This window comes from Haemaphysalis longicornis, unplaced genomic scaffold (assembly GCF_048455015.1).
Source record: "Haemaphysalis longicornis isolate Haplotype H1 unplaced genomic scaffold, Haemaphysalis longicornis Haplotype H1 scaffold_9, whole genome shotgun sequence".
Taxonomy (NCBI): Eukaryota; Metazoa; Arthropoda; class Arachnida; order Ixodida; family Ixodidae; genus Haemaphysalis; species Haemaphysalis longicornis.
Genome location: NW_027526460.1, coordinates 20,515,661 through 20,804,018, shown reverse-complemented (window position 1 = coordinate 20,804,018; position 288,358 = coordinate 20,515,661). Strand labels below are relative to the sequence as shown.

Below are 288,358 nucleotides of genomic sequence, written 5' to 3'. Positions count from 1 at the left end.
AACGACCCAACCTAATATTGTCTCCACGGCGCACAGGGTGTCGGTGAAGCGCTCGACACGTCCAGTTACAATCCTCCAGTAATTGTCAGAGCCGATCAACACGCTTATCACGGAGTCCTGAGGTTTATCGTCTTGGGGATCGTCGGCTAAGGGTAAATTCCGGTCACGCAGCATTGCAATAACGGTGCTCTCTATGGCCGGGCCCCTCACTGTACAAACCTCTGGCACTTCCAGAGCATGGAGGGTCAGCTCATTTGATTCAAAGCGGCCACAGAGAGTAATGTTTACCCTCCGGCATTTGTACTAGCGTGGGCGGTTGCACTTGCCGAATGTGAACACTGCCGAATCCTCAGTTACAGTGCTGGGTAGAGACAGTTGCTGCGACACGTCTTGACGGACGAAGGACCGTTGGCTTCCGGTATCAAGCAGTATCCGTACCGGCACGCGGTCGCGGTTTCCGGACGCCCACACCATGGCGGTTTGGAGCAATACGGGTGACGAGGACGTGCTGCTTGCAGGAGCTGTTGTCACCTGCCTTCCTCGTTGTGTTTCCACCTCTCGGTTTTCAGCTCCGATAGGAGTAGGTGGTCGTGGAGTGCCCGTTGCTGCTCGTCCCCAAATGTCGCACAGCGTAGAAATATGGTGCCCTGAGCAGTGGTCGCACCTGAGCCATGCTGCGGCTCGGCAATTACGGGCAGTGTGGCCCCTTTTCCCACTCACTCTTGAAACAGCAATGCTTCCTGGACAGCCGTCGGCGCTTTTCCTCCGCTGACAGTGTGGCCTAGCACCTACGTGTCGCGTGTCCTGGACCGTCGCAGAGGGAGCACTTAGTCTGCGCGGCCATGGACGGACCGGCACCTGGCGATGCGGACCATGCTGCCAGTGCTAGGGCGGATAGTATTTGAGGCGGTGTCACGTTGCGGTTTGCTGGCAACCTCCTTGATGTGGGTTTTTCGCGTGACGCTCGACTCTCCTCTCAGCTTTCAACATCCACTTGCAGGAACTTCAGGATGGCCTTGACTTGCTGCTCTCGTGATTGCGCTGCAGCGTCCGCCCCGGCCGTGTCGGTCTCCGTGCTCTTGCGGTACAGGATTGCCAGATCCTCTGGCAATGAGCGCATCAGCACCCGGTGCAGAACAACCGCGTACTCTGCAGACGACATGCCAAGGCTATCCAAATAGCCGGTCCGGAATTGGATCTGCTCATAGAGGTCTCGCAGAAGTGAAAGTTGAGACGATGACTCGATTGGCTCGATGGAAAGCAGGCTGTCTATGTGGTCATCGATGAGGACATCCTTTCGGCCATAGCGTTCAGTCAGCACATTGACGGCAATCTTATAATTTGCATCAGTCAGGCGCATACCTTCGATTGGCCGCTTTGCAGCGCCGGCCAGGTAAGTCTTCAAATACTGGAACTTTTCAATGTCGGCGAGATCGCGGTGAGCGTGTATGGTTGTCTCATAGTGATCCCAAAAGCCCTGCCATTCCCGGCTCTCACCGGCAAAGACGGGTATTTGAAGCTTTGGTAAATTTACGCGTAGACCCGGTGCTTCTGGCCTACCGTGAGCGGCGGCATTTTCGCTGATGAGCTCCGTGTGAGCAGCTCCGATGGTGTTGCTGGACCCGTTGCTAGTCCCCGCAAGCCTCTGTAGCTGGCCTTCACTGACAGGAGCACCAGCCGTAGCGCACGCGTTCATGGCGAACCGAAGCCTGCTCATCGGGTTGAGAATCTTATTACGGTAATCTATGGCACCCGCGACTTCTTCATTAAACGCCGCACCGTCAAGGGAGTCGGCGACCTGTCTGTCCATCTCAGCGAGCGCGGACTCTTTAGAGCGAAGCCCGTCGATAATTTCCTGGAGGTCGCCCAATGACAGCTGAGTGTCCTCCCGCAGGATATCGCTGGCCACGGTCAGAAGTCGGGTGGTAGAACGACGAAGGATGCCTCGCTGCCTGCGCAGCTTCTCCATGCTCGGTAACGTATCGGTGCGATGGATGCCGGCCGTCTCCCGGGTTTTACAGCACCAGAAATATTGAGACAGCGAAGAGACCGACACCCGCGTTACCAGATCGAACACCTCCTGGTTCTCGTCTTTCTTTATTGCGTGCTCACGCGCATACCCCGCTGCCCGCCCTCTTCGTCCTCTTCTCTAGTGTCGGCTGCGTGGCGCATGGCGCTTCCCGCAACTGCTTTCCTGCGGGAAATTCAACAGTACATAATTAACTTCAAGGCAAACGTTACCATTCAGCAACGTGCACCGTCCCTCAATTTAAGCGAGTACATTTAAATGGGATAGCGTGAACCGCCTCTGTAGCTGTATTCCATACGTTAAGGCTGTGGCGTGAGTTAAACTCAGTTCAGCATGCTTTGTGATGTCACGTTACTCACCCATTGGATAACGAGAAGACGATTATTTATTTATTTATAAAACTGGATGAGTTTGTGCAGGGCTATCACTTAAGCGTCAAAGGATGTAGTGGGAGAAACCAAACGGAATCTTCTTACGGCATGCACACGGTCGGGCCCGTTCAGAATGACAAAGGCTGCTTCAGCTGCAGTGGGTGTGTGGGAACCATCTGTGAAAGCGTGGAGAGCGGAGAGTTGCAGTCGCTGGTTCGCCTCCGTGCTGGTCTCTGCCACTTCGGACTCGAAGACGTCGCGCAGGGTGAGTGGCGAGACCATTGGGAAGGTCTTCGTCAGTAGATCGGAAAGAAACCGAGTTGAATGTGATTGATTGTCGATGATGAAACAGTAAAAAATGCGTACAGCGATGTCAAGGTGTATGTGTAACGGGTGCACACAAACGTAATTGGGGGGGGGGGGAGGCTCTGGCTCCCACAGCCCCCCCCCCCCCCGTTCCGGCGTCCCTGCCATCCGCCCATGCGTCTATCTGCGCCGCGAGTTATCTCTTCAGTTCATGGTAATTGTCCCAGCCAACTACATGTCTCCACCACCACCTATGGTTCCGATCCGATCAGGGTTGGTTGGTTGTACGTGGGTTGGAAAACGTATACAAGCTCTACGGAGTTTATTCAGAAGCATAGACATTTGTTTGTGTCTACTGTAGCGGCATCCGGTAGAAACAACTCAGGAAGTTTCTACCTGTTGTCGCCTGCAATAGGCCAAGCGCGCCTTCTGGAGCCTTCTTGGGGCAAATACTCCGCAAAAACACACCCTGCCGGTTGCTGCCGCAGTGGTATGGTATAACACCCGTTTCCAACAGAAAGGACAAGGACGCTGCTCGCTGCGTGCTTGGACACGTGCCTTTTCGAAACCTCCAATACATATCGACGCTGTTCCTAGTTTGACATCACAATTTTACGAGCTCTATAAGCAGCAGGGCTGAATGTTAGCGTGACCACACCCATACCTCTCGTGAATAGGGCTAGCCATGGTCACATTGTCTTGGTATCAACGTCTCTCTTGCTACGGTAACAGTAAGCTGAAGATTAGAACCGAAATCGCGTTTACTCGCAATAGACAGGCGCGAAATCCAGCTCCGGTTTGGAGATAATGCGTCGAAGCCGCACGCAAACCGTCAGCTAACATTTTCTTCTGTAGATCCTCCTGCAACGCTTCTAGCTTTAAAACCACCCCCCTTCGCATTTTCCGTTCCTATCAGGGATTTAAAGGATATGTCACGGTTTCGTCTCGGGACGATGTTTACGACAATGAGAAAAGAAATCGAAAAGAGGACAACCTTGACCAGCGACCTTCGAGAAGTACAGTTTATTAGTACAGCAAGAAGAGCGTTCGCGTGTTCGCAGGGGTACGAGCGACCAATCAACATCTGTACGTATTGGTAATTCGGATAAGAGTTAAAAAGGGTTGGTGGAAGAGGAAGGCGGGGTAGATGTGTGCACGAGGGGTTGCGACGAGTAATAGCCGGAGGAGGTAACGACCACCGGTTGACGGTCGGCAAGAGCCTCGGTGCGCCAGACCCGTGCAATAATAATGATAATGACGAGGACAACCCCCGCGAAAACCACAGCGGCAGTCACGATGAGGCGGTTTTGGGAGATTTCTTGCTTGTGGCGCAGGTCTTCAGCGATTAGCGGAATTCCATGGAAGAAGCCGGGGCTCCCCGGACCCATTTTCGGAGACCTGGAGCGGGGTCACAACAGATATACTGTTTTTTTTTACTTTTTAGCAGCACAAAAGTTTGAAATCAGCCTCCATTCATCTATCTTCCGCGCACGCACACACACACACACCTACAGGCACGCACGCACGCTCACACCCACAAACGTTAAGGATATGTGTCCGTGAGTTGTCGCGACAAACCAATGCCTCTTTTTGAAAATTTCTGTCGCTAACTACCTGAGGACTCTAAACCAGACGAGAATAATGTTGAGAATAATGTCAATGTCCATCAAGCCTCCACATTAGGATCCCCGTAAATATTATCCGTTCCTCGGAGACGTGTGGAGGGGACTTACTGTCCCTTGTGAAAACAAGGATAAGGGTTCCGCTCTTTATTACTGGTCAATTCTTAACTATACCTCATAATCACGTGTATCCTGCCATTCAAGAGTACATTGCTTTGTCATCCCTCTCTAGTGGCTACTTCCACCATTATCTTTAATGGTTACGTTTTTCCCTCCGCTCCCGAACAGGACGTCACATTTTTGTGTCATGCCTAGGCGCGAAGTCTGTAGCAAAAGGAACAACTGATGGTTTTGCGCTATTTTTCCTGTAAAGGCTCGGTTCCTGCAACGGTGACCGAGATCCGGTGTCCTGGGTAATTCCACTCACGGCTTCAATCCTCTCCAACACGCTGGCGAGGAGTGAGGCTTTGGTAGCACCAACGACTATTTTCTCATACGCAAAAAGTAAACGTCGACAAAGTCTTCTTCGTAGCTAGAGAAGCGCGCCCCTACATTTGCTTACTTTATAATGACAATGGCCTGAACACAAAATGGGACCCGTTAATTTTGCGCACTTAGCAGGAACGCAACTGGGGAGACGATTTTCCCAACGAAGAAAGAAGCTGTGTATTTGGGCGAGATATTTGAAAGCGGGCAATATAAGGGTCACTAAAAGCTGATTATTTCCTTTTAACTGAAGACACCATCTTTTGTTGTTCCTTGAGCATTTGTTCCACGACAGTAATGCTGCGTTTATTTTGAAAAAATAAACGTAAACTATTATTTCTCGTTCCCCTCTCAGTATTTTTGTGTGTCTGTTAAGAGCATCTCACAAAGGGCTTAGAGCGAGATGAATTAGTGGCTTTCAAGCCACGCCTCTAGCAAACAGTCCCGTGCAGTGCTGCCATTTAAGACAAATCTCGTGCAATTTGCAATCAATGGCACTTATGGCCTACCAAGCAATGCTCGAATTTGACTTTAGCCGCAGCCTGCAGTACATATATCCGTTAACAGTAATTATCCAGTCCTCCCCTTCATCGCGTAAATCTTTAAACTGCCCTGGTAAACCAAGGTGAATTATTTTAACGAATCGAGGATTGAAGAAAAGATTGGCACTAGTAAGGCTGAACAGCCTGTTCCTTAACGTCTCATAGCCAAGGCTTACTGATCCCTAAAAACAGGTGGGCAATAGACTGCCCCACACAATGATTCATAACGTTAAATCCCCTCCATGAATGTTTTCTTCAGAAAAACGATTTGTCTTGTCAGAAAAACGGTTTGTAACAAATAGCTGGTGCTGCTCTGAGTATAGCATTCCTATATGGCACACTGCAATCCATCTAAATAGGTGTGGTAGTACAATCAGGTTAACTTTCAGCTGTTTCTGGAAGACTTGGTAGACTTTAACGATGCTTCCAACCTAAGCCCGAGCGAGAGACTAACACGCTGATTCGTTGATAGAAGCGGGAGAATTTTCGCTTGTTGCTTTAAAATACGCCATTATGGCGGGACATTCCCAATAGGTCCCAAATTTCCCTCTGAAACTGTGCATGCTTTTCGGCATAGCAAAGTTTCGAAGGGCATCATACCGAGGCGACGGCGAAGCGGGTGGCGGCGTGTAGATGAGGTGTCCGTCCTTGATCACCGGCGGAGGGCTGAAGACATACGAGTGGCCTGTATGAGCCACCTTCGACGTCATGGGGCTGTCCAGTTGGCTCAGTGCACCCGGTGAAAGGGGCAGTTGGCCCACATCCGGCGAGAAGTATGGCTCATTGGCTCGTAACGCTGCGCCATGGTACTTCGCTCTGCCTGCAGGGAACTTGGCACCGCTTGCTGCAGTTTGGGTGTTGTTTGCGGTTGTTTTAGCTCCTGTTGCGGTGATTCGCTCGCCTCTTTCGGGGGTTCTGGCGCCGACTGCGGGTGTTCCGGTGTTGCCGGCAGGAGACCCGACGCCGCCTGCAGGAGATCCGGTGCCACTGGCGGCAGATCTGGAGCCACTTTCAGGGTACTGACCACCGCCTGCTGGGGATCGGACCCCGCGTGCGGAAGATCCGGCGCCGCTTGCAGGGGATTGACTACCGCTTGCAGTGGATCGGGCACCGCTTGCGGGAGTTTCGGAACGGCTTGCACGGGATCGACCACCGATTGCGGGGGATCGGGAACCGCTTGCGGGAGATCTTGCAGTGCTTGCTGAGGATCGGGCACCGCTTGCGGGAGATCCTGCGCCACTTGCAGGGGATCGACCGCCGCTTGCGGGGGTTCGGGAGCCTCTTCCGGAAGGACCGGCGCCCCTTGCAGGGAATGGTCTGCTGCTTGCGGGAGAACGGGCACCGCTTGCGGGAGATTTGGCGGCGCTTGCAGGGGATCGACCGTTGCTTGAGGAGGACCGGGCTCCTCTTGCGGGGGATCCGGCACCACTTGCAGGGGATCGGTCGCCGCTTACGGGTGGTTCAGCCTCGCCTTCGGGAGACCCGTGGCCGCCTCTGAGGGGTTTGGTAACGCTTCTGTGGGACTTCGTATTGCCTTCCGGGGCACCTGCGCCTCTGTCATGCTTCGGGGGTTTCTCCATGGAATGCCTGGTCAGCAGTCCCTGGGCGGTTATTAAAGTTGAGATAGTACAATCGGTGCACGCATTTGGTTCTTGGCCGCTGCAGAAATGTCTAGAGAGCAGTAATGCACCGGTCTTGCTACGCCTTATGCGAACCTGCAGGGAACTGTTCGAGGGGACAGTTCTTGATGCAAGGGGCTGCTGCTGCTGCTACTGCTGCTGCTTCTCCTTCTGCTTATGATGATGATGATGATTATTATGATGATGTTCTAAATAAAACTCACGCAATTGATGAGACACATGGCGTTGACAATAGTTGTATGAGCAGCGGTAAATATGATGATAGAAACAAAGAGGGGGAGGAGGAAAAACTTTTATTTGAGCCTCTATTCAAGAAAAGAGATGAACACTGGGTGGCATCTTATTTGGAAAGGTCGCGGGAAAAATTACTTCTCGACATCATTCACAGAAAAAAAAATTAATCAGCACGAAAGGGAGAGTGGAACCCTAGTCCGGGAATTCATGCGTTGCCCTAGATGTCTTGGCCCGTGTCACCAGGAGGCGTATTTCCAAACGCTTCGCTGCACACCGCCCCCCGTGACATGCCTATTCGCGCAATGCAGAACGTGTATTATACTTGCTCATAGGCTCCCCCCTCCCCCCAACTTAAACCGAACTAAAACATAACAGATCACTTTTATTAACTCGAAACAATGCGTAGAACTGAGTATAGAAAGGAATTTCAAATAAAAAATTACACCATCTTCCCGTGGGGAACCTTGATGAGGATGCGAAGCATCATGGGGGTTCCATGTGGTTGCATTGTGTTGCCGTTATGTTGAGTGATCTGGTGTTTAGTAGCGCCAGAGGGAATTCCGCGTCCGGGTCCACACCGGCGGCAAAGGCGCGCAAGTACTGTTGTGTTAAGGTGAGTAGGTGGTGGTTCGCGAGGCGCCGAAACTCGTCCATCATGTTCTTGTCGATGTTGTCGTCTCTGTGGTAGAATCGGTAGTCTCCGTCAGCGTTGGGGAGGTAAAGGTTGTTGACGTTGGTGCACCGGCTGAGAGAAACGTACACGCCCGCCTCTTCGCAGCTTTGTCTTCTCCTTTTTCTTCTTCAGGTAATCTCCTACGGGAAGATGACGACAGTGGTTGAACGTGAAGCTATCTCGTGATGGACTCTTTGGTTGGCCAATCCCTAGAGGCATCCTGCCACAACCATCATCAGAGGCGCTGCGGACGGGGCACAGACGCGGGACATCCCTCCGAGCAAGAGATGCTTGGCATCTAAAAACTGAAAGGTACTGTAGTTTGGGCTTGAATCCAGAGCGTTGCCCAGCACCGTACCTCGAGGCCACAGAGCCACAACGGCGGCCTCCTTTAAGCAGGAGGTCAATAAGATAGCACACCCAGTGACATCACACATGTCACGTGGGGTGCTGTGCAACGATTCTTTTGGAAACACGCCACCAGGAGAGTCTATTTGGTCAAGGATCCTGATCCTCAAGCCGTGAGCTGGGCAGCCTCCCACTGCGATAGTGAAGGGTAAGTATTTTTTTAATAGAGTGAAAGTGATTATGGTGATTTTTATACTTTGTCTACACAAAATAGATCTTATCAAGGAGTTCATACTACCATTTTATTGTAAGAAACGACGATGATTACACAACTAAAAGAGCCGGAATAATTGAAGCACCCTGACTATCCGACGACACTGCGACGACATCGGCACCACACAAGGACGTTTTGGCGGCATGCGTATTGTAGAAACTCCCTGTTCTAAACTGGCTCACACAATCTCGGAAATGGCTTCAAATGTACCTGTAGAAAGGGCGATCAGAATTTCAGCATTAAAATTCGATCGGGTTGTCGCGGAACCGGTTCCCCAGCATTTTTTTCCCGTCGACAAATTACTGCACCCATTTGGCTTGTGGGCGTCAGCGTTGGGCTTCTACTCCTTTTTGCAGTACTTTCGAAGTCTTCCAGAGGCCTTTCGTGCGGTTGATGGTAAATCCTGTCTTGCTCGCCGTCACGAGCACGTCCTCATTAGTGTGTTGCCTAGGGAGTCTTGAGTAGCCGCGTAAATATTTCTACGGCGCTCACGCGCTAGTATGCAAACGACGCTTCCTTGGAGATGAATATGTGATGATTTCACACCTGTGTCGTTCCCGTTGCCATAGCAACGGCGCTCCTTCCGTTGCGCTTCAGCGGGGAGCTCTACTGGATACTACAGGGATACATCTCATCGTGCGGTCATTTCCGCGGTTGTGTAGCAAGACAACCACGATGGTGTAAAAGCATAACATCAACAGTGGTGCTGTAAAAAAGGCGTTTGTTAGTAACAGATCACTGCAGTACGTCACTTCTGCTTGAAGAAAAGAAAAAGACGACCACAAAAGAATTTTTGTGGCCGGCGCTTTTGTCGTTTCTTCTGTTACCACTCCCGACCAGACGGGTACTTTCACTACTACTTTTGCTTGGAAAAATAGTAATTGTTACCGATATGCACAGTACTGACCTAAACATAGGTAAATTTATTTGTCCGTCCCGGCTTTCAGTCGTTCAGTTTGTGCGTATCGTTTTCCCTTAAAAACCTACCCGATCATACGCGTTCTCAAGGGAGCTCCCGTATTTGTTTATGTCGTTGACAAGCCAGTACACCACCCTAGGGCTGCTTGAATTGCCGGTAGAAGCAGCAACATATCTCGAATTCCGGACGGTGTCATTGGAAGAGCCCGGGAAATGGTGAACAATCCATTCTGCCAAAAGCAATCCGGCTTACTCGTGGGACTATAGCGAATCGGAGCTATTCCCTTGTCTGTCCAGAGGAGTACAGGCGCAATAGGTCATGCAGAACGTTTGGGTACCATGCGATAAAAAAGCTTCAGTATCCAGTCGAGCCGAAAACACAGCGTTCTCCGTGCCACGAACTCTGCAGCTGCGCTCAGTTGGTCGCACTTTGGTTGATGGCGATCGCATTGGGCAGCGAGAGCTCCCAGGGGCCCTCGGTGGAGGCGAATGCGGCGTCATCATCAGCTGCTTGGCGGCGTCCGTGTGGTTGGACGTTCGGTGCTGGCGGCGGTGGCAGACAATCGAGTGAGTGGCCGGCGAGCGATAGACGTGACACGAGCACCACCACGACGAAGCCGACGGACAGCGAGACGAGTACGCAGCCGATGAGCACGTTCCGCTGGTCCTTCCGCTGCTCCCGGCGCAGTTGCTCCAGGATGAGCGCCAGTGGGTACTCCGACAGGTCGGTGGCGTTCACGCGGCCGCTGGCGCTGCTGCCAGCGGCGTCTCGACGCGTGGACGTCCCATTGGGCAGCTGGATCGGGATGGTCGCACGATTGTTGCGGCGCTCGGCTGAAGGAGCGCTTTGAGACATTGTGCCGTTTTTGATGCCGAGAATGATGATGTCACCCGCGATGCAGATGGCATGCATTCACAACTGGGCAACTGACGAAGTTCCAGGCCACGTGCCGCAGACAAATTAGACATGCAAATCAAGATTAGATGTGAAGTGGAAAGAGAAGGAAATAAACAAAAAGAATAAAAAAACGAGCATCATCAAAGGGGTCGTGAAGGCCAATCACAACTTCATTTAGTTTGAAACAATTACTGAATTAATGCTGCTTCAACCCTGGAAACATTTTTAGCAAGAAAGATGAAGGAGGAGGAGGCGGAGGAGATAGCCTTTATTAGCGCCACACGTCAGCGCAACTAGTTAAATGACGTAAACTGGTTAAAAATCTTGTGGCAAAGGCAAAATTGGCCAGCAATGCCGGTATTCGCATAATCGATAAGGGAACGAAAACTAACTGAAATCTAATCTTTTTTTCAACCAGAAAAAATCCCCACACCCTGCTACTTGGCCGTGGTGCACTGCGACGTTGTAAAAAAAAGACGTCCAGAGTTACGCCGTTTTCTTCTGACATACTCTGCAATAAGTAGTGAAATTTCAATAAGCTTAAACAGCCGCCCTAAATTGCTGGTGCATTGCCGAAAAAGTCGATAAACTGCATTCATGTCACGTTTTTCATTTAGGTATAAGTGCGCTATGTCAAACACTGTTCATCGCCAGTTTAGTAAATTACCTTCATTGAAAATCAGATAGTTCCACGGTCCACCAACCTTTGATAACAAGTTCTCATATAAGATCCAAGGCGAAACAAATTCGACGATTACTGCTCCGTCCGAGATTCTACCACACCAACTGCCCCTGTGAAACTTCTTTGAAGATGAGTCATGTTTAGGGCGAAGTGCTCATCGTCGAAAGGTTCCGTTGCCGAGAAGGGCGTTTATAAATCGCGTTTGGTCGCCTTCTTCATTTCCCGAATCATTCTCAGGCAGAGCTCGTCCCACGCCTAGGCGTGCCCGAGCCGCTGGAGGCGGCGCCGGAGGCCTCTGGTCTGCCTGTCTGTCCTGGAAGAGCACCCGCGCCAGCACTACGGTGACTACGAAGCCGATGGACAGCACCATCACCACGAAGCCGATGACCACACGCCGGGCATCCCGCTTCTGCTCCCGCTGAAGTTGCTCCAGAACCTGTGGGTGGGGCGAGAGCCGAATATTTATACGATAGTCTTTCTTGGGCTACTTAAACCCAGAAATTTTGGCCTGTCTGTGTGTCTGTTAATCTGTCTGTCTGTGACTCTATTGAGCCGCCCGGCCAAAGTAAAACATGGCCTGCGCAATAGTCTTATACAGTCACAGCTAAATCTACCCGTCAAAGTCCGGTGTAAGGTTCATACTTCTCAACATTGTTGAACAAGAACAAGACACTACGCAAATATAAGACAGAAAATCAATGCAGAATGGATATTCACAGTGTTCCTTTATAGAAAAATTCATGGATGCTTGATTTCTCCGAAATGAAATGCTACATCAACTGCAGAAACAAACTTTCAGCCCGTCGCATGCTGTGACCCGCGCCGCTATAGCTTCTGGCGCCATTTTAAGAAATCAACCGGCAACAGTTACGAAAGGTTCCACTAGATAGGTTCCACGTTCTGCTTGGAACTCACGTGGAGTAGGGCGACGTGGTTCTATAAACGTTGAAGTGGGGCGCCTCGATTTACGCGCGTCTCCTCCGTACGGCAGCGTTGGCATCGAGACACCCGGTTTGGAGCAGTGGAACGCAGGAAATTTAAAATGATTTAGGCAAACCTTTGGCGTCTTTACCTTGAGAGGAGCGCGACGCAAGAGGAATAACATGAGTGGTGAGCGGGAAAACGAAGGGAGGCATTTACTTGGCAAAAGTCGCTAAAGACTATCGTCTTTTGTCGACATTTGCAACGAAAGGAGGAGATACGTGGCCAATGTTTTTACAAGGCTTCAAGATGGCTGGTCACACGTGAATGTCAATCTAAACCCCGCATTCAGAAAACAAATTTAAATGTTTATTTATTTATTCCCAATACTGGTAGCACTTGCGGGCTGTTACAGGAGTGGGAGGAAAATCATTTTCCACAAACACGTAACGCCAGTTCCGCGATAGACACAGTGCATTCAGAAAACACATAATGACAGCTTACGCTCAAAGGCTCCAGTTGTGTGTGTGTCAATAAATACACCTGCGTCAAGGTTGTTCCACTCGACTATAGTTTTTAAAAGAAAAGAAAATTTGAGGACATCAACGCGTCGCACACACGGTATCACTGCACGAGAGTGACCTGTTCGTGGCGACACTCGCTCTTGGGGGTGCAAGTATAGCCTGGAATCCAAGTTGAATTTATTATTACACAGTTGATACAAGAATTTCAGCCTAGCTATTTCTCTGCGCGTTGAGAGTTCAAACTGGTACGAGATAATAACGCAGATACTGACTGCGTTCTTCGGTAAGCACCGAAGATAAACCTTGCGGCTAGTCTTTGAATCGTCTCCAATTTATTTATGAAACCCACTTGGTGCGGATCCCACACTATACCAGCGTACTGCAGTGGAGGCCGTATAACTGAATGGTACGCCTTCAGCATCACCTCGGGTGTAGCATCTCAACTTTCGCCTTAACAGACCGAGTTTATGTTGAGCAGATCCGCAGATGCTATCACGGTGCTCATTCCATATCAAATTCTTTTAACTTTTACCTTCCTACATCTCTCAGCGCCTTAGGCAGAACGAAGGTATGCTGAAAGGTTATATGCTTCGTTCTTGAAAAGCGTTGAGGGGCCGTGTCTCATGCGCTTGGCCTCTCCTTCGAAGAAGCTGAACACATGCTCGCTGGTTTAGAGAAGCGTTGGGCGCTTCGCTATAAAAATCGTTATTCGCAATATTGACGGTGGAGGACGGTGGAGGACGGTGGAGACAACAGCGCCTCCACATGGGCGTACCGCGCTCGTGACAAAGAACGCCCATTGTTGAAGCGGTGAAGCACATTGCGGTATACGCTTCAATAATAAAGCCAACATCATTAGCCTTGGAAAGTTTAAAAAAGTGAAAACCCGATTGATAGCTTTCGGTTTAGATAAAAGAACTCTGGAATGACTGACCAAATTGAAAGGACCAAATTCAACTAAACCGAGCAGCTGCCTCTCTCTTGTCATTACCACACTTTTACAGAGGGTTGTGTTCAAATACTTCATGCCACATGCCTCAAATTATAATTCCTTAAGCAATGTAAAATTCACCTCCCATTGGCAGATACAAAAGCAGATCTTTTGGTTGGCCACTGAAAAGGGTTTTGATTGTGTGCCTTATGATCGCTGAAGGCCTCGGTTGTATACATAGCTTTGTGTCCATCCATGCTTCAATGGGGTGGCTAAGGACGCCATTCGGAGGCTTGGCTTCAGGAATTGAGGGGTGTGGATAAACACGTGTGCTCCCGCTCTATAGACATGGCGGCGGCCGAGCTAAGCGCAACCACAGAACACAGACACACGCCAGCTTGGGTCGCTTCCCGAAAAGTCACGCCATCACGTGGTGACACGCGAAACTTTGAGTATACCTGGTGTGAGTTAGTACAGACCACTTACACAATATAAAGGTAGTGTCTATTATCCCGGCAACCGGCAGAATTACCGCCAGAAATTTCTCACGGCAGTCGCTTCTTATTGGTTAAGCACACTACGCGGAGATTCAATCTGATAAATATCTCCCTAAAATGCCTTGTCTGCAGCTGCCCCTGTAGCTCTGTGGTATAGCGCTCGGTTTAATGCGGGGAGGCTCAGGTTTGAGTCTCACTTAGGGATGTTTTTCTTTTTTTAAGCTTTCGGAATTTTTTGGTCATCGTGATTTTGTTAGTGTTTTTTTTTTACTCTGGTTTTTGCTATATCAAGAGATCGACGCACAGGACTTCTAGAATTAGTTCTAGGTTGTGTTCTGTGTCGCAGGGCTGGGTTACATTAGGTATGTTGCAGTTTGGCAGGATTTGGGTAGGTTATGACGCGTTCAGTTAGGTTACGTAAGGTTCGGTCTGGTTATGTTACGTTAGGTTACGTTGGGACGTAATAATATTCAGCAAATTACCGGCCAGCCAGCTTTTATGGAAACTGCCGTGAGAATTTTCCGGAGGTAATTCTCACGGCTGCCGTGAGATTAGACGCAGTCCAATATAAAGCATTCGTTATTCATACGAAGCTGCACCGTTACGAGTTGATTTTGGGGGAATCGATTTATATAAGCCACTAAAGAAATAACTGTCTGTTTCACCCTCCTACTAATTGGTGTCGATTGTGAATATTCTACCTCACTGAATAAGCCTGTTATCCATCCAACCCCGATTACAAACGAAGAAAACTCTGGTAGGGGTGAACCTTAATAGTTCCGCCCTTCCCCATACCTGGTCCAGCGGTGGAGGGACGACGGCAGTGCACCGCGAGTTCTCACTCGGGCTGATGTTCCTGGCCACGGAAGCGGACGACGGGCCCACGCTTTCATTGTCCTTCGACGTATTTGACCCTGCAGAACTCATGGTGGCGGTCGTGGTTATTCCTCCTTTTCTTCTTCGTCTACGCGCGATGGCAGGTATCGCGTGAAAGGGGAAATAAAGTGGGTCCCCCTGCCGCCTCTCACTATCCGCCGGCATATACCGCTTCTTACGGCTCGGTGCCCTCTACACTGCGCGCGCGGGGTGAAAGTTTGGTGCAGTGTGGTGAATTTGCTGTGTGTTGCGGCAAAGCCCGCTCTCCTCAAACAAGTTACGACAGGCCGGAGCTCGAGACGTCGACACCATCCTTCAAAGCATCATACAGTACAATCCGTCGCTACGCATCATCGACGCCAAAAGACTTCATGGCTCCACGATAGTGCAGGTCCTATTTCAGGGTACCATCGTGCCGTATTGGATCAGCTACCGAGCCGCAACCATGAGATGCTACCCCTTTAAGAGGAAGCAAGAGGCCTGCTACGCCTGTTGGCGGCCTGGACACCGCAAGGATGTCTGCCCGCACCCACCCCCCACCGACCGCTGCACCACCTGCGGCACCACATCTCCTCAACCCAACCACCCCTGCACCCCGTCCTGCATCTTATGCGGGGCGGCCCACCTCACCGGAGCGGCTGGTTGTCGCAATCGCTTCCAGCCCCGGCGGAAGACTAGCACACCTGCCGTGACTCGACAGCACCTGGATACCCTTTCGCCCCATCGACGCTCACCGAAGTCGACCACTCTACCTGGCCACCACCTGCACCACACTTCCGCCACAACACAAGCTAACGTTACCCATGTCGGCCCTCCTTCCTACAGCCAAGCGGCCCAAGAACTTCCCCGACGACCACGCGTCGGTCACCCAGCGCAGGTGAGCCCCCAGAGCCTCCCAGTGACCACAACCTCTCCTCCCACCCACTTCCACACCTCACACAGCACCACCTATGATCACGTCATTCGTGAAATGAAAGCTCTGCGCGAAACAGTCATTCGCCTCCAACAAGAAAACGCCCGCTTAGTGCAGGAAAACCAAACGCTGCGCCAACTTCTCACCACCTCCCCCGCCATCCATGCCACCCCCTCTGCAGCCCCCTCACCTACTCAGTCATCCACTCCTCCTAATCACGCCCAACCGCCCCCCTTGAAACGCAAAGCGGAAAGCGATACTCAGCCAGCCTCTACGGACGCACCCCTTACTCCGCACGAACTCCGCGCTGAATATCAATCTATGTTCGCGTCGCTTCAGGGCCAGTTGACGGCACTACAACTGTCCACACAAGAATTACATTCGGAAATGCTAGAATGGATGCGCTCGTTCGCTCAGAACCCACCGCCTTCCACGGACCTAACTCCTGCGGACGCCCCCATACCCATAGACGCCGACAATGACCTCTAAAGACATTATAGCCTGGCAATGGAACTGCCGCAGCTTCAAGACGAAGCGGGCATTGCTTCAAGCTTTCATCACCACACTGTCTCACACGCCTACAGTCATTGCATTTCAGGAGACGGGCCCTAATGTCAAACTGGTAAATTACAAAGCTTACCGACACTCCGATTTTCCCCAGCTGGCAACTCTAATACACCGCAACTACATGCAGTATAGAGAAGCGCAGCCTGCCTTTCGACATTCCACACATATTCACGACCATCCTACCCAAACGTATAGGACACAGACAACCTAACGTACTTAATATCTACAGCTCTCCCCGAAACACGCAACACACATTCCACGACATATTCCCATCGGCTCTCCAGCACGCAGGCCACCAACCCCTCCTCATTATGGGCGATTTGAATGCCCCGCATATTGCGTGGGGCTACTCCCGAACAACTCGTAAATGGCGCGCCTGCTGTTGGAGGCGATCCAACAACTCCACCTCACCACTCACAACGACCCCGACCTCACCGCACGCATAGGAAATAGTGTACCGCGCGACACAGCCCCCGATATCACTTGCTCACATCTTCTCGGTCCTGCCACTTGGCACCCTCTTCCACATACCTTGGGCAGCGACCACTTCATCACCGAGTTGCACACCACGATATACAGAGGCTAACCAGAGGCTAACAGCTTCACTGTAATAAACCATTGCCACAATTGCATTGGCAGGCACGTTGCGGTGAGGTGCCCCAAGCACTCATTCTCTAAAATTGATTTTTTGCGGTTTGTTCCCGTTTTTTCAGCGGGCAGCCGGTCTCCAAACAAAAATCTTATCGCCGTCGAAATCCTATTCTTGCTTCGTAGCTGTGAGAGACTGAAAATATGGGCAACGCGAATTGAGCACCGATATGCGCAGCAGTCGAGCAAGCGATACGTGATGCTGCGTCATTAAATCCTCTCAGTCATTCTCTAGCAACTAGCTGCCTGTTTTGCCTGCTGATATGTGATGATATGCTTAGCGTGGCACATCGTTTTCATTTTGTTCTTGTTGCCAGAATTGTACATCGAACACTTGAAAAGGGATGACAAGGAGGTGCTGGTCATCCAGTAGCTGCGTACATACGTTTGGTGGTGCCAGGGTAGCCCGTGTGCTGATAAGACGCGCGTCATCATCTCACTCGGCGCCATTTCTTGCTACATGCGCGCCGGTGGTGACGGCTGTAATGCTTTCTTGCTACGGGCGGAAGCGTTGGTTGCTGAAAAGGGCGTGCGTTTCTTAGCAGAGTACAGCGTTGCATCTGTGCGGGTGCTGTGCCTTTCGGAAAACAGGACTGCAGACTTTGGAATATCGGACTGTGGTCCCGGCCGTGGTTCGGGAATTCTGACGGCCATCTCGCGGTGCTTGGAACCATTGAGAGCAACACTGGCGTCGCGTCCGCGGCGTCTCGTGATTGGATTGGATTGGAAAAAACTCGTGAAAATTGTGAGTTCCGTGGCAAGGCCGCGGGGCGAGTGTGTGCGGGCTAAGGAGCCGGGCTTGGGTATAAAATTGGTCTGTTTTGACGTTGTCCTCTCGAACAGAGCGGCATTCGCTCGTCATCTTAGTCCGCCACTCGTGCGACATTGTCGTTGTGAATGCCTCGCAATGGGCGATTAGGCTTCAACTGTCGCGATATCGGCGCAGTGGTCGCGTGAACTCTGCGCTGCGGCCCCTAGGCCCTTTAGTTTCCGGGATGGCGATTTAGTGGCCCATGTGGGACCTATGCGTTGCGGCCTCGATAGGGATAGATCGCAAGCCCTCACGGGGTTTCCGCGACGCTCAATGTATTTCCGAACGCCGTGAGGACTGGGCAAGGGTCATGTGAAATTCTAGGGTTGCTTTTTTTTTTTTTTACATTAAACTATACGACAATGTCATGACGTGTGCTCTACGCTCACGTCGTTCGGAATTCTCGCCAAACTCATCTAGCCCCATTGAAGCACGGATCCCTGCTCAACATTTCGTCGTTACCGACGCTGTCCGGAGCGGCGGCAAAGGCGAGTGCTCGCCCTTTATGTATTATAAATCTCTCTCTCTCTCTCTCTCTCTCTCTCTCTCTCTCTCTCTCTCTCTTACTTTGTCTTCGGTTCTTTTCAGGTGGCCTGAATGTGGTCCACCCAGCGTTCCCCTCCCTTTGCGTACTGTCTCATTTCTGTTCACGTTCCCGCAAACACTCACTATGGGCATTTAGTCAGTCAGGTACAGTCGAAACCTTTATGACGGTAACCACGGGAGCGCGTGCCGCTCCCTACATGCGCAGCGCTCCGGTGGGAGGCTGGCGCACTATCGCAGTTGGTGCGTATAGCGGTTGCACTCCCAGAAACCGCTTTATCGCGCGGCTGCCTGCTGCATTTGTTACGTCACGGAGGATAACACATTTTTTATCACCCAATCAGGCAGCGAAAAGCAAATCTTTTAATGCGTTCGCTGAGTTTCGCGCTTGATGAAAAGCCCCTCGTCGGCACAAGTATTTTGTGGAGTCGTTTCCAGGTATCTAACGTAGCTACCGCAGCAGACAACAGTGCAATCAACCCTTTTCGGGGAGTGGATCCGCCGAATGTACGAACTACGAAAGTTCGTCATCTCATCGCTAGTCCGCTCTGCACATATACTGAGCTGCACGCGCTCCCGTGTTTACTGTCATAAAGCTTTCGACTGTACAGGTCTCAAATCTGTCCAGTCTTTAGCTGGCCGCCGTTTGTAATAGGTTTTCTAGCCAAATAAAGCTGTCTCGGTTTTTCCCTCGGTTACTGTGCGACTGAGTTACCTTCCAGCTTCCCTTGTGTTCCGCCTGGCGTGGTCCCTGGAACCCGTTCTCGTTGAGTTGACTGCTTTGCTGCTTCAGGAGTTTTCTTACATCGTTTTTTTTTTTCCTTTTGCAGGTATATCTGGCCGTGGGGCGCAATGGGCATCGTCTTCCTTCGCTCCCTGTTCATGTGGTCCCGTGTAGGAGCTCATTTTACCGTGCCCTGCACCCAAGCCTGCGGCTCCAGCGGCTGCCTACAGTGCTCAAATCTTTGTACCTGGGCTCGTGTCACCTATAGTTGCAGAAATTAAACTGTTCACTGCACAGCCCTCAGTGTCGCCGTTTTGAATCCTGTGCTCACCGGTTCAGTCGGCTTGAGTGCAGTGACTTTTCAGCGTACACCCGGCCAATTTTTTACCACTATCATGGGAGCCTCGACCGTTCCGTCGACCAGCGCCGTATGATTGAGCGATACGACAAACTCGGCGAGACTAACCTCATGCGCATTAAGCAAAGGCCGCTGCTGTAGTTTTCTGCTAGGCTGTTTTAAGAACAGACAGGCACTCCCGGTTTTTAACGGGGCGAAAACGGGGCAAGTGAACGGGGCGAAAAAGGCAAGTGAAAGCGAGCGGTAACAGCAGTACAGAGTGACTGTCTGCAATTTGAACAGCCTAGCAGACGACGGCAGCAGCGGCCTTCGTTTGGTGCGCATGCGGTTACTCTCGCAGAGGTTGTCGTATCATCCCATCATACGGCGCTGATCGAAGGAACGGTCGATGCCCCCGTGATATTGGTAAAAAAATTCGGCGGGTGTACATATTCCAATAGTAAGGCCTGCCCATGCCATCACGGTTGTCGGAAGGTTACGTATGCTGTCACGAGGAAACTTATTTCAAGCAGCACCAAAACTTGGTACTCTACTCATCCTCGCTTAATCCTAAAGTACTGGGCACAGAACGCGGTGCGCGTACAGGTGCCCCCATAGTAAACCAGCTTGCGAGCGGTGGCGAAGCTTGTAAAAAGTGCACGTCAGCGCGTACAGTCGCATGCGCAGCAGAGCGAGGGCGCAGCAGCTCACCAGGCTGACTCGTTTTCTGCTGCTCCCGTTATTGCCGACAGTAAAGAAGCCGCGTTCTGCTATCATCACGGCTGATCAGGGACTTTTCCAACGCTTTATGCAAAGCTGTTTTCCTGTAGTGGCCGGAAAAGCTCACCTTCCGCGGAATTCCACCAGTTTCAATCCGCGTGACTGTCGTGGTTCCGGCGTGGCTTCGCGCAGTGGTTAGATTTGACGTATGCTGTCAAGCTCTTGCTTCGTTGAAGGCAACGCAAGGAAAAAAAATATTGCCCTACCACTCTCTAAAGAAGAATTACCCGTAAAGCTGGGCGCAGTTCAAGCAGTAGACGAAACAGAACATATATGTAATTTGTGTTTGAGCATACTGCCTAATTAATTAGCCGAATGAAAGTTGTGATGGCTAGTTTTATTTTAGGGGAAAAATGTGGGGCTACCTGTTTCTCTCTCGTAGAAGTCCATGTACCGAAGGCAAGGAAATTCCGCAATATTTACAACTTCACAGTGAACAACGTAGTAGTAAAAAGTAGATAAAACTCGGCGTAATTTTCAAGCTGTCTTAACGGATAATCTTAATTATTCTAACTTGTTTCTGGATCGTCTTTATAAAACAAGTTACAGCCGTTTATGTAATCATAGGTCCTCCGTAAACGGCCATGTATTGTCAGCAGACGAAAATTCCGTAACGTTTACGACGTAACAGTTATATAATTACGAGTACGTACAACTAGGCTTAATGATAGTGTTTTTGGTGGCAAATTTCAGTATAATTCCGGTTTTCAGATGCCGCCTTCGGAGGAGAAAGGTGCTTGAGAACTTTTTGGAGCATTCGGGTCTTCTTTTTCTCGCGCCAAGTCAGCCAGCGCCCCATTTTGCAGTGTACTCCTGTACAAGACTCCGGGAATTCTTCCTCCTGCCACAGCAGGACGTCACACCACAGCAGACCTCACTCATACTTTTGCTTCAGTTTTCGGAATTAAAGCACTTTTCTAGACTACCCTTACCTCTTCCCTTGCGCCTGAGTTCGCTGGATACGCCGAGAACAAAGAAACCTATCTACCGCACTATGAAACCGGGATGTTAGGTGAACCTCGCCTCTACACAACGATTGCTCGAAACTGAAAGTAAAACTGTCAGTCGCTTTATGAAACGTTTCGCACCACTGACAAACGTTGTAGTGTGCATCACGAGTTCCGTGTGGAAGTGAATACATTTTCATGCAATGTAAGGAATCCCTTCGCGGCTCCTCCCCTCTTTGCCTTCTGCCACTGGATGCACTGGTTTCACACCCAGTGCACCTTCACTGCACAGCACTGACTTCACCAGTGTTAATGGTGCTTGAAGGGACGAAATGACTTGTGGGGACGTCAATTTCAAGGTACCGTATTTGCACGATTCTAACGCTCACCTTCTTTCCTTAAAAACAGCCTTAAAATTTACGTGCGTATTACAATCGGGCTCAAGGTTAAGTCGGCTTTCAATGTTCCCCGCTTTAGTTTTAATTCGAACAGGAGGTGGGTAAGCGAGTTTATGAACCACGAGGAATTTTTGCTGCCACAGGTGCGCGCGTCAAATAAAATGCCTTCTAAAAGGCACGTGATGCCATGTATTTTACATTGGCGCGGTAGAATCGGCGACAATTTTTTTTTTTAATTTTCATGATTTAACCTATCTGCGCTTTACAATCAGGGACAAATTAAAATCGTGCAGATACGGTGCTTGCAGTATGCTTGATGTACGCAACTTAGCAACTAATGACTTGGCGTACAGGGGCGGGATAATTATGGCCGCAAAGAGGTGGCGGATGCACGAACGTTGGTTGCGCTAATATTTGCGGGTCTGTGGATATTCGAGCCTTTGGTTTAGGTCTGTCATTTTAAGTTTAATGCTATGGCTGTCCAATTTCTACTTGGTTTCACGTCTTTTTCGCAGCTTCCGTTGCGGAAGTGTACTAGCCCAAGTTTGTACTATCATGTTGAAAGTTAGCTCTTGCTGTGAAGTTGGTATACGCTATATTGGTAATGTATTGCATATAAAGTTGATATAAACTGCTCGCAGAACTTTTAGTTCAATGTGTGATAAAAAAGTGAAAAAGAAAGACCAGAGAAAACCTTGTTTTACAATTCGATATAAGGGCTAACGTTATTTTGCGGTTTCTAGTTGCTTCTGATGGGCAAGCAGAATGGGGTTTTTGAGAGCGAAAGTGTGGCGCATATTGAAGTGAGCCGCTCATAATTAATTTATTCCTCCCCTTATGTACGCCAATTCATAACAACTAGTGATCGCGTAATCGTCCCCGGTGGCCTTTCGACATAGCCTTTTTTTTTTCATAGGATAACTCCGGGTTGGTGGTGGTAGCTGGCGGCGCGAGCGGCGGGCGTGCGCCGTGATCTCCTGGTATCTCAGGAGGCTGTCTCGAGATGATAGGGCTCCGTGCAAGGGGACGGGGCTAGGTGCAGCTCGGACGGTAAGCTCTCGAGTTGCCCTATTTGCTGCCTCGTTTGCTTCCAAATCTGTGGGGGCTGGAGTCCATATAAATTCTACCGGGGTGTCGGGTGAAATTTGATTAAGAATTTTGAGTGCCTCGGGTAAAACGAATATCCACTGAAGCTGCTGTGATATGCATCGACCATATAGTAGACTAAACGCCCTAGATATAAAATTCAGTGCTGACTGGCGGAACGGAACACCTGACAGCGAGTTTGACCGATCCTGCTGCGTCCCCAGCTGCCTTTCAATGCTCCCGGGCCAACCCTAGCCTTCTAGCTAGGGTGAAGTTCGTAAATACAACACGGCGTGGCAGCACAGACCTGGTAGCAAGTTTAAGCTGATGCATCGGAGCACAAGGAAGAAATTTTATTACAGCAAGGTAAGGGTAAATCGGGTTGTCAGTCTCCTGTTATGAAGGGGGAAGTGGGCAACTACGTCAAGGAAGCCCGCAGCTAGGAAGGTAAACGAAATTTGAGCATAATAACAACCATTACCAGGATGTCAGACTGAGTTGAATCTCTCAGTACACATCAGTGAGTAATTGAAACTTATTGTTTTAGTACTTATTGTTTTACTGGTTCACGGGGCTAGTCGTTCACGCGAGTGTCTATAAAGAAACAAGAATAAGACAATAAATGTGGGAGCGTAACTTTCGCCACTATGACAGACTACCACAACAGTAAGTCAGTTCGTACCTTCGTTCAAAATTCAGTGTCCCCTTAGCTACGCGGGTCATCCAGCTTCATAGAGTGGTATGGCTCATGATTTTCCCCCCTTGTATTTCACTTTTTTTTATCTCTGAAATGACTCACTCATTTTATACCTCATACTTCTACCGTCTTGGACAATTCGCCGCAAGAGTATGTCCTTTTTCTTCGAGGAACCCAAGCAACCGACCCGAAGGAGCACGCACCACTCCGATGCGACAGATCCCCCGCATCTACGGAGTGATTCGGGTCATTTTTGTTTTTTGACTCCCTATTTATCATTGCATTACTAAACAAAATAGCAGTTCCCAAGCAGCGGTCAATCCGCTCTGTGGGTACAAGCCACTACATTAAAGGGACACTGAAGTGATATGTAAACATTGCGGGATTACTAGCGCAAATTGTAGTCCGAAGTCCCCAGGCCATGTTTCGACCACTCTAGGCGCGTTTACGCGATTTTATTTAGTAGAAAAACTAATTCGAAAATGCTGTCCTCCTCTCTTTACGCTCGCCCATTTTCTGTGGCGTTTTCGTGTGACGTCAGGAGGGGAGGAGCTGGCAATTGGCTGGCTGCGCTACTGCACGGCTCCCCGGCCTTCAGACAGAGTCAGTCGGCCCAGCGTTTCGTCCGCCGGCCGCCGGCGGGTCGTCGCAATCAAGGAGGTTAAAAAAAATTGCTTGGTCGCAATTCGTTCGCTTAGTTGAAACGAAGCCAGGACACGTTTGTGAATGGAAGAATGTGCCTTTCTTTACTTGGTTTGTTTGTACACTGTATCTAGCTCCAAGTCAAGGTCGCTTCACACAGGCGCTGCACAAGCGCACATGCGACGCTTCGCTGACTGGTACGCCAGTAGGAAAATATAAGGCCTCTTGAAGGCGGGAGAAGAGTCAGCGAAGTTAATATAGGTACTAAATAAATAAAATCAACTGATATTTTTACCGTACAGCGTAAAACTAGGGCGCGGGAAGCACTTTTTTGCGCTGGGCGAACAAGAACGGCGGTCAGCAGCACGACTACGCATCTGCGAACGCTTTTCCGTCTACGAAATGCAATTGCTAGACGTGAGCTACTGTGGAAACTCGGGCGACGCTTACTGCACGAGCGCAGTACAACAAATAGTCACCTAAGCTGCTTGAAATGCCAAAACTAAATAAAAGTGTAAACCGGTTGTGTAATATATACCCTATATTAGGAAGCCCTGCGGATCCGGCTTCCTGGCCGAGTGGGCTGAGGCGTCATCTAGTTCACCGCAAAAGTTTTGCAAGTCACGAGTTCGAATCCCCGCAGTTACGTGCTTTTTTTTTTTTTTTTGTAAGTTAACTTTTTTTGTTTTCCGCCGATGTTTTCTATATTGAGTTCACCTTTTTTTGGGCCGCAACGTTCATGTCTACACGAACTAGTTCACAAAACACGCGCAGGCTGGCACTGGCGCGCTAGCGAGTTCTCGTTGGCGTGCTGTTGCCATAAGCACCGACTGCTTGCAGGCAGTGGGCACAGGCCAGAATGAACAGACCCTTGGCCTGGTGCGAACACGCTTTTTACGATACAGGCATGAGGGAGGCAAGCTCCAAATATGGGGGAAAAGCGCATGACATTTGGGCGTCTGCGGGTACGCGGAGGGCGTTCATGCACTGCGTAGGTCTCGGCTAGTGAATGCTACGACTACAAGCCGTCCTGGGAGGCTTATCTTGTGCATTTTACAGCCGCCAACATGGCAGAAGCGCGGTACGATGATTACTGAGATATTGAGAATGCCCATCCAACAACGCCATTGGTTATGTTTTACAGAACCGAAACCGAAACTTGTTTGATTGCTAACCTTGGGCATCGTCCAATCACGGCGCCCCTCCTCTCAACGTCACAGCCTTAGTTGGTGCGGCCGCCGCAAACCGCGCATGGTAGTTTTTCTTCTTTCGCGCTTTGTAAAATAATTACCGATTTGTCAACCGGATAAACGATGAAAAGTGCGCTAATTTGAGCCAGTCTACGCAGTGCAAGCAAAAACGGGAGCTTGACAAATTCACTTCAGTGTCCCTTTAAGGTGAAGAAGTTTCAGAGAGAAGAAGAGGAAGCCACTGGTTCCCAGATACCATCATCATGATCACCATAATCTTACGGTGGTATAAACGAGCCGGTGTCTCCTCAGGTCGCAAGAGAACAAGATGTACGCCTTCGGAGCCGGTCCGCCTTCATGCCCCGCAATCTGGACGATCCGCTTCCGGCAATCGGGGGCAACAAGCGTGTCCCAAGTGCTGCAGGAACTGCAGCGGGACTGGACTCCGTACAGTTAATGGGCGCTGATCTGCTTAGTGGCCGTCATGCTCCCTCTCCATCGGAACCATCCTCTCGCCAATGATCCTCGCCGAAATAAGCCTCCGATCATAATCACACCTCCGCCTCCCGCCGTTCACCAGCGTTGCGACTCCGACTGTTCCCGGGGAAGCCAACGCCCCCGGACCGAGACCTGCTACTCTTCCTAGGTGAAGGATCCTCCCATGCCGCACGGAAGATGGCTCCAGGGTTTACCACTTGGGGTGCTCGGACTTTTATTCGCACCACGTGCCATGGTGTCGTCGCTGCAGACGCAGGCACATTATACTATTTCATTTGTCTTTACCATAGCTATGCTAGCGCTTCCCACATCCTTTCTTCACATCCATTTAATTCCATCAGAATAGGTGAATTCGTCCCCTGTTTTTGTTTTTGTTTTGGGGGGCAAAAGTCGGCCGAATTCGAAGTACCCTGGTAACTGTTGTGTCGCTGGAGGTGACCGACCACAGAAGCCCGGCACCTGGGACGCGACGTACACCAGCACACCAGACAACAACACGAGCAAGGAGTGCGAGACCGACCCGCTTGAGCCCAACAATAGACTGGACCGACCGGCGGCCGTTTATTTCCGATGACCCGTGACGACAAGCCTACACACGTGATTGGCTAACTCCAATCACGTGTATTGCTCGACAACGACATCTATTACACAGTCCGACACAGCGGCGCACCTAGTGCACATACTACACTGAAGTACACCAGAGTAACGACAAGCTAGCGGTTATCCTGGCACCCCATCAGTCATGACTGCGGATCACCTGCAGAGTTCGTGCGTGCTATAAAATTTAAATACGAAAGAAATCGGTGGTCTTGGTACTTTTGATTGTTAATGCCAATTAACCTATTGAGCAGTTGCAAAAACAGGAATGACAAGTAATCGTTGCATGTAAAGTACCTAAGTTAAATGAATTTTGTTGTTGTACCCTCCAATGTTTGCGGACAATAAATTATATTTTGCATTTGTTCATGGAATATAAGTATTTCCTTTTTTTTTATTTTGCTGATATTATATACACCCAAACGATGTACCCATCGCGAGGTTTGTTGGCCTCCCTGGGATAATGACTGCTTTCGTTACGGGTACATCGTAACCTCCAGGTGGAGCCAGACATACTTCCCATGAAATGACGTGGTGAAGGATTGAGGGGAAGACCCATTTTTCTGCACATGCAGACAACCCTATTGCGATGCGTACTCAAGAAAGTAAAACCTCCAACATTTGGAACAATGAAACATACTAACGGAGTTTATATTGTTTTATTGATTATTCCTCAGAAAACCATTCTGGGAATTGGCGAAGCAAAATCCTCGCAGAACCTGTCTCAGTTTTTCATTTTGTTTAATATGATTTCCACAAAACAGCAATATCTTCAGCTTTCGTACAAAAAGTAATAGTCTGATTTGCGCACGGCGTGCGGTTATATTGGGCAGTTGTTCATTCGAATTTGAAGCACATTTCTAATCACTCTCGAAGCTTAGCTAGCCAGAGCAAATAAAGGTTATGTCATCAATCCCCCTGTTTAAGCTACGCATAACAATACTGGCGCACAGCCAAATCCTTTGCGCCAAAATTGGAGGAAGAGATTAAGGGCCCTTTCACCCGCCAAAGAGGAGCTCAGTTCTACCACAGTGGCAATCACTACGGCATCGCCATCTAGTCCTGTGCCCTTTCCTCTGCTCGGCGTCGGAAGTCCCACACGTCGTAGACGCTGTCATCGTGATCGTCTTCGGTGGCAACCCGACTTTTCGCATTGAGGTGACTTGTCAAGCGGCGGCCCTCCATGGCAAGCTCCATCGGCCGCTTCGTGATTGGCTTGGTATTCGCGTCGGGCGAGAGTAGCATCCACCCAAGCGCAAGGAGAACCAGGGACAAAAGAAAGAGCGACACCGCCGAGCCGATCATGACGCGCCGATAGCCTCCCGTCTGCTGTGGATGTAGTTCCTCCCCAACGTGACGGGCAGACGGCAAACTTGAAGAGACAGGGGCTGGCGGAACGGACGAGGGGGTCGTGTCTCTTGTTTTAAACGGAGCACGGACTTTATTCGCGGGACTGGTAGCTCCTGGCTTCGGCTTGCCCGTGGCTCCTGCACTTAATTTAGTCAACGGAGGAGCTGGGCTCCTCGTAGGGGGCTTTCCCTTGGACGTGATTCCGTATCGAGCCATTATGCTCTCGGTTTTCGTTGGGGTGGAGACACTTGATCGAAGTTGTGCGGTGCGAGTTCCGGTAATAACAGTTTTTGTGTCGGCGGAGCTTGACTTCGCTCCCAGCTCTTTGCTTCCAGTCGGGGCTTTGCTTCCAACGGAGCTTCTTACCGTCTTCGTCAGGGTTGAGCTCCCACGGAGGAGTTTGCTTTTGGCGGTGCTTGTGGTTCCAGCTTTGCTTTCCTGTGGTCCATGGCTGGTGCTTGTTGACTCGGGTAGGCCCTTAGCGCTACGCTTCTGAGCCATTTGTGCCCTCAGAACGCCTGGCTGGCCTAAAGCGATTAGGAGACAATCACGATGGTGATAATCATGAGCACGAGGAGATGTCACGTACTTAATCAAGGAGATCTACCAACGTACGGGTTATTGCCACTTAAAGTGAAAATTCCGGCTGGGGCCATAATTGAAAAACCAATTAATAAATTTTGTGAAAAACCTGAAATATCCACTGAGAAAAAATAAACAAGGAACGCCTGAAGCACCATAGCCGGTGCTCGAGGATACCCAGGGTGCCTAGAGGCAGGTTTTAAATCTGAAGATGAAGTTTATAGGTATGTCATCAGCAGGCTGTTTTCCTCCAGCATGCAATGTCGTTTTTTGATTCCTATTGATCTCGTCTCCGGCGCCTACAGGCCATTTTTTCCAATTAGTTGCTTACTCCAAATAAACACCACCGTCCTTTCAGTTCCGGCCTTGCAGTTACCATCCACAGCAGTAAGGATTTCGTTTGATAGTATTTTCCCCAAAACGCTAAGTTTCTCTCGCCTAACATAATCAATAACATTTTCCTGGCTCACCAGTCCGAATACCCATCCCACGTGGTCATTGCAACTGACGCGTCGAAATAAGACGAGAAGGTTGTGGTGGGTATTTTCTCTCCGGAATTGAACTGGTCTTTTTCATTTGCAATTACCAAATTTCATCCCCATTTTTTATGCAGAATTTCTTAATCTACTCCCTGCAATCCTGAAACTTGATTTGACGAATTCTTCAGTGATGTTACTCACCGACTCCCTGTCCGTGTGCATGGCTCTCTCCTCAGCAACTTTACATCCTATTCTTAAACTTTTTATTCCTGCGTCCCCATTCACGTGCGGGAGATTCGGCTCGTTTGGCTGCCCGGCCACTGTGGGTTAACCCTCAAATGAAACCGCTGACATATTAGCTAAAACAGCTTTCGCTTTACTTATCTTCGAGGTTCTTCCCCCGTTTTCTTGCGTGTTGTTGGCACGTTATTGCCAATACCCATTGAATCAAGATGCCTCCGATCATGGTCTGAACACTTCTCCTGATCTTGAACACCTCAGGTACCGCTGGAAGAGAAGTTTCTACCAAACTCGCTTGTGCGAAGTATCGCTGACTTGTTTTCGCTGTGGTGTGCCGCCACTTAATCGGTATTTATGTTGGGCAAATCTGATAAAACCTCCCTCATGTGCCACTTTTGCCAAGAAAGTGAATCCGAAGAACATTTCTTTCTTTTTTGCCGCCAATTTTCTCATCATCGGAGAAGGCTGCTGGAGATTCCCCTGCTACGTCATGGAATGGCTTTGACTGTACCGGTGCTTTTGTCGTTTGGGGGGACTAGACTAGGCCGGTGGCTTAAGGACGTGTCCAACACCATCCACTTTTTCATTTCGGAGACACCTCGTTTGCAGTGTTAAAAACATTCCGATTGGGCTGATTTTTACGATTGGGCTGGGCTGATTGGGCTGATCTCTGTTGTTTTTTCGTGTTTTTGTCTCTCTCTCATGAACCTAGACCAAATTCTTCCTTCTACTCCATTATTTTGCCTCGCATGATTGATTGCAATGGAAACATAACTCTTTTTGGCCAATCCCCCAAAGTGGGTACGCGCCATTTTTCGGGCCACCACCACCACCAGCAGTGACTCCAGAAAAAAGCGGGTGTGCAAACAGAACGAGTAAATTAGTGTAAGAGAGAGAGAGAGAGAGAGAGAGAGAGAGAGAGAGAGAGAGAGAGAGAGAGAGAGAGAGAGAGAGAGAGAGAGAGAGAGAGAGAGAGAGAGAGAGCTTTTTATTAGAAGAAAGCAGAGAGGTCTGCAGGCATGTATTCGCCTACATGCTACTCTGCGGGGATGGGGTGGAGGAAATAAAAGCCTTAAAGGAAGTAGGGTGAAAGAGAGGGGAAAAAAGGAAGAGGTAAAAAAGAAGGCAACATGGAGTGTTCCGTGGGTCACGTAAAAGTCCAAGTGGTCTCACAGGATAACGATGTAGAGTTCTACAGTGTCTCTGCGACGCTGATGTCGTTTAAATAATCAAACACTGCATCTAACACTTTTCGTTGGGATGATGGAGATGACCATGGTCCAAGAAGAGCTTTCAATGATAAAAGTTCATTGTTGAGGCACTCGATATTCTTGGCGAGGTGGTTCCTTTCCTGGTTGTGCGCCGGATAGTCTAATAAAGCGTGTTCCGCAGTTTCTGGCAAACCACAGTTATCACAGTAAGGGTTTGTGGTTTGACCGAGGCGATGTCGCTAGGAGTTCGTAAGTGCTGCGTTGAGGCGCTGCCGATGGTAGAGCGTCTCAAGTCGACGTGGAATTCGTTCTGGGAGCCTCATTCTAAGGTCAGAGTCGATATCATACAGAAAAAGGTGGTGAGTTTCGGGAAAAGACCAGAGGCGGTTTCGTTCCTCTAAGGCAAGCTGCTTCGCTAGCGCTGCAGCCTCGTGCTTTGTAAAGAAAATTGTCCTTACATTGCGCCGTTGTAGCTTTCTGCGAGCCGCCTCATCTGCTTTCTCGTTGCCGAGAACGCCACAATGTGCGGGTATCCATTACAAGGTCACACGATGCCCAGCGACGTAGGCTAGATGGTGCAGGTAGGTGATGTCGCGGGATACATGGTCGTGGAGGCTGAAGCAACTGGCATGCCGTAGGGTTTGCAGCGCTGTCTTAGAATCCGTGAATATAGTCCATTCTGCTGATGGGTGACGAAGAATGTAGCGGAGGGCTTGCTTAATTGCATGAAGCTCGGCCGACGTGGATGACGTTGCACGTTCAAGGCGGTAGGACAGCGCTTGGCCGGTAGACGAAACGTAGCCGCCCGATGCACTACTGTGAGGTGTAGATGAACATATGGCCCACATTTTTAGTGTAAGTGTATAAGAAAATGTAACGCATGTATGAATCTCGGTACGGAATGCCACTCATACAAGCCATCAGATTTTCAGAATTAGTAGTCATGTCCCTCATATCAAACCACGTGGGAAAGAGCTCGGATATTCCCGTTTAAAACAAGTTCAGCTGATGTAGAACTGATCAACTTATAATTCAACGCTCCCAGATTACAAATTCTTCCTGCTTCCACTTCAGGTACCTATTTTGAACTGCAGGCGCGTTTACTGATTTGAAAATAAAGCCTTCGCCGTTTTGACGCCAACATGCGCTCCTGTACAAAATACTGGGTTAAAGCTACCTCGACAACCCGGCTTCGACACACTTTCAGATCTGCAACTCGTACGTCCAGATGCACCTAGCGTCCACCATGTATTCAAAAACAAAATTTAGTTGCCTAAAGATGTGTTTCAAAACCAAATATGAAGTTTACGGGCTTTGTTCTCACCCTTATTATGATACTAACTCGGTATGTCATCAGCAGGAAAGGGTGCGCTTAGGAATTGCCGGGGACAGACGGAAAATACGCCTCTCTATATTTTCGTTTCTTGCGACAATTACAGTTCATATTCCTGTCACTGGGAGTCGCATATCTTGAATTCGAAATGACTTTTAGGCAACACAGCCTCTTTCAAACTATTTTCAAGAAACTTCACACGGCATGATCAAATGAAGAATTTAAAAGACGTCCCTCACCGCGCGAATTCCTTGCTTCGCGTAGGAACTACCAGATGGCAACATAATCCCATTTGGCGCCTGATACGTACATCCGTCCACCCCGCGTGTGTGGCTTTCTTACTGAGCTCCGCGGTACAAAGGGAAAGCCATCCATTACAAGGCAATCATTGAAGCATGCAGTTTTTTGCGGCTAAGCGCGCAAAAATGAAGCAATGACGCAACCGATGCACAGTTTTGAAGGGAAGACAGTATCGATACATGTGTTTCTAATGATATTGTCACGAAGCCAAATACAACGCAGTTGTCTTCGAGGAAAACGCGTTTACTGGAGCGAACTTGTGCTCCCCTAACCACTCAACCAATACACAGGCGGCGAAGCAGCAGTCAACAAAGTGAGGCACGCATGCGAGAGTCGGCGAGTCGAATACCACGGCTTCTGCTCTGCAGGCGTGTTATCTTACGGCGCCCGTGGTTTTCGAACCATCTATTTATATTCAGGGCATTGTAGATGAAAGAAGATTATTCTAGTCTAGTGACGTTAGGGCGACACAGTCTCCTTATTTGAATGTGATATCCCATGCGGAATATGCAGGCGTTTTATCTTTCGGCGCGCGTGGTTCTCGAACCGTCTATTTTATTATGTAGATAAAAGAAGATTATTCTAGGCTAGTGGCGTTAGGGTGAAACAGTCTCCTTATCTGAATGAGATATTCCATGCGGCGTTAATATAAAGAATGGAACACGTGCTTCGCTTGGGACACAGATAACAACGCCTGGCGCGGCCGGGCAGTAAAAGAAACAATAAATAAACAAACCCATACATGGTTCGCTGCAATATTAATCGGGTGGAAAAGATCAGCAGGGTCTTTACGTCAAGTGTACGTGTCCTTTCCAGTCTGTCTGGCCTTATGCCCAGCACAATCATGAAAACGATGAAAAGATAAAAACTTTTAAAGGCGATGTTTGTGTAAATGTATCATCCTGGAATTTTACTCGCTATCACCTAACATGAAAAGCTGAAGGAAACAGTAAGAAACGCAAAATAAAACAGAATATATCACCATGCTGTGCGACAACTACGAAATGACTGGATGGGAATCAAGACGTAGGAAGCAGGGAGTATCGAGTGTCAGAGATATTAGTAGTATACGTAAGATCAATTGGCATATGTAATACAAAGGTAACCAACTTATTTATTTACGAGTATCTTACAGGCTCTATTACGGAGCATTTAGTAAAGGGCATACACAGGGAATAAACGATGAACCAAGTCTCGATGCCGTTCATTGCGGAAGCGAGTCAGAGACCAGCTGCTTCCTGCGGCCAAATCATGGCTATGGCGTCAGAGCTAGCAGCCCGCTGTCACGCCAGGGACGTTAGCGCGTGAACCCCGAGCCCCGGGAGTGCGCGAGCGCCTTGCCGGTATGTAGCACATCTCCCTTCTGCTGGTTCGGGTCTCAATATCTTGTAGGGCTACGTCTATTTCTCGGTGGATTTATGCGCCGTTAAATGGCTGGCTGACGACATACTGGCTGGAGACACTCCTTCCGCGTCGACAACCGCATTGGGCGCAAGTTTTTCTCCGCAAGTGCTTCCAGCGGGTGAGCTGTCTTCATCAAGTCTCTCTTTCCGGGTTAACTCCGGAACCGGTGTGTCCAGGGATAACTGCTTCCGTAAAGACGATGGGTGATCCGGAGACTCCGTCCGACTTACGCGTGAATGGTTCAGATGTCTGCGAACCTGTCCAGTAGACATCTGGACTAACCACGAGTGAGGCCTTTTCCTCTGGAGGAGCACGCCAGGAACCCATCGAGGCCATTGTCGAATTTTCTAGTGAAAACGTGCCGTCATGCACGCAGAACCTTTCTCAAAGTGTCGGATTGTTCTGCATGGCGATTGGGCCTAATCGCTACTAGCAACTGTAGGTTTATCCTGAATTCCCGACCAAACATCAGTTGTGCTGGGCTTTTCCCTGTTGACGAGCTAACAGTGTCGCGCTGTTTAGAAAGGAATCTGGCCAATCGCAGGTTGATGTCCGTACCTTTCTCTCTCGCTAGAGCCAGTGTAAGTTCATAGACCATGAGTTCCGCATGGCCTGTAGTTGCCGGATGGTATGGAGCACTTGCGATTTTCTGAATTCCGTTCCTGTGGCGAAAGGTGGTCTTTTCAGCTACAACGAGCGCAGCACCGTTGTCGGTGATGAGCAACTACGGAATTCCAAAAGTAGAAAAAAGTCGATGAAGCTCCAGAATGACCATTGCCGAAGTAGCGCTTGGGACGTACCCCACTTACCATATGGTGTATTCGTCTACGATGACCAAGAACATTCGACGTTCGAGCTGTCCACCAAAATCTAAATGTAGCATCTGCAAAAGGCGCGATCGGTGTTCCCAAGTAGGCAAAGATGCTCTGACTTTGTCTCTCCGGGACTGCTAGCCATGGATGCTCATGCGAAGTGGCTCGAACCAGTTGCGGCCGAAGAGGTTGCATCTAGGTGTTTTCATTATCACCAAGAGCAGGCTCCGGGTCGTACCCTTGTGCGGCGCCTCGACGGTGGCAGTTCTCAGTGCTTGGAGGCTTTCCCCCGACCACGCGCGCAGAGTCACAGGCGTGTCCAGAAGAGAGGGTGGCTTCTTCAACCGAGCACGGCCGAATATATCTTCGCTGATGATGGGGTGCGATGATCCCGTATCCACTCCGAAAACCTGGTTCACACCGTGAACGTGAAGTTCAATCAGATCCTTTGGTGTCAAAGACGCAGCCAAGACATCGTTTGGGTCGTAGTATTGGTCTTGATGACATGTCTCGGTACTGCTCGTGACGGGTGGAAGAACAGCGTGTATACTCTTCACACTGGGAGGTCTAGCCCTGTGGTCTCTTGCCTTTTCCTTCGTGCACGCCTTCTCAACAGGATCAACCTTCCTGCAAAAAATCACGGGCCATCTCCACTAACGTGAAACGGGGGGAGGGGGGAAACATGCACTGCATAAGTGTATTCAAAGATTCTAAGCTTCTCTCTTGCAACACGGTGCGCCCTGATTGGGCGCAAGGAAAGCGTCTCGGGCAATCGCGCGCTTGCTTAGGCGGTGGCACCTTCTCAAGCGTTGAACTGAATTTAAGTAATTTCAGCACAGCTGTTTTTCCTGCTTTGATTTGGCAATTACTGCGACGAAGCAAGCATTGAGGGGGGGGGGGCGAAGGGGGGGGGAAGGGGGTCTGTTGGTGGTGGCGCTTAGTAACTGCTTCGGCGGCGCGAATATTTGATTGCGGCTGAAGGGATCTTCTGGCACAGCAGCTCATTCGGGGTAAACGGGTGAGGAAACGCTTACACTGGTTGCGTCGCTAATTGTTAAGGTTTCGTAAACGCATTTCAGATACATGTGTTCGGTATCACCGGAGTAATTCGCGCATGCTAATGGTGACTATGTGCGACTTATAAGAGCAGAAGAAGAAGTAAACAGAAGACAAGAAAACAACCCTGCTCTGTATGTGCGCGCCAATGCCTTAAAGGAGGACAAAAATAAAGAGAAAACGAAAATGACGCAAAGGGAAACAAACACGGCGTGGGTCATGAGAGGACCCGATCGCGCCCTTGGATGGCTGCAGTAGTAGTTTGAGGATGCTAACTACAAAAGTGTGGAAGCGTCTTTACGCGATGAGCTTGGCGATGAGCTTGACGGTCGACCAACTTCGGCTGTTCCAAAGGGCTGTCGATGCCGCCCGCACTCAAGCATCTTGGACTGAGGACGGCTCCTTTAAAGCATCTATACAAGCCCATCTCTTGACTTCAATAAACGTTTATTGTGTCTCAATCTTTAGCGCTAACTAGGACGATCGGCCAAGCTTTCAGTCATATTAACATAGATAAGGAAACGATCCGAAGGGAAAGAGATCACGGCAATGACAATAGGAGGATACAATCACACTACTGGAGGCTGGCGTGATTATTTGGGCATGCTAATTACAAAAACAGAAAGGCTGGTATACCCTAATGGCGTAGAAGTGTAGCAAAGAAGGCCGACTGGCTAAAAAATTCCCCGCATTTCCCCGAGGGGAAGAATGTGAAAGTGCGAATGCACGAGTTGAATTTGCGCGGTTCGGTAATGTTCGCGAAAGAGAGATCACACACACACACACAACTACAAAGAAAGAAAGATGCATTTATTCACAGACACCTATTTGTGTTGTCGTTGTACTTGATTGCTAGAGCGGATCTCAGCTTTGAAATTTCGTGTCAGTACTCCTTTAAGCGGGTGCATTAGCCCTTCTCACGCCCGATTCCTGGCCAATCCCCCACGTGGGTATGTGCCATGTCAGCGGCCAGGCAGCGCGCGCCCATCTCCCCCCGTTCCCAAGGAAGACGAGGAGATTCCTGGCCAATCCCCCACGTGGGTATGTGCCATGCATTCGCACGAGCGCGGACATTGCCGGTGGACGCAGGTTCAGGGTCGCTTAAGAAGTGCATTCGCACTTAATAGTTTAGGCCATAGTGACGCAGAGAAAAAAACGACGCAATTGGAAATGGTAATAACTGTGGTAATGAAAGGACAATCGCTCCACTGGACACGTTCGTGTGTACCTGTGCTGTCTGTGCGGCGATGGAATCTGAAGTGTCTACTTCAGCAGCAACTGTGATGTGCTGTCTTAAACCCGAAATAATTTTGTTCCGGAGGCAGCACCGTTGCCGGTCTACATGGGTACATGGGCCGTTCTCTACCCGCCTTACCAGCCCACCCTGTAGCTAGGCCACCCTGGCTGTACCATCAAGTGACCGACAACCGGCCGCTCATTCTACTCCACAGTCGGTCAACGGGAAACGCCGACGAGCAATCCGCGGGCGTGCCGTTACTAGCGACTGTGAACCAGCCCCAGGTTGTAGAGGCATTTGTGGACGCTGGGTCCCATGACGGCGTTTTAACTACGGCGATCGAATGCCCCTCTCATTCAGAAGCGAACCAAAACTGCGCTTATGAAACACTCCGCACCTGGCCTTCGGTGCTGGCGGAGCTTACAGCCATCCGGGACGGACTGCAAGCGCTACTAACGGCACTTGTTCAAGCTCCTGGAAGTTTTACGGCACAGATTTACACGGACTCAACGGCGGCCATGCGGGATTTGCGACGTGTAGCCTCCAACTCGTCTGCCTCAAGAGACATTCATAACCTGCTGGACACGTACCCCTGCCCTCTCCCACTGTCGTGGATCCGGCGTAATACTATCACCGCTCATATTGCGGCGGATAGTGCCTGACCCTACGTCGGTTCCACGGCCCCTGCCCTTGGTGACAACTGAGCCACATGAACAATTTCTCCAACTAAAGGAAGATCTGCGTCGCGCCACACGCGCTCTCATCCCACCGTGTGGAACAGACCTTCCCAGTGGGCTCGCTCGCTGGGAGGAGGTCCTGCTGCATAAACTTCTAGTTGGGGTGGCCCTGTCTCCTGCGGTAACCCGGGCATGGCTACCGCGATACCATGGCCCGTTTAGCAACAACTGCCCCTTCTGTACGGCTCCTGCCGAAGAAGCCGACACCAACCACCTGCTATGGACGTGCCCTTCCCACAGTGCAGCGAGATCCCGACATCTTCGCGGCACACGCCTGCATCCTGGGAGACCCCCCGATCTTCAGCGATGGCTGTGGGGGCCCCACCACCGCTGTCTTGTGGACTTCCTCCAGGAAATGGGTGCCAACTTGTACCTGTAGGACCTTATGCCAAAGAGCATGCTATCGCACTTAAAAAAAGCCTCAGAAGCAGACGCAAGGAAACGCAGAAATGCTGCCCGCGAGTAAAGAGGCTGGTAATGCCTGCACTGTAACGACAACCTGAGACATGACAGCAACTGTTAAGACTTGAAGTTTGCACGTTAAACGTATGTCCCTTTTGTGAGGAAGATTTTGTCGCATGCAACGGAAGAGGACATCATCACGACAGCCTTACTATTAAAGAAAGAGGATCGCAAAGATTCAAATAAAACTTGATGTTATCTCAATCCCACAAGTAGCCTCTCTTAAATATGTCACGGGATTTTTTTTGCGTTCTTATGTCCTATACTTAAGCCCCGGTCAATCTTCCCCTGGGCGCATCCGCCACCACTGTTGAAGAGAAGGAGAAGATCAACTGAAAGCCGCGGCCCGCTCTTCCCTCACGGAGGCACATACTTGCCAGCTCTGCGGTCGCAAGCCAACAAGATGCACGACCTCGAAGGTCTGCCGCCTCCTCAAGACACCACCTATGACGCCCGCATCCGGCATCCACCGAGGGGAACGAGCGTGTCCCAAGTGCTGGAAGCGCTGCAGCGGGACCGGACCCAGTACAAGCGCCGGACGCTGATCTGCTTCGCATTCGTCATGCTCGTTTTCGGGTCGGCAGTCGCATTCATGTTCTCGGGGACCATCCTCGCCAAAATGCGCGCCGGATCATCGCCACACCAGGCCGCCCCGCTGTTCACCGCCGTTGTGACTTCTTGGCCTCCCGCACCGGCCAACGTCACCGCTGTTGTCTAGTCACGGACCGACGCCTGGAAATCCGCCTTGCTGAACGTTTGCCCCACGCTGCACGGAAGCCAGTTCCTCCTTTTACCGCTTCAGGCGTTCGGACGTTGACTCGCATTACGTAATGGCGTCGCCGCAATGATCGCAAACTGATTTTTTTATTTTAATAGCTATGCTCGATCTCCTCATGTAATCTCACCGTTTGTATTAAATTTGGCCGTATTTCTTCATTCTATTTTCGGGTCTTCGTAAACATCAGTGGTAGAAAATGGGCCGAACGGGCGACATCGTCCTCTCTTTCTATAATGGGTGAGTAAGGTAACCTGAAAAAGCATGCTGAAATTAGTTTAACTCACTCGACACTCGTACCGTACGGAACACAGCTACAGAGGTTGTGCATTCTATCCCATTTAAATTTATTCGCTGGAATTTACTGATGCTGCACGTTGGTGAACGGTAACTTTTGCCATGAAGGTTATAATGCGCAACTACAAAAACATGAATAAAAGAGCTGGGTTCTGGCTACGGCGGCACAGAGAAAGAGCAAAAATGAAAGAAATGCATCATCTTTAAACGAAGCGCAACGCTAATCATGGCAGAAGTTACAGGAGTAGGTAGATTAATGCAGTGAACTGAAATTTCGCAAGCAAAAAATAAAATACATTTATAGGCATAACCATCGTTCAGTTTCAGCTCTTTTTTAGATTCGGGTTAAGTTTTTTTTTAGACTTAAGTAAAGCATTTGATACGATTAATCACGCTGTTTTGTTCCAGAAGTAAGAACCATATGGGGTAACAGGGCCACCTCTAACATTATTAAAAATATATTTTGTCAACAAGCCGTACACAGTATATGTGGCTGACACCTTCTCTGCAACCATAACATTTAACCATGGTGTACCCCAGGGTTCTATTTTGGGTCCGCTGCTGTTTATTTTATGTATTAATGACCTTCCAAATTTACTTCATTCCTTTCATTGTGTCATATATGCCGATGATACCACAATATCTTTACGCGATAAATCGATAACTTCTCTCATCTCCGAGTTGAATATTGTGCTCAATAACGTTAACTGGCGTAGCGACAATTACTGAGTGATTAACCCAGAAAAGACTAAATTCATGATTTTCAGGGCTTTTCATAGGCAGACCAGCATCCTTCCTGCCATAATGCTCGGATCTCGCACCATTTTTTTGTGCGAACATTAATTATTTCTCGGCATCGAACTCGACCGCAGCCTTACGTTTTGTTTTCATATTTCACAACTTAAGCAGAAAACTGCATTTGGCATCCCGGAATTACTGAAGGCACGGCTGTTTTTTTTTTTTTTTCATCATGCACTGCTATCATTGTATTTCCCTTTCACTCATAGTCATATCAATTATTTCCATATCAATTCTGAGTCTATAGTCAATCAATTCTGAATCAATAGTCATATCAATTCTCAGTCTGGCCTTCCCCTTCAATCTTTGTTTCTTGTATCGCCACTATGTCAAGTTACTTCTCAGCGATTCGCCGGTAAACTTGAACTTGTCTTCTTCGGTCAGAGGGCCTACGAACATTTCGAGTGGCGATTAGTACAGGATTTTCAAAATGTATCATTTTATGTTTGTTTCTTTTGGTCAAGACTCAGCCGACGATGAAATTGAAAAACCTTGGGTCGAAACGAGATAATAATATTACAAAAAAGAGAGAAAGAGCTGCTTTCGTTTGGACATTGCAATCACGTACTGCAAGCACCAGGCACACGCTCTGTCCAATCCGTTGCAAAATGAATGTTTGGAGACGTAGAACAAAAGGCAGTCCCCTTAAACAATTTCATCAAAGCAAACGTCGTGAAGGGAAACAAATACCTCTGAATATCGATCTCACTTTCACTGGGGCTTCGCCGCTGCCGCCCCTCGGTCGTATGGCGTGGAGCTCAGTTTCAGTTCAGAGCACGGACGCCGCGCCACACGTCCTTTTGCAACCACTTTTCCGTAACCCGGCACGTCGTCCCTCAGCTGCTGTTCGTGTTCTTGTCGCGGTAGCTTTGTTGCCGTTCCATCCTCCACATCGACTTCGGCAGTTGCACTGACGGGGGTCTCGACGGTGTAGTCGCCTGATGCTTCCCTTGGTAGGGCTTCAGCGCCCTCCTTTTCGGGCTTGGCGTCCGGACCTTGGTCATCATTCTGGCGAGTCTCCTCACCCGGAAACGGCTTCACTTTATCCATGAGAGGTGCTGGCTTGTTAGGTTCCTTGTCGCGCGGCTCCGGCGTCTCGCGAGGCTGAAGAGCATTTCCGGCGGCCAGTTCGTCAGTTTTCTCAGCGTCCATGACGTAATTGACCGGCAGTGCCGGTCCATTACGTCATGGACGCTGAGAAAACTGACGAACTGCTGGCAATATACGTAATTGACCGGCAGTGCCCGTGTTCATTTAGTTAGGAACGCTTGTTGGGTTGGTTTTTACGACAGTAGGCGAAAAAAAGTGGCAGTGCAATGCCGGCACGTGCGGGAGGAAAAGGAAGCACAAAAATAACAGAACTCCCGCTGGCGCAGTTTCAGGCAGCGGGCGCGTGAGCACTACGAAGGCGGTAAAGTTGATTTGCATTGCTGGTATCAGTGAGCGGATAACGGCGCTGTATCCTATTATGGCGAATCAGTACTCCGCACTTCCGGCAGCTTTCACATTGAGTGGAACGACTTTAATTTTTATACACTGAAAATAGTTGGAGTACGCTCGGTCTGTCGCCGAGTACGATCTGCTGGATCCTATCCACAGGCAGCCTCGCTGTAAACATGCACCAAACGCGGCTTCCCGGTCACTGTGGTTGTTCTAGGAAATGAGGAAGTGGATGAAGCTGCTCGCAGGGGCCTGGAAATGTGTAATGTAAGAAAGGATTTCTTCACTAAGTGTGATGCCACAGCTATGACGAAGGTGTTTGTTTTAGCGGAACGAAACCGTGTGTGGCCTCTTCCAGAGCACCACCAAGCCTTTCTACGCAACATAGACTTTGAGCTCAGGATGAAGCTGCCAGAGGTACTTCCGCACCGATTAGAGACGTTGTCACTGTCTATGTCTAATGCAGCGCTCGCGAAGTCATACCTTTTTGGACTTGGTGCCACCACAAACCCTTACTGCGGCAAGTGCGGTTCGCTAGAAACCGTGGAGCATTTGCTTTTGAAATTCTCCGCACATATGCACGCAACGTTCAATCTTGTGCAAAACTACAGCGCCTCATTCCACGACCAATGACCTTGAAAGAACTCCGGGGTCCATGGCCCTCTCCACCAGCTCGACGCAAAATACTGGCGGCGTTGTCCAATAATCTGGACGAAATTGGCGTCATTGAACGGATTTAGTCTTTATGAAACACTTTTTAGAAACCCTAGTGATACACACTACATGTTCATTTCTTCTTACTTTTTTTTTTCTTTTCGTTGATTTCTTCTCTTTTCTCTGCCCTGTAATCTATAGGGTCTTTTCTCTCCGCCTTTCTCCCATCGGCCGCCGAGTAGCCTGTCGGTATCAAAATTCCGGCAAACATTTATGCTTTCTCTTCTAATAAAGAGCCTTTCTTCTCACACATACACCGCTGAAGACGTCATACTCGTACGTCATCAATACGAAGAGAGATCAGTGCCGAAGTTCGTTTATTACCGTTCGATTCAAGTAAAATAGGTTCGTGTGTTGTTCTTAGAATTCTGGTGGCTGATCGGGCACCGCCGACCATAGGTTTAATTAATCCGAGACGTTTCTCGCTAGTAGTCGAGCGTTTCATGGCGGTGGTGGCATCTGCATCCTCACCTGCTTATCGGCTAACAGACCACATGAGCATGCGCTCTTCTCGTTCGCGACCTCAAAACCAACATCTCAATGCGGCTGTTTGCGAGCGGCAACCCTCAAGGCAGTCCGTTCAGCACCAGTAGCACAGGAGAACAATGGGATGGAAAAAACTGATATCGTAAGAGGCTATGTCGGAACAAAGCAGCTGACAAGTAGAATACACAGTAGCACCGGTGTTGCCAGGATGGAGGGCCTTGCGAACCATGCACCACAAAGACGAGGAAATCGTGGGAAAGTGGTACAACGACTGTGCAAACACGGAATTGGTCTTTCCTTTTGAGATGAGCCTACGTACTTGGCCGCCACTTCCACATTTTGCGCGCCAAACTTAAAGGACTAGTAACACGAAATTTCCGTGTTACGTTTTTTTTTTTTTTTTCGCTTCTATGTGTGCCTATTAGCCCACTAATCATAGAATGGCACATTAGACGGTCGATTGCAGCGTAAACAATCGTTTACGGCGTCGCTTATTCATGTCAGTTTCGGTTTCGACAAAACAAACGCCGAGCGGCCGCCATGACAGGAGGTAGCACCTGACGTCACCATTCTTGTCGCACCGCTGCCTGTCCCACCTGGATGCACGCGAGAGAGAGCGCACGCGCTCGCCCAGACCGGCCAAGGTCTTCATTATCCCAGCGCGCCCAGACAGCATGACGTCAGTCCCAAAACCATGACCTGTAAACACGGTGTAGCAGCGCGCCCCAACCGCAGCCAGCGCGTCGGCTAGGTCACGGGAACCCCGGCGTCGGCAGTTTCGGGCAAGGAGCAGATGATGTCATGCTGGTCCGCTCTGGGTTTTCTTGTTCGGGCAGAGATTAAAATCGATTTAAAATATGTTATACTGAACGGCTACTGTTGAAACTTGCTGGGATGGATATTTCCTGATAAAAATGAAGCATTTTACATAGTTATCTAAGCTTTGAAATTTTGTGTCAGTACTCCTTTAAGGTTAACGGTATGCGGCCAAATAGGAACATATGGCTTAGCGCCTAGTACGTTGGTCATACGAGGTTATCCGAAAGATCCAAAATGACGCTAAGCGACCCTACTTGGTTCTAAGCTATCCGCAGGGCATAGTGAGGGGGAAAAACATCGAACCTTGCACGGTGTGGGACCAGAGTGGCGGGAGGAGACATGATGAGACTATGAAGGGGATGTAAGGGCTAGCGCTGCATAGTCGAAAGTCCTCTCTGGACACAAGTCCTCTTATCTGTGCGAGTATTTATGTATAAATTTCTTACCACTTTCGGTACTGGTGTTATTTCATGGAAATGTTAATAAATTGCTCCTCAAATTTATCATTTTGTGCTAAGACCCATCCTGGCGTCTTCGAAGTAACCATTTTCTGAACAGTTGTTCTGAATCAAGAAGGTACCGTTGGCCCTATGTAGGTGTGCTTAAGTTTTTACAGATGCTGGCACGTGACACCCTGTTAAAGACATCAGGATCCTGGCTGAAGTCTGCGAGTTTTACGCTTGCGTTTTGTGTTCTTGTCTTTCTTCAACAGCTTTAATGGGGTGCAAGAAAGCTAAGCTAAGCGCCAGTGGCTATGCCACGAAACCAGAACAATGTACAAGCCATGTGCCTCACGGCGGCTGCTTGGAAGTAGAAAATGAGTAGGGTAGTTTCCCGGAGGACATCGACTACATTGAAATGCTTCCGGGAACCTCTTGGCATCCGTTGGAACCATTTGGGGACGGCTGTTGACCTTCGGACTCGTACCAATAGATCTATATCCCCTGTTGCCTTCTTCTATTGAGGTCCGTTTCTACACCTTTTTCTCCTTTAAGAGAAGGGGAAAAAAGCAAGGTTGTTTGTCGACAACGTGGGCACGTATGCCGCAAAGACATTATGACGACTTCCACAAACTAGACTGAGTGGTGGCCACACGAAATCCGCACTTTGGAGCGACATATTGTAAGGTGCCCAAAAACAGGGTATACTCTATAGAGAGCAACATTTCAAAACCCTGTGATGTAAGAAAGTCAATCAGGATTCACTCGACAATATTCTTTTCTGTATTACAGCTAAGAATAACTTGCAAGAACAGACCAATTTTCACCGCTTTACTCATTACAGATTACCAAAAAGAAGCATCACAAGATCAAGAACATTTGGAGAACTAACTAATGGTTCCTTTCAATTACTCATGCGGGCGTTTTGGTTCTATTTCACATTTAAGGATTGAACACATTCTAGAACATTCTCGTTGATCTCCGTGGTTAAAACGAGCCGCCCGCAGACATTGGTTTCTGCACGACGTACACACATTTGGATGCGCTTGCGAGTCTCTTGCGCCAAAAGACAAAAAAACAGACGGAGTCATTTGTCTAATTTACAGTATTCATGTACATAACCCTAGAACAGAACTCTCCCATCTACAATCTCTGCGCATTCACTGGCTTTGCGCGTGACAGATGTCTAGGTCCTTCTCCTAGTCGCCGGAAGTCCCGCAAGTCCTCGCCGGATTCATTCTGTTAGTGGTCGCCAGAACAGGGCGCCTCATTGAGGCGCCCTGGTCGGGGGGTGCTCTCTCTTGATCGGCTCCCTCTCTCCCCTCGTGGTCGGCTGGGCAGACCTCTCTGTCGGCATGAGCATCCACATCACCACAATGACCAGAGCTATAAAAAGCAGCGACACCACTGAACCGACGATGATGCGCCGATTGTTTCGCGTTTGCTCTCGCACCATCTCGTCCAGGGCGAGATTGATCGACGGGGTACGTATCAACGCCACGTTTGCCGGAGGGCTCCCAGCGGTGGCGCCGTCAGTTGTAGCGGGGATGCCGACTTCACTGGGGGGAGTGGACACTCCGGGCAGACTCTGTCCCTCAGCCTGTGCGCTGCATGTGGTCTTGCCGACGTCAGGGAGTGCAGCAGCGCTTCTTGGCGGATCTTTCTCATTGAGAGTGGATGCGGTTGGAGCCGTTGAACGCTTCTCGTTCGTGGCGACGATGCGGCCCGGTTCGGGTCCCGACCGGGAAGTCGCAGTCACCCTGCTTCCTTTGCAACCGGAGCTCGGCTTTTCCGAAGGGCGCTTTCTGCTCGCGGCAGGAGCTTCAGACCCAGGGGTGTCGCTGGCCATCATCTGTTGAGGATCAGGAAGCAGACGCAGGCTAGGCGAACGGCAGTTTGATAGCTACCATCGAAAGGGCAGCGGAATTCGGAAGATGATGATAGGTCTCGCGCCTAGTTGCCAGCGCATGCGCTGTTGTTGTGTTTGCGCCGTTAGATATGGCACATACCCAATCAGTGGATCGGCCAATCAACAGAGAACGGTTAAAAATGGACTTCTTACCTAATTACGATAGGCTGAGAAAAGATAATTTAGAAAGAGTTTTGGTACCATAAACGACAGAAAGAAAAACTGGAAAATCAAGGCGAGGGTGACCAATCGCAATCATAAAGTCAACCTATTGGAGTTTTCAATGTAGCGCAGGAGGGCAGAGAGTATACATACCGGCGGCAGGACCCCATTTCGGATGCCCCGAACGATAGTAGAGCCGGCACTGTTAGGGATATCCCCAAACTGCAAAGCGGCACCTCCAGGAACTGACGTCTGAGACGTGGAAAACGTCGACATGTCAAAAGGTAGTGTTCTGCAGATTCGTCTTCGTTACAATAGCTGCACAGAGCTGTTGGCGCCAGACGAGACCTGTGTAAGTACCTATTTAACTGGGGTACTCGACAACATAGGGCTGTAATAATCACCTCTAAGTTGGGTGAAGGGCGCCATTCAGGTTTCTATGAGAATTTCATGTGATTAAAATCTCTTAACGACAATAAAACCGATTCTTGCTGTTCTTGGAGTTTCAGCATCCTACGCTACCTAGCAGCGGTTATTTAAGGTGTCGGCTCTACGACGTCTACTACAGGCCCAGAAAGTGCAATCCTTACTAGAGAATCGGCCGTCTCGTTGAATGTGATCCCCGCATGACCAGGAGCCCAAAGAAGGTTAATTTCAGTGAGGTAAGGTGGCAGGAGTGACGGAAACGTCCGCAGAAGGGGAGTGTGTCTAGAGGAAGAAAGGGCTAAGCATACAGAAAAAGAATCTGAAATTATGTTTGGAGATGTAATTGATGCATCCAGCTTTCGTAGTGCCAGGACAATTGCCAGGAATTATTCCGCGAAGAATATGTGGATAAAATCAACCAGACGAACCGAAAAGGACCAGTTAGGGGAAAGCGAAAATATACCTATACCGGATTTTTCTTCTCGTTGAGAGGCATCTGTATATATTATAGCACCTCGCTGCATGGCGGCCAAATAATCTTGGAGAAGACGATTGAGCAGACGGGCTGGTAACATAATAGCATTTTTGGGGAAAATGTTCCGGAAATTGATAGAAAGAGGAGAACTCCTGTAAAAATATGGAATAACCTGATTTATTGCTACACCCAATGGAGAAAGGAAGCTGTGCACTAAAGTGCCTTGCGGACATAAGGATCTGGGCCATTGGTGCCCGAGAAACGCAGCTGGTTCTGCAATAAATATAAACTGCTCCCTGCTCACCCCAGAGCTATAAGCTGTGAGAAAAGTTTCCACAGTAAGTATCCGGAACCTATTAGGCAGAGAAGGAACGCGCGCTTCCAAGTAAACTACTGCATTAGCTGCCTTCATAGGTAACCCTAAGCAGCAGCGAAGAGCCTGGCGCTCCAGAATAACCAGACGATGTAGCTTATACGCCGCGGACCCAGCGAACAGCACACACCCAAACTCTAAAATGGGGCGAACGTACATTCTGTATATCATAAGGAGGGTCTCTTTGCGCATTCCCTTCTTTCTATGACTGAGACGCCTCAACATCCCAACAGCACGTGCACCTTTGGCCTCTATGAGGGCTATACGAGGGGTCCAGTCAAGCTCACTGTTGTACATTATCCCAAGATAATTTAAAGAAGGAATCTGAGGAATTATGCGCTGTCGGTAACTGAGAGTAAGGCTAACAAGGGTTGAAATCGCTAATAAGAAACTTTTGTTGACATTCATAGAGAGACAAATACTGTCCAACCAGGAGGCAATAATGTTCAGATATGACTGCATTAATGCGTAAAGTGCTTGAATGTCAGGTGCCAAAGCACCGGGACACTCGTTTTCCTACGCCTCGCGCAAGAGCGTTTCATCTACGTGGGCAAAAATGCGTGCGAAAAGAACATAATATCCAGACACCCGTTTTCCAACGCCTCGCACTAGAGCGCTTCGTGCTTCAAAGACACGAGACTTTTACAGCAAAATTGTATACCTCTACCCCATCCCCTCCCAATGATTTCCTCTCCGTGGACAAAAAAAAGCCAAGGCGCCAAAATACAGTTCTACACTGCATGCTTCGCTCCTCCCCAGGTTTCACTTAGTGGAGCTGGTCTGGGATTTTTTTTATTTCCTTTACCTTTTTGTGGCTATACACAGTAGCATCTTCTTCATCTCACTCCAGGTGTCACAACTTAAGCTCGAGTTATGCTGTGAAAGGGGGCCTTCAGTGCCGCAAACTACCGTCACTAATGTGATTGTTTGGGGAACTCAAATGTTGCCTGGAAGCCCGCCTTCTCCGGCAACGTGTCCGTTTCCCATGCACACCTCCAGATGGCGCCACGTGCCCTAACTATCGCGTCTCACGAGTACGCTTGGCAACAGCTGACGGGTGGCTCGTTCACAGCGCTCCGTAGTGTTGCGGCGAAGCCAACCACCGAGGTGACGATAAAATAAGGGAAACAAAAAGCTCTGTGAAATTGTGGTATGAAGCGTATTGGCGCAGCCAGCGTCCGCTTCAGAAGTAAAACACGTGTGTAGACATATATGAAGAGCAGTAATATTGTAGAGACTACAGGTATATAGGACATTCTTAAACGTTAATTCCTGTTAAAGGGGTAATCAAGACCAAACGCAAATTTGGTTAATTCGGAAGATTGCCCCATTAAAGTAACACTGGCCCCATTTGTAACACGAACTTCACTAAAATAAGCGGTATAATCATGAAATAACAAAATCATGAATAAGCATGCAACATTCTAGCTACTTTTTCTACACTGAGCTCATGACCTGTCATGGCTAGCTGGTTGCGATTGGCTTGGCCAGCAAAATCCAGCGCCAATTAAACGCTCTGTTTGAGTTTAAATTTTCCGCACATTCTTTACATAGCAGCAAGAATGGTGGAGTAAACAAGGAAAGTTACGAACGAACACGTAAACATAGAAACCCAAGTGCCGCGCAGGGTGTGGGAACGAAACCAATACCGGAACCGACAATCAAAAAAACAAAGACCATTTTTGGCGCCACGAAAACGAAAACGTAACGTTATTTATTACTTAGTTCAGGAGCGAAACCGAAATTAAATTGTTTCGGTTTTCTGTATCAGTGGCAAGTTCAGGTATTCAAGGATTGATTTCAATTTCCGTGCTGCGAGATGAAAGATTGCCATCGAATCGCTGTCATGAAATCCTCTGTCTAAGGCCCCTAACATAACGTCTATACTCTCACTGGCACCCTGTATCCTTCGACAGCCTTGCTACCTGCTTCCGTACTCCCTCGGTCTGTTCGATAGCCGCACTGCTAAGTTCCCCGCGTGACCGCTGCGCGCATCTGGGTGCGACGCAGGCGTCACGTCCTTATTTATTTATTTATTTATTTGTTTATTTATTTATTTATTTATTTTGTCATTAAAATGCCCTCATTACCCCTACGGCATTGTAGCAGGGGGTGTGTAATACATAAAGAAACACGAATATTTCGAAACACGACTAGCAGCGTAAACAGCAGATTACAGCCGCACACTCAATGGAAACAGCTACAAGGCATGTACGCAAGTTCTGCCAGTGAGCGGCGGAAAGCATTCCGTGAGGGGCGGGAGCAACACTGTCGGGCAGGGCATTCCTATCTTTAATAGAATTTAAAAGAAAAATGAAGAAAGCTCACACTGGCGCGTAATACTTGAATGTAGCGGAGCTGTACGCAAACTTCACGATCATCACGACAGCTTAACTCCATGATTGAAGCCGATGTGATTTTTCTTCGCCGACGCAACGACCTTTACTCCATCATTGTTGTTAAAAGTATGCGTTCCCTTCAATCAATCTTTTAGTGATAATCATTGGACATCACCTGGGAGGGGCGTACGCTGTGGCGTGTCGATCTCGTTCCTACCAAGTGTTGTCACATGGCGGCGAACGCTGGTGTTTTTTTTAGCCCAATCTTCGCCGATCTCCCTCTTGAAAAATGTACGCCAAGGACGCTGGGGCGATCGCTAACTGGCGGGAGGTCGCCGCAGTTTTGGCCAATCTCCCTAAGTGGGTATGCTTCGCTCGACAAGCGTGCGCCAATGACGCTGAGCGTTCGTACGCACCCCCGAGCGACCGGCATTTTTCTGGTTTTTTTTTTTTTTACTCCGTACACAAAATTCTAACAATTTTCTAAACAGCTTCGCTTTTGAAAGACGCTTCCAATGCGGATGTGCGCCTTGAATATTAACCAATTTTCTGGCTGTAATCTCTTCGTCTATATGTATACGTAGGGAGCTGAATATACTGATGCTGGTCTTTTGCTTTCTCATTCATACAGTGTGTTTTAAGATGACAGACAGGAGTTTAAGAGCGTTCCTTGAGACAAACCGTTACGACAATATCACATTACGAATTAATAACAAAGCGCAGAGCCGGATCTTGAATGGCCTCTAATTTATTCATAGGAATTTTAGTGTTGGGATCGCAGACCAAGACGTCATACTCAAGATTTGAGCGCACGTGCGCAGCGCGCTGGCTTTCTGGAGGCTTGGAGTGTTCGCACCTAACAATTGTACGCCTTACCCGAACGGGGTGCCCCAAAACAAATAGCGCTCGAGGATGTTTCATTTACGTCAGTGTCTCAATCAGTCCTGGGTGCCAGGTTGAGGACTGCCGGCATGTAGTTTCTAGGCACCATAGGGTGCAAACTTGGAACGTCATTTGCAACTGCGCCATCAAAATGTATACGACAAGGACTGCTTAAGTTTTCTTAGACTTTTTTTGTGCAGTTCAATTACTTACGAAGCTTTTTTACAAAACATTACCCGCCGCGGTGGCTCAGTGGCTAAGGCGTTGGGCTGCTGAGCACGAGGTCGCGGGTTCGATTCCCGCCGCGACGGCCGCTTTTCTGATGGAGGTGAAAAGCAAGAACGCCCGTGTGTTCGACATTTAGGTTCGCTTTAAAGATCCCCAGGTGGTCAAAATTAATCCGGAGCCCTCCACTACGGCGCGCCTCATCGCCTGCGTTGCGTCGCCGCGTTAAACCCTACAATCAATCAATCAATTTTTACAAAACATTACTAAGCATCACTTATTCTTTTTAATGTAATTCCACAATTTTCAATCTTTTAACGGAATTTCATAATCTCAATTTTCATAACGATTCATGACGGTTCGGGCTTGAGATTTCATAAATCTCAAATGCGAACTGTTATGAAGCGTTGCGAGCCATGATTTTTATTTTCGTTCCGGAGCTGAACCGGAAAGGAATTTTCATTCATGTAACCAGACAAAAACCAGAACGAAAGACATTTCGTTCCGACACCCTGCCAGCGTACGGCGCGCATGCAGGCCGGAGCTGCACATTGATTGATCGTAGCGTTTAACGCGCCCACGCAACGCAGTCGGTGAGGCGCGCCGTAGTGGACGGCTCCGGATTAATTTTGACCACCTGGGGATCTTTAACGTGCGCCGAAATCTGGAAACAGAGGGCGTTTTTTCTTTTCGCCTGCATCTGAAAAGCTGCTGCCGCGGCCGGGAATCGAACCCGCGTCCTCGTGCTCAGACGCACAACGCCTTAGCCACAGCCACCGCGGCGGGTGCCCGAAGCTGCACAGCAGTCGGGCGCGTTGGGAATGTCTGACACGACACTGGCCAACTGACATAAGCGGCATCGCCCCTTACGTGACCCTGTTCGTCGATCACACCCAATTTATCAGGAATAATTACTATCAATCGTAACGAAAGTCAGCCAGATCAAGATCCGGTCCCAAGCACAGAAAGTGCGGACAGTGGTCGTTGTGCGGTATCGCCCCGCAATCTATAGAGATAGGCAGTAATCAAGGCATCAATTCATATGTTTTCCTTCTCAATCAGAACGAGGAACGGCGTTTCCTCAGCGCTCTTCCTCGTAACTTCCTCGAAACATCCAGTCTCTACCATTTCCTTTAGCTTCGTAACTCATCGGATATATCATTTCTTTCCAAATTCCCATAACCTACCCCTCTCCCCCAGACACCAAAATTCTCTAATGCGTAACAAGGCGTATTTGTATCCTTTGCAAATAAAATAAATTCGTGTTACCACAACCACTACCCGTACGCAGAAGCCTTAGTCAACGTAGTAACGTTTGTTAATCGACAAAATTTAGCGGAAATCCCCAAGGTGGAGTAAGTATCCTGGACAAGGACGAATTTTTCTTCAACTGCGACGTTTCTAAGAAAGCTGTACAGCTTTCCTTTGTAGCCTTACTGCTTCATTGATGTGGATGTCAAATTTTCTTTAGCATAGTAAAGTTTGTTTTGGGCACATTCCCTGAATACGTCATCACTGACATCACGAAACACACGATTCAGCGGGAAAATGTAAAATTTGGCTGAAAATGTTTAATTTCTCAGTGAATAAAGCATCGTTTGCCACCGGACACGCGTTGGGGGCGCTATAAAACACAATATCTCTCAAATAAAGCAAACTTGTATTTTGTATTATTCGGCCCCTTTAAGGATTACATGGCGGTTAATGTACTACTATTGCATTTAAACAGCGGGGTTTGGGAGATTTGTTAAAGACATCTAAACGTTCGATTTTCTTAGTTCTACGCTAACTTGAAAACTACAAGATAAATTTGAAAATCTAACGCCTCTTTGTGGAAGAAGGTTCAAACGCGAATCTTTCTCATAAACAAATGCAAAGTCCAATCAGTCCAATACAAATCCAATCAGCTAAAGTCCATATCTACGACGACGCCATGCTCATCGAATATGATGTTATGATTTTGAATCTATTATTTTTAATTGGGTCATCTGGAAGTTTTGAGCTGGTTAGATCAGCGTTGTCGTTTATTTGGGCTTTCCATTGGTTAATCGTGAGACGTAATTAACGTGGCATTTGTGCGCGTGTTACTGGGTCCTTTAATCGTCATAATCGCTCAATCGTATGGCGCTAAACTGCATTCGTCCACCACAATGGAACCCGTTATGCATTAAAGACATTCTATTTTTTTGTGTGCTTTGTGATTGATGTGCCCTTTGTAGAAACCCCATTGTGTAAAGTTGAATTTTCTGTGTAAATGTGGCGTTTCTGCAGTACGGTTTTCCGACACCGCCCCAAGTGGGACACAGCAATATTCACTTTAACAAAAAGTGTGCGAGCATCATCTCGTCTTCGAGCAGAAAAGCACACAACGTGGAAGAGCGGACTGAGCAAGGCGACAGCCGGCGCGAAGCATGCGAACGCCGCCAGTGCAGCGTCAGCAAATCTGCCCAGTCATGGTCAGGCCACGACTTGGCTTTGCCCACGGCTCTGTTGATGAGGTGGTCGCTCTTGCCGATTTTATCACTCTTTTTATTGCTGAAAGTTTGCTCTAGAAGCAGATGAATCGACGAAGTAGCGAAGTAGAAGGGCTTGACTCCAATAGCCGTGCGCCGTCTGTGGCACTTGGGAATGATGGCGAAGGATAAACGCGTTGCGTTGCCGCTGCGTCGCTATTCTGAGCTTTTAGTGAGTCGTGACCGGGCGCCTACCGTGAGGGAAGGCTTCTGCGTCCTTGCTGCGCTCGGCAATGTTGCTAATGCGAACGCTTGTTACGCCTTTGTGCAAGTGATTTCTGTTGTGTCTGCGCGCGTGTGGGTGTGTGCACGTGTGTGCGCGTGCGGTGAACCCCGGAACTGGACGACCGACTGGAGCTACGAACACTGCTTCCAATACCCCGTCACAACTATCCACTCCGTCCACGGAGTGTCGTCGAAGCGGTGAGTTCCGTGGCACAGCCGCGGGGCGAGCAGTTGCGTGCGAAGAAGCTGGGCTAAGACGTAACTTCGGTCTGTTCGGACACCGTCATTTAAAACAAAGCGGAACTCGCTCGCGAGCGCAGCGCTTGTTGGCCCGCAATTAGTGGGGCATTGGTCGTCGTGCAAGCCTCGCGACGCGCGGTAGGCGATAGCTTTCGAGGCAGCACCGCAGTGATCGTGGTAAACTCTGCGGAGCCCCCCAACGGTGGCTCCAGGGGCCGCGGCAAAGGCGAGTGCCTGCTTTCTTCGTCCTCGGTTTGTTTCAGGCGGTGGCCGTGTTCTCGGAGCGTTCCCCTCCCATTGTGTACTGTCTCATTCGGTTCTCTTCAAGCAGGCGTTTAGCCAGGCAGGTGCACGTCTCCTACCTGTCCTGTCCCCAGCTCGCCCGTCCTTGTAACAGGCCTTTTGCCAATAAAGCTGCTCCCGTGCATTGCCCTCCCTTTTGCCTCCTGTGGTGCATTCCCTTCCAGCCTCCCCTTCCGCCCGGTGTTGTTCATGGGCCCCCTTTTCGGTGAGTCCTGCATAGTCTTCCTGGTACTGCCGCTTACCTCGCTTTCTCTTCGCAGGAAATCCGGCCTACCACGCAGGCGTCGTTCTCCGGTTACCATCCAGGACTTGCCTTTCGCTCACCGCGTCTCCGAGCTCGAGTGCCAGAACCTGCCGTCAGTCCGATCACATTTTTGTATCGTACGCGTTGGTGCGATTTTCTTTTATCGCGAGCCATTATCATCATCATCATAATTTATTTCCTTAAAGACTCCACAAGGGGGTATTACATAAGGGGTGGATATACAGAGTATCAAAAACATTTGCCACATAAGGGGTTGGTATACAGGATATAACAAACTTTTGCTACATAAGGGGCGTATACAAGGTATAAAACATTGTTACATAGGGGTGGATATATACATTGCCATAAGGTCTCACTGACAGAGGTGAGTCGTTACATTTTTAGTTAAAGTGGATGGGCAGGTGATTGTGACGACGTGGTTTGGGAGGTCGTTCCAGTCCTTCACAGCACGCGGAAAGAACGACGCGGAGAAGGTAGCAGTCCTAGTGCGGTAACGGGAAACTTGGAGGGGGTGGCTGGTGCGGTGCGAAATGTACGTTAAAGCCATTAAAGGTTTTGTTTAACACTCATAGCTGTTTCACCCATGTGCTCGCTGGCTCTGTCGGCTTAGAGCACGGAGAAGTTACTAGTGGTTGTTCAACTAGGAGCGTTTAACTGCAATTTATGCTACACTGCGATCCTTCGGAAGAAAAAGTTGAGCCCTTCGCATTGATGTCTATTCAAACGGAATTCTAGCTTCCCCCCCCCCCCTTTTTTTTTCCACACATCCGGAGGAAGTTTGCTCGTGTAGAATGAGTAGTTATGTTTCAGTGGAAATACAATTGATGCTGCATCCGGGCCGTCCGTGATGAACTGCTGTTGCTTTTTTTTACCGGCTATGCGGGAAGGTGGTTTTTACGTTACCTGCAACTAGTTGAAGAGGCAACGAGGACGCGGAGTTACAAAAAAACGTAACGCGTTACAGATAGCTGTTTCTTGCAACGCATTTCTGCCAACACTGTTAGGTGATTGCGCATCTTTTACAGGCGCCCTGCACTGGCCAGAGGCCGCAGTGAGCGCAGAACTTTTGATGATAAAGCTGTCTGGAGCGCACGCTGAGCCATCGATAAATTAGCGGTGATATTTTTGTCAGTCATACCCCCCCTTCTGCAGTGCGCCGTGCCTTCGATCTACTGTGTTCTCACTGAGGGGTCGTAAAGAACGCCATCCAAGGTTAATGCATGTGTTCCTACTGGCACTTTTCCTTGTCTACAACCTGGTTGGCCGAGGCCATGGGCGAGGCCTTAGTGCCGGCTTCTAGCGTCTTGTCATCCGCTCGAATTTAGCTGTTCATTCGCCTCGACTTTCGTTATGAAGTTAACCTAAATGTCTTTTTTATGTGGGTGCCCGTCGCTTGACAATATTTGCTGTTGTTATTCGAACAGTGCGTCTACATGTACAGGTCCACGCAGAAGTAAACGGAGCACGGGAGCGGTGGCTGAAATGCATCGCGGCGCCCTTTAGAAACGCCGACGGGAAGCGACAAGTGGCGTTCTGGGGATGCGTGTGCGCTGCCCCCGCCACCCTATCTAACAATGCTTAATCGTCGCTCTGCTGGCATGTCTGACTGCGCGTGCCAGTTTTCAAGGGGCAGTGCGTTGCTTTAGAATGGCGTTGGTTTTATTGCCATTCGCTGCAATCAGCGGTGACTAAATCCGCTGCCTGTGCCGGAGAAGGCAAAGCTAACGAAATTCGGATGCACTTATGTTCGACACATGGTTATTCCAGGAGAGAGCATTTGTCAGTGTCACACCAAGATATTTATATTTATTTACTTCGATTAAAGGTCGGGTTGGAAGAGTATACGTGAAGGACAGGTTTTTACTCTTGTTGGTTATCCTCATGAATAGTTTCGTCCGCATTTAGCTTTGTATCCCACGAATAACATCCTGACTGAATATCCTGCAGGTTATAAAGTCGCTCCTGGTCTTCTTCGCCAGTAATTTCACTGAATAACACACAGTCATTGGCAAAAATTTCAATTTGAACTTTGTCTGCTACTACGGCAGGAATACCGTTGATGTAAACCAGAAACAGCAGAGGCCCCAGCACACCTCCCTGAGGAACACCCGAATTTACTGGAAGACAGGTAGAAGTCTTCGTATAAATGCTAACAAATTGAGTGCGGTTAGTTAAATAGAAAGACGCCCAGTTCATCAGAAAATCAGGGAGACCAATTGTTTCTAGCCTGTGAATTAGTTTGCAGCTTCGGGTGACCCGCGGATAGAGAGGATTGAGAGGAATTGCAGATAAAGCCTAGAGGAAACAAAACGCGAGGTTCTATCGGTGGTATTCATTGAAAATTTTAACTGTCAGTTTCTTCGCTTGGCAACACTGGAAACGGCAACGTACATGGCCGATGCGCCACTGACATGGCGCGGCTTGTGCCACTGGTCCCGCAGGCCGAAGGTGCAAAAAGAACAGCGGCGTGCGCCGTCTGCTCCGTTTCAATCCGATTCTCAACGGTGATGTCAACAGAGATGTTATTAATCGCACTCACATTGGACTCCGGGCCTTACTTTGCATTCTCAGTGGGGTAGAGTTTGGAAGGTCCAACACAAATCATGTACTTAGCACGGACAAGTACCCCCATCCCGCGGAGCCCGACGTAACCAGTGACGGCGCACTTACATGGTTGCTTGCATGCGTACCTCGCCCATGAATACAAGCTATTAGAAGACATGTGAATATCCGGACAGGAGAATAGGTACAGAGATCTCGAATGCACGCCATACTGTAATAAGTTGCTCAAAACTGGGGAGTAGCGTACGCAGGTATGGACTTGAAGGTATATTTAGATGATGTGACAGAATCAGCCTGGTGTTCATTATTTGAGCGAGCTTGCCGAATAGCCCCAGCCCATAATTTTTTTACGCTGGATTCATCTCTCATGGTTTGTATCAGCACAAAGAACTTGTCCAAGAGAGTCATCCTAATCCACTTCTTCAAGGACTTTATTGCAGTACTTACACTCAACGTGATCACGTTGTCTGCCAATTTCAAGTGGTTAAACTATTCTTCACTCTCTCGTGCCCTTTGGTTCTCCCATTCAAGTTTCCTGATTAATGCCCCCTCCACACTGGCTGCAATTTTGAAAGATAGTGTCTCCTTGTTTCACTCTCTTCCTGACCGGAATTTTTCATTCGTGTGACAGATCATCCTGCCGCGGTGGCTCAGTGGCCAAGGTGTTGAGCTGCCGAGCCCTATAGTATGCGGGGTCGATACTGTCCATGGTGGCTGCTTTTCTGATGGAGGCAAAAAGTGAAAACGCCCGTGTGTCGAGATTTCGGCGCATGCTAAAGATCCCCAGGTGGTCGAAATCAATCCAGAGCCCTCCACTAAGGTGCTCCTCAAAGTCCAGGTGTAACCTCGGAGCGTTAAACCCCACAATCAACCAATCAACGTATTTTCCTGCCCATGCACGCCTTGGATATCCTTTCAAAAACTCTTATGAATGTCTCTATTTCGTGATCTTTTAGTACTATCAGCACGGGAGTGGTGGTTACAGAATAAAACATCCTTGGCTAATCAATGGCATGTAAAAAGTTGATGCTTTAGCGGTTTCTGTATACAGTCTCTTCTCCCGGTGTTGTGAAATCAAAGGTGTCACGCTTGCAGTTATAACCTCTAGAAAGAAATTTAATGCTGCATAGAGTAAGGTTATGGCCGTAAAAGCAAATTCTTTTACATTGCCCTTCCGATAAGCCAGGGTTACGTTGGAATTTTGTCACTCTAGGTGAAACTGTAATCTTTTGAGACATTCTGTGAATAATTTTGCAAGCTTTTCTAGTTCAACGTCTCCTCTACCCGTTAGACAGAACGTCACTGAAACCGGAGAACGTCACTGACTGTAACTTTTCCGAAAAGCGCAGTAGTTTCAGCACTTTACAGAAAGTAACACGCAACACTGGCGTGCTTAGAATTTGCCCTACGTGTTTCCACGCCGCTCTCTGCATTTGGGAGCGCACCCGGTGAACCAGACGTCTTTCCGAAAATTCTTCAACTAAGTGCATCACAGGCTGACCGGCTTGAAGCACTACTGTGGGTGAGGGAGACAGTGCCACGAGAACAGAAGGACGGCCTGTCAGCTCGGGATCCCGCCGACGCACTACGCGTCCACGCCTGATTTCTGCTCTTTGACTTTTTGTTTATCACCCTGCAGACAGCGCTGCCTCAAAACGCGGTTACCTTTTCGTGTAGTATGCGAGACGTGGGGACGGACTGGTTGGTTTCAGCCGGCGGAAAAACAGCGAAAGGTGCGGAGGAAGAGGACAGCCACCAATCCCGGGGGACATGTACATGTTTCGCCTATTTCTTCCGCCGCCTTTTTTCGTTCCTTTTCGGGCTTCTGTAGACACAAAGCAGGCAACGCCTGAGTATGGTCCCTAGAAAGATAGAGCCTGAGGAAGAGCGTGTAGCCGCAGTCGGGGGCGCTTGTGCCTCTCCATGTAGTGCTCTTCGTCCCGAGGGTCGAGGGCGAACTATCGCCTCTATCGATGCGTAAACTCAAACATGTGGCCCTTCCGTACACGACGTCAATGAGAAGACCAAAGAAAAGATGTGGCGCATTCTGAGCCGCTGTCGGCGACACTGTGCACTTCACTCTTCTCCTAAAATGGTGTGGCCCCAAAGCTGCATCATCTGCTTTTATTCCTGACCAGAAAGGAACAGTTAAAGCGTAGGGCAACAGTTTTACAGAAGGGAGTACGAGGTCGCGCTACTTACGCACACTGGTTGGGGAGAAGTCGAGCTGGAACCCACATGCATTAAACTTTCGGGAAGGAGGACGGGGGGCGGGCCCCTAGGGCCCCCCCCTTCCCCCTCTGGCTACGGGCCTGGATGACAGTTGACTCGATTGAAGGAATAAGTAATAAAATTTGGTAGCAAAAGATTGGCTAGGGTCTCGCAAGGTAGGAACGACTTGAGGAATAGGTCAGCTGCGCACAGGACGCGAATGTCGTGATGATGATGGTTATGCTAGTGGTACCGTGATGGTGACATGTTATGTGCTGGTTTCTGTCAAGCTTAAGGGGGAACTTAAGTCATTTACAGGCTATTCAACAATTTCTCGTCTGAATGGTTGCGCTATTCTACGATAAAGTCGAATCTGATGTTCTATCAAAGCGTGTGGACGACTGTACAACCAGACCGTTCACATTGTATGGCTTGGAAAACTTCGGGACGTTATCGGCCATCCCGTATATCGCCCAGTGACGACGCTTTGTCGTCTCGCGCACGATGTGTATGTGGGTTGCTACCAGTGGCGGTCCCAAGACGGGGGGGGGCGAAGGAGGCGATCGCCCCCCTTCCCCAGGGGGGTCCTCAGCTTTCTATCTTTTTTTTTAAGCATTCCACTTGTGCGAGGTTAAATACCGCTTGTGCGAGACCGCAAACGTGTTGCGACCGTCAGAAATGCGGTCTCAAGCCAGCCGTTGCACCGCCTAAGGGGCGCCAAAAACAAACCACCAGATCGCTGAGTGATTTCTGTGCAAGCCGGTTACACCGCATACGCGCACACGCCTGCATGGTTATCCCCTCCTCCGCAGAATTCGCGTAAAGAGGGGAGCGGTTCTTTATTCGCCCCCCCCCCCCCCAAAAAAAAAAAAAAACTCTGGGACCGCTACTGTTTGCTACCTTGTTAGTCAAACCGCTTTTCTACTATCTGAAGCCGCAAGGTGCCGCGGTTTCATCACTAACAACGATTGAGAGAACACTTGTGACTCCAAAACGTTACATAGTGAATTGCGCTGGGTATGACTACGACGACAGTGGGCGACAAGAGGACAAGCGTATGTCTAGTTATTCCCAGCGCAGTTCAACACGAAGAGGCGTCGACTAGCTCAATTTGTTGTCCGTGTGATGGGAAACGTTAATTCGCGTAACTTAACCGCTTGTCTTGACCGCTTGCGCAGCGGGATAGCACTAGCCTATCACCTCGTGTGCATGTGAGGTGACCTTTCTCGCGGTCATCCCCACACCTTGGAGTCCACGTGGCCGACCTTTTAGTTAAACGAATCCCTAATTCACCGCGCAATAATCTCAGACACGCTCAACGCCCCGCGGAGAATGAAAAGGACACCGACACCGAAAGAAATAATTAAGAGAATGCAGGGAAAGAGTAACACAGACGAACCGGTGGAAACGCAAAAAGCAAAATTGCAGCTTCAGCAGAAGCAGCGGAGTTATGCCGGCCGGCAACGAATGGCTGAGCTCCGGAAGCGTGTCTCGGCCACGCCGCGAGATCCCCGCTGCGTTCGGTGTCCGTTGGTCGGGTCCCTTTTGTTTCTGGTCGCGTGATAAACGCTGTGTCAGCGTCGCGTCCGCCTCGAACAATGCCGGGCCCATTTGTCGCAATTAAAGGGGGGACAAAAGAGAGCGAGAGAAAAGCAGGAGCGCGGTTGGTCCCCGTCGAAGCAGGCATGCGCGAAGAGGCGCCTCGCGCATCCTGCAAGTATACTGCAAGCGAATGAAGGCCGCCGCCGCGTGCTCTCTAAATTCTCATAACGAGCCTTTCTTCACGCGGCCACACGCATTCAACGGGCTCATCTCCGTTGCGCTGTGTTGCCGCATACCAGGGGCGACCGCGGTTACAAGCGACGCTGGCTCTTCGTGGCTGTTACTTGGAAAGGCCACGTCTTCCCTGAAGCTTCAGGGGATGTTCAGCGTGCCGTGAACGCCGTGAATCCTGAATTCAACGGCAAATACGCCACGCTGCGGATAATTTCATTGAGCAAGCGCCAGCCCAATCATCCAATGAGTGGGGGGTTAACTATTAGCCTGAAGGTAGCGGTTCGATATATTGGCCCTGCATCCAAAATTATTTCAGGGACGTAAAGTCAGGGTTAGTCGTTCTTTACAACACGTTTGTTGGAACATACCATGCGATGACAGGTGATTCGTGCAATCGTGGGCGCACGCACCGACAGACGCACACCAAATCGCCCTCAATGCTGCCGGTCCTAAGTTTTGAGGGCATCATGGGACATGTTGCACCGGCCGAGGAAAGGGTCAGATCCTGCTCCTCTTGACATAGTAATAGTAGTGTACCCTTCTGTATACGCTTAGCATTATACATCATGATCCTTGTTTCATTCCTAAATTGTGTCGTAGCGGACCAACTGTCTGTTACAACAAGCTCTCCCTTTCGTTTCTCACATCAACGAAGAGAAAGTCACAACTATGCCGACGATGACGATGGGTCGCGACGTCGTGCGTCCGGAATAATATTCTCTTGTTGTCAGGCAAGATAATATTCTCTTGTTGTTGTTGCCTTTACGTGTAATAAATCTGCGGCTTTGGTACATGCTCTGCAATCTGAAAATGTATAGGGTCCCACTGTGGCTTCACTTGTAGCCGGTGTGTTGTTTTGGCTCGCCTTGACACATGATAGGAGAAAGCGTCATTTTGGCACTTTCGCTTATAATGGCGCTCTCGTCAGACCAAAATTAGAATATGCGGATTTCATCTGGAGCCCGCATCAAAAATACTTAATCAAGAAAATAGAAAGAGTGCAAAATTTAGCCTTGTGTGGAGTTTATATATATATATACTCCACATACGCGCGTTTTTTTTTCAGCGTGTCCGTTCTTCGCGACAGGGTAAAATTGAAAAAACTAGCTCATCGCAGAACTGTATCTCGCATTACGTTTTCATATCAGCTGTACCACGGTCGCTACAAAATACCTCGTGAAAGTTACTTAACTGAGCCTCCATGCTGTCAGGTCGTACAAACCACAACAAAACAGCTTCCCTATGAAATAAATTACCCGAAGAAGTAGTTAACGCTAATACAGTAGAATCTTTCATTCAGCTTTTAAACAAACTTTCCTTTGACCTCTAAAATTGTTTTTTACTGTGCCGCAATGACGGCACCTGCCTCTTGCATTCGCTTTTCATTTTATGTAGATCGAGTAAGTAATTTTATTTGTGAATTGCATTGTTGTATGTATATGTTTTATTACCTTTATATTACTGCTGTTTATTGTGTTGCATTGACGTTTGCACATGTTATTACTGTTGTGTTCGGAATTGCGAAGTACATTTTTCTGTTGATTCTAATCAAATATGTATTAGCGGTAGTTCTATTTAATGTTGCTGCACTATGTATGCACCCACTCCTGCTTGGGCCCGAATAGGGCCTGCATATTTGTAAATAAATAAATAAATAATAAATGTTTCCCCACCATTATCTACGACGCTCAGCAAAACGTGGCTCCGTCGAGCAGAGCATTTCTTCCTCACTTGCTTGTTCTATAGCCGACACCTGTAGGAGTCCGTGGAAGCTACATTTCTTCAATCAATGATTGATTTGATTGTTTGATTGTTTGTCAACGGAGGCGATGAGGCGCGCCGTAGTGGAGGGCTCCGGGCTAATTTTTACCACCTGGAGATCTTTAACGTGCGCCGAAATCTCGTACACACGGGCGTTTTTGCTTTTCGCCTCCATCAGAAAAGCGGCCACCGTGGCCGGGAATCGAACCCGCGTCTTCGCGTTCAGCAGCGCAACGTCTTAGCCACTGAGCTACCGCGGCGGATGTGAGGCGCTGGTGACGTCAGGGTGACCGAAGTTTACTCTAACTTGTTCCGGTTTCAGTTTTCGAAACACTGATTTCACTTGCACCCCGACTTAGTCAATCTGAAGCACTCAGATCACGATCATATAGCAACTCGTGTCCTTATATCGCCCGAATGCCAGTGATGGAGAGGGGGAAACTGGGACTATATATTTTTCTTTGGCGACGCCCGTAAGCAGAACTGGCCTGCTCAGGGAAGAGGAATGGCTGCTGCGGCGGCCCCGAAAGAGACGTTTCTTTTTTCTCGAGCCCGCGATGCCATGGGACGCGCGTAGAGCATCGCTCTATGCTTGGCCGCGGCACGGGGTGCCGGAGAGGTGTTAATGAAATGCGCTCCGCTTCAGCGCCCAGCTAAAACTCCGGCGCCGGCACGGCACCCTGGCGATAAGACGCGCCGATAAAATTTTTTTTTACGATGCCGCTACGGTGGGCTTGCCGCCGTAACTACGATGGGAAAAGAAGGAGTAACAATAAAAATAAAGGGAACAGGGTTCGGGGCGGTGCGTGCAAGGCGCCCGTAAAAAAAATGTAGTGTGGGGGGGCAGAGCACTCGTAAAAACGGGTGAGGCGCCTCGTCGCGTGCTGCGTGCCCGGTCCCGCCCGCTGCGTCCCAGTGGCGTGACTGCGGAGCCGGAGGGCCGTATCCTCCCGCGCGTGTTGGTTCGAGCCGTACGCTGCTGCAGACGGCCTGGTTGGCCTTATAGTTGCTTGCACTCGCTATAACGAATTTCATTATTGCCGAACGAGGGGATGCCGCAAAGTAATTAGGTGGGTACGCTGGACAATGCTGCGCGAAACTTCCCAACTGTGTACCAGTGGAGTGCTAGCTTAAGGTTAGGGCCCAAGCTGCTGATCGTAGGTTAGTCGCGAGGGGTCTTGACTTGTTCTGTTCAGCGCTACCAGAAGACCCTAAATCAGGTGGTAGGGCTTGGTTACTCGTCCGTCTTGAAAGCTCGCAACGTCGCCGCCTTTCTCATTTGGTGCTTGTAACCGAGTTGTGCTGCCTATGCCCCCAATAGTACGGATTGCAACGTAGAAAGTTTTGTTGCCCCATATTCGCAAATATAAATACAGTCATCGATAAGTTGTTGGGGGAGGTGGTGTAGTAAGCCCAGAGGCGGGATGTTTCTACAAGCCCGAATAATTCAGAAAGGTATCCGGCTTTATAGAACGCATGGTAGAACAGAGAACGGCTAGCCAACCATGAGCATAGAAAATTAATATTCCTTTTAAATTAAGGCAGGAAGACAATATATTATGAGCGAAAGTAAGCAGGGAACTTTTTAATGTTAGGTGGCAGTTGTATTCCAATTCAAAATGGAAGTGGAATAAACTGTTTATTTATTCTCCGTAAGTTTTACTAGGTTTCGACCCTGAAATGTTATTGTGCGATGTAAAGCGTGTCAAGACTAAACGATGCACCCGGCTACAGCTATAATTAAAGGACAGTAAACATGACACGCCTGTTGTCTATTGCGTACGATCATTCAGAATGATGACTTCAGTTTCATGTAGAACGTGGACCAATGTCACTGACATGGGCGCTCCTGATCAATGAGATGCAGAAGGAAATGCGGCCTGGTTTGGGAAAATCCCCGTAAAACAGATTCATAAGCATATTTCGTAAAGAGGAAGTACTACTCTTGTGTACCCGAGTATACGAGCGTATAAGTTTTTGTATAGATGCTTAACACCGAGAATGCAGTTACCGAAACCACCGGGGGCTCCCTGAACATTCCTGATAATTTTCGTGCGACGGGTATGCATTTCACGCCGCTCGAGGACTTGCCTCTCTTGCCCAAAAATGGCGAGGCTTCGTTTAGTTCAGAGTTAGTCTTCCCGTTCATCATTAGTGTTACGGGCTGGTGTCCAATAGATGACGATGAAGGAGAAGTCAGAAGCTCGCTAGCGCTTGGTTTGAGCCGACGATGGTTTGCGCTCAGCCCCTGTCTTCCAACTCTAAATACTGTAAATAAATCTCACTATACCTTGCCGGTGATTCACATCAATACCAATGCCGCAGTGTGTCACTCGCGTTGTCTGGCACTCTTGATGTAGCTGCCGCTGTACAACAATGGGGTTCGAACGACCTGGTCGTGGTGTTCCCTGCTCCGAGGATTCCGAAATGCAAGAAGAGCGATAAGAAATTGGCGCACATCTTTAGCACCTTGGAAGGACACTTTCCCATGGCTGAAAAAGAAAAAGAGATGTAAAATTCCTCTAGGACAGAATATTAGCCATTAACCCTGTGACATGTGTCCTTTCTTCAATGATGCCTTCTTATGCACGCAAGAAAATTTCTCGGATGAAAAAGAACAGCGGCTGGAAAGTTTCGTCACCACACCTGAATGCCACGATCGCCGCCAAATAGATCCCATATTGTCGCAGTCAAATTTATTCACCTTCAAGATTGAAAATAAGGCGGACGTGTTCGGCCCTGATAAGTCACTTTCGCTAGAATCCTGTCAAGCTTTCCACTCATAGCAGTGGCTTTGCAAAAAAAAAAAAAAAGCTAGGCATATTCTGGTCATCTCCGTCATGAGTTCTGAGCGGAAAGCTCCATTCAATTGAATTCGATTTATTGAACATTTGAAGGATGTTTGGAGCACAGGCAAAAAGCCTATGACAGCTTGACAGGGCTTGCGCCCCAATGAATGGCAAACAGCATGGTCGAAAGAACAACCCTTAACTGTGTTGCAAAAACAAGGATGTTGCTCCCCGTCTTCGAAGTTACCTTTAGTCTTCGAAAACTCCTCACGCTGCGAATCTAATACTAGATGCAATGTTCTCAACCTTGTTCACGCAGAACGCGCGTTCGACTCGCCTGCCCGTGTCTTGTCAAGACATGCTAATGGGTATATAACTGCCCCCTCTCGAGAGGACGAGGAATACGCACGCAGGCCCTTGTTGGGGGGAATTTTCGGCTTTTGGCGCGAGGCATTTCGCTGTCAGACGCCCCCTCCTTCAGGCAGAGCAAGCTCCTGACAAATCACGTTTCCGGCATGAAGTTCGATCGTTACCGCAAGGTTAATTTTGCACAATACGCCTCCGGTCTGTACTCGCACAATAAAACCTCGTTACGATGAAGTCCTCGGGACGGGACACTAGCTTCGTTACAAGCGGTACCAGAAGGCCTCCGGTGGTATCTTACTGAAAACCAGTGACGTGTTCTTTATGCACTGCAGTCATGCACGTAAACCAGTCCTAAAAAGTGAGATGTTGAATAAAGTGATTTCTCTGTGGCGGGGGTTTACTGCATATGGGTCCTTATGTGGAATAAAAGTATAGTTGCAAGTCTGCGCCTGTCCTTGCGTCGTCTCCAGTTCGCCCAGCTTAAACTTTTTGTCAATTAAGATGCACCAACTAGTCCCGCAACAGGTCATTCTAAACTCTCAGTCAATTACAGACTCCGACCTGACATCATGGTTCATTTGACGAGAATTGTGAGGTGGATACTTCACGAGGAGCCAGGAGGCTCACCTACGGATAAACGTGACTTAGAATTTGTATTTCAGAAGTAGCATAAGGCATTTATTTAGCTTTCTCTCGCACGAACGATTGACACGAGGGCACTCGCAAAGTTTCCAATGTTAGCTGCTGCGAAAACCCTGCAACCTTAGGGGGAAAGACTGGTTGATTCCTCTGTCATAGAATTAGAAAAAATAAGAAAGTGGAATGTGCAGTGAAATGTGCAGCTGAGCATGATTTGCTGGTCAGCGGCTGTCTTGTGGGTGTGCTTGGCGAGCAACGTCCTGCTGGCGGGTCGCTTCGGCAAAGGTGTACCGGCGTCATTTCCGTGACGGACATGACGTCAGTGAAATATTGGTGTATCCCGGCATAAAACACATTCGAGTTAAAAAATAAAAGCCGAAAACGAACAACCCGAAGTATAACGTACTCTTTAGTACTAAAGGCTGCTTCCCCGCAAGACGACCCTGTGTGCGCGGGTGCAGCCTTTCAGGCCGCTTGCTTCTTTGTACTGGCGTCATTTCCGTGACGGATGTGACGTCAGTGAAGTCATCGTGTATCCCTGAATACACTTTCGTATTAAAAAATGAAAACGGAGGATGCTCCAGCATCGCCGATAAGCTTGGAACGAGACAGTGATATTGGCCAATAACAGTCGGAAGGTTTTCACGCTATGCGAATGAAGCCCGCTTCGTTCGCATCATCTTAAAACTTTCCGAGCGGTGAAAACTTTCCTCTCCTCCTCCCAGCCCCACGCCATCTGTTGGGGAAGCCCGTTATGATACCCGAGGATTTCAGCAAGTGCCGCAAGTGGCGCCATGGGATTTTTGCTCATGGTCAACGCCGCCACCGACACCGGCTTCCCAGCGACACGAGGCCCCTAACGCTCAGCGTTAGTAACGCGAATAATGAAATGGATGCGTGATGATTTCCATGTCCGCTTGCGCGGATGCAAGCTTCTAAAGCCTTATCGATAAGTTCGCGCAACAGGTGGTGAGGAGACTTCCTTTCGCATTTCCGGAGAGGGCACCCCTTCGGCATTTTTTCCAGTCTTGTAGCATCAAGTTGGCTCTGGTGGACAGCGGGATCGTGCCGTGCACGAGCGTATAATTTATGGTTCGAAGAGTCAAAGGTCCCGCGCCCTGTTGCAGGCTGGCGGCTAGTTTGCAGCGCCTACAGCATCACGGTAAGGAGCCCCTCGAAGATAAGCGAACATAAGGAAAGAAGAAGAAAAGAAGCCTTTCGGTTCTTCCATACGGGCCGCACAAAATTAGATCTTGTCCACGCGACCAATTTTGTTTTTCTTTTTTTCTTGAGTGTAAATTTATACAGCTGCGTAGGGATGACCACCCACCCCAGAACGGAAAGGAAATAAATCGAGAAAAAAAAAATCAAAGCCAGCTTGCACAACGGTTCAAGCCTGATGTCACAGCAGAGCTATATGTTCGTCTCACTTAGCTAAACTCGAGGAGCGCCATGTTAGTGACTCAGAACCAAATCAAACGCGAAGTGTATAAGTGCTTTATTTGTACAGTGCCATATTTAGTCCCATATACTTCATCGTCCGCCGCCGCAAAGTCTTCGTCGAGTGCTCCCTCGCCGGTGAAGACCTGCACTACTTCTTCTGCTGCTTGTTCTTCTCGACCATTGCATTCTCGCCTGGCAGCCTGGCACGCTTGTTGAGAAGCCGCCTTTTCTGGGCGCGTCCGGATCTTTTTTGGTCTGTGCGCGGCACAGAGTCCGGAAAGAGTTCTGCCGCCGCCGCCGCCGCAGCGGTTCCAAGTTTCATGAGCGCAGTTTTGTGTAGCGGCCGCATTAGCTCTCCTGATTCCCGATTCCTGCCCAATGCCCCACGAGAGTACGTGCCACCGGGCGCTCTCACGAGACTCACGCTCGCGTTGGCTCGGCATTTTCTTGGGGTTTTTTTTTTTCTGTTCATTAACGGCGCAACCAAGGGCCTGAACAGCTTTTCAGTTAAAAAGAAACAGAAAGCATATAGCCTGACTCCCATGTATGTTCTTTGCCCTCTAAAATGCATTCGGAATGAAGAATCCCGCTCCAAATTGCTATCACTCTTCGCTATAATAAAGTGAGAAATATGGCACAAACCGTTGGCACAACGCCTCAGCCGCTCTGCCACCGCGATGGGTATGTGAGAGTGATCAGTGTGGCGCATGCGGCAGTCATGCGTGAGAATTAGTTTTTCCCCATTTTGCCCGTGAGCGTTACCATTTGAAAGATCAACAGTTTTGACGGTGCCTTTGGCGAGTAGCGTGTGCGACGGGACATATTATTTAGGACGAGTCAACGTAGACCGGGGTACTCGAACTGATGGCAAAGGGATACAAACATTGTTTTAACAAAAGCTCATGTGTCCAGCATTAGAGTGTCTCCGTATATATTTCGTGCCGAAGTACAAATGACCAAATGGTGCGTTTCTCGATCTCCCACCTCTGCTTGCGCTGACGGTTAGGTTGCGCACGTTTAGACGTCCAACCTTGGAGTACAACTGTTTCGTGCGACGTGCTCGAGAGGTTATGTTGGGCTCGAGTGAGTCGTCGGAAAAGCGCCAGTTGCCACTGTTTAAAGGGGTTAAAACATGCTGCGTACGGCTCGCAAGGCACTTCATCCTCCTGTAACGAATGCCAAACTTACTCCAAACATTTTTTATGAGCCTTCAGCAACCTTTCCACTAACACGTCTCAAGCAAAACCAGTAGACCATCACAAACACCGTGTTGTAACAATCAGTGGAAATGTTAAGCTCAGCATGCACAGCGTAAAAAACGATGGAACATGAGTGAGAAGTACTCCTCTTCCGCCCTTTTTTGCGCTTGCAAGATGAACGTATTCCGACTAGCCCGAACATCCTCCTTGATTCAAGCATTGTCAAGTATTTCCGGCGGCGGTCATCTGCACCTTCCCGGAAGATCGCAACACACCACCTGCGATCATGCACCCATTTCTTTATGTTGGGCCGTAAGGTTTCTCCTCATACAAACAAGATAACGATCGGCCATCTGTGGTTGCATCTTTATTAAACTCCGTTCAAGCAGTCAATGCATACAATGATTAATGATACGTTCGGGATAAGTACGCGGGGCGAGACGGAGAAGCAAATGCGCTCCTGTTGCACCTACGTGACGCTGCACGTCGGGGCCGATGGCGCCCAGCACTTACGGTCATTTATCACGGCCGCCTACCGCCTTCGAACCCCTGTTCCACATGATCGTTTCGAATGTTGCGTAATGTTTGCCCCGTAAATGTTATCGGCCGGCGGTAAACTTATATTCTTCCCACCCCGTGTTTTTCAGTACCACCGATAGGTCCGTAGTTTAAATGCAACGTCCATCTCGTTGCAGTGCGTCACATGGTAATAAAATAATTGCGCTTATGTCGGTGAAGTTAAAAAATTATAAAGCAGGGTGTGTTAAGCTGTATAAAATTAAAACAATCTGTACAGTACTACCGCAACCTGCAGCTGTGATTCAAACACACAAGACAGCGCTCATGCCAATCTTCGCAACCTATATTCGTAGCTGTACTTTGGGTAGACCATCTGTGTTGTTCATATAGCGTCACCGGGTACTGCTGAGTAGCCCTTTGCATTGATAGCGTTTAACGTGTGTCGTCTTAAAATGTCCCGTCTGGAGTTGGAAATTATTTCGAAGACCATTGCTTTCCCTACATTGTTTCCAATTCTTTCTACGAACAGTTTCAAGCTTATATTAGCTTCTGTGAATGTCAGCGCCCGAGGTAGGTTGGCACGAAGGCAAATGGGCACGGTGTTAAGGAGCCGCTCAGTTAAGTAGGCACTGTCGTGATGGCTCGTTGATGAAAACAATAATTTTTGTATTTGCGTTGTAAACCGAAATTAGGATATTTCGTTGTAGAAAATTTGCATTTTTTACATGTTTTGCGTTAAATATCAGCTTATTTCTGTTTATTTCAGTGAAGTTCGTGGACGTTCACGAGATTTGCAAATAAATTCCGTCGTGTGAACTTGCAAACTTTCTGACGCAGCTGATGACGTGAGTAAATACGCAAGCATATTAACGCTCCAAAAATGCCAGTTGCAAGCAGACTTTACCCGAGGAAAAAAAAAAACGAATGCGCGCTAAAATTCTTGATAAAGCTGCAGGGTGTGGTCTAAACATTTTAGAAACTAGTCTTGTAAAGTAATCGCAATATTCTGGTGTCTCTCATCAGTGCGCCTCTAGAACCGTGTGTCGCTGGAGGTCACGTGCTCAATTACCTCCCAGACAGGCGCGGCAAATCGCCCATGATATGCACGCGTATAAGTTTCTCTCATTTATGCTCCCTCCAGGGGGTCGCGCGTTCAACTTTTAGGCCACACCGAGCGGTCGTGGAAGAAGGAAACGATTTTAGAGCCATTCGCTACGGCGCCGAGGAAAGGAAGCCAACGACGTTCCTCCTGCGCGGTAAGAAAGAGTCCAGCGGGGTCCGTCCGAAGGGGTGACCAATAGGTCGCGCCGTAAAGACGAGCTATACGGGCAACAAAAAGTACGGGCGCTCGGTGAAGCGTCCCTAAAGCGCTTCGGCCTCTGCCCCTGAGTAGCACGACTGATGGCGCAATTGCGGCGGCGTCCCGGCTTTGTTTCTTCCGGGGCTCGCATAGGAGCCGGGGGGAATGAACGGCCCTGCGCAGGCTCTTCTCCATTCGAACATCTCGGCGGCCATTAGCAGGCGCCAAGGCAGTCCTCCTGACAGCCGCCGTCGTGGCGGCTACGAGCTGTGGGGGCCGCAAACGACGGCGCCGCTCGGCGCTGTATGTACGCACCACGGGGGAGGGAGTCCTGTTTATTGTCCCATCCCGAATGGCCGTGAACAATGGCGGCGCTTTGTTTCAGGGGCAGTGCACGGGCACTGGTGCAAAGACTCGAATGGCGAGAGAAGGGGGAACAAGTTTAACGCAAACCGTGTTCCTTTTCTTTTTCTTTTTGTTCTGTAAGCACAGTCAACTACCTAGCAGGTTAACCCCACGTCCCTAGTTTGCATGCCGAGGACAAGTTGCGTGGCCCAGCGAACGAAATATATTTTCGGGTATGTGATGAAGAGTTGACTGAATAGGCTGATCTGCGGTGGTATTTCTTCCATCCGCACGCATGTCAGCAAAGTGCGAATAGCATGATACATCTGAGACGAATTAACTTGTTTCTTCTTATCGTGTTTTGAACGTGCAAGCGCGTCCACGAAAAGCGGCTCATTCTGGCGGGGGGGGGGGGGGGGGGGATTAGCCAAGAACGAGTACATGGCTATGCCTACCATTTTGGGAATGCTAGATTACGTTTGCGCAAGCTTACCTGCTGGCGGAGTGTCTGGTTAGCTCGCTCTGTCAGGCTGTTCATTTTCTTTTCGATGTTTTATGCCCACGAAGGCCTCATTAGAGAAAGCAGCCTAATGGTCTGTTTCTGGAAAATTCGATTACTCGTTTCTTTACATATTACTGTTTTTTATTATTCTTATATTCTTTCATTGTGCATTTCCTTCCACCCACCCTCTTTCTCTCTCTCTCTCTCTCTCTCTCTCTCTCTCTCTCTCTCTCTCTCTCTCTCTCTCTCTCTCTCTCTCTCTCTCTTTCTCACATTTTTGGCCCCTTCTCAAGAGGTGGTTAGAACGCCTTGGTTTACACCGATTTACCTCACTGCCTTCCCTCCTCTCTTCCTTCCTTTCTTTTTTACGTGTTTTGCATTAATACAAAACTGTGGGTTTGTGCATAATATTTTGCATGGGGCAGATAATATCGGTTTGGAGATGGGAATGCTATCACGTTACTTAAGAGCTTTAACTGCGCATTTCACCGGATAAAAAAATGTTAGCTCATGCGTGAACCCATCGCGCGGCTCAATGATAATAATGAAGTTGAAGCGCGACATTTCGATTCATACATCCGAAGCTGAACCACGCCAGTGCTTTTACCTCCAGGAGCCAAAACTCCGCGTCTTCAGGCTCACATTTTCCGGCCTGCGTTTCATTCGTCGCTGTCGTTGTATCTCAGGGTCGTTGACCCCCAGCAGGGATGAACGTAGCGCAGGGAGACGCTGCAATTGGGCCGCGCAAGTTAGAGCGCGCCGCTGCGACCATGACAAACGTCGCCTAATGATGATGGCCGCTAGCGCGGAAGCCTCGCGAAAGACAGGCGCCCGTAAACACGTTCGTGCTGAACCACAGGACGCCTGGCTTAGTTCTTTCCTGCTCGGAAAATAACGTTGCTAGGGCGATTCTCCTTGGCTTTTATCTGAAGGTTTAACCGCGTCTCCGACTATCTAATGCCAAAGTATCTTAGAGTCTTCGTCATTGGGTGTTTCCCTAATGACTTTACGTATTCCTTGGTGTAGGCTTGTTGCTGACTGGTGAATCGTTACTTGGTGGAAAGTTGACAGATAGTCTAAAAAAAAAACCTGGTACGTCGACCAAACATAAAAAAACAGCGAAGTCGCTTGTGTGCCATTGTTTATTTTGTCTCCAAGTTGCGGCTTGCAATAGATTATGCCGGGAAGTATAGACCAAGGTTTAGGATTTGTTGCGTGCATTGGATGCTTATTAGGGTTGATATTTCTGGCTGCAGTTTATCCATCCTTCGCCTACAGGAGGCGCAAGGGGTGGTTCTCGAATCAAAGTAAATGCGAAACCAGTTAGCCTTGAATTTTCCACAACAGTTGGGCCTCTAACCAGGTCGACGGGGTTCAAAGTATGTATTTGTGGAGTATATCAGTCAACTGTAGAGATTGTCTTTATTTGCCCGCACGTATGCCGATGATGCGAAGCCCTACAGCGCGGTTTTTTCACCGGACGATCGCGTCCCGCTGCGAAATGACGTCCACTCAGTTTCAGCATGGTTCGACAGCAACTATTTAAAGCCGAATATCTCCAAAACTATCGCGATATCAACATCATGATTCCCGCACACTTTTACGTACTCTCTTTTCGGTGAATCTGTACAACAGGCTACTGTAGTGCGTGGGTTGGGTTTAATGATGTAAGTAAAACTACTTTTCAACTCGCAAGTGAACTACTTCACTAGCCCTTGTCTCCGTACGCTTGGCGTGATTTCCCGGGCGACCAGTGAGTTCACTGAGCGATCATGCTTCGTCTCACTCTACAGCGCCATAATCTTGCCTATGCCCGACTTTGACAGTGCAATTTGGAATTGTTAAAGCCCTTCCTCGTCCCTTCGACTGGCAAGGATTCATAAGCGCTTTGCTGGGACCGTATTTGGTCGTTACTCACCTCTGAGCCATGATGGGCACGGTGGGCTTCTCAAGCTTCTGAATCTGGACGAGCTATCTATTAGGCGCTCCGGGCATGACCTGGTTTTCCTTTTAGTTGGATTCATTCAAAATTTGGCTGCCCTTGCCTTTTGAGCTCTGTTCACCTGGAAGGGCCAAGCAGACCACTGCGCCCGTATGACTGCGACAGAACACTGAGCCTGGCACCAGCTAGCCTATGCCAACATGCGTTTTCTGCAATGTCATGGTTCTATTTAAGCACTCCTTGAAAAATTTGATATTTTGAACGCGCATATTGTGGAGAGGTCGCACTTGCACTTTTGCCTGTGTTCTTGTGTTGCTTCACCAAAAGCACCACCTTACTCTACACACGACCTCCGAGCTCTCGTTGTTCCGAAAATGTTTTTGCCCTTCTTGATCCCTTAAACGTTCTCTCTCTCTCTCTCTCTCTCTCTCTCTCTCTCTCTCTCTCTCTCTCTCTCTCTCTCTCTCTCTCTCTCTCTCTCTCTCTCTCTCTCTCTCTCTCTCTCTCTCTCTCTCTCTCTCTCTCTCTCTCTCTCTCCACTTTTGTATATGTCTACACATGTATTTCTACCCGTTTTTTTAATTTGCAACCCTTCCTTATTCAGTCAAAACTCGATCGGACGAAACCGTATCTTACGAATTTCCCGATTTAACGAACAAATCTGGACTCCTCCGCAGGTGCCTATACGACTCAATGCTTTTATGAACTCGAAATAACGAAATATATTATTTATATTATTTATTTTATTTATTTATTATCCACAGCACCACGAAGCCATTGCAGCGAGGGGGAGGGGTTACAAAAAAAACAAAGAATGAAAAATACAGCAGATATCAATTCGCAACAAAAGGAGGCAATCACTTAACTGGAATATGGCACTGTGAAAATTGAAAAGAATACAGGTACATATAATTCAGTACTACACACGTTGGAAACGGAACAAACTGCACATTTCCCTGCGCAGTTTTGTACCACAAAAAAGCATGAAAACCCTTTTTCGCTTACTAAGGTCAACAATGAACAACAAAAAAAGTGCACATTGCGCATTGAAAAAAAAAAAGATACATCCCCCTCACACACGCACACACACGCACACACACACAAAAACCCTGTCACACTCAACAGTTCCTTTTGGTTGATAACACAGTTTCGGACGAAACATCGTAAAAAGAGTTGCTCCCAATGCGCGACACGACTGCTGACAATGACCGATTCCACTGCCTGATAGTTGCTGGAAAAAAAGAAGTTGCAAAGGATGCAGCGTTCAACGCCATTCAACGATGCATTGAACGAAGAATTTTAAGAAACAGACTTTTAAAAAGGAGCAATTTTGAATGCGTTTCGTCATGACGGCGCGAAGGTTCTTGCGCCACGTCAGAAAAAATCTACTTCCTTTTTTACGGAGCTCTACGAGATAATCAGCAGTCCTGTGGCCGCAGACCATGGTATCCCGGAGAGCCCGCTGTCCACAATCTTGAATGGAAAGGACGCCATCATCCATGCTACTCCGTCAGAAATTTTGTTGCAGAAAAAAGAACCTCAAAATCACCCGGCACGAGTAGTCGGAGGAAGCCCTGTTTACGTGGTAATAGGATATGAGAGCCAAGAACGTTCCACTCAGCGGGGAAGTGGTATAACAAAAAGTGCTGTGTTTCGCGCGCCTGCAGGCGTGCCGCGACTTCAGGGCAAGCCTCTGGTGCCTTCACCGCGGACTTTTAGCGCATTGCTCAATCATTGGCAGGCGGGATCTGCGGCCGTCGCAATTACGATGTCATTCTAGCTGCTGGTGCGGGGATTCGCCTCACTTTAGACACCGAATTTATTAAAGTACTCTCGATATGACCGCCCCGATTTTACGAAGTTCTTAATTTAACTAAGTAATTCGCGGTTCCCGGTGACTTCGTTAGATCGGGTAGTTTTTAACTGTATGTTGTCTGTTTGCATGCCTTATATTCCTCATGTACCCTGTGCATCACCCGAGAAGGCCCAGTACCGTTGGTTAGTACATAAAATGAATGAATAAATGAATGAATGAATGATCGAATGAATGAACGAATGAATGAAAGACATACAGTCCCCCTTTGTGCCTACTCCAACTCACCGTGCCCTTTGCTCACTGATTTCAGGAGCGGGATGTACACCGTGCAACCCTTTCCGAACTGCATATCCACAAGCCATAACACAACGCAAGATTTCGAGAGGCATTAGCAAAGAAATCGAAGCCATTTAAACATAGCGAAGCCACATGTGCTACACCTAATTTGAAATCCCTTGACGCTTTCAACACAAAATGCTAAGCGAGCGTCTCAGAGAAGCCTGCAGCTTTCTGTAACATGAGTATGCAAACTTCGGAACGCCCATCAGCGGCCGCATTTCTTGTACGCCCTGATGTTTCCTACACATAGTGTAATGGTACTGTTCAAGAGCGTTATTGCTTAAAGCTGTAAATGCCTTTCATCGAGTGGCCCTGGTCTAGGCATCAAGCAGTGGTTGGGACCAACGCCGGCTTTTCCCATTGACAGGGAAACTGGGCAGAACTGTCATTTCTCTTTTAAAGCGAACGCTTCGTAAGTGGGACCGATGGCGTCCTGTCAAAAAGCTAACGCATATCCCTATACACCCTATAGACCGGTTGGTAAGCCGGAAAGTTTTGATAAGATCTCTGGATTCACGTCGCGTGCGTGGAACCTGGCTTGTTTTGTGTCGAACGGCTACCAGAAAGTCGCAAAAAAGGGCTGGTTCTAGATAAGATAGTACACGCATCATCACGAAGAAAGCGTACGACAGTATACTTTTATGTCTTAAACCACGTATCAGTATAGTTATAACGATCGTAGACACATTTACTTTGGTGCGCAATAAATCGTCGCGTGGGTTGTTCGTTCTTCGTTTGCGATTTGGATCTTTGAAGGTTTGTCGATCGATTCGACGCGCTTTCAGAGAAGGTTAAACCCACATTTAGTTTTCCCGCTTCTCTCAACTTTCTTTAAGAAGGGCTGGAATTTTTTTTTTCGCTTTGTTCTAAGACATTTAATTCCACGTGGTTATCGGCTTACGCCGTCCGTAGAGAGGTTTAGGAAGAGAGCAGTTCTGGTAGGACGGAGGCGAAGAATCAAATGAATAAATGTCAGAAACTAGCGATAAACATTAGAAGCTCTGAGCAGTGGGAGACCATGCTGCTCAGCTCGGACCCGGAAGAGCAGGTCCGTCTCGTCCAGATGGCTGAGGCCGCCGCCAGGGAAGAAGGGCTTCTGGCTGCCGACTGAGGGGGGAGAAGGGCTCTCATCAAAAGTTTCCTTCCCTGACTCCCATCTACGGACAAATAAATGTTGTCACTCACTCACTCACACAGTGTCTCCACCCCCTCGCGTGTGATCAGTGGGGTCACACCACCCGCCGTATACTGCCGACGCTGGCGGAGTGGAATCAGGCAAAGATTCTGTGAGAAGTGTGGGGCGACAAAATTATGTATTCAGCTGACGCCGATGCACCACATTTAGCGCAGCTTTCTGGATTCGGCTCGTTTCGGTATAATTTTGAACGAAAGCACTGTCTTTAGTACTCTGCCGTAGCTTATGAGAGCTTGCCTCTTGCGAGAGAAGTTACGGGGCGGATTTCAGAGTTCCGTTGGAATTATTCAGCCTGGCACTGACACGAATGTATGCAACATTTATTTCCGTGTGGGGATTGAGGAAGTGCGTCCGCTATACAGAATGTCTTTAGCCAGGGCTGGGGAAAAGCCTGGGTTTAAGGAGGTTGTGCGGTGGCATGTTTTTCTTTATTTCTTTGTGTAGCCCCCTGTGCCTTATGCTTGCGTTTAGTCCGAACCGCGAACTATCTTCTGAAGGAGGTATCTGGCGCTTGTTTGGCTTGTCTTTTTCGTTTATTTCGCTGTCCTTTCAAAAAAGCGGTTGTCCTAATGGCGCGTTATTCTGGCGGCTTTGAAATCTCTCGTCGAATCACCTGTCGTGTACAGGTCCGGGCCATTCGAGTCAAAATGTGTAAGCGCCTGCTGGTTGGTTACTCAGCGCTAACGTATTCTAGCCTTAGACAATATCGCATATACGAGGTGTGTCTAAATGTTTCGGTGACCCTACCACGGTCGCTCAGCGTCTAAGGTGTCGCGTCGATGGACACGGTCGCGGGTTTGATTGCTGGCCGCGGCAGTGGTTTTTCTGATGGGGGCGAAAAACAAGCCGTACGAGTGCGTTCTCTCGCCCTTTTGCCCTCTTTATGGAAAAGGCGTGGGAGGCTAGGAATCATTCTACGTTAGCCTCTAAGAATAAAGAGGAAAGTAATTACTAATTACCTTGATGCCCTGTGGCAAAAATGCTCAATTAAAAAAAACAATACGTATTCTTTTTGCATAGCGAAGCATTAGAAATAGAAGCTCCTTGGGCTATTTACATTTTCAGTTACTTATTTGTTTATTTCATTACGTCATGTTTTCTGTATCATGAACCTTAACGTCATGACTCAAGTTGCCTGATTAAAAGGGGCTGACGTCCATGCCAAAATATTAGGTTAGATCATTTCTTGTTACTTGAGAGTTTCGTTGCTATATTTTCTTGCTGTACTGATATAGCGTCAGCCAGCGAGTAGTTTTGCCCAAGTCGTTATTATGTCCCCGAGTACTTCACCATCGTAGCAGCGCAACGACAGCCAGCTTCAAATTTCTGCCGACAAAACCGGGTAATCCTATCCTGCCCCTTACGGCAAAGTGATTGCGCGCATTTTTTGACAGGAAATGAAGCAATCATAATGAAGACTTATCGCAAAGTAATTGCTTGGTAACCCTCAAACAATCCCCGCGTTTTCTTTGCCTGAAACCTGAGCACAAGCGATTACAATCGCGCGCTCCGTGCCCCAAGGAGGCAATTAAAAAAATTTCGATTTGAAGATTAGTCTTTTTTTGTCAATCCTGTATGCTCAGTCCTTTTCGCAAAGTGTGCAATAAAGAGTCCGCGTTAAATTTCAAAAGTTGCTCTTTGAATAGGTACATTTTCTTCCCTCATTCCAGAAGAATAAGTCGCAATTCCTTCGAGGCTTCATTTTCCTCTAGGAGCAATTTTCATCGTACTACATATTTATATCGTTTACACAGCGAACACAACGACTCAAACGAAGCACCCAGTGCAACCGACACGCCTTCGTTCGTCTCTCCGTGCCCGTTATCGTTTTGCTATCTATTATTCAGAACACGAAGCGGACGAACTCTGCTCTGAATGAAACCCGGGTGGACCTTCCTTTTTCGCTCGGCGAAGCGTGCAGGTGCTTTCGTATGCATTTTCAACGAAGAAAAATACGCCTCGCCGGCACCTCATTTGCGCGAGAGCTCCTATATATGCATGAGATCCATAAATAGCCGCGCTCGACCCGGCAGCCGATAAGTCGCGCTGAATAAATGCGACCCGAAATTCGGTCTCTCAGGATTTGCCCAGTTTAAGTTCGCTTCACTTTATTTTCCTCCCCGCAGTTGAACCTGGCGCCGGAGTGCCCGTGGCTCTTGTTCAGCGAGGTATTCTATTCTTGTTTAACCGGAAGTGAGACACCTGCGCCGAGAAAAGAGCTGGTAGGTTGAGGGTAGATTTTCGCAGTCTGGCGAATGCACCGCTTTTTGCTCGGAATACAAAGTTAAACACTGAACGAAGCCTTACAGAGTTGTCTAGCTGGGTGTACACGAGCTAGGTGTCTCTCAAGCTTTAAAAAACACAGCATGGGTCCTTGGGCGCTTGGGCTTGTTGATGGTCGCATGTGGGAAACGAACCAAGACGACGGGAAGCAACGTGCTGAATGACAAAATACATTTCCGATTCATATAATGCACAGGGCATCGATACAATGGTCATTGCAAATAAACTAAGAAAACAGGCTTTAGCCGCAACAACAAACAGACACGACAACAACACGCACACAATCACGTCCTGCGAACTGGGGTTACTACTGGTACTAGAAGAAGTACAAAGATAAACGGAAAAACTAGCGGAAATAAAGTGGACGGATATGTGTACGCACATCATCCGCAGGTATACCAGGCCTTCATTTCGCTGCCCCTCCAGCGAAATGACGGTTACATGGCGTATCAAATGAAGAACAACGAGACAACGAGAAAAATCTATGGAGATAAAAACGTACTCGAAAGTAATAAATTCCTTCTAAAACACCGCGAGTATCAATAGGATGGGATGGAACATCAACTCGCGAGTGGATTATTGTGCCACCAATCAGGGGGACATTAACCATCCGCTCTCTCTGACTAGGAGGAACGCGAGTTCAAAGTAATTAGACTGCCGATCCAACAAGGTCATAAACATGGGCAGCCGAATACCTACGAACTTGGCGAAGGGAACAAAATTATTGGTGGTCAAAGGAAAAGTCACGGACAAAGGCAATGCAAACATAAAAATGATAGCCAGACACACACAAAAAAAAATGTTTGTGAAAGTCCAATAATGGCGCGCTATTGGTATATTTGGAAAGTCACATTTCCCAACTTTGTAGCTGTAATTAAACCACGCGTCAACTTCACTTGACTTGCATGAAAAGAAATCGTGCTATCATGTGTGTTCTGCTTCATCGCTTCATTTGTCCATGACTATTTATTACATGCGCACTGACGGATGGCAAAACCCAAGTAAATCATTTACTAGATTCAGCGGCAAAAACAGGAAATGAGAGAGCATTACGGCGGGGAATAAAAGCAGATCACGGAACACAAATTCTGTAACTAACCGAACCGATAGCAGACCCGAAAGAAGTAGCGCGAACAGAAACTGCCGCTCTTCTAAAACCGGCTATAGGTGAACAATCAAGCTCCCCATCTAGAAATGTCCAGGACACAAACACTACATTGATGCCTACCAGAGAAATCGTATCACTTGGTAGGCTGAATAGAAAGGTGAAATTAAATACGAGAAGAATGCGCTAATGCAGTTGAGGGCCGCTTGGCAAGCTTCGATATAACAGGTTATAGCCCCTACACCGCGCTTCGCCACCCCCCATCCCTCTTCCTTTCAGAGTTAGCTTTTAAACCAGGGCAATGAACTATTGTGAATAGAATTTCTTCATTAACTCCTTTTCGTAATGCATACGTTCTCCGACTTGTACAGTACTTTAAAGCAGCCATGAAACAGATTGAAATTGAAAGAAAACATATTCCGCATAAATTATCTGAAAGTACTTCAAATGAGCATATTGGCTTAGTGGCCACTTGTGAATGCAATGTATTAGCCTCGATTGAAACGAAGCGGCGTTCTGTAGCCCAAGAGTGATAAAGGAAACGCATGTGTTTAATTAAACCCTGCTAGTCAAAACCCGCCGTATGGAGCCTTCGCCGTCGTGAATACAAAAACATCGCAGACTGTTTTTATTCTTCCGCTTTCGCAAAGGTCAACACACCCCTGCGCTGAAGCGTACGAACCTTTGTGAAGCCACTGCGGTTCTCTTGTTTGCAGTATTGCTGTCGTGTTCGAGCTGCTCTAGTTACCGCTGCTCGTGACCCCCAACCTAATGCATGCGACAGCATTGATAGACCTCAGCGGGTGCCCCCGAGCGGATAAGTGGGTTATGGCGTGTAAAACCTTGCCCGACATGCAAGGGCAAATTTGGAACTCGTCGTGCAATTAAGAGTGACGTCGCTTGATCTTCTGTCATGCCGACGCAAAGCGTAGCGATCATGAGGTGCTGCTTTTTGGAGACGGTAGTCTTTCTTGGGCTACTTAAACCTGCAAATGCCGGTCTGTCGGTTTGTCTGTATGTATATGTGTTTGTCTTTATGGATGCTTGCCTGTCTGTGTGTCTGTTCCTCGATTCAGCATTCCCGCCAAAAGTAAAAGGAATACTTGAACGAGAAGTTCATCAAGACGAAACTTTCACAAACCACTGAATCTGGAAAAACCCTTCATACTTGTCAACGTTGTTCGGGAAAAACAAAACATTACGCATATTTGAGGCAGAACATCAATACGTAAGTGCTATTTCCATGTTTTTGTATTATTAAATATACATGCCTGCTTGATTTTTGCCATACAGAATAAAAAAAATACACGCTGAAAACAATGTTTTGATGCAAAAATACAGAAAGGCCCTCTGGCGGTATTCCAAGCAGTTAAACAGTAACGAAAGGTTCCAATAGATGTCGCGAGGAGCGGAGCGCGCGAAAATAGAATTGACTTGAGCGAACTTCCACCGTGTTTATCGTGGGAGGAACGAGACTGGGGGGGATATGCATGAGAGGTGGGCGGAAAAGGGAAGAGAGGCCTTTACATGGCACGGGCGGCACAGTAGTATCGCGTTTCGGCGACATTTGCAGCGGAGTAAGCAGATATGCGGCCAATTTTTGCACGTGGCTTGAACTACTGCTGGCAACGTATTACAGAGCAGCCATATATGCCTGACTCGGCAAGGGCTACCACGTATAGAAAAGGTCGACGCAGTCAGAAGAATTATGCCAGTGAAAGCGATACAGCACATCAGCGTAGCGCTGCACTAGGCACTATGTCCGTGAAAACACTAGCACATAGTAGGAGGCTTCGCGCAGCCACTTGTTAACAATAACGTGAGTGGAAGAGACGTATCCCTTCGCCTAAAATCAAGTTGTCCACTGACCATCGAGTACTGGAAGGAAGGTGATATGCGCAAGCTGCTCACGTCATTCTTGTATGCAATAGTGAGCAATTCAATATTATTGAATGAGTAAGCATTTCTATGTGAACCCACCAATGAAACCCGTAGGTGCGTCTGTAACGCTTGATATGCGACACTTTCCCTCCATACGGAATTTATGTTATGAATAGGGCACTAGGGCCTTCATACTTCAATATCAGACTGTGTATATTCCGCGTGTAAAGGTAGCTGTCAAGCAGTGCAGTTATTTGTAACAGTAAAGCCGACTTAGGGCGTTCAGCGTGCAGCGTTTAAATGATATACCCGGGGTCTTATGGAGGTACTAATATAGAACTCCCATGGGTGCACATACTTTGAATCATAATTCTTATTTCGCCTCTGGCAAAGCGTCTACTCGGCTTTCATCATTTTTTTGTTTTTTTCGGGTGGTATCGTTTTGTTTTGTTCGACACGCTCGACATATTGCGCATGACCAACGCCATGTAATGCCCAAGCTTAACGTCCTCTTGCCAAGCGCACATAACGGTATGAAAGTATGGTTGAGACACATAGTCGCTATTAACTTTCCAGGCATGTATAACTCCTGTGCAAAGCGGTCCAAAAGAAAACATTTTTTTTACAGCAGGATATCACTGCAGTTTTTTAGACGAATCGGCGCTACACTCTACAGTGGTCTTATCTGCGTGACGGCAAATATGATTGGAAGATTAAATACTTTATGGGTCGGATACAGCCGATCGCAACCGCTCACAAACGACTCACAGCTAATTGAGAAACGGGGGTAGGGGGGTACGTCACGGTTTCTGATTTCAATCTCTTCCCTGGAAGTTTTGGAGTAATAGTTTTCTCTCTCAGATAGGTTAGGTTAGGTTAGGCAGCTACTAAACTGCAAGTCAACTCCCCGTTAAATACATGCTTGCTTGGCTAATATGTCGACGTTTCGTAAAATCAAAATACTACGCAGGTCAGTTGTCGGAGTCAAGAACGGTTCCCAGGGCTGCGAGGATTGTTCTCGCCTGCGTGATCACGTTATGTGTGTAATGACAACGAGAGCGCGTAAAATGCCCCGCCATTCGGAAAACGTGTCTCTCTCATCATCGTTTTGCAGCGCCTGGGTTCCGCTTATCAGCGCAGGCCGCCTCTGAGCGGAGGCGGCCAAGGCCGGCCTTGGTCAGTCGGTGCCTCCGCGTCCGCAGTGCCGAATCCGCTGCCAAGGCGCGCTCGTGTAAACAAGAGCAGCGCTTGTCGCTCTGACCGCCGTGGCGACCGCCGGGCGGGCTTGCGGGACTTCAACAAAGCCCCCGCTGTCGCCGAAGCGGCCCCGGATCGTTAGCCTTCAAAGACGCCAGCCTCCTCGTCGGAGATGCCCGGCCGCTGTGCGCGCCTGGAGATTCCCCTTAACGCTGCAGCCGCCCACGCTAGAAGCTTTCCGTCCGCACCAAATCTCGTTAAGCCGTTACAGCATGGTAATGAGAGAAACAATGCGAAATTCAAAATGCTTCATTTACCCGTGTGACCACACATTAATCTCGTCTTTCCAAGTCCACTTTCCGAAAACAAGGGCCCTATTCTCTCGACTGCATTAATTCACTGTGATCTCGCCATGTTTTTCCGTAAGCAAAACGTATACGTTTTGCTTACGTATACGTTTTGCTTACGTATACTGATTGCTTATAAGCAATCAGTGACGTGATGCGCGTGTAGCTATGACGACATGCGGTGTAATTTGGCGCTTAGCTTATAAAAATCCAACGAAGATATCAAATACTACGCATAAAAGATACAAAAACACTTGGCATGAATTATTATAGTTAGGACGGCAGTTTAGGTTGGCAAGAGAAACACATGTCTTCAGGTTGAGAAACACATCATCAGGCGATCAGTAACGTTGATCCAAAAGCGAGTGAAAGACGGGTGTTCAAATAAAGAACATCACACAACCTTTTTGCCATGTGTATTTGTTTCCCTCAGTGGCTAAGGCGTTGCGCTGCTTGAGCACGAGTGTTCGGGTTCGATTCCCGGCCGCGGCGGCCGCTTTTCTGATGGAGGCGAAAAGCAAAAACGCCCGCGACATTTCGGCGCATGTTAAAGATCCCCGCGTGGCCAAATTAATCCGGAGCCCTCCATTACGGCTCGCCTCATCGCCTGCGTTGCGTCCACGCGTTAAACACCACAATCAATCAATCAATCAATCAATCAATCAATCAATCAATCAATCAATCAGTATTTATTTTTTTGAATCGTTTTTAGTAACATACTTGAGCTCTCCGCTTCAATTCAAGCTTTGTTCCGTTATCACCTTGGCGACCGTCATCGCCGCCAGGCAGTCGTCTGCTGCTATGTTACAAGTTTGTGGCGTGATCACAGAAAAAGACGGCCGGGACCATCGGTTGCATGACACGGTAAGGACAGCGAAACTAAATCACCACAGTAATTAATAAAACAGTCTGTTTTCCTTGTTATTTTTCTGTTGAATTCGATCATATGACCCACGAGCTTACTGGGAGGAGTGCGGAAAAATGTCATGTGTCGGGTTCTTCGTCATGGAGAGGCTTGCAATGCCCTGTCATGTTGTTGTTACGCCGAACAAATAATTGCTATTTTGTTGCCAAATATAAAAACAAAATACGAGACGTTATTTTTATGCTCCGTTATCGCTGACTTGTAAACACTCATCAGTATTATTTCTTTCTTTAAAAAAAACGGTTGTCGACCGCGTGTTGTGCAAAACTTCGCCTGCTGCAAATTCACGGGGATTTCATGGCGCCGAAGGTCGTTGAAATTTTTTGCCCTATTTCACCGTGACGGCAAACGTAATTTGCAAGCTTAAATTTACGTAACATCAAGTCACTTTTACGGAGGCCGAAGTTGCCAATGCGGGACTGAAGTGTTCCCGCCAACTGTTTATATTACGTCACGTCCTCTCAGCCAATCACAGAGAGGGCATGACATACAAGCCGTATTGTTGTTAAATAGCAAAGACAGACCTGCGTTGTCACATCCACTGCATTTCGTCTAGTTTTTCATTGCCGGCCAAGAAGTATGCTCTTTCAGTAAAGAGAAATAAGGCAAACTTCAGCACTGGTGCCAGTATACAGGCGTCATGAAACGTCAAAATTACGAAAACACACACAACCCCACTGTCAACCGGAAGCACGAGACCAAAAGTCTTGTGTGTGTATATATATATATATATATATATATATATATATATATGTATATATATATATATATATATATATATATATATATATATATATATATATATATATATATATGTAAGTATATATATACTGTTTGTTTTACTGTTTTACTGTTTTTTTTTTACTGTTACTATTTTTTACTGTTACCGCCGCCTAATGATTTCGGGCGTTTTGACCGGCAATCGTTCCCGTATGAAGATACTCCGGAACTGGCGACCTCCTTATCGTCTGAGACGTCCTTATTCCATAGTTACCCAATAGGATTTCACGGGCAGTTTTTCGGCTCATCGCAGTTCCTTCAAAAGTTTATGCTCTGGAATTATTGAGTGTAATACACTGTGCCTTCTCACAGCTACAATTGAGGGCTAAGGCTTGCTTTGTGCGCAGTTTCAAGTTTTATCACGTTTGCTTGGACAGGTTCCAGGACCGTGGAAACTATATATCCCATTGAAATTCATGGGTAGTAACTTTTGACAGTTACGAAAAACTATTTGGAGTTTTCGAAACTACATTTACAGTTTTGGTATCCAAGTCGGCTCCATTCTGCACGCAAAAATTGACCTCCCTGCACTGAATTTTCCACGTTCCTTAGCTGTCAGAACTTTGAGCGAGAAAGTTGGGCGTGAATTCCGTCATATACAAACTGAAGTTGGCTACAATTCGATAGTTCAGTACATTTCCCGCTCCTCTGCTGAATGCAAAGCACGTCGCTTAACGTGACACGCCCCACAAATGTTTCGCGGAAATCGGTCCGGGCGGAGTATACCGAAACAAACAGGTCGTGCTGCCAGGTCGTCGCGTGCCACATTGCGACCATTCACGCGCCGACAACAGGGCGTTCCCATTAGCACGTCTGAGGCCATTTGCCGAGTCAATTAGTCTCCCATATCCCAGTAATTGTATAGTTGTACACCAACAGTGCCTTTTTTTGTTTCAGCTTTTCTTTTTTTTTTCTGTCGCAGCCTTCCTAGCAACCGAACTTGACAGCACAAAAATATTGGCGGTATGGATTCCTGGGCACGCGATTTCTTTAACGTTGCTCTCAGGCAGTTCTTAATTGTCGCGTGGCAGTTATACATTTCCCGGGACGTGTAAGGGCTGTTGCATGCCTTCCTGCGCCAAACGGGGAGTACCTCTGCCAACATAGTTCGGGGAATGTAACTGAACAGTTACAGGTTAGGAAGCCTGCCGCGATTGGGAGGTCATTTGCGCGGATGCGAGTGGCATTCGTTTTTCCAACTTGACAGATCACCTTCCAGAAGGGAGCAGAATGTAGCACTAGCTGCATACTTGTCTAGCGTTCCACTGGAATTCCATGTAGTCTCATTATACATATTAGCGCTTGGTGGATCGTGCTTACTGTCTAGAAACAGAAGTACCCACGTGTTTGGGTGTCGGTTTTGTCCAATTCGTAATGCACAAATTAAGGCGCCGAGACTGTTTTTACTGAAAAGCAGTATATGTGTCACCCCCGCAGTTTTCATTCCGGTAAAGCAGATTTATTTGGCGCCGCTCCGGGGCTCCTCTTCGCAACCCCCGACCCCTCTTTTAAAACATTTATCACAGCGATTATTCCCTTCGCCACCACTGATGCCTCTTTCAGAAGTTGCGCAGTCGGCCGACAGCGGCCGTAGCACCGTTTTTGGATGGTTGTGGAGAATCAACACCAGCGTGAATGGGTGTAAAGACTCCCGAAAGCCGCCGCTACCGCCGCCGCCACCGCCGCCGCCGAGAACGTAGCCGCGGCCGCTGCCGCTTCAAATTTCATTTTGTCCGCTAGCTGCGTGCCACTGCCGGTTGAAAGCAACTCGCCCCGTTGGAACGCCCGCGTGAGCACATTATTCTTCTTTAGCTTGAAAGCCATTCCGAGCAAGAGTGTCGCGTCGGCGGAATTCGTTGAACAGCTGGTCATAGTTCTTCTGGCGGAAGAATAATAATAGATCTTAGTCTGGTGGCATATAAAGTCTCTCTCTTCATTCACCAGTGTATTTCACGCCTAATTAGACGCCTATCCCCCGTTGCCGGTTTATGCGGGCACTGGTTTGGGTGAAGGGAGAGGGCATGCATGCACAGCAGGGCTTAATGCCGCTACCGATGGCATACTTATTGTGGCAGTGGGAGATTTAAACGTGGCAGTCTCATGGGTAAATGCGCCCAGTCAGCTGTCCTCCGCAATTGAACGGTTTGGGTCTGAGTTGGTGTGTTGCACAGACAATGAGATTCCTTCGACAGGGCAGCGAAAGGGACACCCACGTGTGTGTGTGTGGGTATAGGTCGAAGCCCTCGAGATGTTACCTCGCTATGGGACAGACGCACGTCACTCGCTTGGAGGAAGAAGAGCGGAAAACGTAAGAAGCGTCAGCCCGAACAGAAGCGCGAATGGGCGCGAAAACCGCGGAAAGCCGCTGCCGCCGCCGTTTCCGCCTCGAGTTCCAGCTCGTCGTGTAGCTGCGAATCCCTCCCGGATGAACAGCAACTGGCCCGCTTGGAACGCCGACATCGGCCAATACCACTCGTTCAGCTTAAAGGTCCTTCAGAGCGACATGTTCGACAGTATCTTTCACTTCTAACACCCGCTCATGACCGGTTTCCGGTTTATGCGTGCATGGGTTGGGAGAGGAGGGTTGTAGGGGGAGGAGGAGGGGGGCGGGGACGCGCAGATATAGGTTTCATAACCTTACTGATGGCATGTCCATTGTGTTTGCGTGAGGTTCAACGTGGTCATAAAACAGCCCAATGCGACCGGTCCGGCGTCATCTGTGATTGGGTTGGCGCATTACGCAAACAGAAGGTGCCTACGACGAGGGAGGGAAAGAGACAGCTCTACGTTTGTCCGCTAGGATAAAGCAGGTCTTTTCGAAATTTCATTCAGGTAATTGGCTAGGAAGTATGCTCAGTCGTAAATTACAAAGAAACGCGTTTTGTTTCGGGCACTCCGTGGAGGGCGTGCTGCTTTGCAGGTCATCCTTCTTCAGAGTGCAAGGACATTAAATTTTTTTACTGATGCTGCATTGGGATAGATTGTTATTATATTGTCAACAAAATCAAGACAATGTTTTTCATGCTTGCGGTACATGTTTTTCATGTTTATATATTTCTACGGGGAACGAAAACAACCTCAGGCACGTTAAAACTACTTATCTGTGTGTGGGCGCCAAGCTTACCACCTGCGCTGCACAAGCTTAAAGTTTGCAGAATAGACCATCTGTACGCGGTGGTTACCTGCGACTCCTTCGCGAAGATTTAATCATGAGTAACTTATTTTCGATCTAAGGATATTTTCTAGGCGCATACATGAAATTAGAGGAGTCATACGAAATAGGGGGAAGCCATGGTGGTCGAGTCAAACAAGTGCAATTGAAGAAAAAGAATGAAGGAATAAGGGGTGACTGGAAGAATATGTAGTCCTGGACAACTCGATCATAAAAAGTCTCTCTGATGCCTAAAGTATATAATAGGCGAAAACGGGAAATACTCGAGATGAGGTATACCCAAACTGTTTACAAAGTTCCCGTTCAGCCTCTAGTTCGTATGCTTCGTTATTAGCTTTTGCTCTCGCAGATTTTAAGTAGCGTTCTATAAGACTGCATGTTTGTAGTGCTTTCCTAAGAAAAATAATAGGTGAACTCAACAGTAAGGATTGACTAAGCTTGTCCCCAGGGGTGCCTCATATAACCGCGAACATAGCGAACGGTAGGACGGCGATCACGGTAACTGAGGTGTATGTAAAATGAAGCCTTGTGGTCTTTTTTTAGGAGGAGGAGGAATAAACGTTGAATGGAGCAGTCAATGCTGTTGAGTTGACTGCCAGGTGAGGGACCTCCTTTTTCCAGGAAACCCTGGGTCATGGCGGCCTGTCTAGCTTGGTCTCCCTGATGTTAAGGATCCGGGTTGGAGCTGGTCAACTGACCCTCCCACTGCTCAAATGAGGGATTCGGATTTGGAGCAGAAAAATAACTTCCAAAACGCGTCTTTATTACGGAGAAAAAAAAGAAAAATTGATTGATTGATTGATTGATTGATTGATTGATTGATTGATTGATTGATTGATTGATTGATTGATTGATTGATTGATTGATTGATTGATTGAAGGCTTTCTCGCGCCGAGTCTTCACAGGCGATGAGGCGCGCCGTAGTGGATGGCTCCGGATTAATTTTGACCCCATTGGGATGTTTAACTTGCGCCGAAATCTCGAACACACGGACGTTTTCGCTTTCCGCCTCCATCAGAAAAGCGGTCGTCGCGGCCGGAAAGAAAGATGGTGCCAGAAGTAATCCTTGAGGCACGCCCACGCCGCGGCAGGCACTCCTGCTCCTATGAAATGCTGCATCAGCTTTATCATTTATAGCCCTAAATTGGATGTAACCAGACGTTCACACGAGTAATTATTACCCGACACCTAAATAATGGCGACAGCGTTGTGGTCGACATTTGCGTGTGTCACGTCGCTCTAGTTGGAACGAAATTACGCGGACCGAAATAGGGCCTTGTCAAGGCCGGCACCGCGGGCAGCGCGATAAGAGAAAGTGGACAATGCGGGGTCCAGCGAGCAGCACTTAACGCTCCCAGGTAATAAAAAGTGAGGCAGCCGCCTGTTGCCATGCCATACCTGGCGATATACTTCCGGGCGGTGCACGATTGGTGCTGCCGTGCACGTACACCGACGAGAACGCAATGATATCCGATGCGGTTCTGCGGCTGTACACACGCCAACAAAACCAAGGATTGCAGAACATCGCATGCGAAGATAAACAAGAGCACAGTGTACGTATCAGCGTATTAAGGCAAAGCATATATACAGATCGTTGTAACGCCGGAGCGCCCCTGTCCCCCGTATGTACCCCGGTAAATAAACCGGTAGACAATACGCCGGCGTGTGATAAACACCGGGCGGTCGCGTGCGGAGTACTGAAAATGACGTTGCGGAACAACATCGATCATTACGTAGGGGCTCGTACGAGAAGTGGCTGCTATCGTTACTGGTCAGAAGCGTGCCGTAGCAGTCGGCTCGCTGCGGACCATGCTGAGACAGTGTAGGTCAGGCGGTTGCGGCTCCCGCACGTTCTGATGCCCTCGTCGTGACAACCGAATCGGACGCTGCTATATATACGGAGCACGCTGACGGCGTGGGGCGTATACGCGGAACAAACGGAGAGGGCGGAGAGAACGGAGAAGAGAAAGAAAAAAAGGCTTAGGGAATAAGGGGGTCGATTGGGCTCACTTCAGGAGAGGCTTTGTAAAAAAGCGGCCGTATGGGCCACCGCTCTGTTGCGGTTTTGTTTGCCCTCGCCGCCCGGTTTGTGTCTTAGCTTGCACAGCTTCGTGCGCGTGACCTCCGAGCTGAGCCTGCATCGTGGTTTTTCCTTGCCCACACGCTCCCCAGCGTCGTACATTTAGTGTGTACAGCGGCGAAGCCAGGGCGCAGCCGTAGGGTTCAGACAATGACCGGGCGAGAGCGGGATGTGGCGGCGTGCGCGAGACGAAGGGGCTCTAAAGTAAACATCTCGCACCGGAGTGTTTGCGGTGGCCCTGAGTGGGCGCCGATGCAAGTTTCAGTGTAGGACGACAATGTGGAGGGTGCAGGCTCAGAGGGGGAAACCGTTATTTCGCCATCAGTATGCGTCGCGATTGGAGGTTTTGGAGCTTACTTTCAAAGGTCTGCGCTTGAGTTTATTGCGCATTCATCGGCGTGAACAGCCGAATTGCAGTAGGTGAGATTTTGTTCAGCAGATCATCACAAAAATCTGGAAGGGATTATTAAATATCAGAAATAAAGCGTTTGAGATCTCTTGCATTCCACTGAAAAATAGACGCTTCACGGACTTCCTTGCGGGATGATGCGGTAACACGGGCCATGATATCCCGCGAGGCTGGCCAGTAGTGGACCCAGGGCACCCACAACGTCCAGGGCGCTCAACGTGGTCGGCGTTTTCAGCATATCCACCCCTCTCAGCCGATTGGACAATCGACCACTTACAGTGGAGACTATTCTAGGTCTTCATTCTCCACCAGCGACTTCACAGAAGGCGACGAAAGCCCTTATATGTTTTCTGCGAGAAACGAATTTGCATAAAAGACTGTAGTGTCCAAAATGGGACTAGAGAGTGCCTCTTCCCACTTCTATCTCTTCCTCTTCCCCCGCCCTCTCTTTTATCCCATGAACACCCCTCCCCCAGTCTAGGGTAGCAAACCGGGCTCTACACCTGGTTAACCTCTCGGCCTTACCGTACTTTCTTTCTCGTCCTCTGTTTACGTGAAGTTGGATGACGACGGAAAATAAGATATCTCTCTGCGTTTTCCTTATTCGATGAAGCTAAAGAGGCCAGACAAACAGCACTTGCTTTCTCCGCTATTTTCCTCGAAATACTACAAATCACTTGTTTGAGAAGTAGAGTAGGCGCTGCGGCTGTAGTTCCTGGGTTTGTCTGTGCAATGCAAACCATTAAAACAGGCCTTCACCTATTATTTTTGAACACCGGAAATTTCCGTGTACAACTTATAAGTCTTCGCTACAAGCGCGGGAGGAACGAAAGTGGACTTTTTTTCTCCGGTTTTATTTGTGTTGAGAAGCTGTTAAAACTGAACCCGTTCCTAGAGTCCACGAAGGAAAGCGTAAAAGCCCCTCAACCAGGGAAAGAGAAGCCATGTGATGAAATATATGTATAAATCTTTATTGAGAAAAGGGGTGTCCAGTGGCCTAGGAAAGGAGGAAATAAAGCGATAAATTGAGGTCCCTCCCAATGTTTCTCAAGAGATGCCAACCGTATTTTACTGTATGGTGTACCGATACTCAGCGCGGGTTATTCTTTGTCTACCCTATGGTAATACTAGTTAAATTCGTTGCGGCACCATATGAGGCGTTTTTTTTTTGTTTTTGTCAAAACGAGCCAAGTCCACAAACCGAATTACGTCAGATAAAATTGCATTGACTAGAAAATTGGGCAACTTTTCTCTAGAAAAAAAGCTGGCCAAAACATAGATGAGGTAACACCCTGCAAACGTGTATGCAGATCGTAGTTCGTATAAAAAATGACCCAGATCCTGCTGTGTAATGGTCAAGATCCTGTCAGATCCTGTCAAGAACGGTCAGATCCTGCTGTGCAATATTTTTGTTTTTGTTTTTCGGAGCTGGGTTACCATGAATTCAGACAGCAATTAATAAGAAAATGGCGAAAGATCTGTCCAAAGACGTCGAAGACAAAGTGAATAGGCGAAGAAGCGAACGATATGAAACTGAGAGATGTGAAACAATCATTCCATCTCGTCTCCCCCGTACCTACGGAGTAAATGTGGTTATTATTATTATATTTACTCCCGCATTTACCATTTATGTACTAACAAATTAGCCGCCGCTTACAAGCCATGGCATATCCCCCTCTCTGTTGATACGAGCCAGTAAGGTGAAGAAGATTTGAGCAGCCGGCTTCTTCTGGGGCGATTTGGAAAGTTATGACAAGGCAATGAAGAGCTTGCACCCGCCGCGGTAGCTCAGTGGCTAAGGCGTTGTGCTGCAGAGCACGAGGGCACGAGTTCGATTCCCGGTCACGGCAGTCGCTTTTCCGATGGAGGCGAAAAGCAAAAAAAAAACGTCTGTGTGTACGAGATTTCGGGTCACATTAAAGGTCCTTAGGTGGTCAAAATTAATCCGGAGCCCTCCACTACGGCGCGCTTCATCACCTGCATGGCGTCGGCGCGTTAAACCGTGCAATCAATCAATAAAGAGCTTGCTTACTTCGTGAGTGTCTCTTTAGGCGTGCCCGAAAATTACCCTACGGAAGAATTTGAAAAGAGCTGCTAATGCTGCCAAGAGGACTCACCGGCTCTTCATGTATAGTGCTACTGTTCTTGAGGGCCTTGCTGCATATGTTCAATGCCTCTTCCGCGAAAACTCCATAGTACCATTCCTAAAAGTCAATTGCAATAAATATTTCATAACAATTCCGCACAAACCTTAATGTTTTAATGTATACGAGACGAGCGAAATCCGCACTTATCATCCTAATATTGCTCAAACTCATCTCAGATTTTTTAATTACCTGTGGCGCTAAAATTCTCTTAGTTGACATGTAAAAAAATGTAAATTAACAGTTTTGACGGCATCGCATTTAGGTCCGGTAACATCTTTCGCTGTTTTCCCAAATTCACGTTGGGTGGATTCGGCTCATTTCGAGAAAAAACAAATACGCCTCAGGTCGTTCATGGGTATCTGGGTAATTCCATTCCGAACTTCCCGGCAGTACGCTCGACTACGCCTGATTACACTATAAAAGAATCATGGTCCATGCCTTTACTACACTATTCGTTTTCGTAACCAATGTTTTTGGAAAAAAATTCTGACACAGCAATTTGGACATCGGGGTTGTGACCAATACCTAGGGTGAAAAAAAAAACAAAATAAAATTCAGTGGATAGAAAACGAATCGCACTACCTTAATAGAACGCATTTATAGCTGCTGGTATGTCTCGAAATGTGCATTGTGGTTAAGCAATGCGGTGTTTCTAGGCCATGTTTAGACATTATATACAGACGTTACCACTTTTTTTAGAGACAGTGCAGCTGCATAGTTTGTTTATATTGTTGACAGTAAGTGCTGTAAAAATTTGGAAGTCCGGAAGCGAGTAGTATCGGAGCGGTGAACACAATAACTTTGAAAAATTTGCAAGAATGCTGATGTTAAGGCGCTTATTGCAGTGTGTGGCGTCCATGCAAAAATGCATACGTGGGCTCATTTCAAAGGGTGTAGAAATGGCATTTATTTCTGAAAATTTAATCGGAGTGCTTTTTGTTTTAGGCGAGAAAATGTTTTTTTTTTATATAGGCTGGCCACCGCGGCATCATTCTGCGTGCCATAAGTTTTTTTATTGTAGGGTTTAACGCGCCGACGCAACGCAGGCGATGAGATACGCCGTATAAGATGACTCCGGATTAATTTTGACCACTTGGGGACCTTTAACGTGCGCTGAAATCTCGTACACACTGGCGTTCTTGCTTTTCGCCTCCATCAGAAAAGTGGCCGCCGTGGCTAGGAATCGAACCCGCGACCTCAGCAGCCCAACGCCTTAGCCACTGAGCCACCACGGCAGCCGGCGTGCCACAAGTTCGCCTCACTGCACCAAGAATCCTTAGGCGACAGCGAAAGATACGGTGGCCGCGCGCGTTTTGGTTGTCCGGTGCGTTGCTGTCATTCAAAAGCCCGGAGGGCGGGTACTACATTTCAGTAGTACGTCATCGACAGATTATCAGATATAAGAGCCCTCAAATCACATCTGCGATGCTACATTTGTGCAGCGAGATGTAGTAAAGACGACAGTTTTCACCGTGTTTGTCCCTGGTAAGCTCTCGGAAGATTGTCCCTGACTCCAATAGCTTCAAGGTGCCGCGGCTGCTGCCAACCCCGTCTCGAGTGCTCTTTCCATGTGACGTTGCAAAAAAGTTCCACTCGGCCGATAAATTGAAGTCGTTTTGATGCTAGCACGTACAGATTTACGAACTTTGTCTTGTTCTTGTACTGTGATAATGCACCGACGGAAAAATACTGAATTTTCCTGACAGCAGAAAATACGAGTTTTGCAACCTTTGATTGATTGATTGATTGATTGATTGATTGATTGATTGATTGATTGATTGATTGATTGATTGATTGATTGATTGATTGATTGATTGATTGATTGATTGATTGATTGATTGAAGGGGTTTAATGCACCGACGCAGTGCAGGCGATGAGGTGCGCCGTAGTGAAGGTCTCCGGATTAATTTTGACCACCTGGGGATCTTTAACGTGCGCCGAAATCTCGTACCCATGGGCGTTCTTGCTTTTCGCCTCCATCAGAAAAGCGGCAGAGAATCGAACCCGCGTCCTCCGACTCAGCATCCCAACTCCTTAAGCACTGAGCCACCGTGACGGGTGTTTCCCAACCTTTAATGCCTCATCTTAAAAAGTAGCCATGGCCACTGTCGTGTGGTCAAGACCGTCCGGAATCACGACATGGGGTTTTACACAAAGGTCCTAGTTTCTTTTGAACGATAGTATGCCACAAAGGGGTGTATCGTGCTTTGCGTACCTACCCAGTGGTACGATTAGGGAGCATCTTGCATGAGCAAAGTATAATTTCTTTGTAAAGTCTAAAAGTAGTATCATCTCCCCATCCTTCACGCCGGTTTCCAGGTCTCTCAGATACGTTGCTTATGAAGTTGCTTGTGAAGTGGTGCAGCTTGAGCTCCTGAATTGCGTGTAGAAACTTCTCCGAAAATTCGGAAGAACTTAAAATTACTCTTTCTTGTCTGCAGCCAACGCTGTGATTTAGCAAGTAAACCTGTTCCTCCCCTGCCACACAGTACCATGCCCTGTCCTCGCTAGTTGACAGGTGGTGATGTCTTTCACAATCTTCGGTTCCCGTTCTAATGACTCACTTCGTCTGCGGCACCGCGGAAGCCCGGAAGATGCTTGTGGAATCACCTTTACCAAGCGGACAACATCGTTAGAACCAAGCGAAGCATCACGTCTACCCAAATGCCTGGCCGCCGCACCTATGGGGAGCAGTCGGTGCCGTGAATCGGACTTGCGGCCCGCCGTCTGAAGCCTTGGGGGAAGCTCAATATAAAAAATATTTTCTCGCTTAAAACAAGACAGTTCCCTGATTAAACTGTCAGAAATAAATGCCCCTTCCTCACCCTTTTAAATAAGTCCAAGTCTGTATTTTAACATTGAACGCCATACACTGCAATAGGTGCCTGAACACGAGCATTTTTGCAAAATTTTCAGCGTTATTGTGTTTAGCACTCCAAAACTACTCGGTTGCCCACTCCAATATTTTTTCCCGCACTTACTACGAACAATATAAACAAACTATGTCTTTTAAAAATTTGAAACAGCTGTAAAAAGTGGATATAGACTAGAAATGACGCATTGTTTCCACACAATGCACATCTTAGGACACACAAGAATCTGCCCATGCGTTGTAGCAAGGAAGTGCGGTTCTTTTTCTATCAACTGGAATTTTTTTTAGTTTGCTGCCGCATAATGTTTTATTTTTGAGAATTTTTTTCCGCACACGGCGTTCTGGTCACAGCCACGATATTGAAATTACTGCCAGAGAAAAAAAGGTCCTTCAAAAATTGGTTACAAGAACCAATAGTAATGGCATCGACTATGATTTCTTTAGAGTGTAAATCGGAAAGGATCATGCGCATTGTTTGAGACGTTTGGAGTAGAGTGGCCCATCTTCTTTCCTCTGTGTCGCCTTAGAGACATGATCAGGCTCACTCTCTACTGCTTTATACTTTCTAGCGCGTATTGGCCAAGGGCTGCGATTAAGGATGGATTACTATGAATTTTTCTTTTCCATACCCACCATTGTGTTCGAAATGTTGCTTGAAGTGATTCGGGGCCCGTGATTTGAAATGGGATTCATAAACGTGAAACCAGAAAAGCGACCCCAGAAAAAAAAAAATAACACTGAGAAATCCGGCCTGCCCGGGTTCATAAGATATGCTTCACTTATGAAATACCAGTAGTGAATTTTTATTTCCGAATAAAAGCAGTGGTGGATTTACTATTCAGGTGGGCTAAAGACTCTAGGGGCCATTTTCTGAGTCCCTCCTCCACTCCAATTGCAACCTACACACGGCTAAGGGAAGGATTCCCCAGTGCTTATGCACGGGGAGATTGGTTTCAAGAATCTCCTCCAATGGAGACTCGAGTGGAGGGAGGACTCAGAATACCAGGGTTAGTCCTCCTTACACTCGTCTGAGGGAAGGATTTCGCAATCCTTATTCACGGGAAAATCGATTTCAAGGATCTCCTGCACTGGAGACTCGAGTGGAAGAATGACTCGGAATACCGGAGTATAGGTGGCGTTGGCTGGTAGCGCTGCAGCCCCATTTCTGTTACAGGCGACTGTCTCCTCACAGTTGCGACTGCATATCCTGTGCTACATTTTTTTTTGTTTCATGTATACCTGATGATACTCCTGAACTTCAACAAAGCGGGGCAACCGAACCCAAATACCCTTGACTTCGCAAGACCTTGTAACTCCTGACCCGCGCAATTCACATCCATTCCCCCAAACGTCCTAACAACAGACTTTACGGTGACAGGGCGAGAAAAGTAGAATGCCCACACGGAACTGATAATGTTGATACGATTTCAAATCCTGAAGGCACAGTGCGAAACGCCCGCCCCCTCCGACTGGTAGTATAAAAGGCGCCAACAAAACGAATGCAAGAGAAAGGAACACACAACACGAGCGCTGTGTGCGTTACTTTCACTTGTCGTCGTTTTGTTCACGCTGTTAGTACCAGCAGTCATGAACCATCCAGTCCAAAGCAGGACTCTCCTCCCTCTACGAGACTACCATTTTGAAGCCCTCAAAAGGCAGGCTGCACTTCGGAGGTTCGGGTCCCACGTGGGACCAGGTTATTGGCATGCGGCTCCCGCAGCAGTTGGATTCGCAAACTCCGCCCCCGCGTTTTCCTCCAATTTCCGAATCGATTCGTGCGCCAGCGACGTCCGCAGTGACGGAAACGGGTCCCGACGTCGTTTATCATGCAAACGAAGGTAATTACATCACGAAGCTCGTCCCGGCACGGGGCCCATCATTTATTGGCCGGTGGCAGAAACAGCGTCGAAGCAGGAGAGGAAATTCACTTTTGTCGCGGCCGCACGGGCCTTCCTGCGTTTACACGGTCCGCGCTTGCGCCGTGCGGAGTTTTGTCTGCACAGCAGTTGAATTAGGGGGGAAGGAAATGGGAACGAGCTAATCGGTTTGGGCAGGCTTTCATTTTTTTTTCTTTACTTCTTGTTTCGTGCGGCGTTGGGAGGTACTAGGAGAAAAAAATGCCGATCTGCGATCGTACGTCCGCACGCGGTGACGATTCCTCGTCGATCAACTCCTAAGTGAAAATTAAAAATTGAAAAAAATAATTGAGGAATCGCGGGACTAATTTCCTTTTCAATGACTGCTGACTTCAAAGTTTCGGGTATTTTTTATTCTTCTGGCTCGAAGTTAACCGACAGAAAACGTGATAAAATGCCTAGCTTCGGCGTACTCGGAGTGCTCCGCGCATACTTGTACCTGAGGAATACCAGTGCATGTACTTTTTTTAAAAACAGTCGAACCAGATACTACTTGGGATCGTATAGGAGGTACTAAAAGTCGCCTTAGTAAGTTACTAACTGAAGATGTTCGACAAGGACGATACGCCAAAACGGGCTGTTCGTTGGCAGCTGCCAAAAGAAAACAATTGCCTCGTATCTGCGTGCTTCACTGCAAAGGACTGCGAAATACGATAGCCTTAAATTTCTCTTTCCAACTAGCTTCCTTCCCATATTCCTCCCCTCTCCCACCATCTATACCCATCCCCCACTTAACTTGCCCAGCTTCCGTCTCCCCTTTCTCTTGACATATTTCAATAGCTTCATATCACCTCAAGCGAGGTAGGTAGAACATAGCCTAAGAACCTGTAGAAGGTGTTCGTTTGTCTTGTGTTTAGTCGTGCTTTCTCTGATTCTACTTCCAGTCGTGTTACTAGTAGATCCGTCTTTTCTCAACAAATTGTTTTGTACGCATGAAAAAACGTTCAGCACCGTCTTTCGTAGCAATGACGTGTGTTTCGCAATTATTTCGGTAGCAAACTAAAGGCTATGCTTATTCCAAATTTCGCTTCTTATAGGCCTCGCGAGTATATGAGTGAAAAATAAAATTTATTGCAACAAAACTCAACGAAACAGACCGCGCATTATTTGGAGAGTCATATGAAAATTAACAAACAGAGCGTCCCCTTCAGGACCTATTGCCATCGATCGCCGCTAAAGATTCAAGTCACCGCTTTTTAACGTATGGGGCTGTGTTTCCAAAAGTTCACGCGCGGGGGGTCGAACGGTGCAGGAATTTAGGAACGACGACTAGGAACGTCTAGGAACTTCTAGGAGTACTACTTCATTTTATTTTTTTCCAGCTGTTAATTTTGACTCCCTAACAACCACCGCATCGCCGGTGGGCTAGAAGCACGTCGTTAAATTCGATCATCCCTGAAATGTGTGTGTTCAAACCACAATTACCTCGGCCTGCGCAGCGCCGTCTGATAAAATGACTCAGTGCTTCGTCCTATGTGTTGCTGATTTTAGCTTTCTTTTGTCTGTGTTTTTTTTATTTCCCTGTGCCCCATCGCGCTGTTCCAAACAGTCCTAGAAGCTGAGTCGTAAAGTTTTCGCTTTGGCGACGTCTCTTCGGTAAATCATCAATCCCTAAAGTGAAAGCGGCATCGGTAAGCGCCCTCTTAAAGAGTGTTAGTACGCAAGTTGGATAAGTTTGGTGGGTTTTTTGTTTTGTTTTGTTTTTGTAAGGTGAGAAGGCGATGTTTAAGGGTTTAGAACAGCACGGTGCGCGGACGAGTGGAGGCCTAAAGGTGATGGATTGCGTGCTAAGTGGAGCAGCGGTCGCGTTAACGATGCACACGCCCACCCGACGCTCTGCTAAGCGCGACTGAAAGGCCCAGAGTCCCAACTGTATGCGCTGATGGATGGCCTGGTAGGTAGCCGAACCCGACAAGTGCTTGTGACGGGGAAGCGATCGCAGAGGACGTGTTTTCCGCGGAGGTTGCCGTTGTTGACGTGTTATTGCTTACTTGAATTATTTTATTTTTTGCTTTGCTTCTGGTCCATCGCGCTTCGGTGGCTTTCCCGAACGACTTTGCGCGAAGTACCACCATGTCCTCCGTACGCACACAAGTGCACGGTTGGACGGGCATGCCTGGCAGCCTTACTTGCAACCTTTGGAACAGCTGTTCAGGAACACTTCCTGAACAGCACGCGTCCAACCATTGACATTCATAGCAGGAGCCTCAGGCGACTCGAGAAAAAAATTGTGGTTAATTCTTACTGCCAACTTGTGTATGCATGCATGCATGTATGCATGCCTGTATGTATGCAACAAATAAAAGTCACAAAGAGCGCGGAAAACATAATGTAAATAATGACAGACACACGTGACAAACATTTAACAAATGAAGTTTACGACAACCTTTCCAGAAGAGTACTTCCTTTCTTCAAGTAGAGTGCAAGCTGAGTTAACAGTATTATAGATACCAAATGTAGCAAGGGAGAGGCAGATTATGGCAGAATTTTTAAGTTGATTGTAATCATCCAAGAGGGCAGATGAAGACGTTGACGGGAGGGAGGGAGGTAGCTGAAAAGCTAATCTATATAGGTTATCGTCAAGATGGATGCTTGTTCTTCCGCACAATTCTGCTAAGGAAACACATCCTTCTGCCACATAGGAGTACCTAGTTCCCTCCCATTTGTTTTCGGTCGACTCGTGCCTAATATCCCTTGTGCGCCGGGCTTTGCTTAAATTCGACGCAATTTTCTTTGCGAGTGCTACATCATTAAAGAATGTTCGTTCACGTGAATCAATAATTCCGCAAATAAAGCATACGGATACAAAAACGTCAGCGCCGCCATTAACTCTGGCTACAATTAAGCTATCACGTAATAGGCAGTATTTTAATATATCCAGATTTCGCCATTAGACCACACGCACTCCTCTGCCAATCCCGAAGTTGCCTGCGTCCGTGAATTCGTCTGTAGCAGTCACCAACAAACTTGTCACGTCGCGAAACCGCTCAGGCTGGCTGAAGAGCTCACGTTCTTAGCAATTTGCCCGTTATCCAAAGAAAACCAAAAAATCCCGGGCCATCTCCACTAACGTGAAACCTGGTGAGAGACGGAGCATGCTGTGTATAAGTGTATTCTTGGCTTCTTGGCGTTTTTGTAACGGAAATGAAACCGTTGGGAGGTAGGTGTATACAGTTTTACTGTAAAGTCTTTTGTCTTTGAAGCACGAAGCTCTCCATCGCGAGGCGTAAACGAGTGACCCGGTGTTTTTTTAGTACGCGTTACGTTGTAGCGCGAGGAGTAAACGAGTTTCCCGGTGTTTTAGTACCGTGACTACATGACACGAACGACGATTACGACGACGACGACAGGAGGCGCCAACAGCCCCAGCCATTACAGGGCTTCGCCCCTAAAATTCGGCGCGAGTACTTATCCCGCCAGTGAACGTGCGTGCTGTCAGGCTATTCAAGTGAGTTTTGAGCAAATGATGAAGAAGTGGAGGGGGCAAGAAGGGTAGAACAAAAATGTCTAATCACAGCAAAGAGGTGGCAGTAAGCCCGCTTTGTGACGAAACGATATGAGCCCCGGAAGGCAACAGGCAATAGAAAAAACAAAGCGAGAGAGAGTAGAGGGTAATTAGGTAACAGCCGGAGGCGCGTCCACTTAAGTCGACCGCTAAACTGTCGCCGTTACCGGCATTTGCAAAGGACAGACAGTCTGAGAGGTAGATGAACGCGCGTTGTTCGCATTCTCGCAAATGGCGGGCAAGTCTCGCTCTGACTGGCGATAATCCAGCTGGCCGCATCTTATAACTCCACCGGTGAGCTGTCGGTGCAACCTCGAGGCAATTTCGCGTGAGAGAAATGACGACGCCGGATTCGGAAAGAATGCCGTTGCCCTCACCAAATTAGGCGCAATGAGGGACACGTTTATTCATGGTCTTAAAAGGAGACCTCGTTTTCTGCCACTTGTACATTGTATTCGGCGACATTCGTCGCGCTGATCGTTTGGCTGATTCGCATTACCAGCTGTTTGTTTTTTTATTTCCGCCCTCGGAGGTTATGTTTGTGATGGCAGCGGAACAGAATAAGAAGCTGGCAGCCGCCTCGCGCTTCAAACAGCGGCCAGGCGCTGTAGTGCAACATGGAATGAACTATACACAGTCTCAGTGTCGGGGAAACCTGTTGACATTGTTCGGCGGATCAAGGTCAGGCTTCTAGTGTTTAAAAAAAAAAACGAAGTAAAAACACAATTGTGATAAATTTATTCAATGACGATGGGTATAACAACGTGGAGGATGGCCAGTGGTGTTGATTAAGAAAGTCATTTCCCACGTGTAATTTACTTTTTCCTTTCTCGTTTTGTTTCTCGTTTGTTGTTTATTGTATGCGTGTGAAATAGAGAGAGCGTAGGCGGTGTAAATGTGTGATGTCTTCTCAATACAGTTTGTTGAAAGTGCGCTCCGTGTCATGTCGTCTCGCTTCAGTCTTCGTCTCCTTACAGCATGGATTAACAACTCGCCCAAACCTACAGTCTTAATTCTTTAAATATGCTACCCCATCAGAACGAATATAGCGATTTCATTTCAATGATCAGGAATAAAAAATGGCAGCATCTCCACTCCGTGGATGGTGGCGAGGGTGCGGAGTTCGGGGACTCGAAATGACATCCAAGGTGCGCCCCGAGTGACATCCGATTTGCGCCCCGACCGTTATTCGATTTGAGGCCTGAGTTGCACATTGATTTTTTACCTAAATAAAACTGCAACTCAAGGCTCAAATCGAATTTAGCTTGATTTTCGCTTGATGGTGGTATGCGCACGGATGGACGCGGACGGACATTAAGAGGTCCTAAGGTACTCCGCACCGTTGCAGGCGAGGGAGTAAGCCGTTTGACTCTCGGGTACTAACTCGCGGTCGTAGTCCAATGGGTAAGACGACTGGCACTAACTTTGTCTGGTCTACCAGACACAGACTCGAATCCTACCGGTGCCTGTGTGATTACAAATGCGATTTGCGATTGTAAATGCTATGCACACAAACGCGGATGGACATTCTGCGGTCCTAAGGTGCTCCGCACCTAAAATATCATCACAAGAGGAGTCGAGAGCGATAATCACATAGTCCAACCTAGCCTCAGCAAGCACAAAACGAATGAAGAGAACAATCGCACAAAAGTTTCACGCGAAGGAGCTAATGACGAGCCATTCTCGACCTTGAAACTAAGCGAACTCCGATTTTGCATAACATTCATCTCGGACGAATCTACTTAACCTGCTTTAACTTGGGCGCGCGTTTCTGGCCGTCAGCGGCGAAGGCGGACCGCGCGTGTACAGGTTCCACAATATAAGCGCGCGTAAATACCTGCCGGTAGGGGACGTTTTTCAACCCACGCTTTTGTCTGATATATGACTGTGAGGAACACGCCAGTCAGCTCGGATCATTGGAATTCAAGTGAGCGTTTTCCGTGGTCGCAGAGCGGCGGAAACGATGTGCCGGCTTTGCTTCTACAAGTCTGGCGAGCACCCACGCCCAGTGTTGTGCTGATAAGGGGGCCCTCTCGTGTGGGCGGATAGGAGCGCCGGTGAAGGGCATGCAGTTAGCCGGGACGATTCATCGTATAGTGGACTCGGCTCATTCGAGGCACGGATATAAAGCTAGTTTTGCGCCGAACCTTGAGGAGTCCGGGATAAATTTAAGCTGCCTAGACAAGGATAAGTGAGCTAGCTATCGGAGAAATTTGATTTACACCGTACTAGCTGGCCAGGAATACGCAGCATGGAAATTTTCGCGATTCTTACGATCACCGCTTTTGCGGGAGTTCGTTTTGTGCGCAACAAATGCGCGGAATGTTCCGTTGATATTTTTATGTGCGAGAGCCAGGGACTCCCGGGCTAAGAAGCCCACTGGTCCGCCTCCAGGCATAGAGTCCGATTGGGCTTCAATAAATGTTTATTCAAATCAAGTCAAGTTAGGTAACTTCAAATTTGAATCCGTTGTGCGGGGCCTTTCGTGGTTTTTACATTCAACCTCTCGTTGCTATGTCCAAAGAATCAAATCAAATCAAATCTTTATTTGGACTTAAATACAGATACCCACGAGGCAAAGCAAAAATGAGATTTAAACGTCTCCTGACGACTCCAACGCCTGGCGTTTACATATAGGACAGCAGTGCGCAAATATATTATCAATCAACAGGACACAGCCAATCTCAGCTTCTCTTTGCACATCAACAATATTGGTAATTTGGGGCAATCAACAGAGGTCATTAATCACACCATCCGTCGTACAAATAACGCTTCAGTATGTTGAGTCAACGGCGTTCGGTGTATTATAAAATAGCAGTTTCTTAATTACCTCCCATATAAAAGCAAAACAGTATACATACTTCGAACTGCCTCCTATGTGAGCGAGTACAGTGCTAATCCTAGTGACCCAAAAATGTCTCCGATTAGAGCGACTATCAACTTTTTCCACAGGGATGCGATTTACATACGCCGTAGATCCATACCTCCATCACATCCCTCCCTCCCTCCCTCTCTTCCTCCCTCCTCTCTCTCTCTCTCTCTCTCTCTCTATATATATATATATATATATATATATATATCTTCGTAACCCTATTTGCATTCAAGGTAGCTAATTTTTCCACAGCAATAACAGCCCGAGTAGTCGGCGGCAGTTGTGCAGCTTCGCCAGGCGAAAACCAAAATTGATAAGCTAATCGGCATTGTTGGCAGGGGTGGAGAAACACTGCGGGCGCTTGGAGAGCAGCTCGAGTGTTATGTCCCTCGCCTCTGCGGTAAGAAGCCGACGCATCCGACCTCGGCCAGCACGGTTCTGCATATTTTCTTCCCGTCTCGGCTCGCAAAGAGCGGCGACGGGCGCCAACCGGGTGGCGACAGCGAGTCTAGGTCGGCCGCTTTGGATTCAGCGTCCGCACTCGTCGTGGCCTCCGCCGCTTTGTTGTCCTTGTTCTGTACGCGCGGAGCTGTACGCTGGCATCCGGTGAAATGTACGTGACCGTGGCGGCCGGGGACGTTCAGGCCGGGGCGCGTGGCTACGCATAGGCAATAACCGACCCTCTCTCCTCCACGCGTTGCCAAAACAGCTGTGGCTTGATTGCGGCAGCTCTGCACGAGCGCGGCTCGGAAGCGCGCCGTTCCGGTAAGCGCGGGTGGCTTGCTCGAAGTCGATTGACTTTGGGAGCGGAGACCGAGAGTGAACGATTTGTCGCCGCATAATTCTACGAGGTGTAGAGATAACTCTCCCGCGCGGTGGATGTTTTGTTTTGGCTGCTGGCGCCTGTTTCCGGATAGATTCTCGCTTCGCGATTGCGTCCGAGGACGTTGTTCGACCTCTGAGGTACATTACAGGGGGCTTGTTTTATCCGTTCAGTCGGCTTTTGCTCGAAAGTGTCGCAGCTAGCTTTGAACAGCCGATGCCCACAGGTTCGCAGTCCAGAATCCCGATATTAGGTCAAGGCTCTCTGAGGATAAGTGGTGTAAAGGGCTTTTGTTCGAGTTTCCAAGCTTTTATTGGCTCTTTGACGCCATTGAGAGAGAGAGAGAGACATTGTCATGCATGGAAAGGCACTAGGAGGGAACGGGCATAAGGAGGGGAACAAGCACAAGGCAGCGTCAGAGTTCAAGGTGTAGAGAACACGCAAAAAATCTGAAGAAATTCAGAAAATTTATTCGTAGGTCCTTATGCCTCTTGCCTAGAGTGGGAGTTCTTTACAAGCCAAATATGGCTATGAGTAGCGAAAGACGCTGGGTTTTTTATTATTTTCAAGTTTTCTTTTGCTTTCTTTCGCGAACGTTGGGAATTTACATCATTATAGCGATCAAGTGCCTTTACGTCGCTAACTGTATTTTTTTCAGAGACGCGAGGCGTAGTGCAGGGTTGGTCCGTTTTCGGTATTTTTCATTCGTATATTTCCAACTTTCTCTTCCGCGCTTTCTTTGTTGAGCCTTTGTTTGTTATTGTATTTTTTAGGACGTGTATAAGATAGATATTTTTGTTTTGATAGGTGCTTTCTGGGAATTTTTTTCTTCTATGTTTCTTATTTCTTGGTTTTTCGAAATTCTGTGACCAATTATCTCCTCTCACGCTATCATAACGATTAAAGGCGTTACTCCCGCCAAATCTACATTTTTGTAGACATGCAGGGTGTTGCACGTTCCTGGTTGCGGGGATAGTAGTCAGAGAGTGCTACGCATTAAGCGACTACAGCACGTGACATAGTAAGCACAATGCACAACACCGAGCCGAGAATGGGCACATATTTATTTGACCTTCCAGGAAACGGTTCCGTACGAAAGAACCCCACTTTTATTGCACCGAGAGTAGGGTTTTTTATTTCTTGTTCACACAGAACTAATGGCTTCTGACTCGTTCCTGCATCAAATCCCTGCCTTCGCTTGTGTACAGAGGTTCTTCATGCGTTTCCTTTGAGAGAGTTACAAGTTATCCCTGTTGTTCGCCGACGAGCGAGAAGAAATTTAGAAAAATGGAGATGTTAAACACGATTACGTAAAATGACATCCCGCCATGATATGGGACTCACTTCCTGTATGAGTCGTGTTCTGGATACGGCCCATGTTTCAACTACACTATACGAAAGAAAATACGAGACGAGGTATCCGCAGCACCGTTTTGGGCGCCCTCATTATTCTGCGCAGCACGCTATAGCTCTTATAACGAAACAATGCACGTGTGCGCTGGAACCGAGGCCCCGCGTACGTAAAAGCCATCTGCATACACACAGACACACGAACACGGCTAACGAGACCCTGCCCCGTCGCTGAGTGCGCCTACCTCATTAAGGGTGCATAGCCCACCACATAATAACCGTCGCTGTCTGAACCTCTTAAATCATCCCGTGGCTAGCTTCTCCTCGCGATTCTTGGGACAAGCGGGGGGATACCATTCGGAGAAACTGGTTGTTTCTGTTGTGTCGAGGTAGCTCGTCGCCTACGGCTGTTTCGTTGGTGGTGCCTTTGAACTACAATGCGGGTGCCTTTCTAGTTACAGTCCCCGCAAGTGAGCTCGAACATAAATTGAGGAACTGAATGAGCTGGACCGTGTGCAATAGAGAACGATGCTTCGGTCAAGCGTACATTAGCAGGGTCATTTCATTTCAACGGAGGTCTTGATGTAAGAGCGGCTGCACTTAACTCGCTGGAAAGGCGAGCTCAATGCAACGCTGCTCGGATGTTTGTTCTGTTCAGGCCGTGCATGCATCGATAAGACCATAGTTCCAGTATTTCGGTCGTCTCTATACTTAGGCGAGGAGACCATGCAGTAAGATTGTAGAGTTCCAGTGGGTGCTCTGTTTCTAATTACGGGTATTATTCCTTAGTGTTCGTCACTGTACGTTTCCGTAATAGTGAAGCCTGTTTTTATTTTTGTGTGTGTTCCTCGGATTTTATATAAACGACGTATGTTCCCACTCCCTCTCCGGGGTTAGGTGTTGAGTTGCCGCAGCGCCCCCTTAGACCAGGATTTGCAAATAACTTGCGTAAAGGGTCCGGGTAGAGGATGAAAATCGGGTAGCCTAGTTGGGACTTCGATTTATTGTAAATCTCTCATTTCTGACTATCGGTCTAGGGTTGCTAGACGTTGCTACACGGCTCCCGTCTCCTCACTGATACCGCGGCAGGTTCCACTGGATCACCGCAGAGGCGCCCTTGTTGTTACGTCTTAGTGTGATAGGCTGCGCAGTCCTTGCTTTCTGATAACAGCACAGCTGAGAGAAACTGTCGTTCCTACAAAAGCCACGGCTGCACGCTGGACGTTTCCCAGGTATGAATGAACGCGGCACGTGAAATACACGTACAGTGTTGCGTGTAGCCCCCACGATACAAAAGGGAGTTATGAATGCGTTCTCAAGCGAAAAAATAAGGCCTCCGTGCATACAACACGAAGGACACGACAACTTGGTCTGAGTATCACCACTACGAGAACACAAAACACATTTCCGTTCACGCGGTTTTCTCTCATAACTTCGAACTGCAACACCAATTTAACGTGCATTCTGAAGGAATGTTGGTCTAATATCTAAGAATTTGGGAGTATAGGATCGCATGGGTACCCGCTTTTGCACGTTAATGCGCCGGCCTCCTCCCGATTCGGCGACCTAACTCAACGGTACTATTAAAAGAAAACTGGAATGTGGCGACCCATGTATAAGACTTGCGACCGAATTTAAGGCAAATGTTTCGTGCCCGTTTGTCCGTTAGTATACCCCGCGTTACTAGCCGTTACTAAGCCAGGAGGGTTTCCCCGGTCGGTGTACTAACCGCACCTTTCCTCGTTTTCCCCGTGCGGGACACCAAGTAGCTCGTGATAGTGCGTCCCTGCGGCATTTGGGTGACGAGGTTCGCCTGCACCTCAGCTAGAGAAGATCAGTCTATAGGCCCCTCGCAGCAAGGTTACAGGGGGGCGCGACCCCCCCCCCCCCTTCCCCCGGCCCCATACGAAAAAAAAATGGAAAAAAAATTAATGTTCCCTACAAAAATGAAAGCAACCTAAATAAAAACGGGAACAACCCTGCACCAGCTGTGCTATAGCAGGTTAATGCCGATCAGAAAACTGTCCCCATTTTTATTCTGGTGGGTGACCAGCGGCTCCCGAGGAACCTACCACGTCTGCCGCAGTGGTAGTGCGTGTCCAAGCCCTTCATCCCCCGCCGAGGCAGGGGGCGCTTGTACCCTTTAAACTGGTGGGTGCCCAGCGGTGCCAGACCCCGCCCGAAGCGGTTCGAGGGACCTACCACATGGCCTCCCATGGCTGGTTGTGGTCAAGTACCCAGACTGAGAAGTTTTATTTAGAGCGAAGCTTTCTTTACCTGACTGATGGCGACCGTACGCGAAAATGCACTGCAGGAAGCCGAACTGAGAACAATGGGAGGCCATACAATGATGATGATGATGATGAAACAAGAAAAACAACTTCCCGTGGTCGAAATCGCACCTGGTTCTCTCGCGTTATGAATCCAACGTCTATCTTATTGCGCCATTCCAACACGGTCGAAGCAGTTTGGAGTTCGGACTTTGACTTTGACTCAAGTTCCATGGGGGAAAGCTTCGCGTTTTAGCCATTTTTCTCTTGAGAAAGGGGCTTGGATTTTTAATGCGCAGCAGCATTCTTTGCCCAGTACCCCCACAGCCAGGACCGTGTAACGCCCTGCATTTCCCCCAAAAAGGCCAAATTAGAGGAAAAAACACCTATAATTGTTATAATAGCGTAAATGAAAATAATTGGTCGAACAGGATTTTGAAAAGTCAGAAATAATAAAAATAGAAAAAGAAAGCGAAAATGTCGAACCGTGTAACGCCCTGCCTTTATTTCCAGAAAAATGAGGACTTGGCGGAAGTAACACCTTTATACGTGATAATAGCGTAAATGGAGATAATTGGTCGAAAATAATTTTGAAACCCCAAAAAATAAGAAAAATAGCAAAAATAGCGAAGATGGCGAAGCGTGTAACACCCTGCATTTCCACAAAAATGCATGTTTGGCAGCAGTAACAAATTTAATCGTTATAATCGCGTAAGTTGAGATAATTGGTCGAACGAAATTTGGAAAAAACTAAAAAGCAATATAAATAGAAAAATATAGCGATACTGGTGAACCGTGTAACGCAAAAATGCAGATTTACATTTACGCATTTACACAAAAATTCACATTTCGCGGAAATAACACCTGTAATCGTCATAATAGCGTAAATGGAGATAATTGGTCGGACAGAATTTATAAAAACCAAAAAGTTGTCTGTAGAGAACTCACAATCAGACAAGCGGCATAAGAATGATACGCGAACGTAGACAATTCTCTGAATATCTGCACGTTTTATCCTACAATTTTAGACCCCCGATCGTGTATCATCAGTGGTTGCTCCCTTCTTACACCTGCCTCCCCTATCGCCCCCTAGTCCCTTTCTATAGACGTGCGTGCTCCCTCCCCCCCCCCCCCTCCCCCGCTGAGAAATGTTCTGCGGACGCCCATGTCAAAGAATGATTTCCGTGCGGTAAACTATGCACCGGCATCCTTTAAGGGGCCATGCAAACAAAATACAAGTTTGTTTTATGCGAAATATTTCGTGTTTCATAGTGTCCCCAGCACCTTTCCGAATGCAAACGATGCTTTATTCACTGAGAAATTAATCAATTTCGGTAAAAATTGCGATTTTCTCGCTAAATCATGTGTTTTCGTGGTCTGCAATGACATCACAGGAACCGACCGCTCGACAGCCGATTGCGAAGCCTTGTTTACCTTTAGTGAACCTAGATGGCGCCACCATACCACGGCGAGCCGTTTTATGCCTTTGGTTTGTTTTTGACCGTATTTAAGCCTAGCTTGTTTTTGTTCTGGGAGAAAATAATCGTTTCGTGAAGCATAGTGCTCGCTCGACAAATATGGTCTCGTAAGACACCGTAGCTTGCGTCAATCTGTCAGTATCGTCTGAGACAACCCAAAGGCCCCGCAGTGCTGTGCATCTAAACCAAGCATAGTGCGCGCAGTACCGACAGCAGTACGCTTCGGTACTTCTATGTTTACGTGTGCTTTCGTAACTTCCACTGTTTGTCCCACCATTCATACTGATATAAAAGAATGTGCCCTAAAATTGAGCGCAAAGAGCTCATTCGGCAAGCTTATAAGCTCTGCCTTATTTGCGTTTGCTTTTGCCGGCCTACGCCAATCGCAGAGCTGGCTGGTATGGCATCATAGGTTTTGTTGCGGGAAAGGAGCTGGTGGGTCACATGGCCATTATCTTTCCGCCCAATTTTATAGCTGATTTGAGCGAAGTTTGCGTTAAAAGTGATGTCAATATGATTCTAACGAGGCAATCTTTGGAATGAACCAAACTTGTGCTTTGTCGGCACGGCCCCTTTAAGCTTCCTGCTTATCTACGTTTAACGTTCACGCGTTTTGTCTTCATGGCCCCTATAAGTCGTCTTCACTTATATACATACACGCGATGCTAACGGATCGCGTCACACGTTTCTTTATTTTGTTTTATTTTGTTTTGTTTGTTGAAAGCCTTAGCTGAAATTTCGCAACAATGTGTCTATCTTACATACTGCTGGTACTTCTTTTACACTTTTCGGTAACCACGCGAGGACGCAGATGATAACTTAGTTGGCCGCAGCAACTGGAGCAAATCCATTGTGTCCGCGCTCCTTTCGTATCGCACTCAGCAAGCCCCGTTCAGCTCTGTGGTCCAGTTGAGACATGCAACGCGCTGCTCATCGTCTGAAAATTATCTCGGTCGACAAACAGGGCAGCGCAGAAGCAGCGTTCAGGGTTTCACAGTGATTTTAGCCTGGATTAATAGCGCTCACTGTTCTAATGGCGTCCTCTGACAAGAAAATGAGTTAGCGGTGATCAACGGTGGTGCAGCAGCCGCACTTATTTCGCTTCCTTAGCGCGAGCAAGAACGCATAATGGGGATTAATGCTGTTGCTTCCGACAGGACTCGGCCTCTGCGACTAAGTGGCGGAGAACAAATTATACGGCCGCAAGAACGTTTCCCCGCACGCATCAGCTAACGCGCTCCCCGGCGCTCTCGTTAAATATTTAACTACGCTCACTGCGACTTCTCGTTCGGAAGGAGCGATAAGAAAAGCGCACACACTCAAGAGAAAAGCAAAGAAAAAGAGGGGTAACGAAGGAACTCTGAAACATTTTTTTTTCTTGACAGGGCTACACATATTGAGACACCAAAGTGGCTTGATATTGCTTTTTTTTTCCCTTTCCTTGTGGTAATATTTTTGTTACAACAGGACCCGCCGCGGTGGTTCAGTGGCTAAGGCGATGCGCTGCTGAGCACGAGGTCACGGGTTCGATTCCCGGCCGCGGAGTCCGCTTTTCTGATGGAGGCGAAAAGCAAAAACGCCCATGTGGGCGAGATTTCGGCGCACGTTAAAGATCCCCAGGTGGCCGAAATTAATACGGAGCCCTCCATTACGGCATACGTCATCCCGTGCGTTTCATCGGCGCGTTAAACCCCACGATCAATCAATTATTTTTGTTACTAGAAGCTCGAGAGGACCCTTGTGCAAGAAAACGCAATCTTATCGGCCCTTTATTGGCCATCGCATGCTTCGTTGAACTTTTTGTTTTCAATAAATGTCGACCAACTCACCTACCACTCTACCCTGTTTGAAAAATTTGCATTGTTCTGTGTATCCAAAATATCCCTGTAGTAGAGAACGTGACTTTTCCACGCTGTTTTTTTTCTTCATAGCCCTATTCAGCACTGTGTTGTGTTTTTGTTTCGGTATATAAAATACTGAAAGTGGTTTCGATAAGAGGAATGCGAGTGGTAGCGCTTATTAAGCGGGAGCAGCAATGCTTTGTTGTTGTTTGTTATATTGTTTCTTCTTTTCTTTACAAAATTCGCGACCTCACTCACGAAGGGTTCAAGATATGCCTGGTCTGGACTCCTGCTCACACACATGGAGCGGACGGAAACCATTCATCGCATAATGCTGCCCGGGAGTGTTTACGCAATCCTCCCATGGTTCCCGCGTCCATCCAGGAACGACCTGAGCCCCAACAGGCATGCGAATTTGACTGGCAGCAAAAATACCGTCGAATTAAGAGCCTCAGCCGGCAACGGCTTGCGGACGCCTCACCACCTGGTTTTCTTGCTCCTCTGCAGGAGAAATTTTTGCCAATAAAGACTACGCTGACTCGGCCTACACTCCGGACGTCATCTCCAAATGGACAACGCATAGGCACCTTGCTAGTCCTCGGTGCCCCTACTGCGGCAGCAACAATACACCGAGCCTTTTCCACCTCATCTGGGCTTGTTCAGCTAACTCAACTGACCGCGACCAGTTCCTTACAACGCAAGTACGTCCGACGACTTCTGAAGAACATGCCCAATATGTCAGAAACAACCCCCAAACCTTACAGCAAATTACAGAATTCGGTCTCAAAACAAGTCTCTACAAAGTAGTATGATGGCGGATCGTTCACCCGCTCTCTAGATGTCTCCCCAAAACACCCTTTGTGGCTCCTAAACGGCTCCTTTTGGATACCCCGATCATGGTCGTATTAGTGTCCTCGCCACAACTTCAACTGTGCATACCGTGATAAGTGAACCCTCACAGTGCAGTGAAGACTTTATAAAAACCTTCTCCCCTACCCTTTTTCCCATATCCCCAAGCATGGCCTATTGGCCTCCTCCTATAATAAAGTCATCCATTCCATTCCATTCTTCTCGTTTTTTTAGCTACTGTAGCTACAACTTCGGAGGTAATGGACGCACACTGAGATTGGCGGCTGCCACACTGTTCTCCGTCTCGACGAGCGCGACGCTGCACATCGATATCGCTCGAAGTACTTGACCCGTACCCTCTATGGAAGTAATGGGAGACGATAAAGGTGATATAAGGGGTACGCTGCTCAAACATAAGAAGATAAAGCCACATAAGCCGGAACTTGTTTCAGGGCTCTTACGTTTTACGTTTCACGCCGTAACGCAGTAGCGAGAAGAGCGGAATGCGGAGCTAGATTATGATTTCAGTCTTCCTTCAATGACGCGCCTGGTCTTGCCCATGCACTTTGTTCGGTGTGGAGGCCACCACGCTCGCATGTTACTATTTTATTTTAGTAAAGCTTACAGCACAAAAAAAAAAAAGAACTTGAGATGAAAGTGCACCAAATGTACTTAAAATAACCGTCGCGAAAGCACAACAAAGCTTACGAGCTGTTACGGGAACTGGGCCCCTTTGAAATTGTCAATCACCTGTATAGAGTAAGGCGGGGCAAAATGTGACAAAAATTTGTCCACGCACTGAATGCAGGCAGAACCCAGCACTGTGCTACTCCAAAACTCCTTGCCAATCAAATATCGCCAGTATTTCTTTGTGCTGTTGTTGCCCTTTGTTGAGCGCTTGCACTTTTTTGGCTTATTCAATGGTTGGAGGCTGGATACGTTCTCAGGCATCATTTTCTCTTCTTTTTGCCATTTAGATGCACAACTGCAGGGGCGTTTCGTCGCTTTCAACTTCGTGAGCCCGGTTTTCTGAGGCGATGAAGTTAAAACTGCTAGATTTGTATTTTATAGCGCGTGTTTTTTTTTTTTAAGTTTTGTTACTGGAGAAGTGTCATTAAAACTAACTTCTGTTGCCATTTTCTCATTCTTCTTGGCGTTGCGCGATGAGGCCGCGTAGGTGTTCTTGCTAACTACTACTTTATCCACATCCTGTTCTTCTTCACGGGCACAGGACGGCTCGTCGAACTCGGGGTCACATGAAATACCGCGTGAAAATGGACGAACACCACACCTTTGTAATTCACCGGTAATGTTGCGGATGTTGCCGGATCTTTCCAATGCCGTTTCCACTAATCCGCCAATTTGGTCCGTTGTGATCCGGTCGCCTGGCTGGCTAACCATCCATTCACGGCAGGCTTTGTTGTATGCTGTATTTAACGCCTCGATAAACCTGACGTCAACTGTTTACAGCTTGTTCGTTGGATGTGGAGGCAGGGAGAGCATAATGATCCCCTTGTCCCTGGCATATTGGATCGCATCCAAATTCCTGCTATGGCTGGAATGACCAGCCATAATAAGCAGTACCTCGTGGTCTCGGAAATATCTGACAACTTCCACAAAGTTCTTCAAAAAGCGATGAAAAATACCTTCGTTCACCCAGCCATTTTCTGAGACGCCGTCTATTGTACCGGAGGGGGGTGCGGGGGCGCGGGGGCGTGTGGTTTCAGTGATGGTCTAAGGTGCTTGCGGGGGAATACCATTGCTGGAGGAAAAACAAACCCCGTTGCACTGGCGCAGCAAACGACTGTATCCGTGTGCCTTCTCTCTCCACTTGTCATGGCCGGCATAGTCCTTTTTACAATTACTTTGGAAGGTTTGTGCACGTCTTGGACACCAGTCTCTTCTAATTAAAAAATTTAAGGCAGTGTCAGCTTCCCTCCAGTTATGATGCGTTCCATAGAGCGTCGAAGTATTCAATTGCTCGTGATCTGGAAAGGGACAGAGCTCGCAGCATTAAAAGTCCTTCTGGTTTTCGAAGCGACAGAATTTCTTTGGGGCGCTTCAAGAATGAAGAGACCAGTATTTTCCTGCTACTTTTCTTTTCCTTGTTAAATGGGCGTTTGATGTTGTTTGCTGCGCAAAAATCTTAAACTAACCTTTCACATCTTTTCACGTAATCCCGAACAAAGCTCTATCTCCATGCATAGGATGTGCTCGACGATATGCTTCTCTTGTTCTTCGGACAAAACTCGTCCTTTCGATCCGAACACGCGTTCGTGAACGGCTTGGTTCTGAAATTCTTTCCATTTTTTCCGCGCGCCTCTGAAGAGCATCCTTCGGAACACAGAACAAACTCGGTGCAGCGCCAATGGATTGAGACTTGTCCTGAACAGCATTCAGTGCTTTTTTTATGCCGTTTTTTCTCCCAGGATGCTCTAGATGATATCCTCTTGTGCACATGTGCATCATCCTAAAAAAAATTTAATATATCATGAGCGTAAATAAATTATTCTAAACTTTTGCTGGCATGCAGCTAGTAGCATAAAGTAACAACATAAATACTTACGTTGTTGTACTGACACCGAGGTGCCTTCATGCTCGGATTGGAAAATTTTGCCGAGCAGAATTTCGCCCCTATTTGTCCGGTCACGAACGCACTGACATCAGCCACGCAATTTTTTTTTCCGCGTGAACGCTGCCAGCAATCACTAACTTTTACACCAAAAAACATTGGACAACCGCCGGCACCTATCACTGAAAGAGAGAAACAAAGAAAAGTACTTTTTGTATTATCTATAGAGTGCGGCAAAGTCAAATTTTTGCGTTTTGCCCCGAGTCTCATTTTGCCCTGCCTTATCGTCCTGCCCACGCGCAGAGTTTGCCGTTCATATCAGATGAACATCGCATTGACTAGTAATTGCGCAGTGTGTTGTGCGCAACGTCAAACTCGGGACATTTTATCGGTAGAGAGGAAGTGGCTCGGCTTCATAAGCGACCATCTAAACTGCGGTCTCTGCTGCTGATCCAACATCCGGACCTTCCGCCCGCGAGGCCAAGGTTCGATGCTATACCCACTTGACAAGTCAGCGAACTTGGTACGTTAGCAGGAGCGCTCTGTTCTAAGGAAACGTAACGCACGCGCACACACAAAAAGGCTCCCAAGGGGAGGAAACAAAGGGAAAGGAAATCTCATTGTCCGTAGAACAGTCCGCAGGGTTTATGCGGCCATGCCGGGGGCAGCGCGCAAATACGAGACTTATCTTTGATTGCACGCATGAGCGCGCTCGCTTTGTCCGGCTCACAGCCCGCGTCCGTTGCTTTGACAGCAGCTCGCGAAATTAACGCACAAAGCGCTTTCAGAGGGGCAACACGTCGCTGCATTGCCCGCGCATGCGCAGCGGGGGAGGAAGAAGGGGGGTGGGATGTGCTCGTACTTCCTCCCATCTCTGCACGCGCAGCGGCAGCATCGCTCCGTGGCGACCAGCAAGGGAGGAAACGAAGCTCCGTGTTTACAAGTGCGCCCACGCGCACCCAAGCGTACGCAACGCTCCGCGAAGTGTGCGGTGGCCCCAGGTCCGTCGGCTGTTGTCGTGCGCGGAGTCGACACACAGTCGGCCGTTTGGTCTTCGCCCGCGTTCCCAGAGTTTGTTGGCACGATGTCCCCCATACAAGGGAAGCGCGCGGCGAGACCCCCTCCCTTGTGAAAGGAGCCGTCCATCGCGGAATCTTTAAAAGCGCATTAACCCGCGCCGGAATGGTGTTCCGCGCTCGTCACTCGCCGAGTCCGTGACACTGCCACGGTCGCGGCTGACGAACTCCTCGTCGTTCTCCGTCCGCGCTGGCTCCCGGGCATGGCCGGCCGTATTTGCGCTCGACACTGGGTGTGCACAGCTGACTTAATGGCCTTGGCGCTGTGTCGCCAGCGCTGCCTGATGAATCCGGGGCGCCCGTCGTTCACGCCTTTTCTCCCCCTCCCCCTCTCACTCTCTTTCCAGGACTACGAACTCTGTGTGACAGCGGCAAACAAGGGCGACAGCCACCGTTAACCGCCGCTCCTCGGGCTGCTCGAATGCCGTGCGGCCAGCGGACATTGTGTCTTTGTGCGTAGCAACAGCTATTCTTATCACAGAGTGAAACACCCTGGATTTTAGCCCTCTTGCGTGTTTAAAATATTTTATTAAGGTTACCAACCGATACAAACAATTTGAATCGCCACTATACATTACCCGCGGTGCAACGCGTGCGAATGTGATAACGAACGATGAAAAATGAAATATACTGGCATCATTGCGAAGTGCACGATGCCGGAGGCCGGCAGAAAAGCTGTCTCGAAGGGCAGCTTGAGAAAGCTGCGGGCCCCCGTCTCGAACCAGAGCAACACAACGTAAAGCATTCAATGTTCCGCAGTACATTAGAAAGAACAAATAAAATCCTGGACGATCTCCACTATCATGGAACCTGGGGAGGGGCGAAGCATGCAGAGTATAAGCGTATGCAAAGATCGTAAGTCTCTTGCCGTGCGGCGCACACTGATTGCGCGCCGGAGAAGTGCCGTTGGGAGGAGCAATCGCGCGCTTGCTGAGGCGGTGGCGCCCTCTGTTGCGTTGAACCGGATTTAAGCAATTTGCGTGCCCCATCTGCCCCAGTTTAGGGTATTAGCAGTGGTTCACGTGAGCGCAGTGCAACGCCCGTGCATCGCCCTGGGGGTTCGTCCTTGGTGATCAAAGAGGCGCCGGCACCAGGTAAGTATGCCTTTTCTTGCTTCGACCGATCACCCGACGCGACCAGGCCTAGCGTCGGGAGCCGGTGAGTACTTTAGTGTAACACAAATTGTAACCCATCTACAAAAAGATTCTGCTCGTGCTTGACGATTGCTGAAGACGGTTCCACAAATCTTTAAACCATGTTATTTCATTTTGAAATGGTTTTATCCATGACACACTTTTCTTTTAGTACGCGTTACGTTCTAGCGCGATACGTTGGAAAACGAGTGTCCCGGTCTTTTAGTGCCGTGACCACACGAGACGACGACGTCATAAGACGCCGACAGCCCGAGCCCCTAAGGGGCTTCGGCCCTAATAACAATCACATAGAAATGCATTTTCGTGGCGTCTCTTGAGCCAAAAATAATTCGCGCGAGACAGATAAACCACGTTATAAATCGCCATGTCCTAACTTTAGAACGTCATTGACATCCAATGGCCGGTTATCTGAGATTAATGCGTGCTGACTTGATGCTTTGATTTGCTCCCGGAGCTTTCGGAACACTGTCGCCATTTCTGACTTACAAAGGAAAAACAGAGGGCGGTAGGGAGATTTGCTGTGAAAAACCAGTAGTCGAGCGATTTTGAGTCACCTTCAGTGAGAGGTAACTAGAATTTGCATGCACCTGCTCGCATGCATTGTTTGGTTCTCGGCGGCTAAACTGATGGGCATGGCAGTTATTTTAGGACGAACACTATAAATGTGGAAAACACGCACACTGGGTAGCTTTTTTTGCGGCATTTTTTTGCGTAGTGACGACGCGAAGAAAACGTGCAAGATTATTGTTAACAACATAAATTACCGAGCTAAAACTGAAACATGCCATAGCTATAATTGTAAGCAATACAAAATAAAACTCTGCTGTCCAGAGCATGTTGTTTTTATTGTTTTTATAGAACATTTCTTTGCGTTTGAAAATAACTCCAAGGTTTACAGTTCTCGGTAGTGGGAAGCTTGTATGACGAAACACAACTTTCTAATAAAAACTGTGCCATGCAATGGTCTCATTTATTAACCCATAAGTATAACGGGTAGTGAACTTTCTTTGATTTTTGTGCAGAGTGATGACACAAAGAAAATGTGAAAGATAATTGTTAACAATATAAGTTACCAGAGAGAGAGAATAGTCTTTAATGATACTGGTGAGGTTAGCCTGGCCAAGGTGCCTAGCCTGGCCTAGGTGCCTAGCTAGATGTATGAAAAAAAAAAATGAAATCAATGAACAGATGATGATAATGACTGTGATGAAGATGACGCACTCATTAAGAGAGTCCTGTTTAAAGAGTCTGATGAAGTCATGTGCTTCGCAGGAAAGACAATAGAGCTTTTCTTGCTCGAGATGCACGTTTAGAGTTCGAACAAGGGCCTAGCACGTCACTTAGAGTTAGTCCTCTAGAAAGCGGAAGACCCAAGGACACTAAAAAGGACGTTCTAGCTGCTCTATACCGCGTACACCCACATAATACGTGGTTCAAGTCCTCGCGCACGTCACAAAGAGTGCAGAAGGGGGAAGCGGCCTGTTTCATCTTGAATCGAAAATAATTTTAGCCGCACGCGGTGAAGAGCCGCTTCGTCATGCTTGGAAAGTCCGTCAGGCATCCCAAGGGTGGGAGGCCGCTGTAAGCAGTGGGAACGAGGTTGGGTATAAAACTCACTTGGTTACATCAAGATTTTTGCTGCCAGCGATGCCGTAGAAAATTGACGTGATATTAACCAGGCAATTCCGAAAGCACCAATTTCTCCGCCATTTGCGAAATCTGCTGAAAAGTTCCGAGAGAACGCCCTTCCCCGAAAAATCGTCCCCCGCGCTTTAGGGGTAAAATATTCAGTTTACTAAACGACCCCAAAGATTGCCCACCTCCTAAAATGAATGGCTTTAGCACGGATGAGTGAACATCCGCGTTAAAACCGGTCTGTACTCCCGGGGCAACGGCTTCGTCAGGAGATGTACGGGTCTCCTTTTGCCGCGCGTCCTGGACATAACTACATGCGTGTATATATTTCCGAAATAAATAGAAATTGAATTGAAAACTGAACGCTAATCATCTATTCATGTGTTGATACGGTCACTTATTTGTCCTTTCCACACTTGACCCGAAAGTTCGCTCATCTTGTATTTTGTCTTGATATCGCCGCAGTTTTGGTTGCCGATGCGGTCACTATTTTGCAGTTTTTCCGCCTGACCCGAAAGTTCGCCCATCCTGTATTTTTCACTTAGTAGGCAGTTTTAGCATATCGTTACCGTGTTTGCGTTACCGTTTACCGTGTTACCGGAAGTGCTGGCGGCGGCGAAGCCTGTGCCGGTAAGTTACCGTTCGCGGTAACTCTCGCGCTGCGCAGTCTACTCCCGCAAACACGGTAAACGGTAACGTGAACACGGTAACGATGTGCTAAAACTGCCTAATATGTCTCTGCTTAGAATGCCACATGAATGGATTGCTTAATTAGGGAGTTCCGTTCAGCACCGACATTCCTTTCTCAGTGCCTTTAACGACAACAAAGGGTTATGTCGGGTGCCAACGTCAAGTGCTTTCGGACGGAAACTAATTTGGAGATTCTGGGCAAGATGCCCTGGGGCCAATCCTCCAATGCAGACTATGAGGAGGAGCGCATGGGTGAGCAACTAATAACTAATAATTGTCATAACGCGCACACTAAGAGTACGTTGTCTTTTTTTCTTTTTATTGTGGTGCGAACACTCCCAAAGCAGTCGACACCGTGAAGGCAGTGGACGCTGCTGCTTGAAGGAAAGTGGGACTATTGATTTCCGATCGCGAAGAATTATATTTGTCAGCCAGCGAAGAATTATGTTTGTCTCCTGGACCTCCTAATCGCTATTTATGAGCTGTGAATGCGAAAGCATTATTGTCCAATCAAACTCCTGAAACGCTTTGTTTCCGCATCGCGTTATCGGAAGGCTTCGCCTTCTTGCCGTTCGAGTCGTTTCAATTCGCGATCCGCTCCCGCCGGAATGCTTTAAATGGCTTCGATCTGTCTCCTACGCGTTGCGCCACCGCTCGTTCTTTCCGCCGTGCAATAGCAGATTTGACAACGATGGCCAATTTTGCTGTGCGTTCTTCGCTTCAACTGCGGTGTGCTGGCGCAGCAGGCCACATTTCGCTACCGCCGACTTTAGAGGGGCCATGAAGACAAAATGCAAGTTTGGTTCATTCAAAAGATTGCCTCGTTAGAATCATGCTGACACCACTTTTAACGTAAACTTTGCCCAAATAAGCTTTATAATCAGGAATGAAGGGGATGGCCGTGCGACCGACTAGCTCATTTCCCGCAACAAAACCTATGATGTTATACCAGCTGATGTCTGATCTATGATGTCTGATTGGCGGAGGCCGGCAAAAAAAAAAAAAAGGCAAACGCAAATTAGGCAGAACTTATAAGCTTGCCGAACGAGCTGTTGGTGCTTAAATTTGGGGCACATTCTTTTTATATAAGTAAGAATAGTGGAACAAACAGTGGAAGTTACGAAAGCACACGTAAACACAGAAGTAGCGAAGCATACTGCTGTCGGTACTGCGCACACTATGCTTGGTTTAGATTCACAGCACTGCGTGTCTTGGGGTTGTCTCAGATGACACTAGCCGACTGACGCAAGCGACGGCGTCTTACGTGACCACATTTGTCGAGCGAGCATTATGTTTCACGAAACGATTATTTTCTCCCAGAACGAAAACAAGCCAGGTTTAAATACGGTCACAAACAAACCAAAGGCAGAAAACGGCTTGCCATGGTATGGTGACGTCATCTAGGTCGACTAACAGTAAACAAGTCTCCAGTCCACACCAATTTTAGCCGAAAAACCTGTTCTCATGATGTCATTTGGAATGTCGTTCAAACACACTTTTTAGCGCGAGAATCAAAATTTTAGCTTAAATTGATTAATTTCGCAGTGAATAAAGCATCTTTTGCTTCCGGACAAGCGCTGGAGGCACTATACGAAATCTTTCGAATAAAAGAAACTTGTATTTTGTCTTCATGGCCACTTTAAAGCTCGCGCCATGGAACACCTCGACCGGTGGAACGCTTCCAAGACACGTGTATTTAGAGATGTTTCACGGATTCTTAAGCCAACACCGACGCCGGTTCGCATTAAAGCGAAACGGGAGTAGCGAGAGACACAAAAGTAACTTGAAAACGTTTCAGTGCCCTGTGTAAATAAGGATTTTATTCGCGCAAACAAACCTGTAGAGCGCAATTACAATAATGTCGGTTCGTATTCCGCCATCACATTGCTGCGTCTCACTTTTAGTTGTCTACTGGTCAAGGTTAGGAATCAGAATGGAGAATTTCGATCGCTTCCTTCTACCCATTTGCTACAGCCGATTTCAATGGGTGCGACGTGTACAAGGCAATGCAGGACACTTACATTTGAGCGCGACTCGGGAAATGAAACCGCTCACGTAGTTCAAATCATTCTTATGCAATAAATGCTCAAAACATATTTTGTCATACTTGTGTTGCCCCAGCAAAACGCCAGTAAAGGCAGCACACAGGAACCCCCCCCCCCCCCTCTTTTCCCAAAATGTCCGCATCGCATCCGCTGACAACGCTTGCCAGGTATGTAAATGCAGTTTAGACACCATTAATCAATTTGGCCCCAAAACTTGTTGGCTCCGCAATAAGAAAGCGAGAAAGTAAACGTGCCGAGAAAGGCAATATGACGTGACGAAAGTGTCATTTGAACATCTCGTTTGAACATCTCGTTTTAACATCGTTTGAGCCTCGTGTGAACATCTCACCTCGCCCCCCGTTTTCTTTTGCTTTTTTTTGGCCGTTCGCCTGGAAAATAATATTTTTAGAAGCTGTTAAACCGTCTCACCAAGCCTTCCAGGCCTTGCGAATTCCTCAGGTCAAAAAGGACAGAGAAAGTTAGTCAAGAAGTCTCTTTGAGCTTCCTAATTTACATGAAGGTTATGTTCTGACCCAGCTACGTCAGCCAGGCACGTATGGCGTGAGGGATGCTATATTAAGATAACGAAGACCGGTTAGCAACAACACCGTCGCTGTTACTGGGGCGCTGCTGCCAGCCACCGCGATGTCGTCATGGGCAACGCGCTCAATGACAGGCATGCAATACCTCCCATGAAGCCCACCGTGTAAAACGACGCCCGGGAAAGGCGCTGACGGTGAAATATAGCTTGTACTAACCTCAAATGAGTAAGCACCGCAACGTTCAGAATAAACTGTTCTGTCTCTCTCTCTCTCTCTCTCTTACTCTCTCTGCGCGTGAAAATAAAAGCAGGACAAAAGCAGCTAGCGTCGCTTTATTAACTGACACGGCTTTCTGCAACGCTTTACATTTCCGGGTTGAGGAAATGTTTCGCTCGCAGTTGTTTCCTTTGCCGTGATTGCAAAACATTACGCTACATGTTTCTGCAACGCTTGTCTCGTTGTGCTCTCGTCACTTGTCGGCCGTCGCCGCCACCTCAAGCGCCGCGATTTGTCGTGAGGGCTGCTTCTTGGCAGTACTCTGCGGCAATGTGGCGTAACAAGCTTGCGGTCCCCGATTCTTCCGGCGCCATCCATCAGCGCGGTGGAGCGGAGGATGAGGAGAAGCGGGGTGCTCCGCTTCCGGAATGCGTCTCCGCAGCCGGGATCGTCGCTGCCCGCTCCGTTTTGGCAGCACTCGCAAGTTGCTAGGCATTTTATCTCTCTCTTTTTACGCTCTAGCCGGCTAGATGTGCTCTGAAAAACAACAAAAGTCGGAAGCCAGAGGTGCGTGGCTGAAGGGCTGCCAACTACGTGAGTGCGTGTGAGCGGTGTACTATTTTGACCGTGAAATGAGAGAGAAGCTCATTTTTAGCGCTGAAGATGCGCTGGTTTTATCCTCTCTCTCTCTCTCTCTCTCTCTCTCTCTCTCTCTCTCTCTCTCTCTCTCTCTCTCTCTCTCTCTCTCTCTCTCTCTCATCTCTCTCTCTCCTCTCTCTCTCTCTCTCTCTCTCTCTCTCTCTCTCTCTGCCTCTCATTCCCTCGCCAGTTTCTGTGGAACAATTTTCAGCTGGCAGATGGCGGCACTGTCTTGTCTTCTGAATGCGTTCGTATTTGATTAACGAAGCCTGTAAAACTGCTAATGGGGACGCTCGCTTCTTTTGCGTAGGAAGCGTCCGCCGTTGTTTCAGATCTGAAAAAATCAAAAGCCTACTGACTGGCTTCATTGTGGCCGTAATGTGAACCATTGACATGCAACTGCTTCTCATGAGCTGAATTCACGTTTACAATTACGACAAATGACAAGGGGTTTGCGTATGCAATCTTTTTCGTCATACCTTTTTGGGAAGTGACACCCCCTCCCGACCAAACACTATTGTGTCGCCTTGTGGATTGGCTTATAAGACGGTGTTGCTTTTCGTTTACTTCAGAGCTGAGCATACGTAGGGCAAAGATGACAAAATAACAAGTTATCTGTTACCAACGCATTCTTTTTTTTGCTGGCCCGTGGACAAATAATTGGGGACTTCATTGGATATTTTGTTGCGTTGAGTCTCCAGAGCCGCACAATGGGAACAGTGTTGATGGCACAACACAAATTTTTGTTTCACAAGCATTCACGGCAGAACGGAGCTCAGGTAAGTTTTTAAAGGAAAATAGCCTTTGTTCATTCGGCGTGTACCTCTGCGTAGCCAGAATTCTATATAAAGGGGTGGTCCTCACCATTCATGGAAGTTGAAGAGAAGGCGGGGGGAAAGGAGCAAAGACATTAATCTTTTTATACTCTCAAACCTTCACGTATATTCACGGGCTTATGAACATTGGACACCCCACTACGACTTTCAGTTTATTCGACAGACTTATACATATTCTCCGTACTGAAATGTTCTAGGAGAGCCACACAGTCACCATTTAGTTTGATTGGCGGTTGCTTACGTATCGATTATTCACTACTCTAGAAACTAGGTCGTTCTGTAACCACTACGCTTTTTTTTTCCGTTATCGTAGTCACGTCTGGCGTGGTGTCGGTAGAGCAGTGGGGCAACGTTTGGTGAGCGAGTGGATTAGGATCATTTCATTACAACGCCAAGAAAACATAGTAAATGATAAAGTATTTTCTGTTGAAGGCAATAAATAAATATTGAACCTTCTTTAGAAAAGAGTGGGAGATTTCTGTACTCCATTGTTGCCCGCACTTAACTGGGAGAAAGATAATAATTACACACTGGGTGTTCGTTCGGCTGATGTGGATTCGATGCCCGTTTACGTAACCAGTCCAATAAAAGAGCACGCTGTTTTTCGCACTTGTCATGTTACTTCGTGTGTAATTGGAAAATATGCCATATATTTTCAATAGTATCCTTCGCTATTTTTATCTATTTATAGAAGTTGTCATTCCTAAAACAAAACGGAGTGGTCAAAATATAGACGTGTTTTTTGTAGTTTTTCCTACAGTTAGAAGTTAAGAATGTGTGTGTGCGCATGCGCGTGTGTGGTTGGTCGTGAGAAATTAATCGCGTACGTAGCATCTTTTCTTAAGAATAAAGGTCACACCGGTCTTTGTCGATAGCTCAGTAAGTTCCGAAGACACATACAAAAAACCTCTCCTTCCCTGTTCAATGATGAAGAACGGACATGCTTCTAAGGGCTTGGAGAAAAAACTAGGTTGGGTGTGTGGAATACTGTTTCTGCCGCTATCCCTCTCAAAGTCACCAAACAGCGAGATATAGTGGGCCCAGCGACAGAAGAGAGAGAGAATGGTCTTCTAGCTGTGTGTAACTTTCGCGGCATGTTGCTAGCACACCTCTGGGTTCGCAATCAGTGGTCTGGACCCGGCGCACGCCGGTTTGCTGCAGTGTTGCGCACGTTTCCCTTCCTGGATACCAGCTCTCCGCGCAGTTCACTTTGCAGCAAGCGGTACGGGGTCTCGTTATCGGAGCTTGACCCGGACGGTGAGCGAACGCGTTGCTCCGTTTCGATGTTAGCGGACGGATAGGAGCTGAAGGCGCTAATAAAAAGCTTCAACAAGTGACTCGCGGGTCAAAGTGCATTTTCGCTGTTTTGCAAAGGCATCGCCAAGCGCTTACTAGGTCGAACAACACGAGGCAGATGTCCCATTGTAGCTCGAGAACTGTTTGCCGCAGTGAAAATAAGAAGCGGTAAATAAAGCAAGTCGACCATTGACACCCGTTCGTCCGCACGTGTCATGAGGGAAAGGGCAGGAAATTAAAGTGGTCGTGAACGTTTTCTCACTACGTCAGCCTTACGCTTGGAGTGCGCAGCGGCGTGAGAATATTTTTAACTAATTCGCGATTTCTCTCTCTCTCTCTCTCTTTCTCTCTCTCTCTCTCTATCTCTCTCTCTCTCGCTCCTGTTGGACAAGATCAAGGCTGCAGCATTGTAAGAAACATCAGCAAGTAATAAAACCAAACAGTCAGAAAAAACGTTTTCCGTAGAATGTGGGGCCTGCATGAACTTCTAGTCTGAGACAGCGAGCATAACTGGGAAATGCTGCATAGGAAACTATATACGAGCAGGTCTCTTTTTATACATAAACAAAACTTTACATGCTGTTATTTTGCACTAGCCTTAACAGTATTGCCTCTAAAGACGTGCGCGAGGGCTGCACAAAACGAAATGCGAGCCGCGAGACAGGACTTCCAATATTACTGTCCCAGTCCGACCTTATCAAGGAATGCTGAGAATCTCGCCGCCCCAAGCACTTTTCGGCGCCTCCTACGCAGGCTCCGCAAATGCGGCTGGGTCGTGGTGACATCTCCCTGCCGAAGTACATTTCTGTTTCTTCTGGGACGGCTTAACTCGGCACGGAACCATTATTCCCGAGAGACCTATCTCGAGTAATCCGGGAGATGTTTGCGCCCTTCTCGGCCGTCCTTCGGTCCGAGGCCCCGGGAGTTTGAGCTCTGCTCGGGCGGCGTTACGCGGGGGCTCACGTTCTCGGGGGAGATGGAGAGTGGCTATGTTTAGAGCCGCCCAGCGGCGCCCACAGCGAAAAGCGCGAATGAAGTGTTCCAGCCCGGCAGCGCTGTGCCTGGGCCGCTGGCCGGGGCCGAACGAACAACAACATTCCGGGCGTTTCTCAGCCGCGTATATTGGCCGCAGCGCGCGGGGTCGCTGTTCGCTGCGCGAGATATTTTTCGGCCTTCGCATGGTTATGTGCGTGGGTGAAAAGCTCGAGGCTGAACAGCTCCGGTGCCCGACCGATCTGGTGCAAACACCGGCAGCATTTCATAAGCTGCTTTCCGGGGCAGTCGGGGTAGCGTTTGTGACAGCAGATGAACGTAGGAAGGCATGCATTGACCCGTGTGCGGATATTGAGAGTTTGTGCGTGGGTCTATCAGCATCGGGTTACGTCACGGGGGGGGGGGGGGGGGGGGGGGTACAACTTTAAAACGTAAAAGTGAGCCAAATAAGGATGCTTTCTTGTCAGCTACAAACAGTTTTATTGCGAAACAGATTTCAGATTTCCATGCAATGGTTTCCAAATCAACAATTCCCGAGCCATGTCATTAATATTATTTCTTCTTTTCTAGGGTATAACTATCTTCTTAGGAATGGAATGAAATGTAATTTTATCTGGCTGCAGAATTTGTTTTTTACTGTAGACGTCGCACTTTTCACAAAGCACGCAGAAAATATGTACTCAACGACCGCGACAGGGGGGGGGGACAATTAACTATGTGAAATCGGATAACTACTGTCATACCAGTAAAATTGCAGTTCCCCGTTTCTCCAGAAAAGCCATTTTGCTTATGAAATGTGCAAGGGGCATTCTATCTAAGCGTGCAAACAAAACCTGCGGCGTTTCTCGCACGGCGCGTGCAGCTTTACTCTTTCTCAGCCAATTTTCACGCTGGTAGGAGCCGCTTACCTTAGGTATGCTAGATTTGTGTTGGTGCGTTGTATTTTTTTTTTTTTTTTTTTTTTTTGCTGCACGTTGGTCCAGCAATCGGTTGGCCTATGCATTCCGGGCCAATTTCGGCATAGGTATTTGCCGTCCGTGGCTATCGGTCGTGGCATGGGACTTGTAGAATTGTTTTTCAAGAGCCTGTCATTGTATTGCGGCTGGTCCTAGTTGAGCCAAATTATTTATACCGTGATGAAATCACTCTTCCGCGCTTTGAACTTTATAGCAGATCATAAAAAGTGTGCATCAAAGTCTGCACTTCCTTTCCCATCCCATCAACAAAACAGTCGTGGCCGAGTAACGTCCTTGTTATTTCCTCGTAATGTCACCGTAATGTCATTGTAGTATCCTGGTAATGTATCTGTGTTAGTGAAACTGGCTATGATCTCCACTTCTGAGCCTGGGGAATCTATACAATACTGCCCTAATGAGAAGTGTATTTTATTTATCAAATCTCCCATACAGGTGTCCTCGCTGGCAAGCAAAACTGAATACCGAACAGCAGTACAGGCACTTCACGACTGAAAATGAAGCTATCATAGCTACCTCTTGACCAAGTTGCCGCGAAAGGATGCTAATTCATCTCCCGCTCCCTCCCCGTCTGCTGGAACAATGCGTTAACATACACATAAAATTTTGCGATCAACGCGCAAAATCTGTGTTTACGTGTTACGACATTACTAAGGGAGCAAACATTCAAAATCACCTACTGAGCAAGGTACAGCTCAGACTAGGCTATGTCATTCGGTAACGCAAGCTATAGACTATGTCCTTGGGTTACGCCATAGGTTGCATATAAACCACTCATGTGGCTGTATATCACTGTGAGAGGGAAATCATTCAACAAATAAACGTTTGAATCAAAATTTTTAATGTTTACGCCAGGGAAATTTAAAAAAGAAAACTGCGGATGCGAAAAATATCAAACGATCATCATCCTACAGAGCTCTGATTTAGCAGAAATGAAAAGAACTTAGTGTACTGTATTTTTTTGCGAAGTTTGCCATTCCCAGCCCACATTTTCTAATTAAGCTCAGCATGATGTTTGTGCAGCTTACGTGTTCATCCACATGCGTTCACCGGAATCATCTGGACTGCCCAAATCTTTGGACAAACTTTCGCTTTAGTACCAACCCCGAGAAAACATAGCAAAATGCCGTGTAAGTTTTGATTATGGATAGAGCAGTACAACATTTGAAGCACGTTCCCCTTCTCTCGATTACCTAAAAAGAAAAGTGAATTGCTGTTTCTTTTTGGATTATTTTTTTTTCACGGTTATTTGAGTTTGTATAGCACCGCATCCATGAAGCATTGCATCTCAGAACGCTGTCAGTTAAAAAACACAACTCATGGATTTAAGCATGAAGCAACACAGCCTTAACAATTTGTATATGGGGCAGATGTGTTGGCGAAGGCACGTACGAGTAGTTTGAATGATCAGTATTCTGCTCCACAGCTTTTGGTACATTAAAATTCCGGTATCACCGTCCTATGACCCTCTAATACTCTACTTCAGTCAAAACACTCACTCCCGCTTCGCCCCTACTCTCCCTTTCCCCACCCCCGAATGGCCTACTAAAGCCTATAAGTAGTCTTCCTGATTGCTAACGCTCAGAACAAATAGAGCTCTTTATGTGACGGGACGTTTGACTGCTCTGTATACCGAGCAACATCGGGACTGTGTGTACTTAACAGATTCAACCGGGACAACGTGACAAGGGAAGGGGGGGGGGGGGGGGAGTTTTTTTATGTCACAGACAGGGGCTCGTTCCTTATGTGACCAAGAAAAAAGGTGTATTAATTGGCAGTCCCCGCCCTTAAGATAGCACTTCTGTGCAGCACACTCATGCAAGCACGCTTATGAAAACAGTACGTCATCCTATTTCTGGCCATAAAAAGCTAGGCACGCTTTCCTTCTCGCCTCCCCTTTTCGCTTCTTTTCTTTTTGCTGCAACAGACCCGAGTGCAGACTACGAAGTTCTAGAGTGGCGTCTGAAAAGCTATAAATATACGGCTGTTTTATGTGCGTACACTCTAAAGAAATGTCGTCGGCATGCTTTCAGTAGACGCACCTGGTGGCTTGGTGAAGGCAGGAAGTCGGGTGAAGATAGTGACAAAAAGCGAGCGAATTGCATCTCGATTTGACTGTAAATACTCTAGCCGGCTGCTGCGCGCTGGAAATGTAGTGAGAGATTATGGCGTAGCATGAACGCAAATATACATACAAGCCTCACCAGACTAACGCTATAACGTCGACGCCGCACTGGTGACCGGCAGAAACATTACGGTCGTGTCTTACGCAATCATTGAGCTGAAGCACATCATGTAGCACCTATAAAGGTGCGAAATAGAGCTTTTCGGTGCAATCTGTATACACTTCAGTCTGCTGGGTAATCTCGACGCGAGAACAACAGTGTGATTCGATGGTAACGACAGCCCACCACCCCACTGCTCATGCGGGAGGGCCTGAACAAAATTTGTCGATCGAGTTTATCGAGCCAAGTTTCTCGAGCGAGAGCTCGATTTTCCCGCGGGAGAGCACATCGAACGCGAACGCAACCGAACCTCAGGACAAAACAAAGGCGCCACTCGGCTCAGTCGCCGCTGTACGCGCGAATGCCTAGTAAACTTGGATGGAGCCAGTGGCTCATACAATTTTTGTGATCTCAGTCACCCGCACTTTTAGGGGTGAAGCACTTTAGGAGCCCGGGCTGTCGGCGTCTCCTGTCGTCTCATGTAGTCACGGTACTAAAACACAGGGGCAGTCGTTTTCCAACGCTTCGCGCTAGAAAGCTTCGTGCTTCAATGAATACATCGCCAGTTTTCATTAAAGATTGTTCTCTCTCTCTCTCTCTCTCTCTCTCTCTCTCTCTCAAGACACGAGACTTTTACGGCAAAGCTGCATACCTCTACCCCCCCAATGGTTTCATATCCGTGAACAAAAACGCCAAGGCGCCAAGGCGCCAAGGCTCCAAGGCCTAAGACACCGAGCGCTCAGCATCGAAACCGCATAATACACTTAAACACTGGATGAGTCGCCCCTCCCTAGGTTTCACGCTAGTGGAGATGGCCCGGAATTATTTCCCCACCCCCCTCTCACCCCCTTACCGTTGCAACTAACTAGTGATTAGATGGTTTCAAATGTTTTTCCAGTCCAGACGGACTTCGCGCACGCGCACGACGCGTGGTTTGACCTTGGCTGAGCCTGAAGGCCAGATCCACGCTATGGGCCATTTTCTGGTTTCGTACATGGAGTTATATGGCTTTCACTGTACAAGAATGTTGAACTTGTATTTATAAAGCGAAAGCTTTCGTAGTGTGACCGATGGCGTCCTGTAAAAAAACTAATGCATTTCCCCATAGACCGGTTGGTCGACCGAAAAGCTCTGATAAGATGTCCGGGCACACGGCGCATGCGCGAAACCGGGCTTCAATTGTGTCAGAACGGCTACTTGAAAACGGTTCTACATGCGACGATACACGCATTGATTGTTGAGAAGGAGTGCAATAGTGTACTTTATCTCATAAACCATGTATCGTCATAAATTTAGATCGTTCGTAGATGCGTTTACTTTAGTGCGCGAAAAATCATCGCATGGGTTCGTTCTTCCTTTGCGATTTGGGTATTTAAAGGTTTGACGATAAATTGGGCGCACTTTCAACGAAGGTTGGACGTACTTTAAGCGAAGTTTCTGCGCACCTTTGACCCAGTTTTGATATGAGAAAGTTTTTTTTTTTTCCGCGCTTCTCTCAACTTTCTTTAGGAGGGGGTCGTAAAGTTTTCTTTTTCTTCTTTTTTTCACCCAAGTCCAGACTCATGAGCAAGCGCACGAGGTGCTGGCTTGACCTTGGCTGAGCGTTGAGGTCAGGTTGACGCTATGGACCGTCTTGTGGCTTTGTAGATGGAGTAATATGGCTTTCACTGTAAAAAGACTGTTGAAAACCCTCTTTTTCTTGTCTGTACATAATTACCCTCAGTTTTGGCGAAATACCGTTTTTTTTTTTTTGCCTTTCCAATAAAACTCTGCTGAGGTACCCACACCCCTTTACGCCATGCTGATCAATTAAAAAAATGAGATCTGTAGCAGTAGTTGTGAACAAAAATTATAAATGGACGGTATCCTCAGCCCCGTGGCAATGTTGCTACCAGGGGCTTGACTTTTACGAGGCTGGCATCTATATTATTCAAACATAACTAATGTTTTGGAACATCACACAGTCATGTTATCCATAAATTTTGACGCGGGATTTTATTTTCCCCCAGCGTGTTTTACACGCGTCCTAGAATTCCTTCAGGCGTGGCTTTGATTACCTGCATTGGCCAACAGACTGCGAAAGGGTGCTGCCCATTGAAGGACCGAACGAAAGTGCAGCTGACCAGCGTTGTTTGAGAAGGCCGAGTCCTTCGACAAGAGAGTAGCTGACTCAAGCAAAGCGGGCCCGGCTCGCCGGGCCGCCGAGTTGGCTTCGCGCTACCCTGAATGGTGGTTGGGCTTCCCTTGTGCGCCTGGGAAGCTAGCGAGCTGTGTGCGTGCGTGCGTGTGGATAAATATATCTCTCTCGGTCTTCTTCTTGCTTCTATCCTCCGACTGGCTTCTCCCCCTGTGCCGAGAGGGCGCGTCTTTGTGTTCGGAGACGTGCCTCGCCGGGGAGATCCCCCCCCCCCACCACTTCTGCTCGCAGTACTTCGTCGTTGCAATGACCTCAGGGGAGGCCGAACGCCTCCTGCGCGAAGACGTAAACAAGTCTCTCCTCCTCTCTTCTCTCCGCTCTCTCCCTTCTCCCCCCTCTCTCTCCGTCCCCTCCATCGCACTGTGCACTGCAAGGAACACTGCAAGGCAGTGCAAATTCGTTCTTACACAACCGCAACACTCGGAACAGAATGATTGTACCCAATGCTTTTCGCAATATATGGAGCAAAGACGAGAAGCGCGATATGCAACGCAATACAAATTCAATAAAACGTGATGGGGTACCGATGCGACACAAAAAACTCGTCATTTAAGAGCGAGGTATAAATCTGAGTTGCCGGCATACAGCGTCGCATGTGACTTTCGAAAGCGTCCCGGAGATTTATCGACTCTTGCTGCATTTAGGACTACGTCACAGAACCAGAAAGTGACTAAGAAAACTGGTGAAATGCCAGTAAAAAAACAAAAATCAACAGGAAAAAGTAAACGAAGCTGCTGTTATGAAGTTACCGCTTTAAAGAGTAACTAAAAGTGCTCGTCTTTGAAGCACGTTTTGTTAAATGAGGAATTGCACCGGTCGTTACTGTTATATCAAATTCACGGGTATGCTTTCTACATTCACGGAGTGTGCACTCCAAAAAGTTACCATCGTACCATGCATGCTAGCTTGCCATGTTCCCTAAGCTTGCACCACTCGTGCCTTGGCTTCCCACCCATATTCACATCTCCCTCCTGCTCCGACTTACCCTCTTTCAGGTTCAAGATTACACCAGACAGTGATTGTGGGGGTGATAAAGGTAGCAATGCCATGACAAACAAATGTGCCTACAAACGAACGAACGTACAGACAAGATTTTAAAGCAAGGCTTTCTATGGCGCACTGATGGGGACGTTGCCCCGAAACGCACTACAGAAAAGCCTCCTCCTCCTCCTCCTCCTCCTCCTCCTCCTCCTCCTCCTCCTCCTTCTTCTTCTTCTTCTTCTTCTTCTTCTTCTTCTTCTTCTTCTTCTTCTTCTTCTTCTTCTTCTTCTTCTTCTTCTTCTTCTTCTTCTTTCCTTTTCTATCCATTTCTATTCTTTTCTATTCTTTTCTTTTCCATTTTCTTCTTCCTCTTCTTGCGAAGACGACGACGACGACGACGATGATGATGATCGTGGGTGCCGTAAAAGAAGGTTGCAATGCGGTTTTGTCTGGTCGAACGCCACTGCCTTCAAATTCCAGAGTCAAAGTCCAAAATCCAAATCGTCACGTCAAGAACGCATTGAAAGAAACCCAACTCACACAACGGGTTTCAACAAGGGAACATCAGGCGCATCAAGAAAAATAAAAGGCTTCCCGTAGTCGGAAGCGAACCTGGGTCTCTCATGTTATGAAGCCGACTTCTGTACGACATATACCGACACCACGGGAGGTGTTTGGAGTTTGGACTTTGACTTTGACTAAGGTGGTTGGAAGAAAGCTTCAACTCTTAACCATCTTTCTCTTAAGAAACGTGCTTCAATTTTTTTGTTTCCTTCTTTGTTTGGAGGCAGATGTAGTGTCATATTGCATGATGAATGAATGAATGAATGAATGAATGAATGAATGAATGAATGAATGAATGAATGAATGAATGAATGAATGAACGAACGAATATACATTTATTTCACAAAGATGGCGCTATAATTGAAGATGGAAAGGGATGCCAAAAAGATAAAGTGGGATTTATGAGAATCGCCTTTAGTACAGTAAATTCTTGTTATGATAAAAAGGTTTTACCCGAATGCTCGCTGTACCCGCCGCGGTGGCTCAGTGGCTAAGGCGTTGCGCTGCTGAGCACGAGGTCGCGGGTTCGATTCCCGGCCGCGGCGGCCGCTTTTCTGATGGAGGCGAAAAGCAAAAACGCCCGTGTGTACGAGATTTCGGCGCACGATAAAGATCCCCAGGTGGTCAAAATTAATCCGGAGCCCTCCACTACGGCGCGCCACATCGCCTGCGTTGCGTCGGCGCGTTAAACCCTACAATCAATCAATCGAATGCTCGCTGTATTGGAGGTGTTCCACGGTCCCAAATGTAGTGCAAAAACGTCAAATATTCTCTGTTTTTAACGAGTCAGCATTTTAGATGGAAGTACTGTCCGGCATTTAGCAATAGGAAGAAAAGGAAGAGTCATGGGATATGCGCGTGTGTCTTTCTTTGGGGGGTGGGGGAGGATATTATTAGTATATGTGCTTCAGTTCATGCCTAATTTCGCGGACTGTTTTCGGGAGCTGTGCTCCTACGAGGTGTTCATTTGCAGAGCATATTACGCTGACGTTCTTTCGTCTTCAAACGCTCTTTTGCGTTACGTTCAGATTCGAGGAGAGTGTTCCTGCCCCTTCCGGCTGGGCCTGTCCCGCATCACCCTAATTTTTCATTTATATTGTCGACCATGACCAGGAGTGGTTTCCACCTAATAAAAAATGCGGTATTTTTTGTTACTTGGACCGGCATAAACATTCCTCTTCTTCAGCCTGCGACGAATGCAACTTGCGATGCACCCTGGGCTGAGTAACGAATGGGAGTAAGGCAACCAATGGGTGAAATCATTGTCATGTTTGGTTCATTGCCGGTATCTTAACATCCAGTAGCTTGATTCCAGCCACTCCACACATGAATACTCGTATCTGCACACGAAATACGCTCTATGCGGTTCGTATTTTTCTCTTTACCTGTTTTTCCGTGGTCTCGGAGGCCAACACTTCTCCTTTATCAAGATCAGGGAGAAAGAAGGCTTGGGAAGGAAGGTGAGGAGGCAGGGATACCAAATAGATGCCAAAGCGATGCCAACCCAGTCGAAAAAGACGACAGAAAAAAAATTCTGTAGTTTTGTCGTATTTTCGCGTGTCGTACTGTCGTCTTGTCGTATTCTTGTCGTGTCGGGATTCTGGTGTTCTGTCGTGTGGCGTATTCCTGTCCTGATTTTATGGTTCCGTCGCGCCGAATTCCTGTCTTTTCGTTATCCCGATGTTCCATCAGTAGTTGCGCATGGTTTGATTGTTATTGGCCATTGTGAAGAGTAGCGTAAATGGCTGTTCTGTATTGACTACAGGAATGTTTGTCGTTGAGAAAATTGACTTTGCCGTTACGAAAGAAATGTGTGCCGTAACAACATATGGGTTTGTCGTAACAACAGGACTTCGGTTGTCACAACAAAGTTTTTTTGTCGTACGACAGGAATTCTTTTTAGGTTTTTGCGGCATTCCTGTTGTGAGTTTAGACCGGGAACCGAATAAACTACGGATTTATTCACCATATTGCGGGCACAGCTCACTGCTGCTTCGAAGGTCTAACGCTTACAAGCCGACGTCGTCGCACGTGCCTGTACTCACGCATCATCCAGCTCCGCCGGGAGTCTTCAGCGATGCTTACTTCCTGTGGCGGGCAGCAAGCCGTCAATCCTCCGAAGCAGTGTCAGTAAGGTTACGAGAGCGCATTGTTATCGATCGCCCTCCCACCGCGTTCGCAGCGTCAGTATGCGCGCCGTGCAGTGCGACAATCTTCTGTCTGGCGCCTTGGGATCGGTGAGCGTCGAGCGTTGTCGTTTCTGCCTCCTGCGGTGCATGTCACGTGCCGAAACGAAACGTCAACAAACATAAACGACCTCGATGCGAAAACAACGCTGTGTGCCTCTATTTTCTAGTGCGTGGAAAACGTGTCATTTTTTCTTGAATTGCGCTTCCAAATTAAACAAATGCACCCGACGGGCCAGCGAGGGAAAAATTAGGTTCTAACAACGAGGCACACAGCCGAATTCGGGCTCCTTAATTAAACAGCGGAGGGGCCTAAGGGGCCGCCCCCCCCCCCCCCCCCTAAAATTCTTGGGAGGAAGTGATTTTCAAGGCTGGTTCAACCATGAGCTATTTCTTGTTGTTGAGTCTGTTTGTTTTCCTTGTTTTTTGTTACAAGTTATTAATTTCGTGGGTTTGTAATTAATATTATTTGGTAATTTTTTTGTTATTATTTTCTCAATATTTTAAGTGGGCCCGGTTCCCCGCGAAGCAAAATCCTGCGTACGCCACTGTCCTTAACTATTACTGTTTGGTGAACGGATAAAATGCTGGCTGAGCTCTAGTATGGAGCAGGATGGTATGAAGCCTTGCTGTCTTTTGATGCGCCCCTTGTTTTTACGCTTTATTGGCAGTTGCGTTGTAAAATCGCGGTCGCACTTTAACTTTTCCAGTGAGTATGCGCACCGATTAAACGCTTTCGCAAATCACATTTTCACCAATCCTCTGAAGAGCGTGCCAACAAGGTTTTGATATGCATATATGAGAATATACAGAGAGCATACTACCTTCTTTCGGTGTAATAATAAGCGTTGGAAAGGGAGCATACCACCGTAGCAACTGCTTATGGGCTGACGTTTTTGACGGATACCTGCAATATTGAGGACAAAATCAACAAGACATCAGAGGCTATACATGCAGCTTTGAAATCCCTGAAAGAGCGTGACGAGCAAAACGTCATTCCTCATTGAAGACAGTGGCGATGATTCGCCCTTTTTCGTTTACGTTTGCTCGTTTTTATGGTTATCCCTCGTACCAGAACCTTTGTGTGTGTGCGTGCGTCCGTGCATGTTCGATCCTGTATCTGAACGTGTTTTCCATGGCAAACGCCTGACATTATTCCATAGTTCATTCCTCGTCTCTTTTTTTTTTTTTTTTTTGAACTTTGTCTTACGTTATGTCTTCAAAAGAATGCAAGAAAACATTGGCCCGTGACACCGCGGAGATAAGGTGCCAATTTAATACCTGTCTAGAACGTTTTGTATTTAAAAAATGCGTCCTTGTGATTTGTTCAGAGAAAAACAATTATTGAACACCCTCAACCCGGCCAAAGAAATTCCCAGTCTCCTCAGCATAATAACACGGCTGAACATGGTTAATCCGGGACACGGCGCCGACTGTCATCATTCATTTCTTCATCTCGCCCAGTTTTGTGTCACGACGGCGTTCTTCCTCTTGTCAGTGCGCATAATACAGATTTTAGTTTCATCTCGCTGCTTCGCCAGGGTCACGCGAGCGCCTCATCAGGGCCGGCTTCGTCTCTCGGTCAGACGCACGTTCTATATACCCTTCGTGTATCAAGCGCAAGTCACCGCGGAGGGGTGGTTGCGCCTCCCTAACCTTGTTTTCCTCCCCACACCAGGTCAGCGCTGCCTGTTTTGTCTCTCGCTAGATCAACAGACTCTGCGTGAGAGCAATCTCGTTCCTCCGGTCCATTTTCGCTCTCCCTCCTGCGCGGTCCTTTCTTCTGCATTAGTGCTATTAAGGAGCGCATTGTTACGCTGCACGCCGGGCGCGGGACAGCCCCTGTCGGCCGGGCGTCGGCCGAACTGACGGATGGGCCGCTTGCGTCAGCGGTGGAGGGGGTGACGTCCAGGCTTCCGCGGGCCATTGTCTCCCGCACTGTCATCCGCGAAGCGTGGCAGGACCGTAAACTGGCCTGTCTAGAGTGTGTGACGCCTCAATTTGGCCCTATAAATATCGGTTATTTATAGCCGCCACATAAGCGGAGAGTCGTTCCTCCCACACCACTCTTCTGATTTCGTTGTACAGTTCCAGGCGTCCGTGGCGTTCACAATGCTCCGCGGGCCCATCTCTCTGGGATGCTGTTATTTACGGCCGCTCTGTTAAAGCTGGGACGTATATACGTTCCGCCGCCGCCGCTCTCGGAGTGTGATTGGACGCCGTGCAGTGGGTACACAAATCGTTCGGTGGAAAAGAGATCGCCCGTCTTTCGGACAGAGCCAGTGTTTTCATTGTAAACATGCAGGGTTATTCCCGACAGCCGGGTGGCTGTATACGCTGCGCTTTGCGATGGTCGCGGTCCGCGCAGTTTGAAATGACTGTCGTTTCCCTTCTGTACTGCTGTGATTGAAACCGCCGGGACGAGTGCGCCGAAGCCACGTGGGCGCAGTAATGGTGCAGTGCGACCTTTCGCGCCAGTACTTCAATATATAGCCTATATATTGCGTGTTTATTCTTCGGACGCGAGGATCGCGTTCTGGGGTCAGTTGAGGCAGCCAGCGCTATTTTCGTGGAGCTCAAGCCATGGCTGGCGTAATGACGACGCCGTGGTTAGGGTTATGACGCATGCGATACGTCCTGTTTCATTAAAAACTGATCTGGCTAAGCTTTTGTGCTACTGTGTCATTGCATCTCTCCGCAAAATCCGCTAGCCTTCCTCACCCCTGCCTCTCATCTCCTGCACGTAGGCTATTTCTATCCATCTCCCAAACTTATAATTACCCGCCGCGGTGGCTCAGTGGCTAAGATGCTGCGCTGCTGAGCACGAGGTCGCAGGCTCGGTTCCCGGACGTGGCGGCCGCTTTTCTGATGCAGGCGAAAAGCAAGAACGCGCGTGTGCACGACATTACGGCGCACGTTAAAGATCCCCAGGTGGTCAAAATTAATCCGGAGCCCTCCCCTACGGCGCGCCTCATCGCCTGCGGTGCGTCGGCGCGTTAAACCCTTAAAATAAATCAATCAATCAATCAATCAATCAATCAATCAATCAATCAATCAATCAATCAATCAATCAATCAAACCTATAATTCTATGAAAATTATGTTTATCTTTTATGTTGAAATTCACTTTTACAGCAAAGCTGTAAGCATGTGGACGGGGTGTTTTGGGGGTCGCCGGTTGGTCCAGAAAGGAGGTTGAAGCAGAAAAAAGTTTTAAGCGAAGAGAATGAACGCGACACCCCAACTAATGTGCCTTCGAAAAGCGAAAAAACAAAAAGAAGCAATTTTTGAAAATAATGAACACGGCACAGCCATTCACGCGACGTCTCCAATTGGGCTACCGGGAGAACACCCATGAGTATATGAAAGACGAAATCCCGCTGGTCTACAAGACGTTTGGATTAGCGCACCCCTAGAGGCCGGCTCACCTGATGAAACTCAATGCCATCGAAAATCGACGGGTCACGCCGCGACTTCCGTTCATGAACATTCCCAGTTTCTTAGACCTTTAAAAGGCATTTTATAAATGTCTCACATGAACTAACACTGGCCAATTTGCTGGAAACAAAACGCGGCCAAAAAACGTCCCACAATGTGCGGAGCTTTCTGGGCGACGGGATGACCACACTCACTCTGGCACCATCGGAATCCCGCGCAAAGAAAGCCTCCAACCATGGCACGCCTCAGGGTTCCATACTATCAGCCCTCCTTTTTAATATCATGGTCTTTTTATTGTCGCGATGAAGAACCTACCAGCGCAACCAAACCGCATCGGTAATATCAAATGTGCAATATATGCCGATGATAGCACCATATCGACAATGAGAGGCTCCCCAACGCAAGGCGAAGAAGCAGTTCAGCAATCGGCCGTAGTGGTGGAACGCTGCGCGAGTAGCGGTGTTCTCGCCTGTTCTGCCGAAAAAACTGGCGAAGCTGGCACTAATTCGTGTAAGGCTTGAACCATAGCGCGAAGCTGCACGATTTCTACGTGAGCACTGAAGGACACATCGCCACGCATTTGTACAAAATTGAAATTATTTATGTACATGTTCCTTCGTTGTTTTGAACTGTGCTAGTAGTAGTCATCGTCATATGCATCGATATCGTCGTGCTCCTCATGCCAAGCATTACATGCGCGGTAGCGCCTAACGACAGCTGGGGCGCAACGGCGGCGTGTACGTGCACGACGCATGCGCGCGGCGTTGCTGGAGTCGCGTCGAGGTTGCGTGGATCAGGGGTGGCGCCAGCTGTGGCGTTGTTGGTTGCTAGGCAACGCGAGGCGCTCCTCAAGGTTTTCGCCAGTTTCCTTTTTTTTTTCCTAAAGCCACTGCACAAGCCCGTAACGCTCAGCGGTCGCCGCAAGGCACGCGCTCGCGAGTGCTCCATGTTTTCTCGGTATTTTTAACGAGTTCCGCGTTACGCGCCACCTATTACGGCCATCTACAACAGAGCTCAGCTGTTAAAAATCAGAACTTCCTGCAGAAACTCAACACAACAGCAAGCAAGTCAAACTCAAGGTGCACCTGCAAGGCACAGCCATACCCCAGCGCTCGCGCATCAAAGTACTCAGATTAACACTACAAAGCAACGCAAAAGACAACCATACACTCCGCAAACTCTAAGATCAGGAAAACTAGGTGATACGCATGCTCTGAGCAATTACGAACCGGCACAGAGGTCTTCGGGAAGCTGATGTCTTTCGCCTTAACGCAGCTCTCATCACTACCACGATACTTTATCATTTGTAATCACAAAATCCCAACAAATCTCAGCTAAAGAGCAAAGAGGTGATTTTAAGAAAGGCTTTATAAAATCGCACTCGGGGTACCCACGTATACCTCGACAAAGGCACTGAAAGACACCGGCCCGACGAATTCTTTGGAGGAACTGCTTAACGCTAAAAAAAATGGCCCCGTATCTGCTCCTTTTGTTGCAAATCTCCGCGAAAAACGATAGTCTACTGTTGCCCCTGCTCCTTTCCACTCCTCCGTTCCTCTCCGTTTTATTTCACTTCCGACTAACGGCCGGGCTGCAGCGGCGGCGTCCTCCCCCGCTCTAGCCCGGCCGTGGCCGACGCTCCTGCGTTCGGGGCGCCGCTCCCATGAATTCCAGGTAACGGCTGGAATAATCTCTGGTTTCGCTCTTTGTAAAGCCTCGTGTGTGAATTCAAGTGGCGTCGCATGGGCAATTGTTGCGGGGGTCGTTTAAAGCTTTGCTTTGAAACTACCTTCACAGCGTAGATTGGAGCCAATTTTTTAGTACCTGTTTAAAATTTATCAAATTAGAATCTAGTAAAGACCGCAGCTGCCTGCGTGAGCTGTGACAGACAAGTGACAGACTACTGGGGCGCCCCTGTGTTCTCGCAGTCTGAAAACCCTCTGGAGTGATGGAGTGGTGGAGGTTGAGGAGCGCTGGCCAAGGTGCCATGGAAGTACCGTTGAATTCCTGCCACGCAGGCGAGGAGTGAGAGGTTCTCGACAGCAGGAAATGTTGTCAGCAGCCCGCGGGAGCTGCTTCTCCCGGAGCATGTGGAGCAATCACTATTTATTCACCAAAACTTGTGAATACAGTAAAGGAAAGCTGTTCATGCAATTTATAAATAAATACTCAACTGGTAATAGTTTCACAAAATGCTTTGCCTACGTGAGTTCTAATTCTTAGTCGGGTCACACTTTGCTCATTTTTATTTTTAATTTGTGATGTGTACTATTCGCACTATTTTATTTCGCTATTCACCCATCATTCGATTGACAGCATCGGATCCCTTTATTGCTTGTTTGGGTCATGCTGTAAGCTCACCTGGAAGGGTGCTTTTCTTGTATCGTCACTGTTCATCTCTCGCCATGCAGTAAACCCGTTACGGTTTGCCTTCGGCTTTTTGTCGTCAACACCAAGGCAGCTGCTGCTTTTGCGCGGCGAACGACCGCCACGCTACCACTACATGACGGAGGTGACTGAGCCATGTTCGGGGACGCCTTCGCCAATGTAACAGTGCATAGTCTCGGCTGCCACTCGTGATAACTGACTGAACCATTTTTGGTTAACATCGAGCGTACACAGGAGCGTTCAGCCGATCGGGGGAGGAGGTAGGAGGCCACACCCACCGCTAAAGGTCAAAGCGAGAGCGCTTCGCTAATAAAAAGCACAGAGAAGCACGGCAACGCACCTTCCCCATGACCTAGAGGGAGAAGACCACGTGAATTGCTGAATACCGCTGTTCGATGGACAGCCTACACGATGGACACGTCCACAACCATCTGCCGATCACGCGCCTACCGCTGATCGCGGGCACACCACAGCAAGCGCCGGGCACGACTGTGAACAATACCGGCAAAATTCTCCACCCAGCCGTGCCCGTGAGGCCCACGCGTTACCCGCATTCCCGAGAAGAAACGTCACTAATTTTTTTGTCATCCCTCACATGCCTTAGACAGAATTACAGAATTCTCGAAACGCAACACTGCCCTATTTCAGCAGCCGTGGCAAACAGCCGTGGCAAACAGCCTCGCTGCTGTAGATTGTTCTGGAACGCAGTGACGAGTTTGGCTTGGAAACACCGAAGTCGTCGTACGGCACGCTTTTTAGAGCGCGTTGCGCTAACGACGTTCGCTGACGCCCGGACAGACGTCCAACCTCAAAAGATGAAAGAAAAAATTCTGGGAACGGAGTGTATGGGTTGCGAGCTTCCCCACCTTGCGCCAGTTCCGGGCAACCTGAGGGGTGCCCGCGCAAAGCGGCATACCGCCAGGGCCAGCCGCTCAGGCGCCGGATTTGTGCAATGGCACGACATATCCGGTCATGCGCGTTCCTAATTTACTTTTACTTACTTTTAAGCGGTCTCTCTTGGTTTTCCAGCTTATTTCCCTCGTTACCTCTGATTTGCACGCAGTGATACGAGAGCTGTGTAGCCGACAAGAGCTTTTGAAGCTTGTGCACTCCCGTTCTTTAACACGTAAAAACGTTTTCGCCTTACAAACGTAATCTTGCGGAAATATTAATGCGAAAGCTCGGTTAGCGGGACCGATGGCGTACTCTCAGAAAACTAATGCATTTCCCCATAGACCGCTTGGTCGATCGAAAAGCTCTGATAAGATAAGATCTCTGATAAGGTCTCTGGACAGTCGGCGTCTGGGTGAAACCGGGCTTTCTTTGCGTAAAAACAGCTACTGGAAAATCGCGGAAAAGGAACGGTTTTAGATAACACACCCACTTACCATGAAGAAGGAGTACAATACCTGTACCTCATAAACCACGCATCGGTATACATTTAGATCGTTCATAGATGCATTTCCTTAGTACGCAAAAAAATCGTCCGACTGCAGGTTCGTTCTCCGTTTGCGATTTCTGTCTTTGAAGGTTCGGTGATCGACTCGACACACTTTCAGCGAAAGTTGGACGCACTGTTAGCAGAGCTTTTGACGCACTTTTGGCGCAGTTTTGATGTTAAAAAGCTTTCGCACTTTACTCAGCTTTCTTTAGGAAGGGATGGGGAATATTTTGTTGAAATAGTTTGTTATTTTTTTTTTTCATTTAGGCTATCGGAAGCGATTAGAATAATGCGCACCCTGCCGACCGGATCCATTCCCTCTCATTACGTGCACTATGGAAAATCCTCATCTCTTAGTTATATAATGGATAGTCCGTTCATTCATTCATTCAAGTTCACTGATTTAATTACTTGTTAAACGTTACGAGCATCGCCAAGCTCAAATCTAGTAAACTAAACAAACCAGATGTCAAGTAATTCTAAGGAATTAAAACAAAATAAAAGGCCACGTATCTGCTCCTTTCGATGCAAATGTCGGCGGAAGACGACAGTCGACTCGAGCCCCTGTCAAGTAAAGGCCTCTCTTCTCATTCCCACTCACCTCACATGCTGTGCCTCTCCCGTCTCGTTACTTGCAAGATAACACGCTGTAGGTTTGCTCAAGTCAGCTTAAATTTACCGCGTCCCACTGCTCCACGTCGGGTGTCTCGATGCCAGCGCTGGCGTACGGCGGAGGCGCGCATGAATCGAGGCGCCCTACAACAACGTTTATAGAACCACGTTGCCCTGCTCCACGAGCATTAGAAGCGGAACGCGGATCCCATCTAGTGGAGCCTTTCTTTGCTGTTGCCGTTTGAATTTTTAAATGTCGCCAGGTAACGCGGGCGACTGTATGCGACGGTTTTCTGCAGTTTTCTGCATGTACTATATTATTTGCTATCGCAAAAACCAAGCATCCGTGAATTTTCTAATAAAGGAACACTGCAAATATCACTCATGCATTGATTTTCTGCCTTATATTTGCATAATGTCTTGTTCTTGTTCAACAATGTTGACAAGTATGAACATTAACACCGAACTTAGACGTTTAGGTTTGGCTGTGAGTATACAAGACTATTGCGCACTTACTGTTTCACATTGGCCGGGTGGCTTAATCGAGTCATAGACATGAAGACAGACAGACCAAAATTTCTGCGTTTAAGTAGCCCTAGAAAGACTATCGTCTTTAAAAACGCAACATTTCTGCTGATCAAAAGACTCTCGTGTGCCCTCCTTAATGATGTTGTGAGGCGTTCTTGCCTTGTTCTATTCTCTTCTTTCAATTGCACCGCGCGATCTACTTTTTTCTGAAGTTTGGTTCTCAAGCCGTTCGGGCAGACTGCGTGAAATTCCTCCCCGCTCCCGTCACGGGCCCCACAGACATCACCCTTCAAAAGTTCAGCGCTGCGCCTGCCCGGCGCCGGGCCCGTGGAAAGCTGGCGCAGTGTACAACAGGGTGAACGACTCCGACGCCAAGAACATCCGCAACGTTTCCAGAGCGGCAAATCCCCAGAGGGTGTGCCGTCGGAATCTTGGCGACTGTCCGCCCCGGTGACGTGGCGTGTCGTCATCATCCGAACGTGTCTTAAGACGCCTTGCGAGGGCCAGTTGACGTGCGTCCGTTTCTTTCCACGTTGACATCCACGCAGCCGCCTTTAATCGGCAAGGCGCGCCTCTTGAGGAGTGGCTCGATGACACTGCTCCGCGAGGACGGAATAATAATAGCAACAGAAAAATTTCTGTCTTGAACATGACGGACGAAGCACCGGCGCAGTAATATGGAGGTCACTGAAACACAAATCTCTCGGCTGCTTCTGGTAGGTATGACATGTCAGTGAGCTTCGTTTTATGTTTGTGCGACTTTTTTTCACTGCGCAAGTTGAGTGTACTGTGACAGCTTTATCTCGTGCCGCTGCCTGTAAAAAGAAACATTGTATTTCGCGCTAAAAAGAAGCTGCAAAAAGGCTTACGTGCCTACTGACTGGGCCCCTAAAACGGCGCGTTGTACTAGAATTGAGCTCTGCCTTCTGCAGACCTAGGTCGGCTTGGCGGCACATACACTGCCAAGACTTCCAGAAGCCACGGTTTTTTTACTGCATTTTTCACCTTAGTGTGCTACGCTAAGTTCAAAGAAAGTGCACGAAAAAGAAGGTTCAAATGTTTACACAAAAGGATATCACTTCTTCCTCAGTCAATACTTTACCGCGTTTTAATAAACAATATATCAGTAGTAAGCAAAACTTTATTTCAATGATTCTTGGTTCAGGGTGTCCAGCAAGAATGTGGTCGCGTGGGCAGCCAAAAGAAGCCACCCATTCGACGCACGGGTTTCGAGCGATATGGGGGTAACGGTGGAGAGAAGGGGGAGGGGGTATTTAGCGTAAAGTTGATGCGAAAGGCCGAAAATGTATTTCGGGGAGCACTGAATGAAGCTTTGCAAGACGCGGATTTTTTGTCCAATTTGTCGCCCTCATATTATTGGTGCGTTTATAGCGTTTTAAAATGACAGCTCGAAATATCACACATTTAGCGGGAAATGACAGAGACATTTTAAACATAAAATTCGGCTCATCGGGATGCAGGATGTTTTTTCACGGACTATTCATGACAGGGTGTTTCGGTGTAGCCGGGCGGAACTCGTGTTCAAAGTCGGTCAGAATTGCTACCGGCCGAACCTGACAGTTGCCATAGCTAATGGACGAGTGTGTGTGCGCGTGTGTGCGCGTGTGTGCGTGTGTGTGTGTGCGCGTGCGTGCGGGCGGGCGTGCGTGTGCGCGTGCGTGCGTGCGCGCGCACGCTTGTGTTATACATAGCAAGTAGTTACTGAGTGCGCATGCGATCTTTCAGCCGCTGCTGTTTCAATGTACTTATTCTAACCTGGTGGTTCCTTAGGACAAGTATTGTACCTTTTGTATACTACAATGCTTGGAGTAGCCAGCTCCTGTTTTGGTTGGAGCGAAACTATGGAGTGCTGCCTGTTCCGGAAGTAAAACACCATCCCGGATACCTTGGAGGCTACACTAGAAAGGTTCAACCACGCTAGGCAGGCTCTTGGGGATACAAACAGCACTCCCTCCCCAGAGAAGGATCCGGCCACCCCGGTGTAATAGTTAGCCCGACCCCCTCATGAGTGACCAACCCAAATCTTGGCCCTCAGTCCCTAGCAGCTGTAGAACACCTGACCAAGGCGGTGGTCAGGCAAGTGATACAGCGGAGGGTGCTAAGAGAATCCCTCGATCCGGAGAGGCCGAAACTTGAACTTGGCAACGTTCAACTCACGAACCCTCTCTAGCAAGGGTAGGTTAGCCGTACTACTAGATGAACTCAAAGACGTTAAGTGGGATATTGGTGGGCTAAGTGAGGTTAGAAGAACAGTGGAAGGCTGCATAGAACTGACTAGCGGGCATATTCTGTGCTATCGGGGGCCTCACAAAAAGAAAGAGCACGGGATAGGATTTTTGATCAACAGACAAATAGCAGGAAATGTGGAAGAATTCTTCAGTGTTAAGGAAAGGGTCGGAGTCGTTGTGATCAAGATTAACAAGCGGTCCAGGTTAAAGATAATACAATCGTATGCGCCAACAGCTAGCTACGAGGACGAGAGAGAGAGAAAACTTTAATGAATACTGAAGAGGTTAGCCCCACAAACGGCGGGGCTTGCTACTTCAGATGGGGGTGAACATAGTGAGGCGGAAAAAAAAAGAAGAGGGGAAGAAGTGCGCACCAACAATGAATAAGAGGGAGAAGAAAATAAAATCAGTTCGGAACGTAGAAAAAATGTACAGCACTTGGAGAAAAAATCTGAGGATCCCAGGTTTAAAGAACATCGGTTAGTCCCGTGTCAGACAGAAAAGTTAAGAGAGCCTTTGTCCCTCGCGCCGCGTCAGCGTGATTTTGCCACGGACCAAGAAAGTGACGCAACTCTAAAGAGGCCGTAGATATTTTCTACGAATACGTCCAGTTAGCAATGAATAAGGAAATCGCGCAGTTCACAATTCTAATGGGAGACTTTAACGCTAAAGTAGGTGCAAAGAGAGTGGGAGAAAAATCAGTGGGAAATTTTGGAATAGGCACTCGCAACTGTCGAGGTCACACACTGGTTGGATTTGCAGAGAGAAATAACCTCAAACTACTGAACACATTCTTCCGGAAACGCAAGAGTATGAAATGGACTTGGAAACGTCCTGACGGGATGACAAAAAAACGAAATTGACTTCATTCTGAGTGACAACCCAGGTATTGTGCAAGACGTGGAGGTACTAAGCAAGATTCGGTGCAGTGATCATAGGATGGTTAGGTGCAAAGTAAGGCTAAATCTCAAAAAAGAAAGAAGGAAACTCGTAAAAATTAAGAAACTGAGCGTCAGGTCAGTAAGAGACAGGACAAATGAATTTATAATAACCCTTCAGAACAAGTTCGCACTTCTAGACGGTCAGAACGAGGACAGTGTGGACACTCTAAATGATAACCTAACAACAGCAATCACGGAGTCAGCAGTGGCTACTGCAGAAGGAGCATGTAGGAAGCAAACTGGAAAACTAACTAGGCAAATAAAGGAACTTATTTCGCAGCGCCAGTAGATGATATTTTCGAGTACGGTGGATCAAACTGAACTAGCGAAGCTGTCAAAATTGATAAACAAAAGTAAAACAAATAACATTCGTGCTTACAACATGGCGGCCATCGAGGAAACATCAGAAAGAGGAGAAAGCTTGAAGGCAACAAGGAGGAAGCTGGCTATTGGCAGATAAAGAATGTACGCTCTTAGAAATGAGCAGGATAATGTTACGCACAATATGGAAGAGATAATAAAAATCGCAGAACGGTTGTACACCAGGCTATACGCCAGCGACGCTGGAGCGAGACAAAGTACCCAGCCTACAAGCGTTGCTTGCGATGTTCCACCAGTAACGAAAGAGGAAGTAGAAAAGGCACTTAAGGGAATGAAAAGAGGGAAAGCTGCAGGCGACGACGGTATAACCATAGACCTTCTAAAAGAGGGTGGAGATATAATTATATAACTATTCTAGAACTAGAACTATAATAGAACTAGAACTAGAACTAGCACGTATTATTCTAGAACTAGAACTATTCTCAGTATGTTTAATAAAAATACCAAAAGCCTGGAAAAACACCAACATAGTTTTAATTCACAAGAAGGGAGATAAGAAAGATCTTAAGACCTACAGACCCATCAGCCTTCTGTCGGTTGTATACAAGCTGTTTACCAATATAGTTAGCCGCATAACCGCCAGCCTACACTTCCAAAAACCCCGGGCACAGGTTGGGTTCAGAAAAGGATACTCTGCAATGGATCCCATCCATGTCATCAACCAAGTAATAGAAAAATGCGCAGAGTATAATAAACCACTTTACATGATATTTATAACATATTTAGTAAGCACCGCTGCAGTGATGGACGCCTTAAAGGATTAAGGAATAGAGAAGACCTACCTACGACTCCTAGGCGACGTATATGAGGAATGCACCGGCAGAATTACACTTCACAAGCAAAGTGATAAATTCCCGATCCGAAGGGGAGTGCGACAAGGAGATGCCATCTCACCAAAAATATTCACAGCATGTCTGGAGAGTTTATTCAGGAGGCTTGACTGGGAAAACTTAGGTTTACGGTTTCTTGAGCCATTTACGGATACTTGAGTCATTTAAGGTTTGTAGATGACATAGCCTTGCTCAGCGAATCTGCAGAGCAACTCTAAAACATGTGGGGCTAATGATAAACATGCATAAAACTAAATTGATGATAAATAAACATGCTGAACGCGCCTTTTTTAGACCAGGAGAAGAAACACTGGAACAAGCACACGAATATAACCATCTTGACCAGATGATCAGTGCGGAGCCAAACCACGAGAAAGAAATCAGGCGCAGAATAGGACTGGGATGGAGTGCATTCGGCAAGCACTCGCAAATAATGAAAAGTAAGATGCCTCTATCCCTAAAAAGAAAGGTATTCAACCAATGCGTCCTGCCGGTGATGACACACGAAGCGGAAACTTGGCGACTTACTAAACAATTAGAAAGCAAGCTTAGGTCCGCTCAACGTGCCATGGAGAGAATAATGTTTGGAGTAACGCTTAGGGATAGAAAACGAGCTACCTGGATTAGGGAACAAACTCGGATAGATGATATCATAGTTCAGGTTAAGAAAAAGAAATGGACTTGGACTGTCCATGTGGTACGACGAACGGATAACAGGTGGACCACAAAGGCAACAGAATGGACACCGCTAGACGAAACTAGAAAAAGAGGAAGGCCATTAACTCGATGGAGAAATGAAATAAGAAAATTCGGAGGCAAGGAATGGACACGGGCAGCACAGGACAGAAACGGGTGGAGGTCAATGGGGGAGGCCTTCGTCTTGCAGTGGACTCAAATAGGCTGTTTACGATAATGATGATGATGATGATTATAAACTCTGCAATAAATCAGTATTTCTCTCTCTCTTTGACAATCCTTTTCAATTATTAATCGCACTTGACGAGACAGCTTTGTAGTGCTTTAAATCACGAAATATTAATAAGGCCCTGTCATACTCACCTCTCGACAGAAAATTTCTTTTTTTCTGGCAGAGCTAATGATGAGAGCTAACCCTTACACGATTGGAACGTATCAGTCGTCTTGCATACCCTGTCCTTGAACTAATCATGAAAAAAACACGCTTAAATCTCCAATTCCTGAAATAAACCAAATTCATCTCACACGATGTACAATTTGTCATGCGCAACTTTATTTCAACTGATACTTGTATTTCGCTCGTTTTCTTGTTCTTTTTTTAATATTCATTGTCCTAAGCTTTATTTTGGTTACATGTATGTGCAGATGTTGCATGTTCGCAGTTCGGAGGCAAGTCGAAAGATGATCTGGTAGTTTCCACTACCCCTATAAGTTACGTGTTACTATTCTCGTACATTTGCAAAATGTGCAGTGCTTTTTGTATATTGATAAATAAAATTTATACAATTGTGCATGCTATCGTTACTTTGTAGGCGGTGCACAGTTGCCATCAAGACACTGACTGACTTTCTGAGTTCTCTCCAGCGTCCGTGTTGTTGAATAAACTTTTATTGGAATTCATATGGTTTCATGTCAGTGACTGGGCTTAGTTATTCAGTGGAGTCATCTTCAATACTGAGCACGCACTATTCCTCGAGGAAAATAAGTGATGATGATGATGACGATGATGATGATGATGATGATGATGATGATGATGATGATGATGATGATGATGATGATGATGATGATGATGGCATATGGTGCAATTCGTTTCGCTCCCCTAGTCAAAACACTGTTCCGACGACTCTGCTCATAAATAAAATTTGTCAGATTTCAACTGAAAGTCCAGTTCTCATTCATTTGGAATACCATTTCCAGTGGTGTTTTAAAAACTTCACTGTCCAATGATGTGAGCCGGTCTGAATGTCAACCATGTTTTTTTGTTGTTGTTTTGACATATTCACATTTGATAGACAGCTACAAAAGAGTCAAAGTTGGCTATACCTCAAAGCGTTTTCTGTGGACGGACCCCAACGCGAAGATATCCCAAGAGGGATTGGATTGGATTGGAAAACGTTTTTGTTTATTATTGCACTGAGTGCAATAATACGTAAGCCTTTCCTTTACCCTATCGCACGCGTTTCGCGTTTCTTGCCACATCCGTTCAGGAGTAAACAAAGCAATCATTTAATACTTGTCTTGGTGAAGCTTCAGCTTTCGCTCATCGTATGTTGCCTGCGTCAAAAGACTTTCATCCCAGATGCCTGTCATTACGCTGCGGCCATTTCCTCCCAACGTCATCATGAAGCGAGTTTTTCCCGTCCTCTCACAGAAATGAATTCTCCGAAGGCAGAGGAGAACCACAGCGGAAAGAGATGGACGCAAAACGCTGCCAGATGTTTCTTTCTTTTTCTTTTTTATTCTTTTTCGTGCTTATGTCTTTCGCGCGAAGTGAAAAATACGTTGTTGTTTTTCGGGTAGTGTAGCGGAAGTGTAGGAACGCCCACAGATTAATTTTCTGTCGACAACGTATCATGACTCTTTTTGATTGATTCGACGCCCCTGGCGACGCTGAGTTTCATCGGCTTGAGTACCACTTCCGCAATGAAAAGGTTTCTTTTTCACCGAGAACATGGCTTGCCCGTGCTTCCGGTTCAGCGCACAGTGAGCTTTGAAATGCAGCAATTTGCGCTCCCTACCGGATTGGACTCAATGCACATATCCTTAAATGGCAGTGCATACTACCTTGCCTATGAAGATTGTGCCGTGAACGCTAATGATGCTTGTAAAATAGCAGGTATCAAAAGCATAATTTCAAAAAACCCGTTTTTGGCAGTCGGTTGTTGTTTTTTCGTCCTTTTTTAACGCGAAAGTGTTTTATTCCGGGATACACAAACATTTGAGTGACGTCATATATCCGTCACGGAAGTGACGCCAGTACAACGAAGCAAGCAGCCTGAAAGGGTGCACCTCTGCACTCAGGGTCTTCTTGCGGAGAAGCGACATTTAGAACCAAAGAGTACGTTATACTTAGGATTGTTCGTTTACGGTTTTTACATTTTAACACGAGAGTGTTTTTTGACGCGATACACCAAGATTTCACTTCCGTCATATCCATCCCGGAAATGACGCCAGTACACCTTCGCCGAAGCGAGCCTCCAGCAGGACGTCGCTCGCCAAGCACACCCGCAAGACAGCCGAAGACCCTCAAATCATTTTCAACTGCAGATTTTGCTGCACATTTCACTTTCGTGTTTTACCGATTCCTATGACAGAGGAATCAACCACAAGTTTTTAAGCTGATTTCAGCTCGCAGGGTGAATACCTTTGCAAAAGTCGTTGTGGAATAACGGAGCGTATGTGTAAGAAGTAAATATAGCCAACCAACTTCCCGGCCACAAGCACTGCTAGCACTGTCGCAAACATCGACATTGCCTAGTGGGAAGTAAACCTTGGTCGCATTTGAAGTAAAGCATGGGTCCGTAGCTAATCGGGACAAAGTGGGCATCGGATTGCTGTGTACGGGAACAAAAAACCACCCCTTATGCGTTAAAATGACGTATAAATAATGCGACATGCACACACATACATACGCGTATGTCCAATCATGAAAAAATGAAATGCGAACACGAAAATATGAACCAATACGCGGAAAAGTGGAAAATACTCTTCGTGGAGGTCGAATATTGGCGCGCTATTGGTATATTTCGAAGTCCACATTTCCCAACTTTGTTTTTGTGAGTAAACCACACGTAATTTTGGCTGTCACGGAAAGAAATCGTGCAATTTGTGTGTTCTAATTCATATTTTTGTTGACAAATGAGGCACATTGGCGTTTCATTTGTCCATGACTACGTATGAACATATGTTTGTTGTGTATGTATGTATGTATACGTGTATGTATGTATGTGTATGAATGTATGTGTATATGTGTGTATGTATCTGTATGCATGCATGTATGTATGTATGTATGTATGTATGTATGTATGTATGTATGTATGTATGTATGTATGTATGTATGTATGTATGTATGTATGTATGTATGTATGTATGTATGTATGTGTGCATGCATACATAAATTATGTATGTATGTATGTGTACGTATGTGCAGGCATGCATACATGTATGTATGTCTGTATGTATGCATGTGTGTATGTGTGTGTGCGTGGGTGTGAGTGTGTTTATGTATGTATGTATGTATGTATGTATGCGTGTATATATACGTTGACTTGATTGATTGTAGGGTTTAACACGGCGACGCAACGCAGGCGATGACGCCCGCCGTAGTGGAGGGCTACGGATTAATTTTGACCACCTGGGGATCTTTAACGCGCGCCGAAATCTCGTATACACAGGTGTTCTTGATTTCCATTTCGATCAAAAAAGCGGCTGCCGGGGTGTATGTATGCGTGCATGCGTACGTGTATGCGTGCGTATGTGTGTGTATGTGCGTATGTGTGTATGCGTGTATGTATGTGCATGCATGCATACATGTATGTGTATGTATGTATGTATGTATGTATGTATGTATGTGCGTGTGTGTATGTATGTGTATGAATGTATGCATGTGTGTATGTGTGTATGTATGTGTGTATGAATGTAGGTACTTACGTACGTATTTATGTAGGGTATGTACTTACGTACGTGTGTACGTGCGTGTGCGCACGTATGTAGTTATTTGTGTATGTACGTATGTACGTATGTGTATGTGCGTATGTCTTTCCATTTTCATTTACATTTCGATTTATTTCGGGCACAAATACATTCATGTAGTTACTTATGCCCACGAGGCGTGGCAAAAGATGACTAGTACGTCTCATGACGGGGCGTCCGCCCCGGGAGCACCGGGAGTTTTCGCACTGCGCAAGATGCCCAGCTCGGCTGTAGATGACATATCAACGTCACGTGCATCGGCTGCAGGGCACCCAATGCCTCCGTCCTAAACTGACACCGTCCATTTATTTTAGCCACAGTATAGCACAAGCTTGCAAGCCCAGCGCAGAATCGTCGGGGAAAGGCGGGTGATTCGCGTTCGACGCTCGACTGTCTCAAGGAAACGCCGACGTCGTCGTCGCCCACTCGCCCCGTCCAGTCGGTGCGCGCAGGAAAACACATCCGATATATGTCCCGTTCGCAAGCCGCGCGTTACCCTCGGTGGCCGTCTAATGGCTTCTTCTTCAGGCGGGGCCATTCGGCGACCGAGATTTATGTTGCGACCTTCCGCTCTCGCTGCTCCGTCCGTGCCATCCGGAGCACTATGACATCCGCCCTTCTCTCCTCTCATCTTGCTTCTTCCATTTCTTGACCCGCTAGTATACGGCACTCGTGTGTTGGATTGGACGGCAGGGGCGGAGGGGGAAAGGTTTGTTTGTTGGCAGCCTTCCTGGCCGTTCGTTTGGCAGCCCAGTTTGTCGTGCTTGCTCCGCTGCACCGCGCTGGGAATAGCGTCCCCCGCCATCGTCGCTCGGAGAGTTTTGCAGGCGTGGCAGCGACCGTCGGTCGGGCCGGGCGTGTCCCGCATTTTCCTCTCTACAACCGACGGTCTTTGCTCGGCGGATCGCGCTTGCGTCACGCTCTTAATCGCGCAGTATTTGGAGCAAAGCCACGAAGCTGATATTTCTCTGTTGACGAAGACGGTTTGTGCGCTGGTTACTCATGTGGTACGTGGACAACTGTTGGTCCAATTAAGGCTTCCTGACTCAAGTGCACACTTGCACGCACGCACGCACGCACGCGTAAGATTAGTGAGCTGTGAAAAGACTAAGCGCCTAGCAGGGTGGAGTGTAGACGTTTAACGATGTGGGGTATATGCATGAGGAGGAGCGACATGACATCAAAGGTGAAACTCCCCGTTTTAATAAGCTCTACGATCAGGAGCAAGAAAGGCATCATTCAAATTACACCCGCAATAAAAACAGTTACTTATCACTGATCTTTTGTTAACCAATTCGGTGCTGAAGACACAAGCGGGGCAGGGTGTTATATACTCGGAGGAACTTACCTGTTCAAGACCTTTGGGCTCAACCTGGCGCTTGTACGTTCTCGAGCTCTCGCTTATTTTCTTTAGCGCTGGGAGGGAGAAGGATGCCATAGAACGAGAAATTCGGCAGCGCCGCGAAGTCATTCAGACGTCAAGTGCCCATTAGGAAAGAGCCTGAGTAGCGGGCCATTTGAAGTCCTTCCCAGCAATAAAGGCCTTCCCACAGTCCTTCTGGCCTTCTTTGTGCCCGCCCTCAGCCCGCATGCCCCATGATGAGAAATTCCGAAATGCGAAGTGCCATTCCTCGATGGGCAAGAACCCTTTCCTCGTTTTCCGAGTACGGGGCACTGTGTCCTTCTCTGTGAGGCGTGGTGTCCGTTGTTTTCTGTTAAAAACCTAAAAAAAAAAAACACTGTCACAATTTCGCTTTACCGGAGACCGTCGGCATTTTAAGCTCATTCTTATCAAAGCGAAGCTTTCAGCATATCACTGATGTCGTCTGTCGTCCACCCAAAACGCCCTGCAGGAAAGCCAACTTTGTCTAAAAGTGATGGTTATCGTGGGGGAAATGGAGAAAAATAAAACGCTTGCCGTAGTTAGAATTAAAAACCTGGGTCCCTCCTCGCGTTATGAAGCCGATGTCTGTCCGGTTGCCCCATTCCAGCACGGTCAAAGCAGTTTGGATTTGGAAATGTTGGCATGGACGTGCAAGAATAGATAGAAAATGTACCCCTCCATCTAACGAGGACGACCTCCATACTAATGTCATAAATAAATAGGGCCCGCTCGCTTCTGTGCTGGTTCGTTTGGCGTTGGCCTTTACTATGCAAAGCTTAGCGTTCCCCCATCATTGTTTCGACAGAGCAGTAGTGAATTTTTTAGGGGCGAAGCAACTTAGGACATCGCTTTGTCCGGAGCTTGGCGTCTTGTGCACACAGTGTTGCGCATTCACGAGGAGTATTGGATTGGATTGGATTTAAATTAGATTGGATTGGATTGAAATGGATTTGGATTGGATTGTGTTGAAATACATTGGATTTAATTTAATTTTATCGGATTGGATTGGATGCGAATTGTATATACAGTACACACGCGTTGTCACTCATTTACATGCGTGAGTGGGCAATTCCACGGGTTATTTACGGTAACAACGATCCCCAGTGCTTCGCCCACTCGTCATGATTTACTTCGTGGAGATGCGCGAATTTTTTTTTTTTCACAAGAAAGTACATGGTGCAACTTTCCGGGCATCTCATCGCAAGATAGTGGACGCCAGCATGCCTTCCTGGAACTCTCACACTTGAGTATTCGAGATATTATCTAATCAGATAATATAGACTCGCGTATTTGGTTGCTGCCATGCTGTGAGGCTTTCAGGCTTTGTGGGTAATGTTCTGAGACGCCACAAAAGTTTAAGATAAACAAAGCCTGCTATGCGATTGGTGTCTTCCGCCCAAATACGACTGCGTCGGGAATAGAGCAATGTTTTGGTAGCGGTGGTTGTAGGGATGTTTAGTGAAAGAATGCTTGAAGCCACCGCTACAGTTGTTCTGTCAGTTGTAAGCAGAGGAGACGAGAGTGGTAAAATCGAATATGCTGGCCTAGCTGCAGGTACTGTTTTAGTGTCCGATGGGATTGAGAATTCATACTGCGGCCCCATGTAGAAGGTACCGGGGTCGTGTGACTCTGAGATCCATGGCTGTAATCCCTGCTTTTCAAAGTGCCCTGTACTCGATGCCTATTGGACGGCAGGGCTAGCAAAAGAGATCTGTTCACGCATGCGCTGAAGAGCTGTTCAAGGGGTCTAACGATCAGAGCTCGGAAGAAAAATCCCGTATAGTTCGCATTGAGCGAATCGTGGCGTGTATTGACCATGAGTAACCAACCTAGCAAGTACCACAGGTTGTTCGTAACAAAGGCGTGAGATTTATAAAAGCAAAGCATCACTTACGCGTTGGGAGCCACCCAGAAACCAATATAAATCCATAGAAAGTGGCCGTCGCCGTCGACAATAACGCATAGACGCAGAGGCGCAACCCCGGGACAGTCGGTGCGTCGTTTTTCCACGTACGCGGTCTCAAAAACTCCTCTCCAAAATAGATCTTTTTATCAAAGGAGAAAGGTCAGCACGCTATAGATTCTTAAATAAGCGGGGCGTGAGTGGCACGGAGTAAAGATGGAGGTCGGTACTCAGCGGCGTGTGTTCGAACGGAGACCACAACCTGTAGACGCACCACGCACACCTAAGAGCATGTACTCTACTCGGACTTATCGATAAACTCAAGAGTAGCGTCCTTGCGGTTTGGCATCAAAAAAAAAAAAAAAAAAACGGAGCGGAGACGAATCTGTCAAGTGCCTTCCCACTGCGACCTTCAAGAATGCGCATCGATATAATAAAATGAACAGAGAGGAAGAGGGAGGGAGGGAGGGAGGGAGGGAGGGAGGGAGGGAGGGAGGGGGGAAATAACTTTTAATAATAGTTGAAACGACCATATTCGAGGTCGAAATCCTCAGTCATCAACTACGCTCGTGCGGCCGGTTGTCTTCGTGCTTTCCGCTAGCAGTAGCTGCATATCGGGTCAACAGCTTGCCGAAATACTCCCCCACTGCTCGCGTGAGGCGTGGGGGATGGGGCGGAAGATCTGGGTTCTGTTATGGTACAGTGTGGCTGGGACTTGAAAAGGAATACAGGGGGGTCATAGACAGCAGGCCCACACGCTACCCATCCTAATCTCTATGACATCAACGGCGACATCCATTCCATTAAAACCCCTTCCCCAAGAGTGGCGATTTTTGGTTATTCCTTTCCATTTCGTCCCTAGGAATGCCAAAACCCCGGCTATACCCAGTCTTAGATTTTATGTGACAATGTATAGGCCAAAGGCAAAAAACGACAGCCCAGAATGTGACTCCTACACAAAAAAGAACACGTGAACTCACGCACAGGTTAGTAAAAGTTGCGGAAAGAACAGGGGTAGTTACATATCGGATGTTGCTGCTGTCAGTGTGCTTACCTGGTGTTGTAGAGTTTCAACCCAATGACCCAGCAACTATTTTGCGTAGGCTACTGCGTGACTGTTAGGCACAGGTGTGTGTTCAATGTCTGCGATGTATCGCGTTGCAGCAGAGCAGAGCGAGCTCCCGCTTTCGCTCAAACCTTCCGTTAATTTGTAATAACTGCAATTATTGTGATGATGGCAGCCCTCTGTTCACCCAGGCATTTCTTAACTGCGTGAACTGTTGGGACGACTGGTTATCCATAACTTGTAAAACCAATCTCAAGGAAGGAAACAGGTGAACATTACCCTGATTTTTCACCGTCAAACACCACTTTATTTGAAACCATACGCCATACACATGCACAAAACCAAGAGAACAAAACACGTCAGCGTGCCAGCGCATTCTTGTTATTGACCTGTTTCAGCACCGCGCGCCTACAGCTTCCAGCAACCATCTGAGGTGAAGGTAACGAAAATGCTCCGGTTTTAGTTGCAATGTTCCTGCGTTATTAATCTTCTGTATGAGCATGGCATATGTTCATTTCATGTCCGAAAACCAAGATGATAGACATCAGTCTCTGCCTTTTTCCTTCTTCGTCCAACTATAGGCTTATTGCTCTCCCAAGAGGCTCTCGCCGCTTCGTAAATACCTTCCGAAAATCCTTCCTACGTTGGTACGTCCAGTTGCGCCTCGTATCAAAACTCCGTTCTACCCATTATAGACCCGTCAAACTCCGCGGAGTGCCACTCCATTCGCGCCGCGTTTCGCCCCACTGGCGGTTCCGCTTCCCTGTTGGCACATTATGCAGAAAAGGCCGAGGGGCTGCCAGCCAGGTCGTCGCAAGACGTCGTCTCCAACCACCTCTGCTCTTTATGGATGGGCTTTACGGCTTCCGCGCGGCTCCATCTCCGCCTGCCCCATGCGCCTTCTCCTTCGGCGACGGCTTTGGAGCGTTCCCCTTTAGCCACGTTTCTTCTTCTTGCTCCCTCAACTTATCAAATCTCCAACGACACGGACAGAATCCGGGGCGCTTCCTCCCCCTTTCCCGCCTTCAGCCTGTCACAGCCTTCACAAGATCTTCTCGGGCTCGAGCTGTCACATTTCTCTTCATTGGGTCGCTCGTTCCGCGCAACTCCGAGTCGCATATATAGCAGCGCCAGATGCGAGTCGGAGGCATGCGTTCGCTTCGTTTTCCTTCTATTTTCTCTGCCTCTCTCTTTCTAAGGTTCTCATCGCGGAGACAGCGTGATAAAGAGGGCACGCATCGCTGCTTGCATAGTTTGTGGACCGGAAGAGGCGGTGTCAACACATTGGCCAATAGGCCGAGTGGTATAACACCGAAGGCCCGCTTGCGACGCGGTTCCTGGTATTAAGCTTGTTTGCAACGGACGTTATTCATGTGCGTGTAGTCCTTGTTCTCACACGCTTTGGCGTTATCTCGTCGACATGCGTCTGCCATGGTCAAAACATGGTGACAACACGAGTGAGATCCTGCAGATATTCGTTCATCTTTCTGCCTCATGTTTGGAAAGTTGCGTGCAGCTGGGTGTCTGTTATCACAAGCTTCTCACGTATAGCGTTTCGGAAATGTTTCCTAAGCGTGGGTGGAAGTAATATTTGCAGGTTTTTACAGCCGACAGGGACCCTCTTGCCATTGTTATCGTGCGTGATGACACCAGACATGTTGTCCAAACAAGAATACCTTCTGGGCCCGCGTCACCAAAATACTTGATGAACGAAGCTTTTACACGACACATAAACAAGACGAAGCACAACCAACCTGTAAAAACAAACAGCATGCAGTATTCATCAATGGTTCTTTAAGTCTGTTTTCGCATTGAACTATAAGTATCAAATTCCGGAACGCAACATGATTATTCATACTTACCTATGGAACAGCTGCTGAGAGAGAGAGAGAGACAAACATTTATTTTAGTAATGAGCAGGAGGATGTTCTTAGGGCTGACCTCGCGGGTTTTTTAATGACAAAGATTCTTCACTTGAATAGGGCTCTATAGAAGGCTCACAAATAAGTGCCTGCATGATTCATGGCGGGTTACTGATAAACTCCCTAGTAGTTAAGAAGGTAGAATATTGGGGTCACATGCATGCGAGAGGAGGAGTTAGCGAAAGAGAGAAAGATAAAGGGAAGCGAAATCGTGGGCAAGGGAAGGTAGTTTTTCTGCCTGTACATTTGATCTGCCGGCTAGTCTGCGAAGTGAAGAGTCGGGAGCTAACAAGGACAAGCCAGGGGGTACGAGGGAGGATTGAAAGGAAAGCAAAATCACAGTTAATTCGTATTTCGTAAAAAAAATGGTGGGAATATAGTGGTAGGAGTAGCATGTTGCGTAGGCGATGGGTGGAATGTACGGAGCGGGTGACGCACATAGCCCCTTTGAAGAAGGGGTTCTGATATGCCATTCCCCATTCTGTTCGAACGACACACCACATACGCTCTTATATTCTATTCAACTCAGGTTTCCTTATACTCTCTTGTCTACGAATCACCCACTGTCAGAAACAGTGAACGGGACCGTGTACGTGCTCAAAATTTTGGGTTAGCCATGGTGATGATGTTGACTGCGATCAGAATTGGCGTAGTTCGTACTTCCGAACGGACAGTTTCTTGGCTCCATGCATCAAACTCTATCGTAAGGGAGGCGAGTTAAATGCACCAAGCGTTTCATGACTACCGCCTCCAAATGTATTTCAATTCTGCTCAAGAAAGGAGCAAAATAAGAAATTAATTGGGAACTTTGCTTCAGGAAATGATGTGAGCTCACCCACAACGATTCACATCTTCAAATGAGACTTCAAAGACTAACTGCCTCCGTGCATCTGACACAATAGAAAAGTATAATAAGTGCGAGATAAGCCAGAACACGTTTTAGGTGCGCAGTAATGACCTGGTGATATTTAACAAAACTTCCAGAACAAAGCGGCTCTCCTGCTAACCCACATTCACGAATGATACCATCACAGGTGGCCATTTATTTTTCGAAACACTGATAGCCGTCGACGGGACTGCTGGCCAGGTGCGTCCGTGTGGCGATTGTTACACAGATGTCACATCTGTCGCACACTGTTTCGAGACCGAAGAGGAAGCGCACCGCGAATGAATACGCGTCTCCGACGTCCCGGTTAGCACTGCGCACCTGGCCGGAGATACCAATCCCGATAACCGTCGACCCTCTACGTTTCCCCATAGCTCTACCACGAACAGCTGGACGGTGGACGCGTGAGGCATGCTGAGCCGTAAGCGTTGGCGACCGGCAGACAATCCGGTATACGTCCGCGGCCGTTTATCGAGACGTGGGCGACAGCAGTGGTTCGACTGCACCTTGACAAACGCGAAGGTATCTTTGCAACGGTTTTCCAGAAGAGACGCCCAAAGTGGGAGCCAAGCTGCAGCGCGATCCCTTGGTGTTCTGCTTTCGTAATACAGAGGCACGCCTAAAAACTTCAGCAGGACTAAAGAGGATGATGCCACACATTATTTATAGGCTGCCTGACCGGACGGGGGCGTAGGAGTGCTGTCAGATGCCGTGCGACTGGGGTAGTTGAGAGGGGGGGGGGGGTGCAATAGACATTATTTCTAGGGAATCGAGGCTAGCCGTATAAACGTACCTACTGTGTATACGGGAAGCTTATACAAGGAGATAGATTGCAAATGCACTCCTACATGCGAAGATCTGCTTTTTCATGTCCACGCGCGGTCAATAAAATTCAAAATTCAAAAAAAAAAAAAAGCCGTTGTCACAGAGCTAACGTATGGTTGGCAGTCATATACCAGTTATATAAACCACTGTTCGTGCTGCTGAGCACGATGACGCGGGTTCGATTCCCGGCCACGGCGGCCGCTTTTCTGATGGAGGCGAAAAACAAAAACGCCCTTGTGATGAAAATTAATCCGGAGCCCTCCAGTACGGCTCGCCTCATCGCCTGCGTTGCGTCGGCGCGTTAAACACTACAATCAATCAAATCAATTAAACCACTGTTCGTACTCAAACGTGCTGCGTTATAATCATAACGCAGCTCTCGATAAGGAAAGAAGCCATTTCAGGCCGCCCAATAGCCGTCATTTTCTTTTTCTTTCTCGATAGCGTAAGGACGTCAGTTTGTTTGAGCAAGTTGGATTGGTTTGAAGAGCGAAGCTGTTTAGCAAATCGGAATTTTTCGTGCCCGCAATTAAAAATATCAAGAAATTGTTGAGAGCGCGCGCACGTGAGAGCGGGCCTCGCGGCGACCCCCCGGCAGTTCACAAAACCAAGAAAATGCCTAGCGGTCATGTGTGCGTGCCTCGCGATGCCCGCCCAGCGTCCTCTGCGCACGTTTGTCAAGCCAAGCATACCCACTCGGGAAACTGCACAAGATTGCGGTGGCCGCCCGGCCGTAAACAAAACCAAGAAAATGCTTAGCGCTCGTTTGTATGTGCCTCGCGGTGACCGCCCGGCCTAATCGACGCACGTTTGCAATCCAAGCATACCCACTTGAGATTTTGTCCAAGATTACCCCCCCCCCCCCAAAAAAAAAAAAAAAAAAAAAAAAAAAACTCCAGCATTCGCCGTTATTGTGGCAACACTTGCTCGAACTAGAAACGCAGGTCATTGCTGACGCCCCTCCAGGGTGATGTCCAATGATTATCACTTCCACAAAAATGAGGGAAGCTCACGCTTAAAGCAACAATCATGGAATAAAGGTCGTTGCGACAGCAACAAAGAAGCAAATCGGCTGCAATCGTGGACTTAAAGCGTCGTGATGCTCGTGAAGGTCGCGTACAGCTTCGCTACCTTCAAGTCTTACGCGTTAGTGCAAGCATTACATATTTTTTTATGTCAAATTTTCAGCGGCTACATTAATATTTTCTCTTGTTAGGGCAGACAGACAGACATTGAGACACGGCTATTTACCCGTTATTGTCCGTCTCTTACCGTTACTTACCTTTTATACAAATTGACATCGCGAGTCCTTATCAGGTTGCTACTGGAGCTGCTATCAAAAACAGCCAGTATTCAGAAGACAGCGAAAGTACGCATCCATAAAAAATTAAAGCAATGAAAACACCACGGTACTTTTGATTTTACCGTTCCGTCAGCGCGATTTTGTTCCTACTGACACGCAAACCGCACTACCGTCACTGAGCGGCAAAGCGTACGAGTTTGTGCAAAGCACCTCAGCGCCGCTATGTGGACACGGAAAGGCGAATCTTCTGTGGGCTGCTCCTCCCCTTATCTCGACCACTCGGAGTGTTCGAGTGGGCCCAAATCTTCGGTGGAGCCCCCACGCTCTTTGCGCTTTGATTCCTCATTACGAACACCTGGAGTGGCCACTCGGCGCCACGGAGCCGCTTTCAGGCTCGGTCCCGAGCACGTCGTCGCTGCACGTGCGCGAATAGACTCGCGGGAGCGCACCTTCTTGTCGTTGTTGTTGGGCCGGGTCGTCGTCTGGGCTGTCGCTCCCCGTCGCACGTCACAGGGAAATGGCGTGATGCTGCTTGAAAACTAGTGCGCGAAGTAACGGTACATGTGTTGTGTACACAATAACGTGTAGGCACTCGAGATACACGAACGCTACTTTTGCGACGTAGATTACAGACGCACGTGCAGTGCGTCGACCTATTTTTACGCTTTGAAGATCGTGGAAAGGCTGCACATGTGCAGCCATAACCCCTTTGCTGTGGGGCTGATTGAGCGCGTCATCAAATCTGCGTTCATGCGGCACCAGCTGTAGTGTTTTTATTGATTGATTGATTGATTGATTGATTGATTGATTGATTGATTGATTGATTGATTGATTGATTGATTGATTGATTGATTGATTGATTGATTGATTGATTGTACTGAATGCGTTGTAAGGACATTGTAAGGACGGAAAGCGTTGTAAGGACGGACTGTTGTACGTTGTAAGGACGGAACACAGAAGCAAGAAAACACAGGACAAACGCTAGAAGGAATTTTAGAAGGAACGGTTTTCTTCCTTCTGCGTTCCATCCTCAGCGCTAGTTCAATTTACCCAGCATCCTTAAACCAACTAGCCCAAGTTTACGTCCTTAATTCGATCGATCGTACACATGTTATGCCGGAAAATAGAGTACAAAGTGGCAGTCGGTAGCTTGACCATGTAAGCTTGGCTTGCGTTTTCGCCGGTGGATAAGGCAAACTATGTGGCGTCAAGGGAACGAAGAGTTGTATCACTTTCCCCCAAGTCCCGGACCGTCAAACTTTGAGTCGGTTCTCGTTGCGGAAGCGGCTAATCATCACGCTAGTGCCGCGAGCGCTAGCGTACAAAAACAATTCTAATTTTTTTGAGCCATACATAGAAGTTTGTCTTACTTGTAGCTTCTACCTCTCTCACCGTTACGTTAAGCTTTTCTCTCTCTTTTTTTTTTTTTTGTATCGCCGTCCTGTTCAGGTGCTCTGGCTGGCAGAGGGCTGCACGCCTTTGCCTATCGCGACAAAATGGAAACAAAACGCAGCTTTGTTTCATTTGAATGAACTAACCTCTGGTGGCTCACACGACTCAGTTTCATCCTCGACAAATGTTTTTCAACCAAGAAAGCAAGGAAATGTCAATGCAGCTTTCATTTCTTGCAACACATGACGTCATCAAGGGCGTAATAGAGAAACTACTGAAATAGAGCTGTCAGCGCGCTAAATACGCGTTAGCATTCAAGAGATACGATCCAACTTAACTAGATGGGCCACTACAATCGCACATTCATGTTTCATGGCTTTGGTCGGCAGCCACCAACCTTGTGACGTCCTTATGACGTCATAAGAACTCGGTGAGAGAGTGGCAGGTGAGTCGACATTGCTTTATATGTCTTCCTTGATATCTACCCGCAAAATGTGAACGAACGAAAGGATAGATATCAGGGAAGACATTTTTACACCCTGTTTGACCGAAAAGGGTGTAAAAGTCCTGTCCTATGGCAAGCACGTTTAAAAGGTGTTCTGACAAGAAAAAAGGTTGTAAGGGTGAAAAAGAGGGTGTCCTTGTGAACGCCGTAAAATAACGGTGTAAGGCTGTTAAACATCCTAAAATAATGTGTGGGCAGTGCGGCTACGTGTGACAACGAGGATCGACTGGGCGCACAGCACGCGCCATAAAGACACATTCAACACGCAGAAGTCCCACTTCTACCACAAATGAAGAGAGCAAGAAAGCCAACGGAATGCACGGGGAGAGCGAGTATGTACTTACTTACCTTACGACTGCATCTGCTTTTCTTGCTTTTATACCATCAGAGGAAATTACGCAGATAGTCGGTGGGCTTGTCACAAAAACCAAATATTGTGTCTCAATTTGGGAATTATGCATTTTAATGTCAGCAGATACAAGTCGGCATACGGATTTGCAAAAAAACTTTTTAATAGTGAGGCGGAGTAGAAAAAGGGCTGTAGGTGCTAAGTTCGATAAATCATGGAATTTTATTAAATACCGAACTCCTATTCCACGCCTTTCAACACCCTCTAAGAAGGGTGTTCATTATTTCAACATACCTTTTGTTACATGGCTGCAAAGGTACAAATTAAGGTGTTGAAACCGAAGAAAAAAAGGTGAAAAAGACCTCCGAATTTGGAGTTCTTTTCTCCCCTTTTACAGGTATGGACTCGAACATTTTGTACGAGTGTAAGGATGCTTTGTACCACACGGTGTTTGAAAAATAGTAATTCCTATAATCTATTAACAGCGAGCCCGTTTTAGCTTGAGCTTGGTCTGGTGGCGTTGGCAAAAAAAAAATTGGCCGCGTATCTCCTCCTTTCGTTGCAAATGTCGTCAAAAGACGATAGTCTTTGTAGACATTTGCCAAGGAAATGCCCCCCTTTGCTTTCCCGCTCACCTCTCATGCTGTTCCCGTACCGTCGCGCTCATCCCAAAGTAAAAACACTTAAGGTTTGCGCAAGGTGATTTGAATTTACCGCGTTCCACTGCTACAGGCCGGGTTTCTCGATGTCAGCGCTGCAGTACGGCGGAGACGCGCGTGAATGGAGGCTGCCGACTAGAAGGTTTATAGAGCCGCGTGGCCGTGCTCCACGTGCGTTCCAAGCAGAACGTGGAACCTAGCTAGTGGAATCTTTCGGTGCTGTTGCCGCGTGATTTTTCATATGCCGCCAGGAGGCGGTGGTTTTCTGCAGTACATGTAGAATACCATTTGCTATCGAAAAACCAAGCATCCATGAATTTTTTAATAAAGGAACACCGTAAATATCCTTTGTGTACTAATGTTCTGTCTTATATTTGCGTAATGTCTTGTTCTTGTTCAACAAAGTTGACAAGTATGAACCTATAGAAACCGGGCTTAGACGTTTACATGTGGCTGTGAGTATATATAAGGCTATTGCGCAATATCAATTTTATTTGGCCGGGTGGCTGAATCGAGTCACAGACAGACAGACAGACAGACATACAGACAGACCAAAATTTCTGGGATTTAGTAGACCAAGAAAGACTACGTAGACCAAGAAAGACTATCGTCTTTAAAACAAGAAAAAGAAACTGCGCCACCTGTAAAGACTGCAATACCGCAGATAGGGTATACATTATAACAGTGAACCCGGCTTTCGCGCCTGCTCGGCGGTGAGCACAAGGGGCATATGCGTACGCGCACCTGTTACAACACCATATAAAAGTGATAGTCTTTTTTGGACTACTAAAACGCAAGAAAATGCGCAGCTTGCACTAGTCCTGCAATGATGGAGAAATAGCGGAGCTGAGGGTTGACCTAGCTGCTTCCCCCCTGGAATCATCTGTCAGTGCGGGGGACCGACATGAACGGCCTTGTAAAACCCGGCTAAACTTGGGCTCACCCCTCACCACTTAGCCTATAGCTTAGCAAAAACATCGCAAAGCCTAACAAAACATTGCAAAATCTAGCAAAATCTAGCAGAACCTCGCAAAACTTAGCAAAACCGGAAAAAGCTAGGTCAACCGCGATATCCGCTGTTTTTTCTTTACAAATTAACACCCATTTCGCACCCTTTAAACACCCTACAGAAAACTGAGGGTGTTGCAGTTGGTCAACACCCTTTTTGCCACACAGAACGGTGTAAAGATACAAATTAGGGTGTTGAAACCTAAGAAAAGGGTCGTATTGACTTTCCAACACTCTTATTCAACCTATGCGACACCTTTTTTTGGCGATAAGGGTGTGAAAAGTTTAGTGTGTAGCTTACGGGAAAGTTTACGTCAAAATTATTGAATCCGTGCAGTCATTTTGAATGATTTTGTGTTCATGGCTTCGTTAAGATAGCACGCTCCGTTAGTACGCCGTGAGTGCATACCATAATTTTAAAGACGATAGTCTTTCTTGGGCTACTTAAACCCAGAAATTTTGGTCTGTCTGTGTGTCTGTCTGTCTGTCTGCCCGTCTGTCTGTCTGTGACTCGATTCAGCCACCCGGCCAAAGTTACACAATTCCGGCGCAATAGTCTTATATAGTCACAACTAAATCGACCCGTCTAAGTCCGGTATAATGTTCATACTTGTCAACATTGTTGAAGAAGAACAAGACATTACGCAAATATAAGACAACAAATTAATACAGAAGTGATATTTGCAGTGTTCCTTTATAAAAGGTCATAAATGCTTGATTTTTGCGAAATTAAATACTTCATCAACTGCAGAAAAAAAAATTCACTAAGCCGTCGCCTGCTGTCGCCCGCGCCACTATACCTGCTTGCGGAATTTTAAGCAATCAACCGGCAACAGTTACGAAAGGTTCCACTAGATAGGTTCCACTTTCTGTTTGCAAAGCACGTGGAGTACGCAAGCGCGGTTCTATAAACGTTGAAGTAGGGCGCCTCGATTCACGCACGTCTTGGCCATACGGCAGCGTTGGCATCGAGACACCCGGCCTGGAGCAGTGGAACGCGGTAAATTTAAAATGATTTAAGCGAACCTTTGGCGTCTTTACATTGGGAGGAGCGCGACGCCAGAGGAACATGAGAGGTGAGCGGGAAAGCGAAGGGGGGTATTTACTTGTCAAAAGTCGATAAAGACTATTGTGTTTTGTCGACATTTGCAACGAAAGGAGCAGATACGCGGCCACTTTTTTAGTAGCAAAGGTAACCCACTGCTCTTGAATCGAAAGTGCTTCCCGAATTCCCACCGGCCCGCAGTGATTGTTAGCCTGATTTCTATGCGGCTGCTTGGACCAATGCGAAAGAATTGACCAAGGCAGGCATGTTCATTTTCATCATCGATTTGTAACGCCGCACTCGGTAAAAGAGCTAACACAATTCTTCGTGCTAGCAGGACTGAAATTTTGCAACAGTTTTTAAGTTTTCGGGGCGTCGTGACTTGTTTTGCAGGTATATGGAACCAATACTGTCCCTTTCAGTATACGCCAAGTCGGGTCCTAAAATATGAGCAATGCATCTGCTCCAACGCCCAGGCAACTCCAGCAGGAAACAGTACCAGCAATGGCTCCTACATCGCACCCTACCTTCCCAGCATAAAATTAGAACAAAGCTTTATCAAAAGTGTGCGGAATCCCAACCTACACGTATACGCGAACGCACCAAATTTAGACATTTCTGTTCAGCTCACTGTTTAATCACGGTTTCGCTTGCATATAACCCCAGCGTGTGTATTGGGATCAACGATTTACTCCGTTTTTGTGCCTGTGTGGCAATTACCAGCGCATGAAATCTCCCCTGGCTTAGCGCTACGCAGCACATCATACCTAAAGTGCACTACTCAAGTATCAGTCACAGTACCCATATAATATAATCTTCATGCAGCTAATTTATTTTTTGCACAACCAACGATGTTCCATGATTCGATAGTGTAATGTGGAATTGCATCAGTCTCCGCAGCTGCCCGCAAGTACGCCATCTGCTCTACTCTGCTTCCCAGATGCTCCATCTAGCCGGGGCCTGGCTAAGCGACGACACGGCGCCGTGCGATGAAGGTCTTGGAAACGGCGAACTTCTGCGAAAGGCACGCGCCTGGAAATCTCGCGCCGAGATCTCTAGCTGCCTCGTGCATTCCCGGCAAGCACCCAACTTCCGCTTTTGTTAACTTCCTGCGTCTTCGTTCATCCCCAGGCCGCCGTATGCTGTGGACCTTTATTTTTCTTCCTTTCTGGATTCCATCTTGGGTGGAAGTAAGCCTCTTCCGGAGGCCGTCGGGCAAAATGCCCGTTTCCGCGTACTTTGGCTCGACTGAGAGCTCAAAGCACCAAGCCTGAGGAGTACTTACCCATGCCCCGTTGTCTTGGGAATGCTACAGTGTGTCCAGCACGTGCACTACAATTCTGTTCTCGGGCGGAATTCTCAGTTTCGGCCACTTCATGTCTGTTTCAAAGTGTCCACTTTGAGCGAGCCCTGATTTGCTGAAAGCAGATGACCGGATGTAACACAGCACAAGCGAGGTGATATTATTTATCAGAGGCCTCCCAAGGGCAATTACATCATGCCTAGAACGGGCACAAAATTGACATTTTCGAAACGGACACGACACTGCTCCTGAAATGGTGAAATGGTGATTCGCTTACTCTTGCATATGTTGCAAGCCCCTTTCACCCCCCACTTCCAGCAACATGGCGACTATTTGTAATAACTTGTAATAATTTGTAATTTGTAATAACGGAGTGCCTAGCGCTCCGTCCTGTCTTTTTGTTTTTTTTTACGCATTGTTCACGCTTTTTCCAATATGAACATTTACCCCCACGCCCAACTCGCAGTCCTTCTTAACTCGTTTAAAACAGACGACTGGGGCGTCCTTTTTTTTTTTTTTTTGTCTATAAACACTAACCTGACGTATTCTTTGCCAACTATTATTCATGTAAGATCTCTCACAGATATGCGTTTCAGGGGCTGAGGCAAATTGCCAGGCTTTAGCAAAAGAACACCGTTTTCTGCCCTTTTGTCACAAATCCGCGGCAAATATAACGGCCTTGTGGCTGGATCTACAGAACGACGTTGGGGAAATTTATTGACTTTACCCAGCCACCCTGCAAGACAGTGCAAGGTTGAGCACATGCGCGGCGTCCGTGTATACGCTGTGAATAAGAAACAAATATCACCATGCGTTTCATGTTTTACTAACCGGCTTGAGCTTTCGTGCATCATATACTCTCGCGCATGCATTGATCATTGTATTGAGACAACTTGTAGATTGGGAATCCAAGTGCATCTCACTCTGGGAGCCCGAACTCCATTCATCGGTGCCCATTCTGGGGTTGTTTGTATTTTATTCTAGGCGGGTTCCCAAACTGTCCAGACGGCCGATGTATATTCGTGCTCGACCTGTATTCTGCAGCTTTGACGTTGGTGTAGCTGTGTATCACGGCGGCGTGGGCGTGGAGACGCCAGATGGTCCCTTCAGAGAGCCGTTCCGCTATCGGTCTACATTGCTCTGCCGGTTCACTGATGCAAGATTGAGGGCATGGGATGTAGTTGGGTCGACCTTGTGGCATGGCGCAGAATAATGTGTTCACCGAATTGCAAAAACTCTTTCGCGGAAGAAATCCTGCTGCCAGATGCTCCTAAAGACACGACGGCCACCTGTTTCCCATTGCTCGCCTTCTTAATTACAGGATCGCTGTATCTTAATTATTCCGGCAACTGTGTTTGCCGTGGCATGGGCTTAGTCGAAATTGGTTATAAGCTGAGAAAAACATTATGTTCGCTGTGACCTGAAACCGGTTGAGCTAGTCGTTGAATTAATCGGGGCGTTACTTGATGTGAGACTGAGCGTGCATAGGCCGCTTGCGTTTGAGATTTCTTACCCAGCCAAATTTGTACGGGACGATGGTTGGGGGCGGCACCGTGTATGAGTCGGAAAAAATTCAGTTACCTTAAAGAGGCCAAGCAGACAAAATAGAAGTTTGTTTTATTCGAAAGATCTCGTGTATTATAGTGCCCCCAGCCCTTGTCCGGTAGCAAATGATGCCGTATTCACTGAGAAATTAATCAATTTAGGTTAAAATTTTTATTCTCCCGCCAAACCGTGTGTTTTCGGGACGTCAGCAATGAAGTCATAAGTGCGCGCTGTCAAACGAACTTCCACTGCGTCATCCGGCTCTGCAGCCGTGCTTGCCGTCAGTCCTCCCAGATGGCGCTGCCATACTCATCCACGGACCGTTGTCCGCCGGCGCTTTGTTTTTGACCGTATTTGAACCTGGCTTGTTTTCGTTACTGTAGGAAGTAATCGTTCATATGTTCTGCTGCGGGAAATGGGCTGGTGGATCGCATGGCCATTCCCTTTTTTCCTACTCATACAGCTTATTGGAGCGAAGTGTGATTTAAAAGTGGTGTCAGTATGATTCTAATGAGACAATCTTTCGAATGAACCAAACGCGGAGCAGTGCCTCATTATGGTAAATGCTGTGGACACTTCAGGAAAGGAAGCGCGTTCTTTTAATTGTTGATGATTGTGTGACGGGTTGACAGGGTGTTCATATGCGCGTCAGAAGTAGTAGTGACTGGTTGGCTAGGAGGCGTGGTTCTACCAATGGGACTCGTGTCAATAAAATGGTAACAACTAGCGTGGATACGACCACCTAGGAAAGACGCTGTGATGTCCGCACATCCTTTACGTTGTGAATGACAACGTCCCTTTAACATTGGCTATCACCCTGCAGTAAATGCATCTCCCCCCGATACTTCTTCCTACCTGATACACCACACGTGTCCCGCGATGTCGCAATGTCTATAGGAACGGGGGCGTTCATTTTAGTAAGCGCGTATCCATTCATTCATTAACGATACGATACCGGCTGGCAGAATTCAAAAACGCCACGAAGACGAAAAATCGTCCATTTTACCGAAAACATTGCGTAGATTTTGCAAAACTGCTCGTTGCCTTTCGTCACAAAATGATTTCCCAATTCCTTGCATTAGTTGTCACAGAACGCGTAGACCCATATCCTTCGAAAGGTTTATTATTCGCGCCATGTAGCACTTAAAACTGCCTCATTTAGTAATACGGGAGCTCAGATCAGTCATGAAAAAAAATTGAAAGATCTAAAGGGGATAAACCTTCAATACAGTGAAGCGTTTCGTGTATCCCCCTTGACTAAAAACGATTGCTCTATGTAGGCTGCCATGCATCGAAGCAGACATTTTGTCAATTGTCCGACGTCGCAGCGCCCGGAACCGCTTGAAATCACGCTAATCACCGGGAAATCAGCATGGCATCAGAACATGGTTTCTTTTTGTCAGAGCACGGCACTTCTCTCAATTGTCAACACCCCCACCCCAGGCACGTAAAAAGAACGCGAAATTGAGGTGCCAGTTCCGAACCAGTGGAGGGGGGGGGGAAGAGGGGGGGGGGGGGGGGGGGAGGGTATAAGGTGGCGTGACTCCCGGGCGGCGCCACGCGGTTCCAGTCGACGGATCACAGCGGGACGCACGACGCCTGCGAGGGTGTTTATTTGAAGCCGTAGACGCCCTGGCGCCAACGAGAACTCTCCCAGTGGCGCCAGGGCGTCTGCGGCAGGTCCGCATGTACCGGCTTTGGCGGGAAGGCGTAAACACTATCAAGGACGGTGCACTCCGCGCAGGCGGCCCCGGCGGTGAAGCATCATTCATTTCCGGGCAACCTCCACTCCTTCTCCCTTGACGTCCCTTCTCCCTCCTCTGAGCTTGTAAGCGACCGCCAACGCCTCGAAGAACAAGGAGATCTCCTGGTCGACGTCGCCTTGGGGCCGACGTCATCGATTCTTCTCCCGGGATAGGGCTGGCCCCAGTGACGACAGTGAGCTGAGGCACAAGGGACCAATACGGCGATCGAAAGCCTCTGAATTCTACCAATGCTACTACGTTGACCGCAGCCTTTTCTCGACTATGCAAGCAGCTGCTCGCTTATGTAGAATACCAAAGTCTTAGGACAAGGCTCACCAAATTTCTCCGCAGCGAGGATGGTTGTGTAACGGGATTTATAAAACCTATCTTGCTACATGCGCTTCCGTCCGGACACCAAGAGATGGTGGTTCGCTTTGACGGCACACAGAACTACGGATAAACATATTGATTTTATGTGGTTGTTAGTTTCCTGAGGGGGTGTGCACCCAGTCAAGCCGACCCCGTGAAGGCTTTTTGTTTTTTGTCCGTGCTCCCAACATCGCGGAGAATGGTGCTGAATAAAAATGACTTGATTTAATTTGATTTGAACATCGTATGATCACCTCAAAAGGCTTAACTTTAGAGTGAGGGACTCATGTTTTGAACTTGCTTTTCGACTACTTAACCGCATTTGCCTAAAGAGAACTGTTTTTACACGCGAAACTTCACTTTCCCCATGGTGACGTCGACTGCGACGACACAACAACAAATCCAGGTGGCGTTTAACGATTAAAAAGTTGCTAGCACGTGTAAGTCATACTGATGATGTCTTAGTGAAAATTATGTCCACTATGCCCATAAATAAGGTGCTGCGTACTTAGAAAACGCCTACAACAAAACGCGCGGCAAAGTGGCATGATGTGGTTGCGGTGTTTTTCGAGGTGGCGGAAAAGGAAAAACGCCTGGGGGCAGCCCGGTGTTTCTTCCCATTATAAGCTTTAGCAATAATATAATGCGCAGGACTTTACGGCACCATGAAATAAGCAACACGTGAGCTGAAACGCAGAATGCAGCCTCAAAAAAAAATTTAAACAAAGCTTATTTAGTTCATTTAACTTTACTTCGTCTGATTTTCCGGGCTGGCGTTCTTCACGCTTTTGCGTTGCTCTGCAAGATAGCTATCCTGCTTAGTGAAACGCGCTTCGTCCCGTTGTCTTTCTAGTCCAAGTTTTGTTTTTCCGCTGTTTCCCATTAGTGAAACGCTTTTGCGTATACAGCTGGATCATTCATGGGCGCGCGAAGAACTTCGCTATGGAACTTTTTTTTTTCCCGTACCGCTGTCGGATCAACTTGTTGGCGTCGCCGTGTCGAAAGCATGTTTATGTCGGCAGCCAAGTTCTCTTTTTAGAGCAACAAAAAAGAAAGATATCAAATGTCGAACAAGCCTTGTGTTCTTCCACTTGTCACATACGCAAGACCGGAGTATATCTGCGCATCCCTGAGAGCGGGGATGACGTTTGCAGAGCTTTTTTTGAGTGAGACATTTGCTCTGTCGAGCTAATGGTGTTACCGAGAGGGTTTTCTGTCTTTCTTCGTTGATGGCACTAAGTGCAATTGCGCTCTGCGGGATTTGTTACAGACGCGGGCTTAAAATGAACGCACTTTATTAAAGTCAGACAAATAAAATTTTCTCTAATTTTAAATTAACGCATAGTGCAGTTAGTGGCCATGAAATTGGTATAAAACGTATGAGATAATTCAGTAAATTCAGTAAAAATAAACTAAAAGTATCCTTAGTGGATAAAACAGTACGGTTCTGTCACAAATTTCATAAAATTATCTACCACAATGAGTGCATCCTTAAATGTTGATGCTTATACCCATAGTACGAGGATTCGACAAACACAAAACTCCTAAATACTACTGCGTCAGACAGAAAGACCATGAGCTGTGTACCGAAAACACAAACAACTGACGTTTCCATTGCCGATAACAGATGCTTGACTCACGCGAACATCAGGATACCTCGGGGTCACCGTTTATTTACGCAACATGATAGCAGTCGCACACCTCGTTGAAATAGGAATAAAGCCAAAATATCTGGTCGCCCGCTGATTCAGTGCTAAGGTCACAACTATAGCTTACGAAGTTCCTCACTAAATGAATCCTTAAGCTGAGACCAACTACAACACACCTCCTACCACAGGCACGATTAACACACCGCACTTTGACTCCGAACACGGAACGTTTCTTGGATGCTTGGCTTGTTTTGTAGCCGCATTCTGCAACTGCGCTTATTTCGCAGCCACCTATCTTCCACCTTATTTTGAACATCGTTACCCAAGTGCCGTGCTTTTTCCCAGCTAAAGCCATTTGCGAAAACACTCTGCGTCGGTCAGGTTTGCGCGTAGGCGAAATATCTGCGCTGCTGCTCACGTTTCGGATGTGGGCGCGTGCGAAAGCGACACGGCTGGCTGAAAACAGCGGCGAACTCGCTTGGTTGGGGTGAGGGCTCCCACGTGGGCTCGCTCGGCAACCGGAGGAAAATTTCAGGGACCAACAAGCTTATTTCCTGAGTTTTCCTGCGGGCACTATCTACTTAGATTGCAGCAAAGGAAGTGCAGCTTCTAAGCAAATGTTGTTACCGAAAGTATGCAGATTTTTGTGATGCGCACTAGACGGTAAAAACAACAAGTCATTTATGGTAGATCCTTACGACAAAACCGTACATACGAAACATATGGAGGGCGTACGTGCCCTCGAAGTATTTCGTGAATCGAACAAGCTTCGTCTGCGGACACTTAAAGTGCGATACCGGCCAAAACGTTTCGAGGTGCCCTGCTGGTATGCTTAAAAAAGTTCTGTTTTGTATAACCGACATTTCACTGGTCTTTAGTTTATTTTTATGGTGGAAAAGGTATCCTAAAAGCAAACACTTTCAGGGATACTACTATATGCAGCCCTGCAGTGTTGAATTTTCTTTCTGTTTACGTATAATTCTGCCAATTTCTGCTTAATTCCAGCACTGGTGTGTACACTTCTTCTCTTCCAATTAGTCCACAAATGACTAATCGTTTGGCATCTAATGCACTTAGCAAAGATGCCGTGAAAGTCAAGAATATGCCAGATATTTTTTCGTGTTTTGGTGAAACAAAGAAACATTTTGTCGAACGCTATGCGATCTGGTGAGAGGCTTTGTTTCGAGGCTCAAAAAGCTGTATAATATATACTTTTGTTTGGTTTTCAAATTCATCCATTACTACGCCATGCAAATTCGAACGCCGACAGGTATGCAAATCGGCAACTCTTGAAGATTTCCTCCAAATCACATGTTATTCAGTGTACATAGCATTTTTATATGTAGCTAGCAACATAATCAGCCCCCTTCACCCCACATGAACTCCCTATCACCAATTTCAAGGCATTGACGTTGTGTTTGTCCAGGTTTTGAGCTCTTTTCTACCCGGGCGTTTAGATAGGCCCTAAGGGAAGCTAAAAGGTGCCTTCGTAGAAAGAAGTCGTGATATAATTTGCGAGTTAATACCACGTAAAACACCGGTGGAACCCTAAACCGACAGAAACTAGGTTCTTTTTGCAGTTGTCACCAGAAACTTAAAATTTCCATTAAAAAATGCATTACGTGCCACGGTGATGAAGCGCGCAGCGAAGCTTTGCACCCGTGCTCCAAGGTTGTGTACTTCACGCCTGTACAAAGGCGCCATCTGCATAGCGCATCTCGAAGGAAACACGAACCGAAAACCTACGTCCAAGATGTTTATTAGGAAACCTTTAAAGCCCTCTCCCTCAAAAGCTTATCCCGTAATTTATTGTCTAGGGGAGACCGAAGGCACATCGTCGATACAATCAGAAGGAGGCGTGTGTTATCACTATGCGCGTTCGGTGACAACCGCCAGAATCCGGGTTAATCCGGGATTGTTGTGTCGGAGCAGTTTCGATAGCTGTCGGCGATACCAAGTTTCCGCGAGGTGCAGTTCACTGGCGTCCCATAGATTATCCACCCGAAGAAGCGGTGACTCCTCTGCTTCATATCTCTCTCTCTCTCTCTCTCTCTCTCTCTCTCTCTCTCTCTCTCTCTCTCTCTCTCTCTCTCTCTCTCTCTCTCTCTCTCTCGACGTTGTTTCTTGTAAATTAGACCAATAGGGCAGGAGGAAGGTCTAGCCATTCTTCGACACTCGCGTATTATTGTGTTCTTTTGTAAGGTATTTATTTATGTCAAGTAGTCTCTTTTATCGTGATGTGTCAAACAATAGCTGCAGCCCAGTCCAAAAAGACAAGAAAAAATTCTGTAGTTTTGTCGTATTTTCGCGTGTCGTACTGTCGTCTTGTCGTATTCCTGTCCTGTCGTGATTCTGGTGTTCTGTCGTGTGTCGTATTCCTGCCCTCATTTTGATCTTCAGTCGCACCGAATTCCTGTCTTGTCGTGATCCTTTTGTTCCATCAGTAGTTGCGCATAGTTTCAATTTTACTGGACATTGTGACGAGTAGCGTAAATGACACTTCTGTTTTGACTACAGGATTGTTTGTCGTTGAGAAAATTGACTTTGTTGTTACGACAGAAATCGGTGTCGTAACAACAGATGGCTTTGTCATAGCAACAAAACTTCTGTTGTTACGACAAAGTTTTTTGTCGTACGACAGGAATTCTTGTTAGCTTTTTGCGGTATTCCTGTAGTGATTTTAGACTGGGAGGGTTATTTCAGTAGCAGAGGGCGGCAAAGAATACTGCACGCAAACTTTTGTAAGCGGGAGTATGGAAGTGATCGCTTTTGTTGAAGAGGAAACACCACTGCTGTAAAAAAAAAAAAAAAATCTCTGTGTTACTTCTTTGCAGAATTAGGCCTATTCCTAAAACTGATGGGGAATGCAGTCTGTTCGGCGTCGGCGTATAGACTGAATGGCGTGTACTACTGGGAGAAGAAGTTAAAAGCGTAAATTTACTGGCCAAATCTTCGTCAGGCTTTCAACAGCCCGTGCAGTTGTACATGAATTGAGGGGACCCTTGGCGCTTCGTTCTTATGAGGTATCTTCTTATGTGATCTTGCAAGTTGCTGTGGCTGAGGAGCTGAGGCGTTATGCTGGCCAGAGCAGACAGGGGTTCATTTTTCCTCCATGGAGGCTCACCTTTTCTTTTTTTTTTTTAATGCGTCACCTTCTTTGCCGAGTACCCCTTCAGCGAGGACCGTGTAATGCCCTGCATTTCCACAAAAGTGCCGATATCGCACAAGTTCCACCTGTAATCGTTGTAATAGTGCAAATGGAGATAAGCTGGTCGCACGAAATTTTGAAAAACTAGAAAATAACAAAAATATAAAAAACGAAAAAGGGCGAAACGTTTAACTCCCTGCATTTCCGCAATAATGCAGATTTCGCAAAAGCTCCACCTGTCGTCGTTGCAATAGCGTAAATGCAGATAATTGGCCGAACGAAATTTCCAAAACTGAAAAAATAAGAAAGATATAAAAAGAAATATTACGTAAAATGGCGAACAACGTAACGCCCTGCATTACAAGAATAATTCAGATTTCGCGAAAGTTCCACCTGTGATAGTTATAATAGCTGAAACGAAGATAATTGGTTGGACAGGATTTAGAAAAAACAAAAAATTTGGCTGTAAAGAACTCACTCTTGACAAGCGGCATAAGAATGTTACGCATTAGTAGACAATCCTCTGAATTTCTGCGGACTTTTTTTAATGGTTCACGAGAAAACCGAAACATCAACGTGCGGGAGATTTCTGAGCATGTAAGTAAAAAATTTCCAGGTTATCCTGATTATTCGCATCCCTCCACTACGGCGTGCGATCAAGAACTCCAATTCGACTTTCTTGGTGCGCCCGCAAGTTGGATGGTGCCAACTGACCGTGCGAAAAGACAGTTCAGTGAACGGCTTGAATGAGGCGTGTTCAATTGTATCCGAACAAGCCGTTTTTCATATCGCAAGGAAAAGGCACGCAGGACTGCGCTTTAAAACGAGGTCGGCCGCATTCTTATGGTTCTTAGTTGTAGTAAGCTTCGCGCAATCTTGTTTCCGAGTCGTTGCTCCTGACAGGCTTTGGCTGCCTCCCTAAGCCGGTAATAATGCGTCTCGGGACGGCGCATGTGACGCAACGTCGCGGGCCCACACACAGCATGACTTGACGCAGTGCGTTCGGAGTCGAGGTCGTTGGACTGTAGCCCTTTGTCGCAAGCATCTCGTTCATGTTGCGTGACATCTTTCTAGCGTTCAGAAAGGAAGTTTATCTTGATAATCAATGTGTTAAAAAACCTTGTTTCTAATGGCACCGCAGTACAAATGAAGAGGGGCAGTTTGATTTTAAAGGCTGATTTTGATTCTCCGATCGTGATTCGAGTGTTCCGATAAGGGCATGTTTATGTCCGTGGTCACGTTATTTGGATGTCACGCTTCAATTTTCTTTGAAGACTTCGGCCACTTGTTTCGGGGCTTCACACGTATGCTAGCCCGCGGAGTATGTCCGGTGCATGCAAACGTCATTCTGAAATCATACTTACTCCTTCGTCAATTCCCATGCCCAATAATGGTAACGCCTGTAAACAGGTTCTCAGCATGAATATTTCACCGCGAAATAATTTATCTAGGAAAAAACCTTTTTAGCCTTGCCGTGACCAAAGTTCCTTCCTAGATAAGCATCTAGCTTATATGAATAAGAACTTCAGGTGCTTCACAGGCCATGCCCAGCATGTAACCCAAAAGCAGGGGTACTGTTTCAGCGTAACGATTGCATAAAATGACTTTTTATATAAACTTAGTGCTTACCTGCCGAAATTTTTTTTTGATATACATTTGCCCACCTGACTTGTTTTACCTTACGGCTTGAACGGAAGGTACTAATCATTTTTCCTACCTTGCGCGCTGGGATCGCATTCTCTAAGACAGGGACCATTTTTTTTTTCGCGATCATTTTCTCCAGGCTCATTTCTTTTTTAACAGCGAAGCTGTTTAGAAAATCGTAATTTTCCCGGTGCTCAGTTAAAACTACCAAGAAAATGCCGAGCCCGCGCACGTGAGCGCGTGCCTCGCGTCGACTACCCGGTAGTTTAAAAAACCAGGAAAACGCCGAGCGCTCGTGTGTGTGTGCCTCGCGACGACCGCCCAGCGTCCCCGGCACGCGTTTGTCAAACTAAGCATACCCAGTTAGGAAGATTGGCCAAGCGTCGTGATCGTGACAATACTTGCTCGGAACAAGAAAGACTCCAGCGTTCGCCGTAATCGTGGCAACACTTGCTCGGAACGAGAAAGACACGTCATAGCGTACGCCCCTCCAAGGTGATGTCCAATGATTATCGCTTCCAAAAAAATGAAGGAAGCTCACACTTATAGCAACAATGATGCAGTGAAGGTTGTTGCAGCAGCGAAGAGGCAAATCGGCTGCAATCGTGTACTTAAACCGTCGTGATGGTCGTGAAGGTTGCGTGCAGGTTCGCTACCTTCAAGTGTTACGCCTTAGTGTGAGCTTCCCTCATTTTTTTATGGTTTCTCGCAGAAATGGCATCGGTCTAGGTTGGAGGCACTTGACATTTGCCAAGGCTTAGAAAATGCGTGCAGCTGGGGAGCTCCACCGAGCGATCGATAAACGGCATGGAAACAAACGTTGCAGTCAGAGTGTCGTATTTCCCGATGTTTACAAACCAATACCAATCACATCACCCAAATGTTAACTATTACAAACATACCAGAATACGTTGTTACAATGGGTGTGATTTTGTTTTACACAGGTTAAAAATGGCAGCTGGCTTTTATAACAAACAAGGGCCGAAGGTCTTTAGTCGTTGGCTTTATTCGGCGAAGCGGGAGAGAGAGAGAGAGAGAGAGAGAGAGAGAGAGAGAGAGAGAGAGAGAGAGAGAGAGAGAGAGAGAGAGAGAGAGAGAGAGAGAGAGAGAGAGAGAGAGAGAGAGAGAGAGAGAGAGAGAGAGAGAGAGAGAGAGAGAGATATGAAACTTTATTTTAACCAAAGGTTAGTGCAGCTTGGTGGCCGAAGACCGCAGTACTTCGGCGACTGTGGCTGCCCGACCCGTGAGTGACTTCTGGAGATCCAGGCTTGAGCAACCCAGCGCTGCTTCCCACTGGTCGAGGGAGGTGATGACAGGGAAGGGGTCGTACTTGCAGGCCCACATATGGTGACGTAATGTGGCCCGTTCTCCGCAGTGCTGGCAGAGTGTTGTGGGATACAGTGAGGGGTGAATGTGATGAAGTACGGCTAAGTAGGGGAGGGATTCAGTTTGAAGCTGACGCCAAAGGCGTTCCTCTTTCACTGATCGGGATTGGTGGGCGGGAGGGTACTTGCAGCGGGAGAGGCGGTAATGTTCCATGATTTCTCTGTACGTGAGTAAACTACCACGGGTTGATCTTTCTCAGTGGGAGGAAGTGCTGGCATCACAGGCCCGGGAGACGAGAGCTCGGGCTGTGGTGTGTGCCACTTCATTTCCTCCAATACCCGTGTGGGCAGGGAACCAGATCAATTCTACAGGATCAGTCGGTGGTTTTTGATTAAGAATTTGGTCGGCCTGAGGCGAGATCTGCCCTCTGGCATAGTTTAGAACGGCCGTTTTCGAATCGGATAGTATGAATTGGGGGGTTGGCCTATGTGAGTGCAAGTGTTATCGCCGCCTCTTCCACCACTTGAGGGTGGCGGGTTCGAATGGTGAGGGCCGTGAGTGGGGAAGGATCTGGTGAGTGGATGAGTGCCAGGGCAAAAGCGTCCACGTGACGATACTCTGCTGCATCAACATACAGCGTGCCTCGATCAATAGGGTATTTTGCTGTTAATGCACGTGCTCGTTGCACCCTTCTTTGGGAATGATACTGGGGGTGCATGTTCCGAAGGACTTCGCGCAGCGGGAAACGGCGCCGGCACCCAATATTGGCCTCGCAGTCGGCATGCGTGCGATATGAGAAATGCGCCACCGAGGTAAACAGCTGACTACGATTCAGACTAATACAGGGTGGACATCGAAAAGTAAAATTTGTTTGTGAAAATGCCCCGAATACATGTAGATTTTTTTTATTTTCGATTCTGTAAGCTCTCTTTATCCTAACGCGCGGCACAAAAACATTCTGAGAAAGTCTCAAAATGTTTGCCTGCATCAGCAAACTACGTATAACAGAATGCGCGCATTGTTCTTGCTCTCCTTTTCGTGACTCTCTGAATACCTTTGACGACACGAGAACAGCTCAACTTTTACTCAAAGGTCGCCCAAGGAAAGTCTTCGCTTTCTAAATTATTTTTTTTAAATGTGAATTTTCACTGCTTGGCTAAAGTCGCCTATTTGCGACTTGTGCTCGCGATATCACGTTCAGTGTTGAAGCCAAGGAACGGGCTCTCTCAACCAACGACCCTCGTAGCGCAAAAAGACATCGGGCTACGTGGGTGTTTATCCTCTGTTTACGCCATCTGAGAATTATATGCAATGGTAGATTTTTTTCTGCCTTGGCACACTGATTATATTCTACAGGACCATTTTCTCCTGGACCATTTTTTTTACGGAACTATAATTTCTCGGATCATTTTTTTCCTTGTCGTGCGCTGTGTGTGCATCCTTAATTTTCTGTCAACGCCAATAACGTACCATCCAGACATTTCTTCGATGTCATTGCAATGGTTCGCCTTCTTCAACACTTGTTTGTGGGTCGGGTCGACGTGTGTTCTAGTCGCTTCTAATCGATACGTCCGGCGCGGCCACACAAGCTGCTCCTGACCGTACACTCGAGAGGTCGCTCATGTCTTATCAAAACTTTAGGGAAATAAATGTGCCCTTCTACACAGCAGGGTACGGGTGCGCTTTCTAATTCGGCGACGCGGGGGGCTGCGCGTGATACAAAGACCGTTCCTGCCGGCGCGTGCTCTCGACCGTATCTGTCCTGGGAGACAAGGTATGACAGCGTAGCGTATCTGGGACCACCACCGGAGGTCCACGCCAGGGGATCGGACGGGGCTCGATCGGCGCGGCCTGGCGGCGCGTGGCAAGCGTGAAAGGGAGTCGTGGCCGGTGTTGCGTGAGTGCACTTCCTGCATTTGCGGACACCCGGCACGAACGGCGATTAAGCGCGCCGGAGGCCGCCAAGGTCGCCGCTGCCCTGCTCGTAAACAGGTTATCGCTGGTTGCCGGGAGGGCTTGCCTGGCCTTGGGAGGCCGCAGGCCGTCACCGGCTGGTCTCATCTGCCGCCCCGGCCCGACCGGGCATCCACCATCCATGGCCAACGGCCGAGGACGCCCAGCCGGCTCCCCTCTACTCGTTCACCCGATATTTGGAGCGCTGAGAGGAGATCGTAACTGCGAACTTCTCTTCTGGCTTTTATGTAGTTTTAATTTTTCTCTTTCATGTCACCCTACGGAAGGGTCTTGGTTGCTGCTTTTCGTACGCGACTTCTTGTGACGTCTCGCCCGCTTATTGTTGAGTAGGGCGAGGAACGTTGGTGTCATTGATGGATTGCATCCCATTTGGTACACACATTCATGGTACACAATTATGGCACACATATCGGCTAAAACGTAATGACAAATGCTCTTATAGGAACCATGGTACTGGACTGAGGCTGCTACGTTGTCCAAAGTTACCTTGTTCGAAGTTTTCTTTTCTTGTGTTCTCTACCATCTTCTAACTTTTATTTTATTGGAAGATGGCAGATTGGAAGATTGGAAGATGGTTAGGCCGTTTTCAGCGAACAGTTTGGCTATTTTACAAGCAATGTCAACTCAGTATACCACACTATACAATATTTAACAAAAGTTCGTTGTGGATTCGGCCCTAGCCAGGTTACTTTTTGCGTGCGTGCAGGGGAAGCAATAAGAGATCAACGCACGCACGCACGCACGCACACACGCACACACACACGCACACACGCACACACACACACGCGCGCGCGCACACGCACACGCACACGCACACGCACACAATTAAACGCACATGCACGCACGCAAAACAGAGGGAAAGAGGTCGCTAAATGAAACTAATGTATGGCACTACGTATACGTTAAGAAGTGTCCGAGGGACATTTTTCTTTAATGATTCCTTCCTGCTATTATACATCTTTTTTCTATTTTTATCAGGCCCTCAGTGAAGTATAGTTTTAAAAAAATTAGCAGTAGCTTAGCTCGACTCTGCCAGGATATACGTAGCGTGAGCGGAGGTCCACCTGGTTATTCTTAGGTTTCCTGGTTGTCTAGGATTAGCTGATTACCATGATTACTGCCGCTAAAACGATTTCCAATCCAATCCAGTCGCGGCGGCGGCGGCTCCGGCGCGCCAGCTCTGCGCTGTGAGACGTCACTGCTCCCCGCGCATACGCAGCACGGCTCTTCAGGAGCCACGCGAAACTGCTCAACCTCGGCCAGTGTAGCTCACGCTACAAAACGACACCAATAATCAGTCAACATATTCAAGTAATATCATTGCGGCAAAGTGCTCAACGCGCTCGACATCTCGTCTCCACGGCTCCTATTGGCGGGGAAGACGTTTGAGTGGCGCCCCCTGGCTCTGACGTCGGCTTAGGGACTCGCGCCTCTGTCGTCTGCTACGCTCCGCTTGTGAAGGGCAGCAGTGTCTGTGCTAAAAATCGGTGCTTTGATGCTTTAGGGCATTAAAACACGTATTTCAAGTAATTCAGCTATTTTTGCAACCTTCTGGCACCTCTGAATAATTTCAAACTGTATCCCGCACAAATTTGCAGCACACGAGTCGAGAGAGCACTTTCTTCAGAGCATCGGTCAGAATATCGTGTGTAACTCGTCTTTTTTAGCTTATTTGCGAGATTCAGTGCTTAGACCTCCTAGATAAGCATTAAAAAAGCGTAGGCTTCCTACAGTACTTTTGGGATGCTCTTATAAAGACTCAACTGTCTAATGCTGCGCACCAAGCAGCGGGATCATACACGCGCATCGCACAGCAGGAATTCAAGCGGCCGTCTTTATTTATTTCGTTGTTTGTTGACTTGCATCAGATGAATGTTTTGGGAGGTTTGGGGATGTTTGAAAGGCTCGCAAGGATCGTGTGGATAGTTTCTTCAGACTGTATGGTATACAATCCCTTCTTCACAAATTGGGTTTCGTTACGGCTGCGTGCAAGACGGTGCATATCCGCAGCGTGCGTTGTGTATTCGCATGCAAATTCAATGCGGTCTGTGCTGCGCCACCGCGATCGCGCCTCAGACAACGTTGTCCAGAGTACTCTAAGGCGGCTTTTGTGCTCTAATTTCTATCGTCACCATCATTATCATAACGAACTGACTGTCAATTCGAACGGTTATGTCATGACGCGGTGTTGAAGAATTGATATACTCACTAATGAACTCAGTAAATAGTGTACGTGCGGGTTTCCAGTATAACAAAAAACGAAACCGATGACTTTGTCCAAGCAGCTCTTTACTGTTTTCCAACCCTCCCAGGACAAACCCTGGCCTGTAGTCGGGATAACGTTCTAGAAAGAAAATTACTCTTACTCCCTTGTCCTGGACTGAGGACCCCGCCGACTAACCAGCTCGATTTTACTGTTAAAAAGTGTGTCCTCCTCCTCTTCCTCCTCCGCCTGCTCTTGAGTGCAGTTTTATTATAACGTATATATGAATATTGGGAAGATATGCCTGTAGAAAATGTAAAAAAAATATCCCTCCAGGTTTCAACAAACATAGTGTTACTGTATTTCTGCCGTAGACGTGACTCGTTTTGCTCAATAAGCCTCCATACTGGTTAGAAGCCTGTTAAAACCAGCACCCACCTATACACACAGTAGGTTACTTGGAGCTCAACCTACAGTTTTTGCGGCCCACAGTACACGTCGGCATACTTTCATGCCGTGGCAATGTAAACTGATGTGATACGATACTTTCGAGCGTTCGGCAATGTTGCAAAAACTGTTTTACCTTACATAAGATTACCGGGAATCGTAATGCCTTCTTTCAAAGCCGACAGCCCCGAAAGCCTAAAATTTGTTTTGGCCTTGCATTTTCGCTGTCGCCGGTTGTTAGCAGCTGGCTGTCCCCTTTGTTCGAAAGATTGCTTAATACAGAATCTGACGCTTAGGCTTCGCGCTCCGCACAGGACGGGCTTCGCAAGGAATGGAGCGACGCCGGCAATGTTTCTTCCGCAGCGGTATCCGAAATTACACTTCAAATCACGCCTTGAGCTAGTGTATGCCATTTTTAAGTTTATTCATATGATAAAAAAATTGGCCGCTTATCTGCTCCTTTCGTTGCAAATGTCGACAAAAGACGATAGTCTTCATCGACTTTTGCCAAGTAAATGCCTCCCTTCGCTTTCTCGCTTACCTCTCATGTTGTTCCTCTTGCGTCGCGCTCCCGCCAAGGTAAAAACGCCGAAGGTTTGCTTAAATCATTTTAAATTTACCGCGTCCCACAGTTCCAGGCCGGGTGCCTCGATGCCCACGCTGCCCTAAGGAGGAGACGCGCGTGAATCGAGGCGCCCTACTTCATCGTTTATAGAACCGCATTTCCCTACTCCCTGCAAATGTCATTTCTGTATTAATTTGTTGTCCTATATTTGCGCATTGTCTTGTTCTTCTTCAACAATGTTGACAAGTATGAACATTACAGCGGACCTAGACGGGTAGATTTAGCTTTGACTATATAAGACTATTGCGCAGGCATTGTTTTACTTTGGCCGGGTGGCTGAATCGAGTCACAGACAGACAGACAGGCATACAGACAGACAGAAAGATCAAAATTTCTGGGTTTAAGTAGCCCAAGAAAGGCTATCGTCTTTAAAAGTTACGCACACGCAAAATTGGGCGCAGACAAGCATCATACGTCAACCGAGCGCAAAAAAAAAAAAAAACATTGAGAGCGATCCCGAGTGAAGCAGACGACAAATGCGAGAATCCCTAAGCCGACGTCACGGAAGCGCGCTTCGCAGCGCCGCCCGTGCCCGTGCTCGCGCTTTTGCAGCGGCGTTTCCCCCAACTCATCGCTTCTGCTGCCACTCCGGAGCTGGCATGCCCATTTGGATTCCATATACACCCACACGACGCGCACTTGGCTGCGAGGTGCTTAGGGGCATCGTTAGAAGCGCTTGTGTGTGCAACCAACGGTGTGTGTGTCTGCGGTCCCAAATGTGACCAAGGACAACACGTAACAAGGGGACCAAACAAGCACCCAATTTGGAACCCTGGTGTTTTCCGTGCGGGGATAAACGCGCAACAAACAGGCCGCTGTCACGCAAGCTTTCGGTGTGGGCGCACCGCCGGGACAATTATGTGGGACGCCCTTATTGCGTGCCACAATTGAAAAATGGCTCCGAGTGACGTCAGCGAAGCCCCGGGAGGGCTGCCCGGGACACAACGGGAGCTCCGCACCTTCGACGACGACGGGATGCTGTCCGTGTGTTGTTAACAATCCGAAGAAAAATAAAATAAAACACGAATGAATAAAGCTTCTCGCTCGCCTCTGTCCGCTTAACGGAGGGTCTCCGCGACCTCAGGTGGCGAACGTGCGGCCCTATTATGCAGCCGAGAGGAAACCTTCCGCTCTCATTTTTGAGAGCTCGCAAGGCGCTCTACTATCCCCTTTTATGTTTATTTGATGCGGAGGATTTTTCCAGCGGCAGATTCCATGGCGAGGATAGTTTTCCGTGACCTCAGTGGTCTTCGCTGTGCACGAAACCTTGTTAGACGTAAATGAATTGTCAGAGATGTACCGAACGCGAAAACAAGATCATTTATGCAGATGTGGGTGCAGGGAATGCGGCCGCGTTGAGAGCGTAACAAGGATTGCTTCTCGACGCTGCAAGGAAGACTGTGTTCTTGACATGCATTTTACCTTCCCTTCTGTGACACTTTTAGTGACAACGTAAAGGCGATTAGTTGAGCAGTGCTTGCACAGAAATATCAGCTCATATATTTAATACTTCTATACGAATAACCAATAAGCAACCGCAGAAACGTTTGTGTTAAACATTTCACCTGTTTAAATGTGAACTTTCAAGTGGTGATGTCTCGTTAGAATGCCCTAGCAAATATGCTTAACGCGAAAGATCTTTTAATGAAGTTACCACTATGCGCCAGTTACGAACTTGTACCCCTATGACGCCACCCGAGAAGGCTCCGCGCTAATGGTGAGCACTTACAACAGACGGACGGACAGACAGACAGACAGACAGACAGACAGACAGACAGACAGACAGACAGACAGACAGACGGACGGACGGACGGACGGACGGACGGACGGACGGACGGACAGAGTTCTGCGTTTAAGTAGCCAAAGAAGAACTACGGTCTTTAAACTACACGTCATCCACTCCTGACACTGCCCCCCCACCTGCTGCAAATTTCACACCAAGGCGCTACCGACGACAAAGTTTGTCTCGGTTGTGATGGCCAAGCCTAGTACAATTTACTGTATGGTATGGCAGTTCTCACAAACACTTGGCCTCTCCCCAAACCCAAACGCCGCTTCTAAGGGCAGTAGTGGACACCAGTGTGACCGACCAGTGTGACTTGCGAGAGCAGCCAGCTACAGCTATGGCCGGGGTTTTCCAGACCAAAGAAGACCCCCGTTGGTCAGCTGCCCCTGTCACCGCATCTAAGGCTTGCCTGCAATAAATTTCAGTCAGTGAATCAATTTCGCCTAATGCCTGGTTTCTGGTTCCCCTATATTCATTTTTGTTCTTTGAGTGTTCCTCGCGCATAATAACCTTTAATAATTCCATCTTGTCCCGTCAAATGCAGTCATGCAGAGAATTTTGTCTATTTGTACTTCGGTTGCTAGAAGTCCCAACTATCCTCATCTTTCTACGAATGTAAAAACAACTCTAGAAAATGCGCTGAAAAGGTCCGGATATTGTTTGGAAAGCCTATTCCCCTCTCTTGTCTGCCTGTTGACGCTGTTCTGCTACCGCCAAACTATAAAAGCGTATGCGCAGAGACTTGGCTGCGGCGACTAACCACAACACATAAACAATCCTCCGCCAGATTTGTTATTCAATCGAGGCCCCAAATCTCATCAAGTAACGCGGCGTCGATAAGAATCTGCGTTCACCCTGTTTTTTCTAAGGTTGTCGCCGTTCGCAAACTTATTCAAAGTGAAATTCTTGACCCGCGCCCAAAACGCAAAACCCTTTTACGACCGCGATAATGGCGTTCTGTACTTCGGCCGTTGTAAACAGGGCCTATGCAAGCGATCGTTGGTTCGCTCAAAACTCTTGGCTAACTGGGTGTTGGCCGTGGCGAACAGGTCGCGCCCGGTTCCTTCAAGGCCGGGAAAGCCGAGGGGTTTCCTGGCCTTGAAATGGCCGCCGCGTTTGACGTAAGCACACCGCCTGCTGCTTGCGTATACATTTGCGTATAAAGCTCGTTGCGTAGCAGCTCGCAGGAAGTGAGACCGCAATGATCTGGTCGCTTGCGGCGTGGAGAAAATGGCGTTGTCACACGACACCGGCTTGAGCTCACTTCGGACATGCGTTGCTGTTGTGGGTTAGCGGCTTAAAAGAAGTTAGCCATGTACTACTGCACTGAAAGCACGTGTAATATGGGCAGAAGATGATGAACCCCCGAACAAAGGCTTCGCCACTCTGGTCGAGCTTATTTAGTAACAACTATTCCGCTACGTAATGTGCTTGTATTTATTACAGAACATGCAATGGGGCGGTTGTTTAAAGAAGTTTGAAGGAGAGCCGCCCCATATTCCTCTGTCCAAGACGTCAGTGGTGATACATATTACGCTTAGTCCTCCAGCTCTTGAAGGACACCAAAATTTAGGAGTCCTGATTATATTCCGTGAACAGTATTATAAACTGACACAGTGGTGAAAGGCTGGAGTCAACAGCGGAGCTTGTGATCACCTAGATTTAGCGTGGCTCACTCTTAAAAAAAAAAAGGCTAGTATAAAGGTAGTAACGGGTTGTATTTACTAACTCTGTACAAACTTTACTACCCCGCAGAACGGTACGTAGGTCCTGCACTAAGAATGAACTCTAAATGCTACCGTTACTAGTCTCTAGACCATGCGCTTAGTAACTGCTAGCTGCTTGTCTGATACTAACTTTCATTAATAGTAATAAAACTATATGAGTTATTGAACATAATAACTATAGCACTTTTCTCACTGCACCTCACGATAAAAAGTTTTTGCAAATGCACAAGCTGATTAGTTTACGGTCAGATGAAAATGCATAATTATAAAATTTTCGCTAAAATATTTGATTTTTACGACAAGCCCACCGACTCTCTCGAGGAATTTCCGCTGCTGGGTATAAAAGCAAGAGCAGCTGATGTACACCAACACCAACACCAACACCACCAACAACAACAACACCAACACCAACACCAACACCAACACCAACACCACCAACAACAACAACAACAACAAGTATCATTTAATTAAAGGGCGGTATTCAATGTCAATACTATTTTCTTATGTTCCTCTACCGACTAATCAACTCAGCAGCACCTGGCATTCATCGATTTTTTGTCGGTCCCTGAGGGCATGCTGGCCCCCGCAGTATGTTATCACGCGTGTATCTATTTATACCTCACGTGTAAGAAGCCATATGTAAGCTCCATGTGATAACGGTAAGATAACACGAGAAATGACTATTACTGAAGTCACGGTTCATTTAATCGATAAACTTCTTGCAACGGAAAGCGAGCGTAACAGGTAATGGTGCTCTACTACGTTGCAGCGATGTGCTCCGAATCGCTGTTCCACTCGAGTGACCGCACGAAGACAAAAAAGAAGTTACCGTACACCAGGTGCTATAATTTTACGGGGCGGACGTGAGCCATTCAGGCGGATAAATGGCGGCCGTAACCGAAGGCCATTACGGAAGAAATTGACCGTTTAAAACGGTGTGATACCAAGTGCAGGAAAAATGCGCATCGTAAACTGGCACACACACACAGTAAAAGTACAGCAGAACATGGCCCGCCCGCTGGAGAGGTAAGCGTGTACTATCTTCAAATGGACGTCGCGACTTCGGGGCTATCGTTCCCAAACCGGCTGAGGCGAGGCGTCAGATTGATCGGTATGTTCGATCAGGTGTTGCGGCCTGCTGTGCGCAGAGTTCTCGCGTATGCACGACGTCGAAAGCAGGGTGTCGCACGCGGCGGTCGCTGTGAATGCGGCCCCGATTTCATCGTCCGAGGAAAGCTTGCCCTCCTTTCACCTCATTTTTACGTTTGCCTCTTTCCACTTTCTTTTTGTGTATTTATTTGTGTCCTGGAGGATAACCGACATAACAAACCCGTCTGCCGGCAGCAAGTTTTCCCGTTAATTTCCATGACGTCACTGCAACCGCCCCGGTCACCTTGTATTGGGGTTGCGTAAAGGAAAATGCCTACTCATTCCTCGGTGGTCTTAAGTCCCCCAACAAGCGCCTAAAGAGCTCCCGTATGCTGGTTGGGTATGTGATCAATCAATTATTGCGCAAGCGACGGCTCACTCTGGCCTATTAGCAGTGCTACGGGATACTTGTCACGTATCTGCTGCTTATCAATCTGCAAGGATCCTGATTTCGTCCGAACTAACAATTAACTAATCGGAGCTGCTCGCACTGCGCCCTACATTGCGGGAAAGGCACTTTGACGCTCGTTATGCGGTTGTGCGTTCGCCTGCCATCCGTCGCAGTTTCGCATTTTAATACTATAGTTTCTTGGGCGACCTAAAGGCGAAACATTTGGTCTGCCTGTAGGTCTGTCTGTCAGGCGACTCAGCCAGCGGGCCAAAAGTTGAAAGGATTCTTGAATGAGGCTTCAATGTAGGCAAAACATTTCCATACCGCTCAATCTGGTTGCAGTGTCCATACTTGTCAACATTGTTGAGCAAAAAGAAAACATTAGGCTTTGAGGCAAGACGTCAACACATAAGCGCCATTTGCATTGTTCGTTTAATTAAAATAAGTTGGTGCTTGATTTTTGCGAGACCAAACAAAAATGCGCCTTGAAAAAAATGTTTTGACCTCAAAATACAAAAAGAGCTCTCGGTGCCCTCTCCTGGCAGTGTTCGAAGTTCAAAAGTAACATAAGGTTTCAGCAGTGGAACGCGACAACAGTTAATCGACTTAAAATGGTAGGCAACTTTCAAAAGTCCATTAAAGAAAGAACAAACTTTTATATATATATATATATTAAATATTCTCCCGCACTCATAAAGACTTTACAAAAAAATCGTGTTCTTATGATGTATATTTATGGAGTTACAGCGAGTTTTCTAGCCGTAAACATGGAATTACGAAACCGAAACTAAATTGTATTGGTTCAAGAAATCAATAATTTTTATACATTACTATTCCGAATATTATTGGTTGTCTTTATTCTGTATCGTTATTAGTAACTATGTCTGTTCTTGTCTGCGCAATCATTATTCTTATAAAATCTGGATCGGCCACCAGGTCAATAACGTTCTTAACGCTGGTTGGGCATCGCTTCGCACCCTTGGCAGGGCTGAAGTGAGCACTTAATTGTTTAGTACTTTCTTAATATATCTCTAAGCATTCAAAAACAAGTTAGAATAAACTTTATGTTCCTATAACGAATAGTTTGGGAGTTACAGCGAGTTCTCCAACGTTTTTCCTCGTTTCACGAAAGCGAGAACAAATTTATTTCCGAAATCCATCATATTATCATAACATGTTGCCTGTGTTCCAGTTTTATTACCGTATTTTGTCAGGAATGTTGTTAACCTGTATTCTTGTCGTTGTCTGTGCAATTATTATTCCCATAAAACCTACAAGAACCACACCAAAATGTCTGATGCCGAATGAACGCTATTCTCTTTGATCAAACTGGTTTGCGTTTGTTGCAAGGAATAAGCTTCAATATTTATTGTATTCTGTACAATGAAGTGTTATTAAACATTCCGAAACAAGTTACAAAAGAATACTTTCCTATTATGATTATCTTGGAAGTTCCAGCTGGTGTTTTAGCCCTTGACCTCGCATTGCCAATTTGTAACAAAACCTCATCGGTTCTGGAAGTCACTAACATTTGTTTGTAAACACATTTCTCTAGATTTTTTTTATTCCCATGGAAGCTCAAGCTATAGTCTTGGTGAATTTTAGGCCTGTATGTGTTCTTTTTCCTATCCCTTACACGGTTTGAAACTTTTATTTACATTTTTCTCAAAAGATTTTGCAACAATTCTCCTTACGCGAACTTTCATAACTTTTTGTTGAACCCGTACTTTGAAGTGAAACTTTCCGTACGCGCTTTACACGTATAGATCTATCCAATTAACTAGTATAAATTATATTTGTGCAATATTTCTTTTTATTTTAGAGCTCAACTTGGAAAAAAAACGGTTGTCAAAATTAGCATTACTTTCACTTTATGCAGCTTTTCGGTTATTACTTCTTTAAAATTCATTATAGTACATCTATCTTAGTTCATTGCACAGGGTAGACATTTATCTAGACAAATGCCAAAGATTTCTTCTATTGAGAATTTCCTTATTTAATTATCACTGCCGGCGTGACTAGCGATTTTGACGCATTTTTTCGACAGAAATTAATTTTTAAAGAGTCACAATAGCTTTGCTACTTTAAAGAGTTTGTCAAGCTAAATACACCATGCTTACTCAGCAGAAAAGATACAGTACCGGCGTTTAAATTAAGGAAAGAATGTTTTGTGTGGCCTACCCGCTTAAGCCAACCTCTACTGTGTTTATGGTGGCAGGAGTGAAACGGGAGAGGAAGAACGTGAGAGGTGGGCGGAAAAGAGGAGACAGGCATTCACGTGGCAGGGGCGGCAAAAGGCTATCGTCTTTCGGCGACATTTGCAACAGAGTGAGCAGATACGCGGCCATTTTTTTATGCACGTTGCACGAAAAAAACGCGTGGCACTTGAAGTGTCGACGCCGCTCAAAGAGGGGCAACTGTTGTAAATATAATTGAGTGGAACACATCTGCTAGAAACAGGGAGGCTATAGTATACAAATAACCATTTCATTCCCAGCTTTCTTGCTCAAAATTCCGAACTCTCAGGAACCTAGCAAAACCACTTCAGGAAATTGGTACTTGGCACAAAGCAAGAAGTCATGGGGGAGATGAAAACTCTCAAAGAAGTTTCCCAGATTCTGAATATTTGTTGTGTAATTCGCCGCCACATCTTACTCCTCATGCATTTGTATGGGGTAGTTTCCATAACTCTGGAGCTTAGTCGCGCAGCGCGCTAGACTTGAAACTGTGCACAAAGCAAACTTTCACCTCCAATATTAGCTGCGCGAAAACATTTTCCATTTCGCTAAGTAACTACAGAGTAATCACTGTTGAAAGGACTGCCATGAGCGGGAAAGCTGCACATCTGTCTGGGACGCCGAAATACGGTCGTTCACCCTAACCTTGAGCTTGGAGCTAGCATTAAGCACGATACTTCAATAAAGACCACCAATGAGCAGGGTACAAGATGGGAAGAAAATACTCGCGGAATGCGTTCGAAGCACTTTGTACTCAACCTAGGTTGAGGGGGATCAGACCAAACCATACCAGCAGACACTCACATGGCAGTGGGTGTTAGAGTTGCTCCAGGAGTTACATAAAGGAACTCTATCAGACGTTCAGACGTAAACTAGCAGCGCCACCTATAGTCATTCTCGTGGACTGAAACTCCCCACACTTCTAGTCTGATGGCTACTTAACGGAACAGCGCTAGCGCTTTTATCGAGTGGCCCTAACTGCGTACTGCGGCAGTGTGCTTCCTGTAAAATCATAGTTGCGCACTCGTCAACCATTGTGTGAGCAGCGGGAAATCGCTCCTCGGGCGTGTATAAAGCTGGAACCGGTGCAGTATGAATGACAGCCGGTGCAGCGGTGAGTTCAAAACCGCACCGTGTAAACGGCTCCTGACATTTAAGCAACGTTCATTTTTGTGGTTATGGGCCAGAATTCTGCCGATGACAACCGGGTTATAGTGTACCCAGGAGCAGTGCCAGTTTTTAGTGCGTGGCCATTCCGAGAGACGGCGCTAGTGCCTAACGAACAGCTGCTTGCATCGTGCGGGAAGTTACGGTGCCAGGCTTGCCCCGGCTTGAGGAACGACAGGCGGCACTATCGCTGGGCCTCTCAAGGGAGCCGATAGGCGGAAAGGAAGCGAAAACAACAGTGCACTTCATTCAAGATAATTGTAATAATAAAAATTAAACGCTTACGTTACTCACCAACTGTCCGAGAACGACCTAAAGCACGAAGAACTGGTGCAACAAAAACGTTGGGGGAGGGGACGCTATGCGTAATGCTGTTAAGTTTCGATTTTCCAAATCTTTTTTCAGGTAAATGCACTGCTGTTGTTCTCGTACATGTCTCGAAGACGTTGTCAGGTGCTTATTCATATCTTCTCTTTTTGTGTAAAGTTCACACCTGAATAAAATGAAAAACAAAAGAGTTGGGTGAGGGGACAATATGTGTAATGTTGTTCGGTTTCGATTTTCGAGATCTTCTTTTTTCAGTCAAATGCACTCCTGTTGTTATCTGTACGTATCTTGAAGACGTTACCAGGTGCTTATACGCATCTTTTGTTTTTGTGTAAAGTTCACACCTGAATAAAATGAAAAACAAAAGTTTGTTATACTTCAGTCGTACCTACATCACCTAAAACCTTGGAGCGCAATTGAGGCCTGGTTGAAAGCAGCGGTCATTTCGTTCTCAGTCAGCGTGCAGAAAGGGTTTCATCACAGGGATTTATTATACGAAAACGAAACACGCATTTCTGTGCGCGCGTGTGCGTGCGTGTGCGTGCGTGTGCGCGTGCGCGTGTTTGCGCGTGTGTGCGTGCGTGCGTGCGCGTGTGTGTGTGTGTGTGCGTGTGTATATGTGCATGCGTGCGTGAGCGCAAATATAAAATCACGGCTCTGGGTGGGGCGAACGGCTGTCAATTCAGAATGAAACTCATAAAAAAATGAAAAAGCGAAAGCTAGGAGACCCCGCAGATTTTGACGGGTACGCATAAAATCTCGTTGTTTTGTTTTTCCTTTGTACAACCTATATTTGATCATAAACACACTCGTGCACAAGCTATCCTCCGGCCTGAAGTAGCGATGTGATTTCCCAAAAGCAATGGAGCCAGCGATTTCCCGGAGGCACCACTTGAAGACGAAGCCTACTACGGATTCCGCCAGGCGCCCCAGCATGCAATATTCACGAGTAGCCAGACACGCAGCGCCAGCCCCCTCACGGATGCCTCGCGCCATATCTACAGCCAGGTGCGTTTCGGCGCGTAGCGAACGCGCATCGGCTGTTTATCTCCAAGGTGCCCGCGCCGGCAGCGCCATTTCCGCACTGCCGCGCGCACCTGCATTATACCGTTTGCGAAAAGGAAGAAGGAAAGGCGGCCGGGAAGGAAGGAGAAAAACAGCCCGCAAAATAGCATTTTTTTTTCCCCGGCGTCGTAGTCTGCGGAGACAGAACGTCAACAAGGACGCACAGCGCCTACAGAAACTGCGAAGCCACAAGCCCGCGCACGCTAAAGGGCGCCGGTAAAGCGGCTGCAGGTCGTTATGCGGGCTGTGCGCCAAGGTGCTCGTCTCCTTACACAAATACCGAGTAGTATCTCATGTCACTTGGTACGGATCCGGGAAATGCCGTTTCTAGAGGGAGGACAGACGTCAAGAGTTCGTCGCTACCCGCCACGAGGACGCGGGTTCGATTCCCGGCCGCGGTGGCCGCTTTTCTGATAGAGGCGAAAAGCAAGAACGGCCGTGTGTTCGAGATTTTGGCGCACGTTAAAGATCCCGTGATGGTCAAAATTAATCCGGAGCCCTCCACCACGGCGCGCCTCATCGCATGCGTAGCGTCTGCGCGTTAAACCCCACAATCAATCAATCAATCAATCGTCACTACCCACCGTGGTGGTTTTGCGGCTAAGGTCTCGTGTTGGTGACCCCGAGGACGCGGGTTCAATCCCCGCTGCAGTGACGCCTTTTCCTGTGGAGGCAAAATTCGAAAACGTGGTAAAAGGTGGTCCAAATTAATCCGGAGCTCTGAACTACGGCGCGCCTCATATCCAAGGTGTAGATTCGGCGAATATGAGAAGAGTTTGTCGCTTTTTGTTAGCGTGCGGTCAGGGGCTGCATGCATTGGCGAAAGCTGTGGAGAGGCGTACGTTTTCACGTTGTTTTCATATTCGGAGATAATACGTAAAGCAATATCGGTATCTGCTGCTAATGAAAAAAAAAAATAGGATGGCATATGGTAAAAACAGTTCGAAAAGTCCCGGTTGCAGTGGGCATATGCAGTGTTTTCAGTGAACATTGTTCTAACGGGAGCGTGTTACAATGAAATGGCGATAGCATGCGACGTTCCTGCGATCCTATATCCCCGCTTCCTGCCCCAGAAAACGTTTAGTTCCCCAACAGTTTTTCTAACGAACCAACGAGTGCCAGTTCAGTAACGCTTCAAGGCGAATCTTGAACTTGTTTGTAACGAAATTTCATTAATGTGAGCTTAAAAGAATAAAAAAAACTATTTGAACTGATTTATCTTGGACCTTTTTCTGGAGCATACGAAGGTCCTGAACTTCAATAGTGGGTCTCCTATTCAAGGGCCTGAGTAGAGGTTCGTGGCCGAACCTAAAATTGCCACGAAATATCAGTGCGGGTTATAGGTCCATCGTCGGCGGAACTCATAGAGGTATATTTTCTCATGCATCCGTCAAAACGCGTGCAGCTATGAATGTACACCTTACAGTTACTGCAACAGCCCATCGACGCATCGCTGCTCGGAACTGCTCACATCGGTGGCCTCTTTCTAGCAACTCACATCAACGCCTCTTTCTAGCAACTCGCGTTTCTGAAGTTGTTTTCACCGACAATTTACAAACAAATTTCAGCTTTGTGTCGTATCTCTTGCGTCAAAAATGCTGTTTTACTACAAGCCGCACTAAACGAAGCATTCTGAGGGCTTTCACGTGGCAGTGTGCTAAACAAATTCCATTACGATTTCTCGTGGCTGAAGTTAAAGCTCATGGCAGCAGGTAATATTACTGGCCTGAACAGATGTTCTCTAATTATTGTATAACAACCAGGACTAGATTTTTTGACAGTTCCTGTATGTATACAATACCTAAGATTATGCAGCATTTTTAATTCAGTTGGCTCGATAACTTGCCTGCTATACAGAACATAACGTTTTCATAATATGTAGGCGACTATAGTAAACGTAACGAAAACAGTAAGCTAGACAGTAAGCAATAAATGGAACGCACGAATGTGTTTAATAAAAGATACCTTTATTTCACAAGCGCCATCTCAAACTCCTCCTCTCTAAACGAACAAACAAAGCATTAACGCGCGTGCACGTAACTTGAACAGAACAACCAGGATTTTTTCGCACTGCGCTAGAGGGTCTTAAATTCTGAGGAACAATTCCCATAATACACACCAAATTGTTCACGGACCCATTCTTGTCACTCGATGAACAGTTTCGGATCGTATAGGTCCATACTTAGACATACACACTTCATTTGCAATGCTCCTACATGAATATAGGCCAAACGTGGCTTCAAGGCGGTGAGCGCATTCTGTCAAGGTCAAAAGGAAAAGAGGACAGCGCTGTTTCAGAATTATAATTACCTTGGAAATATTCATTACACCGAATCGTACCACACAATTAATTGTTATTTAAACAGCCTAAAATACACAGAATCAGCCATGGGCTGGCTTTCTTTGCAAGTCCGTGGTTGCACCTCCCCCCCCCCTCCCTCTGATTGCAACCCTCTCCCTCAGTATAGCGAGGGGGGAGGGGGGGGGGGGGCTATAACAACCGGCAGAACGAAATCCCATAGCTGCCGCACTCCGGACAGCCGTTAGTCGCTCAGAAATGCCGCCAGCGTTTCCCTCGTGTCGTTAGCGCGCGTCATGCTGCCGGCAACGTCACAAGCGTGCCGGGTAGGGGTATCCCGACCTTGAAACCGTCCCTCGCTTCTGCTGCTGCTGTTTCCGCACGCTGCGTTGCGCCCGCTTCGATCTCGCGCGCTCGCTAACGCCTTCCTCTCCGGCGTCGCCTGTTTGTCCTTCTACGAGGCGGCACATCCTGCGTCAGCTTGCCTCCAGCCTGACGGGCGCCAGCTGTACTCCTTCCGGTCGCCCCTGCGGTGAAACAATAGACGGGGGCGCGCAAGGCCTTCTTCCTCTGTGACGCAACGATTGCGGAAACGCCGCGCAGCCTCCACGTCGCGGTGAAGCGCGCCGACTAATAGATAAGACATCAAACCACATCAGCGTGTCGAAATTGATGCCTTCCAGCTGTTCCTGCCGCCCAGAGATCTCGCTGCGCCGACAAATCCGCCCGTGACTGTAATGAACGTTATCGTTTTGGTGCCGCAAACTGCACGCGATGAGGCGTATGAAATGTGCAGCGCGAAAGTGCCCATCTCGCACATGTGTGGGCGTGGAAACGAACGAGGATGCGTCCTTTTCGGAAGTCGATGTCTTTTTGTTTTATGTTTCCCCCCCTCCACCCCCCTTCCACACACACACACATCTCTGCTCTGAACGTAAATACGAATTCACGGAGCTTTATGTAACACCGCAAATGTCACAATTGTAGTAACCGCTCACGTACATTTGTACGCATACTACGAGCTCACGCTTCTCGCGCTGTTCCTTTTCCTTAGTCGTGCTGGCGCCGGTAAATTTACGTCGACTGCCTGGGAATCGGCGAATAATACTCCCGCAACAATGACCCCGCACTCGTACTTCACAGGCGACCCGTAAATAAGAAAACCATAGCAGTTTAACCTCCAGAATTGTGCCTCCATGTCACGACAAGGACGGGGCGTGGTCCTCACCCTATTTCTGCCAACCCCGAAACCGGGGCCACCTCCCCAGGTTTGCAACCATACCCGTCATGAATCCATTTTGTGTCTCTGAATTTTCTCGTTTCGTTTTTTCATCACCCAGCACGAGTTGTCTGTATTTCCTTATCTTTTTACCGCGTCCCTCGTTACTCCAGTGAGGATCCGCGTGTTATCAGTCCTCCTGATCAGTCAGCCCGGGCCAGCTCAGCTCCATTTCTATTCTTTAATTTGCGCTACGACGTGTTCTACACGAGTTCGTACCGCAATTAATCACGATAGTTCCCAATCCCTGCTTTTTTTTTAAGTGCAGAGCACTTTAGGGACTCGCCTTGTCGTCGTAGCTCGCTCGCTGGACCCAAGTAGAGCCACATGGCGTTCCGTCGTAGCGGCTGTCGTCGCGGCGTCCCACAAAGGCTTCGAAAGTCAGACGGTTTATATGGTCATTAGCGTTCTAACTCGTGAACCGCTGGCGCTTCTCATACATCTCCCCGTTGTTTAGCGCAAAGAAAACTGTAGGGACATTTGAGGTAAAATGCACGTAATTAACCGGCAGTACCGGCGTTCATTTAGTTAGGGACGCTCGTTGTGTTGTTTTTTTACGATAGTAAGCGAAAAAAAGTGGCAGTGCAACGCCGGCACGTGCGGGATGAAATGCAAGCACAAAAAAATTGGCCGCGTATCTGCTCCTTTCGTTGCAAATGCCGTCAAAAGACGATAGTCTTTATCGGTTTTTGCGAAGTAAATGCCTCCCTTCCATTTACCGCTCACCTCTCATGTTGTTCCTCTTGCGTCGCGCTCCTCCCAAGGTAAAGACGCCAAATGTTTGCTTAAATCATTCTAAATTTCCTGCGTTCCACTGCTCCAAACCGGGCGTCTCGATGCGAACGCTGCCGTACGGCGAAGACGCGCGTTAATCGATGCGCCCTACTTCAACGAACCGCGTTTCCCTACTCCACGTGCGTTGCAAGCAGAACGTGGAACCTATATAGTGGAACTTTGCGTAGCTGTTGCCGGTTGCTTTCCTAAAACGGCCCCAGAAGCTATAGTGGCGCGGGCGACAGCAGGCGACGGCGGAGTGAATTCTTTTTCTGCAATTGATGAAGTATTTAATTTCCCAAAAGTCAAGCATGTTTGAATTTTTATAAAGGAACGCTGCAAATATCACTTCTGCATTGATTTGTTGTCTCATATTTGCGTAATGTCTTGTTCTTCTTTAACAATGTTGAGAAGTATGTACATTACACCGGACATAGACGGGTAGATTTAGCTGTGACTATATAAGACTGTTACGCAGGCATTGTTTTGCTTTGGCCGGGTGGCTGAGTCGAGTCACAGACAGACAGACGGACAGACATACAGACATACAGACGTACAGACAGACCAAAAGTTCTGGGTTTAAGGAGCCCAAGAAAGACTATCGTCTTTAAAAGCGGTCGGTACATGTCTCGGCCCCGAAATGAGGAGCGTTAAAGACGACTCTTTCACCCACTTCGGAACACCGCGTCGCCTCAATACTTTTCTTGGGCTCTTGTATAGTCGGGGGTTACAGAGGCTTTACTGTCTCTTTTGCTGGACACACACATGGTACATGTGTTCAAAGCACCAGGTGAAATAGCCGGTAAAGTTGAACTTGGTTTCTCACTCACTAGCGTACACAGAGTGAAAAGGAAGAGCCTATTTCAAATAAACTACATACGAAGCCTTCAGTGCGAAACCAGACAGCGAAGGCGACAAACGGGAGCGCAGGACGCACAAAGCCTTACAAATAACCTAGCCACAGCCAGTCACGAATTGTCAGATCAACTGCCCGTCGCTAGGCTTAGCTCAATGCGCCGAAAGCCTCGCGCTTTGTGTTCGCATTTATTTATCGCGATCGTATTTGGGGTGACGACGCTTCTCGCTGCCGACGGCGTGTTTCGATGTGCGGCGTACACCACCGCGTTTTCCCGTTTGAATTGGGCGCCGCGGCGTCCTGGAAACAAACAATGCGCCTCTGTTGCTATAGTAACATGGCGCATGCGCAGAGAGCAGTGGGGGTGAGATCAAGTGCGAAACAACTCGAAGGGAGCAAGCGCAATGAAGCCGCCACGCGTTCACACGCCGCGTCAACAACCGATCAACGAACGCCCGCGCAGCTCCCCTGCCGTGGTTTGAACCGTGGCGACACCGACCGGAGCGGGCGGAAACTATAATGGCAAACTGTTCGCATGGCGACGCAGTGAAACATCCCCCTCGCGAGGGGCACGATCAAATGCAGAGCATTTCCGGGGGCGCACGACGTTAAGTAGTTTGCGTTACGTTAATGTTGTTGCACTTGTGGCAACTGCTGACGAGAGAGCGCTCGTCAGCAGTAATTTGAATGAGTCAAGGATATAAGGCGCGTTCGTAGCCTCCCATTCTGTGTCGGCTTTGTGGCGCAGTGGGTAGAGCACCATGTACATTGCGTTCCGCCCGCAGGGTCGAGGGATCGGAACCAGGCGCCGGATAGTATTCTTTTTTTAGATGCAGAGCATCTGATTCATTGGCCTTGTCCCTCCGGCGTCGTCGTCGTCGTCGTCGTCATCGGCGTTGTCCACCCCTCCCCCATTCTCCTCGCCGCGCCAGCTGCGCTCTCCGCCGCTCACCCCCTCTCCTCTCCGATAGCGAACACTCTCTCGCGAGGGGCATTGGATTGGATTGGATTGGCTTGGCTTGGCTTGGCTTGGCTTGGATTGGATTAAAGTGGATTATGTTGGATTGTGTTGCGTCATAGCCGCGGCAGACGCGCTGGGGCCGGCGCATGTGCAGTACTCTCTTCCGCGGTTTCCTCTCCTTCAGGCGCGCTGCGCATATAACCGGTGTGCCGTTCTCCGGCGAAGCAACATCCACGCTTGGCTCAAACACCTAGAGTCCACGCCGCTTTACAAGTACGCCAACGTCGTCATCGACTGGGACCGGCTTACGCAGTCCCCTCAACGTTATGCGCGCTATAAAACGCGGTCCCTTCGCCGCTCCGCCTATGCGTCGCATCTACACAGGGGTTCCCGCGAGGGGAGGTGGGAGTTTTTATATAGTGTAGGGGGAGGGGTGCGGACTACGACTACGGACGCCTACGGACGTCAACGCAGGTGACATCGTGAGTTACTGAAATGCTCTGCATTTAAAAGAACAGAACTCCCGCTGGCGCAGTTTCAGGCAGGGGGTTCGCGAGCACTGCGAAGGCCGGAAATTTGAAATGCATTGGGTGGTAGCAGTGAGCGGATAACGGCGCTACAGCCCATTATGGTGAATCACTGCTACGCACTTCCGATAGCTTTCACATTGAGTGGAATGGCTTCACTTTTTTTTCAAGGTTCTCAGTAATCTGTTAAATTTGGGCAGAATAGGTACCTACCAGAAGTACTCATTGCCTGTACACCAATCTTTTAGAGTGGCAGAGATCACCTGCTGTTCATGACTTGACCAGGTTTCCCTAATGCCTGCCCTTGCTAACCATACGCTTAATTTCATTCTCGTGGTTGGAATCGGGGCTGGAAAGTTGACCGAGAGGCTAATATTCATCTACTTCTTCTATTCTACCTTCTACTTCATTACAATTTCATTGCATTTAATTATTGTATTACCGCGGCTGATAATCAGCGTCTATGTTTTACTCCCCGTATTTCTTTCCCTCTGTCTAGCCCTCCCTCTAGGAGGGAGGGAGTATCACGTTTCCGTATAGTACTATACAGGGTGTCCCAGCTATCATGCACCAAGATTTAAAAAAAGAGTAAAGGCGTAACTCAAAAGAAACCAGGTGCATAATGTTTGCAGTACTGTGAAGAAGCGCACAGTATTTTTTTCTTTAATGAGACTTAATTAACTAATTGTAATTAATTATCTAACTCGAGAAATACTGTCCTAATCACTAAAGTGTCAATGAGGCACTTGTAGGTAACCACGAGGGGCATCTAACTGCGGTATTTTCCGCGACGAACTAATTGCGTACTCATTTATTCTGACTGATAAAGGAAACCTGCGAAATATGAAAAATACCACGTGACGGCGCCTCCGCGCGCACCGTAAAGCAACGCCCTCAAACAGGCTGCCTCTGAGTTAGCCAGAATGAAATAGACAAAAGAAAGAAAGAAGAAATCACGACCGAGTTTGTTCCTTACACGGAGCAAGATATAAAGAGGAGCGCCGACTGTGGCCCAGAAAAAATCTTTTGCTCGGGCAGATAATGTCCACGCGCCGCCGGCCGCCCAGCTTTCCCTTTGCTCTCTTCCTCCTTCGTTCGCCCTCTCGTCGCTGTGCCTCTGTACATGGCTCTTCCCTTCTTCGCTCTCCCCAGAGGCATCTTTTCTTGCGCAGCGACGTCTGTCTTATGCCTGTCCTACTATGCAGGAGGCATGCGTGCACGCGCGGAATTTAAACACCCGTACGCGGCCGCAATAGACGGCGCAGATAAGCGCACGCCGCCGCATACATGGCGATCGCTTATTCCCGGAACGTTTAGTCTGACATTATGAATATCAACTAAAAATATTGTACTAACCCAGCACATGTAAGACGCAACTGAACGACTACGACTTCAGAAGCACCATAGAATGAGCAAGAGTAATATGGAACGCCACAACATAGTCTAGCGTGATTCTGCTTACGACGAATCGATGCAGCGCAAAGGTTACCCTCTGTTGTTATCCCGCTCTCCGGCCGCGTGCTTAATTATTTATGCTGCTTCTGCGCACGAACAACGCTTACAAGGGTCACCCGGAGTCTCCATCGGCAAACGGCAATGAGACACATTTCTGTGCCAATGACTGAATTGGACGGCTGCCCTGTTGTATCAACTGTAAAAACACTGTCAGCTTGATAAGGAACCCAAGAATATCAAACACATACTTCATTTTAACTCATGCCGCAACTTACCGCCCGATGTTCACTGTCGCTCTACGGTCGTGTTATCTCGTCGATAACACCGCGGTCTCCAAATAAAATGCTGCGATTTGTATGGCTGCAATTTTTTGGCCTACCAGGGTTCCCGGAGATTTTTTTTTTTTTCGTTAAGCGACTGACCAGCAAAACAACCGGCTCGTTAAACCTTTTCTTTCGGCGAGTTATCGCGAAATGAAGGCTTGTGAAAAGACCGCACTGTCAGGGACTTGATCTTGAGCAGATTGCTACGTCGCGGGCAGTCGCGGGTGATGTTATCGCATTTCTGTTCTTTTCGGATGAGCGTGTAAGTGCCGGCCCGTGTTCTAGGAGCACTCTGTTTTGGACGCAAGTTGCAGAACTGCGAGAAAGCTGAGGGAACTTTTATAATCGCCAGTGATCAGAACCAGTTACTCCTTTCGCCTTTTGTAAAACGTGTTAAAACAGAGCCAAATTGGTATTCCCAAATTTACAAAACGGAGCCACATTATCGGCAAGCACCGCGCAAAAGGTAGTGTTTGTATAGCAGCCATATGTTTGTATGTGGTCTCTATATTTTGTTTTCCCGCCATGGAAACCAATCCTTAACGTATCTTTGCCGTACGGCCACTCGATTCCTTCGGGTCCGGGTTACCCGGAAGGTGCTGTCGAACAAGTTAATCAACTGTGCGAAGGAGGCGCGCAATGAACGCGAAGCGGCGCCAAAGCAGGCCCAAAGCAGTCCGTGCCCAAAACTACCGTCGCCGTAGCAGACGACAGAGCCGACGGAATGCGTTCCGCCAACTCGCCCGCCGGCGCACGGGGAACGCCGGCCGCTTAGCCGCCGCCGGCTAAGGTCCCTTTCGCTGCGCCATCTACATTGTGCTCCGCGAGTTATGGACATTAAGAGCCCGCCGGAGAGAGCGAAGTCGGCGCTCCTGTTTATCTTGCTCCGTGGTTCCTTATCTGCACACGCGTCCCGCGAATCTTGCTGCTGCTGCTCCTTCCATGCATGCTATTATCAAGGTGATGCGCTGTCTGTTCGGGCGGGTAACACGCGAAGCAGTTGCTTTACATCAGCTTTGTTTGGGGACGCTGCTTTACAATGCGCGCGTACGCGTCGTCACGTGGTATTTTTCATATTTCGCGGGTTTCCTTTATCAGTCAGAATAAATGAGTACGCAATTAGTTCGTCGCTGAAAATAGCGCAGTTAGATGCCCCTCGTGGTTATCTACAAGTGCCTCATTGACACTTTAGTGATTAGGACAGTATTTCTCGAGTTAGATAATTAATTACAATTAATTAATTAAGTCTCATTGACGAAAAAATTACTCTCCGCTTCTTCACAGTACTGCAAACATTATGCACGAGGTTTTCTTCGAGTTACGCAATTTCTCTTTTTTTAAATCTTGGTGCATGATAGCTGGGACACCCTGTATAGTTGTGCGCGTTTCTCCCGTCCGGAAGGCCTTAGTGCGAGGTTATTTGATTTGTTCCTTCATTATCATTTTACCTTAGCCTCTATGACGTCAATGTAGCGGGTTTTAATTGGGATGTTGCCAGCCACTTCATAATATAAAACTCTCTCTTAGCGCATCTCAGTCATTGCTTTCAGCATGTGTGTGAAATCATTCGACCAGCGTTCCTTCAGCTGCGGCTGCTCGTCAGAGGAGTATTCCTCAACTGTTCGCTGTGCTAAAGCATGGGCGCTGGCAATTGTTCAAAAGGCCGCACGCTCTTCGCAGCAGAACAGACGGCAATCTGTCTTGTTGAGGTTGCACCAAACTTAACGTGATTCTCTGACTGTACATTTTGCAGCCGCTGCTTCACGTGGGCGGCGCTCATTCTGTTCCCATAAGATGTTTGAGCGCAGAGCACTTCAGGGGCTCGCCTTGGCCTCGTAGCTCGCTCGCTGGACCCAAGTAGAGCCCCACGGCGTACCGTCGTAGCGGAGTCCCGTCGTAGCGGCGTCCCACAGAGGCTTCGGAAACCAAACGGTTCATATAGTCATAACCATTCGAAACTGTTGAACCGCTGGCACTTGTCAAGCAACTCCCCGATGTTTAGCGCAAAGAAAACGGCAGGTACATTTGACACAAAATATACGCAATTAACCGGCAGCGCCCGCGTTCATTTAGTTAGGAACGCTCATTTAGTTAGGTTTTTACGATAATAAGCGAAAAAAAAGTGGCAGTGCAAAGCCGGCATGTGTGGGAGAAAAAGCAAGCAAAAGAATAACAAAACTCCCGCTGGCGCAGTTTCAGGCAGGGGGCGTGCGAGCACTGCGAAGGCGGGAAATTTGAATTGCATTGGACTAACCTCCGTTCCATTCATCAAGAGAGGAGTGAGACAGGGTGGCGAAGAGCGTGATGGGTGGTGGCAGTGAGCGGATAACGGCACTACAGCCCATTATGGCGAATCCCTGCTCTGCACTGCCGACAGCTTTCACATTGAGTGGAATGGCTTTAATTTTTTTGAAGTGCCGATCACTTTAGGGGCTCGCCTTCTTGTCATAGCTTGATCGCTGTCACAATGTCTAGCGACTGCCGGAATCAGGTGGCGCAGGGAGATAACGGACCCAAGTAGAGCCCCATGGTGTTACGGTGTAACCAATCGAAGCAGAAGCTTCGAGAGACAAGTGGTTTATATAGTCATAGCCATTCGAAACTCCTGAACCGCTGGCGCTTGTCATACATCTCCCCGTTGTTTAGCGCAAAGAAAACTTCAGGTACATTTGAGGCTAGATCTGTGTATGTAGCCGACAGCCTCCCGCATCCAATTAGGAACGCCCGTTGGGTTGGTCTTTACGATAGTAAGTGAAAAAAAATGGCCGCCAAAAACGACGCGTTCCAAACTGCGCAGTAACGCGCCGGCATGAAATGAAAGCAAGAACAAAAAGAACAGAACTACCGTTCTCGCTGTTCCAGTCAGGGGGCGTGCGAGCACCACCAAGGCGGGAAATTTTAATTGCATTGGACAAACCTTTGTCCAATTCATCAAGAGATAGTGAGACAGGGAGGCGAAGAGCGTGATGGGTGGTAGCAATGAGCGGATAACTGGGTCACAGCCCATTATGGCGAATCCCTACTCTGCACTGCCGACAGCTTTCACATTGAGTGGAACGGCTTTAATTTTTTTCAAATGCCGATCACTTTAGGGGCTCGCCTTCTTGTCATAGCTTGATCGCTGTCACAATGTCTAGCGACTGCCGGAATCAGGTGGCGCAGGGAGATAACGGACCCAAGTAGAGCCCCGTGGTGTTACGGTGTAACCAATCGAAGCAGAAGCTTCGAGAGACAAGTGGTTTATATAGTCATAGCCATTCGAAACTCCTGAACCGCTGGCGCTTGTCATACATCTCCCCGTTGTTTAGCGCAAAGAAAACTTCAGGTACATTTGAGGCTAGATCTGTGTATGTAGCCGACAGCCTCCCGCATCCAATTAGGAACGCCCGTTGGGTTGGTCTTTACGATAGTAAGTGAAAAAAAATGGCCGCCAAAAACGACGCGTTCCAAACTGCGCAGTAACGCGCCGGCATGAAATGAAAGCAAGAACAAAAAGAACAGAACTACCGTTCTCGCTGTTCCAGTCAGGGGGCGTGCGAGCACCACCAAGGCGGGAAATTTTAATTGCATTGGACAAACCTTTGTCCAATTCATCAAGAGATAGTGAGACAGGGAGGCGAAGAGCGTGATGGGTGGTAGCAATGAGCGGATAACTGGGTCACAGCCCATTATGGCGAATCCCTACTCTGCACTGCCGACAGCTTTCACATTGAGTGGAACGGCTTTAATTTTTTTCAAATGCCGATCACTTTAGGGGCTCGCCTTCTTGTCATAGCTTGATCGCTGTCACAATGTCTAGCGACTGCCGGAATCAGGTGGCGCAGGGAGATAACGGACCCAAGTAGAGCCCCGTGGTGTTACGGTGTAACCAATCGAAGCAGAAGCTTCGAGAGACAAGTGGTTTATATAGTCATAGCCATTCGAAACTCCTGAACCGCTGGCGCTTGTCATACATCTCCCCGTTGTTTAGCGCAAAGAAAACATTAAGGTACATTTGAGGCTAGATCTGTGTATGTAGCCGACAGCCTCCCGCATCCAATTAGGAACGCCCGTTGGGTTGGTCTTTACGATAGTAAGTGAAAAAAAATGGCCGCCAAAAACGACGCGTTCCAAACTGCGCAGTAACGCGCCGGCATGAAATGAAAGCAAGAACAAAAAGAACAGAACTACCGTTCTCGCTGTTCCAGTCAGGGGGCGTGCGAGCACCACCAAGGCGGGAAATTTTAATTGCATTGGACAAACCTTTGTCCAATTCATCAAGAGATAGTGAGACAGGGAGGCGAAGAGCGTGATGGGTGGTAGCAATGAGCGGATAACTGGGTCACAGCCCATTATGGCGAATCCCTACTCTGCACTGCCGACAGCTTTCACATTGAGTGGAACGGCTTTAATTTTTTTCAAATGCCGATCACTTTAGGGGCTCGCCTTCTTGTCATAGCTTGATCGCTGTCACAATGTCTAGCGACTGCCGGAATCAGGTGGCGCAGGGAGATAACGGACCCAAGTAGAGCCCCGTGGTGTTACGGTGTAACCAATCGAAGCAGAAGCTTCGAGAGACAAGTGGTTTATATAGTCATAGCCATTCGAAACTCCTGAACCGCTGGCGCTTGTCATACATCTCCCCGTTGTTTAGCGCAAAGAAAACATTAAGGTACATTTGAGGCTAGATCTGTGTATGTAGCCGACAGCCTCCCGCATCCAATTAGGAACGCCCGTTGGGTTGGTCTTTACGATAGTAAGTGAAAAAAAATGGCCGCCAAAAACGACGCGTTCCAAACTGCGCAGTAACGCGCCGGCATGAAATGAAAGCAAGAACAAAAAGAACAGAACTACCGTTCTCGCTGTTCCAGTCAGGGGGCGTGCGAGCACCACCAAGGCGGGAAATTTTAATTGCATTGGACAAACCTTTGTCCAATTCATCAAGAGATAGTGAGACAGGGAGGCGAAGAGCGTGATGGGTGGTAGCAATGAGCGGATAACTGGGTCACAGCCCATTATGGCGAATCCCTACTCTGCACTGCCGACAGCTTTCACATTGAGTGGAACGGCTTTAATTTTTTTCAAATGCCGATCACTTTAGGGGCTCGCCTTCTTGTCATAGCTTGATCGCTGTCACAATGTCTAGCGACTGCCGGAATCAGGTGGCGCAGGGAGATAACGGACCCAAGTAGAGCCCCGTGGTGTTACGGTGTAACCAATCGAAGCAGAAGCTTCGAGAGACAAGTGGTTTATATAGTCATAGCCATTCGAAACTCCTGAACCGCTGGCGCTTGTCATACATCTCCCCGTTGTTTAGCGCAAAGAAAACATTAAGGTACATTTGAGGCTAGATCTGTGTATGTAGCCGACAGCCTCCCGCATCCAATTAGGAACGCCCGTTGGGTTGGTCTTTACGATAGTAAGTGAAAAAAAATGGCCGCCAAAAACGACGCGTTCCAAACTGCGCAGTAACGCGCCGGCATGAAATGAAAGCAAGAACAAAAAGAACAGAACTACCGTTCTCGCTGTTCCAGTCAGGGGGCGTGCGAGCACCACCAAGGCGGGAAATTTTAATTGCATTGGACAAACCTTTGTCCAATTCATCAAGAGATAGTGAGACAGGGAGGCGAAGAGCGTGATGGGTGGTAGCAATGAGCGGATAACTGGGTCACAGCCCATTATGGCGAATCCCTACTCTGCACTGCCGACAGCTTTCACATTGAGTGGAACGGCTTTAATTTTTTTCAAATGCCGATCACTTTAGGGGCTCGCCTTCTTGTCATAGCTTGATCGCTGTCACAATGTCTAGCGACTGCCGGAATCAGGTGGCGCAGGGAGATAACGGACCCAAGTAGAGCCCCGTGGTGTTACGGTGTAACCAATCGAAGCAGAAGCTTCGAGAGACAAGTGGTTTATATAGTCATAGCCATTCGAAACTCCTGAACCGCTGGCGCTTGTCATACATCTCCCCGTTGTTTAGCGCAAAGAAAACATTAAGGTACATTTGAGGCTAGATCTGTGTATGTAGCCGACAGCCTCCCGCATCCAATTAGGAACGCCCGTTGGGTTGGTCTTTACGATAGTAAGTGAAAAAAAATGGCCGCCAAAAACGACGCGTTCCAAACTGCGCAGTAACGCGCCGGCATGAAATGAAAGCAAGAACAAAAAGAACAGAACTACCGTTCTCGCTGTTCCAGTCAGGGGGCGTGCGAGCACCACCAAGGCGGGAAATTTTAATTGCATTGGACAAACCTTTGTCCAATTCATCAAGAGATAGTGAGACAGGGAGGCGAAGAGCGTGATGGGTGGTAGCAATGAGCGGATAACTGGGTCACAGCCCATTATGGCGAATCCCTACTCTGCACTGCCGACAGCTTTCACATTGAGTGGAACGGCTTTAATTTTTTTCAAATGCCGATCACTTTAGGGGCTCGCCTTCTTGTCATAGCTTGATCGCTGTCACAATGTCTAGCGACTGCCGGAATCAGGTGGCGCAGGGAGATAACGGACCCAAGTAGAGCCCCGTGGTGTTACGGTGTAACCATTCGAAGCAGAAGCTTCGAGAGACAAGTGGTTTATATAGTCATAGCCATTCGAAACTCCTGAACCGCTGGCGCTTGTCATACATCTCCCCGTTGTTTAGCGCAAAGAAAACATTAAGGTACATTTGAGGCTAGATCTGTGTATGTAGCCGACAGCCTCCCGCATCCAATTAGGAACGCCCGTTGGGTTGGTCTTTACGATAGTAAGTGAAAAAAAATGGCCGCCAAAAACGACGCGTTCCAAACTGCGCAGTAACGCGCCGGCATGAAATGAAAGCAAGAACAAAAAGAACAGAACTACCGTTCTCGCTGTTCCAGTCAGGGGGCGTGCGAGCACCACCAAGGCGGGAAATTTTAATTGCATTGGACAAACCTTTGTCCAATTCATCAAGAGATAGTGAGACAGGGAGGCGAAGAGCGTGATGGGTGGTAGCAAAGAGCGGATAACTGGGTCACAGCCCATTATGGCGAATCACTGCTCTGCACTTGCGGCAGCTCTCCCGTTGAATGGAACGGCTTGAATTTTTTCGCTGTGGACGTGACACTTTTATTAGCAATTCAAAAATTTAGTTCATTACCGCTATGGTTTTTACGCTGGGGATGCACATTGATCGAGTTATCCCGTGTATACAAGCTCTCAGAACGCAGGCGAGTACAAAGCACACCGACAGCTTGTTCGGCCGTTGGGTTAAACATCTGTTTGTGGAGTGCAAATTGTGGAGTGCAAAGTAAACGTTATCTCTTTAACCAGATATATACGCGGTTTGCTTTCGCACACACAAAGAAATTGTTTTTAATAGATATTTTATTTTGCCCAGTTTGACTGGGTAGGACCGAGACAAATATGCATCGTGCGCAGTTTGACGAGTCCCCAGTTCTGAAAGTACAAGGCGGCAACTTGGACAAGCTACAACAGCGCCATAATTGTTGAAGTGGGCATACAAAAGTGATACGCACGTATCACAAGAATCGATACGAAGAACAGTAAAAAGATAAGAATTCACAGCAGGGCAGAAAACACTTCGTTCTGGAAGTAAAAATAAGGGGAAAAAAGCATCGTGAAGTAAAAAACAGTAGAACTCTTAAAACGCTTCACAAAATCAGACAGATTGGCTTCTGCTCCACAACAAATGCATCAACGAGTGCAATCGGGAGCTAACTGGAAATCAACAACTCTAGTTCAAAATGGCGACATTCATACACACTTCAAACAACTCAAACAGATACGACATTCAGTGGTGCAGCCAAAAACACAGAAAGCCTAAAAAAGTAGGCGACAACGACAACAGCTTTCACCAAGATTCAAAGTAATAAATCATTTGAGGCAATTCTCGGCGTGATAGTATAGCGAGACCGACCTCCATTAAGCTTAGCGCGTTCGAAACACGCGTTAATGTGTTTTACGGTGTTTGCGTGCCATACGGTGTGCGCCCCATAGGGTTGCTCCAGGGCTTTTTTTGTGGGCTAGGATAGACAAGTATGCAAGATAATTATGGTAGCAGACAACGTGAAACCGCCTTTCGAAAATGTATTAACGGTTAGTGACTAATACCCGTGCTGCACGAGCGTTTGGAAGGACATTTCAGTCCAATGGCCTTCGAAATTTCAAATGTCATTCGAACTGTAAGGAGTTCTGTCGATCTACACGACCACTCTCAAAGGCAGTTGAAAGTTTCCGCGTTCGCCTGCCATGTTTTGGTGTCGCAACTGCTGCCAAGTTTCATTCTTGGGGAAAATGTAATTTTAGAGTTAAAATGGGCAAAAAAGCAATTATTAGAGATCAAATTGGTAACTATCTACAAGCGCGCACAAAACATGCACAAGGCAGCCAGTTTCTTTTTGTCTTTTTTCGCACCGCCGGTGTTGAGAGTACCAAGTTACCTCGTGATCGTAGAGCGAGTGACAGAGAACGAAAAGAAGTGAAAAAGTGAAAAATGATGAAGATCGTGCACTTCAAACACAAAGGTTTACTCGTAAATAATTGTTTTTGTTATTACGGCTTGCAGAAACTGAGCCCGTGGGTACGACCGTTCGTGTTTCAAAGACCTTTGAGACTCTAAAAGGTCAGTTATCGTGCTCCTTCGACTCAAATGCCATTTTAACCAAATGCCTTCGAAAAACATCGTGTAGCAGCTCAAAGGTGTCATTTGAGTCAAATGACATTCGACTCGAATGCCTTCGAAACGCTCGTGTAGCAGGGGTATAAAATAGAGCAATATAATGAACTACACCGAGAAAATATGCACCAATGGCCTCACGAAGAGGGCTGCAGGCTTCATTTTTATCGTTCGTACAAGCTTTAAGACTTCAAAAAGCGATAACGTTGTCCTCTCGTCTTTGGATGCGACATCCCTATGGCTATGTGCTCAAGGAAACAAGAGGGATCCAAAATGCGGCCTGTTCCGCATTTGAATGATTGTCAAGTTCGCAAAGGTTTGTGAAGAGCTGCTACCGCAGGATTGTCGATAGAGTTGAGTGACAGAGGGCTGACAACTGTTGTTTAGATTAATAACTGTGAATGAAACTGGACAGTCGAGGCCGCGGTGGTATATGACTAGTGAAGTTGAAAACATTTTCACCGCCTAGGAAAAGCGCTCAAAAATGAAAGTCAGACTACGATATAGCTTCGTCGTGGCGCCCTAAATTACATACACTGCGACACGTAAGCGTGACGTCACACTTCCTTAATCTGACCCGGAATGTCATCTAACGCTCTACGTTAACTGAGCTTCTACAGAGGTTCTACGTCATTCTATACGCGTCAGAGCAGCACTGCAGCCTTACCGCAAGCGTCGCACAGAGTTTACGGAACATGTCTTGCAAGAGTGTCAACTAACTGAAGACAAATACGGCAATGTCGAATCCAAATGCTCCCCTTCCGGTATATAAATTCGATGCCGACAAAAAAGGAGGAAAAAAATGTGGCCCGACCAGACGGTGGAAGTAGATTAACGAACGTGCTTCTTTTTAGTCCGCCAAGATTTTGTTGCTGCTCCATCGCAGGCCGCCCCGTCGGAATCGCCGAGCCGCAACTTGCCGACCGGGGTATATAAAGCGTGGGAACTCCGCAGAACTGCGGCAACGTCTGCTGATTCGCCAAGGTTTGCCATCCCAAAGGCCACTCACTTGCCACGCTCACGGTCGGCGCGGCGGAAGCTGGCGGTGTCCTCGCCTCTGATGTACCGCATGTCTCGGCACAATACCAACTCTGTCTAGTTGGGCACTTTTCTGTCTTCGTTCTGAGCGCTGAAGTAAGTGCGTCCCAGAGGTGTGCACGGAGGTTATCTCGGCCTATTTCCACCTCAGGGAGCTATGCGAACAGAAATAGCGAGAATGCTGTTGCGGCGTGCTCCTCAGCTCTATATCTGCGAGCACCACCAGTGGAGAGAGAGAGAGAGAGAGAGAGAGAGAGAGAGAGAGAGAGAGAGAGAGAGAGAGAGAGAGAGAGAGAGAGAGAGAGAGAGAGAGAGAGAGAGAGAGAGAGAGAGAGAGAGAGAGAGAGAGAGAGAGAGAGAGAGAGAGAGAGAGAGAGAGAGAGAGAGAGAGAGAGAGAGCGTTAATGATTACTGAAGAGGATAGCCCCACAAATGGCGGGTCTTGCTACTTCAGATGGCGGTGAATATAGTGAGGCGAAAAAAGAAAACCAAAGGGGAAGAAGTGCGCAGCAACAATGAATAAGAGCTAGAAGAAAAGTAAATTAATTGGGAACGTAGAAAAAAAATACAGCACTAGGAAAAAAAATCTGAGGATCCCAAGGTTAAGGATCCTCGATTAGTCCCGTGTCAGACAGAAAAGTTAAGAGACCCTTTGTCCCTCGCGCCGCGTCAGTGCATGTGATTTTGCCATGGACCAAGAAAGTGATGCAGCTCTAAAGAGTTTCCGGTGGGACGACGGCTGGACTGTCTAGCGAACTCAACCGACGATATGCTTTCAATGAATTGACTGTGACTTGGAATGAACTGTGACCATGACTTGGAATGGATTGACTGCGACATAGTGGCACCGGCACACACAAAGAAAAAATGAGTAAAAAGTAACCATCGCACGTGTTTCATTCACATGGCAGGACTGAAAATTGGTGCTTAGCTTCTTTCGATTTTAGAACTCCGGCTAATTGTACCCTCCTTTACGACTTTAAGCAGTCACCCGTTGAATTGCGTGCAGGTGCTAGGGAAAGCCGAAAGACAAAATCATTACACGTGTTCTATTCACAAGGCATGACTGAAAATTCGTACGTTGGTTTTTCCGATCCTACAACCCCCGCTAGCTCTACACACCGTCAACATCCTAAACTGTCGCCCATTGAATTGCGTGGTATTTTACGCGCGTTAAAAACTTGCACCATGTATGATTCTACTCAGAAAAATTAGAGATTTTTAGTGATTAATAACCAGTTAATTCCTGGCAGCTTCGAAATTGTAGAATTAAAATTGTGGCTAACAGAATAAGTTGTACCGAAAGCACGTTTACAGTGTCGTTGGTGGATTTTAAAGGCGTCGTATAATTGCGTACGCTGCGTCGCTTTTGTAGTCTCTAAGAAAAAAATATGTCGGTTTGTAAAAAAGAAGACGCAGCATACTCCATAAACTATCGTGTCGCTATCTCTATCTCTTACAGTCCGCGTTCGTGTAGCGCTCTGTTCTTCCCTAGACACTATGTCTTCGTCGAGCTACAATAAAGATGTCTAGGAACATTTAATCCCTCTTTTAATTAAGGGATCTAAACGCGAAAGCATTAACGTGCATTTGAACGCCCGAGGCACTTTGCTTCGGCCCGCGTTCTCGATGAGCTTTGTCCTCTTACCGCTTGAGACGATTTTCGTTACCATCCGCTTCCGCCTTACGATTTCGAATGGCTTCGATTTGTCTCTCACTCCTTGTGCCGTTGCTCGTTCCTGCAGTCAGACATTGGGAGAGTTTACTACGTTGGAGGATTTCGCTGTGTCTGTCTGTCTGTCTGTCTGTCTGTCTGTCTGTCTGTCTGTCTGTCTGTCTGTCTGTCTGTCTGTCTGTCTGTCTGTCCGTCCGTCCGTCCGTCCGTCCGTCCGTCTGTTGGCTTGCTCGGCTGCGTTCTTCCGTTACTTGGTCTGCGGGGCACTGCCTGGACGGCCATCTTTCATTACTTCCAAATTTAAGGCTGTGCTATGGAACGTTTCGCACTATGGAACACTTCCAAGACACGTGGTCTAAGAGCCGTTGTGCTGTTACAGACGCCTATACCAGAGTCAACGCCGGATTTTTTTTTCTCTCAACAGGACATTTAATGCTTTCGTAATAAAAGAAGGAAACAGCGGCCAATGCTTTGCATTGCTCACTTACTGCAGTCATTCTTATGATGGACGTCCTTATTTAACAAGCGAATAACATGTTACATCGTGTGGTAACTCCGAGTTAGCATTCAACAAACCTATGTAAACCTACAGTGCTTCACCGCTGAAGCTACGGCTTGGAGAGCGCTGCCCCTAAAGAACGCCGCAGCCAGCACACATTAGTCATAAAAATGCCGGTGATTACGTGGGCTCCAAAAGTTACCCGGGGAAAAAAAATGGGTCGCTTCTTTCACAACGCGCATTCTCGTTGTTATTGCGGCAGGTCGCGGGGCAACTTTCCTCTCGTCGTTATACCGCCTCTGTATAAGGTCTCCCCAACGCTTGCTTCCTCGGCGAGGCCCACCACGTTGCTAGAAAATGAGCAAAATATTCCCCTGCTTTCCAGAGTTCTTCGCCGTGAACTCATCTCTCTGGACCGGCGCTCCTGACGTCATAAAAAGCACTCGTCGTAAGAGCCAGCGCGGATGGACGCGGCCCTGAACGATGGCTTGTTTACGCGAAGTTGTTGTGAAGCGCTCCGGCGTGCAGATTCGAGGGAAACAGGCACGGAAGAAGACGCTGTGGATCTGTCAGCCAGGGGGGCCTATATGGGCACTCTGTCATCGGCTATATTTCGCAAGCCACGGCTTTTTTTGGGGGGCTATCCACTTTCTTGTGTTTGTTTTCTTTTATGACAAAGAGTAAATGGAACGCCGAGGTTCCTGCCCCCTTTTGGGCTGGCTTGCCGGCAGGACTTGACGTGTTCTGCTACGCCTATTTTCTTCACAAAGCGACCGTGTGTTCGAGATTTCAACGCACGTTAAAGATCCCCAGGTGGTCAAACTTAATTCGGAGCCCTTTACAATAATGCGCTCCATCGACTGTGTAGCGTTGGCGCTTTAAACTCCCACGATCAACCACTTATTTTCTGTTCACATTTTTTAAGAAGCAAATAGCAATTTTTTGTGTCCGCAGTTAACAATACCAAGAAATTGCTAGCGCGTGCACGTGCGCTTAGTTCTTAGTTAGCGGACGCAGATTTTTTCGTTGGGGTTTTATGCACAAAGTTTAGTCATTGTGAAGTTTAAGAGGTGGAAAAATAACTCGTCATCATTAGCATAATTCGCGTCAAGTGTAAACAGAATTGGCAATAATTTACGTTGGACATGAAAGGCAGCATTGGGCGAGTAGGTTTGTGTTTCTGGGCGTGGAAACCGCGAAATGCAAAACTTAATGAGGGGTGCTCACACGGGTGTTTCCTGGCAACCAAATTTATTGTGAAAACACAATAAAGGGGCAGTGGGACACAAAAATATTTAAAAAAATAAAACAGTTGTAATTTTTTCTCCCCTATTTCTCATTATATTTTTGCGTCTCTTCCCCTACATGTCCTACCTTCCCAATAAATCGTAATGTTGTTGGTTTCGGCACTTAGGTCCCCTCCTTTTGTGCCGTATTTCATGCTGTTTTCACGCAAACTATACCTGGAGGTTCAACGGATGTGAAAAAGTGCATCAGGCCTGTGCCCAACTATAATTCATTCCCACGAGGGCAGTAGCCATAATATACCGAATTTCAAGGCGAAATTGTCCATCTGGTTTAAAGACGACAAATGGTCATATGGCACCTACCTATGTGCGCGAGATCATAAATAAGCCGAGGCTCCACGCTACCCAACTGCTTGCTCGCTTGCTAGTCTCCCTGAAATCAAAATTAGCAACGGCTTAGCTCGGCTATGCCAGGATATAGGTATCGTGAGCTAAGGTTCAGCTGGTTATTCTTAGCTTTCCTGGTTGTCTAGGATTAGCTTGACTATCATGCTTACTGCTGCTTCAATGGCACACACATGGTATACGCATTTTGTGGCACATGTATATTTATCACGCGGCTCCGGCGCAGCGTCACCGATCTCCCCAGAGCTAAGCTGGTTCCACAGGCGCACGCCGGTGATGCTGCGAGGCACGGTTCCACACCCGGCCACCACTCGCATGATCATCAAGTGGACCGGGCCGCCACGTGCGGAACGGGAGTCGGCGAAGACGCCGGGCAGCGAGCGACGTTCTGTGCGCCGTGTGACGTCACTGCTCCTCGCGCATGCGCAGCACAGCTCTCCAGGAGCCGTGTGAAACTGCTAAAGCTCGGCCAGTGTAGCTCACGCTACATTCATCTTCGCTGCTCTCTAATAAAGTCAATATTACAACAAGCACAGCCTGTAGGTTTCTTTGCGTGTCACCGTGTCACTTTGCATTCGCAATGGGACATCACACCGTTGTTGTTCTGCAGCTTAGTGCATTGTGTATAGTTCTTTGAAATTCATAACAATAGGTACTTCATATTTCTCACAAAGGTGAGTATTTGATAACGATGGTTTCTTCTTCAAAACTGACTACCAACCAAATAACGTGCGCGCTGACAAGCTACTTTCTGTCTTGAGCTCCGCGTTTTTATCACTAGCACATCAACGTAGTACACGCCTCTTCGCGCTCCGTGCAAGGCTTCGTGCTCTGTAGGGAACGCGGAATGCGCCAGTATCTGAGAGGGAACGTGCCAGTGTCTCAGGAAACGAGATTGCACTTGTAACTAACTGTTGGAGAACCGAGGTCGGTCAAAGCACGAGGCTGGAACGGGAACCATTAAGGAGGGGAGGGGAGCGCGGGCAGCCTTGCAAACTACAAAGGCGAGCGCTTGTTCGGCTTTCTCAACTGTATAACATTTTCCCGCCTGTCCGCACCCTGGGTCCTCGTTTTTAGCGACCTTTCTAAAGCCCTCGACGCCGTGGAGTCTGGGCGCCCATCCCATCTCTCCTACGCGCGGGGAGACCACGAGAATTTCGTCGGGTCTGTCGTGGCAAGCGACCTTGGCCGGCGGGGGTTCAAGTTCGGCGGCGCCTCTTTTTTAAACTGGCCCGTGTCGGCAAGCCGCGTGGCTCCCTCCGAGTCTTCCGGATATAGAGCAGGATTCGAGCCAGAGAAGCGTGACACTGATATAAATACCCCGCCGACGGCTGTGACAAGTATTGAAGACGCCAGCTTCCCCACCGCTCTCCTCGTGCCGCGCCCCCTTTCGGCCTCGCTGATATCTTTGGCCGATGGCCGAGCTATCGAAACGTTAGCCGCGCTGGAAGCGCGGGAAAATAAACGCCGAGGGACGTCAGGCTGGTTGACGCGTGTCATAGACCCGTCCTCCTATAGGCCGTTTCGCCCCCTGCCTTGAGAAGCTTCCCGGTTTCGCTGCTTATTTTTAATGCTTATCATCGCGGTCACATCTATCGTGACGTGTAATGAAGAAATTCTTTATCCGCGTGTCGGTGAGGCCTAGAGTAATGTAGGGTCGCTCGGAGATGAGGGAATCCATGAAGGGGCGAACGAATGAACCCAGTTGGGACATGAAAAATATTTGGGATATGGGTTCTGAGAAACGGCGAAATCGTATCGTTTTTTTGTGCGGGTGACTGTTTGTGATAACGCAAACTTTTGCAGGGCTTGAGGATATTATTCCGGGAAAATCCTCGTTTAGCGGTCCTATCACTGTCGTTGCCGCCACAGTTGACAATAAAAAGACGGAAGGCAGCAAGGTAGAAAGAAAGAAAGAAAGAAAGAAAGAAAGAAAGAAAGAAAGAAAGAAAGAAAGAAGGAATTAGAAAGAAAGAAAGAAATAAAGAAAGAAAGGGAAAGAGAGAAAACAAGGAGAAATTAAGGGAATAAATAGAAAGGAAGAAAGAAAGAAAAAGAAAGGAAGAAAAAAACTGCTTATTTGATCTTCCTGCAGACAAAGCACTTTAACCATCATGGTCCGTTGATATTTGGCCTGTAATAGATAGGCCTATGCAATAATGACCACAAAAGTTTCTGCGAAACGAAAAGAAGTTTTAAATGTAATAACATGTGGACTAAGGATGGGCATATTAATGCTCTAGAATGCTCCAATACATAAGAAAAACTTGATTGTAATGGTGCTTGATTGTAATGGTGGCACTGATACGATGCTGTGGTTAATATGCAACGGTGGCGAAGAAAATCCCTCTAGAAGGGCTACTACTTCTACTTCTTTAATAAGATAGAGAATGGTAGCCTTTTTTTTTTTTTCCTCGAGTCGTGCGACACCGGTGTGACGCGATTGACAGTCGCACCTATCCCAGTTGTGGGAAGGATGGCGGCGGAGGCGGCGGCGGCTCGGCTTTCGCTGGTCCACACCAACGTTACTAGAATAAACTCAGTTTCGGAGCTCCGCATCTCCGCCAGCGGAGGAGGGTGGGCCAAACGGCGGTCGCGAGAACTAGCGGCGCTGCAGTCAAGTCTTGCGCTACTGGGGCGTCGTCTGCTACTGCGGCGGCGGCGGCGTGCCGCCGTGCCGCGGTGGGCCGCCGCGGAGTTGCTCGCGGCGGCTTTCTAGTAGTGCTATGGCCAAACTTAAACATTTATCATACTTTCAGTCGACAAACTTCAAAATTAGTCATCGTTCCAGTTGACACCCCGCATCACATTTGCGCACGGTTTACGTAGATATGCATACGGTCGTCTGTATGCAGTGACTTGCGTGCGTTGCTCATTGGTTGGCTGATTTGACGGTGGGCCTATACTTGAGCTGTGTAGATTGCGTGTAACTTCCATATACGGGAGTTTCTTAGCGAGTGAGCATTTTCAGCGTAGTTCCGATAACTACTGAGCTGTCTTATCTCGACCAAAAACGACCCAACACGTTTGTAAGATAGTGACTTTATATTTATTTTACTTTGTATTGTATTTTATATTTTATTTTATTCACGAGCCGGCGAGTGTAAAATATTCCACACCTTTTGTTCGTTGCCTCGTCGTAAAAACTCTCGAAAATCCACTGCTTTGTAGGCAGCGTGACAGTTGACAATTTATGAATTGGCAGTGTGAGGCCAGGGCAACTCTGAGTCACGCCAGCGTTGCTAATAATCGCTTGCCTTTCATCTTGCTGTTCTACTTCCGGCGGCTCCTCCGCCGAAGAACTAGGCACCGGACTTTTGCGGGACATCGTGCGTTTTTGGCGTGATTTGCGCCTTGATCCCGAAAGTTTCGGCTTCGATATATGGGGTGGAAGTGCTGGGAACAAACGTGGAATGGCACCGGGCGCGAGCTCCCACTTTCCGCGTGCTATCAAAATTTCTTGTCCGGCAACAACATGACGGTAATGCTTTACAATGTCGTCATCTTCAAAATGAATGTCACAGGCTTTCCACTTCGCAGTTAGCTTTTTATCTTTGCGATGTAAAGCTTGCTCCCACCTTTTGAATTCCGTAGGGTCCTTTGGTGGCCCGAAGAAGTGGCGTGAAGTGGAGTAGCCGTTGCGGTAGCCGCTCTTGAACCCCGGCGCAAAGCAAGTCGGCATGCCGAACCGTGGATGAATCTCTTGCTCCTCACTACGCTTTGTACATGACGTACGTGTCTTCGTGCAAGCTCCTTCGCATGGCCGAACACAGTTCCAAAAATGACCGACGAGCAAAGCGTACACACTCGCTGCCAACGTTACTAGTAATGATTATGTTGGTCGCTGCAAAGCACGCGCACTTGCACCGACGATCTTAATGAAAACCATCTGGAGTGAAGGAGGCGCCCGCTATTGACGCCGACGCTCGCCAGGCAAAACAACACCTGTTTTGCCTGGCTGCAGGCAAAACACGTGAGGGTGGTCGTTCCGGCCCGCAAAGCAGTACGACAGTTTTTGTGAACGTCATCATTGGGAGGTCCCGTTAACCAGCTTCCGGTGTAGAGTTCCTGTGCTGAATTTTTATGTGCGCCGGGCTGGTCTCACCTTCTACAGCCTTTTGAATTAATTCCGGGTGAATAAAAATCACACACCCCTTTGTTGCTTCCACCGAGTACCTGACTTTTGGAATGTTTCAAGCGAATACGCATTACGCCCTCGAATGCGTATTCGATCATATTTAATCGCGTACGGCTAATATGGAATTGCTTAAACAACTGCCTTATGCAGCTCCTTTGGAAGGTAGTAGGGTTGTTGTTTTTTGACACCCCTTTCCTTTTACGCAACCAAAAAATGCTTTCAGGTGGTTATGAGACATCTTGTGCGTGAGCAAATTCTACAGCTTCCCTGTTTCCACAACCCCGTCAAAAGTTGCCATGACACTGTTCATACGTATGGGGAGTCCTAAAAATACGGTTTTCTTGAGGCCCTCAATACCTGATTTTCCTTGTGCATCCTGGAGTCCTGTTATGTACAGTTCAGCCTTTAAAAAAGTCCTCATTGAGTCCTCATTCGCCTTTCGCAGAGGTGCCTTGTACGATCAGGTGGAGGGATTTCTTGAGTTCAAAACATCAAAAAGGCGGTCAAAGATCCTTATGAACTTAGGCGTAGAAGCCGCACATTTAAATTGTGGATTAAAGCTTTAACGTGATTTCGCAAAAGTCGAGTGCATCTGCGAGAGATGAACTGAGCGTCAGAACTGTAGGCGAACTTTCATCTTCGGTGATCTAATGTCTCGTATGCACCACAAACAGCGCTGAGGCCGGAGGAGGTGAGACGAGCCCGGCGCATATAAAAGTTAAGCATGAGAACTCTACATCGGAAGCTGGTTAACGGAACCTCGCACTGACGAGATTCACAAAAACTGTCGTGTTGCTGCACAGGCATAAAGGCGCGGCTTTTACAAACTCGTTGGGTCATTTTTCGTCGAGATAAGACAGCTCAGTACTTATCGAAGCTACGCTGAAAATGCTCACTCGCCAAGAAACTCCCGTATATGGAAGTTAAACGCAATCTACACGGCTCAAATATAGGTCCACCGTCGATTCTTAGCCATGGCCAATGAGCAACGCATGCAAGTCAATGCGCATACAGACGATCGTATGCATATCTACTCAAACAGTGCACAAATGGGATGCGGTAACGTCGACTGGAAGGATGAAGATGTTTAAGCTTGTCGACCGGGAAGATGATATATGTTTAAATTTAGCAATAGCAGTACTAGAAAGCCACCGCGGTACGTCGGGGCGGCGGCCCGCCGCGGACGGCTGCTGCGGCGGCTCGCCGCAGTAGCAGACGACGCGCCGAGAGTAGCGCAAGACTCGACTACAGCGCCACTAGTTCTCGCGCCCGCCACGCGGCCCGCTTCTCCGGCGGAGCTTTCAAACTGAGTTTATTCTAGTAACATTGCTAGTTTATTCTAGTAACGTTGGTCCACACTGCGGCGTTAGAAACGCGGTAACCCCGCAGGGGCTCGACTACGGCGGTACGCCTTTGAAGTTTTGACCTGGGTACACTGCAACCTGGGGGAGGCCGACTCTCGACCGGGCTGGTTCCTGGGCTCACGAAGGAAGAGGGGGTGCAGCAGGATGAGAGGAGGAAGAGGGAGAGGGGTGAGTAAGCTTAAAATAAAAACAATCATGGAGACAAACGGAACGAGAAGCAGTGTGGAAGCAAGGGGCGCCGACGGGAACGACACATTTCATCGCACCCGACAGCGGCAGCTACCGGGAGGAGCGACCGGGCTCTCGGCTTCTCCCTTTTCCAAGTCCTTTTCTTTTCTTTTCTTTTTTGTGGCATTCTTTCTTGCTTCCCTTCTTCCTTCTTTTTCTTTTCCCACCCTTCGACTTTTCCTTCCCTTGCAGTAGAGAGTGCAGCTTAAGCCTAAGGCGCAAATGCGCAGCCGCTGACAACCAACAGGCATTTGCAGCACTTGGCTTCAGAGGCTTTCGGGGAACTCCTACTTTAGCTCGTCCAAATGCGGGCTTTTTGTGATTTTTTTTTTGTTTCCTTTTCCTTGTTTCAGAGGACGTGCTTAGTCGGTGTCAGGTATTGCCCGTGGTGCGATCGAGTGCGGCTTCGGCGATCAGGATAAGGCGCCCCAACCTTGGGGCTTCGTTCGTGCAATAGTCGGGAGAACTTTTACTTGACAGAGCATTTCGAGCAGTCCGCCTGCTGTCGTGTGCACTCCTTTTCTCTCTCGCCTGTGTGTGCGTGAGTGCGTGCCTGTGTGTGCGCGCGCGAAGGTAATACAAGCATGTTCCCCGAACAGTAATGTGCTGTCTCACGTTGTTCGCTGCGACAATTACGGTAACCATACGTCCGCCAGCCCGTCCGTCCGTCCATCCACCCCTCCCCCCATCATCATCATCATTCTTAAAATGAAGCAGCCGAGCGAGGCTCCCCTAATCAATGACGCAATTGCACGAATTTTCTCGTATACGCCTCGAGCTTTGCGATCGCTGCGCCGCCTGCCGCCGCTTCTCCGCTGAGTTGACGGGATTACCGCTGCGCGGCCCATGGGGGCTCATGCAGTGTTTTGGTTCTCTGTCGGTACTTTTTGCCCTTCCAAGCGCTAAAAAAACTTGTTATGGTGACGTCTGTAAGTAAACAGCACGTTTAGGTCACTTCAAAAGCCGCTGCGTCTTGGTAGGGTGCTCAAACACCAACAATAGCTGAAGTACATAATAAAGAATACGCCGACCACCAGAGGAAATAAAACAACTAAAACAATGACGTTTCGGCACCCCGAACGGGAGCCTTGTTCACACTAAAAGCAGAGACATAAATCCTGTTTTCTGTCTCTGGATTTCTGTCTCTGCTTTTAGTGTGAACAAGGCTCCCGTTTGGGCTGCCGAAACGTCATTGTTTTAGTTGTTTTATTTCCTCTGGTGGTCGGCGTATTCTTTATTATGTACTTCAGTGTCATTCCCGACCAGACGGGCGTCCGTCGAAGCCTCGATTTCACCAACAATAGCTATCCGGGAAAGCGGCTCTGCGTTCTTCTCGGCCGCTGTTACGGGCGTCGGCGAATTGCAGCAGTACACCACCACTGTCACCTCCGAATACGTACGGCACAAGTAAATTTTAAGGTCGCCTCGTTTATACCTGATACTGCCACAGTGAGAGGTGTGTTTTGTTTTGTAGCGCGGACAACGAATGCGGCCTCATTACGAATATATGCGTCGTAGAAAAATGTATTTCGGGGATGCGATTACCCAATACCTGATAATAACTTGTGCCTTTTATAAGAATATAAGCCACGCGAAAATGGTAAGTATATTCCAAGGCTCTGCGTTGTGAAAGATGTGCACTCATGCCTTATAGCAAGAACCAAGAAATTTTTAAACCACTGAAAAATTAATGGTCTACAAGTCCGTAAGAAACAAAATAGCTCGTACAGAAATGAAAAAAAAAAAAAAACTCAGTGCAGCTTCTGAAATGCTAAAGACGTTCACATAAAATTAAGCCGGGTGGGACTTACGAGACCTACTAGTGTGCGAAATGCACTGATATTTCGCGAGACATGGGCAGGAGGAAGAGGAGGGGGACGCTTACATATCGTTGTGTACGATTGCGGAGCGATATCAAGGAAAGAACGTTTTAGTAATCACACACACACAAGCTACTCGCTCACGTCACTCTAGTTTTTAGACTTCAACTAACAGCGGATCCCTCGGCGAACGCCTTTTTTGAGGTGTACAAGTTCAAAACTGATAAAAGGTGTCGTTAGAAGAGTAGGATATATGATAAGGCCTTCTGATTTCCGTTTGTGCTAGATTCTGCAGGCTCCCTGCGTCATATGACCGTGCTTCAAAGAAACGTTTAGTCGCGAACGGCCATTACTGTAGAAGCCCTTCTCCGGCCTGATCGCGGATGATATATGTAACATATATGAATGTTTGCGGGCGCTCAGCTCACGACAAGACGCCCCAGCATTTTTTTTTTTTGTCGTGCGCTGATACCGGGTATAATTTTGGATTATCCATCGCACTTTTTTCGTAGAAAGTTCGTGCAATTTATGTCCGTCCAGAGTAGTGATCAATATCGAGGTATGATATTGGCAAGCATAACTGGCGTGCTGTCAGGTATGGGCGCTCCACTAGGTTATATAAGCGCACAAAACTGGTTTACATCGTAGTGTACAGCCATGGCATGACCATCTGGGGATATTATGCTTACGGAGACACTGTTAGTAAATTTCAGGGCAGTGGAATCACAATCATCTCCATATGCATATCCGGGTTTCACGACGCCGACCTGTGACGCACACTTGGCGCTTGTACAGACCGAATGTACCAGACTAAGATCGCGTAACACACATTTACACTCTCGTAACACACCACATTTGCGAACAGACTGATTGCTCCATATAAATATGCATTTCCAACGCCTACAAATGGTAAATCTCAGTCGTCAACGGGCCCCGAAAGCAATGGTGGCAGTAGGAAGCGGGCCGGAAACTCCCGCGGCTGCTTTCGAAACGAGCCGCTAGGGGGATTTCAGTGGCGCCCCTACAGGCTGCGCTCGGGGCGTATACAGTGCCCTTCTTTCTAGTTTTTATCTGGCATCAGCCCAGTCGATGAGCTTCCGAAACACAAGCCCTGTATGTTACAGAATACGGATGCAACGCCGAAGCCACGAGGGTCACAATACTGCCGCACTGTATTCCGTTCCACCACCGGCACAGGCTTTATTGGCTGGGTCGGAATATCCGTATGATGTTGCTTTTCTTTTCACATCCACCTCCACGCCTAAAGGAAAAGTGCGATATGAATTTCAGTAAATATATATATATATATATATATATATATATATCATCAGCCCATGCAATCCCAAGATTATCATGTATTGAATTTCATAGCAATTGCACGCGCGGATTTCGAGTAGGCGGGTATATCATCGTTGGAAAGTCGCCAGAGGTCTTCGCACCAGATACTTGGGTTGCACCCGTCGCAAACACATCGCGCAGCGCCATTGCGAGCAGTGACCCTGATGTCGGAGCTCGCTGCAGCAAGCTCAACGGGGGATCGGCATGCACCCTAGAGCGGGAAACAAGGGGTCATTTGTCTCCCGCGAGCGCTGGACAAGCCGGTATCGCTGATGACGCCGCGAACCAACCGCCGTTTGGCAGTTGCCGCAGCAGCGTTTCCTTTGCGTTGAGAGCCGCACCATGGAGAAGCTAACGCGTTGTTTTTAAAGACGATAGCATTTCTTGGTCTACTTAAACGCAGAAATTTTGGTCTGTCTGTCTGTCTGTCTGTCTGTCTGTCTGTCTGTCTGTCTGTCTGTGACTCGATTCAGCAACGCGACCAAAGTGAAACTGAATCTTCGCAATAGTCTTACATACTCACAGCCAGCGTGAACGTCTAAGTCCTGTGGCAATCTTCATACTTCTCCGCATTGTTGGACAGGAACAAGAAATTACGCAAATGTGGTGCAGAAAATCAATACATAAGTGATATTTGCAGTGTTCCTTTATTAAAAAACTCGTGGATGCTTGGTTTCTTCAATACTGAATGAAATACTACGGCAACTACAGAAAATCGTAGCCTGCTGTTAACCACGCCACCATAGCTCGTGGCGGAATTTTAAGAAATCAAGCGGCAGCAGTAACGAAAGGTTCCACTAGATAGGTTGCATGTTCCGCTTGGAATGCGCGTGGAGCAGGGCAACGTGGTTCTATAAACAGGGCGCCTCGAATCACGCGCGTCTCCGCTGTACGGCAGCGCGGCATCGAGGCACCCACAGCCTCCAGCAGTAGAACGCGGTAAATTTCAATTGACTTAAGCAAACCTCTTGCGTGTTACCTTGGGAGGAACGAGACGGGAGAGGAATAGCATGAAATGTGAGCGGGAAAGAGAAGGGAGGCGTTTACATGGCAGGGGCGGCAGTCGACTATCGTCTTTCGTCGACATTTTTTTCCCCCGGACATAGCTTTCTTTCGGCGTTCGAGGCCTTGAATGCCCACGTTTCCGCGTGGTAAACGGCGCTCTTAGGTGGTATGGCTTGCGGCATTCCGCGCTGTAGAGTAGAATTGTACCGGCGAGTGCATGATTCTTGCGTGGAAAGTAGAGGGCGCTATTCGCAATGCAAGAGCTCGATGTGGGCAGTGTATCTCATTGTATTGGCTGCCCTATGGAAACAAAGCAAAAACGTCTCTGTGTACGAGATTTCGGCGAACATTTAAGATCCCCAGGTGGTCAAAATTAATCCGGACCCCTCCACTACGGCGCGTTCATCGCCTGCGTTGCATCGGCGCGTTAAACCCTACAATCAATCAATCTATGGAAACAAAAAAAAAAAAGGCATTTGTTAATAATTGGGAGCTTGGTGATTGCCAGACACGCAAGAAGGGTTCCGATCCAGACTTGGCGCAGTCACGCGGTTTCGTTGCGCCCACGGATGAAGTCACAGCGAAGTTAAAGTTCTTGTGATTTTTTTTTTTCTTTCCCTATTGTGGCATACCAGGCGCAGAGAGCTTTCGACGAGCAATCTATAATATCATCCCCATCTCACGACGTAGTATTGCGGGCAAGAGTTCCGGTTAAAAAAATACGACAAAGACCCTGCATGCCTCCCTCGCGTCTGAGCCTTAAATATAAACGCCAGGCTACACCGGAAGCTCTTTAGGTCTTGACTGAGGCCAACTCTTCATCATAATGACAAGCCTTGGCGCACTCGCATACCGCGCGGCATACCCACGTGTGTACCCTTGTGCGCGATTCTTTTCAGAGAGGTGCAGTACTCGCTTGTGGACGAAAGTGACCGATATGTGCCTCCCGCAAGCCATATAGCACTGGAAAGGACACTCTCACATCTCTCTCCCCGTAATACTCGTCCGCTGCGCTGGCGCCGCAATTAAGCATGCGTGATGTGCAATTTCATCCTCTCGCCGCTACCACCAATTGCCGTCATTAGGGGGGCCGGAAGGGGAACGAAGAGGGCGGGCATCAGCGGGACGACCACACAACAATTGCCCACGCTCAAGGTTGGGCCCTTTTATACGGCTGCGTACGTCTGCGAGCAGCGTTGCTGGACTGGGCGCAGTCGTAGGTGAACATAGCAAGCCCTTTGTGATTCCGCTTGCCAACGTTGTCTCTGTCTTTTTATACTTCACGGAGACGGCAATGCATTGACGCCCCTAGGGTTCTGGGAACCACAGCGAGCTCTGGAAATATGTATTTACGCTCGTGTCAGGTGAATTCTATTTCAAGATGTGTCAAGTCTTCTTACCAAACACAATATGGTTACCGCTTCTGTGGATTAAAAGCTCTTTTTACTTCGACTGCTAGTAGTACTAGTATTACTATTAGTACTAGTAGTTAGTAGTAGTTTACTGCTACTAAAAGCTATTTACTACGTAGTTATCAAGTTCTGGGTGCAATATAAGCGTCGACCAATACAGCAAGACAAATTGCGTCTGTGCCCCTGTGCATCAGGCGTGGGGAACGCTTATCCGTGATTCACATACTAATACGATGCAAGGCATTCAACACTATACGACATAAAAACTTCCCAGAGTTACACAGAGAAAACATCCCTCTCCACCCCTCGTATTTTTCAGGTGATGTTCCCATGATTTCTAACTCAACGACGTCAAAATTTTTACACCTTATGTCTTATCATGCACACTGATCACCTAGCTTATTACACCAGCCATCTCCATTGCCTCCTAATTCATTTGAGGCATATTTTTACTGCAATGCTTTAGTATTTACTTTCACACCAATCTCACGAAGTACCTTGTTTTTGGCGCTCTTTGCCCCAAGTCGGCCTTGCGCCATTAAAAGACAATAATCATCAAAATTGAGTCTGTGACTATTCGACAAACGAAATTCATAATGTGGTCCACATTTACATTACAACGATATGGCCAGCCCGTACTTCCTTGTTATATAACTCCCAAATTCTTACGATAGGATATTGAATAGGCTCTACTGGTAATGCAGAAGCAAAACGTTATATTTGCTGGCCATGAATATGATAAATCAAGTCATTGTTATTTAGGCACCACACGCGCAGTATCCTCTGGCAGTGAATTTATGTAACTCAAGTGCCATAAATTCACTGCCAGATCATGGATGTCGTGGAAAATATATACGATAGGGTATCTTTCCATAAAATCTCATCTGGCGCATCCCTTGTAACAGATAATTTAGGTCTTTCTTTCTTTAAAGGCGTAAAAGTTGTTTTTTTACCTCTTTGGTGCTCCAAGGGACACCTGGCGGCAAAATAAGCCGGGGCACATCAGCGTGTGGCAAAATCCATCGCCGCGCCATCTGACGTTGCACTTCTGCTGTAGAGACATCCATCTGCTCGTGCGTGTCCATGGCAGTCATTCGCTAAAGCGTAACATGGCGTCTTTGTATCCCTTGTACATAAAATAAATGCGTGTTACCACCACCACATTTGCCATCTTTTCTTTTCCTTCCCTTCAAGCGGCTAAGCTGATACCATTCAGTGTTTTGCCCTAGGGGTCACTTTCTTTGATAACATGCCTCGCTCGCACGCGCTTCGCCGGTGAATGGCGAGGGTGCAGTATGCGCTGCTTGCTATGCCCCGATCCGACAGATAACATATCTTGCCCGTCTCGATGACGAACTTGTGCCACATACATTCCATGGCGTCTTTCTATTTTTTGCCTAAAACATGTAGTTTTTGGTAACCAAAAGGAGCACACCAAAACTGGAAGGAATTGTGGCGCGAAATAGTTTATTTGAATACGGCTTGATGAAAGGTCACCTTGCAAGTGCTAAAATAGTAATGACGGGGGAAAGAAGCGAGCAGAGATCGCCGCGGTCGTGGGTTTGGCAAAAAAAAATAGGAACAAAAATAAAGAATAGTTTGCGATGCACGTTTAATTGGCGGACACAAACACAGACCAATATTTACCTTTTAGACAGTCAAACAAACGCTATCGCCCTTAAAACTAAGATATCAAAATCTCGTTACAATGCGTCCTTTGGCAGGGCAAGTCAAATAGAGCAAAGCACGCTTAACCCTCGCCGACCGCCACCGAAGCGTGTCTAGAGCATAAAATCCTCTAGAGCATAATATCCAGCGAGAAGTGTTGAGCATAAAAAGTTACACCTAGCGCGAAGGGCTCAACTCTACCAGCATTGCCGCTTGAAGCGAATTAAAAGACCGGGTAGTATGTTGGGGTTGGGCACGCATGAGCTCATCGGTGTCTCGACACCAGAACTGCAACGTCCGATGGCGCGGCTATGCATTTTACCACGCGCTCGCGTGGTCCGGCTTATTTTGCCGCCTGGTATGTATGCGTTCATGTTCTGTTTTTTTACAACGAAGCTGTTAGTGGTGCGTTCGCCGGAACCTTTCGTCACAAACAAGGCAGCTCCCACCTCAATTCGGGCATCACAGCGATAAAATCGGCTTTCTGCTCTTCTTGAGGGGGGTCGTGATTTCTTTTCTCAATAGGAGAGGGAAAATGAAGCTATAGTGGGTAGCAGGATGGCCGCCACTGTGTTTTATGATACTATATACGTTAAATTATTATGGCATCTCAGCTTCGCTGGGCAATCAGTTAGTGAGAGTTCAATGTTAACCGTTGTTTGCGGTTTTTACAATGTAAATGCCTGACGTGGACCTTGCTTCTCCCTTTTCGTTTTTAGACGTTTCGTTTCCCAACACTGGTCTTGCTATCCAGGTTAGTCTTCATATTCAGAAGATTTGTCTAACAGGCTGGTCCTCAGAAAATATGCTGATTTGCAGTTACTGTTAATGTTTTTTTTTGTTATGAATAATTATTATTTAACGCCGCCCTTCAAAGCGATGTTTTTTTTTGTTTTGTTTTTAAAGTAATTTGTCCGATGCCTTACGTATCGTAAATTTGGGTGGCCAGCCCGTATCTGGTTTGTAGCACCACAAGTTTTTTCGCTTATCGGCAGTTGAAAAAGTCATTAACAGCCCAAAGAGAGGACTCCGCGCGGAGTAGGCTCAGGCACTTCGACGCAGGAGGACTATTTCCTCCTCGCCTTCCTGGAAATACCTACGACGCCACTTGTTTTTGAATTCAGAAAGCGTTCTTATCTACTTGACATTGTGCCAAGTCGTTTGTTTCTTCCCATCACTGTTTTTGATGCATAAGCTAGCAGCTCAGGGCATATACGTTTGCATATAACCATGCGGTACGTACAAGTCGTTACGAAGCTACGTCAGTGGCTGATGCAATACCATGCAATTAAAGGGCTGTGGAAACCATGGTCCTGTATCTACGCAGCGAGAAGGCGACGACGAGTTCGCTTTCTTGCCATGGAGCTACTTACCCCTTGCTGCTTGTCTTGCGAAGTCTGTATTTGAGTGGTTCTTTTCTTGGTTTCCACAGCAAGGACACGAAAGATATCTTAAGCAGGATCTTAACGCATGATTCGGTGTATGTACTCCTAACAGCGTGATTGTGAGGCAAAATCTTAACAGCAGGATTTAGACGCAGCTTTACTGAAGATTCAGGTACTGTCAGTTCTCGAATTCCAAACCGAACTCAACGGCATAGAACCTAGTACGGTTGGCAGCCTTTGGTTTATGAGAAAACGGTGCTTTTCAACTTGTCAGAATGGAAAATACTGACAGCACCCTTGTGCAGTCCGTAGAAGATGTGGAATCAAGACTTGGCGTAGCCATTATCTGGAGACTGACGCTGATGGTCGTCGTGTTCGCTGGAGGCTAGGTGATTAGTACACACGCCTCTCATCATGGGGCCGCTTTTTTCGACTACACTCTCGCCCAATAGTGCCCTTTCTGGTCGCTTGGTAGCATGTGTTCGAGCGTCCTTTCGTAAAGATAAAGATAGCGCTCTTAACCAACCACTCATTCGTTTTCTTGCTGGCCAGCCTCATCGCAAATTTATAATAATAAAAATAGTTCCGTTATTCTTCATCAAGAAGATGAGGGAGGCAAGGATAAAAAGCTGATAAGCACTGGAAAACCTGTAACTTGAACGATGCTTTTAAGCAGCTTGACTATAGCTCCGGCGCCCCAAAAGTACACTTTGGCGAGTATACAGCAAGCTGTGGTGCACATAATAGAAATCAATAAGACATTGCTACATCGATAAAACGAAAAAGCCTTATCAACCGAGTAAATAAATAGCAAAAAGAAAGAAAAACAGCATTATCAGCACCAATACAACGCATGTTCGTTTAAAATAATTAATGAGAACACATTTCAGTAACTAAGATTACTAAAAGAAAGAAATAAAAAGAAAACAAAATGAACACTCGTCACAACAGAATCAAGTGGTGAACTTCCGCCGGTGAAAAGAAAGTAGCATGCAGTTGGTTGTGAAGATACAAAGTAATTATGTTTGAAGGGCAACGCACATGGTATCAAAACGTATCAGAAAATGATTGAAGGTTAATCTTTGAAGGCTAATAAAACAACTAAAAAATTGTTTTTCACGAATTTCGTTTACACATTTCCTGCGCACTGTGCAGAATAAAGTCAGTCCCCCCTTATTCTTATGAACATAAGAAAGGTACGTGCACGTGAAGAGTAGAACTGTGAATTTGCAGTGAACGTGAGCTTTGTAAGGGAGTGCAAATTATTGAAAAAACAAAAAAAGGCGACGAGGCGGGAGCATTTCCATATCAGGGGACGTGTTCGTCATCTCGTCTTCGGAGCTGAGGTTGGTTCTTAGAACAGGGTCGTGTCACAGTTCGCAGTTATTTTTTTCTATTTCCTGTTCCTTTCTCTTGCTTTTATTGGGCCGTTGCACTTCCAGCACCCCTTCTCACCATCAGAACGGAAACGTCGCAGCGACTTGTCAGACTTCCCGAGCGGCAGGACGGCGCCCCGGCGCGACGATGTTGCTTGTTTTGTTTTTTGCCTTCGAAGTTTAAAACAGTGAGCATGATTGGCTGAGAGTGGCGTAAAAGTTTTCCTTTCGATGACTAACGGATTCTCGCGTGCAATGCACGACCGTGCAGATTGCCGCCTCGCGGATCCTTAAAACAGCTACCGCGGAAACTCGACATGAGCGGACGTATGGGCCTTTCACTCCAAAAGGAAGGCACACGTTCCGTCTTGGTCGAGGCAGCGAAACAGGCTGGCGTGTTCGACTATCTTATTTTTATTATCCGCCACAGAGCGATCAGTGGCTACAGCGTGTTTTCGCTGTGCATTTAACCGTGAAGTTAATTTCATCTGCCACGACCGTATTTGGGATGCTGGTATGCCGGCACGCTCCAAGTAATGCTTTTTCCGGTCCAAAATACTTCGGCTCCCTCAATCTCTGTCAGTTGACAACCCCTGCTTTCGTCTCGCTATCATGCAGATTGCCGCTAAGTGCAGTTTTGTGGAGGCACGTTAGAGTGTTGTGCCGAGCAAACAATATATATAATAATAAGGGTGGGGTGCGGATACGTTCTTTTAAATTAGATACGATGTTGAAGTAAACGAGCGTATCGAGAAGGTGTTCGTGTTGCAAGTGACCGACGATGGCAAAATTTCTGCGTGTGTTCGTGCGTGTAAATGTTTAATCTCACCTCTTCCCTCCACTCCGCCACTGTAATCAAAATAAAATGTGGTGAAGTGGATACTTGTTCGTATGTTACTAACTTCCCCGCCTGAAACTTTGATGTCCCCATTTTCACATTTCGAGAGGTGGAGGAGGGGGCAGAGGGTGCGTGATTAAGACAGCGCTTAAGCTCGGTTTTGGCCAGCAACTGGGATAGAATTTCTAACACTCGTTGTCTCGCCCCCCAGCGGTTGCAGTCGCCCGGTTTATAAACCGGCTCCGTTAAGCAGTCAGAATTCGTTGAGCAGCCGGTTTATAACCGTGTTCGTTGAGCAGCCGCTTTATAGCCGGCTTCATTGAGCAGCCGGTTTATAAACTGGCTCCGTTAAGCAGTCAGAATTCGTTGAGTAGCCGGTTCATAACCGGCTTCATTGAGCAGCCGGTTTATAAACCGGCTCCGTTAAGCAGTCAGAATTCTTTGAGTAGCCGGTTCATAACCAGCTTCATTGAGCAGCCGGTTTATAAACCGGCTTCGTCAGAACATTCTTTGTTCGCGGGCATTGCCACAGTAGACATCTAGCATCATCTTTACCCACCGGCGCCAGACATTTGAGAAAGGCGTCTCAATGTGCCGCTGTGGGTCCCCAACTCTAGATCCTCAATGGCAGAAGGCCACCCAGCCGGAAACGAGAAACGAACGTCCTCCACCAGCGAGAGGTTACAAGGATAGAAGCAGACAAACGAGAACACAGGGCCCGCATATCCCTTTGGAGAAGAGATTTTCGGGCTATAATATAGGAGCGGGGAGGATGGATCACAAAAGACAAGAATTCGGTCTAGTGTCACTAAATGCTCTGATTCGGACCATACCCCTTACAGACGGACTCGTATACGGAGCTGTGCCCGCTTGGGTAAACTAAATCTGCTGGTAGACTAGAAAGTTTTTAAGTTGCTTGCGTTTCTTCAGAGTGATGATCGAATCAGTGAGTAGGTGTGCCTATGCGAGGTTTGGCCGTACGCATACGGCGTCGGCAGCGTTGTGTATTTATTGTCTGAGGCTCCAGTAGCAGTGGGTCAAGGGGTTTCTGTCGCGCTATTCCACATGCAGCTATCAGAATGCTTGTGTGGCTTGTCTAGGACAGCGTTAAAGTTTTCTTAGTAGCCCAAAACCGCATGTGTGTCCCGGTGTTAAAATTTTGGCGCACGTTCAAGATCCCCATGGTACTCAAAATTAATCCGAAGCCATCCAAAACGGCGAACCTCATAGCCCAGGAGAAACTTCGGCGCGTTAGACCTCATAACTTGACCTAATCTGATTCAAAAGCGCACTACATTACCACCGATCAAACTCACTTGCTGTGTCGCTTTGAGTTGATGTGTTGGGACTCAAAATTGATTAGGCTATTGAGCAATGTCTTGAGCTACACTGGCCGAGGTTGAGCAGCTTCGCGTGGCTCCTGAAGAGCCTTGGTACGCATGCGCGAGGAACAGTGACGTCTCACGGCGCACAGGTGGCGCCCCGGAGCCGCCACCGCCGCGACTAAATTGGAATGGATTGAATTACATTAAATTGGATTGGATTGGATTGGAAATCGTTTTAGCAGCAGTAAGAATGGTAATCAGCTAATTCAAGACAACCAGGAAACGTAAGTTTAACGAGCTGAACCTTAGCTCAGGCTACGTATATCCTGGCAGAGCCCAGCTAAGCCACTGCTAATTTTTTCTTACCCATACACACTTGGGTACTTTTATTAGCTGCAGAACGAGACGGCCGACCTCGACGGCGCAGCGGTTCGAGCGCTTACATCGAGAGGAGGCCAGAACACCCCAGCCGTTCGCTCGCCTGCAGTTCCCGGCAGGGCACGCGTCATCGCTCGGATGAGGGACTTATCGCTGGCGTGCGTGCGCTACTAGCCCTGCAGTGGGAGCCGTGCGGCAGACGAGGCAACGACAAACGACGCGCTATCGCCACGGTCCACTGCTCGCCGAATAAGTAATGCCGCTGCGAAGAGGCCACCGCCTCATTAGCCAATCCGAATCAAGCCGATCCATTTGCATAATTGCACGCACGAAGGGGCGGCGAGAAACGGACGCCGCGGTCATCCAGATCTTGGTGCTCCGCGCCGGTGACGCCGCCGCCGGTGTTGGTGCCACGAGCAGGAGGCGAAGGAGGGGAGGCGGGCAACCGAGCGGGCACGTTTACTGGGCCGCACCGCTTGTCGGTTGGCAGCGGTGTAGCGTGCTGCCAGACGATTCCTCTTGCGTGCCAAGATGGGGAAGAGGGGGATGAAAGATTGATGCGCGCTGACGTTGCGCTCATGAAATCCCTGTTTCCCCCCGCCTTGTCTCGAGAGAGGTGAGGCACTGTGCTGAAATACAGCAGGCGTTGGCGGGCTCGGCTTGGAACTTTACGAATCATCATGCTGCCGTTCTGTCGTACCTGTGGAAGCAGGAGGAGAGGGACAAGACGTCACTGAACATAAAAAAAAAGCCTCAGCTGGACCTTTTGGGGGTGCCAGTTCGCGAAAAGAGACCGCGTTTAGGTGCTCCCAGTCCACCTCCACCCAATATACTTCTGCACCGCAGGGTTGGTCGAAGGACGTGGGTCTAGTGGCGGTTCTAGAGAAGTCCGGCGTTAAGCCGTGCTGACGGCGTAAGCTTAAGGGGCCCGGTAGGAATTCAGGGTTTCTAAGGAACACGATCATTTCTGCAATGCAGCATGGCTTTGCTGTCATAAAGCAGTACTTGCATTTTCTGTACGTGCGAAGAAGCCGGATCCACTGACGGCTATCTAACCTTGGAGCTTCCGGTTGGCAAGCTATGTTTTTGACGCACCCGTAACCCTGTGCTCATATTTAATGAAGCCGCAGAAATACGTGCAAATAAAAAAATAAAATGCCATATTTTGTTCTGCCTTAGAAGTGGTATACGACGTGGTGCACCTTGATCGTTTTCGTGGTTGCAGGTTCAAATCCTAGGTGCAGCGGCCGTTATTCTGGTGCCTCCGCGTGCAAGACTTCGCGTGCATGATTTCCACGCACGTCAAAAATTCTGAAGCGAAATTTTGCCCTAACTGATACTCCTCGAAGTGAGGTTTAACCTCGCTGGCCGAAACAAATGGCCATCATTTTCTTGTTTTCCTGCAGAGCGCAGAAATGGGGCGCCGATAAAATTGTTTTTGCAGCGGTCGCCGCAGCGTGACGCTGCAGCTCCAGCCCAGGAGAGACACGTGCGGTAATGCGCCGAATTCGTGTTTCCCGGGCCACAACAGGCTAGGCTTAGCGACTGGCAAGGCCGACGTGCAGGCCTCGAGTGTGTACGGCGTTGCTCGTTGCCGTTGTGCCGGAAGTCGCGGGTCACGCACGAGTAGTCGCTCCAGTGAGCGGGCGCGACTGTCCCAGTTCTTCCGACACCCGGCTCCGGCAATTAGCGCTCGACCGGCTCGTCCGGTGAGGACGTAGTAAACACGACGCGGCCCCGGAAGAGAGCGCAAAGCCGATATGCTCGCCGCCAATGCATTGTGAGCCATTGATTGTGGGCGTAATGTGTTGTCAGCCCATCTGTTCGATTCTTCTCCCCTTCAATTAGCAGCTGGCAGAGTTCCCGTTTATTGTTGTTGTTGTTGTTGTTGCCTTGTATGTCCTTCTACGTTACCTGTTCTTCGCCTTGCTGCTTCCGGTGTTCTGTTTGTTTTCCCTATCATTGCTTGTTTTTAGGGACAGGGAGTTTTGTATAGTTGATGCTCCGGAATGGAACCTTCTTTTTTTTGCTCTATAATACCCGCGCCACACGTACACAAAAAATGACATTAGGTGTTTAATGCCTTAAGTTTTAATGTCATTAATTCCCTGCTACAAGCAAAAATCTAATGCCATTCGCTATAATGTAAAAAGTTCCGCACAACTCATTCGCCTTCACGAACGCCTTACATCCGCCTTCTCTCGAATGCAATGAGCAACAAATGAAACCAAAGAAACTTTCATCACCAGAGTGTTGACGCGGAAACGTAGCCGAACTTCGAAATAAGACAATTTTTTGTGCCCTCTTGGTTGCGAAGTTTTGGAGAAGACGAATTTCCCTAAAACAGCGGCAAAGAGGCAAAACAGTGTTACACGTCATTTTCAATTTTGCGGATTTGGCTACCGCTGGAAGGGTACAGCAGCTGCTGAAGCCACTTTTAGAAACGGCTCACGCCATTTTTTTAGAAAACGTTTTCTTTCACAAAAAACAAAAGAAAAACCATTTTAAGACGTTTTTCTCTTCTAAAAAATGAAAAAAAAGAGTGCAGTTCTCTTTCTGCTCATTATCGCCATCACGCCAAACAAATTTAATGCTTTTGCGTTTTCGCGTGTAGCGCGGCCCGCCCAAATAATTTCATTCGGTATCTTAAGGTCTTAAACCCTTAATGTCACTTTTTGTGTACGTGTGGCACGGGTATTAGGCTATTTTGAGTGAGTCTGGTTGTACTTCGCGCATTTACTCGTACGTTACCCGAATTTCGTTGCAATGAAGATATTAGAGCACCTGGTTGCTTTCCAGGCTCCTCTGAGCGGGCGCACGAATCAAGTGACGTTATTAAACTAAAATTGTTCATTAGCGTTATACAATACGTCGCGCTGTCCTACGCCGCAAACTTCTGAATGGGGAGACAACGTCTAAAAATGGCCGCGTATCTGCTCCTTTCGTTGCAAATGTCGCCGAAAGACGATAGTCGACTGTCGCCCCCGCCAAGTAAAGGCCTCCCTTCTCTTTCCCGTTCACCTCTCATGCTGTTCCTTTCCCATCTCGCTCCTCCAAAGATGACACGCTAGAGGTTTGCTCAAGTCAATTTAAATTTACCGCGTTCTACGGCTCCAGGTCTGGTGTATCGATGCCATCGCTTTCGTACGGCGGAGACGCGCGTGAATTGAGGCATCCTACCACAATGTTTATAGAGCCACGATGCCCTACGGCACGAGCGTTCCAACCGGAACGTGGATCTCATCTAGTGGAACCTTTCGTTGCTATTGCCGTTTGATTTCTTAAATGCCGCCAGGAGGTAGCGCTGACAACAGCAGTCGACGGTTTTCTCGCATTGATGTAGTATTTCATTTGCTACCGCAAATACCAAGCATACATGATTTTTTTTTAATAAAGGAACACTGAAAATATCACATATGTATTGATTTTCTGCCTTATATTTGCTTAATGTCTTGTTCTTGTTCAACAATGTTGACAAGTATGAACACGTACACATGACTTAGACTTATAGGTTAGGCTGTGAGTATATAAGACTATTGCGCAGATGTTAATACACTTTCGCCGGGTAACTGAATCGAGTCACAGACAGAATGACATACAGACATACAGACCGACCAAAATTTCTGTGTTTAAGTAGCCCAAGAAAGGCTATCGTCTTTAAAACATGACCTTCGTATGACCTCGAGATTCGCTAAGAACAAGTACAAGGGGCTTTTAAAAGGTGTTCACAGGCAACTAAGCCTTGTTGTCGCATCGTCGACTCGAAGTATCGCAGAGGGTCTGTTCATATTACTAGTCCACAACTAAACGCTGAGGTTTATTGCCGCCACACAAGGAACACGGTAGTTCTGCAATCTCAATGAAAGCGCAGTAGGAAATTCCCATTTACACCTTTCTCATCATTTTTTTTCTCCGACTTTTTGCCCTTCGCACCGCCGATGGGGAATGCTGTTTCAGGCTAGCTTACATGCTAACACGAGCTAACATCATACTAAATCGCATTGAGGGTAACATTTTATTCCGCAACCCCCGTGTATACTTCTAACATACATATGCCAACTAGATATCGTCATGAAAAGAGAAACGCTGTCGCTTTTAAAGACACGCGCAGCTTATCCTCTGGTTTTTTTTTTTTTTTTTTACCAAACAGTCCATGGTAAATTAGGGCATAACCGGGCTCACGGTAGTCATGGCTGTGAAATAAACGCACAAAATCCCCCTACGCCCACTTTTCTAAGTCGTTATGGTATTAAGATAATGGGAGCACTGACTGCCCAGTGGCATAAACCAGTAAGACATGGTTATTGGCCTTCGAGAGGGGGCGGAATAAACGTTCATTCAGTTCCAGGTAAGAGCTTCTGGGTGGTCTCCTTAGTCCAGGTAGCCGCGTGCTTTCGCTCTCGGTTGGTTGGCCTGCTGGATAAGGCTTCGTTGGTCGTGCAGGTCCGAGCTGGTCGGCGCCTATACTGTTCAGGAGTAGGTGAAGAGAGAAAACAAAAAAAGTAAGAAACAGATGGCGAAAGTGACGTCACAACCGCAATAAATTTGCTTATCAAGAGGCATGCGAGGCGGAATTAGCCTCCTTCCCCGATGCAACTGGACGTATTTGGTAATCGTCGTCATCTCCTTGCAGTGCTTCCAATCCCCGCGTTTACAGACAACGCTTCTGTTCCGATTGCAATTACGTCTAAGGCGAAGTTTTCCTCGAGGCGCGGAGAATGTCGCTTCCCAACTGCAGTGCCTGCTCTACTAAGCGGCCGAACCGGCCGTGTAGAGTCGAATTCTTGACGCCGACACTCCTGCGTGTGCTATGTGAACCGCCTTGGTTCCAATAGGAGGGTGCAGCCCAAATTCGCTCCTTGGTGGCTCGGCAGGGGAAAGCGCGAGCTGTCCCTGCGTTCTCATTGTACTCGGACGCGTGGTCACACCCCGGAATGCGCCCGACCGAACTTCTCGTGCCCGTGTGCAGCCCCACCCGGACGAAACTGCGCAACACCGGAATCGCACACCACCGGAGCGGACAAGAGAACGCATAAATGAGCAGAAGACAATTCAATAAGCGTAAAGGGGACATGTTCTCGTTTTGCAGGGTATAGCCGCACGCATGCTGTAGTGTGGAATAAAAAAGCAGAACCGTACAGAGAGAGAGAGAGAGAGAGAGAGAGAGAGAGAGAGAGAGAGAGAGAGAGAGAGAGAGAGAGAGAGAGAGAGACCGCGCGTGTAAGGTTTGAGAGTACACGTAAACATGGATAGCTAGCAACGAGAGACAGCGGACGTGAAAAGTGAACCAGTCTCGACAAACAGGAGCTGTTAAAGGGGTCCTGAAATACCTTTCGCCGATGCGCGGATGTACATGTAACCAAATAAAGCAATGTATTAGCAATCTCCTCCCGCAAGAATTTTGTTGAAGCGATGAGTATTAGCTGAGAAATCGTAAATCAAAAACCGCGCATTATCGTCGTGCCGCGTTTCCTCTTCCTTTCAACTTACTCTCCGCTGTTGACGGCGAGCGAGCCTTCCCTCCCATGATGCTGCGCTCCTCCGCGGTGACGTACTTCCGCTATTGCGCTGCTCACACAGCCGTCTGCTACGGGCAAGCTTTGTTGACACCATGAAGCCCGCACGCCGCTCAAGGCTGGAAAAGCGAACGAAAAATCTGGTCCCATGTGTGCGGCGGCCTGGCCTTGCCCTTTCGCGGTGTACGTTGCTGCAGAACTTTGCTATCGGCGGTACGCGACTTTTTATCGGCGGCGAACTCGCAGCAGCACGGGGAGGATCCTGCGCTCGCTCCCTTGGATGCACAGCGCACTGTTTATCCAAAAAGCGCCGTATCAGATGTGGCCCCGCTGGTGCCGGGTCTTATTTTGTGGCGGTGGTAATTCCGGCCGGCGGCATGTGAAAAAGACATTTTAAACCGATACAGAACCCGTGCACAAAACGCCAGTTCAGCTTGGGGCGACGCGTGGTGGAGAGCGGCAACGTTGGCAAAACATGCTCCGCCGAGGATCTGAGCTTTCTAGCGCTGGAGCGAGCACCATTTCTTTGACAATATCAAACATCGGTTGCCCTGGCAACAACGCACAAACCGCTCTGGAAGTCAGTTACGGTTGCGTCATCCCGGTTCAGCTTGGGGCCCCACCTCACGGCATATGGGCACTGCAGGCATACTACTCACTCCCATTTGGAAGTGCGAGATGCGTTTGGCATTAGAGGAGGCTATGGTGTGTGTGTTGTGGACGCCTTTGTTTCGCGATGAAATGCGACGTTGTGCTTCTGCAGGTGGATAGTGCTTCCCATGGTCTGGATTATCTTTCTCAAGCGGCGTACGACTCAACCTCGCATGGGATATGTGCAGTGTGCGTGGCTAAAAGCCATCTCGGCTTGTGCGCCAGAGTTAAGTGACTTGCTGTTCGTCCCCGCAAACCGCGCGCGAGGTGAGTGCCAAATTTACGAGGAGCAGGAGGAGGCAACCCATCGTCTGTCAATCGCGGTTCGGACTTGCAACGCATGTTGTGACGTTGTGTTCGTTCGAAACGCATCTCTGGATTGTTTGGAAGTTGAATAAAATGTATGCGTCAAACCCGGGCATTCGGCTCAGGGCGTTCTCTTCTATTGCAAGAAAGAAGTACGAATGGTTAAGCGTTTGTTTACACTTTTTTCGTTTGTCGTAAAATGTCCAAGCACTCTGGCACTCCGCTGGCAGATCAGCCGGCGAGCCGACGCTGAGCAGACGACTCATCTCTTTGCCGGAAGTGCGTGAAAAAGTCGCCCAATAGCAGGATGTCTAGCTCATGACGAACATCTTGGAATAGATGACGTAGACATGTGAAGATGGCGGCGTTCAAAAATACGAAGGGAAGGGCGAGAAAAAAGCGACAAACTTTGCAACAAAAGTGTGAGCTTTCCACTGCACGTAAAACAGTAATACTTGGCACAGATGATGTTGACGACCCAATCTAACGATTGCGCTAGTCAATTTAGTATGCTCAAAACGCCTTTCAGGGCCCCTTTAACTTAGTTCCTGTACTGGCTTCGACAGTTCTTCTATGGACTCATGCCCCCATGAAATCAACATGTTTTCTGGAGTTACACGTTCATTGATTGATTGATTGATTGATTGATTGATTGATTGATTGATTGATTGATTGATTGATTGATTGATTGATTGATTGATTGATTGATTGATTGATTGATTGATTGATTGATTGATTGATTGATTGATTGATTGATTGATTGAGGGAGGGAGGGAGGGAGGGAAGGAGAGTAAACACTTCTGAACAGTAGGAGTTAGTTGGTTTGATGAAACCGTTAAAGCGTCCAGCCGCCTCAGCCCACTGGATCAGCCGAAGTTGGTCGTCGAAGCTGGAGCGGAACAGTTCTCCCTCCCCCAGCTCAACCTATAGAGTTTAGGATCGGGGAAAGCGGTAGGTTATGCTGGCACTTCCACACCGTTGTATGTGAGCTGCAGGGCGAGTTGCAGAATCAAGGGTGGGAAAGAAATAGGAAAAAGGCGTGTGTGCACGTGGGAGTAACTTCGGAGTGGCTGCTCACCGCCTCACATTCGTCTCTGTATTGTTTCTTCCCTTTTTTATTACGCTTCCGCATACATAAAAATCGGAGTACTAAGTAGCCTTGGCTGTTGCCTTTCGCTGCCCCTGCGGTCAGTGGGCAAAGTTAGTGATGGCCACCTACGGTGTCACACACAATATCCTCAACGGTTCAGCAGCGGCTAAACAAAACTCGCTCGAAGGCGGTAATACCTTTTGGCCGCTGTCGCCGCATGTGCACATGCACTGGACTGCTTCTCACGACAGTGTAGTTTGTGTAATTATCTTGTGTGCTTGTATTGATTAATTGTCTTGGGCAATTATCTCCTGTAAATAATTTGTGTCTTTTACATAGACTTCGCTTTTGAAAAGAGAACATTGAGATTAATTTTATTTGTTTTTGTTTTTACCCATTATACCCGGTGGCACTGGAAGGGTCTCTGATAAGCCAGTAAGTGACGACTGTACAGACTTTAGAGCTTACCACATGGTTTCTTCCATCCGCCTACCGATTTATAAAACGGCTTGTGAAGCGTGCTTCATTGCAAGCCAGAGCATTTTAACACGAAGTCAACCTCTTGTGCGTCTGAGTACAAGAAAGTTTTTGTACTCGGATAGTTCGTGCACGTACTACCTTAAGAACTCTGCGTTATGGTAAGCTCGCTACAGTTCCCATATATTTTTGTGTTTTAATTTTGTTAATTTTAATCAAACGCTGACAGACTTCCACATCCGCGTGCCCTTCACACGAAAGCCGTTCGTAAACCCCATGTTGACGCCTCCCGTAAGCTTGCGGTAACGTCATAACGAATTCTGTTTAAGAAGCATCCATAACTATGTTTCGTCAGCTATAGGAGATGCTATTACTCGTTTTGGGTGAATATCGTACGGTGAAGCATAGTAGCGCTTAGTGGTTGCGCCTACGAGCATCTGTAGAGAACACGGCTATCGGTTCCTCGTACGGGGTGTTACATTTAAAGAAAGGTTTCAGTGTGCAGGATGAAGAAAATGCCCACAACCAGTCAGCTCGGTGCTTTCATGACGGTGCTTGTTAATTTGACCATCCTCCCTCCCACCCCCTCTTCCCACAATCAACAGCACTGTGGTAAATAACGTTTCTATGGCACTGACACGACTTTGGGAAACTGCAGAGTGCTGATCTATAATCTATGAATAGTGGCATCGATTGCGAGAGCACATTTCTGGGTGGTATGGCTGCTATGTCCCATTTTGTTGGAAATATAATTTACAGAGGAATATGCTCGAACGCCGAAACATCCATTCAGTCACTGAAAAAGTATACTCCGTGGTATACACTTTAACAAGTTACTGATAGCGAGCCAGCTGACGCTAGTCGCTCGCTCAGAGCAAATGATAGGGAGGCAAAGCGCCGAGTGTTATCGGCGTTGAAACGAAAGCAAGTAGCCCGACAATGTGTGGAGGCGAATGACCGCCTCCAAAAGTGGGCCAGTACTTCGATCTATGCAGTGACTCAACGTTTATGGCCGCGTCAGCTGGCCTTATCCGAACCGGAAAAGCTGTCCTTGGCTGCTCGGTTCACGGGATGTTATCTGATTGATCGATTGTAGGGTTTAACGCGCCGACGCAACGCAGGCGATGAGGCGCGCCGTAGTTAAGGGCTCCGGATTAATTTCGACCGCATGGGGATCTTTAACGTGCGCCGAAATCTCGTAAACACGGGCTTTTTTGATTTGATTGATTGTAGGGTTTAACGCGCCGACGCAACGTAGGCGATGAGGCGCGCCGTAGTGGAGGGCTCCGGATTAATTTTGACCACCTGGGGATCTTTATCGTGCGCCGAAATCTCGCACACACGGGCGTTTTTGCTTTTCGCCTCCATCAGAAAAGCGGCCGCCGCGGCCGGGAATCGAACCCGCGACCTCGTGCTCAGCAGCGCAACGCCTTAGCCACTGAGCCACCGCGGCGGGTACGGGCTTTTTTGTGTTTCGCCTCCATCAGAAAAGCGGCCGCCGCGGCCGGTAATCGAACCCGCGTCCTCGTGTTCAGCAGCGCAATGCCTTGCCACTGAGCCACCGCGGCGGGAATGGCGGGAAAAAATAAAATTTCGGGAAAATGGCGGGGAAAAATAAAATGAAGAAAAAATACAGCTCCCAGGCAGTTCAGAGTTGAATGGCGAATTGGGGGAGGGAGGGGGGGGGGAGGGGGGGCGTAGGTAGATGGGTGGCCATTACGATATACCAAATGCAGACCATCCTAGTGCAGGCTGCTGCAGTTGAGCAGACGAGAACGTACATTACATATAGCTTTCACTGCTACGCGCTTTCCGATATTGCCAGTTACGAGCTATCACGCCGCCTCCACTCTTCTAAGGCGAAGCTTCAGTGTCCTCACTTATGCCGCCGTACGAACATACGCCTTGCAGGAAAGCCAACTATTTTTGAAGATGATGATGAATGATTGTGGGCGAAGTGAAAGATAAAAAAATTACACCATCTTCCCGTAGGGGAACCCTGAATAGTATGCGAAGCAGCCATGGGGTCGACAGAAGTTCCATTAGTTTTCAGTTCGTCGTTTCCGTTGACGTTCAGCTTCGCGTGCCTTCGCTGTATCAGTAGCTTCTTCACGTAGTTTGGATGAGCGAAGGACATAAGGCGCGTTCGTATCACATGCTCCCGTCTCGGTTTGTAGCGCAGTGGGAAGAGCGCCACGTACCTCCCGTTGCGGCCAGAGAGTCGTGGGATCGAAACCGGGCGCCGCCGAACTATTTCTTTTTATAGTGGACTGCGCGGACGTCAGCCCAAACGCTGACGGGGCTGAAGAGACACGCATGCGCAGTAGAATGCGGACGGCGGACAACGACAACGAGGGAGGGATTGACACAGCCCCGAGCATGAGATGCTTCGCCTCTAAAACACTTTCCGTGGGCGGAATCGAACCTGGGTCCCTCACGTTATAAGGCCGGCGTCTATCCTGCTGCTCCATTTCGACATGGTCGAAGCGAACGCCAAGCAGCAGGTACCGATTCGCGCCGTACAGCCCAAACTCAAACGTTAGGCCTACGGAGGGCACACCCGGGTGTTACTGCGGGTATTCTTTAAAAGCGGTGGGCACCTCCAGAGTGGGCATTTATGAATCCATTACGGCAAAGCTTCGCGTTCCATCATCGTCGTCTTTAGACGTAGGGGTGCATGATTTTGCGGGCCCCCTATCTACCCGCGGTAACTAGTGCTGACGCCGTCTTGAGTACAGTTAAGCCTGGTTGTAACGAACCTATGTGTAACGAATTCCCGGATTTAACGAAATTTTTCAATTACCCATTGCCAGCCCCATTGAAGCCCGTGTGTTTGCGACCTCTATGCAACGAAACATGGCGGCAGTTCACCTTGATGTAACGAAGTCTGCAAGCTCATCAGTCATTGTTTTTGCCACTTTTGCTCAAAAATCGGCCGGAAAAATGAAGCAGTCGCACGTCTCCACAGCTATCTGTGGTATCCGTTCGTCCATGATGAGTTCTGCTGCCAGAAAACTAAAAGTTGTGCCTTTTCAAGACAAGCGCACAAGTTTACATGCCATCTCTCCCGGCGAGAAAGAAGAAGCTCGCCGCCTCGTTCAGTATCCCAACAAGCACCCTCTCAACAATGTTGAGTGCAGTAATGAGTATCAAGTTCGCAAAAAGGCACCCTTTTAGCATAAGTGTGGTTGAAACGTGTTAAGGCGCAAAAAAGTGTCAAAAGTCAGAAGTGATGCTTCAGGTACCTTTATTTTTGCGGGGGTAAGTGACCTTACTTCTTTGTAGCCACGTGTAGCGCCTAAGTTAGTGCGAAAGCAGCAGGCCCAACTCACGCCGTTTTTAGCCGTGGAATAGGTCCATAAAGGGTGAGTTCACCTTCACTGACGTCTAGCACTTTGGCTTCGTTTCTGCTTCATTCGCGTGAACCTCTACTCGAAACTTGCGTGTAACGAAAAATTGCGAACTTACTCGTCCACTTCATTACATACAGGTTTAACTGTACAGCGCTTTAACGGGCAATGTTGTCGACCGCTTTCTCTCTTACTCCCTTCCTTTCCGTTGCATCTTATTCCATTCTCCTTGCTCGTATTCGATTTTTCCTTTGCGCGCGCGCTCTCGCTTTCCATTTCCCCGTCTCCCGATTGCGTTTATTCTATTTCTCCTCTTTTGATTTTTATTTGCGGCCAGTCCTTGGGCCGGCGCACGGCCCGGCGCCGTGTCGTCGGTGGGCGCGCTCAGTCCACTTTTTGCGCGCCGTGTCGAAATGGGCCAATCGCGCTGGTCGTTGAACCTGCTGCCTCCCCGGCTCAGCGTCCACGTCGTCGGCAGCGGGCGGCGCCGGTGAGCCGCCTCCTTCCTTCGAGCGGCCCGCCGCTCTGACACCGAATCTTGGGGTCACCTCGCGCTCTCGCCGCCGATGGCCCCGGGGGAGCGCTCGCCGCCGTCGAGCAGCGGAGCGTGCGCTGGAGAAGCTTTCCTGATGTTGTCGTTGCTGTTGTTGTTGCCTTTGCCGTTGTTGTTGTTTCATCTAGGTCGTTCGTACCGCTGTCATTGTTGTTTTCGTTGCTGCTTATACTGTGGCTGCCTGCAAGGCTTATCGTGTTCGTGGAACGTTTTGTTTTTAACCGTAGGGTGGAGACCCAGACGCCAGGTCATGGTACGTGGACCAGTTTGTATGTCGCAACACAATTAGAGGGAAGATTACTGAGCAAATTCATCACCGGGAAGGCCTTTTCGCATGGGGGAGGGGGCGCGAAATAAAGACAACCAGGAGAAAGAGTAACGGTAACCAACCTTCCCAACGAGTCTTGTTACAGGGTCTTTTCAAACTACTTTCAGCAACTCCTGTTCGGTGAAAGCCGTATCAAAGCTGTCTTTTAATCGTTTTATGTCACGCTCCAATTTGTCTGTGTCTTTTTTCTATTTGTCTATGCCTGTCACAGGCTGTACCCCTTGATATATGCTTTCGCATTTCATGGTACTCCTTTTTTTGTTATATAAATCGCACGTCGTCTGAAATTTACTAAACTGTAATGTGTTTCACACGAGTTTTTTTTTCTTTTCCTAAGTCATAACGCCTGCTTCGTATCCCTACTCGTCACTCCTCTCACCTTAATATTACGCTAATATAACCGGGGACGAGAGTCAAGATCAGATTACGGGTAATAGACGCAAGGACGAAACACAAACACCTACGTAAACTGGGAACCAGATCCCAACTAGATCGCAGAATAACGCTCAAATTTTCGCTATAACTTCCCAGACCCTTAGTTTCTAAGGCTGCGGAAAATTGTAGCGGTCAACTGCCCCTCCCTTTTCCTCCTCCCTCCAGATGCTCATTGGTGGTCCGATGTCCGTTCATGCATAAATATACGCCCTAGGTATATTGTACGAGGCGATGCAGGCATAGCCTCGTACAAGACATAGCCACCATTGGCTGTATAGCGACCCAGCTGCCACAGCCAGCTTCGGCAGTATCGCGTTAATCTAGGAGAATAATTCGATAGCAACGTTGCAACCAACAATTGAGAAGGTATTGGAAGCTTTCGGACGCTGTGTGATCAGCGTGCACGGCTGCAACTGTATCCGTGCCGAACAAATTACAGCTAAAAAAAAATGCGCGCCAACCCACCCTGTGAATGTGTTTGGAAAGCAAAGCTGTAAACGACACCCACAAGGATTCCCCAATCGACCTCTTTTAAATGCACACACGCGGCTCTTCAAACAGTGAAACCAGAGACTAGCGAGGTGCACTTAACTACACCCTTTATTACTTCAAAGAGATAATCTTTGCTAAGGTTAAATCAATGCATCAGGTTAAATCAACGGTGGTTGGTTCAGTTGCACTGGTGAAGCGCATGAGTGGAAACTATTTTTTTTTATAAAATTAAAGGAAGCTCAAAAGAGGTGTTAGACGATCTCGCTTTTCCGTCTCTACTGCCGATGGAGGTGACGAGATTGGCGGCAGAGACAGAGGAGCAGTGAGATGCCATGCATTGGTGTGAGCTTCCTTTAATTTTTGTAACTCCTAGCGCACGCGCAAGGCGCGTACACGGCCGCTTCACGCGCCGTGTCAAAGTTTACAGCGGCGCGAGAGGTGGCGTGACGCTATCACGTGGAATTCAGCGAGAACGCAGGGGGTAAACCCGCAGATGTGCTTGGTGAGGGCTCAGCCTGTCTTGCCCGTCTCCGCGTGGGCTCGTAGCTGTGACTGTGGAGCTTGTTTTTTCTTCATTGTTGGGCCGCAGTGTTCCTTTGGGATGTCCTCCAACGGTCACTCCAAAAAGATTTTCCGCTTAGCCCACACGGCATACGTTTTTTGTGCATTGATAGAGAGGACGGTGTGCCATTTGACAGTGTAATGTTGTTGGGTCTGCACAGCATTTGGCGTTCGCGCATGCCTTGGCTGCATTGTGATGTAGACGCGCGACCAACGAGATAGTATTTTAGGGAAAGAGTGTTACAGTTTGTCGAAGTTCAGAGAGCGAAGAACTCTCCACCAGAGTGGTTGTCTAAAATTGAACCCCTAACTACGCTTAAGGAATTTTTAATGACAACACCGGCCCTGGGGGGCATGGTGGCATTACTGTGATTTTTTTATTTGTCATTGTACCTGGTACCTGTTGTTGCCGTCCGAGATTGGCAATAAAGAAGAAAAAAAAAAGGCTCGTAGCTTAATCGGTAGGACCTCGGGCTCTCGCTCCGTTTCTCTATTCGTTCCAGGTTGGATTCCTGGCGGTGCCAGTAGTAACTTCTTTTATTTGTTCGCGGGAGTTTTCTGTTGACACCAACGGTCGCGAAAGAACCCTTGTGGGGGGGGGGGGGGTATAGGTGAAAAGACAGATTCACACCAGAAACACAACCCCTTTCACCCCTCTCATACCCCTTCGGCTTTCCCTACCGTTGTCAGATGGTGGAGGGATTGGCACCAAAGTTGCGCACCCCAGAGCATCAAAACTCAACCAACCATCATCATTCAACTCCGATAACGCCACTCAAAGTAGGGTCCCTGTTATGTTCGAGCACCCTTCTTAATTGGCAAAGATCGCCAGCTGCTCGTTTTACGGTCGTTCGTTTTTCTTTTCCCGCCTTTTTGGGACGAGGAGATGAATGGGCAGAGCGGAACGCGACGATGGGGAAGCGTTTTCTTCGGGTAGTCGGGGGGCGCATGAGGCAGGTTCCGAGAAGTGGCGCGCCTGGCGCTCCCGCTCATTGTTGTAAGGATGTCGGGGACGCTCGAAGTCGGCCCGGCGCTGTGACCGCAGCCTTGAATGGGTACTGCGCCGCCTCGCAGAGCAGCGCTGCAGAGGGTGCAGCCGGAGCGCGCTAGCGACGAGGGTCCAACCGCACGGTGAAACGAAGTGTCAAAGTAATGGCCGGGAGAGAGGGGGTCAAGATTTATAAGTGTGTGTGTCGCTACTGTCTCCGGCGGACGGGCAACTAACTCTGCTGCCTTTGGTTTCAGGAATCGTTAAGAGCCGAAAAGTCAGAATGCCAGATGCGCACTCTGTTCGGCACGTGGCGGCAGTAAATTACGGGTTCTTAAGACCCGGGGACAGCACTGCCGCCTTTGTCATTTGCTTCCCTGCTCCGGTACGCATTTCGTCAAACGTCCATGTCCAGCCACCCCATAGAGGGCTAGGCTGTAGAACACGGGTTCGCACTCATGGCGCAGCGGGGTTTCCGTGAACTGTCATCTTCGCGGAAGTCGAGTGTCAGACGCGGTAGATTCTGTGCTCAGTCGCAGAAAAGGGAAATTTATGACCTTAAAGGCTTCGGCGTGGTATGAGACACGCGTTCTTCGAAACGGCTTGTTTACCGCTCGGCCGGGTTTGTGCCGTTCTATTGTGCTCCAGTTTGGTTTGTTTGTCGCTCGAACCCGGGTGGAGAGAGAGCGTTGGGTCACGTGAGTGGGAATGAATGTATCCGTGATTGGGTGTAATTGTGGCCAATGAGTGCTGATTTTGAACCATTTTGGGAGGGATTTTCACTCTTTCTTAAACGCCCACTTTAGAGGCGGGGTTTTTGTGATCAAAAACCGAGTGTTGTGCATTGTTTAGGGTCGGTCAGAGATCAGGAGATCTGAGAGATCAGGTCGATCGAGAGGCGAGGCGAGTCTCGCATGTTGCGGGCTCGGCTCAATGTTGAGTGGCTAATACATGCCCTGTACATAGTTGTACTTGTAAATAAACTGTAAATATTCCTTGAAAAGTCAGTCGTCTGCTACGTGCCCTCGACCAACGAGCCATCTATCGTCGACTACGACATCATCGAAGAGCGATCGATCCACATCAACGTCCATCGTCACATCGCCGTCATTGTCAACTGGTGCCGTGACCAGGATCGGTCGAGATGGCTTTCGGCGGACGACGGGGCGGCTACTTCAAGGAGCGGGCGACATCCCAGTGAGAGGCCCCAGGGAGCGGAGTCTCCACGGCTGCGGCAGAACCCGAGGTTCAGCGAAGGAGAGTCCGAGAGTTCGAGCAGAGCTCGGGACGGGAGAGAGAGTTGCAACGGGAGCGGAGTCTCCGCGGCTGCGGCAGCAACCGGCGTCATCGAACGAGACGTTCGAGCGTTCGAGCTGAGACTCAACGGAGCGACAGGTTGGTGCGAGGCTTCGGGGGTGATGCTACGACCGGCGTCGAGAAGCGAGCGGCACCACCCGGCGTCGTCGAACGAGACGTTCGAGCGTTCGAGCTGAGACTCAACGGAGCGACAGATTGGTGCGAGGCTTCGGGAGCGACGCTACGACCGGCGGCGAGAAGCGAGCGGCAGCAACCGGCGTCAGCGAACGAGGCGTTCGAGCGTTCGAGCTGAGACTCAACGGAGCGACAGATTGGTGCGAGGCTACGGGAGCGACGCTACGACCGGCCGTCGAGAGGCGAGCGGCAGCACCGGCAACGCCAGGCGGGACACGGAGGGAACACAGGTGGGCCCTGATTTGTTTCCTCCGGTTTCATGATGGCGCCCACCACACGATCCCAGGAGCAACAGGGGGAAGCCGTAGAGGTTGACGAATCAAATTCTTCTAATCGGACAGATTTGAGCGATCCGTCAGTGGTGACAGGGCAACAGGCAGTAACGAGCGGCGGTACCAGCGACGCCGACAAAATGATCGAGGCACTGAAGCTGCAGATTGAACTTGAAAGATTAAGGCAGCAGAACGGTAGCATGGACAGCGGCAATAGGCCAAATTTGAAAGGATGGGCAGATTCACTACGAGCAGTCCTTGCGCCGATGCCGGAATCCGATGAGCTCGTGCCCGCATGGTTCCGCAGCGCTGAGAACATGATCCGTACTTGGGATATTCCTAATGAGGCTGCAGGATCAATCATTGTCCCGTTCCTAAATGAAAGGAGCCGGGCGCTGATTGCAAACAAGTCGGATGGTCGAAGGCTTTTGTTTGAGGAAGTCCGCGATGTCATTTTAGAGGAACTAAAAATGACTCCCGAAGAATACAAACGCAGGCTCTACGGTTGCAAAAAGGGAAATGAGACATGGGGCCAGTTTGTCACTAAGCTTGAAGGGCTGTTAGATTACTACTTGCGAAGCCGCAACGTTCGTTCTCTCGAAGAGCTGCGATCTCTGCTCGTAGCAGATCGGGTTAAACAGCTGATGAATGACGAACTACGTGCGTTCATTCTTCAGCATGAAACGAAGGATTGGTTGAAACCAAAGGAGGTTGCCTCGCTTGCGGAGAAATTTGAAGACAGCAGGCCGAGGCATCGCGTGGTAAACCAGCGGGGCGGTGACTCGAACGGGGCCCGCGAGGGAAGTCAGCGGGAGTTCGCAGACAAAAACAAGAGAGGCGAGTTGAGAAACCCTCCGAAGTGTTTCAGCTGCGGCCGAATTGGTCACATGCAGTGGAGCTGCCCGCAGGAGAGGAGAGGAGAACCGCCTCCTGAGCGACCGAATAAACCGCCTTCTTCGAAACTAACCGCGAGGGCACACTGTGACCCGGGGGGCGTGTTGGAGTGTGGAGTGAGCAAGGGGGTGCAGGTATCTAAGCTGACATGGATCGAGCTAACCTCTGGGAAGACCCCGTTTAGAGCCCTTTTGGACTCTGGGGCAGAGATAACAGTTGTGAGAAGGGACCTGATTCCAGACGCCGTAAGTGAGAAGGCGTCGGGGAAACTAACGATGCGTGGGGCATTTGGGCATGCGGTAGAGGCAGACCTCATGTACATTCCTTTGAGCTTGAGTACCGGCGAGGGTAGCGTGAACCCGCAGTTGGTAACGCTTTGCGCGGTGACTAACGAGTTGGCGGAAGGGGTGGACGCGATCCTTACACCCGACCTTTACGATGAGCTCAGGCAGGCCAAGAAAGAATCCGATGATCTAGCCGCTAGGATTGTACAGGCTGAGAAAGACATGGCACAGCGGGAAAGTGTGGGGCATGTGAAAATCACCCTAGAGCCCGAGGAACGCGAGCGCAATGAAGAAAGCGGAGAAATAGCGCAGGTTGCCGCAGTCGACACACTGCCACGGGAGAATGAGTCTGAGGTGAGGAGAGCATTTGTGATAGAGCAAAGGGACGACAGTTCGCTGTCACAAACGTGGGAGCAGGCGCGAACGGGAACACATGGGATGGTGATAGAAGATGGCCTTCTCTTTCACCTGGAGGCGATCGATGGTAGACGGTGTAAGCAGCTTGTTCTGCCGGAGTCGCGCCGCAAGGAGGTACTTGTACTAGCGCATGACAGGCCATGTGGCGGGCATTTCTCGCAAAAGAAAACAAAACAGCGGATCCGGAGCGCGTTTTTCTGGCCGAACCTGGCGGGAGACGTTAAGAAATATTGTCAGTCTTGCCATTCATGCCAGATGTTCTCTAACCGGAGGATAACGGATCGAGTTCCGATAACCCCTTTGACAAGACCGCAAGAACCGTTCGAAGTGGTCTATCTGGACTGTATCGGTCCAATCGAACCGACTTCAGCGCGTGGGCACAGGTATGCCCTGTGCCTCATAGACCTGTGCACCAGGTGGCCCGAGGTTATTCCGCTCCGCTCCTTGACAGCCCAGGCGACGTGCCAGGCGCTCCTTGAAGTGTTTTCACGGTTTGGTACCCCACAGCTGATCTGCTGCGATCAAGGTACAAATTTCACCGCTACACTGACAAGGGAGCTCGCTGAACGTTTGGGAATCAGGATGCGATTTTCGACACCGGAACATCCACAAAGCAATGGCATAGTGGAAAGATGGAACGGCACCTTTAAGACCATGCTAAGGCATGTAATGCTTGAAAGGGGGCGCGAATGGGATCGCCTAATTCCATGCATGCTGTGGGCGTATAGAGAGGTGCCACATGAGATCACCGGTACTTCGCCGTTTGAGATGATGTACGGCCGGGTGCCGCAAGGCCCCCTGAGTATATTACAACGAACATGGTCAGGGGAGTGGTCGCCGCCTGTCGGGCTCAACAAAGTAGCTACGGAGTATCTAGTGGGGCTCCGGCAGCAGATGTCGGAGGCGGCGCGAGCGGTAGACGAGCGAATAGAAGGGGTACAGCGGGCATACGCCGAGAAATATAACCTCAGGGCACGCTCAAAGGAGTTCAGCGAGGAGGAGCAGGTTTTGGTCCTAGATGCCAATCCGCAGAATAAGATGCACCCCAAATGGATCGGGCCGGTCAAAATTAAAGAACGTAAGCGCCCTGACAGCTACGTGGTGCAGTTTGAAGACGGAACGGAGCGCTGGGTGCACGCAAATCGTTTGCGAAAGTATTACGTCCGTACAAACAACGTAGGCGTAATATTCGAGGAAGACGCGGAATTTGGAGAGGTAGAAAGTACCCCGTGCTCTGGAAAAGGCACAAGTAAGATACTTGAGGTGTTGCGTGAGGCAAACCATTTGACGAGCGAGCAAGCCGAGGAGCTTGGCCGAGTCATCATGCGATATGAAGAGGCGTTTTCCGAAAAACCAGGCAGGTGCGCGCTAGGTGAACATAAGATCAGAATAGTGCCCGGTGGAGTACCCGGAAAGGCGTACCCATATAGAGTCCCAGTGGCACTTCGACCTGAGGTTGACCGACAGATTGATGAGCTTAGGGAGTGGGACCTGGTGTATCCCGTAGCTAGTAGCTGCGCGCACCCGATTGTGTGTGTAGCCAAGAAAGACGGCTCCGTCAGGCTATGCATTGATTATCGTCAGCTGAATGCTGTCTCGGAGGTTGACAACTTTCCGATGGGAAACGTCACGGAGTTGCTGTTCGAGGTAGCCAGGGCTCGGTACGTGACGATTTTGGATATGACACGGGGGTACTGGCAGATACCGGTAGAGGAGAGCTCCCAGAGATACACCGCTTTTGCAACGCCTAAGGGGTTGTTCGCTTGGAAGGTGATGCCATATGGGCTTCGCAATTCGGCCGCCACATTTCAGCGCGTCATGAATGAAACCCTGCAGGAGCATAGAGGGTATGCCTGTGCATACATTGACGATGTGGCAGTGTATTCCGAAACGTGGCAGGAGCACCTCGAGCACATTGACGCGGTCCTAGCGACTATTGCTGGGGTTGGGTTCACAGTTAATCCTGCTAAATGCAAATTTGCAGAGTCAAAGGTCCGGTACCTCGGTCATGTGGTCGGATCGGGTATGCATTCCCCCGACCCGGAGAGGGTGGAGGCCATTTTGCAACTTAAGGCACCGGTAACCAAAAAGGACCTGCGTAGTGCGTTAGGGTTATTTAACTACTACCGCGAATACATCCCCTCCTACTCAGAAATGGTGCTTCCATTGACCGATTTGACTAACCGCCGAGTCCCAAATGCGATTCCTTGGAACGAGGAGGCAGAGAGTGCATTCAACGCGGTCAAACATGCATTGAGCAGCCTGCCTACGCTAACTGTACCCGAGGTGGGTAAAGAGTTTATTCTGACAACTGATGCATCTGAGATGGCGGTTGGAGCGTGCCTAGCGCAGGAGACCGACGGGGAAGAAAGGCCCATTGCGTTTCTCAGTAAGAAGCTCACTCCCCAGCAGGCAAAGTGGTCAGCCATTGAGAGAGAGGCGTTTGCGGTCGTGTGGGCACTTGGTCGTTTGGATACATGGCTATTCGGCGCTAAGGTGAAAGTAGTGACCGATCATAATCCGTTGACGTACCTGACGCGCTCTACGTCGTCAAGCGCTCGCCTAACCCGCTGGAGTCTGGCCCTGCAGAAATATGATCTGCAGTTCTCTCACATCAAAGGGTCGTTAAACAAATGTGCTGATGCCCTGTCAAGGTTGGAGAGCTATAATTGAGAGCCGCGTGATGGCGAAGCTCAGGGGAGATCTGTCCGAATAAAGCGGGAAATCTTAAACCTAGGGTGGGGCCTTCAATGTCCGTTGGCAGTAAAAGTGTGGTGACCGCCTTCATGGAGCATGGAATGTACAAGTGGGGCCCACCTTGTGAATGTGTGGAGCTGTGGGCACTGGACCGTTTGAACGGTGTGTGTTGTGGTTTGTGAAAACATTCTTGTGCGCGTGCGCGAAGAGACGATGAGAACGTTATCCAGTGTTGTAGGAGCGCTTGTGTTATTGCGGGAGTATGTGCTGTGTGTTGTTGTTTACACCATCCGTAGTATTGGTTGCCTCTACTGTATCAAGGGAGCACGCCACGGTTGTAATGTAGCCTGCGTATTCAGTGGTGTTGTTGCCCTCATTGGGGGTTTATGTTGTAGCACGTGCTATGAGTGATTGTTTTTTTTTTCGTTCTTGTGAAATGGGGTTTCTTAAACCGCGGCAAAAGTTTATGTTGTCCGTACAGCAAGTGTACGGACAACATTCTTGGTGGGGAGGTGTTATGTTCGAGCACCCTTCTTAATTGGCAAAGATCGCCAGCTGCTCGTTTTACGGTCGTTCGTTTTTCTTTTCCCGCCTTTTTGGGACGAGGAGATGAATGGGCAGAGCGGAACGCGACGATGGGGAAGCGTTTTCTTCGGGTAGTCGGGGGGCGCATGAGGCAGGTTCCGAGAAGTGGCGCGCCTGGCGCTCCCGCTCATTGTTGTAAGGATGTCGGGGACGCTCGAAGTCGGCCCGGCGCTGTGACCGCAGCCTTGAATGGGTACTGCGCCGCCTCGCAGAGCAGCGCTGCAGAGGGTGCAGCCGGAGCGCGCTAGCGACGAGGGTCCAACCGCACGGTGAAACGAAGTGTCAAAGTAATGGCCGGGAGAGAGGGGGTCAAGATTTATAAGTGTGTGTGTCGCTACTGTCTCCGGCGGACGGGCAACTAACTCTGCTGCCTTTGGTTTCAGGAATCGTTAAGAGCCGAAAAGTCAGAATGCCAGATGCGCACTCTGTTCGGCACGTGGCGGCAGTAAATTACGGGTTCTTAAGACCCGGGGACAGCACTGCCGCCTTTGTCATTTGCTTCCCTGCTCCGGTACGCATTTCGTCAAACGTCCATGTCCAGCCACCCCATAGAGGGCTAGGCTGTAGAACACGGGTTCGCACTCATGGCGCAGCGGGGTTTCCGTGAACTGTCATCTTCGCGGAAGTCGAGTGTCAGACGCGGTAGATTCTGTGCTCAGTCGCAGAAAAGGGAAATTTATGACCTTAAAGGCTTCGGCGTGGTATGAGACACGCGTTCTTCGAAACGGCTTGTTTACCGCTCGGCCGGGTTTGTGCCGTTCTATTGTGCTCCAGTTTGGTTTGTTTGTCGCTCGAACCCGGGTGGAGAGAGAGCGTTGGGTCACGTGAGTGGGAATGAATGTATCCGTGATTGGGTGTAATTGTGGCCAATGAGTGCTGATTTTGAACCATTTTGGGAGGGATTTTCACTCTTTCTTAAACGCCCACTTTAGAGGCGGGGTTTTTGTGATCAAAAACCGAGTGTTGTGCATTGTTTAGGGTCGGTCAGAGATCAGGAGATCTGAGAGATCAGGTCGATCGAGAGGCGAGGCGAGTCTCGCATGTTGCGGGCTCGGCTCAATGTTGAGTGGCTAATACATGCCCTGTACATAGTTGTACTTGTAAATAAACTGTAAATATTCCTTGAAAAGTCAGTCGTCTGCTACGTGCCCTCGACCAACGAGCCATCTATCGTCGACTACGACATCATCGAAGAGCGATCGATCCACATCAACGTCCATCGTCACATCGTCGTCATTGTCAACTGTCCCCCTTCCCCCCCCGGAGCGAGGGGGAATCTTTTGCTTTAGAGTGGCGGCCCTTCTCCTTGGGCGCAAGGGTGGCGGTGTGAATGCCCATGGCTGCGTAGAAGAGAAGACGTTAGCCAGCCTGAAAAACAAAGGGAACTGTTAGTAAACCACCTTGGTGCTCCCCCCAGCCTTTTCTAGGATCACTGCTGGATTACACCAAGTGGATGCGAAGTCCTGGGGCCCAAGCCTGCGCTGCTCTGTTCGCAGGTGGAACCAGACCTCCTTCCGCACTTTCGCAAGCACTTCGTGGAGGCCTGGCCGACGCTCAGAGTGAGCAGCAGCGCAGCGGGCCAACCAAACCTGATAAGAACATTCCACGAGGACCAAAACGAACTGGTTTACTGCGTAAGGGATGCCAGGAATGTCAAATAACTGTGCCAATTTTCGAAGGAGTGCCTGCGGGATTGCGCAGTCCCGAAAGATGTGCGTCGTGGGCTGGGCCTTGTGCTTAATTCAGACGACACTTTTAATCTTTGAGTGAGTTACGTGTGCGGGGTACTATTCCTTTAAAAAAAGTACTATTCCACTTGAAATACAGCTTTCTTCCGCACAGAAAGAAAGCGTTCGGCGCAGTTGTTCTCGCAGCCGCTGCGTGTCCCGCCGGAGCAGCGCATTTCCTCAAGCGGAGAAAGTACCCTCGAGGCCCATTTCCCCACCAGAAACACAAAACTCCGTTCGCGGAGTTCGTTCTCTCTGCCGCGCTGCCTTTACGTTGCCGCGAAAGACGAACGACGGAGCATCGACCTCCTTGCGGCGACCTGCGGGCCGAACAAACAGGGGGCTCGCGGTGACTTCGACAGCGCGTGGCGCGCTGCAGAAATGATGCTCATTTCGGAGCCAATTTGCGGGCGCCAAGCGCACGCCGGATAACAGAAAACCGGGCCAGGACAGGAAATGGACGGCGTCGAGAGTCTGCATCGTGCATGCTCCCGCGGCAAATGGAGGCGGACCGAGCGAAGAACGCCAGGGACGTGAGCAGCTTTCTTCGAGCGGCTGTTTTGTTTGTCGTCTGTTACCGCTTTGCCGATAAGTAAAAACCGTCACAACATTGCAGCGAGGGTGCTTGGGTTGTCACTGAGCCATGCCACTTCAGTGGCCTATTGTGTGGCTATATGTTTTAGGAAACATGTGACTGTTACTGCTGTTCTTCTTCCCATTCACCTTTTTTTTGTAGTGCATCCTTAATATCACACTGGTGTTACACTGGTGGTATCCTGGTGGTACCCTGATGTTGCAATGCTGTTACCATGGCGTTGTCCCGGTGCTGCCATAATACTACACCCAACGACAGAAACAAGAAAGTTTTGAAAGGAGTACTTTTGAAGTTTCTTCGTCGCATGTTTGATCGTTCGGAATCATTTGACGATGCTTGAACGGAGCTCGAACAGCCTCTTTTTTTCTGCGAAAATTAGGCATTTCCTTCGTATACGTGCCCAAGTGTGACGACCAAGACGCGAGCCAAAGCCACGCTACCGGTTTACTATTGGCTTGTTCATTTACCCATGCTTAGTAAGACGTCTCATCAATGACATTTCAATCAATAATTTGAATACACGGTTCAGTCAAGAACTATAATAAACGGCTCTTCGTGTATTTGGATGGCCAGGATGACAGGTGGTGTAATTTTTTTTTTGGAAATGGTACTACAGTTTTGATCGCAGTCTTAACCTGACGTAACCTGCATTTGACCGTTTAACCCACTGCGGTGGCTCAGTGTCCAAGGCGTTGGGCTGCTGAGCTCAAGGACGCTGGTTCCATGCCTGCCGCCGTGGATGCCTTTCTGATGGAGGTGAAAAGCACCGTGTGGTAGAGATTTCGGCATACGTTAAAGATCCGCAGGTGGTCAAAATTAATCCGGTGCCCTCCACTACGGCACCCTTCATAGCCCGTGTGCAGCTTCGGTGCGTTAAACTCCACAATTATCATCATCATCACCATTTTAAAATTTCGTGGACTCTATCTGCACTAGAGGAGGGTTCTTATTGCCGTCTATGCTACCTGACGTTCCCAGTTTGTTCAGCATCCTATTACACAGTTTGATAACTAATTAAACGGTAGATTTGTTTTCTTGACTTTCCTTCTTGTTCTTATCCCGATAAAAAGCGGATGGCATTCATAGGGTCAGTTTTGAAGCAACTGGAATTTCCATCGAAGAGAAGCTGGCAGTGAGCTACTAACAGCAGTTCCCTGCAAACTCGCAGCAGCCGTAGTTCACCCGTCGAGCCATGTGTATATCTTACTCATTCGATACCCGGGATGCCCCTTGCTTATTCATGGTGCTTAAACATTAAACATATACCATTCACTGTGGCATTTTGGTCACATAAATGATCTAACAGCGGATGCGCATTTTTTGCCTACCGCCAATGCGCTGTCCTTTCCCCATTCCCCACACCACCCACACCAGCAGGCGTTCCGGTGTCCACCCTTAGGTGTGACTAACTACGCCTGCAGGTGGTCTTTCCTTTCCTTGTTTAAAATAAATTCATTCATTCATTCACCGACTGTCAGAGTTTCCGTCGATCTCTGGAACGAATTCAGGCGAGCAGAAGTCGATTATTTCAAGTCCTTGTGTCATCCCTATCATAAGCGTTTAGTCAAAAAGGGACATTATCGGAGGCTACGTTGCTGTACCGCATCCAAACGGGCTCAGCGAATACCCCAACTTGGCTATTCAAGGTGGGCCTGGTGCGATCGCCTCTGTGTTCGTCATGTGCACTGCTAGAAAATGTGCACCACGATGTGTTGCCCAGAGCAAGCTGTAGAACGGACGGCAGTGCTCTCAACGATGCGTAAGTTGGCAGCCCCACACCCCCCTCTAGACCCCATCATCTTCCCAAGGGGACATTGGATGCTGTGCACGGAGGCGTAGCGCCTTCTTAGCTTCCCTCAGGAGACGGAACTGGCCGATTCGTGGTTAGGTGACCACAATATCGACTCGTTAAGTGGGGCTCGGGCGGAGCAGTTGCTGGCATATCTTGCCAGGCTAACACCGTCTGATCCAATAAAACAACCACTACCACCACCACCACTTACCTACCACCACAACAATAATTCCCTCGCACTCTGCTACAAAAAACCCGTCTCATGCAATGTGCGATAGCAAAATGCGGAATGTGAAACTGATGAGCACATTTTGTTAGTGTTGCTGCCTGATTCGCTTGCCAACTCCATAGCGTCCTTAAAACAGCGGTATGTGTTGTGCCGAATCATAAAACGCTGTCTTTTCCGAGTCACAAAAAAGTTATTAGCTTGGAGAAGCCGTAATGACTCAAATTTTGAAACTGACTGTTTCATGCCTTTGCTGCCTATCTGAGGCTTTGTTCGAGCCCAAGCGCCATTCTCTTTTGTAATTTTCCAGTTGCTCATATTGTAAGCACTACTAATCGGGAGGTGCTCTCAAGGAGACGGTATGTACATCCCGAGAAAGCGCTTTGGGGAAAATCAACCCCGTTCATAGGTCGTAAAGCGCCCCCTACTACTGTCCTTGTCGTGACCGCTAGATAAGATCGGTTTTACCTTTTTTTGTTCAGTAAAGGTGTGCTGAACTTACAGACGCGTCCGTATGCATGAATGTGCGCATGTTAGATACAACAGCGGATGAGTTGAGATACATGAGAGGCAACAGCAGATAATTTGAGAAGTCACTTGCACACAATCGGCACGGGTCGGTGAACAGTTGTTCTATCTTCACGTTAATGTTTCTATTATGTTCAGGAGTTTCATTGTTATCCTCTCATACCCGCCCTCTCCTGTTTCGCAAAATGTTCTGTTAACTTCCTCAGCGTTTTCTGTCTTTTCTTTATGTCGAATGTGGAGAATAGTCGCGTCGCAACGGCAGGAATTTGACATGCGCCAACAGTATCCATGAAGCAGACCGGCTGGCATGCCTCGTACCAGTAGAGACTATCAGAAAGTAATTGTCGTTATCTTGAAATCGCGATATGCAGTGTGGCTAGGAGTTACCCTCGTTAACTGAAAAACGAGTGCTACACCACCTGAGTAACCTACGATGGTTTGTCCTCGATGAAGGCTGGGAAAAACGTCGCCAGCTCAGTCACCAGTAGTTCCGAAGTATCGTCTGTGTTGGGTAGAGGGTCATCGTCCTCGGCGTAAAGACGAATGGTGCCAAGATTGCCGCCGCTGTGAAGGGAAAACATATAAAAATAAAACACATTTGGGTTCGTGTGGGATTCGAGCCCATGTCTCGAGAGCTGTATCCAAGTGGTAACCTTACCACTGTGCGGGCTTGGCACCCTGCCAGGGGAGGAACAAAAAAATTACACCATCTTCCCGTGGGGAACCCTGATGAGGACGCGAAGCATCGTGGCGGTTCCGTGTGGTTCCATTGTGTTGCCGTTATGTTGAGTGACCTGGTTTTTGCTAGCGCCAGAGGGAATTCCGCGTCCGGGTCCACACCGGTGGCAAAGGCACGCAAGTGCTGTTGTGTTACGGTGAGTAGGCGGTGGTTCTCGAGGCGCCGAAACTCGTCCATCATGTTCTTGTCGATGTTGTCTCTGTGGTAGAATCGGTAGCCTCCGTCAGCTTTGGTGAGGTAAAGGTTGTTGACATTGGTGCACCGGCTGAGAGCAATGTACACGCCCTCCTCTTCGCAGCTTTGTCTTCTCGTTCTTCTTCTTCTTCGGCAGTTCCCCTACGGGAAGATGACGACGGTGGTTGAACGCGAACCTATCTCGTGATGGATTCTTTGGTTGGCCAATCCCTAGGGGCATCCTGCCACAATCAGCATCAGAGGCGCTGCGGACGGGGCTGGTTGAGCTGCAAGGCGCGTGGCGCTTCCCGCCACAGCTTTCCCACGGGAAATTCAGCATCCCCCTCTAAAGTTTTCAGTTCGTCGCTTCCGTTGACGTTCAGCTTCGCGTGCCTTCGTTGTATCAGTAGCTTCTTGACGTAGTTTGAATGAGTCAAGGACATAAGGCGCGTTCGTAGCACTTGCTCCTGTCCCGGATTTGTAGCGTAGTGGGAAGAGCACCGTGTACCTCCCGTTGCGGCCAGAGAGTCGTGGGATCGAGACCGGGTGCCGCTGACTATTTCTTTTTTTTATAATGGAGTATCGCGGAGCTGTGGGTGTAAGGAGGAGAGTTGCACATGCGCAGTGAGCGTGTGGACGGCGCCGCCATCAACGACGCAGGACCAGGCGAGCCTAAGAAATGCTCCGCATCTAAAATCGACGGGGTGCTGACAAGTGAACGTGGCGGCACGGGAGTAAAACAGATGCACGCTTAGAAGAGCCCAGGCTGTGGGGAAGCTGCCGCCTGAATGGCAGCCAGATTGCCTGTCAATGCACTTCGCTTCAAAAGACGAGCAAACAAAAGCGGAGGTGGAAACGCACACTCGATCCAGCAATAAACAAGTACTTGATAATCACTACCTTTCGCCTTCAAAGCAACTCAGCAGACTAAAGTTCTCAGGGATTTTTCTTTTTTTATTATTGCGCTACCGCGCTCCAATGGATTTTATTACCCCTAACTCCAAGGACAAAATATCATTGAAACAGTAGCTTAGGAGCCAGAAGAATCGAGGCCTAAACAATTTCGTTAATCCAAATACAAAGCTATAGCAAAATACCAAGCAAGATACCACGTTCTATATACAGTAAGCGGTATCTTGTGGTAATGAGTTTCGTCGGTTAATTGCTCCCATGCTTCAAGATGGGTGCGCCTGTTGCTTGTTGGTAAGCTTCCCACAAGCCTGTGGAAACACGTCAAAGGAGAGGGGACCTAGACGGGAAGAGGAACAGCTTTAGGGAAAAACAGCAGTGAATACGACCTCGATCATACGTGTGCTCATGAACGCGGTACAGGTCGTGCCTCTTCGTTATGGCTCAGCGTTGGTCCAGTGTCAAAAAAATTGGCCGCGTATCTGCTCCTATCGTTGCAAATGTCGTCAAAAGACGATAGTCTTTGTAGTCATTTGCCAAGGAAATGCCCCCCGTTGCTTTCCCGCTCACCTCTCATGCTGTTCCTGTACCGTCGCGCTCATCCCAAGGTAAACACACTAAAGGTTTGCGCAAGACGATTTGAATTTACCGCGTTCCACTGCTACAGGCCGGGTTCCTGGATGCCAGCGCTGCAGTACGGCGGAGACGCGCGTGAATGGAGGCGGCCGACTTGAAGGTTTATAGAACCGCGTGCGTAACCGTTCTTCACGTGCGTTCCAAGCAGAACGTGGAACCTAGGTAGTGGAACCTTTCGTTGCTGTTGCCACGAGATTTTTCATATGCCGCCAGGAGGCGGCGGTTTTCTGCAGTAGATGTAGAATATCATCCGCTATCGAAAAACCAAGCATCCATGAATTTTTTTAATAAAGGAACACTGTAAATATCCCTTGTGTACTAAATTCCTGTCTTATATTTGCGTAATGTCTTGTTCTTGTTCAACAAAGTTGACAAGCATGAACATATAAACCGGGCTTAGACGTTTACATTTGGCTGTGAGAATATAAGACTATTGCGCAATATGAATTTTACTTTGGCCGCGTGGCTGAATCGAGTTACAGACAGACAGACAGACGGACAGACAGACATACAGACAGACCAAAATTTCTGGGTTTAAGTAGCCCAAGAAAGACTATAAAGGTTGCGAAGGGTAGATTGGAGCAACTTGACAAACGAACAGAGAACATCCTTTTTTCTACCCCACACGAATACAAGAGCGGACGTCCACTAGCGACATTACCACATGTCCACGGACAAGTTTTCCGTGTTTTTGGTTGTCCTTCCTTCTCGTGTAGCGACAACCCATGTGTCAGTGTTGGTGTCCCTCCTTCTCGCTATGTGTCGTCAGAGAGAAGAAAATCATGCACCCCTCTATCTCACGACAACAATGGTTGAACGCGAAGCTTTCTCGAGATGGATTCCTTCGTTGGCCCATCCCACACTGAGAGTAGGTGCCACTCTGGAGGTATGCGCAGCTTTTCTAGAATACCTATCAGCAACTCTCGGGTGTGCACTCCGTAGGCCTGACGTTTGGGTTTCGGGGTAGCTGCTGCGTAGGCGTACAGTGAGTACTTTTTCGGGCGGTTGTAGGATCAAGGTGTTAAACATCAAAATGCAACGTCAGGCCTAACGTCCTTAAGTTTAAAATGCGACGTTAGGTCTGACTTCATTTTCGGCACGCAGAGCAACGCCATTCTCATCGTACGTCGAACTGTGGGTAACGGCGGTCGACTTGCACCTCAGAACATAACATTAAGCCTATATACGTTACGCCGTCGCACTCGTGCGTCACCTCCTCTTTCTTTCGCCTAGACTGCAGCGTAGACTCCTGCGGCACCACCTTCTCCAACCTTTAGCTGGGCTAACGGAGCTGTTGCCAAGCTTCGCAGGGAAGCATTTTAATTTTTTTACTCTTCATCCTCTGTCACCATCGTCGTTAGAGAAAGACTTTCCTGCAGCGTGTTTTCGCGTAAGGACATCATCAGGGTTATTCTGAAAGCTTCGCTTTAAAAAAAAACGATGTTCTCGGCTCTCCGCTTTTAAGTTCCCCCTCCGCATCACTGACTGCGGAAGAACGCTCATCATTCCTGGCGGAAGTGGCACAGTCGACCCAGTCCCTTAAACTTCAGTTTCCACTGCCTAAGTATGTTAGGAGTAACGGTTGGGAGCATCTGACTTTGCTAAGGCCATTTTAACCCACATTTCTGCCGCATAGACAACCTGCAGGGACCATATCCTTCGGTTACCGTTGCATAAAACTTCGCTCTAAATTGTCAAACGCTGAGAGATGACGCTGCGGCTCGAGCCAGGGGCGCCAGAAAGTATGCAAATGAGGCCGTCCCGCATGCGGTGCGGGCACCGAGCCAATCGCTTCCGCCCCGATGCCTTCGGGACAGCTCCCGTTTCTTCGCGGTGGTAGATTAATTGCCCCGCGGGCGCCGTTCAGCCTCGGTGCCCCTTGGAAACTGCACCAGGCCCTCAGGAGTTCTCTCAATAACAAAGAAGTGCCAGCCGTGGTCTTTTGTGGAAAGTTTGGTGCGCGGCTGTCCTTAGTGGCTTTCTTGCCGAGGAGATATTGTTACTTCGTGGCGCGGTGTCACAACTTCCTGCGCGACACAATGCACATCACCGTTGCGCTTCTGATTTTGTTCGCTTCCGAGTCAGTGTTTTCGTATCGTGTTACAGTCCCTAAAAAGCGACGCGACAGTTTTAATGCTGTTCTTTGACGTCATTTGTGGGGCGCCTCTTCCGCGTGCTTCAGGTTGCATAGAGTATACCTATAGAAAATTAAAAAAAAAAGCATCAAGGGGATTGGGTGTCGTCCGAAACTTGTCGCCGAGAAAATGAAAGCAGATATTTTATTGTCTTTAAATTACAATTGAGAGTTTGATAAGGTTCATATAAGGTTGAGTTCAACTTATATCAGAGCGCTGTCAAAGGCGAAAGAAACATTCAAGGACAGCAATATTTCTGGCTATTTTATCTTGCGAGTTGATTTTTAGATTAAGACTAAGATAAACATTTCCCCTTAGTCCCGTCGCCGGGTATATGACGCTGATTTTAGTTTAGTGCATAATGTCGTGAAACACGCAATTTTCTTAGGGTTTTTTCCTTCTTCCTTCTGTTACTGTTACTAAGCGACGTGCAGATCTTCCCATTTAGGCCTGTATTCGTCCTGGTCGTTAGGTAACCTAAATGTCGAGCCCCGTCAAGCTATGGGTACCGATGGACGGCGTTAGGCCTTAAAATTATGCCCAACGTCGGGCTCTCACGCGATCCCCCCCCCCCTCCCCTCCGCCCACCTAGCCTGACGTTTACTGCGTCAGAAGTACGGAAGATTATATTCGACTTTTTACAGCCACACGACGCCTCACAGCCAATAGGGAAGTCAGGATGGCGCATACCCACGTTCGCCGATAATAGGGATTTCGATTACAGGTTCCTAGCTTCACTTTGTGGATACCAGAACATTTATTTTTAAGGTATTACTCTTTAACTACAACAGCTTGCCGACATTTTACTGTTTTTGTTTTACGCAAACTAACATTAACTCTTTCGGACCTGGCGGCGTCAATTGACGCCAATACATAAAACTTCCTATGGCGCATAAAGATCGAAACCAAAACTGCCACTTTTCTGGGTAATTGTTCTTCAAGGATGGTTATTGCGATAGACATCACCGTTGTGGCGTATTAACACGAGCTTGACGCTACAAAGAGGAAGAGGCTCCGGTGAAGACAAAACTACGACATCGAGGCTAAAAAAACGGAGGTCCTAGTTTTATTTCCAAGCTTGTTAATCTTAAATACGTGCAAAAGGAAGGTCATTTTTTGTTTGTTGGCTCATGTGTTGGTAAAGTTTAGGAAAACGTAAAAAAGATGTTCCTGCTCAACATACAAATTTTAATTGTCAGATGTCTAAATTAATTGCCTCATCATAAATCAGTTATTACTTGCACCCCCTGGTCTATTTCGTTTGTGGGCTTAGGAGCTGTAGAACTTTAGAAGACAGACAGAAAACATTGTTTTGCTTGAAATAAAAAAAGGCATGGCTGAAAGGGTTAACGCAGCGGAAAAACAAATCGTCTTATAGGTGCACCGTTACGATGCCTACACGCTATTAAGTGCAAAGCACCTTAGGGGCTCGCCTTATCGTCGTAGGTCGCTCACTGGACACAAGTAAAGTCCTGCGGCGTACCGTCGCAGCAGCGTCCCACAGAGGCTTCGAAAACCACGCGGTTTATATAGTCATTACCATTCGAAACACGTGAACCGCTAGCGCTTGTCATACATCTCCTCGTTGTTTAGCGCAAAGAAAAGTTCAGGTACATTTGAGGCAAATTAACCGGCAGCACCCGCATTCATCTAGTTAGGAACGCTCGTTGCATGGGTTGGTTTGGTTTTTACGATAGTAAGCTGAAAAATGTGACATTGCAAGAAAAAAAATGGCAGGTTCTGAACTGCGCAGTAAGGCCTTATTTTAAATCCTCAGGCTTTCAGCGGGCCGCAAAAGCATCTTGACAAGAGTTTTTGTTTACCTCTTTCATGCTAAAACAGCCACGATTGGCTGAGAGTCGTACCCCCTACCTACCCCAACTCCTTAGCCACTGACCTACGCACAAACCCAGTACATAAAATCAACGAAAACATTGATCGGACGCTATGGTCTCAACGCCTTCGCGCGCATATATACGATCAAGGGGGGTTATGACACACGCGTGCCTTCAGCCTAGGCTACGCGTCCAGGCCAACTTTTGTGTGATCGTTACAGACGCACACGAACAAAGGAGCTTCTTCCCCGACCGTTGCCCAACGACAGCCCGTATATTGCTATACGGGACGTCGTCGCTATGCGGCAAGAGAAGAAGTGAGCCTTATCGGGAATGCGTAGGAATCGATTGGAAGGCAATCCATCAAACGGCTCAGCGACAGCCAGGGGACGCGCTCTTCCTTCCCTTTCTGCGCGGGCCTATAGTGAACGCCATAGTGAAATGCGTGCACCGTTGTCGGAGCTGAGGCTCTGCCCGAGAAGAAAGTGCTACGAAGAAGCTTCTTCGAGCGGCCATAAATCTCCGGGCCGCGCAAGAATCGGGATGTGTGGAGGCCACACCAATTCCTTTGGGAATCAATCCGAAATGTATCTGTGTGTCTTCACGTTACGGATTATATGACGACTTTCTCTTGAAGGGAAAGGGAAGCAACTGGGATATATCTGAGCCAGCTGCAACCGACTGCTCGGGAACGTGCGTTATATGGGAGCGAATTAGGACTGCAACTGCACATGGCAACAAAAAAAAAATGTAGTACGGCCGGAACAAATTTACTGCGGAAGGGGGAATGAAGAATAACTTCCCGCAAAGTACCGAACGGATATTTAAAATCGAAGTTCCAATTGGCGCTTAAAAAGAAGAATGCGCGTCTGCGGGAATTTTGTGTCAGCTAGGAAGGAAAAAATCCCGGGCCATCTCCACTAACGTGAAACCTGGTGAGGGTCGAATCATGCTGTGTATAAGCGTATTCTTGGTGCCTTGGCGTTTTTGCCAACGGAGATGAAACTGTTGGGGGTAGAAGTACACAGCTTTGTTGTAAAAGTCTCGCGTCTTTGAACCACGAAGCTCTCTAGCGCGAGGCGTAAACAAGTTTGTCGGTGTTTAGTACCGTGGCTACATGAGACAACGATTACGACGACGACGACGACGACGACAGAAGACGCCAACAGCCCCAGCCCCTAAGGGGCTTGGCCTTTAAAAAAGTAGTTAAGTAGGTTGGTGAAAGTGGGGTATGTCAACCAGATTTCTTGATTAATCAGCGACAGCAGCAGAGCGCGAAGTCTGCGGCATGCCGGAGACCTTACGAAATGCGTTTTCCCTATTTTTTCATCAATTGCCTTGCCAGATTACAGTCTAGAATGCATCGAACAGGTTCTGGGTCTTTTCAGGCATTTTCTGAAGGTGTTTAAACGAAAAAAAAATGAGTTAGGAAATCTCGCTTCTCCCCCACTACCCTATACCCCTTATTTGGCGACATATAGCGGTGCTGTCCTACTCGTAAGTCAGCAGGGGGCTAAGTTTAGTGGATTGCCATCATGTATTACGCGTACAGTTTGTGCGTTAACAAACAAAAAGTTTGTACCAACCATAAATTGGGGAAAATCAAAATCTGAAGCCCTTGGTAACGCAAAAAACAAAAAAATGGCGAAGCTTGCATTAAGTCGCACAAGGCTTGAACCATAGCGAAGCTGGAGTATTTCTTTCTATGTAAGCACTGGAGGACCCATCTCCACACATTCCATTAGGTTTTAAATAGATTATTTACGTGTTCCGTTGTCGCTTTCAGTGTGGCAATAGTAGTCATGGTCATATACATCGATATCGTCGTCTTCCTCGTGGATGACTGGCGGGCCCGGATCGTTTTGTCCGCAGGCTTTCACATTTCGCCGTTACAACACATTGGAAACCAATATGACGTGACGCCATTACATTGGTAGGTTGCACAGCCGCTGATGGAGATTGTGTTTTCTCTTCTGCCGCCCGTCATCAAACAGACTGAAGCTCTAGACTTGCAGTAAATAGTCAAATAATAAATTGCTCTAACTAACTTGCGCAATGCAGCCACAAATATTAGGGATAATTTACATCCGCGACGCTTTATTCAACTTAAGATGTCACTTCTAGCACCCATCTTGGCTTCCTGCGCCAGATGGCAGTGCGAGAATTGCGAAATGCGCGTCCGCACGAAGGCGCACAAACGCAAGAATACTTAACCACACCAGTTAAAACACACGTTGCAGCGTAGTCGCGCGGAAGGTTCACAGAATCTTGTGCGTTGTACCGTAGAAATTACGCCAGGGCCTTAGCAACACATTTCGCAACGGCCGCAGTCTGCCACGGTCTGATGGCGTCCCTGAGGTTGAGACGGCCGTCGGGACGCAGACGTAATGTCGCATTCGCAGATAGCCTAAGGGCTCAGAAACAAGGTTATGCACACATAGGCCGTGTGAAAAGTCCTCGCGTTTATTGCAGGCCTGGAAAAAGAGGGTCAGATAACAAGCGAATTAAAGTCCTTTGTGAACGGGATTGTGAACAGTATGGAGTTTACAACAGCCTCATAACGCTTGCATACGCCATGCATCATCCGGAAGCTACAGTACGGATGGTCGCGTAAAGTGGTGAGCAATTTCTGTACGACCACAGGCACACAGAAAATCATGCGTCTAACGACGACGATGGTTGAACGCGAAGGTTGAACGCGAACTCCTTGTAATCCCCCCTAAACGAAGTAAACAGCAACACCCCGATATTAAAATACACATTAACGACAATCGCATTCCAGGGGTGTCATCACTAAAAATCATGGGCCTCCAAATTCAGAACAACAGGGTAAACACTAAATTACTCCAGACAATCGAGAGACATATAAACCAAACAATCGGTCTGATTCGCCGAATTTCAAACAGGCGCAATGGTGTAAAAGAAGATGAGAGGATCAAGCTGGTACAAGCCTTTGTCATCAGTAGAATAAACTATTCTTTACCATATCTAAACCCAAGCACTGCAGAACTGAACAAAGTGAATCAGTTAATCAGAAAATATATATAAATCCGCACTGCACCTGCCGCTGTGCACTTCCACAGCCAGACTCGAGGGACTAGGAGTTTGCAATAAAGCCGAAGAACTTATTGCAGCCCACTTGTTAAATCAATACGGCAGATTATCCTGCATAATTTAGGTATCAAACATCCTGCGGAACAAACTGGCGCACTCCCGATACCGCATGACACGCATGCAAACCTGATCATTAGGCCAATCCCAAGAAACATGCATCCCCTACACCACGTAGAGTAAAGGGAAAAAAGAGCTCGAGCTCTTCAGACAAAATTTGAAAGCAAGCCCAACGTCGTGTATGTTGATGCAGCTGAGTATAGACACCACGAGGCCTACGCGATCGCCGCAGTAAACGCCGGAGGGTCTTCTTTAGATACTGCAACTGTCAAGACCCTTAGTCCTGAGGCAGCGGAAGAGGCGGCAATAGCCATAGCACTTTCAGTGCAACCCACCCCAACCACAATAATCTCTGATTCTAAAACCGCAATCCAAATTTTGCTGCCGGCTTAATCACCCAAGCAGCACTCAAAATTCTGAACCGAGATCCCCCCTTGTCCCCCGTAGAACTGGTCTAGACACCAGTGCACTCTGGCTTCGACGGAAACGAGGCAGCTCACGAAATGGCCCGAGGCCTCACCATCCGGGCGGGTGCTAGCCTGTATCCAAACCACGGAGCCAGATCTGCAAGGGACAGACTAGTGTCTTACAATGAAATCACGCAACATTACCGCCTCTGCCGCCGGGTCTACCCTCCGGCCGAAAAAAAACCTAACTAACGAGCAAGCCCACATCTGGCGCCTCCTACAAACAAACGCCTTCCCAAACCCCACAAGGCTAACGCTCATGCACCCGTCAATATACCCGCACCTGATTGCCCCCTATGCGTGCCCCAGCCAATCTACCTCACATAATGTGGGCCTGCCCTCAAAATAGCTTTCCCCTAATCACATCCGAGGAGCAGTGGGAGGAGGCACTGCGTAGCCCGGACCCAGGCATGCAAACCACCCTGGTCACCCGAGCTACCGACGTCGCCGCTCGGCTCTTGCCTGCGGCCACGAGTATCCTCTGACCTAAGGAGATGCTCAATGAAATGCTCTCTCTCTCTCTCTCTCTCTCTCTCTCTCTCTCTCTCTCTCTCTCTCTCTCTCTCTCTCTCTCTCTCTCTCTCTCTCTCTCTCTCTCTCTCTCTCTCTCTCTCTCTCTCTCTCTCTCTCTCTCTCTCTCAGTTTTCAAAACCGCTTCGACCATGTCGAAATGGAGCAGTCGGATAGACACCGGCTTCATAACGCGAGGGACCATGGTTCAATTCCGTCCAGCACAAGCGTTTTTTTTTCTTTCACGTCACCCACGATCATCCATCATCATCGCCGGCGAAAGTTGGCTCTCCTGCAGTGCATTTTCGCGTTACAGACGCATCAGTGGGAACACTAAAGCTTCGGTGACGCGGCATCGCGTTTTATTAACGGCATGGGTAGGATGACACTGGCTATGTGAGGCGAAAGCTGTTCGGTCGGCATCGATGTCACCTGTCCCAGCGCGGTGCTCAGGTAATCACCATTTCCAACTGTTGGCCGACGATGCCCCGGGTCATGCCAAAAGGGCTTCTTTTGTGGGATCCGTCGACCCCCAAGGACAAGACTCAAGCGTCGAGGGGGAGAGGAACGACCATCGAGGTCTATGTTTAATGGAACATCAAAGGGAAGAGAAGACGAAGAAAGAATGCGTGCGCTCGGGAAGCGTGAGACATGACCATGCCACCCAAGGGAGATTGACCTAAGTTCACTACAGATAATGGCTGGCCGCACCCGGCCTATGGCGGTCGATGGCGATGCGGCTGTGACCCATTCAAAGAGATTCTACATCTTTTTTAGGGTCGAAGCCCCATAGGACCTCGCTCTGTCCGGGGCTTGGCGTCCGTGTACATAGTGTTGCGCATGCGTGAGGAGTATTAGATTATATTGGATTGGATTAAAGTGGATTATATTGGATTGGGTTTGGATTTGAATAGATTGGATTCGATTGGATTAAATTGAATTGTATTGGATTGGATTGCATTGGAATTATATATTTTGTACAAACGCGGTGTCACTCATTTACATGCGGGAGTGGGCAATGCCACGGGTGATTTACGGTAAGAACCATCCCCAGTGCTTTGCCCACTCGTCATGATTCACTTCGTGGAGATGCGTGAATATTTTTAGATGCGAAGGCATCTCGTTCACCCGCCTTTTCCCTGCATCCGGCGTCGTCGGCGTCCGCCCCTCCCCCATTCTCCTCGCCGCGCCAGCTGCGCTCTCCGCCGCTCACCCCCTCTCCTCTCCGATAGCGAACACTCTCGCGAGGGGCATTGGATTGGATTCGATTGGATTGGCTTGGATTGGCTTGGATTGGATTGGATTGGATTGGTTTGGTTTGGATTGGATTGGATTAAAGTGGATTGTGTTGGATTGTATTGCGTCATAGCCGCGGCATACGCACTGGCGCCGGCGCTTCCCCTCACCGTTATGCGCGCTATAAAACGCGGTGCCTGCGCCGCTCCGCTCCATCGTTCCAGCGCCGTTCCTCCGCTGTCCAACGCTGCAACGTGAACCCCCTATGCGTCGCATCTACACATGGGTTCCCGCGAGGGGAGGTGGGAGTTTTTTTTTTTTTTTTCAATAAACGTGCGTTCATTCATTCATTTATTCATTCATTCATAGAACACATGTGGGTAGAAGCCAGACGCACCGAGCTTGTATCTCCAGGGCCAGATGGTCTCCAGGAAATTTGCAATTTCGCCCGCGAGTCTGAGAAGATTCCCCGAGCACCTGAGGCTGGTTGCGTCACGATGCAGCGCAGAACGTGAATCTGCAATCTTTGCAGCCGTTGTTTTCGGCTGACCGTGGCTGCAACAGTGGTGCACGTAGACGGAATCCAGACGTCTATAGCCGACAAGGTAAAGTGGGTTAAGTGGTCTTGCAGACCACTTCTTTCTCAGAAGGCCACCCAGCCAACCTTCGTACGAGTGATTTGAAGAGTTGTAGCACAGAGACGACCACCGAGCGGCTGCAAAAAACCTATACAAATTATTAACATTTAACTTACCATTAATTTAAAAGCTTAACCTTACTTTGTACTCATTAACATTATTTTAAAGGGGCAGACAACCGATTTTTGTCGCGTATATGTTCTGTAGCTCAAATGAAAGCAAGTGTTTTATATAGCCCGGCAACCACAAGCAATTTCTAAACAAATTGGCGGAAATAATTTTAATTGGCAGAAAACTTTCAGAAATCGGAAGGGTGGCGGTTCGTAGTGTCGAAACTTGACACTACAATATGTGTCCCTGTCACGTGACCTACAAACCTGGCAGCTACTGCAACTGCTGAAACGTTTATTTACGCATTGAAAACCTTTTAACAAAAGTATTTAAACAAGGTTAAATTGTATATGTATTTCTAAACATTATTTTGAAAATTTTAAAGCCACGCCGCCCGCCGTCGCTGGGTTGCTCTCTGTGTGGCTAACTGAGCCTTCATGCCTATACTCGGTGACAACTTAAGAACGGCACCGGAAGTTGCCGCTGTGCCTTATCACCGTAGCCGGATGTTTCTCCGCGCGGCGAAAGTAGGGTGTTACTGGGAATATTTTGAACATGGCGTGAGCCGTTCCCATGATTTTTTGGACTTACTATGCTTATAAACGACTCCAGTGACGACAAACAAACTGCGTGAGACAAAGCAGACGATATCACGCATTCATAGCAAACCCCTTTCAAAACGCGCGCGCACTGACGCCACGGGTCCGTCGCTTTGGCGGAGTGATACACTACATGAGGTGGTGCCGTTCTTGAGTTGTAACTGAGTATAGAATCAACGGCAGCGTTCAGTAAACAGAACCAGTGAAGGAGCTTTGGTTATTCTGCCTGATTCAGGGGCGTTTGTTCTGGTACAATATTTTATTTCAGTTTCCAAATACGCCAACGGCAGCTTAAAAAAAACGTCGCGCCCGGGGAGAATCGAACTTCCCACCTCCACAACGTGAAGCCAGATTCTACCTATCGTCTATCCCAACAGATGGCGCATTCGTGCAAAATAGACCGTTGCATTAAAAAGACATATAAAGGAACAGGAAAGCCTGCGATTCAAACTTTTTTAGCTTGGGACAAGTTTTTAAATATCGTTTTTCATTTCGCATACAGACAAAAGTATGTTGCCGAGCTACTCTATGTCATGGTTGCCAGCATTGTTTTTGGCAGAGACACATACGCCTCGTAGATCTAAAATTTTCGATTTAAAAAGTTCTAGGGCGTTATCAGCAAAGCCGTTTCTCGTCAAGGTGCTTGAAGTGATGCCCTTTCATTTGGGATAGGGAATATATACTCGACAAAAATCGGTTGTCTGTCCCTTTAACCCTGAGGCAGATTTCCGGGAACATTTTCTGGGGCATTCTTTACACGTCTTCGCCCGACTCACTTAACAAAACGATGTTGTCTGTAAATCTCGAGCAGCCCAAATATTTACTTTACTCGCATTTGTGAATTCGCCCAATCAAGTTTGTTTACGCGTTCTCTTGACGGGTCGTAATTTCCTCGAGACGGGTTCTTCTCTTCCCGTGCAGTTCCTAATAGCGAGCTGCCAACTCATGAAGGATTATCCTGCTCGTGCACCTTCCTCTTGTATATGTCGTTAAAGAGCCCTACGCGGGTCTCCTCTCAATGATAAGTGGTTTGCGCTTGATCGTGTTTTCTTAGCGTTAATTGCTGCTGAACTGGCTTATTGAGGCTCTCCTTCAAGTGCGGGTATGACGCTCATAATCCAGACAGATTTTGAAGTTTAGTTATCAACGCTTTTCTTTACGTATCCTCCATTTTCTTGCTTGTTTCGACCTTTGCACGCCAGGGGCTTGCCCCGAAGTTTTCCGAATACAAACCACTGAGTACGTTGGTTGTACTGAAGGCCAAAGTTCGAAAACTTTGGGCTGTAAACGCCGCGAGAGGTTGTGATAATTTTGCGACGTAAACGTTCCGTAGCCGATGTTTTTGTATATATATATAAAATAGGCGCGATTCTTGAGGTATGTTAAGCGACTTTGACAGCAATATTTTACCCTGTTGGCCAAAAAGTCTCCAATCTGCGCATCCGCGGTGACATATTTACGTTCGCGTTTCGTTTATTTTGATCATGCAAGCAGCTTGATATTATTAATATTATTACAAATATTACTACTAACGCAATGCACAAATCGGAATACAGCAACAGCCATTACCAGCCTGGACTGCTTCGGCGCGAATCGGCGCTTCATGTCTCCACTACGCGACGCTTCAAAGTTATCCGCGCTATGGCGCACCCTAATCCGCGCTGCACCTAACTACATAGCAGGAGGCCGGAGTCTCTGCTTCACCGCAAGCTGCTGTCGGTGCGCGAAGGGACGAGCATGCGTGCAGCTTCGACGAGGAACGGATGGAAAGAGAGGCCGTAGCGACACGCAGCGCATAGCGACCGCCGGTGAGAGGCGCGCGCGAGCGTCTTTGGAGTTGCCGCCGCCGAGGGATGGCGCCCATAGACCGCGACGCTGGCGGTCTTGCGCCCCGCGTTTGGCTGGAGATGTCGAGTACAGTTCGATATTACACCAATATTGACGCTTCTGGAACTTTGACTGCGTCGATTTTGCGTCTGTTTGTCCGCGTTATGACTATTTATACCATCCTGCCTAAACAGCTCCTGTTCACGGTAATTTATGACGTTGAAGCGCAACATATTGTATTGAACGTTTGATTCTTTTTGTTTTGAAGAAATCCGGATGGGAGGATTGCCAGGAACAGCGCTGATCAGACGCGCTGTGTTTGTATTCGGTCTCCTCGTCTTGTCTTCCTCCGTTCGGTGCTCTGGTGTCTTCGAAGACCAGCCTGCCCAGCTTGTCATCTTGATTGATTAGAAGGAATAAATTTCGTGTTCGTCGCCAATTTAGTGCGGTGTATGTATGTATGTATGTATGTATGTATGTATGTATGTATGTATGTATGTATGTATGTATGTATGTATGTATGTATGTATGTATGTATGTATGTATGTATGTATGTATGTATGTACGTGTGTCGTGTGTGTGTGTGAGAGAGTGCGAGTGAGTGTGCGTGTGTGTCTGTCTGTGTGTGTGTGTCTGCGTGCGTGTGTCTGCGTGCCTGCGTGTGTGTGTCTGCGTGCGTGCGTGTGCGTGTCTCTGTGTGTGTGTGTGTGTGTCTGCGTGCGTGCGTGCGTGCGCGCTCGCGCGCGAGTGTGTGTGTCTGCATGTGTGTGTGTGTGTCTGTCTGTGTCTGTGTGTGCCTCTGTTTGTGTGTGTGTGTGTGTGTGGTGATTCGAATTCGAATTAAAAAAATAGCAAGATATGGATGCGACCGATAATTTGATTCGTTCGAAAATATGAGATCAGTCCAACGACATTTATGCGGACTTTCAGAATTGAAAGAATACAAGGACGCCGACAACATATAACAAAAACGTATACTTGAGTTTTCAGCACACAAAATGGCTCCCTTGCTCAAAATGGAAAGAATACAAGATCAGAATACATAAAACCTTGCATAAAAAGGTTGCATAAAAAAGTACATAAAAAGGTTGCATCTCGAGTTGTTAATAATCCAAACCACTTCATAAAAACTAAATTGCATTGAGGAAACTTTTCATCACGTATACGCCCGTAGCTTACGTCTCGTGTTAAAACGCTTGTAGACCCGCACCCGTGTTGGGAGCCGAAACATCGCGTATATTTTTCTATTATCTCTGGTAGGCTTCCTATTACTTTTAGAATCACCCTTCCCTGCTATACGCGTATCCGTCAAAATGTTGTCTTTAGACGTTCAACATCTTTGGTGCAAGAATTTTGTAATAACTGCTGCGACCGATGTTTTTGCTTTGTTTGTACAAAACGTCCGATTTGCTTTCTATAAAGAAACATTATATTTACTGCTTTTTAACTGAGGCTTGTAAATTGTCCACGAACCATATTTAGAATGGCCAGATTATAATTCAGTGGGCACTGCTTTCGCCTAGGCATTTCACACATGATTTTATCGAAATAAATATGCACCCCTCTATCTAACGACGACGATGGTTGAACGCGAAACTTTTCTTTGGTTGTCGTCTGAGTTTTGAAAACCGCTTCGAGAATGTCGAAATGGAGCTATCGTGTAGACGCCGGCTTCGTAACGCAAGAAACCCAGGCTCGAATTCCGGCCACCGCGAGCGGTTTTTTTTTCTTTCAGTTCACCAACGATCATTCATCATCATCGTCAGAGAAAGTTGGCTTTCGTGCAGGCCACTTTCGCGTTACAGACGCATCAACGAGAACACTAAAGCTCCGCTTTAAAACATTTCACGTGAACGAGTGTTATAACTAACTCCTGTTTGCTAAGCGCCGATCTGACAAGGGCAAGCCACGAGCTGTTGAGAAGGTTGAAAGGATTCCTCGTCCACATCAGTAGTCTGTTTTTTGTTTTGTTTTGTTTTTTTTGTTTTTTCGAGGCACTTCTGTAGGGAGGCAACGGCTTGTGTGTTTTTTTAATTCTTATACGTTGTCACTCATACACTACTGCGTAAATTACAATTCACCAGTAGAGACTAACTCGAACGCTCAAAAAAATTATGGGGATGCTTATAACTTTTTACGAATGTGAATTCAAAAGCCTATTTGGACCTTCTGTTGATCTGCTGTTGAACTTTCAGTTGAACTTGGCAGGCGCAGCCGTAGCTTCCTGGAAAGCACCTTGTGAAGCCCGTTGCACTTGCAGGCCATCACCAGGAGCCTCTTGTTCGCCCTCATCGGTGGTACCTTCACTTCTCAAAACGACCCGCATGGCACGGAGGGCAGCGGACTACCGTCCTTTGGCGCAGTTTTTTCCATTTCCCTGCACGCGCTGCGTCACGCTTTCTCAGAGCCCTCTTCGGACCCTCCTCCCGCACTGCTGTTTCTTTTTCCCGCCTCGCGCTCCCTCCGCTGACTACTTCAACTTTTTTTTCCAACACCGCCCATTTTCTGTACCGCACCACACGCGTGCTTGAAATATGCGTATCGAAGGCTTTCGGCTTAGAAGATCAAAACAAAGGCCCAGTACAAACTTGACAGCCCAACATTCTATTGCTGTTGACTCATCTTCATGCATAATAAAACTTCAGTCACCAATGCAGGTTGAAACATCGGCGTTTTATTTAGTGCACAGCCATTACACATTTAGTACACAGCGATTACAACACCCTATTGTCTGGGTAGCCTCGTCTTTACACACGGCACTGGGGTCGCGCAGACTGCGATAACTCCGATATGCGCCTCCCACGGCCTCTGACGGACTATCGGCTTATCTGATGCTGCTCGCGGCATTCCACCGCTGCGCTGTCACAAGGGCAACATGCCTTCCGGATTCTGATTCTGGACGTGCTCTGCCGTTGTTCCTATTGTTTGTTTCCAATATGTGTTTTCGCTCATCGCTCCAACGCTGGCACTAGTGTGCGTGCAAGTGTGTATGACAGCAGCAGGCGGAGCACTGGGTGATGTCAATCTCGACTGGATCGCAGTTCCCTTTCTCCGCCGCTCAAGTTTTTTGCTCCTGATTTGAGTTGCGCGACTGCGAACGCACGCGGACAGACATAGGGGGCAGCATATCATACCAAAGGAAACACGCTTTCTAAGGAATTCAGTGAACAACAGCCAGTTGAGCGATGTAACTATGCACGACTTCTCGATGCATTTTAGCATCCTAGTTGTTGCTTTTATTACCCTTCGAGAAAAAAAAATTCAGGGAAGTTTGCACTCACGCGCAAGACTTGAATGGTGAAGCTGTTGTAGGTGAGCGTTGCCGGATACATAGTTAAGTTTCAGTATCATTTTTTTGTTTCCATAGTGGCGGTGCTAGAAATCGTCGCCATATGCATCTTAGAGGTCATCGTATTCTTCATGGCGAGTGGTGGATGCAAAGTCATCCTGAGCATCGTAGACTTCCACCAGCCCTTCGTTTCGTCGTCGACTCGAGGCAGTGGTGGCGCGATCTCCTAGTCGTCCCGGGAAGGATTGGCACACTCATAGCCATGTCTCCAATGATCCATAGAATTCGGCGGCCGCGGTGACCTCTCCCAAGCAGTGTCTCTTTTCGAATGTAGCATTAGGGGGGGAAGGGGGGGTTGTTTTTGATAAAACCACTGCGCGAACAGGGGACTCGGCGTTCGCCGCGAGGCACGCGCTCACGAGCGCTCGGCATTTTCTTGGGTTTTTTTTTCCCTGCAGCGGTGAACTTACGGCTTGTACAACCGCTCCGCAGTTAAAGGTCCGTATATTCTCACGCGATTACGGCCCATGTGTTGCAATCCCGTCTTCCCACGGAGACAAAAAAAAATGAGGGTGGCTAAACCCGCACGCACCGTTGCGGACAGAAAAGCCGCGTCGAGTTTCGAAAGCACAGTGCACACTGTTGGACTTTACGGCCATGCGACCAGAGGCACTCGGCCCCTGTTGCGAAGCGAAGCTGCACCATAGCAACAGGGTTCTCCGCACGTCGACTACGGGGTTATTTTCGGAGGCAATGTACACATGCGCGCACGCGCACCAACAAACACCGCGGCGGCAGCAGGCCCGATCCTCTATCCCGTTCGACACGCTCCTCGCCTCCCTTTGGAGTGTGGTGGCGTCCCCTTCCCCTCTCTCTTTCTGGTTGCTGCTCTTTTCCGAAGAAATTCTCCTCCGCCAAAGCTCGCGCACACATGCCCGAGAGAGTAGGCGAGTAGAGAGGAGGGTGCATATACTTTGGGCTGCGAAGAAGACAAAAGAAAAAGTACTTTGCGGGAATCTCAAGTCGGAACTTGGAGACCGTGTGAAAACAACCGAAGTTTAAAGCGGCATCACTTTGGTTTAGTTTGTATTTTTTTTAGTAGTTTGGGACTGCAAGTGGCGGGAAGAATGACGGGGCAAACTAAACTAAACGTATTACTACACATCCTGTTTATATCCTATGTTTTTTCGCTAGTCCTTCGCGCTAGTTAGTGCAAGTTCTGGCGAGGAAGCTAACCTGACGCTGTCGAATTGCCGTGCGTTGCTTGGGAAACGGCACCCTGACAACGCTGCACGCGTCGAAACAGCACGGTGACCGAACGGCACGGCGGAAAAAAAAAAAAAGAAGGGACGGTGGCCAATCAACATGTCGAAAAAGGAGGAGCCATTCCATTCTATGAAGGTAGATGACCAGCAAAGCTGTATCACATCCCACAGGGTTAGAGAAAGGTACGAATATTTATTTTTGTCTTTTGGTAATGGTAGTGACGATGGCATGATGGTTGCTGTCATATGGAGTATTTTTTATTATTGGTTTGGTTGTAATCTTAGAAAGATTCTCGGCCAAACTAACCTGTCCACGACTGTCGCTGAGCAGTTGAGCAACTTGAAGTGGAAGTGGCAGCGGTTCTATCCCGACTGAGGGAACCTGTTCCTGTTTCGTTTTTAAACGCCCGCATCCAGATCTCTAGCCATGGCCAGTAGCGTCATCACGGCTAACTGATGCAAAGTGCGCGGTCATAAACTTCTCGGCATCACTGTTGGATGTGCCTGGAGATATATACACAGTAGATATTAAAATTCCCTGTTTCGTTTATACGGCACAGATATCCCCACAGTCGGTGTCATTGTCCTCTTGCGAATCAATGGTGTACGATATTTCGGGAAGGTTGAGTATATACATGAAGAGTCAGCAGTTGTTGGTTGATGTGAATAATTGTAGTGCTGCAGTCGTTAACTCTTGCAAAAGGACTAGATGAATGAATTTTTTTTTTTTTTTGGTTTGGGGACAACGATGGCACAACTTTAGAGAGATGTTTTCCAAAATTTTGGTCTCTAAATGACCTGTTGGTTGATGCGAATGATTGTACTATACTTCAAATTTTTGCAACATGAATCACTTTTTGTCTGGCTTACATTGATTGATTGTAGGGTTTAACGCGCCGACGCAACGCAGGCGATGAGGCGCGCCGTAGTGGAGGGCTCCGGATTAATTTTGACCACCTGGGGATCTTTAACGTGCGCCGAAATCTCGCACACACGGGCGTTTTGGCTTTTCGCCTCCATCAGAAAAGCGGCCGCCGCGGCCGGGAATCGAACCCGCGACCTCGTGCTCAGCAGCGCAACGCCTTAGCCACTGAGCCACCGCGGCGGGTTTTGTCTGGCTTACAGCAGACATCAATTATGCAGCCACCGAGTGTGGTACACATATCAATCGATTCTCTTGTCGCTTTTCAAACAGTGCCCCGTCGATCACATTGCTTTCTCTGCTCTCTCCGCCGCTCACCATAGTGTTTATCTTTTATTTATACACACCACAGTCGATACATAGCTGTGTAACGTTAAAACCACACCTTCTGATTAAGATGTAAAATTAAGCGAAAACAAAGTGCCTGTAACATTCTCTGACGATGTCCGAGCACGGAAACGTCTTGCATCTAAATAGAGAGTTATATCAGAACGGGGAACCAGTCCCGGTACGGTACCCGGTAGGCGACCGGCGCCACTGCGTGTGCGCCGAGGCGAAAAAACTGCTAGAGCGTATGAGCGGGAGTACCGGGTACCTTACTGGAACCGTTTCTCAGCTCTTCTATAATTCTATAGTGTCCTGCGCCGATATGTCCGGATCCCCTAGAATACAAATTAAATTTCCCGTGCACGTGCGGGTTTTTGTTCGCTGACACGAAAAATCCTGCCATAGATGCCATATACAGCTTCCCCTTAACAGAAGGGCAATACAGCACGGTAGTCTGCGCTGGAGTGGCTGCCTTTTCTTTCGTCGGATTCGTCCGGCTGATATATGGCTTTTTTGAGCCGCTCCTACTCGGGTCACCGAACAGCTCGCTCCACGACGCACGATCGCTCAGCGTGTGCCGCCGTGAAGCCCTACGCTCAGGGCTTCGAACTCCGGCCTTTCTCGCACACGCCAATATGGACAGAACCGAGTTGACGTGTGAGACGTTCCGGGGGCGCTGCCGCAAGACGTTCGTGGCCACGATAATGGCGTTTTTGTGGCGTAGCCGGTTTCTCTGCTCTTTATGGGCCGGCTAACAGTTCCGCTTGTTTTTTGGGACGCTGGCGCGGTGTTCAAGCAAGACCGCACCCCGGAGATGACAACGATACTGCAAGTTATTGCAAAATGCTAGGTAAAAACATCCCTGGCCATCTCCACTGACGTAAAACCTGGGGATGGACGAAGCACGCAGTTTATAAGAGTATTCTAGGCGCCCTGGCGTTTTTGCCAACGGAGATGAAACCGTTTGGGGGTAGAGGTATACAGCTTGGCTGTAAAAGTCTCTTGTCTTTGAAGCACGAAGCTCTCTAGCGCGAGGCGTAAACGAATGCATCGGTGTTTTTTTTTTAGTACTCACTACGTTCTAGCGCGAGGCGTAAACGAAATTTCCCGGTGTTTTAGTACCGTGACTACGTGAGACGACGATTACGACGACGACAGAAGACGTCAACAGCCCCAGCCCCTAAGGGGCCTCGCCCCTAAAAGATGGTACAGCGCTCCGTCTAACGACGACTATTGTTGAACGCGAAGCTTTCTCATGAGGGGTTCCTGGGTTGTCGTCTGAGCTTGAACTTTGACTCGCACGAAGTTTGGAATTTTTATCGTAGTGGCCTTGACTTTGACCCTTCGCCATTTGATTTCGCACGAAGAAAGCTTCGCGTTCAACCGTCGCCGTCGTTAGACGTAGGGGTGCATGATTTTTCTGTCTAATTTTTCCCGTCCATGCACGACTCTCCAAATACAATACGTGACTCTCCAAATACAATTCCGGCCGTGGCGGAATGGCGAAGTCGCACTGATGTCGACTTCGACCCAGCTGTTCGATTTCGACCACGTGTGGAGCGTTTTTTTTTTCTTCTTCTTTCGCTTCACCCATGATCATCATCATCGTCAGAGAAAGTTGGCTTTCCTGCAGTGCGTTTTCGACGTATCATACGCCATCAGTGATAGATTGAAAACTTCGCTTTAATAGACGATAGACAAGACGCCAAGAAACGGCAGCGGATTTGTGAAACGGGGAGGGGGGAGAAGGAACCGTTTATCATGCTTTTTGGTATTTTATGCCGATTGCGTATGGTAAACGCAACGGCCTGAGGTGCGATGCAAAGTTGGAACATGACTTGGAGTGTTAAATGGGTGCCGGAAGACCGAGAACGCGGTTCAAAAAGAGCAAAGCCCGACTAGAACCTCATCGCAGGCGTAGGGAATGCTTTGCACGTACAGGACTTATAGCAGTCCTCGTTAATCAAGGCGCCAGCAGTCGTACAAATGCAGGAACTGATACACCCCCGTTCAACCAGGCCGAAATTAAAACCATGAACAAAAAAAAAATGAACCAAAACGTGATAATCTGTGAATATTTTGGCTCGTGGAAGCAAGCTTCAGACGGCGGTGCTGCATGCTCACTATAGTTGCACGACTGCAGTTTGTATTTATAACTAACCCATGTCAATATTTTATATAGGAAAGAGGACGGGGCGAAATTTTCATGCTCATGTTAGTATATTTTCATGCTCGCGTTTACTAGTCAAGCCTCAATGTAGAGATGTGCGCGTCGCTCGATCATGTATAAATGAACAAGCGAGGCACTTTTTCTTCTGTTCAAGTGGAAGGAGCCATTAAAAAGTTAAATTGCGAAGAACTGGCACCATCGGCAAAGACATGACGTCACTGGCTTGACTGACCTCGGAGAAGGCCGTTCATCTTAATTGCCGTAATGGAACGAACTTAAATTATAATCTGAATGCTACACATCGACCAACTGAACCCACAGCGCAAATTCTGCACTAGGCTTGACTTACTATTCTTTTTATCTCTCTCGCTTTCTTTCCTGCCTTCCTGCTATTCAAATATCCCCTATTATGAACGAAGCTGCAGCTCTGTATCACAAGTTTATGTTCGTAATACCCGGCAGATTCCCCCGCAGCTCACGAGTACTTACCCACAATGACTTCAAGGCCCTACAGTGTCATGAAGACCCGCTACTCCTAAAGCAAAACTTCAATATATATGCGTTACTTTTGTTTGTAGTTGTATTGTTTAGTTAAGCCGCTATAAAACCTTAACCGTGCCCACTTTATGGCCTTTTTCTTTCTTTGCGCCATTCTTAATGCTCTGCAACGAACATGCGCTCCTGGTATCGCAGTGGCTAGGCATTCAGAAATAATAGGCACGGTGCAGGTCCAACAAACTCGGCCTATGGTAACGTATACTTAATCACTCCCCGTTCTTTCCACGGTACTTTCCTCGCTTCAGTTATCTCTTTCGAGTCTATTTCTCTCGCTTGGTCGCAGAGACATAAAACGTCGTGGGAGCCTCGAGCAGGTATCAAAGATGCGCATAAACCTGCGTCAGCGACACGTTGGAACTCGCCCGAGTTCGTCCGCCTCCGTGGCTTAGTTAAAGCTGAGTGCGTGAGCGCAGATAGTGGGGCAATTTAGCACGCTCCCAAACCCCGACGAGATAGCAAAAAAGTCAGAATAAATAAACGTCAAGCTTCTAGGCGCACGTAGGTGAGTGCACTGCTGAAAAGGGTTGAGGAGAGAGAGAAAGAGAGAGAGAGGGAGGCTTCGCCTCATTACCTTGGAGCACTGCGTCCTGACTGATACGGCCAGATGCTTCACCGAAGCAATGCAGCGCTCAACTCGTGCGCAAGCGAGCTTCGCGTTTCGGGATTAAACTCCTATGGGGCCGCTTTTTATCTTCACACTGCCACTTTTTTGTGTTGTTGTTATTATGTCAACTCCAGGGTAATTTATCGGTGGGCGCGGACAATCGCTTGAGTGAAGACTACCATGTTTGAATAACACGTCCTCCCATGCGTTCCTTCCTCGGCAGAATTCTGCACGTGGATTCTTATTTCCTCAATCCTATCTCCACGAGCTGCCTTTTGGCCCATAAAACTTTTTTTTTTCCGCGGCATGTTTGCAGCGACTGGTTTCTTTTTGCACTGTTGGCGCATTCACGTTTCACCGAACGCATGGACGTCAGAACGGTGTCTTGAGCATAAACGAAGCCTGAAAAAAAAAATAAAAAAAAAAGAGCACCATATTTTCTATATCCCCTCCGGGGAAAAACTGAGGTCGCACGAGCGCTTACTGAAGCGTCTGTCCTGGCGCGAAATGAGAAAAAGAAATTGCCGGGAGCGTAAACGCTCTCTCGCGTGATCATTCCGAATGCACGCACAGCACTGTCTCGGACCCGCTAAAGAAAGACAACACGAAATGAGTTCAAAGCCTTTCGATCCACATGGCGTGCGGCGCCGATGAAATGACTGCTATTTTTTTCTTTCTTTTCGCGTTCAAAGTTTGGCGGAAAGCGAAGATGACAGAACGAAAACGTTCTCTCCGGGGACCCGGGCTCTAAAAGCGAGCTCCTGCAGGCGGCAGTTCGCGCGTGCATGTTTCACGCACGACTGCGCCTTGCGTGACTTTCTCGTTAACTTGGATGGGCTCTCCTCTTGCTACACTGTGTGTGTGTTCCTGCGGCTGGAATAAGAACGGTGGGGAGAAGCTGGACGTGGCATCGCAGCTCCCGTAAGAGTTCAAGCCTGCGTGTCGCCCACTGTTGTTGGATGCTGAGATTAAGAAAAAAGAGAGAGAAAGATGTAATTGATGCGGCTGCTTGATTCATCTATGTATGTATGTATGTATGTATGTATGTATGTATGTATGTATGTGTGTGTGTGTGTGCGTGCGTGCGTGCGTGTGCGTGTGCGTGTGCGTGTGCGTGTGCGTGTGTGTGTGTGTGTGTGTGTGTGTGTGTGTGTGTGTGTGTGTGTGTGTGTGAGCGAGAGAGAGAGAGAGAGAGAGAGAGAGAGAGAGAGAGAGAGAGAGTGAGTGAGTGAGTGAGTGAGTGAGTGAGTGAGTGAGTGAGTGAGTGAGTGACCGCTGGTCATTAAGGGTAACAGAGTGGATCCCTAGAGAAGGCAAGCGTTGCAGGGGGCGGCAGAAAGTTAGATGGGCAGATGAGATTAAGAAGTTGCGGGGATAAATTGGTCACAGTTGGCACAGGATCGAGGTAATTGGAGAATAATGGGAGAGGCCTTTGCCCTGCAGTGGGCGTAGATAGGCTGCTGCTGATGATGATGATGATGTATGCATGTATGTATGTATGTATGTATGTATGTATGTATGTATGTATGTATGTATGTATGTATGTATGTATGTATGTATGGAACTGAACGTTCAGTAATCACTCCAATATAGCCATCTGGGCTAAACATTTCTTTTTATTCAAACATACGAAATATTTCTGGGCCATTTGTTAAAAAAAAACTACGGATGTGCACTTGCATCAGTGTCAGCATCCGCGCATATCAAGCATGGAAATGCTCCCATTCCCTACACCCACTCGCCATCAGCGGGAGAAGCGAGACATCTTGCATGATTCTCATAAACCTCGTAATTGAACAACATTGTCTCTCATACAAGAAAAGGTCGTTATTACTCTCCCATACCAACACACCTGTAATCCTTTCAGCCTTACCTAGACGCGCTCCTCGGTAGAATGGATACTCAGCCCCACACCGCTCCATTTAATTTATTTCTATTTTCTTTTTCGTGCTCCAAATATTCATTAGTGTCAGGCGTTGCACCCAAGGTAATGAAATTTGAAGTGCTTAGGGGGCTTCACAATTTTATTCACCAGCCAAATAGTCCATCCGCGGAAAACGTTCTTCAACTGCGAGCTGACGGCAAATGTGGGAATCAGCAGGGAAGCCCAACCAGGAACGAGACGGCGGAATCTGTAGCAGTGTACCTCCTTCCATTAAATACCCAGTCAAGGGGCGAAGGTGATCGGAAAGTTTCTTGCTGGAAGCGTCGGAAAGAACCGTTGATATAATAATAATGATGATAATGATGAAACTTTATTCCTGTTCCTTAAATACAGAAAAAGAAACCGCAGGAAAAAGCTGTCATAGACAGCTTGATGAGGCCGTAGCCCCCTTTTTGCTCAACAGCAGCATCGCGACAAAATAAAACACACAGTTATAAACGTAACTGGAAAAAGTAACAACAAAAATCTAACCATAAGACGCTTCTTTTTGTTGCAGGTAATACCCGTTATCTTCAACGGGTACACAAAGAACAGTTAACAAGAAAGCAAATGAGAGCCATAATTCAGCATATTCAGGCCTGTACCGGAGATTAGCGTAACGTACCGTAATTATTCCAACGCACGTCAACCTTTACTTCTACTTAATGCTTACCGGAGCTGCCGCGCTGTAACTTTGGCAACCAAACCGCGAAATAGAAAACAAATTTCGTGGCTAACTGCATCCCACACACACACACATTACACTGTGGTGGGGTGGGTGAATAAGCTTTATAGAGAATAATTTTTTATCGAGGGGTTCTAAAATATTTTTTTAAGGCTTGAGGGAAGCTGAGAGGGAGGAGAGGAGGTGGCGCTTTATTCATTAGAACACTTCCTGCGGCATACACGCTGATAAAGAGGACGCTTAACTGACTACGAGCTCGCCTCCGTACTTCCGCATGATTAGTTTTCATTCGTTCCGGGTTCGCGCATAGCGTTCGCTTCAGAGTTGTACTCGAATGACTGCTTGTTTAAGAAATCAAAGCTTCTTTCGTAAGAGAAGGATGGCTAAAACGCGAGTGCTTTCTCCCGTGCAGCCAGAGTCAAAGCCGAAATCCAAAGTCCAAACTGCTTCCACCGTGTCGGAATGGCGAAATGTGGTAGGCGTCGG

The 288,358-nt window shown here is 48.1% G+C and overlaps 2 protein-coding genes and 1 long non-coding RNA gene across 3 annotated transcripts; 2 read left to right on the top strand and 1 right to left on the bottom strand.

Moving 5' to 3' along the window:
- Nucleotides 1-3,772: 3,772 nt before the first annotated feature.
- LOC144152545 (uncharacterized) lies at nt 3,773-6,066 on the bottom strand. The gene is made up of 2 exons (XM_077683840.1): nt 5,957-6,066; nt 3,773-4,104 (listed from the first exon to the last, which is right to left on the bottom strand). The coding sequence occupies exons 1-2, from the start codon at nt 6,064-6,066 to the stop codon at nt 3,819-3,821; spliced, it is 396 nt and encodes a 131-aa protein (XP_077539966.1). The 3' UTR covers nt 3,773-3,818.
- A 46,232-nt stretch (nt 6,067-52,298) lies between these two features.
- Nucleotides 52,299-278,780, top strand: LOC144153870 (uncharacterized). Its single transcript, XR_013319403.1, has 2 exons — nt 52,299-52,849; nt 278,337-278,780. It is a non-coding gene; the product is annotated as an uncharacterized LOC144153870 (long non-coding RNA).
- Nucleotides 251,237-252,330, top strand: LOC144152350 (uncharacterized). Its single transcript, XM_077683618.1, has 2 exons — nt 251,237-252,233; nt 252,290-252,330. The coding sequence occupies exons 1-2, from the start codon at nt 251,384-251,386 to the stop codon at nt 252,328-252,330; spliced, it is 891 nt and encodes a 296-aa protein (XP_077539744.1). The 5' UTR covers nt 251,237-251,383.
- Nucleotides 278,781-288,358: the final 9,578 nt, after the last annotated feature.

Excerpts from the sequence above, each read along its gene's own strand:
- LOC144152350 (XM_077683618.1), top strand. The coding sequence starts at position 251,384 with ATGATGGCGCCCACCACACGATCCCAGGAGCAACAGGGGGAAGCCGTA. Across the intron at positions 252,234-252,289 it reads CGCAGACAAAAACAAGAGAG|TGGAGCTGCCCGCAGGAGAG; the intron begins GCGAGTTGAGAA and ends GGTCACATGCAG.
- LOC144152545 (XM_077683840.1), bottom strand. The coding sequence starts at position 6,066 with ATGACGTCGAAGGTGGCTCATACAGGCCACTCGTATGTCTTCAGCCCT. Across the intron at positions 4,105-5,956 it reads CCCGCTTCGCCGTCGCCTCG|GTCTCCGAAAATGGGTCCGG; the intron begins GTATGATGCCCT and ends ACCCCGCTCCAG.